The sequence below is a fragment of the Protopterus annectens genome, chromosome 7.part0 (assembly GCF_019279795.1).
Source record: "Protopterus annectens isolate FY-2018-M chromosome 7.part0, PAN1.0, whole genome shotgun sequence".
In the NCBI taxonomy this organism is placed as follows: domain Eukaryota; kingdom Metazoa; phylum Chordata; order Ceratodontiformes; family Protopteridae; genus Protopterus; species Protopterus annectens.
In genome coordinates, this window is record NC_056739.1 from 1,307,525,210 (window position 1) to 1,307,813,567 (window position 288,358).

Consider the following 288,358-nt stretch of genomic DNA (forward strand, 5'->3'; position numbering starts at 1 on the left):
CAGGATCAGAGCACTATCAATTCTCAGCATTGCCCTTTGGCTTATCTACTGCGCCCAGAGTATTCACAAAATGCCTGGCATCAGTAATCGCCCATTGCAGACTACAGGGAATTCAAATTTACCCATACCTGGACGACTGCCTGCTACAAGGGGACAACAAAAGCAAGCTGACAACAGATTTACAAAGGGTCATTTACTTGCTACAAGGACTGGGATACACAGTCAATTTACAAAAGTCAAGGCTGATACCATCCCAAACAAGGACATTCTTGGGCGGAATTGGACACAGTACAACAAATGGCATTCCTGACTACAGAAAAACAAAAAGAACTTCCACTTTACTTCTTGGCACTAACAAAACTGAACAAGTTAACAGCAAGAAAATTTCTGCAGGCCTTGGGCTTCATGGCATCATGCATAATCTTGGTCCCATTTGCCAGACTACATATGAGGAAACTACAGTGGTACCTAAAGAATTTATGGTCCCAACACAGACACAGTCTAGAAACAGAAATCCCACTAATTCCATGCTTAAAACAGGAGTTCCTATGGTGGGCTCAGGCATGCCAGTCAAACCCAGGCCTACCCTTTCGCAGATGTCAACCAAGCCAGACCATCACAACAGACGCTTCAGACCTAGGATGGGGGCCCACATGCTGGACAAATGCGTGCAAGGATTGTGGACACAGGATCAACTTCACCTGCACATCAATCTAAAAGAAATGCTGGCAGTAAAACTGGCAATCCAAAAGTTCAAACCATTCCTCAAAGAGGGCCAGTTGATGATAAGGACAGACAACACCACAGTCATGTGGTACATCAACAAACAGGGAGGCACTCATTCATACCCCTATGCAGAATGACCTTGGAGCTGTGGACCCTGGCACTCAGCTACAACATTCAGTTACAGGCAATATTTGTACCGGGAAAGACAATACTCTAGCAGACATATTAAGCAGAACCACTTCGGATGCCCACGAATGGAAACTGCACCCGGACATCTTCAAGACCATCTCAAAGAAATGGGGAATGCCACAGATAGACCTATTCGCATCACCTCTCAATCACCAGCTCAAAAATTCTGCACAAGGACATTCCATCCACTAGCATGGAAAGTGGACTCACTCTCCTTCAACTGGAAAGGCCTAACAGCATATGCATTCCCACCTCTTCCTTTGATACACAAGGTACTACTACAAATCAAGGAAGAACGTCCAAGGATAATCCTGATAGCCCCAAACTGGCCAAGACAACACTGGTACCCACTACTGAAGAGCATGTCTCGGAACAATATGTGGCCAATACCCCTGATACCTTTGATGTTAACTCAGAACAACTACAGCATCATACATCCAAACCTAAAAACGCTACAACTGACTGCATGGAACATCACATAGCAGCAGCTAATCCAGAACTTTCTCAAAGAGTTAAAGACATTATTCTTGAAGCACGCAGACCTTCAACAAGAAGGAACTATGCTGGAAAATGGAAAAGGTTTGTCATTTGGAGTACCGAAGAGGAAAAGATGTGTCAAACATAGATATGCCTAACATTCTGGAGTATCTGGCGAACTTCTTCATTCAGGCCTGTCCTACTCCTCCATCAAGATACATGCATCAGCTATTTGCGCAGAATACAGCTTTGATCCACCTGTTTTTTCGCACCCTTTGCTCAGGCAGTTCCTCAGAGGAATCAAGAATGTAAAACCTCCAAGGAAACCACCATTACCAGCTTGGGATTTAAACTTTGTGCTAGAAAAGTTGACACTATCACCCTTTGAACCAGCAGCAACAGCAGACCTACAACACCTGTCATGGAAAACTGCTTTCCTACTGGCAATTACTTCAGCAAGGAGGGTTTCAGAACTACAGGCCTTAATGGCAGTGCAACCCTTCCTAATCTTCCACCAAGATAGAGTGTCCATGAGGACTAATCCTACATTTATGCCCAAGGTGGTATCCAGAGTATCTTTGAACCAGGCAATCCACCTACCTACCTTCTTTCCCAACCCACAAAACAGAGGGAAAAGAATACTGCATACCTTGGATGTACATAGACAGCTACGCTACTACTTGGACAGAACAAAAAATAGCAGAAAGACTGACCAACTTTTTGTAGCCTATGCAACAGGAAGGGAAGGAAAAGCTATTTCCAAACAGACAATCTCCAAATGGATAGGAAATTGCATACGATACTGTTACTCCTTCCATGGAAAACCAATTCCACAGAACATAAGACCTCATTCTACAAGAGCAACAGCCACTACCACAGCCTTCTTACGAGGAGTGGCAACCAAAGACATTATTGAGGCGGCTACTTGGACCTCCGTGCATACATTTGCCAAGCATTATAATTTGCCTCTATATTCCAGATCCCGAGCAGGGTTTGCCACTGCTGTACTGCAAGGGATCCTAAACACACCATAATCTACTTTTATCCTCCTCCCTAGTTGGCTATGGTATTCTACCCACTTGTTATGACTGCAGATGCATCCATGAAGGACATAGTACAGTTTTGTACCTACCATAAATGTAGATGTCCGAACTGGATAGCATCTGCAGTCAGGATTACCCTCCCTCCTTCCCTCTGTGGTACTCCTAGGGTGTTTACCCTCCTAATAGCTAGCTGTTGGGGGGGAGTCTTTTATGGTGTATTTGTTTGTATATATGTACATATATGCTTATTGTTGTGTTTACCTCTATCTATTTGGAAACATTGGCATCTATCCAAATTTTAGCCTGCAAGAGGGCTACTGGCATCTGGGGCAAGAAACACTGAGGAAAATGGCGTCGGCTGATGCTTTTATACCCGAAGACCAACAGAGATGACGTCGGGTGGAGTGCGACATCAGCCGAAGCCGGACCCGGACTTTGGAATCCGGCCGACTGCAGGGCTGCCTGACGACAGGACAACCCACTTGTTATGACTGCAGATGCTATCCAGTTCGGACATCTACATTTATGGTAGGTACAAAACTGTACTTTATTGATGCTGCAGCAGAGAAGGGATGGACATGCTCCTCAAGTGGGAGGATGCTTGTTGATACACTCCTTAAAGGGGGCTTGGTCCAATGAGAGGAGTTGCCCTGTGGTGTAAATAATGAGTTTGGTGAAAGGGGAAAGGGAAGTGAGTCGATAAAAAAATCCCCCTTGCCAGATGGAAGAACAGACAAGACAAGCCCCTGGGACACCCTCAGGATCCATGACCTCCCCCAGCAAAAGTAGAGCAAGTCTGGAGAGGTTGGAGAGGAGCTGGTAAACTATCATGCATGTTGGGTATTGGGGACCAGTCCAGTAACAATGAGATATGAGGGGACCAAAACAAAAGAACGAAAGAGGGAGATCCATGGGCAGGCAAGTCGTGATGCTTGCAAGATGCATCTTGATAGCTGCATAAGATAAGCCATCATTAGTAGCTTTATACAAATATTTCAAATCCAGGAGAGAAGACACCATACCAGCCACTGATATCAGTTACGCTCTAGCTACAAGACATCTTCCACTTGTAAACAAAAGATTTTCTGGTTGCAGGTTTTCTTGCCTCCTTCAATACGTGCTGCACATCCTCATCGACCAAGTGCCTAAAAGGTAGCGGGATGAAGTCATCCAGACTGCTAGTAGTAATTGCTCTAGGTTGGGGTGCACCAGTCAGCCCTGACACTATGTGAGTAAGTCCAGAGTGTGAAGAAACTTGTGGTAATTGCCCTTTACCAATTCCATTAAAAATGAGAAATCACTTGGCATGAGCAAGAAGGGTTCGCCACAATGATCTTTGGCAATTCTGTCTGAATCTTCAGAAGTACCTTGTGCATTGGTGGAAAGGTTGAAAATGCATAAAGTAACAGTCCCGTCCAAGGGACTGAGAATGCTTCTGTTCTCCAAGCATGGCTGCAAGGATGCTCAAATAGAATTTATCCAGCTATCTGTTCTGAAAAGAGGCAAAAAGAACTATTTGAAGTTTTCCCCACATCTGGACAAAATCCAGGCAGACTTGGCAGTCCTGTGTTTCCACTCGTGAGGGTACATCCAGGATCTGCTTGGTCTGTCTGCCACAAGATTTTCCTCTGATGGGATTTATAAGACCTGAAGCATCAAAGATTCTGTAAGGCTAGCTCCTGGGCCATCACTGCCAACCAGCAAAGAGGGTATGACCTTGCACCCCTTGCTTGTTCAGGTACCATGTGACTGTGGTGTTTGTGACTAGGAAAAGGGGACCTGGAGACCATAAGTAGTGAAAATCATTTAAGGTCTGAATTACTGCTAACATTTCTTTGACATGTATGTGCTTCATAGCACCTGAAGGACTCCATTTGCCTTGCACTTGAACTCCCCTGGACACTGTTCCCCATGGAAAACCTTTATGTCTGTCAGGACTATTTAAATGGTTATCTAAACGAAAAAGGCTAGGTCAGGATAGAAAGATATCTGAGCCCTCCACGAATGTAACTCTCATTTCACAAAATATGCACTGGTACCTGGAACTCCAATAGAAGCAGATGCTAGGGCCAACATTTTTTTTTTTTTTTTTAAGTACCACATCATTTTTCTCGTGTGCAGTCTGGCCAGTGATGTTATGAGCATCGTTGATGTCACGAGGCCTATAATTTTGAGAAACTCTGTTGTGGAGGCAGATTTGTGTAAAGAGAAGTCCCTGAAAATATTTTGAACAGTCAGGACCTCGTCTTCTGGTAGAAAGAACATACTTATTTCTGTGCCCATCATACACCGAGGGAAGACAATTCTTTCTGAGGGTACGAACAGGACATTTGCAGGTTCATCCTGAATCTGGGAGCAATTGGAATGTGATGATAAGCATCCTTCAGATGTAAAGTCACCATGAAACAGTTGTCTAGAAGAAGGGATAGGACTATCTATAGGGTGAGCATTTTTAATTTGGGTACTTTCAGAAAGGTATTTAGGTAAGAAGATCTAACACTGGTCTTCACGATAGCTCCTTTTCAGGCACCATTTCTTTTTTGTGGAGCCGGAACTGGTTCTATAACCCAGCCTGTAATTTGTAAAGGAGTACTTGAAAGAACATGTCTGATCTGGCGGCAGTGGGGTGATTTCCTTGAATGGAGGAGGATTTTCTGTCCACTGCCATGAGTATCCTCAGTGAATTATTCTCAGCACCCACTTGTCTATTTTTGGCTAGCCTGCTGGATTGAGCAAAGCCTGGGGAAAGGGAAGACAAACAGTAGGAAGGCACAGGATTCCCTGAGTCTTGGCATTGTCATTTTTTTAGCAGAGCGATAATCTTTTTTGGGAAAGGAATCCCTTTCATTTGGTTTGAAAGCATTATCCTCTTGACATGTTCTCTTAGTACCCTGATTCATTTAGGCTGGGATTTTTATTTGTTCTGTCCTTTGAAGTTGGACACCTTTTTAGCTGTGTTCCTCAGACTATGAAACATTCTAGATATCTCACTCATCAGCTTACCTCTACCACCCCGTTGTTTGAGAAAATGGGTAGCAACAGGACCAAACACAAATTCAGAACTTAAAGGAGCCTTCAAAATCTCATTTTTTTAATCCTTAGAGAAATTCTGATAATGTAACCAAGCATACCTTCTTAATACAAAAAGATGTGACTAGATTTCTGGAGATTGTGTCCACATCTTCCATGACACTCCTCAAAGCATATTTCAAAACCTGAGTCACATTAGAAACAATCTCATTCATATAATACTTCTGTTCAGCAAACAAAGATAAAGCATATTGCTAAATAAATTTCCACATGAAGCCCTGATAATTTAAAATCCTAAAGACTGAATTACTAGACTTTTGCCATCTTTTTCCCTGTGATTCTACCCACTTATCAGTTTTATCCAGCAGTGTAGGGTTAGAAGTGAAGGCTGTCTTTTTAGAGTTTGTAATATTTGGAATCTCATCCTTGATAAGATCATAAACTCAGCCAATCTCTAACATAGCTCCAGACTGCTTTCAGTTAATCTAACTAGTATCTGTGGAAAGCTGAAAAATTGCTTTGGTTTTTGAACCTGTTCACCTTCTGAAGAGTCAGATCAGAGACTTCATCAAAATCTGCAGCCATATTCTAATCTGTAGAGAAGGGTAGCACAATAGTCATTTGGAATAGGAGCATAGTCTCCAGGATTAGCTGACTGTAAAACAATCACAACTAAGGAAACCACATCAGCCCTATACATAGTAATAACCTGATTGTCTGTCACGTGATTAGGCTTCTGCTTTGTCTTACCATGAACTGCACTGCAGAACAATATGTCTGGGAACACAAACTTATGTCTGATAAGGAGTCTTTTTACCCAGGACCTCTTCAGAACTTAAAGTATGTCTCTTTCATATTTGAACCAGGTACTGGAGCAGCCCTGGTAGACATATCTGACCCTGTACCACAGAAGGTTACGGGCTTACACCAGAGTGTGATGGGAAAAAAGGTAAGTTGTTTCTGGGCCAGTTTAAGGCAACACCAGCTTCACAAACCATAGACTGACGCATGTATTTTCTTTTTAGGTGCAACTGGATTTGATGGACTGGAGGGTAGGAGACAACTGTATCAGGATATGTCATTTCTGGGAAAAAATCACCAGCCAGAATAATAGATTGAGCCTTTTAAGGGCAGACTAAAGGCAGCAATAATAGAAAATATAAACTATGCTCCCACATAGCAAATAGGGCTAAACTGCATAAAATATAAAATTGGACTAAGCCTTTGTTTTATACACTGCACAGTGCAGCAAATAAGAGCTCACACAGTCACAATACCAAGTAAAATTCATTTGCTAAAATAGTGACAAAAAATTAAAAATGTATACCCATAAATCAAATAGAAACATTTTTAAATAGCATAAATAAGCATTTGCTTAGAGATTCCCATGTCAGAAATGAAAATACCTCCACAGAAAATGCAAATAAAGTAATTTGCAGTAAAATCGCAATTTAATGATAGTAGCTATAGTAGTGTTAAATCAGACGTAAATTTCATAAAATGTGGAAAAACATGAAAAAAATGCAATATTTTCCTGTCAGACCTTCAAAATAAAGCAGATTAACAACAGGCTTCTTTGTCTACATACACAAGGCAGGCCCTAGTGATGTTCATAGTCAATGTTGCAGTACTGATCCTTGGATCTTCCTGCCATGCAGAAGCCCATGACTTGCCTGATTTCCATTGTCTTTTTATTATCTGTAGCCCATGGACATCCCATGGTCAACATTTAGATGTCAGGGTATAAAAAGAGTATCTGACGGCACCATCTTCTGTACTTTCTAGCAGGGCAGTACAGTGTTATTCTGCGTTTTTCTATTGTTCGCAGTCTGGCCCGTTCATTTTCTCCAGAGTTTTCAGCAAACAATTTTCAGATAAATAGCATGTTGAGGAATTCTTATCTCTGATTAATATTTAAAAAAGTTAATAAATGCTTGAAGTGTGGGAAGCAAATCTTGCATAAAGATTTTCATTCATTTTGTTTGTTTGGGACTTCAGTATGATGCTTCTAATTGTTAGGATTGTGCTGGTTTAGACCTAAAACCTTTAAGCATAAGGCCGAAGTCCTTGAAGCACAATATATCATCCTCTGCACCAGTCCATGCCACTTCTCCATCGCCCTTAGCTTTGGCCACTGCCATTCCTAAGAAACAAAAAAATAAAAAACCTAAGGAAAAGGAATTAACGGTTGATGGTGATCTTTCCACTTCTGCAACTAAGTCAATCAGCTCTAGTGAGAGACTGTGCATCCCCCAGGTCCAGCAATGTACAAGACCAAGCCTGCTGGTGTGACCACTCAGGAGGCCATCATGGCAGCAGGCCACTCAGCTTTACTCTCTCCATCTTCTATGTCAGTTGAGACTGAGGTCATTTAGAATGCCTCAGCTTCTGATGTCTGAATTTCTGAATATAAGTACAGATATCTTTGTGTGTGTGTGTGTGTGTGTGTGTGTGTGTGTGTGTGTGTGTGTGTGTGTGTGTGTGTGTGTGTGTGTGTGTATAGATAGATAGATAGATAGATAGATAGATAGATAATTATTAATTAATTAATAATAACTGGGATTTTTTTATATACATATAATTATCTTCGTCATTGGTAGTACTGTAGATAGATATTGTTGAAAGTAAAAAAAAATGTTATATAAAACAACTTCTAAAAGTTCACTAATTAAGTAAACCTTATTTTGATCCAACAGTGTATATTTAATCATATACTTTTTTAGTAGGTCTAGTCCATCTTCATGCGGGATGTTCAAGTACAGTGCTTCTATATCCAAGGTGACCAAGAACTGGTCTTTGTCAGTAACTTTATATATGTGAGGCTGATATAGAAAAACTAATGAATCTTTTAAATAAACTGTTCTTAACTATGGGGTTCAATATGGTGTCCAAAACCTTGGCAACCTTCTCCATTTTGGTGTTTCTAGAAGAAATAATTAGCCAAAATGTGTTGTTGTCTTCATTTTTATGTATCTTCAGTAATCTGAAAAGTTTGCCTAAACTGGGATTTTTTATATACATATAATTATATTCATCATTGGTAGTACTGTTATTTAACAATAATTATTTTAAGGTGGTGTCTGTGACTCTGAAATGCTGAAAAACCTCATATAAAGACAGACATTTATAATACTGGTCATCACTTAAGGAATTTTCTGTGCTTTTAATATAGCTGTCATTTATCACCACAACACATTGGCCTTTATCAGCCTTCATAATATGCAATTCGTGATCATTTTTTAGTTGATGAAGTGCCTCTCTCTCTTTCTTATTCAAATTAAAAAAGCTTTTTATGGGCTGGTCAGGACAGCAAACCCCTAATATAATTTTCACAGACTTTTAAATATACCTGTAAGGTATTATGCAGAGTAGGGTTGTAGCAACTCCTTTTCTTTAAACTTGATGTACCAACTTGCTCAGAACGATCAACATCATGCAACATATGTTTTAAATTTAACTTTCTGAGAAAGTCTAAAATCTAACACATTGGTTAAATTAGCCCTCTGAGAGTGACCCTCTGAAAGGAGAATATAGGTGAAACCTTTCTTTAATAAACTGAGATGATATTCAGTAAAAGAAACATCTGTTAAATTAAAAATGAAACAGTCAATAGTCTTTAATTCATTAATGCTGCTCATTGCCGACACCTTCCACAACTCTTTCCTTGGCCTCTTGAACATTCTTTGTTTGCCAGTCCATTGCCTCGACCTCTTCCTGAATGTAAAAAATCATTAATTGTAGTCTGATTTAAACTACCAGAAGGGCATGGTATATTGGAAGTGGATGCTGCTGAAAATTCATACTGGATAACATGGCTTATATAATATATATATATATATATATATATATATATATATATATATATATATTTATATATATATATATTATATATATATATGTGTGTGTGTATGTGTGTATATATACATATATATATATATATATATATATATATATATATATATATATATATTTTTTTTTTTTTTTTTTTATTTATTTATTTTACATTTGTTTGCCAGGATAGTCCAACTGGACAGCAAGTGTCCATTTTCAGCAGAGTCCTGGGAGAAATGCTCCAACACAAGCAGAAAATAGAAAGAAAAAAACATGCGATTACATGAACATACGATTAAAAAAGCATGCACTTACATGAACGTAGGATACAAATTTCCACATTGTGTTTACATTTTGAATGGAAGTAACAGATTTAAACAGGAGTTTGTTAGAATACAAGGTTATTCCAGGTAGTAGCAATGTCATGTTTTATACAGAGTGAACATATCAGTAGTAGCATACACATTAACTCATTCACTCCAAAGGAACTCAGGAAGTTTGCACTGTAACTTCCAATGGGTGGAGCCCAAGTCTTTTCACAGACTCAAATTATGTCCTCACATTTCAAACAAATGTTCATTTCTCTTGAACCATAAGGTTTATTAAAGAAGTATAAATAACAATCTCTTCAGCATAAAGTATTTTATAGTGGTAGTATTCTTTAGGTTCTCACAGCAAGAGGTTCTCCCATTCGATTCTCGGCTGGAGCGCCTTCTGTGTGGAGTCTGCATGTTCTCCCCGCGGTCGAATAGCGTTCGAAAGACATGCGTGAATGGGCGTGCCTTTGATGAAGGTTGGGCGTCGAGCTGGCACCTCGGTGCCATAAAAATCTACTGCCAATCATTAGCGGACCGGAGTTCCGCTGTGGCAAACCCCTAACCAGGAAAAGCCGAAAGAAAAAACAAGTATTCTTTAGGTTCAATGTCTTAAACTGAATTTTATAAGTCACAGTAAACACAGTAACTATTATATTTATAATATTTTGTAAACAACTTACAATATCTCAGCAAACACTCATGTTACACACATACTGTCATTCATCTAGCTGAGAGCTTTCATATGAGGCTAAGGAGTTCTGTCTGTGTTACTTGGTTGTTGAGATATTTAGAAAAATGTGAAAATTATATCTATATAAATTAATATCATAAAAACAGCAGTTAATATCTATTTACCTACACTAGACAAGGGTCAAGTGTTAATACAGTTGAGTTTGCCATTACATCCGAATGACGCCTCCAGGTGCATCTGCAGTTAACTCCTACTGACGCCTCTAGACGTCAAATATTGCTTGTTCATATTTGCATCAATAATTCCAAAACCATTCTATGTACAAGGTTTTAAAAGATTTCATCTTAAAGCTTACACAATGGCAAACTCAACTGCATTAACACTTGACCCTTGTCTAGTGTAGGTAAACAGATATTAACTGATGTTTTTATGATATTAATTTATATAGATATAATTTTCAAATTTTTCTAAATATCTCTTGGTGAACAGTTGACTGTTTGAGCAAGTATTTACATGATTTACAGAGAGCAGTGTGATGCACTCAAGTGAGTGTTCACAGTTGTAATAGCACTATAATACATAGTTTGCAACCTTAATAAAACATGCACCTGAGTGCCTAAAAAGGTGACCTTGTAGTAAAGTGTGGAATTTATGGTGGCTTGTTGCAGTTGCAAAGATGGCTGGAGTAGAGATATGACTTTAGGAAGGTCTTAAAGGAGGATATATATATATATATATATATATATATATATATATATGGATCTACTTCAGTAGATCGAACTTTTACTGGTTTGAATCACGTATGGCCGACCTGGAGGTCATTTTAAGCCTAGCCATTTCAACCCAATGTAATACCTTAGAAGTATTAGTCAATACCCAAGATTGCCTTTATTGATGATTGCCCATGTCCAGGAGGGTTGTGGGCACTATCCCTGGTCAGAATTTATGGTGCCCCATCCACTCATCCAGGTTCCTGTTGAACAGTGTCATACAGGTGCTCTGTTTCACATTAATTGGTAGTCTGTTCCAAAGATGTGACAGTCGCTGAGAGATAAGTCTGTCCCTCCAGCATGTCTTATTTAAGTCACAGGCCATATTCAAGTTCCTGGAACAGGTAGTCATAGACACATTTGATTTACATATATGCAGTAAATTCATTAGGTTTGGGTCTTGGGTTGCTCTGTAAACCAGGCATAAGTCTCCCCTAAGTGGACAGTAAACATGGAGTGAATTGTGGCAGTACATGATTGGAGTACAAAAGACTGTAGATAAGGTGGGGTATGGGCAGAGTGCTGGCTGCCAGCAGGCCCTGACTGATACTGTTTGGACCCAGGAGATGGTTTAGATGAGTCAATGTGCCTGATGATAATGGTCTGCTGGTCAAGCACATTTGCTGTGCACTCCAGGAGGGACATGGCAGTAACCACCCATTGGGTCATCACATAATTATTCACCTACTACACGTCCTGCCACACTGATGATTGGACTGCAGCAGGTGGTCCCCATGAAGGCACTTGCAGGCCTCTCACTTACTACAGCCACAAGGGTAGGGGCCCATTGCAGTTGATGCTCCTATGGCTACTTTTATTCATGACATTTTGGGTAGAATAACATTATCAAACATGCCCTGGAAATGTCACAGACAACTAAGGTACATGTCACACTAACCATACTATGCTGCAAATCTCAGCTACCTCCTATGGCAGGCATCATAATTTGATTCCCGTCTTGTCTGTGCTGAAAGGCACAAGGGGCAAAACTGCTGTCTCAGACAGGGGAGGTGCAATTCTAATTTCACTGCAAACCTGCATTCCCACATGGGTATGCATGGTAGCAGGAAACATACCCACAACTACAAAGTCAACAGCAGCCTAACACGTAAGTGTATGACAGCAGATGCGTAGAAATGTCTCCAGAGTTGTACAGCTCAGCTACAGGCCCAGATGTATCTTCAAGATAGCACATGCAAGGAAATGTGCCCACTGCTTCATAAATAAAACATAGTCCCACATGTATGTTTTTCCCCTATGTATGTTTAATGTAGCAGAAGACAGACATCATATCCACAAGCACATATCTAAACAGCTATGGAATACCCCACAATAATTAGCATACCAAGATTGATAGACAGACAGCAGGCACAGCACAGATAGTCCCCACAGTAGCCCATCTGGTGATGCCTGTTGTAGGAAAAAGCCTATATTAGGAGTACAGCGCTGAATAACAGGAAAAATAAATACATTAAATAAATAAATAAATAAATACTTTGAATAACGGTAGCTGCTTGAAATACTTACTACACCATTCAGGCCTTTCCTGCCTAACTTCTCCTTCCCACTGTTGGAAATCTTCAGGGTGGTTGTACTTTAGGTCATTATACCAGTGATTTTACTGCTCACTGGCCATGGCAATGCCAGTAGTCCCACTGATTAGCTCGAATAGGTTGTCATATGCATTTGCATTGCAAATGTAGACCTTGATGGGGTCCCAGCATCTGATCCCTGAAATAGTTATGTAGCAAGTACAGCTGTCCTTGGTACACTAGGCAGGTACTCTGAAGGGCATTGTCTACAGCCACTGCCACAAATATCCTGTAAGACCCCTCCTGTTCGGCATATACTTCTCAGAGGTACAGGCAAGCACAGGAGGACTATGGCTGACCAAGTTCACAGATGACTGCAAACTAGGAGCTTAATTGACTCTCTGGCTGACACAGACATCCTCCAAAAGGGCCTCACTGAGACGGATACCTGGTGTCAAAATCATGGCCTCAAGCTAAATGCCAAAAAGTGCATAGTCATCCCCTTTGGAAAAAACAAAGTACCCATAGACTACCACATAGGTGGTAGTCCCCTAAATATGGAAGACGTAATAAGGGATCTGGGGACCCAAGTAGATAGTAATCTCTCCTTTGACAATCATATTGCCAAAGTGGTTAGAAAATCCTTCTATGTGGCCCACCTTATCACAAAAGGGTTCGCATCCAGATCAAAAGAGGTCATTGTGCCCCTCTACTCATCATTCATCAGACCCATCATAGAGTACAATTCCCTATTTGGGATGTACCTTATAAGACACCTGCAACAGCTGGAAAGACCACAGAACTACCTCACCAAGAGGATCACTGGCCTCAAACAGATGCCCTATGCAGCTCGACTGAAGAAACTCCAGCTGTACTCAGTTGCATACCGCCTACTCATACAAGGCCATGTCCAACCCAGAATTGATGGACATGCTCCACCTAAAGAAAACCTTATCCTCTCGAGCCACATGCTCTAGGGATCTAACCCTCTCCACAACAATAAATAGGACGTGCTGGAGGGATAGATTCCTGTCCCAGAGACTTCCCATGCTTTGGAACAAGATTCCAGTCTACATTAGGCAGAGTTCATCGCTAACACTCTTCAAGGGAAACCTTGACGAGTGGATGGGAAACAGAAAGTTTACCCCGGGGATCACTTCAGTGGCTCTGCTGGACAGAGGCACAGGGAACTAATCTAAGGGGGTGGCAAAAGCCAACTCATTCTGGCTAGGCTTATAAATGCCTTCGGGCATATAGCCTAGTACCTACCTATGAACAAGACTGTGGTCTGAGTTTCATGTTGCAGAAGTGAATTCTGAATCAGTGCAACCATAAAATATGGTGCACACAAACATTTAGGTAGTTCATCAGCAGTGTGCCGTGACCCCAGGCTACATATTATGCCACCTGAGCATCTCCCTGGAATATAGTGATTTCTAGGTACCTATGGAAGGTTTTCTCACTTGTCTGCAGGCTGTGCCAACTGCTGTGTATTTGAATCTGAAGTGTATGGCCCACCATTTTAAATACCAAACAACTTACTGAAAAGGAATAAGAACATCAGCAGTAACAGAACATGTTTTTGTAGCCAGTTTCTAGAAGCAGAAAAGCAGAATTGTCATATGATACAGCCCTGAGCAGTTTTAAAGTGTGTTGCAGTATTGTGGTAACTGGTGTATCTCTTGTATGATGGACATGTGAGCCCTTGCCTTCTGGAGATGCCTGCATTTATCAACAAAAAAATCTGTTTTCTTGTCTTGACAGCTTTGAATGTTTTTTGCCAAAATGGCTCTAGCATACTGGAACAATATTCCATATAACATGAGGAATAGTGATGAGCTGAAAACTTTTAAAAATACTCAAGTCCCACCTTGCCAAACTAAACAAATATTGCTGCTTCAGAGACTATAGTTAGCATACAGTACACCTTTACTAATCCTATTGGTTATACTTATTGTATATTAATACCGTGTGTATAAAACTTCTTGTACATGGTGTATGCTTATCTCTTGGATTGACCAACTAACCTTTCACAGTCACATTGTAGCCAGATGACTCTGCATCTACAGGTAATTCACTGAAGTACAACATCATGTCTCAGCCAGTGATTTACTCAAACTGTTGTTATTTAACACTTCTGTAACTAAATATCTATCAACTTTATATGCTAGGCTAAACTGTCCACTGTCTGCTCTCTGTATTACTTTTGTTACTTCTGTATTACATGTGGTACAGGGTTTGACTCCCTCAGCCCTCAATTGCCTACTGTGTAACTTTGAGCAAGTCACTTAACCAGGCATTGCTCCTGGGCTGCCCTTGAAAATGGACTGGGTCTTCAGTGGGCTTACCAGGTTAACAAATGGATATGTGCTGCAAATGTGTATATAGCTTTTTTTATATAGCTGTTTTTGAGTAGTTATGGTGGCATATTTATATGACCGGCTATACTAACTATTCAATAAAAGCTTGGTGTTTAACCTATGTATGTATACTGTTTGTTTCACTACTATATTTCACTTGTATTTTTTTGTAAGTGAATCTGCCTTTTGGTCTGGGTCATGGATGAAGAGGATCCTAGGGCCATTTTACTTACCCAGATGAATGTAAATAGGCAAATATAATCATCTGTTCTGTTGTTTTCATACAACATGTACTTGCATATAGTCCATACATAAATTATGTAGCTGCCTGTCTACCCTGTAGTGTCTGTAGTACCCTGCAATTCTTACTCAAATATCGTGTTATCCTATGATTTGGAGACAAATATGTGTCTCCCTGGTGTAACTCAAGCAGAATACCACAGGAGACCACTGTCACACATTACTATACTGGTGTCCCCAACCCATGCAGTCAAGTTAGTCCAAATTTTCACATCTATATCCCAGTGTATGTCAGCCACCATAGCTGTATACATGTACATGTACATATACATCTCTACCTGTAATCTGGAGCATTAGTGAGATACTTCCTTGTCCATAGTACTGCATGCCCGTGGTATCTGCTATGACCCTCTCCCTGTCCATTCCTGTACTACTGAATGTACCTATGGCAAGTCACAGTTTAAAGTTGGTAGCCCACTGTCCTCAGTGGTTACCAGCCTACAGATGTGTGTCTTTGCTGTAAATTTTGTTCACATAGGTCTTCTTATGTCATCTGGAGGGAGTTAATGGCAGAGGATGGACACATTTAGCAGAGCTGAGTACAACATTCCTCTGTACACAATCAGGACTTATTGGTGCTACCTGTTAGGGAGAGGGAATACACACTAGCCTGTAGAAGACCACATATGGGAGACAGTAATCAGTCCTGTTGATGGGTAGAAATGCACAGCGCAACAATTTTGGAGGTGTGATATTGTTGTATTCAGGCATTTTGTCAAGAAGACTTGCAGCATAGCAGCAGAGAAGTCAGTTGCTGAACCCAAAGTGATAATGATGAATTCCTAGTATCCCTGTATGTATGGCAGTAAATAAATGCATACAAAATACAAAATTAAAATGTTTGCTTCAAATAGTTGCCAGATTTATACTGAGTCAATTTAGTAATCTGGGGTTTCTAGAGAGTACGTTAATACAGAGAAACTGCTTCTTTATATGTATATGTAGCGATTTGCATGCTTGACAAATACTGAAGCACATCATTAGGTATTCTGCATTTCCTACTGATGTAAAGAATTATTTTACTCTATAATGGAGCATCTGATTGAACCAGTATACCGGAATGCATAGCTTAGTACTAGTTAAAGCCACTGAAAATAGGTACAAAGGCCCTTGAACAATTAGTGCATCCAGCCAAAAATCTGAACATCTAATTAGCATAAAATCTGAATCCCAAATACCACACAACCCTTCCTGCTTCCAGTAGAAATGTGGGATACTACTCAGGAACACAAAAAACAGAGAGTGACAAAAATGATAGAAAAATATAAGCACTTTATCAGAGAGATAGCATAAAATCTGTATACTTTAACGAGCTGTATTATAAAGTTCTACTGCACAAGGTCATTCATTTTTGCTTGCGAAAAAGATGATGTAAGATGTCTGGCTTCTTTCTTTAAATTATTGGTGCCACTGATATGTTGGTCGTGTAGTGCGGCTTTGTATGTACCAGACAGTTTCAGAAATCACATGTGATGAAAAAAATTCAGAAAATTCAGAAAATTGTGTGAAGGGATAAATCAAGCCTGAAAACAGGGACAGACCTCCAAAAGCAGGTACATCATATGCAGAGGTAAAGTAGCGCCTGAAACTGGGAACGTTCTTCAAAAACAGGGAAAGTTGAGAGACTTGTTTTCATATTTTATTGTTGCAGTTCTTTGGCCAGGCTCAAATTCATCTCTAAGTAATGGTTACTGTTTCAACAAGCTACTTCATAGAGAAGGATGACAGTTGAAGGGCTGGAACTTGAACGGAGTGATTCATCTGATTCTCCTCACATTATCCTTTCATCGGGGAAAAAAAATGTCAACTTGCTGTCCTTCCCAGTGATGTACTAACTTGAAGAAAATGGTGGTGCTGGTCATTTATGCATAGCAGCAAAAGAGCACTTGTCCTAATCTTCAAATTACAAATACACAAACACAAATATAGGGAAAGCTCTCTGCTTAGTGAGGAGTCTAACATTACTGTCTAAGTCCTAGTTCTGTTATGCTTAAGGACAGCACCGATAAGTGTCTTTATTGCTTACGTTTAATGCAGAATTTGAGGTCAGGGTCATCACATTCATTGTAGTCTGTCTTGTAAACTTGAGACAAAAACCCAACCTGCAGAGCTCTGTCCTGAAATCACTGACCAAAAGGGTTGCTTGCAACATTACGTCTTAGGACACATACCTTGGCCCATGATAACAGACTGGTTGAACAAGAAGCCATAGTACTTAAAGTGACAGCATTTGAGAGGTTTACAGGTCATCACCTTTAGATCAATATTTGAAGAGATGGCATGTGCCCAGTGACAGAAATAAATGGGCATTGCTCCTATATGCACTACTCAGTTCTGGGACATAGATTATAGGTCTGTAAAGGAAACAATGAGCTCCATTCATTGCCTGTTAAGATATGTAGCAAAGCTAAGCCCACATGGTCACATCCATGTATATTAATATAATTCGAAGGCAGCTAAGTCATAGCATCATCTATGTAGTATGATTTTTGGCTTTGGAGGAGCAGCACACAAATGCAGCAGTCTATGACTTTGAAGCCAAAGTCTATGAATGCAATGCACATGAGGTTGTAGCTGTATTGGCACAGTCCGTAAATGCACTCACTCACTCTGGTTTGTGTTTGCAGAATCACAGACCATGATTATACAACACATTGTTGATGTAAAGCCATGGTTTCTGTGTACACTGCAGTTTGTATTTTACAAAGCCACAGTGTGTGAGTGGATTGCAATTATGTGAGTGTGGTCTGTAAAATAGTAACATCTTTGACTGTATAGGTTATATGCGGTCATGCATCCACTTTCTGTTATTAGAGGTCTGTTTGCTGTAAAATCCGTCAATGAACTGGGTTGAAGTTCATAGGCTATATAACCACTGAACGAGTAACTGGTAAAAGAACTGCAGATTATACATTATAGCATCATCCTTCTGTTTGACAAGGATGAAGTTTGCGGGATAGCATTTCAGGGACTGTGTGACTTTCTGCTATTTCATTGTAACTTCAAAATCTATCACTAGGCTGCAGTCATCTGAATGTAAATTAAACTGACAGTGGCTTGTAGTTCGTGGACTACAGAACCACCAGTTCTCTGACTAGATTTGTGAGGTTGGGCAGCCTAGCCACAAGTCTCTATGTGAATAGCAGCTTGTAACATACACATATCAATGGACAGTGCATTACTCCTCTTAAACTCTCTAAAGGAATAACTGTTATAACAGGACCATAACTCCCACTTGTATAGCCACTTCCCTATCTTGGGACCTCTTTTACAGAAGATTAGAAAGTTGTTAAACAACTGTTTGATATAATGCTTTTAACTGACATAAATCTCAATCTTGCATTTCTATGACTAAACTATTTTAAAGTATTATGAACTGTTACTGCATACAAGATGGGAAGTATTGCACTTTGTTGGGGGTGGGGGTGCTGGGGGTGGTTGGAAAATGTCAGACTGGCAAATGGATTCAGCTGTTTGAAACAGCTGGAATTGGGAAATTGTTTCAGTATGAAGTAATAGAGGATGGTTGAGGGGCCCTCCTCAGTTGAACTGTTTGAGGGGGGTCCACACAGTGCAAAAAATATGCAAGAAGAACTTTAAAGGTATATTAGCCCTACTATGCTAAGGTAATGTACACTAAATCTTTTCTCTTTACCTCAGTCTGATACATGTGCACTTGTAGAGGCACACACTCGTATACCACAACCAGACACACCGCTTGTTTTGCTTTCTTTGTGTAAGGGTTTGAACTTTAGCTTCTCATACAACCCCAAAACAATGAATCATAATAAGTAAAAGAAGAATCATTCGAGGTGCAGGACTCTGCATAGTTTTCGTTTTTCCAGTGTTGTATAATTATGCATGACAGTTCTTAGTGTCACGTCTTGCTGGTGGCTTTGAGAAGGCACCCTTCAGAAGAATCTTAAAAATTAAGTAAAGCATTGCTGTTAGCATAGTGCATTATTGAAATGCACATAGTTAATACTTCTGAATATATTAGTAGCCTCCCATAGCACTAAAGTAATCCTCGTCAAAAGTCTGAATTTATGATCTTCAGAGCCATGTTAGGCAAAATGAAGTGATGTTAGCAGTTGTAGTTATGTTCCTTCAGGGAAATTCATCTATATTAATCTGTGCCAGTGTGATACAGTGTAATACCTGTCTGGGGTGGCAGATATCTAGCAAATTACACTTGATTGATCAGGTCTGATCCTGAGGAAGAAGCCTAAGGGAACAAATGCATGTGCCAACAGGAAGTAAATCCTACATGACTGATCCCTGGCAGGTATTCTAGCTACTATAGCTTTATAAAATATTCCATTTTTAAATCTTGGCTAGTACTGGTTGAGCTGTATTGAAGCGTGGAGTATGCACACAAGCCTATTAGTTGGGATAGGATAGCAATTTGTAGTGGGTGCCTCAAGACTACTATGTGTGACTTGTACAGAGTCAGCAGTTAACCTGCACAGAATGAACCCCAAAAGGAGTAGTACTTGTTTTGAAATGAAGACGTGTGTTTTTTCTCTAAGAATGTCTTTGTTACACAGATGGGTGCTGTTTCATTGTTCTATTTGTTAAGTAGTTCACTCCCTTACACTTCACTTAGTGTAAAATAGATGATGTTTCAACTAACTGATTTCAAGTCTCCTTTGCTAAGCTTGTCCATCACTATTTCATACATTAAATCACTGTTGTTACTGTTTGCTTTTGCACACTATCAGTGATGCACCATTTTGTTTTGTTTTGTTTTCTGTTTTTCCATAGGTGTGCAATCCCAGAGTTAGTGTATTTAATTAAGTAAGTGGGGTGTGGGTGCAGGAATTTCTGCACAACTAAAACATTTTTTTGTTGGTTTTGATTAAATGAATATTAGACTGGTTATTTCATCTGGTTGAAGCTTTACTAACTGAAACTTAGGGTAATAAGGGAAGCTGATTTAGCCTGTAGGTATTTATTTGCGTTGAAGACCACAGAATGAACTAAAAAAGTCAGCAAAGTAAAGTAGATTAGAGTCAGGATGTTTGTAATCAAAACACATGGTGACTCTGACATTATGCAGTATTAACCTTCCAGGTCATCTGAGCTTTGCAAGTCATTGACTGGTTAAACTGGATCATATATCTGACTGCATGGTGGCTGTTTGAGCCCGTGTGTGGATAGGCGTGCTGGGCGGAGTGGATGGTTGAGACCTGGCTGAGACCGAGTGTTGGATGGTGTCTGAGGGTGTTGTGCCGGATCCGAGTAAATTGTGAAAGTGGACTCTGGACTGTTGCTGGGCAGAGACAAGGTTGGTGTTGGAGTGAATGGTGGATTGAGATTGTGGAGGCTGTGATCATTGACCTGGATGAGGGCGGCTGGTGGAGACCCAATTGTCTGCTTGGCTGTGTACTGATCCACTGCTGATATCTGCTTTTTTTGGATCTGTGGAACTGGACTGTGATTTGCTGGTCTGGAGATGGAGCTTTGGTTGGCTGGGACTCTGTGTTGTGTGTGTATATTGTTTATGTCATGACGTGTTTGTGTATTTGTTCTAAAGGCCTGTGTTGTGTATCAATGAGCTTGAAGGAACGTAATTTTATTCAGCTGTGCACTTTATGGTTGTGCGGTCTAAATGACAATAGTTTTACTTTATTTTACTTTATCTCAAAAGTAACTATTAAACTAGACTGAGATATGTAGACAGAGAAACACAGGCTTATTTCTTTAAAACCTGTTTAACACACAGGTCATTTAGGTTCAAAGGTTCATAGGTTGATACTAGGCTATCTGCCCTAGGGCATATATAAGCCTAGCCAGAGTGTGTTTGGCTTTTTCCACCCTTTTAGATTAGTTGACTGTGCCTCTTTATAGTAGGTCACAGAAGATAGCCCTTTTAAGGTTAATTTACTGTGCCTCTGTCTAGTAGGGACACAGAAGAGATCCCAGGGGTAAACCTAGGATCTTCCATCCACTCGTCAAGATTTCTCTTGTAGAGGGTCATTGAGGGGCTCTGCCTAACATGGATTGGGATTTTGTTCCAGAGTGAGGGGAGCCTCTGGGATATGAATCTGTCCCTCCAGCATGTCCTATTTATTTCTGTGCTGAGATTTAAGTCCCTGGAGTGTGTAGCTCTAAGGGATTTGGATTTCCTGAGGTGGAGCATGTCCATTAATTCTGGTTTGGACATGGCTTTATACGTCAGACACAGATCGCCTCTGAGTAGGCAGTAAGCAACTGAGTAGAGCTGGAGTTTCTTTAGCCTAACTGAGTAGGGCATCTGTTTGAGTCCCTTGATCCTCTTGGTGAGGTACTTTTGGGGTCTTTCCAGTTGCTGCAGGTGTCGGGTAAGGTACATCCCAAATGAGGCATTGTATTCAATTATGGGCCTGATGAGTGATGAGTAGAGGGGCACAATGACCTCTCTTGATCTAGATGTGAACCCTTTCATGATAAGGTGGGCTATATAGAAGGTCTTTCTAACCACTTTGGCAACGTGATTGTCAAAGGAGAGATTGCTATCTACTTGGGTCCCCAAATCCCTAATTACTTCTTCCGTACTTAATGGATTACCACCTATGTGGTAATTTGTGGGCACTTTGTTTTTCCCAAAGGGGATGACTATGCACTTTTTGGCATTTAGCTTTAGACCATGGCTCTGGCACCAGTTATCTCTCTCTGTGAGACCCTTTTGGAGGATGCTTGTGTCAGTCGGCGAGTCGATTATGGCACCTAGTTTGCAGTCATCTGTGAACTTGGTCAGCCATAGTCCTCCCGTGTTAGCCTGTACCTCAGAGAAATATATACCGAACAAGAGAGGTCCCAGGACTGAGCCTTGTGGGATGCCACTTGTAACTGGTTTAGAGTCTGACATGGCACCTGCAATTCTGACCATGTGGGTTCTATCCCTGAGCCAGTTTGCAACCCATCTTGTGACATAGGGGTTGATATTTAAGCTGGTGAACTTATTTATGATGCCCGAGTGGGGTATTGTGTCGAAGGCTTTTGCGAGGTCCAGGTAGGCTGTGTGGACTACCTTCCCTTCATCTATGGCCTTGGTGACTGTTTCAAAGAAGTCGACCAGGTTCAAGAGGCAAGATCTGCCCTTAACAAAGCCGAATTGGGTAGGATCCAGTGTTTGGCGGTTCCCAATGTCTTTGTTTATGAGTTCCATGATGATACGCTCCATAGCTTTGCAGACCAGGCTAGTCAGGCTTATAGGGCAATAGTTTCCGGGGTCCATTGTGGCACCACCTTTGTGGAGTGGACCACTGTTGCTGTACACCATTCCTTGGGTACATATCCTGTAGTAAGGCTGAGATTGAACAGTGACTTTATGTGAGTGTTCAGTTCTTCTTGGAGCTTGTGTAAGATGCAGCCCGGGACACCGTCCGGTCCCATTGATGCTGTGTTTTTTGCTTTGGAGAGGGCAGCTCTCACCTGTGCATATGTGATGTCAGGGAGGCTACACTCTGCTGGGATAGACATTTGCTCTTTTGGGGGGAAGGGGGGGAGAAGTTTGCACTGAACCTATCTGCCAGGATGTTGGCAATGTCTGTGGGTTCAGTGTATTTTTTGTCATTTTGCACTAACTCAGAGCATATCTGGTAGTTGCCATCCAGGTTCCTGACATAACTAAAGAAGGCCTTGTGATTATCTTTAGCATCTTGTGCAATTTTTCTTTTGAAGCTGGCCTTAGATAATTTTATGAGGGATCGTAGTTTCTTGCTAGTACTGATCAGAGATGCCTTCCCTTTTTGGGATTTTGCTCTGTCATGTAGTAGCTTCCTCCTTCTGTTGTATAGCTTATTTATGGCTGGGGTCCACCAGACAGGTCTCCTGCCTTTGGAGGAGTGAGTCTTGGTTTTATTTGGGATAGCATGATCCATGCATTTCTGTAGGTGTCCATAGAATGCGTTTTTAAAGGATTTTGTGGTTTGGAACATATTTTCCACTGGCCCGGGGGCTTTTCTATAATGGATGTGTAATGCGTAGGATGTATACACAGTTACAGAAGTAATAGTAGTTTGGTAATAGTAAAATTTTTATAGTACTAGTTTTAATGGACAAGGTACACTTGATTTAGCAATAAAACATGGGCAATGTCAACAACTTTTCTTTTGATGACCATTGCCTGACATATATAAAGCTAAGAAATTAATTGAAAGCCAAGCATTACAGAATGTAATGCAACACGGACTTGAATTTTTTAATAGTGTAAGCAAAGTGAAGACGTGAATCTCTTACTCTTACTGTAAAATTAAATGCTAACAGCAGTATTTATTTTTATTTTTTTTAAGTAATGAAAATTATAATATTTGTGTTTCTTGGCTTTCTACATTTAGTACTGCTAAAGGACAAAGACAGAAGCCAGGAAAGATTACTACATATTCTACAAACATTAAGTCTAATACAGTGTGTGCGTATTTTTAGCAATGTGCTGAGTTGCACTGTAATGCCCTTTACAAACTCATGGTCACCTGTATTCCAATAACAACATCTCATGATGTAGGAATTTGTTTGATTCTAAATCCATTTACTGTGCACTGGAATAAGCATGCTGCTGAGCACTTACTACCTGCACTACTATGAACAAAAATGATTAAGTTTGGGGGGATAATTTTGAATGCATCATAATGGTTAATATTCTCATAATACTATCCCTGGGATTCAGAAATATACCTTCTGAGATTGCATAAAGGCAACCGTAGAGATGCCAAGTTGAAGAATGTGGCCCAAAGATAATTATCAGTTATCTATCATTAATCTCATGGCAAAGCTGCAGTTACTTAAAATAATAGCTTGTGGTAATAATAGGCTTGGCAGTGAGAATGATTCCTGTACTGTGAGTAGACCTATTGCAAAGACAAGTGGCAAGCAAGTAGCATATGTGCCTAAGTCCTTTCATGTGTACTATGTTGTGATGAGAATGTCTGGAAGTCAGAATAAGTGGCTCCTAGCAATGTTTATTTATGGTATTACTGCTTTAAAAGAGGAGGAAATGGAAGTATTGAAAATAGGAGTGGGGACAGAGCAAGCAGAAGAACATACGCAAGGACACAGGAAAGTTAAGAGTGAGAGAGGGAGACATGATATACTTTTTTTTTTGAAAGACAGATGCCTATACTTTTTAAGAAGGGCAGATGGCGAAGAATGTAAGGGAAATGCATGAAATAGAAAGAGAGCTGAGGTTTGGAAGTTGGGGCACACAAGGAAACCTAAAACACAAAAACTAATCGTGGAAGTGCTGACTCAAAGGGCTGGGTTTGACAATGGAGTTATTCGCATTCAGGCAGAGGGAGGGAGGGAAACTGGTAATGGGTAAGAGTGAACAGCAGACAGAGGAGTGAAGTAATACACAAGGAAGGAGAACACCAGAATGGGGGATAAGGTGGGTATCCTACTTCTGTTACCATGCTGACTGGGCTAGATCCAGGACAAGGACAGTCACCACAATGACTGGCTTCCTTTATTGGCCTGCCTGATGTGATAGTGATGGCAGAGCCTGGCAGTGGTTTGACTTATGAACGTGCATAAAGGATCATTCCCAGGCAGCCAATGTGGGCATCAAGCTTGCAGTCCACCAGCTGCTCAATCCCCTCTGTAAACTCCCACTGTGTGATGAATTGTGGTCCCCTGGCAGTGCCATTGGAAGGAGCAGTAGTACTTTCCTTTGGTAAATCATCACAGAGGCCACTTTTGACTACACCAGGCAATCCCTTGCTGCACACAAAAGGAGGCAGCCTGGAATTGAATGGACAGGAGATGGCAGGGACCAGTAGCAGGTTGGAGACCTGTGTCATACCATGGGCACAGCCATGGCAGATGGTGCAGAAAATTATAACACAAATACATACAAGTGAAACAATAAGCAAATAAAAGAGAAAAAAGATGGCTAGCAAAAAGACAGAAGAGCCAAAAATTTATGTTCATATTATTACAGTTTCAGATGACCAGTCTGACTGCTACCTAGTTTTGTACGACGGAGACTACATATGCTGCTATGTCAGCTCAGATAGCTCTGCCTAGGCACGTAAAATCTCTTGTAGAAGGATATGGAGACAAGTGTGCAATGTCACTGCCCCCTTATGCAGAACTAGGTGGGGTGGAGGCTATACAAGTATGATAGGGATGTTGGACATAATTCATGATGAAGGGGTACTGACCTTGTCAACATGCTGGAAGGGACATTTTCAAACACATGTCATATGTCCTTAGTAGTAATACCGATGGAACCCAACATTCTTTGAAGGCATGATGTTGTACCACAGATAGAGAAGCAATCATGTCCGTCAAACACAACTGTCAGCAAGTGCTTTTCAAAGATTGTAATTTAATGTGCTTCACAGCAGTGCATTTAACATGGCTGTAGAAAAGAAAACACGAGGGTATGTCAGGGAAAGGTATCACTGACCGGAGTTTATGGTGGAGTGATACATGGGCAGTATACCGCCAAGGTCTCCGCCCCACCACCCACCACAAGGACACAAATCTATTTCCCCCTGACAGCTCCCTCCAGCATGGCTCATCCAGTGCCTCCTCCCATGGACCCCACCTGAGTCACCCATTGACACACACCATAACCCCCACTCCCCACCCACCCTCACACCCACTCCACATGTCTTACGTTCCCCAACCCAAGAGTCAAGTACACCTGTACTACGTTAGTGTACACATTCCATGGCAACCATCCAGCATGTCACATTTCCTGAAGCAGTGGTTGTGCAGTGCAGGAGGACAGAGCTTGTCATGTCTCTACAAATGAGTACTGCATGTCTGTCATTAAAATGTAGATTATTTTATGTTTATGTGCAAAACAGTATATATTTACAGAAGCTTTTTAATGGGCAAACAAATGTGACAAAGCTGTTTTGGTGATATCTATACAAAATATGGCAATAGTCACATCTATGTCGCAATACTGTACCAGAGTATTAATAGGACATTAATTCATGCTCACCCTTACACCTGGAGATCTGCTGCGTTCTCCTCAGGTACATGTTGGCATTCTAAAGTATTTCTTCCTGAGAAGAAAAACAGGAGCAACAAATACACCACAGATCAATTCAATCTCCAGTAAGGGCCCATTACCTGTAAGGGACATAAAAGTGCAGTGATCATTCCTGCATACTTTCAGTACATCTCAGGAGCCCTCTCTCTGAACTCTTCTTCCCAGTGGCTCAGAAGGTCAGGATGACACCTCCTCTTGTCAATGAAGTGGTGCAGGCACTGCTGACTCGAGCAGGGTATGCCAGTTGCGTTAGTCTCTGTCTTGGCAAGACTGTGCAGGAATCCACTTCATACTGGGGACCCTCTTTAGAGTACCCTGTCAGATGCTGCCATTGCCCCCTAAACAGAAGGCAAAGAAGGATTTTTCTTTCATTATAGCACTGCCTAAGAGTCATGCCCTTGGAAGCCATGCACTTTCCCCAGGTCTCAATCCAGAGAACTATGGTAGTCCTCTCGCAGTATGCATGTTAAAGTTATCAACAGATGACATGCAACATTGGGAGCTATGTAGCATGACCAGTCACAATGCCACCATGCAAAAATTCATGGAGTGGCATTATGGTGTTAGGGTGTTTGTAATGGTATGAAAACATTGTACAGTAAGTTACAGTGCCTGCATTTGTTAAAAGTTTATTTCTTTAGTGCTTCTGCAAGCCATACAACTATAATATATTTATCCACATCACCCATGGAGTCATTGGCCCACCCACACTTGCATTTCTAAGGTACCCATGTGAATTCACAATGCTGTTCAAGCCTCATAGAGCAGCATTGGTTAACTGTGTGATGAATTAAATGTGCAGTTGAGGAATATTCAATTGACTGAGGCTTATTAGTATAAGTGCTAAACTAGCCTTGAAATAGGCTGAAAGAAGCTGCACCTACTATAGACCTCATTATGCTATGGAAGATTGCCACAAAGCAAATTGTAGAGCACTGCTTCACTTTGATTATATTGATTGCTACCAGTAAATCACTTTTAAAAAGAGGAAAGTGAAAGGGAATGATACTTATTTCATTTTGTGCGATACTACCAGTGCTGTACTTAGGTCTGGTTAGATGACAGCAATGACAGTGTGATAATGTACTGGGTTATACTGCTGAGTGTAAATGACAGCTATGGTTCCACTGTTTGGAGTTTATTTACAGGATACGGTCTACTGCCATGGCAGAATAGGTGGAGGGTATGTGATGTGGTGAGACTGTACAACAAAAGTTTTAAATGTTGTGTCCTTGTGTCCTTGTATGCTCTGCAGGTGCATTATTCCTGCCTGCAGACCCAGGAATGAGAGTCTCACTCAATGTCTGTTGATATGCAAGTGTTAGGAGGTGATTTGCTGACTGATTATTACAGCCATAGTTGTGACAGTAATGTTATTGTGACCTGTGTGCAGGGGTTACGTGTGTCACGTTTTCATTATGTGGCGGGAGTCCTATAACTTTTACTTTTTCCAATGCTGGGATTACTGACAAAGTTGCTGTGAGCATAGTAATGTGGGTTATACTTTCTTAGAAAGGGCCCCCAGCTACTACAGTACAAAGACATGCAATGAATGGACTTCTATTTAACAGCCCTCCAGGGTGGTATTGTTTCCTTGACTCTCTGTTGTGTCTGTGCATCCTTAACACTTTTCCCCACAATTCCATGTTTTGCAGATGTATGGAAGGGTCTACAGTAGTACTAAGTTGTTGGAGATGGGGAGATTACAGTACCAGTCTGTCATCTTGTGGATCATCAGTGACCACACTTGACTGGCCACAGACAGGAATTAGTGTAGGGGATGTGCAGTCCATGGCCACTGTAACAGTCTGGGTCATCATCTTCGTGTATCTGTGTCAGAGTTATATATCTGGCCTGTGCTGCTTCCCTTGGTTATGTGGGGAGCTACACACGCAACCACATAGGGGAATAGTCAGAGGTGATATCTTGTGGGATGTTTTGTTGTGAGCTCATGTCTACTGTGGGGCACACACACATATATTCTCCTGTGCCCTATAAAAGGTGACTGAAATATGGACTCTGATAGAAAGAATTACACAGAAGCAGCGCATGTCACTGATATGGAGGTTGCTAAACACTGGTAACCATGTCTTTTGCTGGGCTTGTGCCATCTCCACAGTCAGGTGCTCTACCAAGATGCCAGTTAAAAACCATTGTAGTCCTCCAAAGAGTACATGGAGCCACTATGCTTGACTATGTGGTTTGTGCAAACACAGATACTTGGTGCTGTCCCACATACACCCATATACAACAGTTGCCAGCTCTGGCTGATTACTGGTGTAGCTGCATTGGGGTATGTTGTATGTGACCTTACATCTCCCATGCATATTTCTTTGCATTTTAACGTTGTCATGTCTGAAGATGGGAAACATTGCTCATTTTCCCTTTCTGAGCATGACATCCTGCTACAGGTCTTCCAACAGCATGGTCAGTGGCTGCTCTTTCATGAAAGAGCTAACTGGGCCATCTGTGTGCATGTCTGTCTGTCTGTCTGGTGTTATAGATGATGTCAGTGCTGTCACTTGCAAAAATTGGAATTACAATCAAGTCAATGGAAGAGTCACTGTCATGACTGCTATAGTGTGCACTAGGGCAGCCTGCCTGGCATAAAAGAGGAGGACCACTGGGGGGCCATTGATAGAAATGAAAGTTATGTACTTACCATAATGATAGATCCTTGTTGTCCCTCTCTGTATCAATTGACAAGTAGGTTATCTGCTTCAAGATGGATACGAGACAGCAAAAACTTTCGCACTTTCTCCGGATCTCAAGCTGTCCCTCTGACATAATTGTTAGAGCTCAAAGTACACTCAAATTAATCTTGCATCTATAAGCAGACAACAAATCCCTAAACCAAAAAACTAACAAATAATTGTGACTTGAATGGCTTAAGGTTAGGTCTGTCAAGCTCCTCTGGGACAGAGGAACAGGAAAATTGACAATATGGAAGGGAGAAGAATGGAGGGTTGCTTAAAAAGATGGAAAGGGTCAGCAGTGATCTATTTTTATGGTAAGTATGAACTTTCATATCCTTTGTTGTTCCCTCCCATCTGTCTCAACATATGGGACAGAGTCCACAACTACCACAGTGTCCATGGGGGCCACATGGCAGAATCTCCTCGAGAATACTGAAACCAAAGTCTGCTGTTGATCTGGAGAAGAATCCACAGATCCAGCTTGTAATAGGTTCATAAGTTCATAGGTAGGTACTAGGATATTGGCCCTAGGGCCTATATAAGCCTAGCCAAAAAGGTACCCTGGCTTTCACCACCCAAGAAAGTTATTTTCCTGTGCATCTGTCAAGCAGATCCACAGACGTGATCCCCAGGGTGAATTTCCTATTTCCCATCCAATCATCAAGATTTTTCTTGAAGAGTGCTAATGAGGAGCTGTGTTTGGCATAGATAGGTAGTCTGTTCCAGAGTATGGGAAGTCTCTGGGACAGGAATCTATCCCTCCAGCATGTTCTGTTTATTGTGGTGACAAGGTTTAGGTCCCTATAGCGTGTAGCTCGGAGGGATTGGGATTTCAAGTGGAGCATGTCCAACAGCTCTGGGTTTGATATAGCTTTGTATGTTAGGCAGAGATCACCTCTGAGTAGGCAATATGCGATGGAGTAAAGCTGGAGTTTTTTGAGACGGTCTGCGTAGGGCATCTGTTTGAGGCCAGTAATCCTCTTTGTGAGGTATTTCTGTGGCCTTTCCAGTTGTTGTAAATGTCTTATGAGGTACATACCAAAAGGGGCGTTGTACTCTATAATGGGTCTAATGAGTGATGAGTAGAGGGGAACAATGACCTCTTTTTTTCTGGATGAGAAACCTTTTGTGATGAGGTGTGCCTCGTAGAAGGATTTCCTGACCACTGTGGTGATGTGATTATCAAAGGAGAGACTACTGTCCACCTGTGTCCCAAGGTCTCTTATCACATTTTCAGTGTTAAGTAGACTACCGCCTATGTGGTAGTTCATGGGTGCAGAGTTTTTACCAAAGGGGATGACATTGCACTTTTTGGCATTGAGCTTGAGGCCATGGCTTTGACACCAGGCATCTGCCTCAGTGAGGCCCTTTTGTAGGATGTCCACATCGTTAGGAGTTTCAATTATGGCTCCTAGTTTGCAATCATCTGTGAACTTAGTTAGCCAAAGACCTTCTGTGTTAGCCTGTACTTCAGAGAAGTAGATACCAAACAGGAGAGGACCCAGGACTGAACCCTGTGGTACTCCACTTGTCAGTGGTCTGAAGTCGGATTTGGAGTCTGCTTCTTTCACAGTGTGGGTTCTGTCAGTAAGCCAGTTGGCAACCCATCTTGTGACATAGGGATTTATACCTAGTTTAGTGTGTTTATCTATAATTCCATAGTGGGGGATGGTGTTGAAAGCCTTGGCGAGATCTAGATAGACTGTGTGAACCACCTTACTCTCATCTATGGCTTTGGTGGCTACTTCAAAGAAGTCTGTCTGGTTTAGGAGACATGATCTGCCTTTTACAAACCCGAACTGTGTGGGGTCCAGAGTTTGGAGATTACCAGTTTCTTTGTTTATGAGTTCCATGATGATACGTTCCATGGCCTTGCAGACCAGGCTTGTCAGGCTAATGGGGCAGTAGTTCCCGGGGTCTGTCATGGCTCCCCCTTTGTGGAGTGGGATAACCGTCACAGTTCGCCATTCAATGGGCACAATAGCCTGAGGTGAGGCTATGATTGAACATGGTACTTAGGTGGGGTGCCAGTTCTTTCTGTAGTTCATGTAGAATGCAGCCTGGGATGTTGTCAGGTCCAATGGATGCTGTGTTCTTGGCTGTGGAGAGTGTGGTTTTTACCTGTGCAGCCGTGATTACAGGAACTTTGCATTCTTCCGGTATAGAGATGGGCCCTTTAGGGGGTGAGAGGGGAGTAAAGTTAGCACTGAACCTGTCTGCCAGGATGTTGGCAATATCAGTTGGTTCTGTATATTTAGTACCATTGTGCTGTAACTCAGAGCAGATCTGAGTGTTGCCATTGAGATTCTTGACATAGCTATAGAATGCTTTGTGGTTGTCTTTAGAATCAGTGGCAATTTTGTTTTCTTAACTAATGTTTGACAAAAGTGTGTACTTCAAATCTTGTAACCACTACACGCATCATTCACTGGTGAGTTTTTAGAAAAGGCAGCAGAAGTAGAAACAGCTTTAGTGAAATGTGCTTTTGTTTTAACTGTAATCAAAAAGACGTTTGAATTCTAATCAAAGGAGATGCAACCTGACAATCATCTGGACCATGTAGCTTTAGAAGTTTTTGAGCCCGGTTTAGGTATGGAAAAGGATATCAACAGCTGGCCATCTTTATGTGAACATTTTGTATAATGCAAATAAAATCTTAGTTTACAGTGGACAGCCAAAAAGTGCAGAATGCATTCACCTTTGTTAGTGTAATTGGAAAAAAAATACAGCAACTTTAGGCACAGTGGTGGAGTTAGGTCTCAAGGTGACTGTCCTTATGAAAAATCAAATAAAGATGCTTGCAAGATAAGGCCTATAATTTTGAGGGATTCATCTAATAGAAGTTATAGCTGCAAGGAATTATGTTTTCCATGAAGGATATTTCAAACTGGCAATGGAAGGTGGTTCAAGGGGTGCTTGCATGATGGCCTGCAACATCAGAAGAAGGTCCCAGGGAAGATATGGATCTTTAATTGGTGGCTTCACTGGAAAGGTGCCTGTGAGGAATGCTTTTGACATCTTTAAAGGTGCAATAGAGGAAGAAATTTGTACCAGTGTTGCTGCTCCGTAATTGTAGAATAACTTGAATCAAAACATAAAAGTCAGCCAAAATTTCCAGAACAGATTAAAGGGATGCCAAAAAAGGATCCAGCCCTTTATCCATGGCTCGCATCAAAAAGTTTTTCCCATTTGCTTTTGTAGATTTTCTTAGTGGACAGTTTCTGAGAAGCAGACAAAATTTGCGCCATTCTAGAAAGGAGGTGGGATCATTATCCATCATTGTCATGGGAGAAACAAAGTTGTTAGTTTGAGGGATTTGATGTCTGGATGAGATTTAATGGCTGGGCGAGACAGGAGATCCATTTTGAGGTGCCAGACACAAGGTGGTCTTGAAAGATCAGGCCACAGGTGAAGGCTGTTGTTGCTGTTCATGGCAGAAAGGTACAATGAGAATTGCAGTTGCCTTTCACATGGAAGCTTTCCAAAGAAGTTTGGTTATTAGAGGCACTGGAAGAAAGGTATCTAGCAGACCAGGTGACCAGTTGTGGACTAGAAAAACTCTTGGTGACTCTATCTGCTGAAGGATAAGGGCAAAGTAGCTTCTGCCCTTCATGTTTATTGGAGACACAAACATGCGGCATGCAAAGTTGACTGCAGCAACTGAAAATATCTGTTGCTGCCATGCAGTTGAGAGACTGCTAATAAGGTGTGAGACTGCACCTTCTCAGCCTTTCTACTAAAATATTGGTTCAGCCAGGCATTTGCATTGCTGTTAGAAAGTTCTGTGAAGACATAGCACATTGCCCTACCCTTATGGCCTCCTGACACAGCAGGCAAGAATGGGTTCTTCCTTGTTTGTTGATGTACCAGGCTACAAATCTGTTGTCTGACTGGAATAAAGATTACATCCCCAAGGAAGATTGCCCTGAAGTGCTTGTAACATTAAGGGGAGAATCTTCATCTCCATGAACATGGATATGAAGATGGGCCTCTGTAGACTTCCATGTTCCTTGTTTCATTCTCTCCTCAAAATGCCCCTTCTCGCCAATGGGAAGGCACCCAAGGTAACTGAGACTATTTGAAGAAAAAAGACAAATAGGCATTCTTGATGTACCAGAAGAGAGCTCATCCAATCAGATATGTGACAGCCACACACGGCAGATAATCTGAGTAATGAAGAGGGTAGGTTAATAGCAACCATTGTACTGGCAGTGTCCATTGGATAACTCTCATAAAGGACCTTGTGTGCAGAACCAGGCAAATGAGAAACTGTCAAAGAGCCCAACAAATGAAGGATCAGAGATGCTAGTGGATTGTGAAAACTAAGAACCTCTAGAGTTTGCATGTGAAAGGAAATCAGCCTTGATTGTGATAACTTGGTGATATGAGACATGCTATCTAAACTGCATCCTATGAAATCCAGATTTTGAAATGGTGTCAAACAACTTTGTGTAATTTATGGAAATACCCAAGGATTGATACAAGTGGAGTAAATAATGTCTTGCGTGGCTTAAGAAATATTTTTGTGCTTGCAGTGAGGAGCCAGTCATTGTGGTATGGAAATCCAAAATCCGTGCAGCTGGAGATGAGTTGTGATGACTGCCATGAATTTGCTGAACACATAGAAGATCTGTGATAAGACCAAAGGGCAGTGTTCAGAAATGCTAATGCCTGGCACCCAGCTGGAAGTGCGAATATCTTCAGGGCTGCCTTGTAATCTTTACGTGGTAGTAAGCATCCTGAAGACTTATTAAGTGCATCCAGTCCCCCTTCCTGAATAGAGGAAGGATGTATTCCACCATGACCCTTTGTACTCTGGTCTGTCTCACATTTTGAAGCTACCTAGGTCTAGAATGGGCCTGAGGTCCTTGCTCCTCTTTGGAACCGAAATGAAACTTGAGTAGACTCCTGATCCTTTGTGGCCTAGTGGAACCTCCTGAATGACTCTCTTTTTCTAGCACGTTGGCAATTTATTCAGCTGCAGCTCTTCTTTAATGGGTTGAAACTTCTGGAAGGGTTTTGTTACATGACTTGGATGCGGACAGGAAGGAATATTGTAGCTCCTCCACCCAAGAGTTTGGCATGATGGCCATCCAGTTTTAAAAGAGAAGGGATAAGCATTCCCCAATTGTTTCTACAGGCGTGCAGGTGGGCAAAATCTCAGGAACATTGAAAGGGTCTGTCAAAGCAGAGACCTCTCAATGTCTTTTTGCATGACTTGGAAAAGTGTGGAAAACCACAAATTGTGAGTGACAAGATATCATCAAAAAGAAAACAGAATTACTTCAATTCTGCTTAAATATTTAGGTTGCAGTTTTAGAGTGACCTGTGTGGTTATACTTTTTTTGTACTTTTCTGTTTTTTTTCTCCATGTGTTATCCAAAAAAGTTTTCTGTTTGCATTTTTTACTTTGTTCTGGGCTTTAGTCTTGTAGCGTAACTTGCAGTTGTGGGAATATTGCGTTTTTACATTATACTGCACTTCTATTTCTACAAGCAGAATTACCTGTAGAAGCTAGCCATCTGTATTTTAAACCCTGCTAGACCTTAGGATTGTAGTTTCATTCACAGTTTTGGCAGAAGTGTACTATGGCCAGATTTGAGCCTTATTTAGTCATTTATTACTGCATTTTTTCGTAAACAGTATGGCAGTAAGTTTCTAGATAGTCTGCTGCCTTAAACTGTAGTAGAATTTCAATAGCGAGATTTTTTTTTCTGCTTCAGAATTTGTGCTTCATTGCTTTTGCAGTCTCGCTCCTACAGTTTTATATTCTGCTTATCATTTTGCTTGCTTAAACTTGCATTCTAATGTTTTCAGTTCCCTTTTTCTGTCTTCCCCATCCCCCACGTAGACATTAAGCTAAAGTTTCTGAAAGACCTTCAGTAATGGCTTTATTTGATTGGCTCCAATTCTAGATAGTCTGCTGCTTCTTTGTTTTATTTGCTGAACCCTCCTACCCTTTTCTTGTGGTGATTTGATAAGGCTGTGTCTTTGGCCTCCGCCACTTATGGTAATCTGATTTCCAAAGTCTATCTCAACCCCCCTCTTTCATTGCTGCTGTCTGTTGTGAGCTAGTAAGTACTTTTCCTACTCACCGTTTTCCATATATCCATAATACTGAGTTTCCACCCTGCAGACCAGTGTTTCTATTTAGTAAACCTCTTTACTACATATTGTCTCCTGCTCATTTTTCCAGAGCTCAGCAAAGCTTGGCTTCCTAGCATGTGTTCCAGAAGTGCTTTACTTCTGTCCTGTCCCATCCAGTCAAAACTGAGAACTTTTGATTGCTAAATCACACTAGATTAAGTTATTTTGAGTGATTGCTCCTGTTTCCTGCTTTTATTTGTACATTTCAGTGTATTTTCATTGTAAGGGGATCCAATATTTGTTTGCTTGGGAGAACATGGTTAACTGACAGTGTTGGCTTCCCAAGGATGGTCTGCACCTGCCCCCTCTTGTTTTTTGAATGATGGTTAAAACTTTATCCATCCCCATTGTGCCTTTTTTAGGCAATGCTAAATTGACACACTTACCGACATAGCAAAATCAACTCAACTGATCCTGAAGGTGTTACTGCTCAGTCCCAGAAGCCTAAATAAAAAAATACACCCCCTGCAAGCCCTCCTCATACTTGAGAATATAGATTTCAGTGTAGTTACTGAGACATGGTTTAAAGAGCCAAGAGAGTACCTACCCTGGCAGTCCCAAGTCTCCCACACTTTTAGACTAGCAAGTGTACAGACAAAGGCTAAAGGTGGGGAGTTGGGGGTCTCAATATACATCAATAATAAGCATACCATAGGTTGGTCAAACAGGATAACATGCTGGAGAGCACCCATGTGCAGATTGCCGTACACAAACTCCTGTACCATATACTAGCCAGCTGCAGGTCATCCTCCATGTCCCAAGAAGCTCATAATGTATACTTGGACTTACTGGAACATTTGTCATCCAACCAAACAACCTACACATGGAAGACTTCAATTACCTCTCTGTAGACTGGGAATCCTACACGTCCTTAAATCTAGAGGCACCATGATTCCTGGACTTTGTAAATACAAACACCTTTGACCAAACAGTGAATCTGTCCACTAGAGGCTCTAACATGCTCAACCTCATACTCACTGATATGAGAGAACAAAGTACCACCCCAATGTCTCCTACTTCCTGGTAAGGTCCAAACATAAAGTTGTCTCCTTCAAGATCAAAATCAGCTCTGTAGTCCCAGTAAAACCAATAACAGTTAAAAGGTAATTTGCCTTTGAATATTTCCTATTAAGTGGTGGTTGTCAAAATTTAGTCCCCTCCAATCCCCGAGAACACTGTAGCCTATGATTAATTGCTCTCAGAAACTCTGTACGACCATGTCAATGGCTATATAAAGGCTGCTATACCTACCAGAAGTAAGTCCAGAACTAGCCCCAGAAACAATTGTTGAGCCCACTTCCACAAAGTAACCGATCACCAATGGAGTCCTCAGGGCTCAGTGCTTGGCCCATTCATCTATTTCTCTGATGTCAAAGTCAATATCAAAGACCTCTGACTAACTAAGTACACAGATGAATGCAAACTGAGAGCAGTCATTTAATTCCCCCCCCCCCCAAGATTATTTAGGTAGTAATCTACCTTTCTGGGAGGTGTAATACAGTCAAACGTTTGTTGCCAAAGCCATGGCTTAAAACTCAATACCAAGAAATTAATTATAGTACCTTTTGAGAAATTGTCCACCCCGGGTAAATTTGTCATCAGTAAAACAGCTCTAAAAGTTGATTCACTTGTCAGAGATCTGGAAACTCATGTATATAATAACCTCGCCTTCGGCCAACATGTGTCCAAGGTAGCAAAGAAATCCTTCTATGTTGCGCAATTTATAAGTACAGACATGACATCTAGGTCAAGACAGGTCATCGTACAACTGTACTTGGCCCTCATCAGACCCATAGAGTATATTACCTCCTTTGGTACATACCTAACCAGATACATGCAGCACCTGGAAAACCCATATAGGTTCCTTACAAAATGAATACATGGAGTAAACAGAACGTCCTGTGCTGATCACCTCAAAGCCCTGTCTCTTTACTCAGTATCATAGAGACTTCTAAGAGGTGATCATTGCTTGGCATACAAAGCATCCCTGGACCTTGTTTTGATGAACCTTTCACACATCCATAAAACAAACAGCATCGGAACTGCTAGATTAAAAGACCTAAATTTTGCTGGCAGCATAAACAGGACATGTTGAAGAGGCAGATCTGTTTCTCAGAGAATTCCCATTCCCTGGAACATGCGCCCCATCCATGTGAAGCAGATCCTCCCTAATCCTATTTAAGTGCAACTTAGGCCAATGGATGGGAAATCAGAAATTCACCCGTGGTCTGGCACCTGTTGACAGAGGCAGTCAGGAAATCACACACACCATATAAATGACATTTGTGGGTCACATTTGGGTTGCATGGCTAGATTTATAAGGGCCCTAGTAGTCTTTAGCCTAGCATACACCTTTGAAACTATGAACCCTGCCCCTGGGGTAACATCTATAAGAATTTCCCCCTTTACTGGGGGGGGGGGGGGCTGTCAGAAGATGAGTCAAAGGCTGACTGTTTTTTTTTTCTTAACCAGAAACATTTTCCTCTCTCTTGAGAATAGAATTGCTGCAGGTTATAGAAACAAACTCTGATGGCAAACAGCATTTTCCTTTATGGATACATTGTCTCTCATAGGTGCATTCAATAAGGGCACCTTAAAGTTGTCTGAAAAGTTACACAACCTCAGCTAAGTATGGCGAGGAATAGTGATACCATTTCCTACTGTTCTAGATACCTCATTAGCTGCTTTAGAATTTAGCCTCTTGGTTACATTAGTAATGGATAACATAAGTCACCGGTTGAGGTTCTGTGGCCTTCCTTGTATCTGTAATTTGAGAAATCCTGAGGGAATTCAATACTACTTTGGCTAGCTCTCTCAGGAGTTTCATGATATGAAAAATACAGTTCAATGTCTGGGGGGGAAAAGTCTCTGAGACATAGAACTGCTTCCTAGAAGAATCCATCACTCTGGATTCCCTGTTAGGTGGATGTACAGTAGAACTCTCTTCAGATAATTCCTTCTTAGTCCCTGATGCAGTCACAAGAGAATATATAAGAGGTCCTTTACTTCAGTATGGGTGATCCTTGGGAGCGATAAGCACCTTATCTGTCTTATGGATGACCGGTTCCACCATGTCAGGCTCTCACCTAGCTCTCTATGAGACCACATTGGTCAGCACAGGGACATTCATTGTCAGTACATACATATCCTGTGAGTGCCCTTGGCCTGTCCAACAGACCCCAGCATATTGCTACATCATCTGCTGGAGCTGTGCATCAGCTAATATACACCTACACATCTGCACTGCCCACCACCAGATAATTTACATGACACTGGAGACATCATCCCCTGGCCAGTTTACCTAGCTCTCCCCAGTCATGTATTCATGCCACAATAACAGAGTTAGCCCTCATTCACCCCCTCTCTCCCTCCATACAGACACACACATTCACTCTCTGACCTTTATTTACATTTTTCACTGTGGTGCTCCCCAGCTGTGCATATGACATCTGTGCCCTGCCCTCAGTACTCTGCCAGCTGTGTAGCCTTTGTTTGTTGGACAGAGCGGGCTGCCTATGCAGAGCGTAGCTCAGCTTGAGTGTAGATTGCATGCATCATTTTTGATGTTTTATATACTATCTGTTCTGGCTTATAATTATGAATGAGACACTGCCTCTTTACTGCACTCACCTCTATCTTGCATACTTTTCCTTTGCAGACAGGTCCACCACATGCTCCTTATCATCCACCTCCACCACTTGTGACTCTGGGATTTGCTCCTCCTAAATGCCCTTGCCCTTCTGTAACTGTTTTATGTACCAACATTTTGTGTTACACTGCAAACACTGCAAAAACTTATTCCAAAGCTGCAGGAACATGTTTCAGGGTCATACTGCAGGTGCTTCTCTCCTCTGTGACATGTGGAAATTAGACATTAGAATTCAATGTAATAACATGATTGAAAACATTAAGAGCTGATATAATTCCTTAGCAAAGCCCACTAAGTATTCTCTTCCATAGAGAAAGTAACAGGAAAAGCTGTATGGTTGACTTTTTGTTTTCTTTTCCTTGGGGAGCACCCTGGGAAAAGAACAACTCAAGGTATGGGCACTTTTCTAGGAATCAGGTTCTTTATCCCAGCTGTGCAATAAAACATAATCTGTTCCCTCCACTGAGACTAGCAAGAGTGGTTCTCTCTTGCCTGGCAAGCACAACCCAACAACCGAAAAGTACACCTCTAACTCTCGGTCCATAACGTCTTCCTGAGGAGCTGTACCAGCAGAACCAAAAGTCAGTGATAAGCAGTCCAAGGAACCAGGTTTGATCACAGCAGAGGCTGCATGAATGAGGAAACTGACCTGACACCTTAAGACTCTTGAGAAATTTTCTTCCTCTTGCGGATGGGATGGGAAAGAAAGAATTGAAGATCCAGCCAATTGCTCCATGGATGATCGGAAAAGGAGCCCGATAAGCAGGTATCAGAGCATGTGTGAGTCAGTAAACATCCTTTTAAGAATTCTAGTGACAACACCCAAAGACACAATTTCCAGTCCCTATGACTGTTGTTTGGAAAAAAGGTTATGCAGAAATTAACACATGAAATGAGTTCATAAAAACTAAATATCCTGGCCTGAAATATAGTAATGTAAGGAAAAAAACTATTTTTTTTTATTCAGAAAAATGATGAAGTGAAAGGTTTTACCCATGGGATACTTATCTGTCCAGCCTTGAAAGAGCTCTATCCGACCAACAGTTCCAGAAGGCCTGCAAGAAAAGTGCACTTCACCGTCAAGAAATTTCTGAAGTTTTGGCACCATAACCACTGTTTTTTGCAGCTGTACTTTAACCCCACAGCAGTAGAGTATAGGAAAAGTTCCCTGAAGCTTTGAATATTGTCTAGTGCTTATATCCTTGGCAGGATGTAACCCAAATTAGCTTTGGCTACTCCAACACTGATCTAATGTTGAACAATTCAAAATGCACACAGGCCAGTACCAGTTCCTTTAAATAAAATGGACCTAAGTCATGAAGGACTAAATAAATCACAATTAAACTTCTATATATAATGCAAGAATGAATAGGCAGTTAGTATAATTGCTTAAGAACTGGTATGATATGTTAATGTCTAGGCACTCCAATTAATAATCAGGCAGCAAAATTTTCCATTAGCTGAAGTAGATAAAACTTCAGTATGTGGAAGCCCTAAATGAATCTATCTCTCTCTCTTCCTCTTTCTCTCTCTTCTAACCTTCATACTATTCTACATTACATACCTCTCTCTCCTGTAGTTCCACATGTTTTCTATCCTCAACCTGCAGTCTCATCTCAAATCTAATTCTACCTATATAACATCCTTATTATGTATAGCCCTTTCGTCTAACCCCTTTTTTCCACTGCCTCTTTTTTCCAACCTTCCTCCCTCTCTCCTATTCTTGATTCTTAACCCCCATCCATATTACCTCCACTCATCTCCACAGTTTACTTTCTATACTATGCTCTGTAAAGCCTTAATGCTGAACTACTGTTTAATCTTGACTGTAATGTAAATACTGTAAATATTTTTTGCTTACTCTAGTGTTAGAATGTGATGCGTAATCTGTACACTAAACTGCTACTTTTTGTACTTTAATGGAGCTTTTCTCACCGGGTCACTGCTGAAAAAGGGCTTTCTGCCCAGTCAGACTAACCCGGTCAACAAATGTAAAATAAATAAAATAAAAAATAAAATAAATAAAGACATTACAGTAGTGCAGGTGTGACAAGGCCAGTGCATGTACTAGCATGGGCAAATCCACAGGCAAATGATAACAAGAAGACTTAACTGCGGCTGAAATCTGGTCCTTAAAATAAACCTGGCCATCGATTACCACACTAGGATTATGTACCTCTGAAACAAATTCTGCACTGTTACTACTATAAATAGTAAGGAAGACAGAACTCTGACTGAGAAATCGTGCACAGTGGTGGTTTTGAGGCGATTGGTTATAGTCTCTTTCTGAATAGATCCCATGTCCAAAGTAAGTTTGTAGAGAAGGGATGAAGAAATACGATTCTGTCTTCAGCATAAGAATGACACTTCAGCCCTCTACTTCGAATAACATCTCCAAGAGGCAAAATGTAAGTGGAGAACAATAATGGACCTAAAATAGAACCTTGCAGCGCTACCAGTGAGTAGGGAAAAGAAGAATGAATTCCCAACACAACCCACTGAGTTTAACGAGTAAGTTAAGAAGTGAACCAGTGGTATACTGTGTCCATAGTGGTTCACTGTGTCAAATGCTGAAAGTCTTAAAGAACCAAAAGAGAATAGCACATAACACCTCTCACCACAAGGAGGTTTATTAACTACTCTTTGAAAGGCAGTCTCAGTACTTTGTATAGATCTAAAACCAGACTGGAAAGGATCGTAAATGTGCATTCCGTTTGAGCTAATGATCTAGACATGTCATCATCCCTACTAACAGATCACTTTTTTGTTAGCATCCTATCCTAATAAAAATCTGATGGATACAGTTTCCAGTCATAAATTCCAGCTTAAAAAATAAACACACACACACACACACACACACACACACACACACACACACACACACACGTATCCAGGGTATTTCGTTGAATTCCCTTTTTGCTGAATGACAAATAATGAAATCCATAGGTGTGAAAGATGTTTAAGTTGAATGATCATTTCACTAAAGGTCCATTTCATTGAATGTGGCATGATTGCACTTCAGTCTGTTATACAGAAGTAGAATATGCAGAAATATGTGAAGTAGCTTTGTCTGGTGATGGATGTTTCATATATTAAATTACTGTTAACATCTGGGCACTGAAATTGATTCCATTTGCAGCTGTATCATATGGTATCAAGTGCAGGGCATACCCCAGAAACAAACCCACATGGTGGAACCATAATATCAGTAAGCTTTATAATAAAATGAAAAGGATGTTGACCAATAGTAAGGGGAGTAATTCCCAGAATGTTAGGGCTCTTGTCACTGAAATAAACAACTCAGGAACTTAAAGTCCACCAAAGCCAGATTTAATGCCAAAATAGCTATCCAAACCAAAGAAAATCGCAGTCCATTTTTTTTAGTTATGTTCATAATCTCTAAAATCTCTAAAGCACAGCAATATTCTGTGCAGATTGTCATTGATGTTACCTACACTGAAGCTGAAGATATAGGGGACCTAATGGCCAATAAATTTAGCTCTAACTTTACCCTATAACTCCTGCAACTGTCACCCAAGATATAGCTGAAACTGGCTCACCTCCAGCTATCACACAAGACCAAGTCCTCAAAGTGTTGTCAAAAGCTAAAAGTACTGCAGTGATGGGTCTTGCCAATATTCCTAGATGCATCTTAAATAGCATGAAGTACGATTTAGCCAAATGCTTAACAACTCTGTTCAATCTCAGCCTTTCTATAGGTTTTGTACTAAGCAAATGGACAACAGCTACAGTCATTCCGCTGTATAAGAGTGGCCTTCCAGTGACTAGGCAGTTATAGCTCATAAGTCTGACCAGTCTCATATGCAAATCCATGAAAAGACTTATTATGGAATTAATCATTCAGGACATAGGGAATCTCCAAACACCAGACCTGTCTCAGTTTGGATTCATCAAGGACAGGTCATGCTAACTCATCCTGGTGGATTTTTTTTGAAAAGGCCACCAAAGCAATGGATGAAGGCAAAATGTTCCACACCACATACTTTGACCTGGCCAAAGCTTTTGACTTAATTCCCCACTCAGACGTAGTAGAAAAGCTAAATGAACTAGCAGTAAACCCCTGTGTCACCCACTGAATTTCCATCTGGCTCACAGGATGCAGCTAAACAAAACAGGAGAAGATACCTACACAAAGAGACCAGCATGTGTCTGTTGTTGTAAGAATGTCCTTCGGTATTGCACAATGTATAAACAAAGGGATTGTGTGTAAATATAGGGATGGCGTTGTCCCCCTTTACTCAGCCCTCATTAGGCCAATCATTGGATATAATGCCGCCTCTGTATCTGTCCAGACTCATGCAATAACTGACTTCCCATCCACATAAAACAAAGTTCAAGCACAACTTAGATCTGTGGATGGAAAACAGAAAATTTACCTGTGGACTGACACCTGTACTACTTAATGCACAGAGGTAGTTCCTAAATGCTTTATCCCATGCATGAGTCCTCTCAAATTATCTATGATCATTAGGGGTAATATATAATTATTTATTTTTTAAGCAAGAAACATCTTTATCAAATTATCACTTATGACATTGGCAATCATACATTTATATAAATGAAAACAAACCATATTGACATAATCTTAGTTGCAAGCATTAAACATCACAAACTATATTGGCATAATTTCAGTTGTAGACATTGCACATCACTTATCATCTGCCCAATTATTGTCAGTCAAACATTACATAGCTCATTTAAATCCTGCCTTCTTTTAAAACTCATTCCTCCCCTGTATATATTGTTCCCACAATTCCAATTTTTTTCCTAAAGATCCCATTTCCAGTTGTTTTACCTTTGTTACTATATTCAGTACTTCTAGTACAGTTGGTTTAGACTTTGATTTCCATTTTCTAGTAGTTGCTTTTGTGGCAGTCACCATAATTAGACTCAGCAATGCATAGGCAATTTTGAGTCTGTATCATAGCTCAGAAAAATGATTTCCCTAGATAACACCAATTTGCTCACCCAGTATATCTGATAGAATAGTATGCAGGGAATCTTTAAAGTCTGACAGCTCATTACACTCCCAGAAGATGTGTTCCCACTTACATCTTTCTTCCCCATCACACCTCCAATATTTGCAGTCCACCTTAGGAAAAAAATCTCTGGAGTCTCATTTGAGTATAAAAATATCTATGTAAACATTTCCAAGCAAAAATCCTAAATCTTATAGATTTTGTTGCGTGTTTCAGAGACCATGTTATAGGTAAGACCAATCTATAACCAAATGGATTAGGTTATTTTGAGCACAAAAAAGATAAACTAGCAAGGCTTAAAATTGCCCACAAGAGTAGCTTGCCTAGTACTTAGCTATGAACCTATGAACATTTTGAGATAGCTTCAAGTCTTTTCAGGGTATAAAATTAAAAAAGGCTATAGCTGTAAGTTATGTATCCACGCACAAACTGGTTCAGCAATATCTATATTTATGGGGACACAATAAGATGAAAGCCTTCTGTTATGGCAACTAAGGATATGTGGGAGGAGACTAAACAGAAGATAATACAAAAACTGAAAAACTGGAAGCTCTTGTTTATGGATATGGATAGTAAGATACAATCAGTGAAAATGTTTTAATCCCTTTAGTTTTATATATGGATCAGACATATTTTTATCAGCCAGAGGAGAAGTTGTGGGCAGTAATTAAAAATGAGTTGAAGGAATTTATCTTGGAGAGAAATAGTTTAATGGGTTAACTTCCAATTGAACAAGGTGGTTTGGTTTAAGATTACCTGATTTGAAGGGGTATTTTAGAGCAATACAGTTAAGGCCCATACATATAACACAAGCAAAAGGTTATAATTCAAAATGGAATATGTTAATGCTGAAGCAGGGTAGAAGTTCAAAAAATAGAGAGAGAGTGGGATTTTGGATTGAGATCCCTAATGAAAATAACAACAACCATACAGATTATTATATTCATAATGTAGCAGAAAGTATTCTAAGAACTAAGCCAACACAGGAATGAAGAAAGGAGATTTTGCCAATCAGGTTACTGCAAGTAGGAATACAGGAAATAGGCAAGAGGTGACTAGCATTTACTGGAGAAAGCTGGCAAAGGAATCAAGGTATTGGGAGAAATAGCTAGAGAGGAAAAAGTAATACTGTGGAATGAGGCCAAGAAGACAATTGAACTGCATGCCTACCAGAGATTGATATCAGAGTATAGGCAAAGAGAAATGATAGGAGAATTTTAAATGAAAAATCTGCACTTGTAGAGTTTTTAGATGCTAGAGCAGAAGCTGCTGTTAAAAAATGGATAATTATTGCAGCATATAAAATATTGTATGATAACTATAATAATCAGTTCACAGAGGTTCGAAAGGATTGGGAAAAGAGACTGGAAAAGCATTTTACACGAGAACAATGGGAGGACATATGTATGGCTCTCATGTATGCAAGAAAGTCGAGAAGGTTTAGGATCTTTGCTTGGGAGTGTTTGCATAGGTATATTAGATATTTTTATACCCCAAGCAGATTTCAAGAATTTTTTCTCAGGTAGACGACAAGTGTTGGAGGTGTGATGGGGAAGAGGGGGTAACTGGAAAAGATATGTTTTGGGAGTCAAATAAGTTGGCAGATTTTAAAAATTCCTTACAGAATATTTGATAAATATTGTGCAAATATAAAATGGTTTGCCCCTCTCTATTTTGTTTTAAGTTTCATTTTGCTCATATTTGCTATGTGTTGCTCTGAAAAAAATATTGTTTACATGAATAGCTAATTGTTCCCGTACAAATGTTCAGCTATAATTGCTTTATTCTATCACAAGATCCTTGAAATGTAAGACTCTAAGCTAATGTATAACCAGATGTATTATGTATGGATAACATTGGAATGTGGGAGTTTAGTATAAATCACAATATTCCCAGACTATAGGAACCTAATCATTTAATGTATATCTAGGTAATCTTCCATTCTTACTGCATCATTGGAAATGTCAAAAGTTAATGTTGTTTTTCCTAGTTAAATGCACAAGAAATTACTTGTATTTTTCCAACAAAGTACTATAAAAAGGAGCTTTACAGGAGTTCAGTTGCCGGTTTGATTTGCAGCCCACTGATCTGCTAACAGAAGAAAAGCCGAGCCTAGCCAAGCATGCAGGTAAAAGTATGCAGTGAGTTAAAGGGCTTATAGTACCCTGCTATCTGACAGTATTTATAAACAGTTAAAAAGAAAAATACTTTTGAGCTATTTCTTTTTAATACTATTTAAAGTGAGTTATTAGTATCATCAGTTCTACCAGTTAACTCTGTCAGAAATATCAGGTGAGCAAATGGCAGTAATTAGGGACATGATTCTTTTGAGCTGGGACACAGGATCTGATTTGCCTAAACATAGTAAGGCCTTATTAAGTTTAATTCTGTTGGCTGCTGAAAAAGCAGTTGCTGCAAAATGGAAATCAAAGTCTAAAGTAATTATATTTGAAGTATTGAATATCATAAAAGGGAGAAAAGAACTGGAAGAAGGATCTTTAGAAAAGGGAAAAGTAGATTACATAGGGAAAAAATTGAAATTGTAGGAATAATACATGCAGAATAATGGTCAGAAGAAGGAGGAGCAGGGTTTAAGGGAAGACAGGAATTTAGCAGTTTATATAATGTTGGACTGATGATTGCTACAAAGAAAGAAAAGACATGCTGAATAATGTATGTAAATGGGAAAATGTTAATATACTTTGTTTTCTTTTAATTTGTTTGCCTATATCTGAAGTAATAATTTACTAAAGGTATTTAAAAAAAGAGCACTGATGTTTTAGTATGGGCCCCTGTAACTGTCAGTATGCTTTGTTTTGATGAAGATGGTGATGGGTTGTGCACCTTTTGGCTTGTGGGGAGTTTATATATATAATTTGTATGTAAATACTATTTTAAACAGCAAAGTGTCCCTTAGAAGATCAGTACACTAGATGAAAAGAGATGGATGTGGTTCAGAAAGTTTTCTAATTAATAGATTCTCTCTGCTGTTCACCATTAAAAGTATTGTGCTTATTGATTTGCTGTTGGGCTCAGCCTTTTTAATTTGTTGTGGAGCATGGGTCCTAATATCAGCACTGATTGTTTAATTAGCATGTTTATTGAGTTCGATATAGTGGATAATCAGAATTCTTCCCTTTGAATGTTATAAGTGTTTTTGAGTTTGGATTATTTTGGCTTTAGCTGGGAGGTAGGGGAGGGGGACATTACTTTGTTTTGTACTCTGTATGTGATAGTGAGAAGTATAAATAAATGTTACCTTATTTGAAGTCCTCAAACAACAATGATATGGAGTAGATGTATGACTAAATTATTGTGGACAATTGTGTTCCGGTTGCTTATTATTTACAACCAAATAGTGAAAGACCACATGCTGTTGAAAAGTTGGTGAATATGATACAAATAACCAACTGCTATAAGAAAATTTGAGTTAAAACTAATAATAATAATATTTTTTATGGCAAGTATACTTCTGTGTTAACTGATGAGAAGACCTGGCTTATGTTTAGAAGTTTAGGAGTACAGTGGACTGTCTGAAAGTATTATATTTGATTGCAGTAGTGTGTTTTGTAAAATGCGTATTTGAATAGATTCAATGTGGATTTTATTTCTGTGGGTGAGTGATTTCTGTGTCATTGCTAAGTTGGGGAAGTCAGGGGCTTTATGTAAAGGAAGTGGAGGTCTAATTTTGAGAGATCAATATTATACAAATGATAATACATAATGTTATTTCAGTACTGTAAACATATTAAATGTTATTTCACCACTGTAAATGTATTAAGTGCAAAATCATGTTTGGGTGTAGTTAATATTTAAGAGAATATTAATCTCTTTTTAGTTGCTTTTGGTATGCTTGTGTAGCAAATATTTGACTGCATTCCACTAGGGTGATAGTATCAAATGTTATATCGTGTTCTTTTTCAATGGATGGGTAATAAAGGTGAATTTTAAAAAAATCTAATTTTTATAGAAGTTATAAAAATAAATGTAATTAAATGGACCAGTAGTACACCACCAACTTTTGAGAATAAGAGGACAGCATTTAAATTACTTGTAGTGTATGCAGTATGTTAACTGCTGTCTGAAATTAGGAAAAATACAATCTTGTTATGTATAGCTTTCAAAGCTGTTATACCGAGAACAAACACACTCCCCACCATAGAATGATACTTTTATATGGTAACAGCTTTTAAATGCTACAAAACACTTTTTGGTCTCACAGAAAATACAGACTGAAGTCTAACATCTTTTAAAGCTCTTACTCTTACAGAGATTGTCTTAGCTTCTCCCACTCCCTGTGTGGCACTTCTAAGTGATTTGCAGATTTCAAAGCTGTAAAACATGTTATGCCCCTATATTTTTTTCTGTAAATAGAGCAGCTGAAGCTCTATGCACTAGAAAAAATTACAATCATGTCCGCCAGATCATAAGTAACCAGTTACATGTTCTTATCATTGTCAAGATTCACCATCTGCCCAAGCAACCTGACTCCTGTAGTTGTACAACTTCTTGGCGTGAGATTTCACCCTCTCATTGCAAGTATGAACAGCGGAGCCCAAATAAAAAGGGAAGTCAGACCTTGACATTTTTAGTTCTTCTTTTGCTGCAGGCATATACTGTACTTCAGTGAGAAAGTTTGAAGTCACTCAGTATGTTATTGGCCCCAGAACTCCTACCTGCAGAATTCTACAAAAAGATAACTACCCCACCTGGGAAATATTTTCAATGCAGTGTTACTATTTTTTATTGGCAAACAATTTTCAGAGAAAATGTTTTTGTTTCTCCAAAGCATGCATCGTGCAGGCCTGTAAAGGCTTTGTTCAGTGTTTTTTGATTGCATGTAAAGATTTTCATTCTGTGTGCCCTTTTAACTTATGAGAGTTACATTGTGTAGTAGACTGCTAGATTTGTGTGGGTTTCACACACAAGACCTAGAGAGGTAGATAAACCTTTCTTTATGTCTTATTGTTGTAAAAGAAGCTGAAGGCCATTATGCAGGCCTTATACAGTAAACTCTCGGTTAACCAGAACCCATGGGGATTGGTAGATGCTGGATAACTGTAGATGTTCATCGTGTTTCACTGTTGCAGTCATTACAGTTGGGTTATTCTGCTGGCAGGCTACCCGCAGTCGGCCTGAATTCCAAAGTCTAGGTCTGGCGTCGATTGCTGTCGCCTCCTCCCTGACGTCAGTACGCCAGGGGTACAGTTTGTGTGTTTTTTGGTTTTTACAATACTTGATTTAAAACTGCATTCATTACTGTCAGTCTGTTTCTCTGTAATCCAGTATGCTGAGTGCTGCTGCTGTAATCGAAACATCTAAATAAGCTCAAAGAATTGGATAAAGGTGTAAAATAATTAAATATTGATGACAGCTGTTTGATGATGTTTTCAAAGTGTACATGAAGTTTTTTTTTTTTTGTTTTGTTTTTGTTTTGTTTTCTAATCCGACTCATGTATTTAAAATGATTTGTCACTATTCTTTCCTTCATGATTGTTTTATTTATGTAGTCTCCTTCTGTGGTTTTGCAATAATCAATTCATGATTTACATTATATTTTTCCCTTTTTTTTTCTTTATTTTTTCCATTTTCTGATGCTCCACTTCCTTCTAATTCTCTGCGGAGTGTCCGTTCACCTTTAATGTCATGCTGGGCATCCATTAAAGCTGTCAGTTCTGAGGGCTGTGGTGTATTTTTCTAATGAAAGTACTGATGTCCAAGCTATTGGTTTAACTTTTGATGCTGGAGTTCTAAATCCATACAGGGATTACCCTTATTGGACAAGGATGACCCTTATTTGATTTCAGCAGGAAGTATAGCTGACAGCAATGTTGTTGTTGTTGAGGCTTCATACTGTAGTAAAATCTTGGACTAAAATGACCAATTGTACAGTAAACTTCCATCTTATTCTGTACTATTATGTCTACTTGGCTACATACACTATTCCACACTCACTTCAACTTTACCTTGTAATGAAGGTTCACTTTACCATTGTCGTACTATTATAAAATACTATGGGTCTAAACTTTGTTAGTGTAAACACTCATTTTGATCTGTCTTTGGTTTTAGATATCATCATGATTATAATATGTTTGTACATTGATACTCATACATATCAGTATTTTTCTTTTTCAGTACTGTGTGTTTAGTCGTTTTTTTCTCATTATTGTATGCTCAAAGGATTCACTCTCTTTTTATCTTGTAGAGCTTTTCTTCCCGGGTCTCTGCTGAAAAGTGGTTTACTACCCGTTCTGACTTTCCCAGTCAGCAAAAGAAGTCAATCACTAAAAAAATAAAATAAAATAAAATTTGGAAAATCATGAATAGTATGGGTTCTGTTAGGATATTGTGAATTTCTTTTGCTGATGATTACTAAACAAAGTATATTATCTAAATGAAATATTTTTTTCTAAACTAGTCACTGCATTACTCTAATTTTATATTCACACTTACTGTTATTGTTGATTTGCAGCCATGCAGTTTAGTTTTTGTAAATGATTTGAGTGGCAGTATGTGTATGGTTAAAGTGTTTCTGTTTTGAATGTAGGGGAAGAAGTTAGTGAATGGTATGGATCTGTTTGAAAATTAGCTGTGTACAAGAAATTATGAATGAGTACTGTAGTGATCCTCACAGTAGGTGTTACACACACACACACACACACACACACACACACACACACACACACACACACACACACACACACACACAGTTGCTCTTAAGCAAAAGAGAAAAATCTGATGCAGTTTCAGTATGTAATGTGAATTGTTTAGTTTTTTGGTTTTTGTTTTTTTTTTTTTTTTTTTTTTTTTTTTAAGAAAATGTAGTACAAAACTGTAAGACAGGTATGTAGTGCAGTACGAGAGAAAAAATGTTATTCCTGAAACTATTTGGATGATGACAGAGACAGGATGTAGATCATGGAGAGACTGTCACATGCACATGGGAGTCATGCGTGACGTGTGCAATGGTATTGTGTTTGTGTGTGTCTGTGAATGTATGAACCTAGTCAGGAGCATTCCACAGTATTCTAGATAGCTGAGAGGTATGCTCAGCTCAACTAATATATCTTGGCGTTGAGGCCTGAAAACAATGCATAAGGTTGCCAGCAGTACAACACAAAGATACAATCTATTTCAACATTGCACAAACCAGTGCAATAGTGATTAGATTGCAACATTGAATGTGAATGCATTTGCATTACAGTTTTGCCTGGGACATTGGAAATGTATTTTCAATATTTTGATGTATTATAACTTCATTAGGTGAACATGCCATTTATCTTTTGTGTTCCCAGGAAATACTTCTTTGTGATACTGTTTACGATTGTTGTCCTGAAAATTTACTAACACATTAGCAGTTCTTTATTTTATTTTCTCTTCATTTTCTCATGCAGGCCAAAGCGGAAGAAGCTGGTGAAGGACCTTCGGAACCAAAAACCTCAGGAGGAGACTGAACCCATTGCAGTAAACCTCTACCTCATTGGTTGAGTGCTGGCAAAAGGAGAATGCTGTCACTCAGCAAGCCATGAAGATTGCAAAAAACAAAACAAAAAAACAACAAAAAACAAACAAACAAAAAACACACAAACAAAAAAAGGAGAAAAACTAAAAAAAATGTAAGAAAAGGAAAAGAAATCTCTTTCTGCTACAACTGTGCCACTGACACAAACTGTATTTGCCTTCCTGTACGCCAGTGTTGCTACCCGCAGTCCTGTGCGAGCAATGAATTTTATGCTCAAATATCTTTTTCAACAGGCAGGAGTTCAGTAAAAAGCAAGTAACCTTTACAAGGCCATTGTATTAAAGCAAACATTACTGAAGCAGAGTGTGCTGGGAAGGTGCCTTCGAAATCTGCATGAGTGTACACATGTGTTATGTACAAACAGCTTTTAGAATCAAGCTACAGGCAGATTTTAAATGGCTCAGATGGTTCAGACTGCCAAATATTAAGAAAATAATTCTTGCTTTTCAGATATCCCCTATTCATTTCTTAACCCCCCCCCCCCCAAAAAAAGAAATGTTCCTTCACTTTCCATCTTCTTTAGGCTTCAAGTGTCCTTATGAGTTAGATTGAGAGAAAGATTGTGCTTAGAACTAGAATTTGCCTAGATACTCTGTGCTGATTTAAAGGATAGATAGTCTTAGCTCTGTCTCAGGGGTCATCTATGAAAGAACACTGAGCATGAACTCCTTGTATGTCAAAAAGACATGCTGCACAGTGGTGGGTTGTCTCTGTTGCCACCCTCATGCCAATGAGACATTCTGGAAGAGAGGCATATAGAGATTAGTCATGTGCTCTCCTCTGGAACTGCCAGCAATAAGGCGTTTACAAAGCTGAATGATTCAGAGAATCTCTTGGATGTGTAGTTTAGCACAACCTCACCTGGCTACTCATGGTATCCATCCTGGTAGAGGAAAGTGCTGGAAAGTTTAGCGGTCAAGTAGTATTAGGGAAAGTGTGAATGTGTGTATATGAAGGGCTGCATGTTTGAGTGTATATCTGTTGATGATGCTCCAGTAGGGGAGTTAGTGAGGAGGTAGTTAAGGTGTGTGTGTGGGTACATGTGTATGGAATGAATATGTTAATACATGTGAGTGGGGGAGTGACTGCCATAACTCCACATATCCCTAGACAAACAGCAACACTAGCAAAATCGGGTCAGGAGGACACTAGCTGCCGTTGATAACTCTAATGACTTGGGAAGGAGGAACACTAGACACCACTGATGACCTTTATCATCATGCCTTAATGGGACATACACATAATATAGGTTGGGGAACCACTAGACACCTGGGAAAATTCTTAAATCTTGTGAGTGATGAAAAACCTGCATCCATGACATGTCACCCTACTAGTAAATTCCAGCCATATTATGTCATCAGAGTTACTGATCATAACAGATAAGTGATTTTTGTTTTGTAACTTTAAACGTTGTCTTCTGGCAAGTCCCTTCAAATGGTGTGTCTTCTCATCAGTACATTATTATGTTGCATGGAATTTAGTGGACCAGGCAAAAAAGAGAAACTGACTCCCCAGAATTGGAATTTGAGTCATTAAATAATCCACCTCCCCCCGGATTACAGTTATAGGTACTAAAGAATGCACTATTAGACCAAGTTGTCAGTTTGATTGAGCCTGATGCATAACTGTATTTTGAGCAAGTATTGATCCTGGCCTCACTGGTTTCCAGATTAACAACTTATGTCCATGTTGTGGTTCATTCCAGTTCATTCCAGCACCAGGCGTACTGTTGCCCAGCCAGGAATTATGAGACCCTTTTTCAGATGAGATTCTCCTTCCAGGAGACATTAGCCTTTTAATGAGAGGGATCAGGTCTGCGGCACTGATAAGGCAGGTGGCTAAGTCCAGTAGGTGATGAGGTTGCCAAGATAAGCCAGGCGCTAGTGCATTTGGGATTTAACCTGTGACCATGATCACACAGTGTACCAAAACAGATGACAGGTATGCTGCTCGGTGTGTTGGACTCATCATCTATGTGTGACCTTAGTTAAACAGTATGTATGGGATGTGCATGTGAGCATACTGATAAGAAGTGCTAGAATCAAACACTTGTTATTGATAAGGCACTAATTCATGCTTTCTTTTCTTGTAGAAATACAGCCAGTCCTTTGTCTTTTCACCAGCCCAAGCAACCTAAAAAAAATTTCTGACCACCAGCAACAGAGATACATGTTCTGTCCTTGCCATTTAGCTGATGAGCGAGTATAGAAACTGATATTCTTTTTCCCCGTCTTTGCTGCCTGTTGAAGTGCTTTGTCTTCCTTGTGCCCCCACTCACAAAACATGCATTTTCATTATATCCACATGATAAAAAGGTGAACCAAAAACCATTTAAGTTATGCCTGTTACTGTCTATCTGAGTATGCTTTCAACAATGACTTCCCTCACAAATGACACTGCAAGCTTTCTCAGTTGCACTTGATTTGCTGAGGAACAGGCTACCAGTTATATTTCTTATTTGTCGTTTTCCAATGGCTGACGTTCCTGAGGACAACAAGAAACCAATGAAGTCACAGGACTAAATTTCACCACTTTTTTGAGTGTATGCTAATGATAAAATGTTACTACACATGTGTACTGCTCATGCAAGTTAACCTTCAGTTATGAAAAAATTGCCTTAAATTTCCAATTTTTTTTTCTCAGAAGCTATACTACAGCAACATTCTTGTTATTTTTGAAAAGTGTATATTATTATCCTTCCATTTATATTTGATCATTATCTATGAACTAGATTGAAATATTCTGTTAGGTCTTCTTAAATTTATTGACCATATAACAGCACACACTAGATCAGTAATATTTGCTAATTGCACTGGCCTAATATTCAGAAATTGTCAAGCCTGCTGGAATTTAGATTAGGCAGCCTCAGTTTGCTTTGTGTTCATTGGCAGCTAAGTGCTCCCCACGGTACTGAGGTGATATACCAGAATGTGGATGTTTTTTTCTATGGTTTTCTGTCTGAAGCCACATGGGTTTGATCTACATATCTGAAAATGAAAGAGCACATGGACAAGTGTGCTAATGTGATGTGCAGTTGCTTGCATATTGTAACTGCCAGTATTTAGAAAAGATGCATTGACTTTCAACTTCATCTGCAAAGTTGCTCCACTCACAGAGTAGCACAGCAAATAGTCTGTGGAATATTACTGTTAACCAGCTGCTTCATCATCATCATCATCATCATCGTTCAAGGATGACACTATTTCTGCAGCATTTTCTGCAAGAAATGGCAACTTTGCAAGTGAGGTCTAGACATTTTACAGAGCAAAGCAAAATCTGTTATCAGATTACTAGCTAAAATCTTTGAGTCAACGAAAAATTAAGCAAACTTTGTCATTCAAACACAACTTTTGATAAAGGCGTGTTTTTCTGAACGCCTCTCATTTCTGGTACTAGCATCTTTTTGTACGAGTATAATCACCTTGGATGCCAGTGGCAACATTTTTGGGGTGAGTTGTAAGTTCTTAGGAGATTGATGTTTGATATGCCTCTTTGCCCCTGTTTACAAAAATCTATACTCTCAGATTCCAGGCTACTTCATTTATTCACTGGGTTCTCCTTTATCTTCATTTTCTAGCCATAAAAAACATAAACATATATATTTTCTTTACAACTGAACAAGGCAGAAAGTGGTTCATTTTATATTTAGCATCCAAAAGGAGTGCACATTTTAAATTTGAAAAGTGAAATGAAGTTATGTTTATTTTCAGATTGCCTTACATTCATGTCAAATTGAAAAGCTATATTAAAATGTCTTACTAATGTAATTCAGGGAATAACCCTAAAGGATTTTCAGAAAACGTCTATACTGCACCATCTAGGAGCAGAGTACCATTGACAAATACAGTTTTGAAAATGCTGCATGCACATTTTATAGAACTGTGCCAGCTTTACATCTGTTTCTCAAATCTAAATATTTTTTTTTTGAACTACTTTAAATTCTGTCATGGAATATCATATATTTTATCACATTTTTAGCATGCATTAATTTGAGGAAAAAATCCTACTTTTTGAAAGTGTGCATTCTCTTAAGTTTTGTTTTTAAATATGGCTAATTTGAGTGACAATTTAACATAGAATACTAAACTAATCCAGTTGCTCTCCAAGATTAACAAGCTGTCATTTACAGTATTATGAGAGCAGCAGATAGGGCTTGCCAACCCCAGTCCTAACTCATTTCCCACTGCTGCGTATAAGTACTTGCCTCCTTTTTTAACTGCAGTAAGCTGCTTGAGTTTACAGGATTTTTTTATAACATCTATATGGAAAAACTGGTGTGGCTTTCACCTATTGCACATTACAAGGTAATGGCCCTATCTTGCCTTCAGCATGCTTCCTGTAAGTATGGACCTTCTGAAAATGAAGGCCAGTGCTAACTGCTTTCAGGTGAGCAAAAAAAAAGTATTTCAGTACTACTTTGGAAAAACAAAAGCTCTCCATTTTTAAGGGGCACAAAGATTTAATCAAAACACTTAACTGGCAAGATGTTGCCTATAACTGGAGAACTCAGTGAATAATAAACAGAAAGTAGCAGCTAAGCAAACTAGAGCCTTCTGAAAACCAGGGACAACTGAGGAAGACAGAATGTTGCATGTGGATTAGTGATTCGGAACCCCGGTGTGCAACACTGTCACAGGATTTCTGCACAAGACACAGCAGGATTTCTTTCAGGTTTAATGTCATTCAGGAAGCAATCATTTTTTTTTTCAAATTAAAAAATATGTTTTCATATTTAGCGGTTTGTACCAAGTATCCACATGAGCACTTTTCTTTTGTAGTTCAGTAATTATCTCAGCCACAACTCACAACTACCTCAGAGTGCGTATTTCAGAAAAAAGGAGTAATATGCAAGGAAGGAGAAGATTGCATTCCCATTGTACTGTATTCAGATAATGCTGACATTCATTAAGGAATTGTCAGTAGACAGCTATAATCACTGTTTACTAAGAAAAACTAAAACTCAAGCTCTATGGCCATGCAAATAAAGTGTACTTGAATGCTACCTCTTGGTTTGCATAGGCCGATTTGATCTTACAACTCTCTACCCTCTCCTGATATACACTGGTGGAAGACACCTTTATCAGCTATAATGCGTCTACCATCAATACTTTGATTGTAGTAACTGCTGTTTGTGCCAGGTTACTTAGAAACATTGCAGGTTCTCATAAACTGTAAGATAAGAGTGCACAAACGTACACTGAAACATAAAACTAATATTCAGCCATCAGAATTAATCACTGTGCACAGGATATTTACATTGCTGATAATCTGCCTATCAGTTGTGCCTGTCAACTAATTTCCTGAGGTACAAAGTCCATTTTTTTAGATGGACACTGGTAGCCAACTTCTGAAAGGGAAGGATACTGCCAAACATTGTCCAGTGGGATGAATAGCAGTGAGATAAAATGCAGCAATTCATTTGTTTATATTAGGCTATTTGTAGGTGTGCCACTTCATATCTGTTAGTGCACTGTGGTTCTTTTCTCGAGTATGAACACGTTTTTGAAACTTCTTGAGCAAGCTTTTGAAGTTTCATCAGGCACAATGTAAGTTTATATTATGGTGCAAAAGTGATGTGCTTTGATACTGGATAAGGTGCACTGCAAGGCAACCAACCTCAAATAAAATAAAATAAATAAAAGACCTTCTCAAATGTGAAGCCAAAGAAACATTCTGGTGAAATGCAGGGGTGGCCAGACAAATTGCTACATGGACTATGTGAATGAGTAAGTAATAGCACACCTGAACTCTCCCACATCAGTCCACCCAAGATCATCATTGGAAAGCAAATGTCTGAATAATCTGTCTTCAGTGGATTGCTGCCCCAGAATAGTTATTTGTCTTCACAGTTCTTAATATGCTTCTTTTATACATTGTACTATAGTTACTTTCATTTGCTATGTAGTTTGCAAACTGTGCTGTGGAATGTAAAAAAATATTGCTTTTAGTGCTTGCTGTTTAAAGGTTCTAGTAACTACTAGGTTTGATAGAATACAGGTATTGTGTCATAATTCTCAGTCTTTTGAGTGTATTAGGCATTCCTTCTGTAAAGTATAATTTGATGATAATGTGCAGAAAAAAATTATTACACAACTGAAAAAAAAACAAGTTGAGATTTATGACCTACTCCACTACCACTGAAAAAGTTTGAAAATATTTGACAACAAAGCAATACGGCTTTGGGGCATTAATCTGGGGAAGATTTACCCACACCTCATCTGGAAAGATATGAGGTACAGAAATGCAATTTAGCCTCATAAGAAGTGGGTAAATACCCGATAATCAATAACCATGATGTTGCTTTATTATATTTTACTATACAATAGGCCCATTTGCAATGCAAACTTAAAATGGGCTTCATTACTGTTTTATAAATGTCATTCCTTATATGTGGGTTATTGTTGCATATAGCATGCTCTGGCTACAACATCTTGACCAGAAAGGTTACAGGATTTTTGAGCTTCATTGTATAATCTTGATCATGTATTTTTAGCTGTAGTAATCAACAGTTATTTGAAAGAAAGATGGTACCAGCTAACTGCTTAGGAATTGTAGAATTCCAAAAAAATTCATTGTAACTGCATGAACATTTACTTTTGTGAAAAAAAATATATGTTACTACATTTTGAATAGGGGGAAGAGGGATAGATTTATTTACTTGATCAAAAGCAGTGCCTGATGAAACTTGTTTCATTACTGTGTTTTACATTCTTTTATTTTCTTTTGTTTATTGGATTTTCTACCTCATGTTACAATGAAAATCCTTTACATGATGTCAGGGTCTGGTAAAAAAAAAAGTGGCTGATATATGTATAACACACTCAGGTTTTCTGAATCTGTTTAATAAAATGTACTGAATTTTTTAAGATACGGTCGCATGATAAAACTAGAATATGCAAGCAAGATTGTAAGATACAGGAAAATAAGTATAAAAGTGCCAAAAACAATTTGTGCAAATGTGTACAGGGATACTACTTGCTAAAACTAGAGTCAGAAAAAAGTAGTTTCCTGCAAGGTGCCTCAGAAAGTTAAATATAACTTCATATCCCCGAAGGATTCAAACAGTTTAAAGAAAGTGGGACACAAGGCTGAAAAATGCAAACAGGCAGACCTTGTGGCTTACATACTTTTTAGTCATGATTATATTGCCTGTTGTTCCACTTGAGGAGGACCTCTTTAGTAAGAGCAGCAACCTTCATTGTTTACACCGTTATGTACACTGGCATGAAGAGAGTTCGCTTTTCCTTGATTATTGCTGATTTAAATGAAACATATAGAATTCAGTCTTACATAGTTCTATACTGCATTGGATTCTTTTCCTTAAGGGCTGTTTACTCTGTACAAAAGAAAAACCTGTTAATTCCATATGTGCAGGTGTACAGAAACACACACATACATATATATTTATATGCATATATATTTATAGTCTGTGTGTGTATGCACGTGTGTGTGTGTGTGTGTGTGTGTGTGTGTGTGTGTGTGTGTGTGTGTGTGTGTGTGTGTGTGTGTACATGTGCGCACACATACATGCACACATTCAGAGAGAGACAGAAAGTGATACATATGCGCACACACAAGCACACATATATGTGGATATACACATCTATGTATTTTCAGTGGGTAATTCAGCTGTGTTTCACTTTGGATAGCTACAGCAGTACTGTAGGAAGGGAGAGGTTAACTGTGGCAGTGAACCTTAAAAATACTCTTGGGAATTTACAAACAATCACTAAGTAGTCACACTCAGTTGTAGATAACCTGTAAACTGTCTGCCAAACTGTTCTATTTTTTAAACATAGTTCTACCTTAAAAAAAAAAACAGTTTGAAGGATACTTTCTAAGCTGTATGTAAGCTATCGCAACTGTTCAATGACTGCTTGTAAACTGTCTATCTGCTTTAAGGTTAATAAGGGCTACCTTCAGAAACTGACAGTTTTCAAGATATCCTTAAGTATTCCAGATCACTTATTCACTTATAGACAGTGGGAGCAGTAAATGGGGGTCTTGCCTGGGATACCACCTGCAGTTTTGGCAGGCTTGGTGCTGTAACACATATGCTAGTTCCCATATGCTGCTGATAGTAATGCCAGTGTCATGCCCAAATTAATGTTAATATCTGCTCCCTGTTAAGGTAGTCAAAGTCTAACAAAGACCATCCTGATCACTATCGTTTGAGAAGGTTGAAAAGTTTATTTTTTTCTTTTAGGATGCTCATGAGTAGTATTGTACATTTTTTATATATTTATGATATTCAGAACAGTAATGTCAGTGGTAATGCCACAGCCATACTACAGCAAAGCATATCATATGCTAATATTTTGAAAGAAGCAAGTGCTAACCATGGACAACAAAGCTGATGTAAAAGTTAATATCATGCTCAAGAGCAAGGTTTGATAGTGTAGCTCATGAAGTAACTGGGCATTATTTAGTTGTTACTAAATATGTTGACTTGCTGTAGTTTATTTTGTTGGCATCGTAACATTCAGAAGATGGGAGGTGAATCTGTCGGGCACTTTTGTATGGACCTGTTAGAATGGAGTCAGGTGTATCATGGGACACATTTAATTGTCTTTTTTAAGCATATACTGAATGAAAAACTAGGAGTGAGTGTCTGACAATTTGTATAGGTAGCTGGCTAGGGCAGTAACAGCAAGGCATTGCTCTTTGTCTCATTATATCTCTCTTGTGTCATCTAGGGTGGAGCTGTACTCATTTTGCAGGTTTGTAAATGTATTGCAGGGATTGTAGAGAATTGTTTCAGAATGTTCTGGTAGCACAGTGACATGTTTATCCTTATATTTTTAGGGCTAGTCAACAATGACTTGGTTGGTATTACCTGATTTTACAGAATCCTTGAATGTGTCATGTTCTTTTTGCTGCTTTGTGATGAAAACGTGTTCCAAGATATGTGGGGCTGCTGATGTGTGTATGTACCACATGTTTATAAAGTGCTGCCATAGGCTGCGTCACCAAGTAAAGTCACCTAAAACATTCACAACTCTAAACCAAAATCTGATGTCTCATTTAGCTATCATTAAAATATCTTTGACACTGGATGGTTATTATGCTACTAAGAGACACAAGATGATGAATATAATTTGTTGTGCCATCTGAACTGAGCATAGTCCTAGTTCCGAATACATCTATTTACACACAACCTTAGTGTACATGTAAGTAGAAGTAAGCAGTTTCATGTTAAGAATTTGTCAACAGTAGTCTTGATTGCATTATGATACCTCCAATCTACTGAAGTTTTAAGAACTTGAGCTCTGAGCCATGAGGTATCTTTATTTTATGTAGTACAGCAGCACTTGTATTGGAAAACTTTATATTTTTTTACCTTTTTAAATTTGAGTTATCAGCTCAGGAATCTTTTTATCAGTGAATTCTGAGGTTTGGCAGCAACATGTCTGAATTTTAATACTGTTGTTCAGATACTTGTATATGAAGAACAATATTTGAAGGGCATAATAATGGTAGTACAGTCATACATACGTATGATGGGGTATTTTGAATTTCTTGTTTACCTTATAGCCCAGAGGCCTCTGTCAACAGTTAAGGTCATAAAACCAACAGCTTGGGTACTGAACTGGCAGTGGGAGCCTGATCGATAAAATAAAATCAAATTCAATATGCAAAGGGTATACGAAGCTACTGTTGTACCGTAAAAGCTTTATTAAAAAGAAAGATTTAGCACTTTCATCCCATTTTGTTGGACTTCTTCAGAACCTAAATAATAACTTTGATGTTGCTTCCTTTTATATCATAGTAAAACATTCACTCATTTAATTAAAATAATTAACCAGTGCAAACTGATTGGTAAGTTCACAATATGGGATATGGGACGAAAGCGTTTAACCTTTCTTTTTGATAAGGATTTTATGTTGCAACAGTGGCTTTGTATACACTCACAAATCAGATTTGATTGTATTTTATTGATCATTCTCCTTCTGCCAGTTCACTACCCGAGTTGTTGTTTTTATTGTTTTATTCATGGGTAGTATGTTCCTTCTTGTTTCATTCGAGTCTGTAAAAGTTAAGATCATTGGACACTGCTCAGCTTTTATGGGGGAAAGTCTCTTTTTAGATATTAGAATGTAATTTTCGCTACCATCTTGTTCACTTGAAAAGATTCAAAGTGTAGCTATCTGTTGTTGCACCTGGTGCTATCCCTAAATCTGGCACAAAAAAAACAGTTCTTCTGTCCTTTTAAACTGTAGAAATCTACTTGCTTCATTTGTGACAAGCACCTGCTACAGTTTATAGCACACACAGAGCCCTACAGCGCTTCAGTTTTATTCAGTTCATTTCCGACTGCTAATGCAATACAAGTTTTCATTTATAAATGCTGATAATGCACTGAAGATATGGAGTGCTATGGCACTTCAGTTCAGTCCACAAATGCAATACTGACAATGAATTCTGGTAATGCACTGAATATATATATATATATATATATATATATATATATATATATATATATATATATATTGGGATCTGCCAGTTATGCCCCCAACACTTTTCTCCTAGGGTAGCTGGCCCTTCTCCCCACCCTAGGTATGCCTTTGAAATGAAGTATTTAAAATTGGGTTGATTATATTAAATGGGTTGTTGGACGAATACCTTATAATATGGGAAAATGTTAAGAAATGAAATTCAGCTTTCTGGCACCAGCCATGTTTTCTCTTAGCTGAGCTAAGTCATATTTATCCTGTGCAGTAGCTTAAATCTTTAGTACAGCTGTTCAGCCATGCTGTTTTCAAGTTTTTTTATCCAGCCAAACCTTCTCCCATGATCCCCTACAGACTGTCAGAATATTACTACTTTTGACTTATTTGGCTTGCTATACCATGTTGAAGAATAAAACAATAAGAAGGTTCCATATATTTGATTTTGTTTTAAGTTTCTTTTATTAAAGTTTATTATTTTTGAATTGATGTGCCAAGAAAAAAAAAACAAGAAGGAAAAGTCATGTGAGGGCATTTATATTTCAGTCTTAGATCTAACAAATGCAAAACATTATCTTTCCATAACCTTTCAGGAGCTGAACTGTCTAGAAAATCTTAACCATTTGAAATCTCAGGACTCATTATAGCAAGTCCCAAAATACAAAGACTGAATGGCAGAAAAAATGGAAAATTATTTTTATGTAATTCTCTGAGAAAGATTACTACTCATTTTCTTCATGCTGTTACAAGAAATTGCTGCTTGGGCACTGATTACTGTTTCTATTAGAAGCAGCCAGGGCAGTGAATGTGTTCTTGTTCATTCTATTCAGTGTAGACTTTGCTTCTTCTAGGTATGGGCTTCTATGAAGATTACCAGAAATGGTGTGCTTTCACTGTTGGTAACATCATTCTCTACTACTACTGTCTTCAGAGCCAAGGTGTGCAATATTTAATCTTTATTCCTTCTCATCATAAGGTTCTTCTCTACCTTTTCCTGTCTTGTACACTATGTTGGAGTAGTTACAGCAGTAGTTAAACAAAAGAATAGATTCATGTCATTAGACATATGCCATAAATCAATTTTAACAGGTGCCACACAATTTAACCTTCCTATTTTTTATCTTGATGGTTCTGACAGTTTAGTGCTTTGTGCTGAATAGCTTGTATAAATATGTTGTAGATAGGCATTAACTTCAGCTATTTTGAGGAACAATAAGCAGAATTCTTAACCTTCTCATCCGTGGATTATGTAACCCTTCCTTGCCACCACCTCTGGACTCATTCAAACCATTTTGAAGGCTTGTTGTACTGTCCTATTTACAGAATGTGAACCAAAAGGCCAAGGAAAGCATTAAAAAGTCAAGCCTCGGCCCGGTTATGTGTAACAGTAGACCAGCCCTTGTGCTGTAATCTGTAACAATGATGCCAAAAAAACTCTTATTTACATAGCATGTATTATATGGTTTGTAGCCTGTGGCCAGTCGCATACATAAAATTGTGCTTGTGTGAACAAGAAATTTATAGCAATGTAAAACTAATATCAGGGCCCCTGAATGTCACAGAACATGTAGTAAAGATAAAGCTTGCCTGTTATGCTCGCGGCTTCCTTTTTATGTACTGGTATCAGGGCATACTTTTCTACACATCACTTCTTGACTCTTAACAAGATTCATAATTAGAGGCACAGCTGATAGTGAGGAAACTTGGACTGTTAATTTTTTTGGAGGCTTGCTATCATATTAATGTTGCAAACCTGGGTTTAGAAGAATTTAAAGGAGAGTGGCTGTGTTATAGCAGTTTAAAATGTGGTATGTTAGAAGTGACATAGTGAGTTGTGTCACTGTCATTCTATTCTATGTATGGGCTTCTATGAAGATCTGCATTCTTTTACATACTGTAGAGGAACAACTTGATAAGATGTTGCATTCGATAGCTGCAGGTTGGCTGATAATTAGAGATAAGACTGGAACATAGTTGTATGAATGGGCAGCATAGTGGTTTACTGGTCAAAGTTTCTTTCTTATGGGTTTAATGTTCAATCCTGACCTTGAGAAACATGCGTGTATGCATAACGTAAATGCTGTCTGTAAACCTTGCTGAGACTTGCTGTCTATGAACTATGCATAATGCGTTTACCTTTCTCTTGTGGATTAAGTTTGCCTAGGACTAGTTAGGGTATTTTTTTTCACCTTCCCATTGAAAATGTCACTGATGTTCGTGTTTGTTAACCTACTGTTTTTTTTTTTTCTGATCTTTTTTCCTTTCCGTACTCCACACATCCTTATGTCCTATGTGGTTTCTCTTCTAAACAGAAATTCCACTGGTACTCGCTCCGATTTTCAGCCCTTCATTTCTGTACCACCTCTTATCTCTTTCAGTCTTCTCTCATGCATCATATCAACAGTTCTATAGAGACCCACGTATAAAATACCCTAACCCATTCCTACATGGGGAGGGAGTGCCATGAAAAAGGATAAGTAAATGTCAGCTGTTAAAAATGATTATTAAAACAGAAAAGCAATGTGTATTATTTTTCATTTCTAAACCTAGGTAGGGACAAGCTGACAGTAAAAATAAGAAGATTTTTGTTATAATTTTGTATTTATGGTGTAGTGGCACTTATTGAGGAACTATATACTTTTAATAGTCTAGAGAATCCTGCTCATTTGGTGATTGAGTGATATGTATTAGTTTGCACACCTGTTTCGTAAAGTTTGTTAACCACTTGTCTGTTTTTCCCCCATGGATTTCTTAGCAATTTGGTAATTGGTCAGTCATGTTGTACAGTACTGCTTTTTTGGCCTAGCTTTTGAATCATGTTATAGGTTGGTACAGCAGCCTCAAAATGGATTTCTGTTTGCGCTTAAAGCTTGTAAACAGTATAGATTGTAGAATGACAAGAGAATCAAACTGAATATATATTATGATTAGAAATGTACAAAGGATTTGAGCATTTATAAAAGGAAGAGTGAAAAAGAGAAGACAGCGGTGGGAGTGATAGATATTCAGTAGGTAGTCTATAAAGTTAACAGACAAAAAAGGGAATGTGCGAGGGTTCAAATTGACTGCAGTGGTTTTCAGTTCCCTACTAACATCTGCTATTACAGGAAAATAGTGAGTAAACTGTTGTCATTCTACTATCTGTGCTTCAGTTTGCCGACCCCCCCCCCCCAATCAGTCTCTGCTTCTGCTTTTTTAAGTTTCTGCTGCTTAAATGCCTCATTATGTCAGCCTTTTTTACTTAATACCCATAAGGCTTGTAAGTTCTGCTTTTCAGTTTCCACAGGCTCTTGCCCAGTATATGTAACACTGAGCATTGCATGGTGTGATTGTGTTTGTGATCTTCTTTTTTTTCCCGGTTAGGGGTCGCCACAGTGGATCACCTGTCCGCTCATGATTGACAGTGGAGTTTTATGCTGTTGAGTTGCCAGCCCATCACCCAACCTTCCACAGAAGGCACATGCATGCATGCACACCCAGGGCCAATTTAGAGTGTCAAATCCACCTACAGCTTATCTTTGGGATGTGGGAGGAAACCAGAGCACCCAGAGGAAACCCACGCGACCACAGGGAGGACATGCAGACTCCACACAGAAGGCACCCTAGCCGAGGATCAAACCAGAGAACCTCCTGCTTTGAGGCGGCAATGCTAACCGCTGCACCACCGCAGTCACCCTTGATTGTGTTTGTGATCACTTGTTGTTAATTGCTGTCTTGCAGTATTGTCCTTTCTCCATATCATCAAGATGTTAGCCCTGATAAGGACATTTTGTGTGTTGTGAAACAGATGTCACACTTCTAAGCATAAAAAGAAAACCTCAAGACTACAGGCCACCCTATTAACCTGGCTGATCTGTCCTGCCTCATGCAAGGAGAAAGTCACTGTAGATGTTGTTAGTGGTAGCTGCATTTCTAATGGAAGTATTGGCAGAATATTATACTGTATACAAATGGTGTAGCAAACTTGTGAGTTTCATTTCATCCTGACAAATTAATAGATATTTTCTTCCATTTTAAATTGCACTTTTCAAGTCTAACAAAACCAGCTTACCTTCTTTGTTGGAAGTTATTCTCCATGTTCATTTGTAGCTTTTTTGTAAACTTGACCACCAGGTTCTCCACCTTTTTCTCATTTCAGGAGGATTTATACCTGTTATCAAATGTTATGGTATTAAGTTAGAGGCATTCAGTACCATCTGATTTCTGCTACTGGCCTGGGAGGATTAACAGGATAACTTTTGTGTTTTTCCTTGGTGCAAACCATTACTTTACTCTGTTTTAGTGGTCATTAACCTACCGATATGTATCATCATGGAGATGAATTGCTTTTACATATAAGGTAGAGTCTTTCAAAAAGGAAAAATGTGAATAGAGCAGTATTAAGATGCTATGAGAGGTTAACATCTATTCAAGAGGTCCCTGACTTGTATATAAACCCTCAGGATAATTTTTTTAAATAAAAATGCATCCCATCCATGGAGCATTCATTAAAAGGGAGACTGATACGCTACTTCATTCTTTGCTTAAGTTCCTGCAAATGGCACCTTTTCATCACAGCAGCTTTATTAAATATAATATTAAATATACTAAAGAAGGCAAATTTGTTTCACTTAAAAATGGAAGTTCTGGCCTGTTGGTTATACACAAGGAAGTTAAAGCATTCACAGTATGTGGGAAACCCTGCATGTTTGCTCTAATGAGCAGTCATTCATTACAGCACATAATTGCTGGATTCCCCTATGAGAAAAAGCAGTGGGCCAGCAATTATAATATAGCAAAAGATCTGAGCACAGCTGGCCTCATGGAAAGTATGCACTGGATGAATGCAGCTGGCCTCAAGAAAAGTATGAATGGAGAGGCTGTAGGTTTGTTTATCCCACGTTGAAAGAGAAACTCTCTTCTCAGTGGCACGGTTGAGATTTCTGTTATTTGAACAGAGTGCAATATGAGAATCTGTACTGTATAGATGTATGTCTTCGTAGATCATCTTTTCTACCACACCTGGGTGGTAATCATATACTCATTTATTTTAGACATAAATATCATATTTTCTTCTTTGGCATCTTGTGTCTTTGTTCTTTGGAAGACGCATTTGGTTTTCTTTTCCATTTCTCTGATTACCCGCGATTTTCCACTCAGCTTCATTTCCTGATTGCAGATGACAGACTGATTCATTGTGACCTTACACTGCCCTAGCTGTTGTTTTCACTTCACTGTTGTTTTGATCATTTCAATAAGACGTTGCAACACATAACAGCCATTGAATGACAGGGTAGAGTTAAACCACATATTTATTTTTGCTTTAATCTGTACCAGTATCTGTATAACTGAGGAGCAGTTATACGTGTGATTTTTGTCTCTAGCTGGCCACCCTGACATGTATAGAGCTGTACACTTTATAAACTGAAATGCAGCATTCTTGAAAATACACTCCTCACTATTAGATTGCTGTCAACCTATTCTGCTTCTCAAAAGTTACAAAGTGCTGCGGCACCGTAAGTAATACATTTCAAATGTTTGTTACCAGACAGTGCTGGAGAGAGCGATTTTCAAATGATCCATTGCTACCTTTGCCATCTTATTGAAAATTAGCTAACTCTGCCATGCTTTGTAATCTCAGCTGAAAAGAAAGGGTTTAAACTGGGAGTAAAGCAGATCTACCTCTCTTAAGAAGTCCAGTGTAGTAACAAACAGGCAGTCAGCCTTGTTTTACAACTTAATGCGACGTAATGAGGTTCAGGCATTTTAGTGTTATGACATAATGGCAGATGTCCCCACACTAGCATTGTTATACTTCTAGAATTCATTCATCACATCACATTAAACTGCATGGCAGAAAAGAAAATCACACTATTAAATGTTTTTGGTAATGATTTCTTTTGGAAAGTCACTGACTAAAAGGCTATTTGTCAGGTGAAGGCATGTGAAAGGTACAAACAAAATGGAATTTGTAATGAAATTTTAGAAGAAACTGAAACAGGCCATCTTTCTGTTATAACAATTCTTTTCTCTGATATGATCATTAATATTTTTGTAAAATGCATTTACTCAGTACAAATAAAGCCTGCAGTCAAGATCCAAAGAACCAACCCATGACTAATCATGGATCCTTTATTTTCTTTTGTAAAAGATGTTTCCCTTTAAGACCTCGTGTAATCTTCCCCTTTACCTTTAATATTATCATATTGCCCTAAGAATGGGACATTTCAGTTTTTCTCTCCTTGAATGAAGCGTAGTTAAAAAGTGTACATGTGCAAGACATTGACTGAGACATCCATATCATTGTCTGTTATTTTAGTTTAGTCCAAATGTAATACAAACTCCATGTAGTTAGTTTCATATACTTAATGCAGTAGTAATAGAAACATTTCTTACGTCATGCATAATTGCCTGTTTCTTCTCATTAGGGAGCATATTTTAGTGACCAGCTTCCTAAACAGATATTGCTTGCCTGAGTTTTCTGGCTGTAGTCCTTTTCTACATTGTTGCCAGCAACACTAATAGAAATGGGGTTGCAGCTTCATTTGCATAAGACATAGTTTGTGAAGGGTATTCTTTGATGATATTTAATGAGTAAGTGTGTCTTTCCATTTTACTCGTCAAAACACTTTATGCAAGTTCAAAGAGGGCAGTTCCTTATAAATGAGGGTTATAACTCTTGCATTTTAAACCACTGTGTAGTTAGTGCAGAGAACCAAAGCTCTGAGTTGTTAATGATTTCTCTCCTGTGCTCAGGGTACAGGGCTTGATTTGCCTTCTGTGTGTCTATGATCAAGACACTTAACCAGAAGGTGTTCATGTGTCACCTCTGAAAAGGGACAATTTGTTCAGTGGGCTTACTTCGTCAACAAATAGGTAAAGTAAAATAAAAAAAGTGTCACAGGAGTGGGAATTCCAGACAATGAGACATGCTTCTTGGAGGGCAGCAGGAATAATTAGCACAGGCCATAATTTTATAGGAATACTTATTTGTTGCCGCTATCTAAAATGAAAAAATAAAAATGAAATTTAAAAAAATGTGGCAAATGTTTTACAAGTAGTGAAAATCAAAGAACATGCAAATAGGAGTCAGCCCAGCTGCCAGTGGTGCTGAATATCTCAATCTTATAATGTACCAAAACTTAAGAAAATTAAGTTAAGGTCCAGATGTACTGAGGAATGCTGTCTCAAGCTCTCTTCACTTTTAAAACTTAGGAGTTAAAGTTTAGGAAAAATAGAAACAACATTCTATGGGGAAAAAAAGATTATTGGCAGCAAAGGAAATTATAACTGTCAAAATAACAATAAACCTTAATATCAGGTCTACCTCCTGAAGTCCTTCAGATTGCAGCATTCCGGCAAACAGTTGGGGAGGACAGATTTCTCTTTATCAAGTAATAGTATGGTACTGTAAACCTGTGGAAACATAACCCTTAAATTAACAGTTGGAACTGTATTATAACGCTGTAGTATATTTAGCAGCTATAGGATCAAAACACAGCTTCAGACAGCAGAGCACAGTGCAGTGTTGTTTTAAACACAGAAAGGAGACATTTTCCTATTGTAACTAGTGAAACCTACCCAGTACGCTGGCATCATGGTAAACTTGGGAAAACAAGCAGTTTAAAGTGATTTTTCCGACATTCATGTATACATTGCTGAGTTAAGTGGCACATTGACTTTTCCCCCTCTGTAGTCCTTATGTTTTTGGGCTGTATTTTAATAAAAAGCTTTATAAACTGTTTGTTAGACCATGCCCCAAATAAGTCTGGTTAACTGTGTATGCACAGTTAATCATTTGTCCATTAAATTGTACAGACTCACTTTAGTCTTTTCCTACCCTGATGCCACTGAGATTAACTTTTGCTGTTTATATTCAGTGATGTAATTTTATGGAAAATACAAATGTTATTTTTTTTTTTTTTTTTTTTTTTTTTTTTTTATAAGCAGAAGCCACAAAATGTGACAGTACTGTTCAGCAGTTTATATACCAAATGCTGTGGTGCAGAGGTAAGATGTGGACATTGGAAGCTCACTTTAAATGAGCTTGTTGTCTGAGCACAGGCTGATTATGCACTGATGCTGATAATATTGTAAAACCAAGGTTTGAGTCTTCTTCACCTTGCACTGGGCAAGTATTCCTGTTATGTTACTGCACGTGCCCTTTGCTGGAGCAACAGTGACAGCTACTTAATGGAATCTACCATATAATGGTAAATGATGTAGCTGCCAGGTAAAATACATTAATAGAAAACTACCTTATCAACTAAGCAAATCATTCCTAGCACAATCATTTATAAAAACCGAGAGTGACGTCTGTAGTATTGTAACTCATAAACCAGAACTCTGCTGGCATAGACTGTGTTTACTCATAATGGAATTACTCAGACCTCCCCCCTCTCAGACAAGCACACACAAAACCACATACACAGATAGGCCAGCAACCAAGGGTATAGCTGAATATGGGTAACATCGTCCACAAATGGCAATGGTAAATTTGTTCACTTGCTTACATATGCTGTAGCCTTATCTTGAGCTAAGCACCAGCAGAAAATATAAGTTATGGTCAAACTTTTTAAGGATGGCTGTTGTCACAATCACCATTATCAATGCTATGTAACCAACCCTGATTTCTAAGCTCACAAAATGATGGCATTCAGAATCAGTGCATCTGATTTAATTTACATCTGTAATGCCCAGGACCTAACCATGTTCCATGTACCAGAAGCAGAATCATTTCTCTGTTGGAAGGTGGTTTACTGGTAACAGACCGTGCCCCTTTACTAATGAGAGTAATGGCATTCGTGTATGACAGAATATCCTTCCATGGCTTTTGTGTCTTAAAAATAGCTACCTTGGATGAATTTAAAAATCAAAATGGCTGACAACTGTGCTCTTTAAATTAAGAAGTATTTTCACCTAGTTTTAAAGCTTCACCATTTTTACATGTATGAATCTGAATGCCCCATCTGAGGAAGTGGGAAAATGAAAAGATCTAATACATAACTTTTCTATTATCAAATTTCTTCTAAGTTTTACACAGATTAGCTAAATAAGCCAGCAATCTCCCCTAAATTGTATTTTTTTTTGGGAGGGGGGATTTGAACTATAATAAAGTGTGACCACTTTTGCAAAGATCCTAAGATATGATGCTCATAGCAATAGCAGCAAGACATTTTAATAACAGTTTGCTGTGAATATTAGCAACTCTTTAGAAAAAGATTCACGTCAATATAGTCTTAGTACTTGATCTGATCTGTAAGATGGCATTGAAACACATACGCTCCCCCCCCCCAACTAACCTGTAGAAAGGGCCAAAATGATTCTTTGATTTATAATCATAAGGAAGGTTCACATAGCATAATGGTATTTCCTTACCAGAGTAAAAATCTTTGCTTTTGCCCAGTTTGTTGGACTGTTTTTTCACAGAAATTCCTGATTTCTGTTAAGTGATTCAGCTGAATATTTGTTCTTTCCACGCTATTATCACTCAATGAAAGTTTTCCCTCCTCCTCCTTCAGTCAGTGGCATGGATAAACATATCATGAACCTTCTGTTTAAGACTTTGGTAAGACCAGCATCTGCTGCCTATGTCTGTATATTTCTAGCTTTCTCCCCAAGTGACTGACAAAGACTGTGCCAGATCTTTGTATCATCCCAGAGGCCAAATAAATTATTAAGGATCAAGACAAAAGGAGAGGATACCTGAGAATGTTGTCAGCAACTAAATGGACTTGGATTGTCGATTGTTAACTTCCAAAACTCAGTCCCATAAAGGATCCAAGTGGCATCAACTTGAGCATCTGTGCTAGGTAACAAGCAGAGACAGCTTTATTCGAGGTCAGGTTCTGTTTACTTGTCTCCAAATATATTGCTTATGTTCTAAGGAATTGCATACATCATACCTGTATCAGTTCTCCGTGAATTTGTTTTGACTCAGGTAATTTATTGTGGTATTTCTCCTCTGCACATAAGCAGTTTTACAGCGAGAGAAAAAATGAGAGAGAATCTTTCACAAAGCTTAATAAAGATTACAGAACTGATCCCTAAGGGAAGTCGTTATCATATGTTAAACTGCAGAATTTGCATTTTTTTTTCCTTTTCTTTACTTTTTTATACGTATTTGTCCAGACAAAAGAAAAGAATGACTAAGTAACTTGAATCATAAGAAAGCATTTTATATATATTTTTTCTCATAATGCAAAGTTTATACTTGTAGAGATTAGAAGTTTGCAAGCATACCATTTTTATATGATTTTTGTATTATACGTTTGTTATTGTGCTGTCATTTGCATGCTGAACATTTGTAAACTATTAGGTGTTACTGATGAACAATTACACTTGTTTAATTTCAGTACTGTACATATCAGGTTCAAAGCTGCAAATGCTGACCATGTTCTTTTTTTACAGTTGTATTATGTGTTATACTGCCTTTGTTGGATATGATAAGAGAGATGACTTGTGGAAGTATTGTCTTCTAGTACTTGTCAATGTTTTTAAGAGTCTAGCTTTTATGAAGATTTGTTTTCTCCATTTTTTTTTGGAAAGGACTATAATGAAGTATGGTTTATAGAGCATAAAACATGTGTCTTGCCTGATCCAGATTATGCATTTCAGTGTTAGAACTGGTTGTCTAAGAAAGCTCTCATCTTGGTATCTATGGGCCTTTCCAAATTCAAACTCCTTCCCTCGCTTCAATACTGAACCATGCTTCCCTCTTTCCCTCTCTCTCTGTGTCTCTCAGTTTCTAGATCTTCTTTGCTGTCAGACTAGGCACATCAGTGCAATCCCAAGCTCAACATAATTTTTGGAGTATTTTTCAGTAACAATAAGTATCTGCTTGCTTTTGGGTTTTTTTCCCCTTTTAGTCAAAACAGAGAGAGAGAGAGTTTAGAATAGTTTGGTGGCAGTTTTCCATTCATATTTAACCTTTATGCAGCTGTTTTTGTCCTCTCTTATTTGCACCTAAGTTGGTTAGTAAAGTAGACCTTTTTAACTGAGTGATAGCTGTTTTGTCTTTAGAGTGTTGCTTTTCACTTAGTAGTTGAGAATTATGGAAAATGATAGGGCAGAGAACAACTCAGTATTGAAGATGCATGGCAAATGTGAGAAGATTCTTCCTCAAATTCTCATGAACTTTGTGTCATGTGCCTGGGGGTGTAACATTTGGATGATCCTTGAGATATCAAGATAAGTGTGAAAATTTCTACTCTAGGACTTCACAAGAAAGGAGGAATAAGTTAATTCCAAAATCTCTTCTTCCTAATCCAAACAAAAGTAAAAATACAGTGCTGAGGAAGATAGATAAGCCATACAAGGACCCAGGCAGGCCAGAAAGGAGGTTTCTCTAGTAAAGTCAGCACAGGGACCTAGTGTAAGTGCAGAATACTCTTTGACTGCAGGAGTTTCCCAGCTAGAGGTTTGTATCCTGCCCAACTCCATCTCCAGGAGAATACAAAATAACATCTCCACAGAGCAGAAATTGTTGATGTCTGGAGTCAAGACTTTCCTCTTCCATGTTAATTATGTCATCTAAGTCCTCCTGAAGCTCTTTCATTCACCTTGAATGGGACAAGATGACAAAGGTCTTGGTCATGACTGAAACAAAAAATATATGTCTTCTCATCCCCCTCTTGGTGTCAGCATTGGTGCCAAGACTTAGTGCCTCTGTCAGCTTCAACCACATGGGTGTCAATTTCCACTGGGAGACTAATGTCTTTGCTGCTAATGGTCTTGACACCAACAGTCAAGGGTATAGGAGATTGTTTTGATGCAACCTGCTATGCTTTTAGTTCTCAGGGAAGCTGCTTCAGTGTTGGCTGCACTCTAGGGTACTCAATCTGATATCTTGGGTTTTTCATCCTCATCACGGATGGACAGGAGAATGGAAAACTACTGACAGTCCAGGGCACCTGGAGAAGGTTTCTCTCCTGAACACTTGGATGAGTCTCTTTCAAGTTACATTAGCATCAAACGTACTAGCTATGTGGAAAAAGTTGATTCTTAGTGACCTATGATGCAAGATGGACTCACAGGGAGGTAACAATGGTTAATGTCCCTAAGCTTTACATGAATTTTGTACACAGTGTGGCTGAAGGAACAATGAATATGGCTGGCTTGGGTATAGTAATTTCCTGCTAGGAATGTCCCCAGTGTGGTCTCTTACTGAGTAACATGCCCTCTCTCCCAATGCTTTCTGCTGTGTGTTTCAGGATGTTACTGTTATACAGCAGTAGATACAACTTTGGTACCAAACCTGAACTGAAGATTTAATTTTCAAGTTCAAGTTTGTGTATGTGCTCAAACCTAAGCACAAATTAAATAAATGACATGTCAAATACATAAATGCTGACAAATACAAAGAAGAACAAATTACACATGCGATAAAGAGGATTAAGGATGGGTAATCTTTTAAAAAGAAAAAAATATATGATAAGAGGGAAAACGTATAATAGCTTCCCTTGGTACAAGTACCTAATTAAGTAATTGATCTAAAAGTTCCTACGCATGATGTATTTTTCAAACTGAAACTAAAGTGGTGTGTGTGTTTCCATTCTGCAGCAAAAAGTTTATTTTTGCTGTTTTTGGCTTGCACATTCTCACCTCATTATTTTAAATAATAATATAGGCTGTTGCCTCCCAGAAAACCCTACTGCCATCCAACTATCAGCCTGTGTGTCACAGTAAGCATCTTCACTAACACTTATACTGTCGACTGGAAAGCACGACATACAACCAAACAAGTACATACTGCATTTGTATTGATGCTTTGAACATTCTGGTTAATTAAGGATTTGCAGATATATGAGTCGGAGATCGTCACATAACAACACATTGCATGGTGTGGTGTGTTGGTCTTAGTGGACTCCAACATCACACAATGCTCAGTAATATGTTAAAGACTGAGATATTTGGCAATTGAATGTCTTGTTCTGCTTTGTTGTAGTATGTGAATGTAAAGTGACACATTAGACTACCCTTATTTTCATTTAGTTGGTAAAGAATAAAATAGCTCCCTCACAAAACTTATTTCCAGATGAATTTAAAGGGCTAAAACATCAGCAGTAAACACCAACAGCAGTAGGCAACTGAAAATTTAAGAAATCCATGTATTATTTCAAAGGTTAATCAAGAATCAACACTTGTCAGAGTGGTTTTCTATAACTCATACAGACAGTTTTTTTTTTAATTTCTTGTTCACTGAGTTTCTATGTTTTTCCAAGTAGTTTTGCACACACACATACACAGATACACACAGCATTCTCTATAAAACCTCATTTGTCTAGTCATCAAGGAACCAAAACATGAAACAGGAATGCCCGAAATATCAAAAGGCAAAACTTCAAAACTATATATTTTTTTACAGGGGGGCAAACTGCCTTGCACCCCCAGTGCTGGGGCAAGCCCCCCCTACCAAAACTTACATATAAAAAATAAGATGGGAGAAATTTAAACATCACTGTTGGTCACACTTGCAAACCACACAAGCAGTGATTTCCTATTGAAAACAGTCAGCATTCTGTTCTTCAGCAACTTTTGATTCATGAACTTGTCAACTGAGCAAGTTAATCTCAGCCCCCTGTAGATATACCATAAATGCAATATATCATGTACATTTATATGCAGTATAAACAGCTAATATGACACTTTAGAAGCCAGATTCAAAATAGTGGAGGGCATCTGTCACCCTTCAGTGCTACCTGATACTAAATGCATTTCCACCACTGAGTATGATATACTAGTTGCACAGTACATTCTATACTACCACTGACCGTATGCTGTATGTGTTATAAATACCAGTTATCCCATGAGCTGGTAAGGAGATTCACAGACAGTCCCAACTGTATGTTGCCTATGCTCTACATCCATGTCAGAGAAAACTGTGATGCAGGAAGTACAACGCATAACATGATAAGGGCGACATACTGTAAGGCAGTTCCACATAAATGAAGTATGAATTCTTAACAAAGATGTGTTTTGAGTTGTCCTGAGTGTACAAGGGTGATGATTTGTACAGGTATACAACTGTAAGTACACTTGTGCAAAGCCACTGTACGGTTCCATCTGTATGTTAGAACTGGTGCTGAGGTATCTGGGTTTTTCACCATGTGATGCCTGTAATACTGCTACCAGCATATAGGAGGAGCAATGCATTCTCTGAAACAGCTCATTTTGTTGGTGGGCTGTGCCATTACTTAGCGATGCCATTGTGAAGTATTTGGGTGTGGTATGTGTGAGACAGCTTTTGGAATTATATGTTGAGTTCCAGAATTCCTCATCTGACTATGTTGTATGAGGAATTCCATAGCCCTTTTGCTGCATCCAGTGCTACATAAACACAAGAGTAAAATCTTTTGAAATCCTCTGTAGGTATTGGTAAAGTATATGTGCAGCACTGCTTTCCTGGGTACAAAGATGAACTGACTGTAGTGTGATAAACAGTCAATTATCCAATGCTTCCACAAGTCTTTCTTACTTTTTGTTTTATATTTATTTTGTAAGCTTTGCAGCTGTAGTTTGGTGCTATACTATTTTAACAAGATTTTTTTTGTTGCAATGAATGCTTCATTTAGTGTGGTATCACTACTGAGGTGGCGTGATTATCTGCAGCTCTGATGTCAATCAGGAGACGTTAGATGAGTGAGAAGCTGTGTGTGAGGGTTAGAAGGGGAGAGTAGTACCAGTCACCCGTCTCTCCTTTATATTTCTTCTAGGATAGAATCAAGTACTCTTTCACAAAACCAGGAACTCACCACTTTTTTCAGTGTCACAAAGCCTTTTGTATTACAGGGTTGGCATGTAATGTGTCATTGTGATCTGTGACCTATCGCTGTTCTTCCTTTTCTAAATGATATTGTCCCATCAACGTTCCCTTCTAGTAAAAAATTGACTCGTCTGTGTCATATTGTTGCTTACTGCAAAAGAAAAATAGTGATTTCTTAAGCAGCGGACGATTCACCTTCTGTTACACTGCTCTTACTTTTACTGACTATTCAGACAAATTAGTGGTGTTCTTGACATGCATTTGTACGGGAGCCATTCAGAGGAACTTAAAAGCAACTATAAAAATGTGGGTACAGCTAAGCCAATCCTCACAATTATTTTTTCCTTCTATGTTTCTTCCAGAAATTTTGCTTATCAGACACATAACTATGTGCCTGTATCACATTTGGAAGATCGTTCTCTGTTTCACCAAACTGTCAAAGTAAGAAAGAATGAAAGGGAAGGCACATCGCCGCTATTAATAGGAGAATGAGGTCCATGGCACCTGTTTTTAGCTTGAGTAACTAAGTTTGGATTCCATGGTGATCTGCAACTTTTAAGGCAACTTGGGCACTATATAAGGTGGTCCCGTGCCTAACGTCTTACTAGATATTGATATAAACTGATGAGATTAGCAAATGTCACTTTTCAGTCCACACACATTTTAAGAGTTTCTGGGCAAATAGTACAATGTGTTTTTCCAAAAAAGAATGAGATTTCATGGGTGCTAGAAATCTAAATGCAAATGCCACTTGCACAGCAACACTTCAACCTTTCTGTTAAGTAGAAATGGGGCACAGTATTTGGTTGCAGTTTTTGGTCAAGGACAATGGTCTAGGTCTTTTTTTTTACCAAAGTACACACAGCCCAGGATAAAAGGAATATGCTTTTCTTTTGTTTTTGGTCCCATTAGAGTTGTTTTTCATTACAAGACTGTCATGTGAGAGAGTGCAATGGTTTTGTTATAATCATGCTTTCAAGAATCATAGAAAAAACTGCTCTAGGCTTAAAGAACAGTCCTTACTTTATGAAGATATTAAAATTGTTACAACTTTTTGAGTGCTACAGAGTACAATGAGATGGAAAAAAGAAATCATAAAACAAGGTTAGTTCAGTTGTTCCATAGGAGAGAAATCTCATTTTGTTTACTGACTGTATTTTTTGTTCGGTACAAAATCAAATCAGGAATAGGTCTCAGTGGCCTGGGACTTCAAACATGACCTAAGTTCAGCAGTCATACTGTTTCTACCATGGATAACAGATGATGCAGAGGTTGGACTACCCTACCCAGGTTTAATACATACATTTTAAGATACCACTCTTTGATATTTATTGAACAAAACTAGCCATCTAATTGTAAGGCGGACCAAATGCACCACTGAAAGAATCTAGGAAATTGTGATGGTCTGAAGGTATGAAGTTTCTTTTAAAAACTGTGTTTTGCAAAGTACTGTTTAATGATCTCTCTTTTCAGAATTAATATTCTGGTCATAACCAAGAAAAAAATGAACACACAGTATGATTTAAAGACTTGCACATATAAGCAAGCTTTGAAGTATGGTGGACTGCCCCATTTCATAGTCAGTTATGCCAGAACTGGCAGCAGCCTCTCTCTAGCCTTAGGAGCAATGCTACCTCCTACTTTTCAATAAGTTCAAAAAGACAGATAATGTACTGTCAACACTTGGCTAGTAGAAACACTGACCTGTATTTTTTATGTTTTTTATAACACGTGAAGTATTCTTCAATGTCACCATGCTATGCATTTCACTTTATGGCAAAAGGAGTACATTTCTGGATTTTTATTTATTTACTGAGGGAGGTAAGCATAGCATGGGTGCTTATAGTGGGAGATACGTTACAAGACAGTATATTGGTTGGATAGCAGTGTACCTATCTCTACTACAGATGTACCTCAGTTTAGACTGAGACCCTCTCTGTTTAGATTGAGATTTACATCTCTCCAATGTGTTCAAAGACTTGATAATGCTGCTCTACACTATTCTTAATTGTGTCTGCCATTAAGTGTAGCTGCATTTCCATAAAAGACAAAAATCAAAGGACAGTAGTTGCTATATGGGTTTTGTGGAGAATGCTCCATCATTTCCACAGCACTGATAGAAACTGAGTCAGCAGGAAAACATTTGCAAGAAGCAGAAGTCTGCCCAAAAGCAGTTGTATGCTGACAGAGCAATAGCATGGTGGAACATTAAAGAGAAGAGAACTTTCAGCTGTATACTTCTAAGATAAATGAATGCACGAGAGCCTGTTACTGTCTGGATAAAGACAGCGGTCTGTTGCACGTCAGTCTATAAACTTGCATTATTGAGTCAGTAAAATGCACAAACTCACTTATTATCCATGAGGTCAGTATTTATAGTCCTGCTTCTCATTAACAGTATGCATTTAAGCACTGGGTGGTCAGCTCAGAGTAAGCTGGCACAGAACTAATAACCAGGCTTTCTGAGTCACACAGCAAGCCAATTAAATTAAGTCACATCATAGCGGATTTCAGTCACCTGCAGATCTAGACTGATGTCACATAATCTAGCAGTTTAGCTCAAATAGGTTATAGTCTTTCTGACTGTGATAGCTAATGTTCTTCAATGTTTTTATTTCAGTCTTTTAAAATGGGGTCAGAAAAAATGCGACCAATTTTGCAATAAAGGAAGTACTGGGCTATGCTGTTTAAACTGAATATGCTATGTTACATCTTAGATTTGTACCAGTCAAACTGCTTGATATACATTGTTGTCAAAATTAACAGCAGACAAATGGGAAAGAATACATGCTGTGCCATTCTCTTACCCAAACAGTTTTACACTGGCTCATATATAGCATATAGTATTTGTTCTGATATGTACCTCTGTCCATTTATTCCATTTGCGCCAAATGCAGTGCCTGTTTACTACCTCTGAGGTCATGTATTGTACCATTTTTTTCTATTACCTCAGCAACAGCAACCGAAATAAATCATCACAGAATACGTAAACACTGTTATAGATGGAACAACATGAGAATTGTGATTATATATTTTGGGAGATAATTTTGTATGTCTGTTCCACTAGCAGTGTATTTTATTTTAAAGTGAAGTCTTTTTAAATTTTTTCTAAGTTTAATCTTTATACAAAATTTTAATAAAGCATTTATATTCTTGTTATGGTAGGGTGTCTTTTTAAAATGTTGTTTATTTTTTTTTCTTTGTGGCCTGTCACCTTTTAAAGATATGTAAGTTGGGTGTTTGTAACTCTTAACCATGATTTTGATGTCAAGCTAAGATAGCAATGATTTTTTTTCAATAAACATGTAACTTATGCTTTATGGCTATGATGTGTCTTTGTCTTCTCTTGCATATTTTACTATTAAAAATGTACACTTAATCCTTGTGAATTATGATCATTAATATTTGTCATTCTTGAAATTACAATACCACATGGCAGCAGACAATTCAGGAAGTCATATAACATGCATCATGACTGTGATGTTTGTCTTATTCTTTTCTTATAAAAATCTACTGGTTAGAGCACATATTTTTAATCACCAAAAGCAGTGATCAGTGGCATTTTTGTTACTGAAATTATAATACCATACAGCAGCGCATATTATGGAGTAATCATATAGCATGCTTTATGGCTGTGAGATTTGTCTTATTCTTTTGTTGTAAGCAGGTATGCTTTAATCCACATGAACTGTGGACATTGATACCTGTCACTGTTAAAACTAAAGTACCATACAACAGTACAGAATTGAGGTAAATGTAATTTGTGGTTCATGACACTGCTGTTTTTTGTTTTGCTTTGCATACTTTCATTGTCATGAACAGATACTCTTTAATCCATTTGAATACAAATGTTTATGGAGTGTACTGATTATGCTCTGATATTCAGAGGTGAATCATCACACTTGAGTTGAATTTTTTGGCCTCCATATCGTGAACTCATAATAACATGGTTAGCATCGGTGACACTCATAACCCTCTATATCTGTCATTGTTAAAAGTACAGTGCCACACAACAGCACAGAATTCAAGTAAAGCCACTGATGTTAACAAAAAAAAAAAAAAAAAAACAGTAGCTCATGCTTGTTTTGTAAAATTGGTAGTTATATACTTACCATAGCACTGGATCCTTTCATCTATGTCCATCCAATAGGACCAATGCGTCTTTGGGCTGCTTGTCTGATCTGAGATGGGAAAATGAATGGTCCAGCCTTGAACTCCCTTATGTTTTAACTCTTATAATGCACATGTGGGTGAAGCTACTTCGGACCGAGTTTGTTGCCAAATAGAATGGCCCTATAGTAGTAGCAGTGAAGAACAGCTCTAATGGTGCTTTGGGTCCTTCAAGAATGGCAATTTGGAAAAGGTATGGTGAGAGAGTTGTCATATCAGATGGATGCAGATGAAAAGCTCCAGCATTATGGTAAATATGTAATGACTGTATCCTATTAATCCCATCTGTCCAATCCAACTGAAGGGTCAGAATCCCTAGAAATGGAATACTTGTGTGGCATCAAGATCGGAGACAGTAGAGGATAGTGGCACTGAAGAAAGGACGGAAGCCCTAGGCCTTAAACACATTCAGTTTGCAATGGCTGGCAAAGGTGCGCAATGTCGACCAAATTGCTGCAGCACAAATTTTATCAACTGAGGAATTTCTATAGAAAGCTGGAAAAATGGTGACAAGACCTTCCAGAATGAGCCTTTTGCCTGCAAGGCAAAAGGAATGTTGTGTGCAGAAAACACAAAGTAAATACTGTCAGAAAGGCACCAGGATGGAGTGACTTTTGAAATTTTAGAACCATCCTTGTTTGCTTACTTACTGCAAAGGACACAAACAATTGAAATTTCTTCCTAAATGGTTTAGTTCTGTGTAACTAAGATCTTGGTCATTTGTGAAAATCCAAGGTGTGGAGGATGTATTTCCCTTTGTTCGAGTGACTAGAAAGATGGATGGGATGGCTCAAATTAGGTTTTGAAGCCACCTTGGGGACAAAGGATGGGTTAGTATGTAGTGAAACTTTGTAGTTATAGAATACTAAGTAATAACAAGAAGAAGACAGTGTCTGTTATTCTGATATCCTCCTGTCAGAAATTAGGGCCACAAGAAATTAAGTTTTCTAGGAGAGAAACTTTAAAGGAGTGGAAGACAGTTGTTCAAATGGAGACTTTGTCAGTGCTTCCAGCACAAAGGTTAGGTCCTTTGATAACCTCATGGGACAAGAAATGGTCATTTGCTATCATTTCATTCGATAATTCAGGCAGTTAACTTGAGATTATATAGGTCCAGATGAGGCAGCCTGGATGAGTGGAGTAGTAGATCCTTCCAGGAGTCCAAAAACCAGGGATGCTCTCTGATGTCAGGTTTTAGCAAGGGAACCAAATTTGCCTGGGGCAGTGAGAAATGAGGGTTACTGTAGTTTTGTATCTTTAGGCTTTTTGTAAATATTTGGGTGTTGGGGGCAGAGGAGGAAAAACATAAAGGATCCAGAAGGCTACTGCCCAACTAGAGCATCTCTTGGGAACTGCCCCTTTGGAGGAATCAAGGCAAAGAAAGTGCTACACTTGATACTGGATGGAGAGACAAAAAGGTTGCAGCAAGTTTGGCCCCAGAAGTTGAATATCTGTTGTGCTACCTCTCTATTGAGAGGCAACAGAATAGATTTTCTGAACTTGTCAGCAAGACAGCTGGTTATAATGTGAAGCAAATGTCTGTTGCCACATGTTCATGCCTTTCTGGCATAAGGGATGAGATCTAGTCCATACCTGCCTGTTGAGGTACCATATCACTGTCAAGTTGTTAGTTTGGATGGAAATCATTCCCAGAGGTCCATTCTCTTAGAGCTCCTGCAATGCAGGGATGACTGCTCTTTCCTACTGGACACTGAAGGGAAGGTTGGCTTCTTGCTGATTCCAAGTACCTTGGATCTCTCCACAAAATGTAGGATGTGCCCTTAATGACAACCATTATGGTGGAGTGACATAACAAAACCTCTCATTGAAAAGAATACATGGTGAAGTCAGCCACCATTGTAAGAGAAGTCTGCAATGGTGGGTGATTATTATCAGAAAGGAAGGGTTGTCCTAATCATGAGACCACTAAGCTCTGAGCAGCCAGTGAAGTATTCTCATGTTATATTGAGCAAATTGCACCATAAATTATGGAAGGAGCCATCAGTCAAAAGTCTCTAAGGACTAGCACCACTGGTGGAGAATGACACTGCACATGTTACTTTGTCCAAGTGGCATCCTATGAATTGGCTGTAGCTTTGATTTTTCATAGTTTATTGGTATGCCCAATGTTAGACAAAGGTGAAGTAAGTAGTCTCGGACATCAGTCAAGGAGTCTGTCTTGTCAAAGCAGCAATAAGCTAGTCATCCAGGTATGGAAACATGCAAATCTCTTGTAGTTGCAAATGAGCTGCAACCCCTACTATGTACTTGGTGAGCACCCGAGGTGCTGTGGTGAAACCAAAAGGCAAGACTTTGAGCTGAAAATGACTGCCTTCCTGCCAGAAACTTAAGTATCTCCTAGAAGCAATGGCTATTTTGATATAAAGATAAGCATCTTGGAGATTTACAGAGCACTTCCAACAATTTGCTTGCAGACAAGGCAAAAGTGTTTGCACTGTGACCATCCTGAACTGGGTCTTTTTTTTACAAATCTGTTTAAATGGCTGGGGTCCAGAGCTGGCCCGAGGTCCTTGTTTTTTATCAGAACCAAAAACTATCCTGAATAATATCCTGACCCTATCTGATCTTCTGGGATTCCTGGGTAACTATATTTTCTAGAAAAGAAAGAATTTCTGTTCTGGCCAAGTTTTGTTGATGGGGTGGTATGTCTGGAAGCAGCCAATCTGATATGTGGGCTAGACATGACAAGGGAATTACATAGCCTTTTATCCTTCTTACCCAAGAATCATGTATGATGGCCATCCATGCAAGAGAGTAGAAGGATAAATGACCACTGACTGCCTCCAGAGGGGAGAAGGTGAGCAGCCTTTCAGGGACATTTAGGCTGCCTTTCACAAGAGGTTCATGATTGCCCTGTTTTTTGTGGACCACCTCAACCTCTGGATTTATGACCTTTGAAGAGACTGCTTCTGCCACAGCTGCCCCTAAATAAATGGAGTCAAAGGGCTGATGTTGGGTTTTCCTAAACCATAGGAATTTGGATCCCTCTTAGTTTATATTGTATGATTGTCATGGGGGTCTCAAACTTTACTCTTGTGGCAGAATGTGTATTTCCATCCTGCTTACACTTGTGCATTTTTTCCTTGATGCAAAGACCAAAGAGGGAGGATCCATCATATGAAACTTGTATAAAGGATGGTTTAAACTTATCCACAAAGCCGCAAAGGACAGGACAGGCATGATGCCTCATTCAAATACCCACACCTGCCACTTGTGCCACTCTGCCAGCTGCATTTGCATTAGTGACACAAAGAGATTGGTAATATTGAACAAAGTGTTCAAAGTAGTTTCTAGTTGCTTTCTAAAGTCGGGGTGGCAGGCTTCTTCAAAAGGGGTAACTCTTAATTTGCTAGGTCTCTGAAAGCTGTTCATGTGAGCAGCATAGTTCAAGTTCCTAAGGATGAATGTGCCTAAAGCATATGCCTGATTCCCCATTGTGTCCAAAGTCCTGGACTCCTTGCTTTGCAGATGGACAGAGGCTGTATCATTTGTCAGCTTTCTCTTTGTTGCTTCTGTCACAATATTAGAGTCCACCAGAGGACCCTTAGACCAAAACTGCTTTGTATTTTGTCAGGCTTTCATGGAATTAACATTGTGGAATCAAAATCCTGCCATGGCCTCCTAGCGGAAAGTCAGTTAGGTAAACTGTAGGACATACCACCCAAGAAGTTGAAGGGTCCAAGCAAAAGGCCTCAAAGAGGACCTTCTCATCCTGAGAGGGCAGACCTGTTGATCAATTTCTCTGCAGTCACATCAATTCTAGGATGACACTATAGTTAGTATCTTCTGCAGGGAACCATGGGGAGCATGCCTCTTAAGCTGCAAACATTGAAAATAGGAATAAAGACCCTTTAAAAGTAAAAACATTCAGTCTAAAACTAGATTTCTAAATGACATAACATTTGAATATGAAACAGTACATGACTCTTCCTGCTTCCAGTAAGAATGTGGGATACTCAGAAACACATAAAAAAAAACAGTGTGACAAAACTGATGAAAAAATATAAGCACGTTATCAAAAAGACAGTGTAAGAAATTCTGTAGACAATTTACTTCAGTTCAGCTCCCAAATCCAAGCCACAACCAGGTATCGGGTCCTCTCACCTTCTCTGGTGAAGGATACCAAGAACTTCTATGCTTCTTAGTGGTGCATGTGTGTTAGTAGTCCACCCTCAGTGGTCAGACTGTTTCTGACAACTTCCTGTGTCTTGGCCTTAGCATTCATGAAAATGTCAGTGATCCTATGACATTACTTTATTATTGTCCTATTATTGCCACTCACTGTTTTTTTCTATCCTGCACCAAATCCTGACACACCTGGTCATAGACAGCCTTGTTTACATTACTGCTCTTAAGGAAATGCATTCTGTGAGTGCAATGTGCCCACAGTAGCACACCTGTCTTCTCTGTGGTGAACATTTCCAGCTATAGCCATTTGAGACACAAGAGGTGTATATCTGTGGATCACACATGTATGTCAATGTTTCTTTCTATGACTGTCCATGCCAGACAACAATTGTCTCCATACTGTCCCCAGCCCCCTTTTTAATGCACACAGGCCTGTGTGCTAATGTGGTGTCACCATGCCAAAACTGTGCCATTTTGTGGCAGCAGTTTGCATGCTAGTTATCCCTGCTGTCTATCAAACCTGTGTTGACAGTATCTGTACCTAATATCCTTTGTAGTATTTCATATAATACATATGCATATGGTGCAATGTTGCAAGCAATATACTGCTGCACAATAACAGGGCCTCCAGTAGTACTTCAACATGGACTGAGTATGTTATCTGTGCCCTCTCAGTTTGATCCCCCTTGCAGGAATGCAAACTGTCCTGCTCTGTTTCCTGTGACCTGTCAAGTTGGTCTCCAGCATGTCAATCTGCTGCCTTGCCCTGTGGTGTGTTACCCCACACACCCCTCTGCTCAGTTCCTGTTCCTGTTGCATCCATGCATCCCTGTGTAATTACTGCAACCTCAAGGTCTCTAATCATTAGCCCTGTTTGCTTATATGGCAGTACACACTTTTATCAACTAGATTTTATTTCTCTAATTTGATCAGAGTAAGGCAAAGAAAAGTGGCAGCTATGCTTTTTTATTATGTTCAGACAGGCCTCATATATAGTAACTATGTTAATGAGGTAATTCACTGAACATGTCTCTGAATCATGGCTAAAATGCAATGGGCTGCCTGCGAAGGTCTAAGCTGTGATGCTTGTATCCGCCTGTTCCCAGGCTGTGGGGTCATGAGTAGTGTGCATGTGTATATAACCATTATGGGTAACATATTGCGACCTATCCATGCAAGTGTTACTCTGCATCACACTAGCATACTGACTGATGATGTATATAGGATGGTGTCCAGTACATGTGGCCATGCACACCAGGCTATAATTTTTCTCCATGTTAAGACCTGCAGAGTGAACATTGAATGTTCAGATACTGACTTTAGTAAGAATCTCACATGGTGTTGCAAGGAGAGTAAGGTACTTGTACACCAGCTGCAGAGGGACAATACTGACCATTTGCCGGGGGAGAATGAGACCACCCTCTATAATACTGATGCCTTGTACCAGCTACCCAGAGTGCTGAGTGATTCTACTGACATCACCCACTCTGCTGAGCAGTGCAGGCACAAGTATAGTAACCTGTGGAAGTACAACCCAATCCTTCTCAACCAGTGGGAACAAGGTTAAGGAGAAGGAGCCATCTTATTATTATATGATTTCCCTATATAGTTTGGCACTGCACGTTAGGCCTATCACTTGTACCTGCAGCTGTCTTCTGTATGCTGTGATGATTATTGTTTGTTTTACATTTTCCTGCAGGAAGGGAAGCAGGCAAACATGAAGGTTTGTCTAAGGAGGCATGCCAGTTTCTCCAGGTGGTAGGTCAAGTGTGTTGTATTGCTGCCTGCACTGTAACATTTGAAAACATGTAACACATATGTACTAAACTTTCTCTTTTTTATTTGTTTTTGTGTGTGTGTGTGTGTGTGGCAGGAGTTTATTTGGTTTGTTGTTTTTTTTTTTTTCCCTTTATTTTCTTTTTCAGTGTGATTAGCCATGATGCAATCAGTGGTGAGGCAGAAGCCAGTTCACTATGCACTGGCCATGGCATGTACTGTTGAGTCTGCTGTAGACCTGTGTAACCACCTCTCAGGGGGTGAGGGGGGAGCAGAAGGATTTTCCTGAGTCGCCTAGCAGGAATTGCAGTGGCTAGTGAGGACCAATCTGGACCAGCAACTGGATGCTAAGATTGACACTCTGGCTTGCCCAGTATTGCCCTTTTCCAGTTGTTGGGGATGTGCGTGTTTGTAAGTATGTTACTAGAGTGGGGGTCAGCCACACCTTAATTATTTTTCTTGTTTCCCTCTTTCTGTACCTCGCATGGAATATTGTCTAACTCCAGAGATTTTCCTTTTGCCTGAAGGTATATTTGATGTTTTATTTCCTCCTTTGTTATAGGTGTTGTTAGGCAGTTAGCTTCTTCCTTACTCTTGAGTTTGCAGTTCTCCCACTCTTCTAGCCATACATACTGTTCTTGTACACAGAGGTGGCCTTTGTAATAATTCCGAGTTGAATACAGGACTCCAGATCTCTCATTATTTCCTTCTGTTTGAGCGTCTCTTATTTTTGTTACATCTCTGTTAACCTTCAGTTGCCTTAGTTTTTGTGCTTATAGCTTTTGTGATTTACATGTATATTCAGAGTAACTCTTTTTCAAAGCTGGTAATCCCTTCTCATTTAATTTCCTAAGTGCTTCCTCCATCACTTCCTTAAGATGCTTCATCTTTTCTCTCTCTTCCTGTTTTAAGTTTCTCCCCTTCTCCTATAATTTTTTTTAAGGCTGTTAATGTATCCATGTACCCAGCCTTGTTCTCACATTACTGCTTTCCTTCCACTCCTAAACATTAGATTTAGTTTCCTGATTATATTTTTCCTATATTTTATCTCATCACACACTGCTTTATGACTGTGGTGCAGACACTCATATACAGCCTTCCTTATCACCTCTTTATGCTTTTTACTTTTTACCTATATGAGGGAAATTGTCAGTTTCTGTCCTTGTCTCTTACCCTCAGCTCCCCTAAATGTGTACTCACCATTGCATGATTCAGTCAAATCTTTGGACGCACTTGTACAGATTTTACCTAATGTTCATCTTTCTGGGATGCGTATATCTTGTCCAGCCTAACCAAACTTTTAAACTTTTTTGCAGTAAGAGGAGAACTCTCTCCTTTCATAGCTATTTAAAGCTTCATTTTTCAGCTCAAACACTCTCATGTAATACCCTGGTATCTACCTTCCTGAGACATTTGTATCCTCTTTGAGCTGTTAGTGCAGTCCTCCGCTAAAACCAGCAGTTCTTATTGGAATCTGATTGTAATTTGTAATATTTTTTTATCACTGCTATTTTGTCTTTTAGGAAGGTAAAAGTTTCCCAGGGTGATTCTTTTGCCCATCCAGTTCTCTCTTGACAACACAAATCTCCCCCGGAGGTCATTAAAGCTTTCCTCTGGAGTTTTGGAACTCATCTCACCAGCAACAATACCTCTCTTCTACTTGCTCCCTCCCATTCAGCTGTGTACCCTTCTTAACCCCTTTCTCCTTAAGTATGTATGCTCCTCATTCATCAGATGCATTTCTTGCAACATTTTTAGCTTTGGTTTAACTTCTCTTAAACAGGTTATCACTCCACTTTACCTAAGTTTGTGACCCCATTTACATTCCTTTTTTAACACGCTTCTTTTTGCATTTTAATTCCTTTTCCCGGTGACCTTTGTATAAATCTTTATCACAAATTTTACTAGCTTATTAGTCTAGTACTTTACCAGACTTCTTGTAGAAATTATTGTAGCACACAAAAGTGCTACCAGCACTAAACATTCTACAAGGAAACAGCTGCAGTACTTATTATTAATGCCCACCCCACCAGGCATGTCTAAAGGTCAGTTCCCTGTGCTTTCTCCTGTTAACCTGGTGAACTTGGGCATCCTGAGGCAATGCAGCAACTGCCTCATGTACACTGACATCCCTCTCCTCTTACCTCCCAACACTCAGACTTACGATATATGCACTTATATATCCAAATTGGAAGCTACGCATTCTCCAGCCAAGCTAGGAATAGCTGGTCAAGATGAGAAGGTCAACACATGCACCACACCACATGGAACACATAACCCTCCAGAACACACACCAGCACTGCCTTTACATAAAAACAAAAATCACGCACCCACCTTCGCGGAGGCTCTCAATAAAAATCTACCCAAACAGCAGAGGCCTCCAAGGCAGAAACGCACTCAACCACCACAACACAACACTAATCATGAGACACATAACTCTCTTAAACAGTGTGCCACTCAACCAAACCCCCTAAGGCAAAACATGCCCACACACTAGTCATAGGTGACTCGATAGTGAGGCACACTGATGTCCCACTCACTAAGTTGAATAAGGGGACGGTAACAGTCATCTGCCTGTCAGGTGCCAGAATCCAAAACATAACACACACTCAGGTCCCTCAACAACATGTACAAATATGACTCTGTCATTGTACATGTGGGTGTGAATGATCTGAAATGTACCACCCTGGACTATATGAAAAGAGACATGGAGGAGCTCTCAGATTATGTAGCCCATGCGGGTATGACACTAGCCTTGAGCTGCATCCTACCATCACCCAGAATGATACCACAGTGCAAGCAGAAAATGATTGATTTCAACAATTGGCTAAGTTTCTGGTGTCATTCCAATGGGATCCAGTATCTGTCTGTCTGGATGACATGATTGACAGACCTCGATGCTTTGCCAGAGATGGCCTGCATCTGTCACCCCTGGGCTTCTGGATACTGGCCAAGGCTCTTGCCACCCCTATAGTGCCTTTTTAGGCTGTGTTCCAAAGACCAAATTAGCACCATAACAGCTACAAACAAATGCAATCTGAGGATCATGCTGCTCAACACTATAAATCTAAATCTCAAAATGCACGCCTTTGAAATATTTGTGCTGTAACAGAGACCTGGTTCAAGGCAGCAGAAAGCACCCCTGCACTACCAGGCTGTAACTCATTCCACACTTTTCGGCACTAGAACTTGGACTGAAGCTCTAAAAGCGGTGGTGTTTCCATATTCATAAAGGATGCACACACCTCCAGACTGGTAGCCCAACATAATGAATCAGCACTACTTCAGCTGCAGCTAACATTGGGTAAGACAGGAATTCAGGTCTTAGCCTGCTATTGGTCCCCAACCATGTCCCAAGACTCACACTACCATTTTCCTAAGCACCCTGGAGAATATCAGGGTCCAACCTAACACTCTCATACTGGGCAACTTCAACTATCCCTCTATTAACTGGGAAAACTACTCGTACCAATACACTTGTCCAACTTTTCCTGGAATTCATTAATTCCAATGCTCTGGACCAGCTCGTTCTTGCCCCCACTAGGGGTAGCCACATCCTTGACCAAGTCATTACTAGCATGGGCGACTGTTGCTCTACAGCAGTAGTCAACTCCTCCCTGGTTAGATCCGACCACAATCTAATTACCTTGGAAATCCACATCCCCCTCACCCGCAAAGGTAACCACCATGAAAAACTTCTCCAAAGGTTACTTTGGGCTCCTAAAAACAAAGGTAGCTAACTTCACGGCATACATGCAAATGGAGAATAGTTGCATGACTGCCGAATCATACACCAGTGCACTGTACGAACACGTACACAAATGCATGGATCTTGCCATACCCAATAGAACCAAGACACTCTCTACCAAAAAAAGGAAGCCAATCTGGTGGTCCCCTGCCATAAACAAATTCTACAACAGAAGGAGGAAACTGATGCGGAATAAGGTGAAGTCCCTAGATTGGAAAAACTCCCTTATCAGCCTCAACAAAAAGTTGCGATCCCTCATCAAATCCTCTAAAGCTAATTATGAAAACAGAATTGCAGCAAATAGTAAAGACAACCACAAGGCCTTCTATAGTTATGTAAAGAATCTCCATGGTAATACCCAGATTTGCTCTGAGGTACTGCACAATGGTACCTCCTACACCAAGCCAACAGATATTGCCAATATACTGGCCAACATATTTAGTGCCAACTTTACCCCTCCCCCCCAAAGGACCAATCTTAATACCAGTAGATTGCCAGGCACTCAGTATTACTGCTGCACAGGTTAAAACAGCACTGTCCAAGGCCAAGAATACAGGTTCTATGGGACCTGACAATATCACTGGCTGTGTTCTACATGGAGAGTGAACTGGCACCTCACCTTTGTGCCCTGTTCAATCACAGCCTCGCCTCAGGCTTTGTCCCTACCAAATGGCGAACTGCTACAGTGAGCACTCTCCACAAAGGAATTTTATTGAGAGCCTCTGCAGAGTTGGGTGTGTGGTTTGTGTTTTTATGTGAAGGCAGTGCTGGTGTGGTGCTGGAGGTCTATATGTTCCATGTGTTGCTGTGCAAGTGTTGACTTTCTCCTCTTGACCAGCTATTCCGGTCTTGGCTGGAGAGTGCGTGGCTTCCAATTTGGATATATAAGTGCATCTCTCGCAAGTCTGAGTATTGGGGGGTAAGAGGAGTGGGTTGTCAGTGTACATGAGGCAGTTTCTACATTGCCTCAGGATGCCCAAGTTCTCCAGGTTAATAGGAGAAAGCACAGGGAACTGACCTTTAGACATGCCTGGAGGGGTGGGCATTGACAATAAGTACTAGAGCTGTTTCCTTGTAGAATGTTAAATGCTAGTAACACTTTTGTGTGCTACAATAATTACTACAAGAAGTCTGGTAAAGTGCTAGACTAATAAGCTAGTAAAAGTGCAGGAGAGGAGAGAACTAGCAGAGCTAAGGGAAAAACTGAAGAGCAGACTTTGGCACTGTTCAGAAGCTTACACACAGTCCTGGATACAGCAAATCTGTATCTGGACTAGACTAGTTACAGGAAAGGTGGGCTTTTAAACCAGAAATTTTAAAGAGATGGAAAAACTGCCCAAACAGCTAATAAACTACAATTTTTGGGCCAGAAACCACTCTTCTTATGGTAGATAGGCTACCTAGTGCTTACCACTCACACTGATAAGCTAGAAGGCTTCCCTCTAACACAGAAAGACTTGGGGAGCTCAGAAGCTTACATGCAGTACTGGATACAGCAAATCTGTATTTGGACTAGACTAGTTATACGAAAGGCAGGAAAAGTGTGAATGCTGGCTTTTAAACCAGAAAGTTGAAAGAGATGGTAAAACTGCCCAAACGGCCAACAAACTAAAATTTCTGGGCTAGAAACCACTCCTCTTGTGGTAGATAGCCTACCTAGTGCTTACCTCTCCCACTGATAAGCTAGAAGGCTTCCCTCCAACATAGAAATGCTTGGGGGGCTCAAAGCTTAGAAACAGTCCTGGATATAGCAAATCTGTATCTGGACTAGACTAGTTACAGGAAGGGTAGTTTATTACAGAAAAGCAGCTAAAACAGCACTAAAGACAATTCAAGTGCAGTGCAAGCTAGCACACTTGAGTGTGTAGCAATATTAAAGCAAATGCAGTTTAGATAAATGCAATTTATTCAAACTGTATTCTGAACTTAATTTAATTATTGTTTCATTCAACTCTGAACAGTTAAAAAGTGCCAAAAAATATACTCATCAGATGAGAAGCACACACAGTCAGAACACAATGCAATTCTAGCAAAGTTTTTTTTAAAGTGGAAAGGGAAAAAACAAGAACAGAAGATAATTCAAGGTTAAGAGCCTAAGTGGGTTGGCCTTCTCAAATGTTGTCTCTGTATTAGGTAGAATGAGCCAATGACACTAGACTGGGAGGAGTGTCTCAGATCAAATTTACAGTAGGGGTGGGCAACTGCAAAGCCACCAAGTATAAGAACAAGACACCAATAGAGAGAGGGGGCTGCAAAACTATAACAGCTACTAGTTACACTATTAGGCAGAAAACACTACATAAATGTTTATCACAGCAGAAAAATAGCAGTGAGGCATGAAATGAAAGTTTTAAACAGATAAAGGAGCAAGGCGATTCTAGAGAATGCTTTTAACTGCAAACAAATCAGTTATATGATATACTCCTTGGCAGGAAATCAGAACAGACAAATAGCAGGCCTCTATCCAGACTATGCTACCTGACTAGAACACAGAAGCCTCACCAAAAATGCACAGAAAAGCAAAGATATAGCACTCACAAACAGAAAATACAACTCTCAGTATGAAAAAAAACAGTTTACAGTTAAGTAACTCAGTAAAAATGCAATTACAGTAATGAAACACTAGCATTGAAAAATACAGTGAAAACAGTATAAAACGGTACACAAATGCAGTGAAACAGTAAAAAAAAAGCTTTATAACAGTGCAAAATATATTATATTCACTGTATAGCACAGTTATCATCATTAAAGAAGTGCAATTCAATGAAATAAATATAAGAAATAACTTATTCTGCTCATGGAGTCTTGGGGAATTTCTGCTTTGTCCCAGTGATGAATCACCACTCCACTGCTTGGTAAATACAAGCACAGCCCCCTGCAGACGCAGGGTTTAAATACCAGAAAGGATGAAAGAATCTAAAAGCTTGAATTAATACCTAGTCCTGCTAGCCCCTGCTCTTTCAACCAATCACTCATGCTAGAGAAGCTCAGGAAGCTCTGTTGCTCTCAATAACAGAGAAGACAGGGCACTATCATCAGAAGATGGCTGCCAGAAACACAGGAAACTCAACAAACAAAACAACCAGGCCTGGATAACAGCAGTCCTCTATCCAGACTATGCTACCTGACTAGAACACAGCAACCTCACAATAAATGCACAGAAAAGCACAGATGGAGCACTCCCAAACAGAGAATACAACTCTCAAATCTATATATGACAGAATACAATATAATGGGAATCTATGTGTGAGGCAGAGATCACCTGTTAGTAGCCTGAATGATAATGAGAAAAGGGACAAAGCTTTGAGACAATCTGCATAGTTTTTATGACTTAGGCGTTTGATTTTTTTTTTTTATGAGAAAGTACTGTGGTCATTCCACTTGTGGCATGTGTTTGGACAAGTACATGCTGGATGTATGATCATTCTAATGAGATCCAAGTACAGTGGAATGATTGCATGACTGGACCTGGACACCATACCTTTAGACTGAAGATGTGTGATGAAAAAGCACTTCTTTACAATAATGGATACTTGGTGATCAAAGGACATTTTATTGTTGATATAGGTTCCCAGATCCCTGACTACGGGATCAACTTTCTGGGGTGTGTTGTTAGTGTGATGGTTACAAGGAAAGTTGTGCTTGCCAAAAAATGCTATTATTCATTTCTTGGCATTTAATTTTAGTCCATGGTTTTGACACAAACTAGTTGTTTGGGAAAGTTCATCTTGGAGGATCTTGGTGTCCTATGGAGAGTTTATGGTGGCATAGAGTTTACATCTGGAAACTTGGCACCCATAAACCCTTAACATTTTCTTTGCCTTCTGAGAAGTAAATATGAAAAATGAGTGCTCCAAAGACTAAATGCTGGCGTCCATCACTAGTAATAGTTCTTTGGGCAAAGGTAGAGCTGCCCACCTTTCTCAGATTCTATCTGTGATCCAGTTTATATTCCTTCAAGTTACTTAAGGATGTACATTTCAATGGGAGAGTTTATCTACAATGCTGAATGGGGGATGGTGTCAAATATTTTCTATGAGGTATAGATATATGGTGTGCACTGATTTATCCCCTTCCATTGCTTCAGTAACCTTCTGTAAGAAGTTGACCAAGATGACAAAGTTAAGTAGGCAGAAACTGCCCCTGATGATTCTGAACTGGCTTGGATTCAACGTTTGTAGCTTGCCTTTATCCTCATTTATTAATTTCAAAATAATCCTTTCCATGGCCTTACAGATGTGGCTAGTCAAGCTTATGGGTCTAACATTGACAATGTCCATTGACACCCCATCTTTATGCAAGAGCATAACTGTTACTGCCCTCCATTAATCCAGCATGAAGCCTGCTTGGATGTTGATATATTAACTAACCTCTGTAAGGAGTCTGTCAAGTCTTGTTTCAGGCTAACCAGTAGGAAGCTTTGTATGTCATCTGGTCCCATTGTTGTAGTGTACTTGGTCTTGGAAAATGCCTGTGGACTTGTTATTAAGAGGTCTGAAGGGGAATTATAGATGCAGTTATGTGATATGGGAATATAGGAGGGGAAATGTGGGTGAAGTTTGAACTAAATTTGTCTGCTAGTAAATTGCTTATATCCAGGAATTTCAAATCATTTACTATTAGCTCTGTACAGTGCTGCAAATTGTTTCTGATGTTTCTAACATAGTTAAAGAAGGCTTTCTGGTTACCCTTTACCTAGTTGGTTATTTTTACCTCATATCTGGCTTTGATTGATATGATCAAGGTAACGAGCTTCCTATTAAGTTTAGCAAGAGTGTCTTTAACATCTTGAGAGTTAAGTTTATTTTTGCAGGCAATAACTTTTTTCTTTTATTACAGAGCCTGTTTATATTTGGGTTCCACTAAATGGATTTATTCTTAAATGTGGTTTTCTATTTACTTCAGAGGGGGATAGATGTGTCTATGCAGCTACTTATATGTGCACAGGATTTGACAGTAAATGATTCCATATAATTCAGATAATTGCTTAGTATTAGTATATTAACCTTAGCATAATCTCTGAAAACAGAGGTATTGGAAGATGAATTTGGTTTCAGTCTTTTAATGAATGTGACTGATTTGTGGTCCAGTTTAACCAGGGTGGCAGTCGGTGGAGAGCAATGTTGTCTCATATCGTTAAGGACCAAGTCCAGGATTTTATCACTCCTGTTTGGGGTACAGACTAAATGATCCAGATATCCTGTATTGATGAAATTGAAAAAATTGTGGGAACACATACTCAAGAATATACAAGTTTCCCAGTTAATGGAGGAGTAGTTGAAGTCATCTGGAATAATGGTGTTTGGCTTAATGCATAGAGACACCATACTAATTAGGTAGGGGATATGGACTGATGGGGTACATAGACGGGACCTATAGTTGGGTAAAACACAGTAAGAAGTTTTGTTAATGCCAAGTTGGAAGTGGAGGAGTTCCACGTCATTATCTCATCTAGCAAGTCTGGAGATGAATTGTTCTTTAAGAATATGTAGACACCATCACCTTTCGTGCCTTCATCTAAGGTGGTATATATAGATGTTTTCCAGGGTAAGGAGTGCTTGTAAAGAGTGAACTTTTTAGCTTAGGCTCTGAAAAGGAAATTGGTTATAAAAACTGTCAAAGTTTCTGAATGGAAACACACTATTTTTTAAAGCAGCATTATGGTAGGAAATACCCCAGTACAGAGAGATTCAACTATATGCATAGCCATGAGTTCCTTTATACCTTTCTGACAAAAAAAAAAAAGAACACTAAGTTCACACAGAGTTTAAAGTTGTCGTAACTTTGATAAAATCTATTTATGTACATTGTCAAGGCTGGAATGAGTAAACATTGTAAAAATATGTGGAAATGAGGACAGTTTGACAAAGTCTCTAAGGTTCATAGGTTCATAGGTTCATACTGGGCTATCTGCCCTAGGGCATTTATAAGCCTAGCCAGAGTTTGTTTGGCTTCCGCCACCCATTTTAAATTAATTTTGCTATGCCCTTTTTCGAGGTTAGTATACTATGCCTCTGTCTAACAGTGACACAGAAGTGATACCCGGGGTAAACCTACGATCCCCCATCCACTCATCAAGATTCCTCTTGAAGAGAGTCAATGAGGGACTTTGCCTAACCTGGACTGGGATTTTATTCCAGAGTGAAGGGAGCCTCTGGGTTATGAATCTGTCCCTCCAGCATGTCCTATTTATGTCAGTGCTGAGGTTCAAGTCTCTCGAGCGCGTAGCTCGATGGGATTTGGATTTTCTGAGGTGCAACATGTCCATTAATTCCGGGTTGGACATGGCTTTATACGTCAGGCACAGATCGCCTCTGAGCAGGCGGTATGCCACTGAGTAGAGCTGGAGTTTCTTTAACCATGCAGCATATGGCATCTGTTTGAGCCCTTTGATCCTCTTGGTGAGGTACTTTTGGGGTCTTTCCAGTAGCTGCAGGTGTCTGGTAAGGTACATCCCAAAAGGGGCATTGTACTCAATTATGAGCCTGATGAGGGATGAGTAAAGAGGCACGATGACCTCCCCTGATCTAGATGTGAATCCCTTCATGATTAGGTGGGCTACATAAAATGTTTTTCTAACCACTTTGGCCACGTGGTTGTCAAATGAGAGATTGCTATCAACTTGGGTCCCCAGGTCCCTAATTACTTCTTCCGTACTTAATGGATTACCACTTATGTGGTAATTTGTGGACACTTTGTTTTGCCAAAGGGATGACTATACACTTTTGGCGTTTAGCTTGAGGCCATGGCTCTGGCACCAGTTGTCTGTTTCTATGAGGCCCTTTTGGAGGATGCTTGTGTCGGCTGGAGAGTCGATTATGGCGCCCAGTTTGCAGTCATCTGCGAACTTGGTCAGCCACAGTCCTTCCGTGTTGGCCTGTACCTCTGAGAAATATATACCGAACAAGAGAGGTCCCAGGACTGAGCCTTGTGGGATGCCACTTGTAACTGGTTTGGAGTCTGACATGGCTCCAGCAATTCTACCCATGTGGGTTCTGTCCTTGAGCCAGTTTGCAACCCATCTAGTGACATAGGGGTTTATATTTAAACTGGTGAGCTTATCTATAATGCCCGAGTGGGGTATTGTATTGAAAGCTTTTGCGAGGTTCAGGTAGGCTGTGTGGACCACCTTCCCCTCGTCAATGGCCTTGGTGACTGTTTCAAAGAAATCGACCAGGTTTAAGAGGCAGGATCTGCCCTTAACAAAGCCAAACTGGGTAGGATCCAGTGTCTGTAGGTCCCCAATATCTTTATTTATGAGGTTCATGATGATCCTTTCCATAGCTTTGCAGACCAAGCTAGTCAGGCTTATGGGGCGATAGTTTCCAGGATCCGTTGAGGCACCACCTTTGTGGAGAGGGACCACCGTTGCTGTACACCACTCTTTGGGTACATATCCTGTAGTAAGGCTGAGATTGAACAGTAGTTTTATGTTTGGGTTTAGCTCTTCTTGGAGTTCATGTAGGACGCAGCCTGGGACATCGTCTGGTCCCATTGATGCTGTGTTTTTTGCTTTGGAGAGGGTGGCTCTTACCTGAGCATCTGAGATGTCAGGGGGGCAGCACTCTGCTGGGATAGATGTTTGCCCTTTTGGTGGGGGGGGGGAGTTTGCGCTGAACCTGTCAGCTAGGATGTTGGCAATGACTGTGGGTTCGGTGTATTTTTTGTCATTTTGGACTAATTCTGAGCATATCTGGGAATTCCCAACCAGGTTCCTAACATAACTAAAGAAAGCCTTGTGATTATCCTTAGTGTCATGTGCAATTTTTCTCTCAAAGCTGGCCTTAGACGATTTTATGAGTGCCCGTAGTTTTTTGCTAATACTGATCCGAGATGCCTTCCCTTTTTGGGATTTTGCTCTATCATGTAGTAGCTTCCTCCTTCTATTGTATAGTTTGTTTATGGCTGGGGTCCACCAGACAGGACGTCTGCTTTTGGAGGATTGGGTCTTGGTTTTATTTGGGATTGCATGATCCATGCTTTCCTGAAGGTGTTCATAGAATGCGTTTATAAAGGATTCTGTGGTCTGGGCCATATTTTCCACAGGCCCAGGGGCTTTGAAGGATTCCACCTCGGTTTTGAGGAGTGTGAGATTTGCTTTAGAGAAGTTTTTCACTGTGGTTTTCTGGGCAGGGGGTGGGGTCGGGATGTGAATATCCAGTGAGATTAGTTTATGGTCTGATCTTACCAGTGAGGGATACACTTCTGGTCTGGAGCATAAAGTCCCCATGTTGGTGATGATCAGGTCCAGTATGTTTCCCCCTCTTGTGGGAGTGGTAACAAGTTGTTCCATAGCATTTGAGTTTATAAATTCTAGGAACCTTTGGGCTAGGGTGTTGGAGCTAGAGTAATGCTCCCAGTCTATGTCTGGGTAGTTGAAGTCGCCCAATATAATGGTGTTTGGAGTGACCTTCATATTTTCCAGTGTTCTCAGGAAGGCCGAGTGGAGTTCCTGGGTTTGGGAGGGTAGTGTGTAGCAGGCTATAAACTGGAAGGCAGTTTTACCCACTGTTAATTGCACATGGATAATCTCTGATGCTTCGTGCTGTGCCACCAACCTGGAGGTGTGGGTATCTTTGACAAATATTGATACTCCCCCTCCTTTTGTGGTTCGGTCCAAGTTTTGGGGCCGAAAAGCATGGTATGAGGTATAATCTGGTAGTGCTGGGGTGCTCTCGGGAGCCTTGAACCAGGTTTCTGTTACTGCACAGATATCGATGTTCTCCATGCTAAAGAGAGTTTTGAGTGCATGCATCTTGATGTTTAGACTTCTGGCATTGAGTAGCACTACTCTTAGTTTCTTATCCCTTGTGATACCTATGGAGGTGGGATTGTCTTTTGAGCCTTGCCTAAAAAAGGCACTATGGGGGTAGCAAGAACCTTTGCCAAATATCCGAAATCCCAGGGGTGATAGGTGCAAGCCGTCCCTAGCGAAGCATCGTGGCTTGTCGAGCATGTCATCCCAGGCTGACAGGCATTGGATCCCCTTTGAATGACACCAATACTTAAGCCAATTGTTGAAAATGATTATCTTGTCTTCATATTGTGGCATCATTCTTGGTGAGGGTAAGATGCTACTCAAGGTCAGGGTCATACCGGCCTGGGCTACATGCTCAGAGAGCTCCTCTATGTCTCTTTTCATGTAGTCCAGGGAGGTACGTCTCAGGTCATTCACACCAGCATGGACAATGACTGAGTCATATTTGTACTTGCCTTGGAGTGACCTGAGTGCTTGTGTTATGTGGCGGATCCTAGCGCCCGACAGGCAGCTCACCGTGACCTTCTCCTTGTTCAGCCTGGTGAGCGGGACATCAGTGTGCTTGACGATAGAGTCACCTATTACAAGTGTATCAGGTGTGTTGTTTAGCCTTAAGGGCTGTGACTGTTCGGCACACTGACTTTGTGAGCTATGTGTTGCACGTGTTTTGTTTTGGGGTAGCGGTTGCTTGGGTGTCTCCTTTGGAGGTCTCTGCTGCTTAGGCAGATTTTTATTTAGAGCCTCCGAGTATGTTTTTGTGTGTTTATGTGTTTGGTTTGCTGTCGTGGTAGGTCTATGTGAGACTGTAATTGTAGTGAGTGTGGTTTCCTTTTCCTCCTGACTGGTTACGCCACTACTGAGAGCTTAGCCTCCAGTTTGGCTATATGGTTGCATCTCTCACATGTGTTGGAATTTGTTGGGAGGAGGAGAGGGTTGTCTGTGTACATGAGGCAGTTGTAACATTGCCTCAAGATTCCCAGATTCACCAGCTGGACCGGAGAGGAGATTGACAACTGACCTTTGGACATGCTAGAATAGTATTGGGAATTACTTTATAATTGAAAAAAAGGGCCAAATGGGGAACAAGGTACTCAAGGGGAGTTTGTGAGGGTGTAGTGCTTTTAATTTTTTAGTGCTGACTTATATAATTGCTTTAGTGAGCAAGTGCCAGGTAACTTAAATGCAATGTGCTACAGGTAACTTAAATGCAAAAACGACAAACAGTAACTTTCATTCAAGTGAAACAAGGAAATAAGTACAGTAAGCAATGCAGATATCACTAGGGATCCACAGAAGCACTGAAAAGCCGCGTTTTAGGTGGAATTAGCATTTCAGGGAAATAACAAGCAAACAAACAACAAGCATACAAACAAAGCTAGATTCAGCAGGCTGGATCTTGTCTATGCTACAGCAAACAAGGTGTACCAATTTCAGTAAGAAACAGTTCAAATATGCAGGCACTATAAGCCTTTAACCAGAAATGTGTGCATGTGTGTGGGAGGGCTGCGTGGGTGGAGTGGCGCTGTTTGGGGGGGTCTGGGTTTTACCCCCCTGCAAAAATTCCTGTGGGCTCCCTTGAGTATCAAACCCTATCAATGTGCAGATATACTATCACTTAATATAAGCTTGCCTTTTGCCTAATGTTAACCACACAAATATAAGTCTAACTTGTCAGGTTACCTAACCTTTAATATTTATTCATCCTCATTCTTCTCCCTGACTTCCCCCTCTCATCCCATAGCCTGTGAGTTTTATAATCCCCACCTAACTTTCCTCCTTGTCATTGTTTCATCTTATTCCCTCAATTATCCATAGTTATTAGACTCTTAATTTATTTCTCTTCTCTGTTATGTGATTGCTGCCTACACTTTAAAAACGATTTAACCGTCCCTCCTTAAACGTATATATTCAGTTCCTCTGTTCATTCAACACATTCTGTCTTTGTGTTTGGACTGTCCCGTTGCCAATCTGCCCAACTACTCTATTTTTGGAGGGTCCATTTTTCAATCTTTAAGTGATATTTTTTCAGCAGTGTCATAATAATTCTTATTAGTTCATAGGTTCATAGGTGTGTACTAGGCTAATGGCCCTAGAGACTTTACAAGCCTTGCCCATAGGATTACCCTGGCATTGTGCCACCCAACCTTAGTTCCCAGTGCCTCTGTCGAGTAGAGCCACTGGAGTGATCCCCAGGGTGAATTTTTTATTTCCCATCCACTCATCAAGATTTCACTTGAAGAGGGCCAATGAGGTGCTCTGTTTGGCATGTATGGGAAGTCTATTCCATAGCATGGGCAGTCTCTGGGTTATGAACCTGTCCCTCCAGTACGTTCTGTTGATTGTGGTAATGAGGCTGAGGTCTCTGGAGCATGTGGTGTGGAGGGATTGAGATTTCATTAGATGTAGCATTTCTAACAGACCTGGGTCAGACATGGCTTTGTAAGTCAAGCAGAGATCGCCTCTAAGTAGGCGATATGAGACAGATAATAGTTGGAGTTTTTTGAGTCTGTCCATATAGGACAAGTGTTTAAGGCCTAGGATCCTCTTTGTGAGGTACTTTTGCAACCTCTCCAATTGTTGCAGGTGTCTAGTGAGGTACATGCCAAGTGGGGCATTGTACTTGATGATTGGCCTAATGAGTTACCAATATTTCCTAGGTGCTTGCCTTTCCCACCCCAAAAATATAACTGCTTTGTGATATCCAAATGAGCTTTTACTACCTTATTAATTAATGCCTGTGACACATTTTTAAACATATTTTTTCACATACTTTGAATATATGTACCCATGTTCCCCTTGACTCCTTCATACCTCCTATATTTCCTATCAGTCACTGAGAAAATGTTGTCTAACTAATTAGGAGTATAAATGTACTAGTATAAAGATTTCCATAAAAAATGTGAAAACTCCTTGATTTAGTAGCTTATTCTCAGAACTGAATAACAACAACAAAAAGTTCTTAAAAGGTATTAGAATTCTATTTTCCATGCAGTCCAGTCAGTTGAAGAATTTGAAAGCTGGGGTGTATCAAACTTCCCCTGTCCTGTATGAGTAAGTCCATTCTGTGAGGAAGCTTGTGGTAATTACCCTTGGCCATTTTCAAAAGAAGGGAGAAAGTACAGTTGTTTTATTTTATTTATTTATTTATTTATTTAACATTTGTTGACGGGAATGTCCGACTAGGTTCCACAGAGCCTGTTTTCAGCGGAGGCCCGGGGAGAAATGCTTGTTGTATAAGTAAACTTGCCATAACAGTAGCTATTCATATGATCACTGCTGCAGTAAGCTGTATGAATTATATCTTGCTAAGGATGTAACAGCCATCCAGCTTCCAAAGCTTAAGGGCACCTTCCACACTCCCAAACAATTAGACAGATTGACCTGAACTGTCTAAAATGAAGGTTTGGTTGCTAAGTCTTTCAGAAATTTCATGCAAAATGAGAGGAGGTTAATCCCTGAAAGGACATTACTAGGAAAAGCAAAAACACATGTCCACACACACTGGCATAAAACCATATAGGACAAGTGTTTAAGGCCTAGGATCCTCTTTGTGAGGTACTTTTGCAACCTCTCCAATTGTTGCAGGTGTCTAGTGAGGTACATGCCAAGTGGGGCATTGTACTTGATGATTGGCCTAATGAGTTACCAATATTTCCTAGGTGCTTGCCTTTCCCACCCCAAAAATATAACTGCTTTGTGATATCCAAATGAGCTTTTACTACCTTATTAATTAATGCCTGTGACACATTTTTAAACATATTTTTTCACATACTTTGAATATATGTACCCATGTTCCCCTTGACTCCTTCATACCTCCTATATTTCCTATCAGTCACTGAGAAAATGTTGTCTAACTAATTAGGAGTATAAATGTACTAGTATAAAGATTTCCATAAAAAATGTGAAAACTCCTTGATTTAGTAGCTTATTCTCAGAACTGAATAACAACAACAAAAAGTTCTTAAAAGGTATTAGAATTCTATTATCCATGCAGTCCAGTCAGTTGAAGAATTTGAAAGCTGGGGTGTATCAAACTTCCCCTGTCCTGTATGAGTAAGTCCATTCTGTGAGGAAGCTTGTGGTAATTACCCTTGGCCATTTTCAAAAGAAGGGAGAAAGTACAGTTGTTTTATTTTATTTATTTATTTATTTATTTAACATTTGTTGACCGGGAATGTCCGACTAGGTTCCACAGAGCCTGTTTTCAGCGGAGGCCCGGGGAGAAATGCTTGTTGTATAAGTAAACTTGCCATAACAGTAGCTATTCATATGATCACTGCTGCAGTAAGCTGTATGAATTATATCTTGCTAAGGATGTAACAGCCATCCAGCTTCCAAAGCTTAAGGGCACCTTCCACACTCCCAAACAATTAGACAGATTGACCTGAACTGTCTAAAATGAAGGTTTGGTTGCTAAGTCTTTCAGAAATTTCATGCAAACTGAGAGGAGGTTAATCCCTGAAAGGACATTACTAGGAAAAGCAAAAACACATGTCCACACACACTGGCATAAAACCACAAAAAAAAAAAAAAAACAAGGAGAGGAAGGGAGGGAGTGGCTACTGCAGCAGTGATCATGCAAACATCTACTGTTATGGTAAGTTTACTCCCAGAATTGTACTATGATCATTATGATCTTCATATTCTTTATTGTCCTGCATTAACTTTAGCTATATGGGTAGATTACCACAGCTTAGACCATCTAGGAGTTGAACCGGAAAGGTGCATGAGCCCTTCAAGAATGGTCTTAGCAAAATCTGACCAAGATCGGCAAAAGGAATCTAGCTTGTAGTCTTTTGTAAAGCTATACACATAGGACTAAGTTGCAGCTTCTAGAGTATTTCTAGAATCACACCCTATCCAAAAAGACAAATACGAAGCCAAGGTCATGGTGTAATGGGGCTTGCATACCACTTTAGACATAAAAAGGATTAGTTCTCACAGAAATCCTGTCACTGTGGAAAATGAGATAGGGTTGACCCACGGTAAGAGCTTGCAACTCAGGATACTCTTCTATTAGAGGTCAGAACAATCAGTAAAACTGCTTTCCGTGTTAAGAACCTCAAGTCAGATTGATGCGTTAGTTCAGCTGGAGCAAGTATTAGCTTCTTCAATCCAAGATTAACATTCCAAGGAGGAGCCACAGTCTGTCTTTACTTTTTAAACACCTTTATTGAATTAACACTTCTGACATAGGCAAAGTTATATTTATATAAAAATAAACATATAAACAAATTCACATTTACAAACATTATACATCACATATATTGTTCTATACTGCATAATGAAACCAACATTACATAAATTGTTCAATTCCTGCCTTCTCTTAAACCTCCTCCAAAACATTTTCCTTCATTTATTGATCCCAAAGTTTCCATTTTTTGTATGTAATTTGCTCCTACCCTTTTCTAAAGATCCCGCTTCCTCTTCTTCTATCTCTGTTACTATATTCACTACTTTGTTTAGGCTTTGATTTCCTATGTAATTTACTCCTGCGCTTTCTAAAGATCTCATTTCTTGTTCTTTCATCTATACAATATTTACTACTTCAAGCATGATTTGTTTAGACTTTGATTTCCATTTTCTAGTAATTGCTTTTTTAGCAGCCACCAGAATTAAACTTAGCAAAGCCTTACTATATCTAAGCAATTCAGATCCTTTATCCCAGCTCAGAAAAATCATTTCCTTAGTTGAGCTCATTTGCTTACCCAGTATTCCTGACAAAGTAGTCTACAGGAAATTTTTAAAGTCTGCCATCTCATTACAGTCTCAGAACATATGCTCCCAGGTACCTCTTTCTTCCCCATTATACCTCCGACATTTGCCATTATCTGAGGAAAAGTTCTTTGGTGTCTGCTTTGGCTAGAAAAGAAACTATGCATACACTTCCAGACAGAAATCCTAAATCTTCTAGATTTTGTTGCATATTTGGGAGCCATACATATCTCCTCCAATTGTTTCTTTGTGAATTGCTTATATAATCTCTCTTCCCAATCTTTTCTGAACTCATCTGATTGATTTATATAGCTACCGTGCAATATTTTATATGCCTTTACTAATTTTTCCTTTTTTAACAGAGGCTTCTGTTCCAGATTCAGCTAAAAACTCAAACAGTGGAGGTCTTTCATTTAGGATTCCACTATCCCTTTCTCTTTGCCTATACTATAATATCAGTCACTGATAAGGAAGGCAATCTCTAGCCTGCAGTCCAAATGTCTTCTTGACCTCTTTCCATTCTGTTATCTTTTCCTCTCTGATTATTTATTCCCAATACCTTGGTTCTATTGCCAGCTTCCTCCAGTACATTCCAGCTCCCTCTTGCCTATTCACTGTACCCCTAATTGCAGTCATCCCTGTCAGCAGAATCTCCTTTCTTTATTCCTGTGTTTTGGCTTAGTTCTAAGTATACTTTCTCCTACTTCATGAATATAATAGTCTGTATGACTATTTTTATTCTCCTTAAGGATCAGTGTCCAAAATCCCAGTCTCTCCTTATTTCTTGAATTACCCCTCTGCTTCATCGTCATTCCTTTCCACTTTGAATTGTAGGTTTGTGTTTGTGTTACGTATAAGAGCCTTAGCTGTTTAGCTCCAAAATATCTCTTCAAATCAGGTGATCTTAAACCTCCTTGCTCTATTGGAAGGATCAACTTATCCCACTTGACACTTACTCTCTTCCCCTTCCAGATAAAGTCCTTCAACTTTTTACTAATTACTATTCACAACTTACCTTCTGGTTGTTAAAAATGTGTCTGACCTGTTTATAAAACTAAAGGGACTAAAAACATTTTACTGCTTGTATCTTAATATCCATATCCATAGGCAAGAACTTCCAGTTTCTCAATTTTTGAATTATCTTTTGTTTAGTCTCTTCCCACACATCCATAGCTGCCATAACAGAATCCTTTTTAACTCTTACTTATAAATACTTAATTTTATCATGTCCCCATACATGTGGGTATTGCTAAAGTAATGCATGCCTGGGTATGTAGTTTATAGCTATAGTCTTTGTTTTATTTTCATTCATTTTATATCCAGAAAAAAATTGAACTGTAGGAGACTGTTCCACAACACTGATAAGTCATTTTCTGGATCTGTCAGGTACAAAATAATATCATCTGCAAATAAAGCCAACTTTTCTTGAACACCATATCACTTATATCCTTGAATTTCTGAGTCCCTTATTTTCTTTGTCAGTGGTTCTAAATATAACACAAACAACAAAGGGAAAAGAAGACACTTATGCCTGGTTCCTCTCTTCAGACACAAGAGAAGAACCCTCTTACTTTGATTTTTGCCTCTGAGCCCTCATCTATCCTTCTAGTTAACCTTATTATAAACCTTATTATAGTATCAAGAAATGCGAATACTTCTATTGCCCTACTAATAAAATTCCAGCTTACTCTGTCAAATGTTTTCTCTGCATAAAGACCCACCAACAGCAGCAGAATTATTTTTTACATTCTGCTTCCCCGTGGAACACAATTGCTCTGTTAATGTTGTCAACTGTTTTCCTCCCCCAACAAGACTACTACATAGATCCATATCTATCAGTTTAGGCAACACTTTTGACATTCTTTTTGCCACTATAGATGTGCACTTCATAATCACGGTTTAAAATTGAAATGGGCTATATGAAGCTGGACCTGATGGATCTTTACTATCTTTAGGTATTGCAGGCACCATAGCTTTTATTCAAAGATGTTGGTGCTTCTCCTCCTTTTAAAATACTGTTAAAACCTTCCATATCTTTATTACTTTTGTCCCTCCTAGCTTCCAAACTTACTCCAGAATACCATTTGTTCCTGGGCACTTTACTTCAGATTGCTTATACATCAACATTTTTGCTTCATCTCCTCCTGTCTTAACCACTAATTGTTGAGTCTCGTCTACCTCTATCCTTGACATATCTAAAGTCTTCCATAAATATTTCCACTTCTGTTTTTTTTCTTGATTTCCCCACTTCTCTGCTTTATACAAATTTTCATAAAATTTCTGAAATATCTAATACCTCTACAGGATCTCCATTTATTTTTGTTGTTATAGGCTCCCTAAGTTTGGCAACAACCCCTTCTTTATGTTGCCTAAGTCTTGCCAAAAGGTTTTGTGCTCTGGAGTTATTATCAAAAAACAGAACAACAATCTTTCTAAAATTCTGCTTATTATCCAAGTACCCTTAATGCACAATTGTGTGCCATAGCCAGACATATAATTTTGACAAATTTTCCCTTAGATATCGCTGTAATATATTAACATAGTCCTCATCTTTAGTACATCTCTGGTCTAAGAACTATTGCTAGTGAGCTGTGACCTATTAAACCACCAGACAAAAACTCCATCACAAATACCCATCTACAGAGCACCTCCTAGATCAGTCCTGAAAGCCCCTTCTTCAAACCTAGCATTATGGATAGTTGGACTCCCCTTGTTTCTCCTGCCAGTCTTGATAATCTGAGTCTCCAGAGGCAGTGTAGCAACTACCTCATGTACACTCACAACCCTGTACTAATAACTCATTCTAGTATAGAGTGCAAGATATATATCTACACCAAGAATCTTGAATCCCTGCTCTTTAACATGAAACAGTAACACTGAAGAGGGTGTCAACTTACTCACCACTACTTATACACATAGTACCACTACTCATACACACAGTACGCATCCAACACATGAATCAACAGATGTGGAGGTTCTCTCAAAGAACTTACCAAAATACCAGAGACCTCCAAAACAAAAGACTGCTACAACTAACACTTCCCACAGCACCCAAGATACATAGCAACACCAGTGTCTGACCTACCAAGCCCTTAAAGCATAACACTCAAAAAACAAATTTTCTTTCATTGGAGACTCCATAGTGAGACACACAGATGTCCCACTCACTAGGTTACATAAGGAGAAAGTCAAGGTCAGCTGCCTGCTGGTGCCAGTATTCAATGGACAGTGAACAAACAACTGACCAGAAAGCCAAAGACCACAGCAAATGAATCCAGCAGTGGTAGAAACCATTCCAGTTTGCAGTTGTTGTAGAAAGAAACAATACTTCATTGGTAAAGCCACTATAATTCATGGTTAGTGCTTTCGTCTAAACGTAGACTTCTTCAGAGCCATGAAAACCCCTCTAATCACTGAATTTAAAAGCTCAGAGAAGTAAAACCACACCACTGGGAACTGCCAATCAACAGGCAGGCTGAACAAAGCACAGGAAAGTTTTTAAAGATGTACACACACCAAAAAAAAAAAAAAAACTTCACCATTAAACCAAATAAAAATGATGAAAAACAAATTTAGACTGTCCAAATATTACAGAAAGCCATAACAGTTATACAATTTTGCTCAAACGTTTATAGGTTCATAGGTTCATACTAGGCTATCTGCCCTAGGGCATTTATAAGCCTAGCCAGAGTGTGTTTGGCTTTCGCCACCCATTTTAAATTAATTTTGCTATGCCCTTTTTCGAGATTAGTATACTGTGCCTCTGTCTAACAGTGACACAGAAGTGATACCCGGGGTAAACCTACGATCTCCCATCCACTCATCAAGATTCCTCTTGAAGAGAGTCAATGAGGGACTCTGCCTAACCTGGGCTGGGATTTTATTCCAGAGTGAAGGGAGCCTCTGGGTTATGAATCTGTCCCTCCAGCATGTCGTATTTATTTCAGTGCTGAGGTTCAAGTCTCTCGAGCGTGTAGCTCGATCAGATTTGGATTTTCTGAGGTGCAGCATGTCCATTAATTCCGGGTTGGACATGGCTTTATACGTCAGGCACAGATCGCCTCTGAGCAGGCGGTATGCCACTGAGTAGAGCTGGAGTTTCTTTAACCGGGCAGCATATGGCATCTGTCTGAGCCCTTTGATCCTCTTGGTGAGGTACTTTTGGGGTCTTTCCAGTTGCTGCAGGTGTCTGGTAAGGTACATCCCAAAAGAGGCATTGTACTCAATTATGGGCCTGATGAGGGATGAGTAAAGAGGCACGATGACCTCCCTGATCTAGATGTGAATCCCTTCATGATTAGGTGGGCTAAATAAAATGTTTTTCTAACCAATTTGGCCACGTGGTTGTCAAATGAGAGATTTCTATCAACTTGGGTCCCCAGGTCCCTAATTACTTCTTCTGTACTTAATGGATTACCACCTATGTGGTAATTTGTGGGCACTTTGTTTTTGTCAAAGGGGATGACTATACACTTTTTGGCATTTAGCTTGAGGCCATGGCTCTGGCACCAGTTGTCTGTTTCTATGAGGCCCTTTTGGAGGATGCTTGTGTCAGCTGGAGAGTCGATTATGGCACCCAGTTTGCAGTCATCTGCGAACTTGTTCAGCCACAGTCCTTCCGTGTTGGCCTGTACCTCTGAGAAATATATATCGAACAAGAGAGGTCCCAGGACTGAGCCTTGTGGAACGCCACTTGTAACTGGTTTGGAGTCTGACATGGCTCCAGCAATTCTACCCATGTGGGTTCTGTCCTTGAGCCAGTTTGCAACCCATCTAGTGACATAGGGGTTTATATTTAATCTGGTGAGCTTATCTATAATGCCCGAGTGGGGTATTGTATCGAAAGCTTTTGCGAGGTTCAGGTAGGCTGTGTGGACCACCTTCCCCTCGTCAATGGCCTTGGTGACTGTTTCAAAGAAATCGACCAGGTTTAAGAGGCAGGATCTGCCCTTAACAAAGCCGAACTGGGTAGGATCCAGTGTCTGTAGGTCCCCAATATCTTTATTTATGAGGTTCATGATGATCCTTTCCATAGCTTTGCAGACCAAGCTAGTCAGGCTTATGGGGCGATAGTTTCCAGGATCTGTTGAGGCACCACCTTTGTGGAGAGGGACCACTGTTGCTGTACGCCACTCTTTGGGTACATATCCTGTAGTAAGGCTGAGATTGAACAGTAGTTTTATGTTTGGGTTTAGCTCTTCTTGGAGTTCATGTAGGACACAGCCCGGGACGTCGTCTGGTCCCATTGATGCTGTGTTTTTTGCTTTGCAGAGGGTGGCTCTTACCTGAGCATCTGAGATGTCAGGGGGGCAGCACTCTGCTGGGATAGATATTTGCCCTTTTGGTGGGGAGGGGGGGAGAAGTTTGCGCTGAACCTGTCAGCTAGGATGTTGGCAATGTCTGTGGGTTCGATGTATTTTTTGTCATTTTGGACTAATTCTGAGCATATCTGGGAATTCCCACCCAGGTTCCTAACATAACTAAAGAAAGCCTTGTGATTATCCTTAGAGTCCTGTGCAATTTTTCTCTCGAAGCTGGCCTTAGACGATTTTATGAGTGCCCGTAGTTTTTGCTAATACTGATCAGAGATGCCTTCCCTTTTTGGGATTTTGCTCTATCATGTAGTAGCTTCCTCCTTCTATTGTATAGTTTGTTTATGGCTGGGGTCCACCAGACAAGATGTCTGCCTTTGGAGGATTGGGTCTTTGTTTTATTTGGGATTGCATGATCCATGCATTCCTGAAGGTGTTCATAGAATGCGTTTATAAAGGATTCTGCGGTCTGGGCCGTATTTTCCACAGGCTCGGGGGCTTTGAAGGTTTCCACCTCGGTTTTGAGGAGTGTGAAATTTGATTTAGAGAAGTTTTTCACTGTGGTTTTCTGGGCAGGAGGTGGGGTCAGGATGTGAATATCCAGTGAGATTAGTTTATGGTCTGATCTTACCAGTGAGGGATACACTTCTGGTCTGGAGCATAGAGCCCCCATGTTGGTGATGATCAGGTCCAGTATGTTTTCCCCTCTTGTGGGAGTGGTAACAAGTTGTTCCATAGCATTTGAGTTTATAAATTCTAGGAACCTTTGGGCTAGGGTGTTGGAGCTAGAGTAATGCTCCCAGTCTATGTTTGGGTAGTTGAAGTCACCCAATATAATGGTGTTTGGAGAGACCTTCATATTTTCCAGTGTTCTCAGGAAGGCCGAGTGGGGTTCCTGGGTTTGGGAGGGTGGTCTGTAGCAGGCTATAAACTGGAAGGCAGTTTTACCCACTGTTAGTTGCACATGGATAGTCTCTGATGCTTCGTGCTGTGCCACCAACCTGGAGGTGCGGGTATCTTTGACGAATATTGATACTCTCCCTCCTTTTGTGGTTCGGTCCAAGTTTTGGGGCCGAAATGCATGGTATGAGGTATAACCTGGTAGTGCTGCGGTGCTCTTGGGAGCCTTGAACCAGGTTTCTGTTACTGCACAGATATCGATGTTCTCCATGCTAAGGAGAGTTTCGAGTGCATGCATATTGAGGTTTAGACTTCTGGCGTTGAGTAGCATTACTCTTAGTTTCTTATCCCTTTTGATACCTGTGGAGGTAGGTTTGCCTTTTGAGCCTTGCCTAAAAAAGGCACTATGGGGGAAGCAAGAGCCTTTGCCAATATCCGAAAGCCCAGGGGTGACAGGTGCAAGCTGTCCCTAGCGAAGCATCGTGGCTTGTCGAGCATGTCATCCCAGGCTGACAGGCATTGGATCCCCTTTGAATGACACCAATACTTAAGCCAATTGTTGAAATTGATCATCTTGTCTTCATATTGTGGCATCATTCTTGGTGAGGGTAAGATGCTACTCCAGGTCAGGGTCATACCGGCCTGGGCTACATGCTCAGAGAGCTCCTCTATGTCTCTTTTCATGTAGTCCAGGGAAGTACATTTCAGGTCATTCACACCAGCATGGACAATGACCGAGTCATATTTGTACTTGCCTTGGAGTGACCTGAGTGCTTGTGTTATGTGGCGGATCCTAGCGCCCGACAGGCAGCTCACCGTGACCTTCTCCTTGTTCAGCCTGGTGAGTGGGACGTCAGTGTGCCGGACGATAGAGTCACCTATTACAAGTGTATCAGGTGTATTGTTTAGCCTTAAGGGCTGTGACTGTTCAGCACACTGGCTTTGTGAGCTATGTGTTGCATGTGTTTTGTTTTGGAGTAGAGGTTGCTTGGGTGTCTGCTTTGGAGGTCTCTGCTGCTTAGGCAGATTTTTATTTAGAGCCTCCGAGTATGTTTTTGTGTGTTTATGTGTTTGGTTTGCTGTCGTGGTAGGTCTATGTGAGACTGGAATTGTAGTGAGTGTGGTTTCCTTCTCCTCCTGACTGGTTACGCCAGTATTGAGTTGAGAGAGCTTAGCCTCCAGTTTGGCTATATGGTTGCATCTCTCACATGTGTTGGAATTTGTTGGGAGGAGGAGAGGGTTGTCTGTGTACATGAGGCAGTTGTAACATTGCCTCAAGATTCCCAGATTCTCCAGCTGGACCGGAGAGGAGATAGACAAATGACCTTTGGACATGCTAGAATAGTATTGGGAATTCCTTTATAATTGAAAAAAAGGGCCAATGGGAAACAAGGTACTCAAGGGGAGTTTGTGAGGGTGTAGTGCTTTTAATTTTTTAGTGCTGACTTATATAATTGCTTTAGCGAGCAAGTGCCAGGTAACTTAAATGCAATGTGTTACAGGTAACTTAAATGCAAAAATGACAAACAGTAACTTTCTTTCAAGTGAAACAAGGAAATAAGTACAGTAAGCAATGCAGATATCACTAGGGATCCACAGAAGCGCTGAAAAAACGCGTTTTAGGTGGAATTAGCATTTCAGGGAAATAACAAGCAAACAAACAACAAGCATACAAACAAAGCTAGATTCAGCAGGCCTGGATCTAGTCTATGCTACAGCAAACAAGGTGTACCAATTTCAGTAAGAAACAGTTCAGATATGCAGGCACTATAAGCCTTTAACCAGAAATTCCCAGCTCAGAAGGGCAGAGTCCAGCCTCTCCTCCCACAAGAGTGCAGACCACGAACCTTCTTAATGTAAAATAACTGGCCTGAAGCCCAAGTGCTTAAACCAGAACTAATACACTTTTAGAATAACAGACACTGAGCCCTCAATCAGCATTTCCCAACTTAGAAGGATGTAAGCTACCTGTCCTGCCACCACAGTGCAGGCCACAAACCTTCCTAATGTAAAACAACTGGTCTCAAGCCCAAGTGCTTAATCCAAAAGACTTAGAATGATAGCTACACTTTAATCAAGTTACTACCAAGTTACTACCAAGCAGTAATAAATACAATTGAATACTTTAAAGAATGCCTGGATTTTGTGGCTTTTCTTTTAACTTCACTAGGAATGGAAATATAGTCATTCAATCCAGGTGGATTTACTGTGTCTAAAGCCAGCTGCCAATACGTCTCATGAGGTAGAAGTCTGTTTTCACAGTCGCTAACAAAGGCACCTGCTTCCATCTGTTCAAGCCCCCAAAAAGTAAACTTCTTGAAATTGGAGCATGTACAAGCATGCCTAGTCAAATCACACCAGATTCAGACTCTCAAATTTATTTAGCAAAATAGATATCCCTCTTTCTTTTACCATAAACCACTTTATAAGAAAGATCAATAGCCTGAATTAAACCCTGAGCTAGACCCAGTACACTACCTCTGTCTAAGGAAATGTGAGGATGTGGAGATAACGTGTTTATGTTTTCTGTTGCTTTTTGACAGGAAAACAGAGCCATCAGTGTTATTAATGACAGCAGCTGCTTCCCCGGGGATGGGCACAACATTATGACCAAACAAGGAAGTCTTCCCTGTTCCCTCTCATAGGACCTAGAAGAGTGCCTCTCCCTTGACCATTGAGGGGAGCCCACCAGCCGCAAAGGATGTGGCTAAGCCCCCAGTCCACAAAGGCTGTTTGGTGTTACACCAGAAGGATTTGGGGTAAAATTTGAGTGGTCTGAGGAATATTCAGATTTTATATTACTTATAGGTGGGGGCTGGAATTTGATTTGCAACAATGAGGACATATCTGGAGAGCTTGGAAGGGAAATATAACAAGAGAGGTTAGATTTCTGAAGAAATTTATGAAAATATTTGGTATAGAGGAAGTTAGCCTGTTTTGGTGAGAACGACTGTTTCCTTAACTCTTTTGTGGCTAGAAGAAGAACCAACCATGGGACATGTAGTTATTTCCATGGTCAAGCCAAAATGATGCCTTTTTCTGGGGGAAAACAAGCAGCAATAGTCGGTAAAAAGTCTTTAAAAGACACTTTTTTTAACACAAAAACAAAGTAAAAAGCTCAGCCTCCAAAAATAAAACAAACACAATTTCTTCACAGGAAAAAAATGGTTTTCAATGACTTCAAACAACTTTTAAACTGATAAAAAAGTGAGCTCCTATTTAAAAGTGCAATTTCTTGTCTTGGCAGTCCATTAAATCACAAACTCCCAGATTAAAAATAAATTTCCTAAATGGAAAGTACAATAAAGCAACAAATTCTAATGTGGAAACTTTTTCTAAAGGAACTTATCTGTATAGCAAAGGAACAGTACAAGCCGACTGTCGATCCTCAACAGCTTGCATAGGAGTGCACTAATTAGTGTCAGCAAAATTCTTAAGGGCTTTTCACTCAATCCTGTCTTTTTAGTCTGCTTTGCTTGGGCTGACTAATAGTTTGAGTGTGTGGAAGGTATCCTGAAGCTTTGGAAGCAGGTTGGCTGTTATATCTTTGGCAGCATATAACCTATATTGCTAAGGATACGGCAGCAGTGATCAATATGATGAACATCATGTCTTTCTTAACATGACCTTCACAGATACTTGGCAGTATCAGCAACAGTCCCAGACATATAGCAGGATATGGAAGAAAAAAATACAGTGCTATCCAGTTAGTACACTATGCAAGGGCAAGAGGGACAACTGTCTTGGGTGCAAAGTGTTGGGGGGGGGCACAACCAGTGATCCTGGTCTTTTGTTAATGCAATACAGTCAAACCTGAGATCAGTAGTGCTCCATGTGTGGTCTAATCTCTAGCAACTGCTTGCTGCATTGTAGCAAACAATTTGCTACAGTTTAAAACTAAATAAAAAACTTTTTTGTTTTAAGTAAACCTGTGCACTGTAGTGCTCTGTGCATGCAGGGTATAAAGTATAGCAACAGTTTGCTACAGTTTAAAAATATTTTTTTTAACTAAAACATGAATGGAGTAGTGCTCCATGCAGGCAGGGCACAAACTGTAGTTTGTTACAATTTAAAAGAAAATAGTTTAGGGTGGGTTGAGGGTATGGCACAGAAATGGGACCTGAATGGCTGGTGCAGAGGATAGATGTGTCATGCATCTGCCCGCCAGGTTGGTGAGCCAGTAGAAGGAACATCCATTTTTTTTTGCTATTCAGTGGAAGAGTGGGGTGGGTATAGATTTAACTGTAATATGCTGATCACTTACAATAAATAGATCAGCATATTACAGTGAAATGCTTTTTTTGGGGGGGTGCTAATTCACAGTACCAGCCCCAGGGCACTGGTTGAACCAGCTATGCTTCTGCTGCAGAGTGTTACTACCTAATCTCAGCTTCCCATGCATGAAGCTCATCACAGTACCTGTGCTGCAGGCCATCAGAATGATGCCTGCCCTATTCTCAAATCTCACTTATGCATGTAGCAGTGAAACACTACTCAGCCAGGTCATATCAGCATCATCCTTCTTAAAGTCACCATCACAAGGACCCAGTAGGTTCTCCTGTAGTGCCACAAAGGAAGTAAAGCTTGTTGTCCTTCACTCACCATGCATGGGCTCTTCAGTGGTCACTAGCAGAAGCTGCCATTCTCCCAGACCTCCTCTAATAATGATGCCACTTTAATGAGGAACAAAACAGTAGCCTGTGAAACACTCTTGCAACATGATTTCTGAATCTCAGGTAGCATAACAAAGACCTGCTTAGTAGTGCAGTCTGCATATTCATACAGGTCTCCAGGACAAGTTTTTGTCCACAAGATGGCATTGGTAAGCACAGGCAGTAAACTGCACTTCAAATCACAGATGTGTAGTAGCAAATTAAAGTGACTCATAGGCATTCATCCAACTTGATCTCATTTGATTATGTGCAAACGTGTATAAACTTGCTTCTAAATAGCATGAAACATGACCTTTCAGGGCCTCTGGAATTACTATTTAACTGTAGCCTACAAACAGGCTTTGTGTCTCATGAATGGAGAATGGCAACAGTCATCCCTCTGCACAAAGGTGGGCCATGTACAGACCCTGGAAACTACAGACACACAAGTCTCACTAGTCTTATATGTAAAGCCATGGAAAGAATTATCATGGAAATGATCGATAATGACATTAAAAAACACCAGGCTTTGGACCAAATCCAGTATGGTTTTGTCAAGGGAAGATCATGTCTACTCAACCTGGTGGACTTCTTTGAGAAGGTAACCAAAGGAATGGATGAGGGCAAAATCATTCACACTGCCTAACTTGACCTGGCCAAGGCATTTGACACAATACCCTACATGGGCATTGTTAACAAACTCAAGAGGTTATGTACAAATTGTTTGTCACCCAGTGGATAGCCAACGGGTTCACAGATAGGACCCAGGAAGTTAGAATTGGAGAGTCCACCTCTACAAAGAGACCAGTCACAAGCAGAGTCCCTCAGGGATCGGTCCTTGGACAGCTTCTTTTTGGCATTTGCTTCTCAGAAGTTAAGAGCTGTCATTGAATCCCACACTGACAAAAATGTTCTCCAGGAGGGGCTGACACAGACAAACAACTGGTATCAGAGCCATGGACTAAAACTAAATGCCAGGAAATGCATAATAGTATCCTTTGGGAAGTTATCCATACCTGGTAACTATCATATTGACAACACACCCCTTAGAGTTGACCCAGTAGTCAGGGAGTTAGGAACACACATATGTAGTAATCTAGCCTTTGACCATCACGTGTTTACAGTAGTGAGGAAATCATTCTATGTTGCATAACTTATAAACAAAGGTATGGCATCCAAGTCCAAGGAAGTCATTATTCCACTGTATTCGACATGCATCCGACTTATCACTGAGTACAGTGCCCCCTTTGGTATGTACCTAACCAGGCATATCCAACAATTGGAACGTCCACAGAGAGTCCTCACTAAAAGAATACAGGACATAAGTAGATGAAGAAAATGGCCTGATAGAGTGTGCCTTGATCCTGCCTTTAATAATTTTGTTGTGAGTATAACAAAAAGTGATAGTCTTAGACAGACGTATGGAAATAGTCTGTTTTGACAGAGGTTGCCCCTTCTTACCTTCAGAAGAAATGAACAATTGATCTGAAGATCTGAAAGATTTAGTTCTGTCAATATAGTACTTGAGTTGTCTTTGGACATCCAAGGTATGGAGTATCCTTTCTCCCTCATGTGTGGGTTCAGGAAATAATATGGGGAGATGGATAGTTTGGCTTAAAGTAAACTCAGATACCACTTTAGGCATAAAAGAAGGATTAGTTCTCAAAGAAACCCTGTGTCGGTGGAAGATAAGATAGGGTTGACTCACCATAGGAGCTTGTAACTCAGATACCCTTCTTGCAGAGGTCAGAGTAATCTGTAAAATTATTTTTCACTGATTTCTACTCACTGTAATGTGATTAATCAATGTAGGGTATATTTTATACACTACACATTTCTGGCTACACTACTACTACTACTGTTTTGGTCCTAGTGAGAGAAGTAGCAAGATGTCATTGATTCCTGTCTTTCATTGGGCAGTGTATTTATGTAGGACTTTCCTGATTGGACTGGTCGTTATCCAGGGTATCTACCAGGAGAAGGCTACAACAAGCCTACAGATGCCAGCAGCATCTGGAATGAGATAGCTAATCACCAAAAAGCCTGTGACAACTTTCTCATTTTGGAATTCATGCTAATGTTTTCATTCTGACGAGAGAAGAAGCAAAGGGATATTGATTTACAGCTGTGTGAAAATGTCCTGAGACAGCAATAGCAGTAGCCAGGTAGTAGCCAATAGGTGAATTACCATTATTCACCATTCATGACAAACCTAATAGTACCTTTTCAATAAGGACTGCTAGATTAAATACTGTCTTATCTAATGTCAGAATATTTCCCTAAATAATTCAGCTATAAATCTTCAGGGTCTATTACAGTTGTTTCCTTCCAACTCCAAGTACTGTGCAAACCACAGTCCTCAGTCCTCTGGCAACATGGTTCAGCAGTCTGCTCTCTCTCCCCATCTGTGGCCAGTCTAATGGAATTAGGTGTTGAAAGACAGTATAGTAACTGCCCTATGCTTACAGACTATTCCCTTCTTTTACCAGTCAATCGTACATTAAGAAACATGAAACCAATTTTTTTTGCATCAACCCACTATAGGTAAGCAACATACCTCCACAACACAACATCAATAACAGCACACTAGAAATTTGCTAAATCCTACTAGAATTCACTGTAAAATATTCCAGTGTCCACCATACAAGGCAACACCACTCCTACTACACTTGCACATACTGCAAGTCTACAGAGCCTACCTAAGAATGATCAGGAAAGCAGACCTAAGCCCATTTGGACCACTACATCTGCTTTCACAGAGGGAAGTGTTTTAGTCATAGGAGATGCTATAGTTAAGTATGTAGACTCCACACTCACCAGACTGGACAAGAACTAAGTGACTATTATGTGCTTGTCCAATACCAATATCTGTAATGTTACAAGGATCCTAATGTCCCTTAAGCCAGACAACTATGACTATGAAATGGTCGCAGCCCATGTGGGAATGAATATCCTGAGGTGCTCCGGCCAAAGTGGCATGCAGAGAGATACAACAGAACTTGCTATGTATGTGGAAGCAGGAAAGACACTGGCCTTGAGTAGTATCTTGCCTTCACCAAGAATGATGCCTAGGTACAAAGACAAGATAACTGGCTTTAAACAATTGGCTAAGAATATGGTGCCATTTTAAGGAATCCAGTATGTATGAGATTGAAATGATGTAATAGACAAGATTTCTTGTTTTACCAGGAATGGCTTACACCTATGATATCATACCAGGGCTTCTGAATACTGTTTAAAGCCTCTGCTGCCCCTATAGTGCCTTTTTAGGCAGTGTCCCCATTCTTGACATTTCTACAAAGAAAACTCCTCAAATTTGGACAACATCCGAGTGGAAGTACTCAATGCTGGCAGTCTAATTGAAAGATGCTAGAACATGAGGCTCTCCTGCACATTCACATGAGTGAAGTTACTGCTATTTGGTTTCAGCGCAATCTCAGCACTCCCTCTGTACTAGCGCTTAGTGACTATCATGCCTTTATACCCTTTGATAACTGTTTGGAAGTATCTATATTTGTTGGAAACACCATTACTTCACATTAAATTACTCATGACCTTAACTTAGAGCTTGTGGAGATCCAAATCATCCTTAACAAGTACTTCATTACTAACTATAGATCCCCATCAGTGTCACCCAAAGATCACAGAAATTGCCTTAATACTAACGAGGCATTAAATATCAAATCAAATGCTTTCTCACTAGGGGACTCTAGTTACCCATGTGTTGACTGGCACAATTACACTTCTAAAAATAATTATTTTCAACTTTTCCTAAACTTTATTAATACCAATGCACTGGAGCAAATTGTAAAAGTATCCATTAGAGGCTCCAATATCCTTGATGTGGTTCTTAAACCTAGCAACTGCCTGCATCCCAACCCATATCTCTCCATCCCTGGTTAAATCTGACTACAAACCAGTCATTGTCTTTGTCAGGCCAAGTGGTACCACCCCACCACCATACAAGACCATCTTTAGGGAATTCCCCAAGACAAGTCACTTCAGTTTGTAGAAGATATATACAAAATCCCCCCAAAATGCTTTGCAAGTGTACTCAATTGACAGGGCTGCCACATACAGCTTTGACTTTTACCAGCATCTGAACAGCTGCATAGAAATGTCAGAAGCAATCCAACCTAAATATAATGGTAAATTCAGGAATAAACCTCTTCAGTGGTACTCCTGTATTAATAAACTGTACAACAAAAGAAAGGACATAATGAAACGTTGCAAGAAATTACTATCTTCCTATCTCAAGATTACAATGAAACATGCCAATAAAGATCTTTAAAACACTATTAGAAAAATAAGGAAGAGTAAGAACTTAAAATTGCCACCGTTTCCAAAGGAAACTACAAATCTTCCTTCAATTAAGTCAGCAAATTAAGGAATAATGTCCAACAATTTATTTTTTAAACAAAAAAAAATCTTTCTTGAATTATCACTTATAAGATAGGCAATCATACATTTATATAAATGAAAACAAACTATATTGACATATTTTTAATTGCAAACATTATACATCACATATAGTTTTCTGTTCAGTCAATGCCATTTGAACATTACTTAGCTCATCCAGTTCTTGCCTTCCATTATACCTCATTCTTTCTCCCAAATATTCTGCATGTATTGTTCCCACAATTCCCATTTCTTTCTATGTAATTTGCTCCTACCCTTTTCTAAAGATCCCACTTCCAGTTAATTTATTTTTGTTACTAAATTCAGTACTTCTAATACACTTGGTTTAGACTTTTATTTCCATTTTCTAGTTATTGCTTTTTTGTCAGCCACCAGAATTAAACTATTATGTCTGGACAATTCAGATTCTGTATCACAGCTCAGAAAATCATTTCCTTAATTACACCAGTTTGCTCACCCAGTATTTCTGACAGAGTAGTCTTCAGTGAATTTTAAAAGTGTGCCAACTTGTTACACTCCCAAAAATATGTTCCATATTATCTCTTTATTCCCGGTCACATCTCCAACATTTGCAGTCTACCTGAGGAAAAATATTTTGGAGTCTGTTTGGGTTATAAAAATACCTCTGCAAACATTTCCAAGCAAAAATCCTAAATCTTCTAGACTCTGTTGTATATTCGGGAGCCATACATATATCCTCCATTTGTTTCTTTGTGAATTGCTTGTCCAATCTCTCTTTCCAATCTTTTCTAACCTCCTCTGATTGATTCCTGTAGTTATCATGCAATATTTTATATGTCCTACTAAGTACCCCTTTTCAAACAGCAACTTCTCTTCTAGATTCAACTAAAAACTCTACCATTGCTGGCATTTCACTTAGTATTGCCCTGTTTCTTTCTCCTTACCTATAATCTGAAATCAATCATTGATAGGGAAAGCAGTCTCTAGCCTGCAGTCCAAATATATTCTTGGCCTCTTCTCATTCTATTACCTTTCCCTCTCTAATTATTTGCTCTCGCTATCTAGGTTCCTTTGCCAGTTTTCTACAGTAAATTCCATCTTCCTCTTGTTTATTCTCTGTGCCCCTAATTGTAGTCATCTCTGTCGACAGAATCACCTTTCTCCATTCCTGTGCTGGCTTAGTTCTTAGAATACTTTCTGCTACTTTATGAATATAATAATATGTATGGTTGTTGTTATTATTGTTCTTAAGGATCTGTATCCAAAATCCCGTCTCTCCTTATTTCTTAAGTCCCCCACCCATTTCATCATCATCCCTTTCCACTTTAAATTATAGCTTTCTGCTTGTGCTATGGTTTAGGAGCCTTAACTGTGCACCTCAAATATCCCTTCATCAGGTAATCCCAAACACCTTGTTCTATTGGAAGGATCAACTTTTCCCACTTGACTCTTGTCCTCTTGCCCTCTTCCCCTCCCTGATAAAATCCTTCATCTCTTTGTTAATTGCTATTCACGGTTTCTCCTCTGGTTGCTAAAATATGCCTGACCTGTGTAAAAAACTAATGAGACTAAAACCATTTTCACTACTTGTATCTTGCTATCCATACCCAATTGCTCAGTTTTTGTATTATTTTTGTTTCATCTCTTCTCATTTACCCTTGGCTACCATAACAGAATCCTTTTTAACTCATACTCATAAATACTTCATTTTATCATGTCCCCATAAATATAGATATTTCTGAACCAATTTATGTGTGGGTACGTAGTTTACAGCTATTGTCTTTGTTTTATCTTCATTAATTTTGTATTCTGAAAAACTTGAAACTATCTCAGAATGTTCCACAGCACTGTCATGTCCTTTTCTGGTTTTATCCAATACAAAATAGCATAATTTACAAATAACGCCAACTTTTCCTAATTACCTCATGAATTATATCCTTGAATTTCTGAGTCAATTATTTTCTTTGCCAATGGTTCTAAATATAGCACACAAGTAACAAAAGGGAAAGAGGATACACCTGCTTGGTTCCTCTCCTTAAACAGAATTTATCAGAGAGGACCCCCCCCCCCATACACACACAGTTTAATGTTTGCTGTGATCCCTTGTATAGCCTCCTAATTAACCTTATTATCATATCAAGGAATGCAAATGCTTCCATTGCCCTTCTCATAAAATGCTATCTTACTCTGTTGACCCGCCAATAATAGTGATATATATTCTCTTACATTCTGCTTCCCTCTGAATCATCATTGTTCTATTAATGTCAAATGTTTGACTCCCCTCTACAAAACCCCTTTGATAAATTTCTTTCACTTTTGGCAACATATTTGCCATTTTTTAGCCATTATAGAAATAAAGAATCTTCAATCATGGTTTAGAATCAAAATGGGTTATATGAAGCTGGATCTAATGGGTCTTTACCATTTTTAGGTATTATAGCCGCTGTAGCTTTCTTCCTGGATGTTGGTGCTTTTCCTCCTTTTAAAATAGTGTTAAACAAAACCTTCCAGATCTTTATCATGTTCTTCCATCCTAGCCTCCAAATGTCCACAGGAATACCATCTATTCATTGAGACTTTCTTGGTTATACATCACGCATTTGTGCTCTGGAGTTATTAGAAAAAAAAAGTTGCTTAAGAGCAATCTTTATAAACTCATGCATATTATCCAGGTAGTCCCTATTTTTCTTTTTCACACTCTGCATTTGTGTTTCTTCTTTTTGTGTAAGATTCTCCTTAATCTGCAATACTTTAACCTTTGTCAGTACTTCTAAATAATTTTTGTTACTTATTAACCATATCTTCTTTTCTTTTATTTATACCCTATTTTTTAAACTCCACTTTCATTTTATCACACTTCCTAATTATATTTTCTGAAGAAATTTCTATCTTCCCAAGTAACTTCCGACTAATTTCCACTACTCATTCCTTCAATTCTTCTCTGTTTAACAGATAGATGAGGGACCACTTGTGTCTCATTTTTATTTCATTACCCTGCATTTTTATTTCAGTTATTATTGGCGCATGATCTCAAATAGATATTGGATATGTATCAACACTTTCAATTAAATACATATGTTCCTGTGAAATATAATTTCTGTCTAGTCTAGTCCAGTTTTTGTATCCTGCAGAATAATATGTAATTTTCTCTGAGCTCCTACTAATGAATTCACATATTCCATACCAAATATTTTCATAAATGCCTTTAAAAATCTACCCTCTTTTGTTATATTTTCCCCTCTAGGCCCCCAGGATACATCCTCACTGTTGCAAATCAAATTCCAGTCCCGACCTATAAATAATATTCACCACTGAAAGCTGATTATTTTTCCAGAATTTTCTTAAGCTCTACTGTAGCAGTTTTAAGTGAAATATAAATACATGGCAGTGTAATCCTCCCCCTTACCATTATTACCAGTAGCCACTTACTACTACAAATCTACCATTATTATCCTCTCTATCACTATTGGAGCTCCTCTAGCAATTAATATAAGTACTTCCCAATTCAGTCTTCCAGATATTCTGTGGAATAGCCATCCTAAAATCCATTCTTTATGAAATTCACATGCTGATTTCTTTCCAAATCTTTCTCCTGTAGCATAACTATTTGCACTCTACATTTCTTAATAGTTTACTACTCTTTCTTTTTTGTATATACATGTGAGATTTTTCAAGTTCAAAGATAATATGGAAAGTGTTGTCATTACAACAAGAAGTTATTTTTCCCACCTGTTATGTATAACAGCTTTTTTAAATGTCTAGTTTCAACTTCTGTGTTTAATGCACACACTAATGTTTGGCAGGTTGGTCTTTTATACAGTTGTTTCTTGTCATATCCATTTGAACTTATGTCACATCTTGCAAGACATTTTATTTTAATGAAAACCCTCAGAAATAACACCCCCCAGAACCTATTAACTTAATACAAATGCACAAAAATATGTACACCTTCAAATAATGATGTTTAATCTTTCTAATAGGAACAATTGTGCCAGATTGACAGCTACACTAACAGGCATTAATTAACTTGTAATTTAAAGTTACCCATGCAAAGATGCATGGTACAGCCTGTCCTTCTACTTAGACTAAGTGCTATTATTTTTTGTATTTTCTTTGTTCTGCTCCCAGATGTAGAAAACAACTTCTATGCTTTCAAAAAACACTCTTTTACCATTGAAAGAAAAAAATATTCTGTTTTTATTACCAGCTTGTCTCCATAGAAACATGAGATCCATATTCACAGTTGGCTTCAGCAATAAGCTTCTCATGTTGCACTGTGAACATTTATTTGCTAGAGGAAAACTTTTCCTTACATTATTCTCTTATTTATTTTCTTTCACTTAAAACTTGCTGTTAGATCAAGCTAAGGGCCTTAATCTAGTCATTTACCTATTTAAAAGTAAGAGAAAGCGTATCAATTTTACTTCTATCCTGATCTGTATACTTTTAAAACCCATCCCTAACCTCAAGAACCCAGGATTACAGACTATTATCTTATACTTGCCTCTGTCCAACCTTTCTTTTCTTTTTACATTGCAATGCCTACATTTCTTAAAGCTATTCAAGAAGAAGAAAGAAAGAAAGAAAAAGAAAAAAGTGGCACCTGTTTACGTTAGCATCCTTATAATGCACAAAAATAACTGAAAATGGTCTTCTACATAACATTCTGTATATGTCATGTTTTATAAGAATAATGTTAGGAACAAAATTGGTTTACTTACAGTTTCCTCTCTTTTTCAATTCCTGATGTGCCCTTTCAATTAACAAATCCTGCTGTGGAATACCATTCCAGTTGTTTATTTGTACATTTATAAAATTAATACAGTCTGTTCTTTCCAGTTAGTCTGGTAGTGCAGAAAATCTCAGGTTTTCCCTGTGTGGTCTGTCATCTAATTCTTCCATGTTTTAAACATTTCTTCTTGAGCAGTCTCATATTCAACCAGCATTTTCTTCATTTCATCCTCTGATTTTTTGCAGTTTTATCATATCTACTGAATATCTCATTAAAGTTTCTTCTGTTTTCAAGCCTTTTATTTGAGTTGGCATACTCCTTCAGTGTTTTATATATTTTAATCAACTCTGAGCACATTTGACTTATTTTTCCTCTAGATTACTGGAAGTCAGGTCTTGCACCAAAGCTGGAGCTTGAACTGCTTTTTGCTGAACAGCTGCAGGATTTTTCCCAATCAGTATTTTCTCATCACCTTTTGTGATTGATTTTCTTTCACATTCTCTAAATTTCTTCTTTGCTGGCATCCAGGCAGTGCACTTAATAGCCAGTAACTGAAATTTACTCAGAAAAACAAATTCACTAGCTGTCTTTTCTGAGTTTCTGTTTTCACACTGGGAGAGCTGAAATTTACCTGTTAGTGTGCAGCTATCTTTGAAGTCCAATGTCCAACAGTACGTTGAGGTCATCCATAATAAGACTGACCATTCTCACTCAGGGATATAGCTAATGTATTAGCAGACAAATGTAATGCTAAATTTACCACTCCTACTAACATTGTTCCCTCCACTATCTGTGAAAATTTAGTTTCCTCTGAAATCACATTGGAGCAAGTCTTATAATCCTTGTCAAAGACTTAATATAATATTTCCATGGGAATGGACAAGATTCCATCCTGAATTTTCATTATTACCAAGTATGCATTATCTGAGCCTCTACTTAAGCTGTTCAGTCTCCACCTATCTACAGTTTTTTTTACCGGATGCCTGGAAAATACTCACTGTGTTTCCTCCACACAAGGGTGGCCCCTCTACAGAACTAGATAATTATAGACCCATTAGTCTTATATGCAAATTCATAGAATGTCCCATAGCAGAACTCATTTATTCAGCATAGGTAACTTAACTGATCAAGATTCCCATCAGTTTGGTTTTGTAAATGGCAGGTTCTGTCTCCTGAACTTAGTAATGTTTGTGAAGATTTCAGGGGTTTTGACACAGCTTATTTTGACCTGGCAAAGGCTTTTTACACTATGCCCCATACTGGTATTACTGAAAACTTAAACATGTTTAATGTAAAAACCCATAGAATATCCACTGTATTGCAAGCTGCCAATCCAACAGATGCTAAGTTGCAAAAGTTGCTGGTTCCCTCTCTCTCTATGTAAAATGTAATTAGAGGGGTGCCACAGAGATCACTTCTGTGCCCTTTTCAGTTTGGCATTTATTTTACATACATCCAAGCTAATATCACAGAAGTGTGATTGACCAAGTTTGCTAATGACTGCAAACTGAACACTATTAGCCACTCATCCACTGTTACAAAACAGCTCCAGCAAGGCCTTGGATATGCACATACATGGTGTATCAAAAGTGGTCTCAGACTAAATGAAAAAAAAGTCCAGCATAGTTGTGTTCATCAGAAAAGATACTCCTACCCCATAGATGGCACTCATCTTCAGACAGATACTGTCATGTGAGACCTAAGTACCTATGTGGATAACTCTGTTTCATTTGATTATCATTTTTCCATCATAGTAAGGAAATTCTTCTATCTGGATCAGGTATTTTCCAAGGGAATTTCTTCAAGATCCAAAGAAGCGTTCCTATCATTGCACTCTTCCATTATCCGACCAATCATTGAATATGATGCTCCCTTTGGTATGTACAAATCCAGGGATATGGCTTAACTGAAAAGGCTCCAAAGTTTCCTAACCAAGAAAATTAAGGGTCTTCAACTCTTTAAATACCTTGAATGATTAGCACACAGCTCTCCTTATATTCAGGAAACTACAAGTTACTTAGAGGTGACCTCGCTTTTTGAGCCATGAAAAACCCAGTCCTATTGATCTCCTATTTCTTTGGAAAACCAGCAGTTATACAAATAACTGCACCAAGGACATAAATCTGCACCAACAAATAAACATGATGCATTACAGAGATAGGTTCCTAACTCTTCATATTCCTATTCCATGCAATAAATTGCCACTACAGATTGAACAAAGTACTATTTTGACTGCCTTTAAGACTAAGCTTGATGACTGGAATGGTAGACACAAATTTACCCCAGGGTTATTATGTAAGACCCTGCTGAATTTGGGAGGTGAGCACTATTAAGTTTTTGAAAAGGGTGCAAAGAACATTTAAGATGTTCACCATATTGTTCACTGCTGAAGCAGCCTTAGCTATATGGGTTATATCCTGCCAAGGATAAAACAGCTGTCCGGCTTCCAAAGCTTCAGGGCAACTTCCACACATCCAAACCGTCAATCAGTTTGAGCTTAGCTGAATAAAAAGACAGGTTTGGGTTTCAAGCCATTCAAAACATTCCTGCTACTGAATAGAGTGCTCCTCTGAGGGCTTTAGAGGATAAGTGGTCAGATTGTGCAGTTCCACTGCTGGACAGTTTAAGTGCCCTTTGGGGAAAAACTTTTCATATTGAAATAATGTTGTTTTATTGTACTTTCCAGTTTAGAAAAGTTATTTTTAAGATTTTAATGGACTGCATGAGCTGTAAGTGTACTTTTGAAACAGAAGTGCATTTTTTAGGTCAGTTTTAAAAGTTGTTTAAAGTAATTGAAAACACAAAAGAAATTGCTTAAATGAACCAATACTTTATTATAAAATTATAATAACTGCTTTTGTCTTTTAGACATCAAAAACTTCATCAGACTAAAAAACAACAAATTAAACACTCATTAAATAATAAAAAATTATCATTATCTGACTAATTCAAACCGACCATATCAATGCTTCAATTTCTTCATTTTCAAAACACATTTATAATTTACAACCCCATTCAAAACTGGTAAAGTATTGGAATTTAATAAAATCTGCCAATTTAATTCATTCAATTATTATAGTGCTTCTTCATTGCCCCCTCTTAATCCCAAAGCTACATAACCTAATACAACACAACATCCACTTTTTACAAAGAAACAAAATAAACATCCTCAACAAAATGGTGGTCAACAGACATTTAAGAAGAAGTAGCAAGGTGGTTCCAAAAAAGAATTCAGGAGCACCCCCCCCCCCCAACCAAGGACAGTCCAACAAGTAATAATTACTATTTAAGGGACCTGTCCCCTCCCTCCTACCCTGGCAGTCCCTTTTCACTTCCAGAAAGTCTACATCTACACTTTTCTCTTTGACAACAGATAATTTCAGACAAATGGGTTGTGAAGACCATTCATCAAGGTTACAGATGGCTGTGGTAGGAAATCCTTCCTTTTCAGAGGGCAATTCCTCATCAGTCAGACCAGACTCTTATTTCCCCCTGTCCTTCATCACATAGTGTCCCAGGGAGTGATAGAAGCATTTCTTCCTTCCCAGGTTGGGAAAGGTTTTTATTCAAGGATGTTTTAGTGCCAAAGAAAGAAAATACTTAGAGACCAGTTCCAGAGCTTTCTTTTCTAAACCAGTTTGTGATAGTGCCTGATGTCACTATACAGTCTGTTACCTTTTTTTCCTCATTCAAGTTTCCTGGCAACAGTAGATTTAAATATTCTTATCCTCACATACCTGTTTATCCAGACATTAGGTGTTTATAGAGGTCTTTTGTGTTTGGGTCACATTTTCAGTTTTCTTCCTCACCCTTTGGACTATCCACTGTATCAAGAGTGTTCACAAAGTGCCTAGCTACAGTTATAGCTCATTGCAGGCTATAGAGTAGCCATATTTTTTCCATATTTAGATTACTTGATTTTTAAAAGTGTCAGCAATCTATCAAATGGGCGAGAAATCTCTTATACAAGCTAGGATTCAAAAAGAACATTCAAAAGGATTGTGTACCTGGGGTGTCAGCTGGACACCTCTGTTCAAAGAGCTTTTCTATCACAGTAAAAAACAGATCTGTGTGTAAATCTAGTTCTAAGGTTTTTCACTCAGACTTTGGTCAATGTAAGGGAATACCACTGTATTTTGGGTCTCATGATTCTCATGATGTCCCTGATTTTGGTGCAGGGACCAAAGAGACTTCATGTACCATTATATCTTTCTATAATAATGGTACATGATATAATAGTACATGAAGTCTCTTTGGTCCCTGCACCAAAATCCTTTGCTTTTTCAAGCCCCAGTGCTGGACTTGTCAGAAAGAGATCAGGTGGTGGAGACAGCAAATATCTCTAAGTTTAGATCTTGTCTTCTCCCTTTGACCTACAAAGCAGTCAGTCACCACAGACACTTAGGACTTTGCCAGGGGAGCAGTATCAGGAGAAATAAAAGTGCAAGGTGTGTAGGACACCAAGGAGAGGTGCAATAATAATAATAATAATAATAATAATAATAATAATAACAATGAAAAGAGATGCTTGGCCTGAGGCCCCTGATCAAGGCACTCCACTCACTGAATCATCTTTGATCAATGGGAGTTCTTCACTTTGTTACAAACATCATGTGGTACATCAATAAATAAGGGGGAACCAGGTTGTACCATCTTTACAAGCTAGCCATGTTAGCTTGGAATACAGCTTCACAGAATAAATTCACTCTTTGGGCATCTTACATTCTGTCAGAGCAAAATTGTATAGCAGACAAGCTGAGCTGGACAAGGAAGGGCAAACCCTCATAAATGTAAACTGGATTGTGGGGGGTCTTCCAAGATTTGACCCATCTGTGGGGACTTTATTATGAAGACCTATTTACTTTTTCTCTGAGCAATCAGATGACAAAATTCTGCTCTAGGATTACTTGTAAGAAGGCCTGGAAGGCATATTCCTTTTCTTTTCCGTGGACAGAAATGCTTCTGTATGCTTTTCTACCTTTTCCACTAATATCCAGGGCTGTTTTGAAGATTCAGAAGGAATCTCCCAAGATCATTCAGGTGACTCTGTCTGGCCCAGGCCACAGTGGCTCTCCCTTCTTTTGGAACTGGCCAGAGGCAGTTTCAACAAGCTTCCTCACAGAATGGATCTTGCCACACAAGATCAGGGTTATTTGATACACCTTGACCACAATCAACTACAACTGACTGCCTGGATAATAGGGTCTTAATTCCCTTTAGGTACCTGTTTTTTGAGGGCATGCAGCAGGTAATAATGGGGACAAGAAAGCTTGCTATTAGAAAATTGTATGTATTAGCAAATGGAAAAGGTTTTCTAGTTGGTCCCAGCAACATAACCAACACCCATTCAGGGCTAGATGTCCTCTGATTTCACAATATTTGTGTGAGTTATTATCCTATGGTCTTTTTTATCCCTCTGTCAAGATTAATTTATCAACCATTTCAGCATGTCTGCCCATAGATCCTAGTCTTTCTATGCATTTTCATGTCAAAATGTTTTTGAAAGGGCTTTTGCATAAGAGGCCTCCAAGAAAAGCGGTGGCCCTCCTTGGGATCTTAATTTTGTGTTAGATAAGAGGAGACTTGCTCCATTTGTACTAGCTAATCAGTCTGACTTAAGGTTCTTAACATGGAAAACAGTTTTGCTGATTACTCTAACCTCTGCAAGAAGAGTATCTGAGTTGCAAGCTCTTATGGTGAGTCAAATCTATCTTATTTTTCACAGAGGCAGGATTTCTTTGAGAATTAATCATTCTTTTATGCCTTTATTCCAAACTATCCATCTCCCTGTTTTCATTCCTGAGCCTAAAGGTGAGGGAGAAAGGACATTCCATACCTTGGGTATCCACAGACAACTTATCTTAACAGAAATAAATCTTTAAGATCTATGGATTAATTATTAATTTCTTGTGAAGGTAAGAAGGGACAACTTGTGTCAAAACAGACTGTTTCCAAATGGTTGTCTAAGGCTATTACCATTTGTTATACTCACCACAACAAAACTATTCCAAGCAGGGTCAAGGCCCACTCAACCATGGCCTTGGCTTTCTCTATTGCATTTTGAAAAGTGTTTGATTCTAGAAGTATTCTAGAAGCAGCAAGCTGGTTCTCAACATACTTTCACAAAACACTATAAGCTTAGATCAGGCATTGCTAGGACCATTTTCCAGGGCCTCCTGGACTCTTCTCCTTCCACAGCCCCCAGTGTAATATGCTAGGACAATGTATCCATATAGCAGCATACAGCAGAGATCAATATGATGAACATAATATAGTTGCATAGGTAAATTTACCATAGCAGTAGCTATTTAAATGATCACTGCTGCAAAAGCCTCTCTCTCCCTCTCTCTCTCTCTCTCTCTCTCTCTCTCTCTCTCCATCTGCACCTTTCTTTTTTGGTGTATTGTTTATGCCAGGGTGTGGACGTTTAATTGTTGTTGTTGTTCCTAGGATTATCCTTTTAGGGCTGAGCCTCTTCCCTGTTGACATGAAAGCTCTGAAGATCTTGGTTCCCAAACCTGTCTTTTAAGTCAGGTCAGCTTGAGCTGACTGATAGTTTGGGTAGGTTTAAAGTGCCTTGAAGTTTTGAAAGGTGGCTGGCTGTTATATCCTTGGCAGGATGTAACCAATACAGCTAAGGCTACTTCAGCAGTCATCATTCAAATATAGAAACACTAACCATCCAACCCAATGCCATATTCATGGGTGAATTTAATTACCCTACCGTTAACTGGGAATCCTATACAACATCAAACGTACATGCACAGAGATTCCTGATTTTGTAAACTCAAACACCCTGGACCAGATAGTCAATACACCAACCTGGGGTGCAAACATACTAGATCTGGTCTTCACTAATATAGGAGAATGCTGCACACCCCCTACTGTAATTCCTTCCCTGGTAAGGTCAGACAACAAAATGGTCTCCTTTGAAGTAAAAATAAAACCTGGACCCCCAGCTAAACCAGGAATATTAATGAACTATTCTAAGGCTAACCTCCTGCTATTAGGTGGGAACCTGGCAAAATTTCAAGCCCATATAAACCCTGAGAACACTTTTGCCTATGCAGAACTGTTCACAAAAAACCCATAAAAGCATGTCAATAGCTGCATAGAGGCAGCTGCACTCACCAGGAAGAAGTACAGATCTAACTCAAAAAACAAGCCACCCTGGTGGAGTCACAAAATCATCCAGATGTATAACAGAAGGAAGAAAATCATGGCAAAAATTAGGAGGTGCAGCACCCAGCACGATAACAGCGCACTCATCAAACTAGACAAACAACTCAGAGGACAAATAAAGTCTACCAAAGTAAAATTTGAGGTAAGTTTGGCCTCCCAGGCCAAGGACAATTACAAAGCGTTCTTTAGCTATGTCTGCAACCTCAAAGGCAATACACAATTGTGTGCAGAGCTCATTGTAAATGGAGCCACCCATACTGAACCAGAAGATATAGCAAACCTCCTGGCTGATAATTTCAGCTCCAACTTTATTCCTCTCTCCCCCTCAAATTTCCCTCAGGAAATATCATCAAATATAACTCCCCCTACTATCACTAGGGAACAGTTCCTTAATGCTCTCTGTAAGACCAAAAACACTGCATCAAAGGGCCCAGACACTATACCAGGATGCCTTCTAAATAGCATGAAACATGACATATCAGGGTCTCTGGAATTACTATTTAACTGTAGCCTCCAAACAGGCTTTGTGCCTCATGAATGGAGAAAGGCAACAGTCATCCCTCTGAACAAAGGTGGGCCATCTACAGACCCTGGAAACTACAGACCCATAAGTCACATTAGTCTTATATGTAAAGCCATGGAAAGAATTATCATGGTGATGATCAATAGAGATATAGTAAACCTACAGACACTGGACCCAACTCAGTTTGGTTTTGTCAAGGGAAGATCATGCCTACTCAACCTGGTGGACTTCTTTGAGAAGGTCACCAAAGCAATGGGTGAGGGCAAAATGGTTCACACTGCCTACCTTGATCTGGCCAAGGCATTTGACACAGTATCCCACTTGGGTATTGTTGACAAACTCAAGAGATTAGGTACAAACCCGTATGTCACCCAGTGGATAGCCAACTGGCTCACAAACAGGACCCAAGAAGTTAGAATTGGGGACTCCACCTCTACAAAGAGGCCAGTCACAAGAGGAGTCCTTCAGGGATTAGTCGTTGAACTGCTCCTTTTTGGCATTTACTTCTCAGAAGTCAAGGCCTATGTCATTTGTTTCTGGGTGACTAAATTTGCAGATTATTGCAAATTAGGAGCTGTCATTGAATCTCACACTGACATAAATGTTTTCCAGGAGGGGCTGACACAGACAAACAACTGGTATCAGTGCCATGGGCTAAACCTAAATGCCAAAAAATGCATAATAGTATCCTTTTGGAAGTCATCCATCCCTGGTAATTATCATATTGACAACACACCCCTTAGAGATGACCCATTTGTCAGGGACTTAGGGACACACATAGATAATAATCTAGCCTTTGATCATCACGTGTCTACAGTTGTGAGGAAGTCATTCTATGTTGCGCAACTTATAAACAAAGGTATGGCATCTAAGTCCAAGGAAGTCATTGTTCTACTGTATTCAGCATTCAGACCTATCATTGAGTGCAATGCCCCCTTTGGTATGTACCTAACCAGGCATATCCAACAACTGGAATGCCCACATAGGTAACTCACTAAAAGAATACAGGGAGTAAGTAATATGTCCTATACAGACCACCTCAAGGCCCTATCCCTGTATTCTGTTTCCTACAGGCTAATGAGGGGAGATCTATGCCTGGCATACGGGGCATTGTCAGACCCCACTCTGATGGACCTCCTGCATATCCACCAAACAAACAGTACCAGAATTACCTGTTCTAAAGACTTAAACCTTGCCTGTGATATAAATAGGACCTGCTGGAGAGATAGGTATGTATCCCAGAGACTACCCCGTCTATGGAACAGGCTCCCATCCATACTACTACCATCCCATCCCTAACCCAATTCTAGTGCAACTTGGACAATTGGATGGGAAACTGGAAATTCATCCCTGGTTTGGCACCTATGTCTCTAATGCAAACAGGTAACTTGTAACTGGTTCATCTCCCAGGCCCATGCTTACACTTATCCAGGGCATCAGAACTTGTCATAGATTTGGGATGCATGGCTAGGCTTAAAAAAGCCCTTGTGGTTATTAGCCTAGTAAACACCTATGAACCTATGGTAAGTTTACTTACACAGCTATACTTTTGTATGCTTAAAGGTGAATATGGCCAGACATATCTTGTTCATGGTTATTGCCTGCCTATTATGTTCTCATGTTTCTGTTAAGGTAAAATCAAGCAATTATACAGAGGGTTATTATTGGAGAGTCATTGATAATCAAATTGCTTCATTTTTGAGAAATAGATTCTAGAAGTTTACAGTAAGAGCAAAGCTTGAGATATGAATTTCTTGAAACGATTTTGAGAACAAACAATCATTTTATCATTTCAGGCTCATTCATAATTCTGTAAAATACATATGGAGGTTTTGCTGCACCATTGCAGTAAAAGTTTGAAAACAGTGGATTCATGCAAAGATTCTAACAGCTTTTAATGCTGAGGGGTGACCACACTTAGCTTTTGAGCTTTTGACTGCCATTTCTGTGTCAGAGGCACTGATGTGTGTCATCTTTTAAAACTGTTAGTTGGTGTTCCATGCAGTTCTGTGATGACTGCAGTGTGTGTGTTTATGTATATGTGGTAAATCAACCTTAATTTGGTTATGACAGTGAGGTTCATATGTAAAAGCCTCACTACAATAAGCTTCTTATATGTAACATTGGAAGAGCAAGGCTATTTTTCATTGGTATCAGAGGATAATCAAGACGCTCCATGCAATACAAACAAATAATCCTTCTTAGACTTTGCTAATGGAAACTATTTTGCAATAAATTACATAGTTACAAAAACAGAATGAGATACTGCCCTAAGTCATAAGTTCATAGGTAGGTAGTAGACTATCTGCCCAAGGGCATTTATAAGCCTAGCCAGAGTGTGTCGACTTTCGCTCCCCCATTGATTAACTAACTGATTCTCTGTCAAGCAGAGCCAATGAAGTGATCCCAGGGGTGTAGTTTCTGTTACCCATCCACTTGTCAAGGTTTCTCTTGAAGAGTGTTAGTGAGGGGCTCTGCCTAATGTAGTTTTGAATTTTGTTCCAAAGCATGGGGAGTCTCTGTGACAAGAATCTATCCCTCCAGTATGTTCTATTTATTGTTGTGGTGAGGTTTAGCTCACTAGAGCGTGTGGCTCGCAGTGACTTGGATTTCTTTAGTTGGAGCATGACCATCATTTCTGAGTTGGACATGGCTTTGTAAGTCAGGCAGAGATCACCTCTGAGTAAGCGATATGCCACTGAGTACAGCTGGATTTTTTTCAGTCGGGCTGCATATGACATATGTTTGAGGCCAGTAATCCTCTTGGTGAGGTACTTTTGTGGTCTTTCCAGCTGTTGGAAGTGTCTTGTGAGTTACATCCAAAATGGGGCATTGTACTCTATGATGGGTCTGATGAGTGATGAGTAGAGGGGTACTATAACCTCTTTATTTCTAGATGCAAACCCTTTAGTAATTAGATGGGCCACATAGAAGGATTTCCTAACTACTTTGGCAATATGATTGTCAAAGGAGAGATTACTATCTACCTGGATCCCCAGATCTCTTATTACCTCTTCTGTATTAAGGGGGCTGCCACCTATGTAGTAATTTGTGGGTGATTTGTTTTTCCCAAATGGAATGACTATGCATTTTTTTGCATTTAGCTTGAGGCCATGACTTTGACACCAGGTGTCCGTCTCAGTAAGGCCCTTTTGGAAGATGTCCATGTCAGCCGGAGTCAATTATGGCTCCCAGTTTGCAGTCATCAGTGAACTTGGTTAGCCATAGTCCTCCTGTGTTTGCCTGTACTTCTGAAAAGTATATGCTGAACAGTAGGGGTCCCAGGACCGAGCCTTGCAGGACACCACTTGTGACTGGTTTAGAGTCGGACCTGGAGCCTGCTATTCTTACCGTGTGAGTTCTATCTGTAAGCCAGTTGGCAACCCATCTCGTGACATAGGGGTTTATGTTCAGGCTGGTGAGTTTTTCTGTAATACCTGAGTGGGGAATGGTGTCAAAAGCCTTGGCGAGGTCAAGGTAGGCTGTGTGAACAACCTTTCCCTCATCTATGGCCTTGGTGACTGTCTCAAAGAAGTCAACCAGGTTTAGTAAGCATGATCTGTCCTTAACAAAGCCGAACTGGGTTGGGTCAAGTGTTTGGAGGTTCCCAATGTCTTTGTTAATGAGTTCCATGATGATGCGCTCCATAGCCTTGCAGACCAGGCTAGTCAGGCTTATGGGATGATAGTTACCAGGCTCAGTTGTGGCCCCTCCTTTGTGGAGAGGAATAACCGTTGCTGTGCGCCATTCTATGGGCAGGTAGCCTGTGGAGAGGCTGATGTTGAACAGCGTGTTTAGGTGGGAGGTTAGTTCGTTATGTAGTTCGTGCAAGATGCAGCCTGGGACACCATCTGGCCCCATTGACGCTGTGTTTTTGGCTTTTGAAAGGGCTGTTTTCACCTGTTCGTCTGTGATTTCTGGGACAATACACTTTTCTGGTATTGTTGTGGGACCTTTTGGGGGTGAGAGTGGGGTGAAGTTTGCACTGAATCTATCTGCCAGGATGTTGGCAATATCAGTAGGTTCAGTATATTTTGTGCTATTTTGCACTAGTTCAGTGCATATCTGTGAGTTGCTATTTAGATTGTTAACATAGCTAAAGAAGGCTTTGTGGGTATCTTTTGAATCCTTGGCTATTTTTCTTTTGAAGTTAGCCTTGGATGATTTTATGAGGGACCTTAGTTTCTTACTGATACTGATCAGGGATGTCTTTCCTTCTTGGAATTTGCTTTTTTTCTGAACTAGTTTCCTCCTTATATTGTATAACCTGTTTATGGCAGGGGTCCACCAAACTGATTTCCTTCTGTTAGAGGAGTGAGTCTTGGTTTTGCTAGGGATGGCATGATCAATGCATCCTTGTAGGTGCTCATAGAGTGCATTTGTAAAGGTTTCTGAATCTTGGGCAGTGTTATCCTTTAGCGTGGGGGCTGTGAAACTTACTACCTCTGTCTTAAGTAAGGTGAAGTTTGCTTTAGAAAAGTTTTTTTACTGTGGTTTCTTTAGTTGTGGGTGGTGGTGGGGTGTGGACATCCAGAGTGATTAGTTTATGGTCTGATCTAACCAGTGATGGGTTGACCTCCGGTGTGGAACACCTGTCGCCCATGTTGGTAATGACCAGGTCCAATATGTTTTCACTAGGGAAGTTTACCAGCTGATCCAGGGCGTTTGAGTTGATGAATTCCAGGAAGCGCTGGGCCTGGGAGTTTGTACTCAAGTAGTTTTCCCAGTGAATGGTAGGGTAATTGAAATCCCCCAATATCAGGGTGTTCTGTAGGACCTTCATGTTTTCCAGTGTCTCCAGAAAGGTGGAATGGTGGTCCTGGGTCATGGAGGGTGATCTGTAGCAGGCCACAATTTGCATGGCAGATTTGCCTGATGTTAGTTGCACATGGATGATCTCAGAGGTATCATGCTGCGCCACTAACCTGGAGGTGTAGGTATCCTTGATGAATATGGATACACCCCCTCCTTTTGTGTATCGGCCCGTGTTCTGTGGCCGAAACGTGTGTTATGAGATGTACCCCAGTAGTGCTGGGGTGCTCTCTGGAGCCTTGAACCAGGTTTCAGTTACTGCACAGATGTCGATGTTCTCCATACTGAGAAGTGCTTCGAGCACGTGCATTTTGAGATTTAAACTCATGGCGTTAAGTAGCATAACCCTCAGTTTTTTGTTAATTGTGCTGTTTACCGAGGTGGGTTTGACTTTTGAGCCTTGCCTAAAAAAGGCACTATAGGGACAGCAAGAGTCTTGGACAGTATTCAAAAGCCTAGGGGTGACAGGTGCAAGCCGTCTCTTGTGAAGCAAAGTGGCTTGTCAAGCATGTCGTCCCAGGCTGACAGACACTGGATCCCCTTTGAATGACACCAAAAGCTTAACCAGTTGTTGAAATTGATAATTTTTTTCTTTATACTGAGGTATCATTCTTGGTGAGGGCAGGATGCTACTCAGGGTCAGGGTCATACCAGCCTGGACTACATGATCAGAGAGCTCTTCCATGTCTCTTTTCATGTAGTCCACGGAGGTACGTCACAGGTCATTCACACCAGCATGAACAATGGCAGAGTCATATTTGTACTTGTTCTGGAGTGACCTGAGTGCTTGTGTTATGTGGCGGATTCTGGCTCCCAACAGGCAGCTAACAGTAACCTTCTGCTTGTCCAGCCTAGTGAGTGGGACGTCAGTGTGCCTGACTATAGAGTCACCTATTACTAGTGTGTTAGGTATGTTATTTCGCCTTAAGGGCTGTGATTGTGCGGCACAGTGATTTTGTGTTTTATGTGTTTGGTTTGTGACATGAGGTGCAGGTTGTTTGGGTGTCTGCTTTGGAGGTCACTGATGCTTTTGTAGGTTTTTATTTAGTGCCTCCGAGTATGATTTTGTGTATTTATGTGTATTTTTTGCCAGTGCTGTTTTAGTAGGTCTATGTGTGGCTGGAGGTGTGGTGCAAGTGTTAACCTTCTCCTCTTGACTGCCTGTTCCAGTCTTGGGTGGAAATAGCTTAGCTTCCAGTTTGGCTGTATAATTGCATCTCTCGCATATGTTAGTGTTTTGTGGTAGGAGGAGAGGGTTGTCTGTGTACATGAGGCAGTTGTAACATTGCCTCAGGATACCCAGATTCACCAGCTGGACTGGAGAGTACACCTGAAATTGCCCTTTGGTCATGCCTGAATAGTAGGGTGAGCTGCTTAGTCGCTTGGTTGGTGAGGGGTGAATAAAGAGCCTTGCCCTGCTGGACAATCAAGTGTCAGGGTATATTAGTGCTTGTTATTAAGTCTGAGCAAGTGTTGGGCTGTAGGATGCTTTTTCAGTGCTTAGGTTGAGAGTTAGACTAGTTTCAAGGGAAAAACTGAAGAGGAGACGTAGTGGAGCCGGGAATCATTTAACTGTAGCTAACCAGTGCTGCCCGGCACGCAAAACCGTGCAAACGCATTTTTTATACTAGGGAAATGAAAGAGAGAGAAATTAGCCCAAAATGGCCAATAAACTACTAACTTCTGGGCTGGAACCACTCCTCCAGGGACAGATAGGCTGATCAAAGCTCCCGTCTCTCACAGGTGAACAGAGAAACTTCCTTCTATCCAAGTAAGGTATGGGCAACTCAGAAACTAGTATCACAGCCCTGAAATCAGCACTAGCCTGAAAACTGGACTGTACTAACTTAGAAAGGCGGGAAACAAGGAATTTTTTGGTTTGTTTCTTTTTTGAAAAGATAAGGCAAAAACAGTAAAAAATACACTTAAAACAGCTTTAAACGACTACAAACAATCAGAAAAGGCTATCGCACTTTAGTGTGTAGCCTACAACAATTAAACAAATTATTTAAACAAAAAATGACTTTTTAAAATTGCAGGCAGTCAAATAATTGCATCATCATCATCATTTTCTTTCAGCTGTTCCCGTTAGGGGTCGCCACAGCGGATCATCTGTTTCCATTTCTTCCTGTCCTTTGTATCTTGCTCTTTCACACCAACCACCTGCATGTCTTCTCTCACCATATCCATAAACCTTATCTTAGGCCTTCCTCTTTTCCTCTTACCTGACAGCTCCATCCTTAGCATCCTTTTCCCAATATACCCAGCATCCCTCCTCAGCACATGTCCAAACCAACGCAATCTCACCTTTCTTGCTTTGTCTCCAAACTGTCCAACCTGAGCTGACCCTCTAATATACTGTCCATCCTAGTCACACCCAGTGCAAATCTTAACATCTTTAACTCTGCCACATCAAGCTCTGACTCCTGCCTTTTTGTCAATGCCACCATCTCCAACCCATATAACATAGCTGGTCTCACTACCCTCTTGTAGACCTTCCCTTTCACTCTTACTGGTACCCGTCTGTCACAAATCACTCCTGACACTCTTCTCCACCCATTCCACCCTGCCTGTACTCTCTTCTTCACCTCTCTTCCACACTCACCATTACTCTGAACTGTTGATCCCAAGTACTTAAACTCATCCACCTTTACCAATTCTACTCACTGCATCCTCACCATTCTTCTACCCTACCTCTCATTTACACACATATTTTCTGTTTTAGCCCTGCTGACCTTCATTCCTCTCCTCTCTAAAGCATATCTCCACCTCTCCAGGGTCTCCTCAACCTGGTCCCTACTCTCACTACATATCACAATGTCATCTGCAAACATCATAGTCCACGGGGCCTCCTGTCTGATCTCATCTGTCAACCTGTCCATCACCACTGCAAATAAGAAAGGGCTCAGAGCTGATCCTTGATGTAATCCCACCTCCACCTTAAACATATCTGTCACTCCCACCGCAGTCCTCACCAATGTCACACTACCCTCGTGCATATCCTGTACCACTCTTACATACTTCACTGCCACTCCCGACTTCCTCATACAATACCACAACTCCTCTCTAGGCACCCTGTCATATGCTTTCTCTAAGTCCACAAAGAGACAGTGCAACTCCTTCTGACCTTCTCTGTATTTCTTCAACAACACTCTCAGAGAAAACATTGCATCTGTAGTGCTCTTTCCTGGCATGAAACCATACTGCTGATCACTAATCATCACCTCCCTTCTTAACCTAGCTTCCACTACTCTTTCCCATGACTTCAAGCTGTGACTGATCAGTTTTATCCCTCTGTAGTTACTGCAGCTCTGCACATCATCCTTATTCTTAAAGATAGGTACCAAAACACTTTTTCTCCATTCCTTAGGCATCCTCTGACTTTCCAAAATTTTATTAAACAATCTGGTTAAAAATTCCACTGCCATTTCTCCTAAGCACCTCCATGCTTCCACTGGTATGTCATCTGGGCCAACAGCCTTTCCATTCCTCATCCTCTTCATAGCTGTCCTTACTTCCTCCTTGCTAATCTGTTTCACTTCCTGATTCACTATCCCCACATCATCCAACCTTCTCTCTCTCTCATTCTCTTCATTCATCAGTCCTTCAAAGTACTCTTTCCATCTACTCAACACACTCTCCTAACTTGTGAGTACGTTTCTCACTATCCTTTATCACCCTTACCTGCTGCACATCTTTCCCAGCTCTGTCCCTCTGTCTAGCCAATCGGTACAGGTCCTTTTCTCCCGCTTTAGTGTCCAATCTCTTATACAACTTTCCATATGCCTTATCCTTAGCCTTTGCCACCTCTTTCTTTGCCATGTGCTTCATCTCCTTATACTCATGTCAACTTTCTTCATCTCTTTGACAATCCCACTTCTTCTTCGCCAGCCTCTTCCTCTGTATACTCGTCTGTACTTCCCCATTCCACCAACAGGTCTCCTTGTCCTCCTTCCTCTGTCCAGATGTCACACCAAGCACCTTTCTAGCAGTCTCCCTTACTAGCTCTGCTGTAGTTACCCAGCTATTCGGTAACTTTCCACTGCCTCCCAATGCCTGTCTTAACTCTTTCCTGAACTCCACCTCACAATCACCCTTTTTTAACTTCCACCATTTAATCCTTGGCACTGTTTTCACACTCCTCCACCTCTTCTTGATCACCAACGTCATCCTACAGAACACCATTCTGTGCTGCTTAACTACACTTTCCCCTGTTCATAGGTTCATAGGTTGGTACTAGGCTATCAGCCCTAGGGCCTATACAAGCCTAGCCATAACAATTCCCTGGATATTTCCTCCCACATTATTTACTTTCCTGGACCCCTGTCTAGCAGGGCGACTGACGTGATCCCTTGGGTGAATTTCCTTTCTCCCATCCAATCGTCAAGGTTCCTCTTGAAGAGGTCCAAAGAGGCACTCTGCTTGACATGTATGGGCAATCTATTCCAGAGTCTGGGGAGTCTCTGGGTCAGGAACCTATCCCTCCAGCATGTTTTGTTTATTGTGATGACAAGGTTTAGATCCCTGGAGCGTGTAGCTCTGAGGGATTGGGATTTCTTTAAGTGTAGCATGTCCAACAGCTCTGGGTTTGACATGGCCTTGTATGTTAAGCAGAGATCGCCTCTGAGTAGATGATATGCGACAGAGTATAGCTGGAGTTTTTTAAGGAGGTCAGCGTAGGGCATCTGCTTTAGGCCTGTGATTCTTTTAGTGAGGTATTTCTGAGGCCTTTCCAGTTGTTGCAGATGTCTTGAGCGGTACATACCAAATGGGGCATTGTATTCTATAATGGGTCTAATGAGGGATGAGTACAGTGGGACAATGACCTCCTTTTTTCTGGATGAAAAGCCCTTCGTGATGAGGTGTGCCACATAGAAGGATTTCCTGACTGTTGTGGCGATGTGGTTATCGAAGGTGAGACCACTGTCCAGCTGTGTCCCTAAGTCTCTTATCACACTTTCTGTGTTTAGTGTACTGCCACCTATATGGTAATTCATGGATACATGTTTTTCCCAAAGGGATAACAATACATTTCTTGGCATTGAGCTTGAGCCCATGGCTCTGGCACCAAGCATCTGTTTCTGTAAGGCCCTTTTGTAGAGTATCCACATCATTTGGGATTCAATAATGGCTCCCAGTTTGCAGTCATCTGCAAACTTTGTTAGCCAGAGTCCCTGAGTGTTGACCTGTACTTCAGAGAAGTAGATGCCAAACAAGAGCGGCCCCAGGACTGAACCCTGAGGTACTCCACTTGTCACTTGTCTGGAGCTGGATTTGGAGTCGGCTGCTTTTACAGTGTGGGTTCTATCAGTAAGCCATTTAGCAACCCATTGGGTGACATAGGGATTAATGCCCAACTTAGTAAGTTTATCTATGATTCCAGAGTGGGGGATGGTGTCAAAGGCCTTGGCAAGGTCTATATAGGCTGTGTGGACCACCTTACCCTTGTCCATGGCTCTGGAGACTGATTCAAAAAAGTCAATCAGGTTCAGGAGACAAGATCGGCAATTCACAAACCCAAACTGGGTGGGGTCCAGTGTTTGAAGGTTGCCAATGTCTTTGTTTATAAGTTCCATGATAATACGCTCCATGGCCTTGCAGATAAGGCTTGTCAGACTGATGGGATGGTAGTTTCCGGGATCCAAGGTGGATCCCCCCTTGTGGATTGGGATAACTGTAGCTCTGCGCCACTCAGTGGGCACAAAACCTGAGGTGAGGCTATGATTAAACATGACACTTAGGTGAGGTGCCAGTTCATATTGTAGTTCATGTAGTACACAGCCCGGGATGTCATCTGGTCCCATGGATGCTGTATTCTTGGCTTTAGAGAGTGCGTTTTGTACCCATGTGGCCGTTATTACTGGAATTTGGCAATCTTCCGGTATTGAGATGGGCCATTTAGGGGGTGAGAGGGGGGTGAAGTTGGCACTCAATCGATCTGCCAGGATATTGGCAATATCCTTTGGATCAGTATATTTAATGCCATTCTGTTTTAGCTCAGAGCAGATCTGAGCATTGCCATTTAGATTCTTGACATAGTTATAGAATGCTTTGTGGTTGTCTTTGGAATCTTTGGCAATTTTATTTTCGTAACTAGCTTTGGAGGATTTTATGAGGCATCTCAGTTTCTTACTGAGGCTAGTAAGGGAGTTTTTTGCATCCTGGTAATTTCCTCTTTTCTGCAAAAGTTTCTTCCTTTTGTTGTAAAGTTTGTTTATGGCAGGGGACCACCAGATTGGCTTCCATTTTTTGGATGAGAGCATTTTGGTTCTATTTGGGATGGCACGATTCATGCATGAGTGGATGTGCTCATACAGTGCCTTAGTGTAGGATTCAGCAGTTGAACTTTCAGTTCCCGTCTGCATGGGTGTTATGAAGTTTGTCACTTCTGACTTGAGTAGCATGAAGTTGGCTTTGGAGAAGTTTTTTATGGTGTTTTTTTTACTGGGGGGTGGGGGTGGGATGTGGATGTTAAGGGTGATTAGCTTATGGTCAGACCTGACTAACGAGGGGGTGACCATAGGTATGGAGCATTGATTTCCCATGTTGGTAATGACCAGGTCTAGGATATTGGAGCCCCTGGTGGGACTATGGATTAGTTGATCCAGGGCATTGGAATTTATGAATTCCAAGAACCGTTCTTGCAAAGGTGTTGGGACATGAGTAGTTTTCCCAGTTAATGGCAGGGTAGTTAAAATCACCCAGTATTAGGGTGTTTGGTTCTATCTTAATATTTTCCAGTATGTTTAGAAAGGTGTAGTGAGAATCTTGGGGTATGGTGGGGATCTGTAGCAAGCTACAATTTGGATTGCAGTCTTACCTAGTGTTAGTTGCACTTGGAGAATTTCAGACACATTGGGTTGGCCAACTAGCCTGGTGGTGTGAATATCCTTGGTGAATATTGACACTCCTCCACCTTTAGTGTTTCGGTCCTGGTTTGGTGGCCGAAAAGTGTGGTAAGAGTTGTAGCCTGGTATTGCAGGGGTGCTCTCTGGAGCCTTGAACCAGGTCTCAGTTACTGCACAGATATCGATATTCTCCATTTTTAGGAGTGCCTTGAGAGAGTGCATTTTGAGGTTTAGACTTCTAGCATTGAGTAGCATTACCTTCAGATTTTGCATGCTTGTACCTGTTACGGTGGTGGTTTTGTCCTTTGAAGTTTGCCTAAAAAAGGCACTATAGGGGTGGCAAGAGCCTTAGCCAGTAACCTGAATCCCAGGGCCGACAGGTGCAGACCATCTCTGGCAAAGCATTGTGGTCTGTCAATCATGTCATCCCAGGCAGACAGATACTGGATCCCCTTTGAATGACACCATAAGCTTAGCCAATTGTTGAAGTCAATCATTTTATCCTTATATTGTGGTATCATTCTGGGCGAAGGCAGGATGCTACTCAGGGCTAGGGTCATACCTGCCTGGGCCACATGATCCGAGAGCTCTTCCATGTCTCTTTTCATGTAGTCCATGGAGGCACGTCTCAAGTCATTCACTCCAACATGGACAATGACAGAGTCATATTTGTACTTGTTGTGGAGTGACTTGAGTGCATGCGTTATGTGGCGGATCCTGGCACCCGACAGGCAGCTGACTGTAATTTTCTCCTTATTCAACCTGGTGAGAGGGACATCAGTGTGTCAGACTATAGAGTCACCTATGACTAAAGTGTTAGGTACATTGTCTTGCCTTAGGGACTGTTGCTGGGTGGCACACTGGTGTTGTGAACTATGTGACACATTGGTTGTGATTGGTGTTTGTTTGCAATTCAGCTTCAGAGGTCTTTGTTGCTTGGGCAGGTTACAGTTAAGGGCCTCTGCATATGTGGATTTAGTGTTGCTATATGTGGGTGTTGGTGGTGCGGGTTTAGAAGGGCTATGTGTTGCTTGAGATGTAGTGTTGGTGTTAACCTTCTCCTCTTGACTGTTTAGCACAATCTTGGGTGGAGAGAGCTTTGCTTCCATTTTGGCTATGTAAGTGCATCTCTCACAGGTTGTAGTGTTGGGTGGTAGGAGGAGTGGGTTGTCTGTGTACATGAGGCAATTGCTGCATTGCCCCAGTATGCCCAGATTCACCAGGTGGACAGGAGAAATCACCGGAAGCTGACCCTTGGACATGCTTGGTTTGGGGCTTTTTTTTTTTTCTAAAGTATAGGAGCTGTTTCCTTAGCAAGGTACTTTGCAATTATAGGCTGTTTAGTGCCTACTATTAATTTCTCCTTGTTAACAAGGAGAGTTCAGTGTTTGTATGAGTTTAAGGCTTCCTAGTGCTTCCCAGCAGGTATTAGAGAAAGTGCTAGTCACAGGGATGCTTAAAGGTAAGATTGAAAAGAATGCACTCTGCAGTGTGCACTAGAGAAGTTAGATGTGAAAGTAGGTAACTTGAGTTTTACCTGTTTAAAAAGTTAAGGTTTAGTGGATAGTTACTATTTTTAAAACAGCAAGATGGATTGAAAGGGGTGGTCACTTTTGTATTTTGGTACTATGAAATACTGTAGGATGGCCAATAAATTTAAATAATTGAAGGGATGGGATTTCAAAAATGATGATTTTGTGATTACTCACATAAGCCAGTGAAAGTAGAGAGAAATGAGATATATGGTCAGATTAACATAAGAGGCGGGCAACTAGAAAGACAGTGGTATTTAACAAGACAACTTAAATGAGTGGGAGGGCGGGAACAAATTCTGCCTGACTCAGAACAGAGAGAGCTGTGGTCTCTTTTGAAGTTTTAATATGCTGTTAAAACAGAATGCAAGCAAAACACAAAGTAAAGAAAACAAACTACAGTATTCAAAATATAGAAAGGCAATACAGTAATACAAAAATAACAGCAAACTAACCTTTCCTTCACAGCAAAGTGTAGCAGAGTCTGGATGAGCCTTTCTGGTAAAGCTCTGAAATGTCATCACTTTAAGTAGAATTTGTGAAAAAAAAACAAGCTTTTAAATCACAATAACTTCTGGAAAATCTGTGTTTAGGTGGAAAACAGTTAAGTACAGCAAGAAAGTACAGAAAACTGATACTTAATCACTCCAAAGTCTCTCTTCTAAGCTAGAAGGCTTGTATCAGTTTAAAGCTTTCTAGTGCTACTCAGTAGATTAGTTACAGGAAAGATGGGAAACAAGTGCAGATGTGGTCTTTTAAACCAGAAAGTTGAAAGAGATGGGCAAACTGTCCAAATGGTCAATAAACTACAATTTCTGGGCCAATAACCACCCCTCTTGTGGTAGACAGGATACCTAGTGCTTACCACTCCCACTGATAAGCTAGAAGGCTTTCCTTCAACACAGAAAGGCTTGTGGGGCTCAAACGCTTACCAACAGTCCTGGATACAGTAACTCTGTATCTAGACTAGGCTAGTTACAGGAAAGGTGAGAAACAAGCGTAAGTGTGGCTTTTAAACCAGAAAGTTGAAAGAGATGGAAAAAAACTGCCCAAACGGCCAATAGCTACAATTTCTGGGCCAGGAACCACTCCTCTTGTGGTAGATAGGCTAGCTAATTCTTACCACTCCCACTGATAAGCTAGAAGGCTTCCCTCCAACACAGAAAGGCTTGAGGGGCTCAGAAGCTTACAAAGAGTCCTGGATACAGCAACTATGTAACCGGACTCGGCTAGTTATAGGAAAGGTGGGAAACAGGCGCAAGTGCGGCTTTCAAACCAGAAAGTTGAAAGAGATGGAAAAAAAACTGCTCAAACAGCCAATAGCTGTCACCCAAATAGGCACCCAAATAAATCTGCTTTGGATACTGTCACCGAGTCCTGTGATATTACTAACTTCTTCATTATTGAGCACGTATCAGTAAACTACTTGTGTATGTGCAATTTTAGAAAAAAAAGTTTGCTGGACTCACAACATCAGCACGGTACTTTAGCTCCTTTATCTCAGTGACCAGCTGTCTCCCTTCTCTCTGCTTGCTCCATCATCTAATTCATTCACTTGGTATTTGAGAGCCTTATAGCTCATTTGTTGCTCACAGAGGTGGAGACAAAGCAACAGAGTGCAGAGTCATCACTTCTTTAACTACAGTCATGTTTTTGCTTTGAGCCCCTAAAGCCTATGCACATGCTCGGCATCTCCAGGGTTCAGAATGCAATGGGCATTAGTCAGGACATGATTCTTGCATGTACAAGTGGCATAATCCCTGAGGACAGTCCTACACTTCTCTTAGCTTGAACATAAAGCCAGAACTCCCATGGGATCTCCAGACTCCACTGAAGATTGTATAATGAGACTGTAACCCTGCATATGCACCTCACCCTGTGTCTCCAAAAAGATGTAAGATGGCAACGCCACATAACATCTCTCTTACCCCATGCCAGTTGCAGAAGATACCTGAGATGTTATTCATACTTGGGTTGACTGAGATGTAGTCAGACCTTCATCCCTCTGTGTGAAAGGAGCTTACTACAGAGTTAGCAAGATTTATAACAAAATGAGGTTTTGATAACTTTCATAAATCAGCCTAGACTTGCAAATAGGTCTAGATTAAATAAAGTACAGAAAGTCAAGAACAATACAGATTTCCACTCCACAACCACTGTAGGCATCCAGACACTTTATTGATTTCTCAAAAATACAAGTTGAGAGCTTTCTTCCCACAATCGGGTCTTCCTCAGAATATTTTAAATACCAAACAACTTGCTCTTAAATACCCATAAGCAACCACCCCACCTATTTCAATTAAAGAATTAACATTCTAACAGATTACTTAAAGCAATCCTACTCAAAAAAAAAAATGTTCTGAGGAAGACCTGATTGTGGGAAGAAAGCGCTCAACTTGTATTTTTGAGAATAACAGTATTTGTCTTGGCATGAATTTTTCTGAAGGGCATGAAGTCTGAAACTCAAAATGTATGTAATTACTTAGTTACTTCAATTCTCAGATTATCCCAGTGACTGCCAGAAAACCACAGATTTTATGAGGGACAGGACAAAAATATGAGGTAAAAATCTGGACATTCTGCTAAAATCTGGACAGTTAAGAGGTATGCATAGATGAGTGAAGCCCTGACTACAACCCAGATGATCTGAGCTTGAATACGATTCCAAGCTAATAAGATGTGGTTGGGGAGTGGTGGAAGTGAGCAGCTAGTACCTATTTACCTTTATCAAGGTAAGGTGGTTGCATAATCTACTAGCATTGAGTGGTTTCCATTTGTTTGTTCAGTCTGCAGTTTGTTATCTGCATTTCAGTGAAAATAAACCCATCAAAACTCAATCCAGCAAATATAGGAAATTAACAGTATCCGACTTGCGTGTGTGTGTGTGTGTGTGTGTGTGTGTGTGTGTGTGTGTATATGTGTTTGTGAAAAATTGTACCTGAGTGGAGTTTTTTAACACCTTTCCTGATCTTTTTAGATTATTAAGAAGCTGTTCTCTCTCTACAATCACTCATTAATATTCAACAGTTTAGAGGCCTTACCAAAATGACGTACTGTCCCTCAGGAAAAAGTCCCTTATGGACAGGAGTAACATGTAAATGTCTGTCTGCCTGGGTTATTCATATTCATAATACAAGGGGCCCTGGATTAATCATACTAAAAATATATTGGGAATGCATGGCTAGACTTCTGAAGAGCCTCACAGATCATTAACCTAGTAAGTACCTATGAACCTATTAAATCATTTTTGTTTCCTTTCTTTTTGGTTTTTGTTCAGTTTTCTTGACCTTATCTTCCTCCTCCTCTTGCACAATACTCTCTTATTATTCCACTTCCTTCTGTTGTCCCAGTCATGTAACTCTATTTCCATGTTCTCTTCCTGATTTCTTTAAATCTTTTTCCTCATCTAAGTCACTTCTCATAGGCTCATTGTACTTTGTGATTGCCTTTTCATCTATTTAAGCATCAGCATTTCCTTTACATCGTTGATGTTCTTATCCTGTTTCTTTCCAAATTACATAACACACATTTATGCACATAAAGATACTTATGTTTTCATGGTTAATCCAAAATATGTTATACATTTAAATGTTTCAGATATGGGTTTAGCTTGGAAAGACCAACAAGATCATTTTATGGTTCCCTATTAAATCAGCGAATGCTTAAAATAGCGAATGCTGTTTAATGAAACCTTTTTAATCAAAATGGTGAAATGCACAGAACAGTGATTTTTTTTTTTCCCCAGGGGAAAAACAAATCACTGGGCTGTTTTTGGGACTTTGTAATTTCCTCCACTGTGGTGCGATCTCAGAGTTGATATATTTAAGTAGGGGGTGTGTGGGGGGCAAATCCTCCCACTTTATTTTGTGTTTTGTTTTTTCTTTTATACGGAGCAGTGATTTTTTCCCTGGGAAAAAATCCCTGTTCCGTGTGTTCAGCATTTTGCCATTTCGATATTTTTGGGTCGATTATACAGCATTCGCTATTTTAACCATTTGCTGTTATAATATAGACCTGATTTTACCTGGCCAAACTCCTAAAAAAGGATGACTTTAGAGGTGCAACATTTTTAAGACTAAGTAAGTGTGCTTTGACTGAATCACAAGTGGTCAAACAAAATTTACTGAAAACTCATTTGATTGAATCACAATTGGCTGGCCACAGATTTCTCTTTCAGCCAAATTCATATATGATCAAATGATATATAACCATGTCTCTCTCTCTCTCTCTCTCTGTATATATATATATATATATATATATATATATATATATATATATATATATATATATATTAACTTTGGAGAAACTGAGAAATGCCATCTTTTGACTGCAGAGGAATGGCTTTCATGGAGCCTGTGTTTTACTGGTCAGATGACTCCCAGCCACTTTACTGTAGTTAGATTCTACCACTCCCATCCTTCTAACAGTGTATAGATTGCACCATATAAACAGCAACAACCATCTAACTTACTTAACATATAGTGTTGATTATTTTACCTCTTTACTTTAATCTTTAACTTTTTACTTCCACGGTGGTGCAGCGGTAGCATTGTTGCCTCACAGCAAGAGATTCTCCCGTTCGATTCTCGGCTTGGGTTGGGCGTGCCTTCTGTGTGGAGTCTGCATGTACTCCCCGCGGTCGAGCTGGCATTCGAAAGACATGCGTTGAATGGGCATGCCTTCGTTGAAGGTTGGGCATCGGGCTGGCAACTCGACACCATAAAAAAAAAAAAAAAAAAACTGCCAATCATTAGTAGACCGGAGTTCCGCTGTGGCGACCCCTAACCGGGTAAAAGCTGAAAGACAAACAACAACAACTTTAATCTTTAACTTTGCTTTTACCATGCAGTTTCTGTGTCAGATATGTCACTCATTTAATATTATTCTGGTTTACATAAAGCTTTATTGTGTTGTTGCAACTAGTGCTTTAACACACAGACCCCCGGATTCACTAATCCTCCATGTAAGACTTAATAAGTCTTACTCGGAGGCTGCAGTTGAACGGCTTGATGTCAGCATGCCATGAATATTCATGAGGGCACACTGACTCAACCGTAACTCTTACACGGACTGAGTAGGAAAGCAGGGGGCATGTCCGACTGCCGAGCAGTCTAAATGTGCACGCCCCTGCAAGGTTTTAAAAAGCATAATAAAAGGTTATAAAAAGAATACTCCAAAAATAGGGAAAAGACTATCTTTTTAAGCATCTTTCTGACTTCAGAGAGGTGTTTAAGCTTTTAACCACCCCCTATGTATTAAGATCGGGTGTTACACTAGGGATAAACATTGGATAGAGCCAGCTCACAAAGTACAGCAGCAGAAGGTAAAACAGCTTTAAAAACTGGGCCTTACACTAGGGATAAACATTGGATAGAGCCAGCTCACAAAGAACAGCAGCAGAAGGTAAAACAGCTTTAAAAACTGTTAAGATATTTCACTCTGCTAAATTTATAAAAGCAAAAAGTATGGCAGAATGAAATGCCTGACCACTTTTAAAGCTGGTCCTTCTTCAGAGAAAGACCCTTTCTGCCTGGTGTCTGTTGAGCAGTGCAGAATGATTTACCTGCTTTCAAATGCTTTGAAAGTTGGTAAGCTGGTAAAACATTTCATGCTCTTTCACTGTTTTCTTGTAAATGGCACATGGAACAGATAAAGGGGTCCGTGCACTACAGAGTTATGATTGGATATTGCCAATCATAACTCTCTATGTATTCCCAACATGGATGACAAGATTCACCTCCCAGGCTTCTCTGTTGAGGTGAATTTCTTGGCACCTATTTGAAACACACAATAAGCTGGTTGTAATTGGAGACATGGTCATAATCTTGTATATCATGGCAAGTATTTGTCTTACTGTATTTCTTATTTCCCTCGTATACGATCAGTTCATGTTGCAGAATTCTACTGCTTCAGTGGTAGCTTAATGGATTTCACAGTTGCAAAATGAAATGCAGTTAATTATAAATCAGTTCATAAGCTTGCCATGAACACTAAAATGAAAGTAAGCTATGTCCTTTTACTGATATTTCTGTCAACCAGCTTAGTTTAAAGAAATTGTTTGTCCAATTGTGAGATTTTTGTTGTGTTAACCATCCAAAAAATGTCGGAATAGTAACCTGTCAGTATAACAGCACCTAAAGGTTGGTTCTATTGTCAGTATAAACTCCACTGTGTGACTTAAGTATGTGAAATCTTTGTAAAAACAAGTTTGTGTCCCAAAGAAAGAATGAGACTCAAGTCATTTCTTTCAACAGGTGCAACACATTTGTCTATTAACAAAGGTTCCCCTTATTTAAATGCTGGTGTGGCTGTGAACATACCAGAACTTTGAAGCATATGTGGTGTAATTACTACACCATTTATCTTTGGGCATCACTTATTTAATGACTTCGATAAAATCATAAGCTTGACTCTCACCTGTTCGTATAAAAAAATGGCTAACAGGATATAATGAGTTAACTAGAGAAAAATTTAAAAAAATGCTTTGGTCTGTACTACAGTCGTGTGTCTTTTGAAGTATCCGTCCTTCCAAACTCACTGCTCTTTCCACTCTTCCCAGCTTCAAATCCCAACTCAAAACTCACCTCCTAACTCACTGGCTCTGCCCCTGCTCTAACCCTGACTAGATACCATTCTGCTCCTAGAACTCTCACTTATCTTCTAATCTTATCAAAAACTTACTACTAAATTCAAATTTGCTTTTTTCCCTTTGATGTTATTTTGCTTATTGCAGACACTGTAAAAAAAATAATTTTTTTTCTTCTCTGAACTATATGTGTAACTTTTATTTACTGTTAAATGCTTTTAATGAATAATGCTCAATGTTTATTGTGCCTCACTTGGAGCTTTTCTCCCCGGGCCTCTGCTGAAAATGGACATGAATCCAGTTGGACCAGCCCGGTCAACAAATGTAAAATAAAATAAAATAAAAAAATAAATAATGTCAACACACAAGTGCGAGTTCGCTCAAATGTACTTGCACCCAACACCACACTCCCTGACACTGTAAACCCCCATCACACTTATATAAAGTTAATAATTATATATATTTTTTTAAATCCACGATGTAGCTGCCCGTATTTGCACGTGTGTGCGTGGGTGTGCCCATTGCTTAGATAGAGTTAGCAATTCTGACATGGAAGAGCATAAGAAAGAATGTTCATGCAGATCAGGCCAAATTGCAATAGCATAATGGTAGAGCGTATGCACAAAGAGAAGGCATTCACAGTTCGAGTCCCTCCACTCCCCTTCTTATTTATGTTTTAAATCAGTATTTGAAATAATACCAGACATATATGATTAAAAGTTTATTAAAAGCAGTGACATGGCCAATGTATCAGTGAACAAACTAAATATTTTTAAAGGACCCAGATATATAATAGCCTGCTGTTAAGTAATGCTTTACACAGCTAAACACAGGTGCCCATACTTTAATAGCGCTTTACCCAGCTAAACAGAGGTGCCCATAGTGTAATACCGCTTTACCCAGCTAAACAGAGTTGCTTATATTTTAATAGCACTTTACCCAGCTAAACAGAGTTGCCCATAGTTTAATAGCGCTTTACCCAGCGCAATAGAGTTGCCCAAAGGTTAAAAGCGCTTTACCCAGCGCAATGTGTTTGCGTGGACGTGCACGCCGCGCCAACCAGGGCACCGTGGAGCAACGTAGAGCTAAGTTGCTTAAATGCAGCCACACCCCCTAGCCTGTCTAGACAGTATTAAAATAAAAGAACGGCAAGGTTTGAACCTGGGACCCTGTGCATCATAATCAAAGTACAGAACCACTAAGCCATAACAACATAGGGGAAGCAGCCACTATTAACATTCATATACTTACAAATGGTAGTTTAACCATTGCTAAGCAGGTCTGCAGTCAGCCGAGAATTTTACAAAATGGCCAATCACAAAAAAGTGCGGGAAATGCGGCATATTTAAGCCCCATAGGTGGGAATAGTCGCCATAACTGATTGTAGCTCACTTTTGCAGTCAGAATGGCAGATGCAGGAGAGGGTTTACGCTTCCGAGCACAACGTTGGGGCATCGAGGAGTCCAAATACATGGTTTGGCTCCTTGTCCACCATCACGAGTCAAGACTCCTGCAGGGCCAGTTCAAAGGGACGGAATACAAGGCAGAGGCTTGGAACCGGTTAGCTCGTGACCTCACCAGTACCACAGGCCTTGGACTGGTGAGCAGGTCCATCACCACCATGCAGACCTGAAGAGACGAAAGCAGGACCACCTGAACCAGTGGATACAGGAGGCCTGTGGGATGCAGAATGCCCCACAACTGAGTATGCAGCCATGGAATGCAGTATGTAAGAATTGATAATGGAGTATGTATAACGGATAGGTATGTCTCAATATCCCTTCATTTACTTTACAGCTGCAGGTGACTGTGCTACGAATCAGCAAGCCTATGCTGATAGGCTGCTAAGGCTGCGCCACCAGGCAGGCTAGTGATTATTCTGCATGTATTGTTATATAAAATATGGGAGAGAGCATGAAAGAAAGTGTTGTAGTCCAATAAAACAGCCATAGAATTGCCTGAATAAGTTCTCTGCATGTACTGCCAGATAAAAATGTCAGAGAGGCAGAAAAAGAGTGTAGTAACCCATTAAGAAAGGTAACATATGTCTGGAATAATATCTCTGCAGGCACTGTCATATAACATAAGTGAGTGAACCTGAAAAAAGATTGTTCTAACCTGTTATGGCTACATACTACAGCAACCTTAAGACCCTACGCTCATCTAATAAAATACTAGTACAAATATGTAAAACCTACAATAAGGCTGGGAACTCTCTGTTCTCTAATACCATGGGTAAAACCTGGAACTCTCTCCCCAGTGACCTGACCTCCATTTCTTCACTAACACAATTTAAAATCAGGCTTAAAACCTACCTCAAATCCCATTGGTTATGCACCTGTATGAACCCAGACTAACCTCTCATGTCTTTTTTTCACAAAGATACCTGTCTTATTACTGTATATACTAACTGTCTAATGAAAACCATAAATATAACAGGCCTTAAAATTGATTAGATTCTCTATCTATATCCAAAAATGTCTTTCAGACTATCTACTATGTTAACAAAAGATACTTATCATAAGATTCTGCAAGCAAATGTGTTTTGAAGTGAACATATTTCCTTATGTTCTACTCTACTCACATCTATATGAGCTTTCATGTATCAGATAGCTTAATTTTGTATTGTACTTGCACCTGTGAAATTTTGTTTTGTTTTTATATATAATATTGTACTTTACTTTTGAGGAGCTTTTCTCCCCAGGCCTCTGCTGAAAATGGACATGTATCCAGCTGGACTAGCCCGGTCAACAAATGTAAAATAAAAAAAATAAAAAAATAAATAAATATTAATAAAGGTATAATATGTCTTGAACACGTCTGCCATAAACACCGGTAAAACAAATAAAGGAGTGAGCCTGTGGAAAAGTGTGCAATGTCATTAATAAAGGTCTAAAACCCAGAGTGTGTCTGTGTCACAGAGTCTGAAATGTTGTTGTACCCTTGCATTATACAAACAGTACTGTTTGAAAATGTGCTGGCAACCCAGAGTTATGCAGTCCCATATAAAGTGGGTGATGGAAGTGGTAGTAGCTGTGAAACATATATACAGTCCACAATAGTCAGTTATTGGCTGGCATGAATAAGTAAATGTGGCACACGTGTAGCATGTAATTATTCACCAGAAATGTGAGTGTGTGTTAAGAAATGCATGGTTCTGTACAAATCGAAGTGAAAATGTCATGTGAAAACATCCCAGATATGTAGATAAAGAAATATAAATGCAAACAAGAAATATGTAGCAGTAACATCTGCATCCTGGACAGTTAGTATGTCAGATATAGGTCAGGCATATATTGAACTAGCCAAACCCATGACACAACCTAATGTATGGTAGCAAGTGTAATAATACAGGTAGGGGATATACACTTGCAGTCACTGGAAATGTAGTGTAGACTAAAAGGTCATTATTAGATGTTAACCGAGGTTTTTTCTACACCGTACTGTATGTGTATAAACCATGCAATTCCACACCTCTATGGGTATGTGTAACCTTAAATATTTGTTGGGACATATGTCCTATTGTTTTATAAATATTTGCATTGATGTTGATGCATGTGCCCTGTTCAAACACCACGTTCATGGTGGCCTGTTGCTACCAAACATCCCTGCATGCTGTTGGAATATCCACTGTCGTTCAATATATGTATGTGTTATGCTTGCTGTTCAACTGTTGGAACCTTGGTGTGTTGGGTTAATGGGAATATTACTGCATGCTGTTACAACTAATCTGGAATGCTGTTGTTTATGTTGTAATTAAACACACCTAATCACAGAACGTATGGGAAGGCCGGTCCCAGCGGACCCACCTGTCCCTCCTCAGTTGGCGAGTGCACCTGGCACCAGCGGCTCTGGTGCCCAGCCCGGGCTCCCCTCCTCCGTTGGTCCTGTGCCACCTTCGGGTGGAAGCGCTGCAGGGGATGGGGCTCATCCCCTCTGTGCAAGCGTGGGTGGAGGAGGGCCACCTGTCACCCTTGCTAGGGTCCGGGCTGTGGTGCATAGGGAGATCCAGCATTCAGTCGCTGATCCCCTATGCCAGCTCGAGGCGACAGTGGCGCGTCTCTCGGGTGAGCCTGCCCATCCTACACAGCCCTCAGCACAGCCACCCTCGGGGCTCTGAAGGTGCAGTGGTGACTGCCCATGGGTGGGGATCTCAGTTCCACTGTTACCATCTGTGGGCTCATGAGCTTGTGATTTCCAAACATACTTCCCCGTCAATTGTGTTCACCCACTCCATGTGTCAAACTCCGCCCCTGTATGCATCTTGTTTGTCTTGTCTGTTTACCTCCCCAACCTACCTCCCCAAATGTACCTACATCCTCTACTTCACATTCCACTCTCACCTGAAAAAAAAATTAAAAAAAAAGACAATCTGTTCCCACAAAAAAATTACGCCCCATACATAGCTGCCCAATTCGCACACATGTCCACTGGACATGTAAACTGATAATTCTAATTGGCAGTACAACATATTTTGTTGTCCTCACCCCTCTCTCATGGGTGGAAGGTTTCAAATTTCACACCAAATTTCAAACATATGCACAGTTGTTGCTGGTAAAGAGATGGGAAGCTATGGACCTTCCCTACACCCATCCTGCACATCCCGAGCTGGTTTCCCTACTGCCTTTCCCTCTTTGTGCCCCCTTTTTCACCACTTTCCTATCTCCCCATTTTCTTTTTTTTAAAAGAAATTAGCACGGGGGTTAGCAGGAGTAAGCATTTTTAAGCAGTAGATAGCGGGGGTGCGCGAGTGTGAGCTTGTGTGTGCTTAGCTAAGCATTGCTAAGAGTCACGCAAACCCGCGCAAACCCGCTTACAACTGCTTAAAAGTGCCTTAGTCACTCTGTATGTCAAGGCCCTTGTACTGCTCAGCAGCAAAATAAAATACCCTTGTCAGTCTCGAACCCGGGACCTTGGACTCACCAGTCTGCATGAAGTACTACTACACCACAACAGATATACAATAACTTAGTGCTGAAAGCAATATATCATGCATTACCATGAGTGAATGTAAAGGGAAAATAGGAATGGCATAACACAAATCTTGTTCTGTGGGCCTTAACCAGCAGGTGTTGTGGAATTGCATGACATGACTGTGAAAAGAGAATCAGCCATGCTAGTAGAGAATAAGGTTACAGTAGCACCTTACAAACACCACACAGTATCAGAGCAGGATAAACACTGGCATATTTGCATAGGTCACAGGCCAGACCTCCCAACAGTGACTGCTCTACAGTGATGACCCTGATTTGTAAACAAATGTTAGCTGTGCCCCTCTGACTCCCTGTGAAATGTACTAACAGTAGGCAGAAAGATGTGGAATCTCACTTAATGACAAATGTCAATAAATGAGAGTAGACACTGCTTGCATGTCAGAAAAGGTGTAGTAATACATATGCTCTGAATCCCCCAAAGTCTGAACTGCAAATTGTCTGAAATATATCACAGGTGTATCCCAGTTATATGTACCTTTCCCTGAGGCTGTTCAAATATATACGTGAGAGTATCTGAGGCCTGGAAGAGTCAGAAACACACAGGCATATCAGCTTGTCTGCTGTTACACACTCTGCAAATAGCTGTAGAATGAATCCCACAGGCATGCCCTTATGTAGAAGTACAACACAGAAATATCAAAGGATGTAGCCATGCACTGCTAGCAACCACCTGTGACAATGCCATTGTTCAGGTGCTGAAAAGAATGCTGTGGTGCACAGTCAAAGAATACTAGGCTGACCTCTGTCTACCATCTGGATATGTCTACAGGTGGGAGCTACTCAGACAGACTACTAGCCTTCACAGACTTACAGGTACACAGCAACTCTGCATGGTCAGTAAGATAAACATCACATGATAATAAATAATGCACTCTGCACTTCTGCACCCCTACCCAAAGGTACTATATACCCGTGTAGTCAGGCACAACCAAGGGTGTAGGTAGGCATACAAAGTAGTGAAATATGTCCAGTTGTCCTGAGCAGACTGTGCTAATGTCAACATAAACAAACCACAAACTGTTCAGAAGTGAGTAACGTACTAATGACAGTGTAGCAGTTCACAAACAGTGCATGTGCCTGATATTCATAATTGGTAGTACAACACACTTAGTTGTCCTCACCCCTCTCTCAGGGGTGGAAGGTTTCAAATATCCCTCCTAATGTATTGCATATGCACAGCTGTTGCTGGTAAAGAAATGGGCAGCTATGGACCCTCTCCACACCCATCCTGTACATCCTGAGCTGGTTTCCCTACTGTCTTCCCCTCTTTGTGCACCCTTTGTCACCAAATTCCTATCTCCCCATTTACTTTTCTGTCAAAGAAATGAGCACAGGTGTTAGCGGGAGTGAGCACTTGTAAACAGTAGTAAGCGGGTTTGCACCAGTGTGCTCATGTGTGTGCTTAGCTTAGCATTGCTAAGATATGATAAGCTAAGCCAAGCTTGGCTTAGTATTGCTAAAATAAAATAAGCTAAGCTAAGCTTAGCTTAGCATCGCTAAGCATCGCACAAACCCGTGCAAACCCACTTACAACTGCTTAAAAGTGCCTTAGTCACTCTGTATGACAAGGCCCTTGTACTGCTCAGCAGCAAAATACAAAACCTTGTCAGTTTCGAAACCGGGACTTTGGACTAACCAGTCTGCATGAAGTACCACTACACCACAGCAGATATGCAACAACTTGGTGCTGAAAGAAATATAACATGTATTACGAGTGAATTTAAAGGGAAAATAGGAAAGCCATAGGAATACATTGCAATAACTACAAAAAAATAAAAAATAAAAAAACAACACCTACAACAGACGGAGGTGAGGAATACAAAGGTAAGGTATGTAACAGATATGTATTTGGTGACATCCGAAAGATGTGTCTGAAGGGTACTCTACATACTGTGAATCATCCATATGTGGCAGCAGTCCATATCTGTATGTACATGCACATTTGCATAGGGCAAGGGACATAGTGCAACTGTTACTGAAGGCTGGACATAAGTATGTTGTTGAAGGCTGCTATGTGCACATATGTATGTAGGTTGTAGTGTGTGGCATTGCAGAAAGCAAGCAGTGCCAGTATATGTCATGTGGTGTTAAATGCTATGGGACTGAGCTACAGGCAGTGAGGCCTGCAACAGCTATACAGCCTGAGGACAGCAGAATGCATTCTGCACAACATTGTGCAATAGTATTACATAACCGTATGTCTCACAACTGTTGCATAATTGACATCCCCACCATGAAAGGTGGGCAGTATATGTGCCTATATGTGCAGCTATATGTACAGCAATGGATGTTTACATGTATGTGTATATATATATATATATATATATGTGTATATATATATATATATATATATATATATATATATATATATATATATATATATATATATGGATATATTTAGATATATATGGATAAATATAGATATATATTGATATGTATGGATATATATAGATATATATAGATATATATGGATATATATGGTTATATGTAGATATATATATATATATATATATATATATATATATATAGAGAGAGAGAGAGAGAGATAGATATGTATGGATATGTATGGATATGATGGATATGTATGGATATGTATAGATATGTATAGATATGGATAGATATGTATAGATATGGATAGATATGGACAGATATGGTTAGATATGGATAGATATAGATATGGATAGATATGGATAGATACGGATGGATATGGATAGATATGTATATATGCATGTATGTGTACATATATATATATATATATATATATATATATATATATATATATATATATATATGAGAGAGTGAGGGAGGCACGGGGTCATATGTACTGCAACAGGTGCCTGTTGTCCAAGGCATGGTCTGAACACCAGTGTTGATAACGCAGTGCCATACCCCATTCCAAAACACCTTACGCAGTAACTGCCACATAGGTGGTAGCCTGCCTAACACTGATGGTGTCAGAAGGATACACGGGACACAGGTGAACAGTAGGCTCCCCTTTCATAATCACAGTGACAACAGTAGTAATGTAATCTGTCTACATGGTACGTGTCATCAGAAAAGGTGTGTCATCTAGGGAAATATAGGTCAGTGTTCCCCTCTACTCATCACAATGCCCCATGTGGTATGTACCTCACATGACAACTACAGCAAGTGGAAAGGCTACAGACATACATAACAAAGAGTAATACTGCCCTCAAACACATGCCCTATGCAGACTGACTCACAAACCACAGCTAGAGTGCGTTGCATACTGCCCACCCAGAGGTTACCACTGCCGGACATACAGAGGTATGTCACACCCACAGCAATTGGCCAACCACCATGACAACACCTCACAATACCTCCGGGCTACATGACCTAGGGCCCTAACCCTTGTCACCTCACTAAACAGCACATGCTGGAGGTACAGATTCCTTTCCACAAATATGCCATACTCTGGACTAAACCACCCAGCTTGAACAAACAAGGCTCCTCATTAGCAGATGTCATACATACCCCTATTGATTGTTTTGGAGATGGGTAATATGCCCTGGGAGTCACCTCTGTGTATCCGGCTGGCAGGAGCAAGTGAAATCACATTACATGTGTGTCAAAGGCCAGGGTAGCATATGGCTAAGCTGCTCTAGGCCCTAGGGCCAATAGCGTATTACCTACCTATGACACAATGCACACACACATGTACTCAGTGCAATACCCGCTATGTGAGGCGGAATGAGTGTGACAGTGACTGTGTGCAAGGTTTGTAAAGGTGTGATAGCTTAGTGTGAAGTTGTGTCTGTCATGGTAGTTTGTGTCCTAGGTGTGAGGCCGGAGAAAGATGTGTCAGTTATTGGGATGCAGACATAGTAGGATGGCATATGTTGTGACGTAGTTCCTTGTGTACGACTGTGATGTCCCAATGTAGGCTGAAGCAATACATGTATGCTCCGTACGTGGTACTGCTGGTGACTCCAGCTCACATATGAACTGTTGTACTACCTGAAGCTGTAGGCCTAAACAGCACAGTATGGTGTATGTTCACAGTCCCTGGTAACACTGTCTTGTGTGTTTCCTGTAGTCTGCACAGATTACATACCACAGGCATAGGTATCTGTAAGTAGGGGCACACAGTACTATAAGGTACACAGGTAATGCTCATCTGTGTCGGCATACATCTGTGTGTTGTATGTATGTCTGATGTGTGTTTAATGATGCCTGTACCATGCCCACAATGACATGTGTGTTACAGGGTATGTGTGTGTACCTAGCAACATGTATACTCTGTTACAGCAGTGTGCCAGCTATATTAACAACTGTGCACATATGTTAGGTAGGGGTATGGCATCAAAGACTAGGGTGGTTTACTGGTAATACTGAAAATGTACATGACATTCATTGCATTGGATGACATATTTCTTCATGCAATAGCTTGATATATATCCCCGGGGTGAGGTTGTGGATTGTATCCCAAACAGTGTGCTGACTACTGGTATATACTGGTGTGTTATATGGAGTGTTGCAGGCACTGTCAGCCAGTTGTGGGCTGAGCACTGATATGTGGTATTGAATGTGTGTATCCTCTGATAGACAGATAGATGCTATATATGGCAGTTAAGTGATATCTGTACTTCATAATGTTAAGTGTGCCACATGACATGCTCACACATTTCGTTTAATTGTCTTCCAGGGCTATGGCTCATCAACGTAACCCATCGTATTCAGCTGCGGAGGAGCAGGAAATACAGAACAGCCTGGTGCAGCACTATAACCTGCTTTTTTCCAGGGCCAGCCAGCACCAGCATGACCATACTGCACTGTGGCAAGACCTTGTTCGCCGGGTAAATGACATAGGCATGCATAACCGGACATATGAGCAGGTACGCCATCACTGCAGTGATTTAATTAGACATGTCCGGGCGTATGCCTGATATCCATAGGCAACAGCTTGCCACAGGTGGTGGGGCGGCCATACATCTCCCCCTCACCAGAGTGGAGGAGCTGCTCCTAAGCATGGTGGTTCCTGGCCTACAGCAGCAACAGCATCACACATGTGACATCATGAAGGCCGGAGCCACCCAGCAGGATGACATGGAGCATGCAGGTAATATGCCCTAGCTGTAGACTACCGTTACCTGTATTGTTAGAATATGCATATGTGAGATGTGTACTGTGTGTTTAGCAGTTGTGCTGCCTACCATGTGCAATACTGATATTTGGAATAGTATCCGTACACCTGTGACTGTTGACTGTTGTTCCACTGTCATTTAGCACACTCACAGTAGCAATGCCACAGTTGTGGCCACTGACAAACTGTGTCATATTCTTCTAGGTCCCTCTGGTGTGACAGCAGGGCAGACAATACATGCTGGTGAGTGTGTTAACACTTTAATATTGGTAATGAAATGTGCATGTCATAGGTGAGGTGTAGGCCATGTACACGTAACACACCTACCATAATGCATGCTGTGCATGTTTGCTGTGAGACATCAATCATCTCAGTAAAGTCAGTAGCTGCCTCAATCACATGCAATGCACAGTGCAGCAGACACAATTGTGGCAACACTGTACTGCACATTGGATATGCATAGTTGCTACAGCTGTACACAACAGGACATGTTTATCATACGCAGTACACGAAAACATGCTACATTTAGCATTACCACACACCCGCTGTAAGGTCACATTTCAGTATCCCATATGTCATGCACACACACATGATGTACCTCAGGGGTAGAGGCCTATCATGGGGCTGTGCAACACTCTGCAACATATAACACAGTCATGTTAGGGAATGCCCCCTATTGGGCACCTCACACACCCATGTACAAGGTGGCTGTGTAATTGTGAATGTAGCCACGGCACTGCAGTTCAGGTACAGCATGCTAGGCGGTGGTCTTGCACACATTAGTAGCTGTGAGTGACCACAAGATGCATGTTGATGATGGCACAGGGTACTACACCCCATCCAGTTACAGTGACCACAGTACTACTCATAGCAGTCATTGCTTTGCACCTCAGTGTTGTGTGTGTGCAAACATATGCACCTATACACAATATAAATAGCATGTTGTCTGTGTGCTTACATATGCCAGTATACACAATATGCACAGCAATCACCATCCACACAAAGTGTCACATATATGTCCTGGAATGCTAGTGGGTGTATAGGTCACTTGACACACATTGGGTATGTGTGGTGTTTAATGTTGCAGTTGTGTAGCATGCCATGTCTGGCACCCACATATCTGCAATATGTCCCACACTCACCATAACCACTGTACACTGGCCATGTCGAGCATTGGGATTCCTTCATGTCAACATGCACCGCACATCCCGTGTGTGTACATAGCATGCATGTGCTACACCCGTGCCCACTATTATCTGCTATGGACACAGACACTGCTCTCAGACATGGATATCTATGTGTCACACAGATAGCACATGCAGCCATGGCATGTATACTTGTGAGTGATGGTGCACAGGCGATCGCAGAGCTGATAATACCTGCACAGCAATGTTGTGTCCATGTACACATTGTGTTCCAGGGTGTAGCCAGTCACTGAACAACTACACAGGTGAATCAAAGCCATGTATACTGCCATTTAATAGGGGCATCTTCACTTGCACTGCATGGTCTTGTGCAACACATATTCTGCATGCTGACACATGTGTGGTGACTGTCTACCTTGTGATACTGACACCCACCTTCACCCACTATAGAGTATGTGTTGGATTGCTGGTATGTGTGTGTATGTGCTGTAGTGAGGTGTGTATGGTTGTTCATGTGTGCATGTGTGTATGTGTGCATGTGTTCATGTGTGCATGTGTGCATGTGTTCATGTGTGCATGTGTTCATGTGTGCATGTGTGCATGTGTGCAGACCATAACGTGTGTTTCCTGTCTTCCTCTCACAGGTGCTGAGTTAGGGGTTGGCCAAAGCAGCAGGCAACCTGAAGCCACTGCCACGAATAGTGGTGATGATGACACATGTATATTGGCACAGGAAGATTTGACAGGGTTTGTCATTGGTCCACCAATCGACAGTACACAGCGTTCAACCCCATCTATGCACACACTCATACTGTCAATACATCCGTCACCACCAATGGCCATAGGTGAGGGACAGCATACAGTTGGCATTGACCAGGAGAGTGTGGTACCCTTGGCACTTACATCCCCTCACAGCAGCCATAACCATAGACCTGGAATGGTACCACATAAGCAGAGGTCCAGGGGTTCTTGTGGGAGCACCACTGGTCGTATTGCCCCTGGCAGGCATGCCCTCACAGGTCTTACGACGACCAGTATATTCCGGGCTGTAATGCAGGCTCAGGCACGTATGGAACGGTACACCAGGCAGGGACTTAGGGAGCAGAGGGCACATTACATCGCTATCAATGACAGCATCTGTGACCTTGCCGGTGTCATCCGGACTTACACCGAGGTCATTGATAGACATTGGGGGGAGACATTAGATGCCCTCCACAACATGTCTTCCATGAACCAGGACCATGCGGGATGGTTGTGATGTTGACGCGGACGCATGCCAGCAACAGCAACAGCTGGCAGTGGTCGCGGACGGCCCACAGTTCACAGCTGCTCCCGTAGTGCCAGTACCAGCCCCAGCAATGCTGGGGCTGGCCTGTCCATTGACCGTCCCAGTAGACCACGTGCACGTGGCTCTGGCCAGTCCCAGCAGGGACATGGGTCCAGTCATCATATCTCTGCCTCTGATGACAGTACCCAGTCAGGGTTGGTACCCGATACTGTCCGTAGCACCCCTGCCAGGCACAGATACTGTGTCTGTGGCCGGAGACAGTAATCTGTACAACCTAGCAGGTACAGAACCTCTTTGGTCCTCTTCAAAAGGAACCTTGACGATTGGATGGGAGAAAGGAAATTCACCCCAGGGATCATGTCAGTCGCCCTGCTAGACAGGGGTCCAGGGAAGTAAATAGTGTGGGAAGAAATAGCCAGGGAATTGTTATGGCTAGGCTTGTATAGGCCCTAGGGCTGATAGCCTAGTACCAACCTATGAACCTATGAACCTATGTCCCACAAGCTACCGTATATGGCAGCCACATGGTGGAGCTGTGTGCATGCAGACACACACACATTGACCAAACAACTAGGGCTCACACATACACACACACATTACATCAACATTGGCCCATACTGTACTTCTGTCCCTCACACACACACACACACACACACACACACACACACACACACACACACAGACATGTCGATTGGATGGGTCAATGTCAGGCTCTGGCGAACAACATAACGCCCTGTGCATATGATGATACCTGTGCTGCCTCCTGTCATCTGCATCATTGATGGAGGGACAGGCTAACATGGTGCTGATGCACAGGGTGACACTATAGCAGTGTAGCAATAATAACAAGTTGTCAACAAGGAAGTGTAATGACATCCTTGTAGGTATATCTGAGCGGACATTATGCATCAAAGAACTGATTGTCAATGTAGCATTGTTTACACCACTGTTAGGTCTGAGTATGTATTGTCCACCCATGTGCCACTTGGCTGAAGTGTAATGTGTTGCCAGCATGTGTTAGTGAGTGGACAGTATGTGTGTGATGTGTGCAGTACAGATTAGCAAGTGTACATCTGTGAACATGGTGGGTGCACACTGTCTGCATGTACGTGCATAGTGGACACATGGGATGTGTGGCATACCCTGTTGTACACATTGTTAACATCTCATAGTATCTTTCAATGGCCAGTATGCATTCTACTACAGTTATGTACTAACATGGGTAGATGTGTGTATGACATGGGTTGACACTATGCTGTGGGTGATACCGTTAATATCTGTCAATGATTTGCAGTCTGGTAGTATACACAACCTCAACAGCATGACTATAAGCAATCATTGGATGATGTCCTGACAAATGACACACAGTAGTAGGGAACCCAGTAACAATTGGATCCTTCCGGTGCTACACTATAACACTAACCAGTGGTAATTACCGCCACCCATTCCTGTGACCACACCTGTTTGGCATATAGCCCCCATAGGTACATGCAAACACACTAGGGATATGTCCATCCAAATCTGGAAATGCATGGATTGGCCTACAATGCATTCCCTGGATGGGACGCATATCCTACACAAGGGTATCATACAGATACCTGTTGTCTGATACATGCTGTATAGCAGTAAGCTGACTATGGCATAGTCATCCTCATGTACTATACATACTATCCCGCCAGTACCACACAGGTGGTAGCCCTCAACATGTATGTTGGGTACCAATGTGTACATACAGCCTCATGTCATGTCATGTGTCCCTTGGTATCCACATATCCATAGGTATTGTGGAGTCTCAAGGTGTATCACATAAGACATTAGAGGCCTGACTGCATATCCACAAGGCAGTCATACACTTATAAAGACTGTCCATTCTTGGCAGTCTTTGTTGTGTATGACCATATCTGACATATACCCCAGGCATATACCCTCACTCACACTACTCTTAAGTAACTGTCATGGGTGTGTGTGCCACAGATGACCTTGGCCACAGAACGCGACAGTGGGCAGCCTTGTCACATACATACATATGTGACCTATGATCTGAGAAGCAGCGGCACAACCTGTCAATGGAAACAAATGTATTCATGTAGTATGCAGGCTTCACACCTATGTACTGATTGAGGGGACATGTACACATATATATTTGCCACGCAGATACCTGATGTGTGCAATGCACTTACTGTTGTAATCATGCTATGTCATGCCATAGTTAAAGCAAAACCCACACCGCATTGACCAACAGTGACACACACACAGTCAGCATTTGCAGGATTCAAACCCCTACCTAGCTATGTTATGATACTAGAGAGCAATCCATTAACACGGCACACTATCTGCTTTACTGGCTGGTTTCCCTTCTACTGCTGTATTTATAGGATGGTGACATCATCAGACTGGACATGGTGATGTGTGTACACTTTGTTTTCTGCCATTCCAGGAATGGTCCATGTGGGTCAGCAGGTGTCAACAGCTTGAACAAGACCTCATATTCCTTACCTTGTGTGATCTATCTGTGGACACATTGACACTCCGTCATATGTCAACACATATTTATGCACAGCTTGTTGGTTTGTGAATACTACATGTGTCTGGGATGTTGATAAAGGGCTATTCAAAGTCTATGTGACACATGTGTAGATGTGTTCATTGATGTATGTCCTGGGTGGCTGCCTTGCAAACAGTCTAGCATGTTTGGGAACCATGATCCGCACATGAACATACCACAGTTGGTTGGGTTGTGTGTATGTCAGCTTCCAATAGATCTGTTTATGACTGCAACCATGATGGACTCCATGACCTTGCAGATCAGACTTCATAGGCGTACTGGACTTGACTTCCCATGGTGTGTTGTGCACCAACACTTGTGGGGAGTGCCATATGTAGTGTAGGGGGTGAGGCTCAGCTGACTGTTCAGGTGCATCATCTGTTTGTTCTGTAGTTTGTGCATGACACATATTGGGAATCAATGTATTCCACTTGCTGCCATGCCTTTGGCAGTGGGGGTAGCTGCTCATCCATTCTACATGTGATATCTCCTGGTATGATGATATGGACTATTGTCAGTGGGAGGTGGGTATGTACATATGGGCCTGTCTGTCATGATGTCAGCATTGTCACTCAGGTACAGTTGGCCCTAACTCAGGACATATATGGATGTACATTGCTATTTATGACATAGCTGAAGGAGGTGTCATGATTCAGTCTGGACTCCTTCTCAGCTACTCTTTACAAAACACCAACGAACATGAGCACTAATCCCTGTTATACTGTTTTACACGCTTAACACCCTACTGATCCTTTGTGATCAGGCTACAGAGTATGTCATGATAATACCTTGGCATGTCCAGGGGTCAGTTTTGTGTGTACTCTCCAGTCCAGCTGGTGGATATTGTGATATTGACACAATGTCACATCTGCCTCATGTACACAGACAACCTTCTCCTCCTCCTGACAAACTCAGATATATGTGTGAGATGCACCTATATAGACATACAGGGTGCTGAGCTCTCTCGACCCATAACTGGCACAGTCTATCAGGTGGTGAAGGTAACCACACACACCACATATCAGTCTCACATATCCTCTAGGAACAGCACTCAATCCACATTATCACACATAGACATACTCAGATGCTGTAAATGTACTCTACCTAAGCAGCAGAGACCTCCAAAGCAGACACACACACACCTGCTACCCCACTACAATACCCACATATCACATAGTTCACAATGTCAGTGTGCCACACAGTCACTGCCCTTCAGGCTAAACAATACACCTAATACACTTGTAATAGGCGACACTTATAGTCAGACACACTGATGTACCACTCACCAGCCCTAACAAGGGAATAGTCACTTTGGGCTGTCTGTTGGGTGCCGGGATCTGCCGCATAACACAGGCAGTCAGGTCACTCCAAAGCAAGCACAGGACTGGCACCATCATTGTCCATGCTGGTGTGTATAACCTCAGATGTTACTCCCTGGACCACATGACATGATACATGGAGGAACACTCTGATCATGTAGCCCAGGCCAGTATGACCCTGACCTTGTCTAGCATCCTACACCCACCAGTTATGATGTCACAGTATACGGACACACATATCACATTTAACAGTTGCCTAACAAATTTGTTTAATTAATAGGGGATACAGTGTCTGTCAGCCTATGGTGACATGCTCAACATGCCACGTGGCTTCACTATGGACAGCTTGCACCTGTCTCCCTTGGACTTTGGAATGCTGGCTAAGGCTCTTGCTACCACCATAGTGCCTTTTTTAAGCAGGGCTCAGAAGACAAACCCACCTCCATAGACATTACAGGTTAAATGAAACTAAGGGTACTGCTGCTCAACAACAGTTGTGTTAACCTCATATTGTGGCCACTCAGGACTCTCCTCAGTATGGAGGATAGCGATATCTGTGCACTGACAGATGCCTGGTTCAGGCTCACATGCACACCAGCACTACCAGGTTATGTTTCATACCATGCTGTCTGACAACAAGCCTTGGAACAGACAACACAACTAGGGGGAGTATCCATATACATCACAGATACACACACCTCCGGGTTAGTAGCACTGCACAAAGCATCACAGACCATACATATACAACCACCATTGTGCAATACTGCCTTTCAGTTTGTTGCCTGCTACAGAACACACTCCCAAACTCAGGGACCTCACTCGGCTTTCATGGGAACTATGAAGAATATGAAGGTCTCCACAAACACCATTATATTGTGTGACTTCATATACACAAATATTGACTGGGGATACTACTCAAGCCCCGACACCCTCACCCAACAGTCGCTACAATTTGTAGACTCATATGCTATGGCACAACCAGTCAGCACAGCCACAAGGGGGAATACATATTGGACCTGATCATCACCAACATGGGGACTCTATGTTCCACACCAGCAATATACCCCTCATTGGTAAGGTCAGAACATACATGTATCTCACTGGACATACATATACCCTCCACACACCCATCCTGGGTAATCTTGGTGAACTTCACATGAGCCAACATCTCACTTCACCGCAGCAAGGTGGTATCCTTCAGAGACCCTGAGACAGTGGCAAATATGGCTCACACTGCTGCATCCTTTACATACACATTCTATGAACACCTAGTGGACTGCATGGATTGTGCTATCCCAAATAACAACAGGACTCTCTACTCCAATGGCAGGGGACCTGTCTGGTAGACCCCAGCCATTAATAAGCTGTACAACGTCAGGAGGAAGCTACTGCATGATAGAGCACAATCCTAGACTGGGAAGGCATCTGTGATCTGTACTAGCAGACAGCTACGATCACTCATGAACTTTTCTAAGGGCCGCTTCTACCAGACAATTGCAATAGACACGTAGGATTATCACACGGCCTTCTTCAATTATGTCAGGTACCTGGGTGGTCACTCACTGATATGTTGTGAGTTACTGCATACTGACTAAACCTACCCTGAACCCACTGGCATTGCCAACATCCTGGCAAACAGATACCCCCTAAGGAGCAACTATCCATCCCAACAGAGTATAACTTCGCTGACATCACACAGTAACAGGTGAGTGCTGCCCTCCCCAAAAAGTACATCACAGTATCAATGTAACCAGACGGTGTCCCAGCCTGCATCTTACATGAGCATCATGACAGACGTAACCCTCACATTACATCACTGTTCAATATCGGAGTTACCACAGGATATGTACCCAAGGAATGGCATACAGCGACAGTGGTCCCGCTCCACAGAGTTGGTGCCACAACGGACCACAGACAATATTGCCCTATAAGCCTAAGTGGCCTGTTCTGCAAAGCTATGGAGTGTATTGTCATGGGACTCATACACATAGACATCGGGAACCTACGGACACTGTGTCCTACACATTTCAGCGTTGTTGTGGGCAGATCTTGCCTCTTGAACCTGTTTTTATTCTTTAAATCGCTAACAGGTCCATCAACATAGGGACGGCTGTCCACACAGCCTACCTGAACCTTGCAAAACCCTTCAACACAATAACCCACTGGGCCATTATGCATAGGTTCACCAGCATCGATATGGATACATATCTCACATGATGGATTGATACCTGGATCAGGGATAGCACACACATGGTCAGAATTGCAGGTGCTATGTCTGACTATACACCAGTTACATGTGGCATCCCACACGGTTCAGTCCTGGGACCTCTCTTGTTCAGTATATATTTGTCTGACGTACAGGCTACCACAAGGGGAATATGGCTGAACATGTTTGCACTTGACTGCAAACTGGGTGCCATGATCAACTCTTCAGCTGCCACATGCATACTCAAACAGGGTCTCACAAAGATGGATGACTGGTGCCTGAGCCATGGCCTACAGCTAAATGCCATTAGTTGCATAGTCATCTCCTTTGGGAATAACAACATGCCCACACATTACCACATAGGTAGTACTCCATTACATACGGTAGGAGTTGTTAGGGGTTTGGAGACATGACATGTTCGTACTGTCGCCTTTGACATTCACGTTGCCAAAGTGGTTGGACACACCTTCTATGTGGGCCACCTTATCCCATATGGTTTCACGTCTATATCGCGTGAGGTCATTGTGCCCCTATACTCATCACATCCATGCTTGGTTACAATACCACATTTGGGGTGTACCTTACCCGGCACCTGCAGCAACTGTACTGGCCAGGGAAGTTCCGCACCAAGCAGATCTAGGGACTCACACAGATGCCCTGCACAGTTCAGATGCAGTAACTCCAGCTCTACTCAGTCGCTTACCAGCTACTCAGATATGATGTGTGCCTGTTGTTTACAGATATACCCAACCCAGAATTACTGGACATGCTCCACCTCAGGATATCCGACTCCCTTGGAGCTACACACTCCAGGGACGTATACCTCAGCACAGATGTTAATATGTTAATAGGACATTGTGGAGGGACATATTCTTATCCCAGAGGCTCCATTCACTCCAGAATGTAATCCCAGTTTCACATAGGCAGAGCCACCTACTGGAGACATCTTGACGACTGTATGGGTGATCGTATGTTTACCCCTGGGATATCTTCTGTGTCCCTGCTAGACAGAGGCACACTAGCCTAAACGTACATGGGCTATCTTGTGGGACCTACTATTCACACACACAGTGTAGTAATCTGACAGGGTTGCGAATGCCAAACACACTCTGGCTAGGCTTGTACATGCCCTAGGGTAGATAGCCTAGTATCGACCTCTGAACCTATGCTAATGTTCAAGATGCACAATGTTTATTGCTGATACTGTTTGCAGGTCTTTACCATCTTTGCTTTACCAGGTTCTATGAACAACTTCGGTATCTGCAGAACATATTTGATTATGACAGGGTTCCACTATATTATAGATGTGTCTGTTGTCATATAACTGTGTGCACAGGGCGGATTGCTGTATAGTGACAGGTTCCTGGGTTAACACATGCAACTGCCAGATATGCGTGGCCCACTGCTATACTCAGACATGGCCTAAGTGTGTGAGCATGCCCAGTTCTGCCATTCCGTGTTTTGTTGCCTGACATTTGTCTCATTTATTCAAGTGTGTGAGCATGCCCAGTGTGACCTTTCAGTATGTTGCTATCTGAGGTCCACTACATTTGTTGATGTGTGCGAACATGACCGATATTAACATTTATACAGTGTGTGTTGGAAGTCAGGTTCTGTTCTCACTGCAGGACTCACCTTTGTGTCATAACTCGACAAGGATTATGCTGTGCCTGCAGGGTTTCCATGAAATACTTTGCATAGACTTATCAACATTCCTTCATACAGACTGACCACTGCAATACTGTCATGGTTTAGTGGTTCAGTACTTTGTCTATAGTGCACAGTATCCTGGGTTTGAGGCCCATCACTGCTTTATATTTTCATACTGAGCAGACCAGACTGCTTAAGGGCCAGTTAAGCAAATATGAGCATGTTGGCTTTTGTTCAGCTATGCCCTACTTAGACCAGGCTTGTCTGACATTGCTCAATATTCACCAACATTGCTGGACGTTGCCCAATATTACTGAACATTGACCACAGTTGTGCTATTTGGTGTGTGCGATTTTGTTTGCATATACTACATGGTGGTAAATGCTGTTTAGCAGTGCTTTATATTGCTTAACACATGGCAATCATGCCTTAGGTGGTGCTGCAGGGCTGCCTATGTCAGATGCACATACTACACTCCCTGTACATGTTTGAAAGCAGGTAGTGTCAACTTAGGCATCCCTTTTACTATATGTGCGAGTCGGAGAGAGGTATCATTTCCAGAGGTCCTACTGAGCCAGTGTATGTGCTATGCATTGCCTCTTTGCCAAGGCCAAAGCATACTGGGCATGCCTCCTTCTGCCTACTGGGGCAGGCTCAGGTTGTTCCTCCTCTGAGTCACGCTCTGCCTGTGATGGCCTTGGCAATGGTGGGGGGCTGTTTGGCCCAGGCCTATGCTGGTCCTGCTGCAGCTGTTTTCACAGGATCATATTATGTAGCATAGCACATACCATGACAATTTGGGTACATGTAGTTGGTGAGTACTGCAAGGCTCCACCAGATGTGTCCAGGCACCGGAACCGTGACTTGAGCAGCCCAAACACACACTCTATTACATTGCATGTTTGTGCGTGTGCCTCATTATGGCATTCCTGTTCAGGTGTGTGTGCGTTTCTGATGGGTGTCATCAGCCACGGTTCCAGTGCATAGCCAGCATCCCCCACTAGGTGTCCATGTGGGATGTCCCCATTGGCAAATGTCTGGTACAGCTGCATCAGATGCCAGATATGGGAATCATGGTAGCTTCCAGGGCAGCCTGCACACACATTCAGTATTATGCCCTGGGCATCACACACAACCTGGCAGTTGATGGAGGGGAGGCCCTTGCGGTTGAAGTAGACCCTACCCCGCTCGCCGACTGGTGCTTTGATGTGTATGTGCATGCAGTCTATTGCACCCACTACCTCAGGGTATTCCGCTATTTGCTGGAAGAGACGTATATTGCTGGCTAATACCTCACAGGAATTGGGGAAATATACATGATCACCAACATGTGCTGACATGGCATCCAGGAACTGGTGTAGTACCCTGGATGCTGATGCCTGTGATATCCCCATCATATCACCAGTTGGTCTCTGGAAGGTACCTGATGCTAATATTTTTAGGCCAACACATACCTTGGTTTCCACTGGGATGGGTTCCCCTCTGTTGGTTCTGTGTGTGAGGCGTGACCTGCACAGCTCAACAATTTGCTGCAGGAGGTCTCTGTCCACTCTATAGCGCTTCACTATCTCCAGCTCATGTAGCCCCTGGTAGGTTACCCTGGGCCTGTGCACCCTTCTCCGTCTCCTCACTGTGGGTTGTCCAGCAGCATTTCTATTGTCACCACCCTCAGCATGTTGCATATGTTGCCTTATAACAGCAATGGCAGCCCCTAACATTTCTTTGTCTCAGTAAAGCTTTTTCAGTTTTCACTTCTATTAGCTGACTGCAGTGTCAGTTGTGGGAAACATAATGGACTGTTGTTTGCAGAGTTTTAAATGCTAGGCTGGGCTGGGCTAGTGTACTGCCTGTGTAATTGCCTGATTCTGATTGTTTTCACCTGCTAGCTCTGCTAGTACTCCCTGGTAGCTTCCTACTATTTGTTGTGCTTCCTTTTTCCTTTCTGTTTCCTCGGGGGGGGGGGGGGCACCGTGCACACAAGTGCAAACACGCGCACAGCAGCTAACACGTGTGCACACATGCTTACATGGACTAAAACTTGCTTATTTGGGTTAAAACGTGTGCACACCAGCGCAAACGCACTTACAACTCTTTAACATGCTTACTCCGGCTTAAACATGTGTACTCACGCTTACACGCGTGCACTCTGTTTTACTCGGGTTTACACGCACGCATACCCGCTCAGCAAGAAACTTTGGTGTTATCCACGGCATACACCTTCCATTTCTTGCCTTTCCCTAGCCTACCTGTTGACACACCTCTTTCCATGATGTGTAAATGACAGCTGACACATGCCATTCTGCTCCAATGAGCTTCACTTCTGTCATACATACCCCTCTCATGATGTCACCTATCTTCTACTCTGTTACTCCCCATATCCTACTCCTACACTCCACTGACTGTGCTCATTTGCTATGTAAACTTGCGATTCACTATCCTAACGCTCATTTACATAGGATTGCCTACTAATGCTTGGTTACATGTCTTAGACTGAGCTTCCCCCCTTGGCAACCTCTACTCGGTGGCCATGTTGTCTTCAGCCTGCCATTCCCTTGCATTGTACATTGACAATTTCAATAAAATCCACATTTGTGGGTTTTAATTTTTAGTATTCTGGGTTTTAGAGCACAGCTCATTTGCGAGGCGCTGCGCTACTCTTAAACATCGGAAATCGGCGAAAAAAAAAATATATATTTTTATTTTCATATTGCATCAGGAAACATTTCACATGGCCATATATTTGACCATTGGCATGCTTCCTGCACTGGATGCAACCTTTATTTGGAGCTGTCATGGCTCCGTTTTGCTATTTGCAGAACGGTACTCAGTTGTCAACTGAGTACATTTCTACAAATAACACTGCTCTTACTCGGACAGGTTTGGGTTTCCAGAATCGCAAATCTACCTCATTTGCATGCCTTTCACCTGCAATTGAGGTAATTTGCATATCCCAGCCCGGTCCGTGTAAGAGCCGTTTTAGGAGCTCTCTTTCACGCCCCTACAGGCTGTTCCTTGATCGCTCATCGGACATGATGGCTGCATGGAGTCTTACTCTACTCTTAGACTCCGTGCAAGCCATCGTGAATCCGGCCCAGAGTTTAATGTCTTCATTCTTGCTTTTTATTTTAGCACATCTAACTAACAACTTTGGCCATGCTATCAGAATGAACATCAACTACGCTGTTTATCTTTTCTCCGTTACTCCTTATTCCCAAAACTTCTTAACAGTAAAAGAGTTTTATATGAAGTATCATAAATTGAGTCTCTTTCAGTATGTATTACAATAAACAGATCTTAGTATCACAGACCCAAATCAAAGGGTAAAAAGGGCACACAGACAAACCATTGGTGTTAGGTGGGATATTGTGCAGGCACCCTAATGTTTATGGGCATCATTACCAGGTACCTGATCACGGACTATTTTTGCTCTTACACTGAAGAGCTGAGGCAGGATGGAGGGGTCATGTATCTGGCCACCTGGTAGGTGTTTTACTGCAAGGAGCAGATTTTTTTGTTGTTGTTTGTTTTTGTTTTACTCTTCCATTGAAAAGCTGGGGAACAGGAGGGGGGGGGGGGCAATGCACTTGGCTATCCTGCCAGTAGAAGACCTTTTTTTTTTTTTTTTTTTGCTCTTCTATTGATTGAAGAACCAGGGTAGGAGAAGAGGGCATGTATCTGGCTGCCTGGTCAGTGTGCCAGTAGAAGGAGGGGACTTTTTTTGCTCTTCGCCTCAAGAGCTACAGGGGCACTAGTTCATGGGACAGCACAGGCTGCTGGTTGAGTGTGCTACACCTCTGCTGACAAGATCTGTTAATTCCCCTCTACCCCTGCTAGTGCAGCTATAGGCAAGGATATCTTTTTTGCAAAACTCAAGTACAGACTCCACTTCTTTGCCTTTCCCTCTGTCAGAAACATAACCACCCTTCAAGCCCAAATAAAATCTGCTGCTTGATATCAAACTCCCCACAGAATGAATATCATTACCTCAATCTTTCAAAGGCTAAGAGGCTGCCAGTACAAGCCAGAGCCAACCTTCTTCTTGGCTCCCATATTTTCAAAGTACTTCATCATGCCTAGCTTCTCTCACCTCAAAGCTGTTTGCTGCTTCTATGACTATAGCCTAAGGAGCCAAGACAAAGTTGGCCCATCTCCACAAATGCCTTCCTACAGGCTACATTCTTTTAGTCAATACCATCTCAGTTCTTGCCCTGAAACTAAGGTAATTACTTCCTCCTTACATAGCTGAACTGACTGATCTCAGTTTTCAGACCTCAGTTCAAGCACTTTCTGCTCTCCCACACACAGCGGTGGTGTTTCATTGTTGTATTTATTTCTGTTTCATTACTTTATTTTACTGTATGATGGCCGAGTAAGTGGGATGGCCTGATAACCTTTTTTCACCCATGATCTAGGCACTGTCAAGTAAATGTACAATTTTTGTCCAAAATGTAATAAAATTATACAAGATATATATAGGGAATGGAGGTGATTGTACATTACAAAAGAGTTACAAAATTGAGCAGTGTGGGTACAATGTTTGTGACTAAAAGAGAAGCAAATAAAAAAATATTTTAGTCTAAGTTAATCTCATATGGAGGTGATGTTCAGATTGATGATACTGCAGCACCTTGTTGCCTCAAGGACAGACCTACTGTGATATTCCCAGTGTAGAGCCATCTGTTATAGTGCACTGCAGGCCAGAGTGTCAGTGGATGCAGTTGATGCATCCCTGGAGAACTAAGTACACATGCTGTTTCACAGTCAGTGGGCAAAGTCCCACTCTGAACTTGGCCTGCATGATGTGGCCCAGACATGAAAGCATGTGGCCATGTGCTACTAATGGCCAGGTGAGTCTGTGTTGCAAAATCCATAACTCTGATGACTGCATGGTGTGTCAGATTTGCATTTGCCTCAGAGACAAACAGTTACACAATCAGCTTATTCATTTGATGTGCCTTTTATGATCCCATCACACACTGCAGCACCCTATCTCTGTGAATGTGTGGTCATACTTAATGGAGCTACATCTTCTCAGTTAACAAGACGTATTGCCACATAAGTGCCTCGGTCAGGGCCCACACTGGAGGCAGGTGTTCATGACGTCTCACAAGACAGCTGTTACAACTGCGTATGTGAGGAGTAGGAGATGACAACATTTTCAAGACCATTTATCTCCTGTGGAGGTTGGGGGTGGGGGGGCACCTCAGACCTTGAGCTCCTCATCATTGCATACATGTGATTCCTGGTGTGGTCTGCACCATGTAACTAACTTAGGTAATGATGCTAGCAATAAAAACCTTGCTAAGTGTAGCACTACTGACTTGCCTGTTCAACTGTTGTATTTTATACGACATGTATACATATGTTGGACTATTGCTTTACCATGATTATTAATGCATATGCTTTCTTTTCCAAATATCACATCTTTCCTTCATCCAAAGACTTGTACAACTATGGCACATTGAATCCACTATAAATGTCACTGTTGTGCTACCTGTCCAGGTTGTATTGGGGTGGGAGATCCTTCCCATTTTTATAATTACTGTTATATTATGGCTGTGTCTCCATGGTCCCATGAATCATGTTATGTAGGACTCAGCAGGTCATAAATATGCAGCAGGCCTTTAGACGTGTGCAATGGAGTGTGCCACTGGAGCTTTCCTGACAGCAGAAATGCATCTTTATATGCCTGAGAACACACACTGTGGTGTTCTGTCTATCTATGGTAATGGGCACAACTGAAGGCCTCCTGTACAGGTGCCTTTGGAGAGTGCATGGGTATCAGCAAACATGCTTCCAGCAGGTATCTGCTCTGAGTCAAATGCAAGCTGCATGATATTGGAATGCCACATATTGGCAATAAAATTGCTTCCTAGAGTGTGAGTACACACCTACATGATTAATCAATGTGGTCACATACCACCTGGCAGTTCAACAAGTATTATACATGCCTATTGGGACAAGCAAGTGTATGATCTGTAGATGGTTTCTGCATGGCTACATATTTATCACCCCAAGCACCAAGGAAGCTTGGTAGGTGGCATATGGAGTTGAAGACTGCCTTGCTGGGAGTGTGATCAGGAATCTTATATTCTATTTTGCATGTGTCATCAGGCAGTCCAAAAACTACTGCAGGATGTGACTGGCAGAAGATCTTACCTTCCCTATGTATTACTTTCTTCCTTACTGAACTCTTCTTTCACATGTCCCTTTTCATTGCACTATTGACACATTAAAAATTGTACAATGCTTTCTGAGATGGACAAGTTTCCATACAGGAAACCATTTTTTCTGCTCTGCATAGCTGAACAACCCTTTGAATTTCTTGCTACACTAGCCCCTGTTAAATAACATATTTTCCCATTTTGAAAAATAAGTTATACTGCTCCTTTCTATCCTTGAGTCTGCCACACATCATCCTCAAGACAGATTTCAAAAGATCTGGAAAAGTACAGCCATGGAGTTAATATTAACTCCTAAAGAGTTTTAGCTTAAATATATATCATATGATCTTGATGATTTACACTTGGGTATTGTTTCCAAAAGAAGTCTTTTCCTATTCTGGGTTGGAATGTAAATCAAATGCTCAGTCCCTGTTCATGCCAAAAGAAATATGCTAATCCCATGGCATGACAAAATTGTTTTCACAAAATGCCATTTTAGTACGTAACAAATTTCTCACCAAAACAAGATAAGATTTGTAGTATGCCACTTAATTTGAAAACAGTATTTTCTAAACAGTACCTTTCACACCTGAAGGCACAGTTCTTTTTTCTGATACTTCTTTGTCCTAATTAGAGTACCCACCGCAGTTCATTTTTTTTCTCAGCTGGCCAGTCTTTTATCAACCAGCCACACTGACTGTGAAACACTTGAACTATCAACTGAAATTCTCCAGAGAAGTATAACCACTTGCTAAACCTCAATATCAGATGCCCAATTTGCATAGCTCATATTACCACTTCCAAATGGATCCACAGCCTGCTGTTTGGAACTTATTGTCCCATTCTACAGCATATCACTGACACTTTCTGTTGTCCATCTCTCCACATTCAATCTGCAGTGTCATACACAACAGCACAATCTCTACCTTTGGTCATAACCTCCAAAACTGCTACAGCCTTGAATACTTTTTATTAGAAATATCACAAATTGAGCAAAACCTCATCAAAGATAAACAGACATTAATTAAACATATAATAGCATGGGTATGAAGACACAAGCAGGAATAAAACATACGCAAACCATTTTATTATTTTAAAAGTACAAAACGTGGTCCATTATTTCTTTCATCTTTTAACATACTACATATTTTTTTCAGTAAAGAGTCCTAGCAGTCCTTCTTTTCACAAAATTGAAATAGAAGACATTATTCATTGCATCCACCAATTTACTATGCAACTCTGTCAGCCTCAGCATCAGTATGATACAAATAGCAACTCACTTTCACTTGCAAGTAAATTAATTTTTTAAGCTTAGTTACATGTGGTGTTCTATCAGATATTCTATCTGCCCTCATCTAGCTTTTCCAGTGTCATTTCTTCATAAGATAACTAACCATTTTTCCTCCATTTTCTTTTTATTATATTATGTATTTTAATAAAGACTAATTCAATATAAATGCACTGGGTTTCTACTATATATTTGGAAAGCATTCATTATCTTCCACTTAGGACATAATGTTTCTGCTTTTCTCTAATATATTAACTTCTGCAGACAGCTAAGCAAGTGGCATTCCAAATTTCTACATATATGCTTTCATTTGTAGTCTATTATACATTATCGACTAATCTTCTTAACACTGGTAATAACTTTTATTTTCTATCTTCTCAGTAATTTGTATAACTGTCTTTCTATCTTATTCACAACTTCATGAAGTGTTATTTTCAATTGAAACACTTTTATAACTATTTAACCCCCCTTCTGTTTTCTTCGCTTATTTAGGCTATCAAATGCATTCGATAATCAGACACATATATTGTCTACCAGTTTAATATTATTCAAATTCTCATATGTGTTATTAATTAATAATGCCATTATGGATACAAAAATGTTCAGCATGTCTAACCCTTATATTTAATTTCCAGTAAGATACTACACTGTTTAATGGAATTCAGTATTGACCTTAAAATTAGGAAAACACAATAGCTACCGACCCCAATTCTAACCACCATTGTATTCATACCAATACTGCTGTATATACGTTATGACTGGTAAAATATAATGCTTAGAGGAGAAAATCCTTTTCAGCTTAATTTCTGTTAGCTTTCCTAATGTAACTTCTTCTGCCTGCCTCTGAAACTTCTAATCCTCTTCCATCTTTATTATCCCGTTTTAAACACTTTTATTGTAATATCACTTGTGACATAGGCAAACTTACATTTAAATAAAAGTAATCAAACCATGTAAACAAGTTCCCATTTATAAACATTACACATCACATATATTGTTATATATCATAAAATCAAAACAACATTACATAAATTGTCCAATTCCTGCCTTCCCATAACCTAATTCCTCCTGCAAAATATTTTTCTGCAGGTATTGTTCCTACAATTTCCATACTTTAACTTTTTGTCCCTTTTATATTCCACTTGTGTAACTGTACACATATCTGATTTGTTAGACCTCCTATGTATATATATTGATTGCCAGATTTCCTGTGCTTACGTTATAAACCACTGTTATTTGTATACTGTACATTATTTTATTACATTATGCTGTAGACTGGGCTGAGTCTGTAAAACAAATTTAAATAAATGCACGCTTCCTTTCTAGCTACTTTATATTTTGCTTTCACTGTTATAAAAATCCACTTACTTTTCATACCATCCCTCTGAATTTAATGTCTACTATATTAATATTTTCTTCTATGACCCTAAAAGGAAAGTTGTATAATACATAGTTTTCAAACAAAACATCTTTTTTTCCCTTGAACTATTATCTTTGTTTCCTTTATGTGCTACTTTATTTGCTGCAGTCATTCTTAAAATGAACTTTCATCTTTGAAAGACAAAATTCATCTGTGTAGGCATACAGCTTTTACCCCTACAATCCCTGTTGATCTAGAATAAATGTCAATTCATTGAAAAAATGCATCTGTTTAAAATATGAACTACAGAGGTTTGAAGGGGTAGTCCTGAAGCATCTATATTACGCTGTTGAAAATTCAAACTGTCGACAGCGTAATAATCGACACGAAAATGTTGAAAGCCCCAAACATCGAACATACACACAAAAAAAAAAACACCCAAACGCAACACAGATTGCTTTATGCAGGGGGACAAGCCCCCCTGCACCCCCACACCCCCGCTACTTAAATATACCAACTCCGAGATCACACTACATTGCACTAAATGGAAATCTCCCCTTACAGAGATTTCTGTTTACACACGCAATGACTTTCACTTTCAACATTTTGGTATCAACAATATCAGCTTCGATTGTCGGCCTTCGACAGGGTGAAGTAGACCCGTCTTGAAGCATCCTATTTTTCTTTCACTAATTCTTGCTTTAACTTGTCCACTAGTGCAGTAATCATTACATCCTTATGCAGTATTCCCAGTAATTTTGTGATGACTTCCTGTATTTGACACTGTGTTATGAACTGCCTGAGCTTCTGCAATTTGACTTTATCAGAAGCCTTCCTGTGATTTGCTATTACTGTAAGTCCAGACTCATATAAAAAAGATCTTTGATAATACTTTTACTTCCATGTATCTTCCTTCCAATTCCTCTGCAGGCCTTATTTCTATAAATATGTTTATCCCAATATTTCAATTTCTTTCAACACATTGTTGAAAAAAATCTTGCAATGACTTTCCATTACACTTACTCCTTATATTTCTCTTTTTATGCATCTGCTACCACAGCCTTTTTTACACTGCCATATCTTCACTTAAACATATCTCTTGCAATGTACTATTTAAAAGTGGTACAATTTCATCCGTAAGTACATTATACAGTCCCCCTGTAATATAATCTATAACCACTGTTTTCTTGTTTTTAGGCTTAATCATTTCCCCTTTTTCATCATGATATTAACAGGATGAACCTCAACTCCAAGGATCATTCTTAAACATTAATTTAAAAATATATGCTCCCTTTCATAACTTTTCCTGCCTAAGTAAAAAACAGTCATATTTATCCATCAAGCAAAGCAGTCTCTAATTATTGTTATGGCATTTTTCCTCATACTTAAGTGTTACTGAGTATTTAGCAATTCCATCCAACACTCCTCAGTTTTCCTTCTCATTTTCTTGAGACACTTTCATATTCATGTCCCACCAAATGGTTCAAGTCATACCTAATTATCCCACTGCAGCAAAAAATACTATTGTAAACTCTAAACAAATAGCCCTATTCGTTGGAGTCCATAGGTTCATAGGTTCATAGGTAGGCACTAGGCTATCAGCCCAAGTGCCTACGTAAGCCTAGCCAACAAGGTTCCATAGCTTACGCCACCCAAGAAAGTTATTTTCCTGTGCCACTGTTGAGCAGAGATACAGAAGTGATCCCCGGGGTGTATTTCCTATTTCCCATCCACTCATCAAGATTTTTCTTAAAGAGTGCTAATGAAGAACTTTGCTTGACATAGATGGGTAGCCTGTTCCAGAGTATGGGAAGTCTCTGGGACAGGAATCTATCCCTCCAGCATGTCCTGTTTATTGTGGTGACAAGGTTTAGGTCCCTAGAGTGTGTAGCTTGGAGGATTGGGATTTCTTTAGGTGTAGCATGTCCAACAGCTCTGGGTTTGACATAGCTTTATATGTTAGGTAGAGATCACCTCGGAGTAGGTGATATGCTATGGAGTAAATCTGGATTTTTTTGAGGCGGTCAGTTTAGGGCATTTATTTGAGGCCAGTAATCCTCTTTGTGAGGTACTTCTGTGGTCTTTCCAGCTGCTGCAGATGTCTTGTGAGGTACATTACAAAAGGGGCATTGTACTCTATAATGGGTCTAATGAGTGTCGAGTAGAGGGGAACAATGACCTCTTTTTTTCCTGGATGAGAACCCTTTTATGATGAGGTGTGCCACATAGAAGGACTACCTGACTACTGTCACGATGTGATTATCAAAGGAGAGACTACTGTCCACCTGGGTCCCAAGGTCTCTTATCACACATTCAGTGTTAAGTAGATTGCTGCCTATGTGGTAGTTCATGGGTACAGAGTTTTTATCAAAGGGGATGACACTGCACTTTTTGGCATTGATCTTGAGGCTATGGCTCTGACACCAGGCATATGTCTCAGCGAGGCCCTTCTGTAGAATGTCTGCATCATTTGGGGACTTGACTATGGCTCCTAGTTTGCAGTCATCTGTGAACTTCATTAGCCAGCGCCTTCTGTGTTAGCCTGTACTTCAGAGAAGTAGATACCAAACAGGAGAGGTCCCAGGACGTAACCCTGTGGTACTCCACTTGTCACTGCTTTGAGGTCAGACTTGGAATCTGCAACTTTTACAGTGTGGGTTCTGTCAGTGAGCCAGTTGGCAACCCATCTTGTGACTTAGGGATTTATACCTAGTTTAGTGAGTTTAGCTATAATTCCAGAATGGGGGATGGTGTTGAAAGCCTTGGCAAGGTCAAGATAGGCTGTTTGAACCACCTTACCCTCATCTACGGCTTTGGTGACTGCCTCAAAGGCGTCAATCAGGTTCAGGAGGCATGATCTGCCTTTCACAAACCCGAACTGGGTGGGATCCAGAGTTTGGAGGTTACCAATGTCTTTGTTTATGAGTTCCATGATGATATGTTCCATGGCCTTGCAGACCAGCATTGTCAGGCTAATAGGTCAATAGTTCCCGGGATCAGTGGTGGCTCCCCCTTTGTGGAGTGGAATAACTGTTGCTGTGCGCTATTCAGTGAGCACAAAGCCTGATGAGAGGCTATTATTGAACATGGTACTTAAGTGGGGAGCCAGTTTGTTCTGAAGTTCGTGTAAAATGCAGCCTGGGATATTGTCCGGTCCCATGGATGCCGTGTTTTTGGCTTTAGAGAGTGCAGCTTTTACCTGTGTAGTTGTGATTACAGGGACTCTGCATTCTTCCTGTATAGATATGGGCCCTTTAGTGGGTGAGGGAGGGTAAATTTAGCACTGAACCTATCTGCCAGGATGTTGGCAATATCAGTTGGTTCTGTAATTTTCGTACCTTTGTGCTGTAACTCAGAGCAGATCTGGGTGTTGCCATCGAGATTCTTGACATAGCTATAGAATGCTTTGTGGTTGTCCTTAGAATTAGTGGCAATTTTGTTTTCGTAGCTAGCTTTGAAGGATCTTATAAGGGATCTCAGCTTCTTACTGAGGCTGACCAGGGAGCTCCTCCACTCATGGGATTTTACTCTCTTTTGGAACCGTTCCTTCTGTTGTACAGTTTGTTTATGGCAGGGGACCACCAGATTGGCTTCCTTTTTGGAGGAAAGTGTCTTGGTTCTGTTTGGGATAAGACGATCTATGCACTCGTGTAAGTGCTTATAGAGTGCATTTGTGTAGGATTCAGCAGATGTAACTGTATTGTCCATCTGCATGGGTGTCATGAAGTTCACCACTTCTGTCTTAAGAAGCATGAAGTTGGCTTTGGAGAAGTATTTTACTGCAGTTTCCTTAATGGGGGTGGGGGTCGGGATATGGATATCAAGGGTGATTAGCTTATGGTCGGATCGGACCAACGAGGAGTTGACTTCAGGTGTGGAACTCTGGTCACTCATGTTGGTAATGACTAGGTCTAGGATATTGTTGCCCCTGGTGGGGGTGTGGATAACTTGATCCAGGGCATTAGAGTTTATGAATTCCAGAAAGCATTGAGCTAAGGAGTTGTTACACGAGTAGTTTTCCCAGTTAATGGTGGGGTAGTTGAAGTCGCCCATTATTAGGGTGTTTGGTTGAACCCTAATATTTTCCAGTACATCAAGAAAAGAGGAGTGGGAATCCTGGGGCATGGTGGGGGATCTGTAGCAAGCTACAATTTGGATTGTAGTTTTGCCCAGAGTTAGATGCATTATGCTGAGCAACTAGCCTGGAGGTGTGGATATCCTTAATGAATATGGACACACCTCCGCCTTTGGTGTTTCGGTCCAGGTTACATGGCCGAAAAGTGTGGTATGAGTTATAGCCTGGTAGTGCAGGAGTGCTCTCTGGAGCCTTGAACCAGGTCTCAGTCACTGCACAGATATCGATGTTCTCCATTTTAAGGAGAGCCTCGAGTGAGTACATTTTGAGATTTAGACTTCTAGCATTGAGTAGCAGTACCCTCAGTTTTTGCTTGCTTGTTCTTGTTACGGTGGTGAATTTGTTATTTGAACCTTGCCTAAAAAAGGCACTATAGGGGCAGCAAGAGCCTTAGCCAGTATCCGGAATCCCTCGGGCGACAGGTGCAGGCCATCTGTGGCAAAGCATCGTGGTCTGTTGACCATGTCATTCCAAGCAGACAGATACTGGATCCCCTAAGAATGACACCAGAAGGTTAGCCAATTGTTGAAGTCAATCAGTTTGTCTTTGTACTGCAGTATAATTCGGGGTGATGGCAGAATGCTACTCAGGACTAGGGTCATAACTGCCTGGGCTACAAGATCGGAGAGCTCTTCCATGTCTCTTTTCATGAAGTCCAGGAGGTATGTCTCAGGTCATTCACACCAACATGGACAATGACAGAGTCATATTTGTACTTGTTGTGGAATGATCTGAGTGCGTGGGTTATGTGGCGGATCCTGGCACCCAACAGGCAGCTGACAGTAACCTTCTCCTTGTTTAGCCTGGTGAGTGGGACTTCAGTGTGCCTGACTATAGAGTCATCTATGACTAGTGTGTTGGGTACATTGTTTTACTTTATTGGCTGTGGTTAAGTGGCACACTGAGTCTGTGGGCTATGTGTCATTTTGGTTGTGTTGGAGGATGGAGGTTGCTTGCATTTCTGCTTTTGACCTCTCTTTTGCTTAGACAGATTATTATTGAAAGCCTCCGCGAATGTTTTTGTGTTACTATGTGTGGATTTTGGTTGTGTAGATTTAGTGAGACTATTTGATGAGTGTGGTGTGGTGCAAATGTTTACCTTCTCCTCATGACTGTCAAGTTCAGTCTTGGTTGGAGAGAGCTTTACCTCCAGTTTGGCTAGATAAGTGCATCTCTCACAGGTTGTAGTGTTGGGTGGTAGGAGGAGAGGGCTGTCTGTGCACATGAGGCAATTTCTGCATTGCCTCAAGATGCCCAGATTCATCAGATAGACAGGAGGGAACACTGGGAGCTGACCCTTGGACATGCCTGAATAAAAAACTATTTTCCTCTAGATAAGTGAGGAAAGTGAGTACAAGATCTGTTTTTCTCTAAGCAAGTGAGAAAAGTAAGTACCAAAACTGTTTTCCTCTAGGTAATGATAATCAGAGATTTATGCTTCTGCCTCTTCTGTGAATCTTATTCGTACCTAACTTTACATCTGACTTTAGAAATATTGCATCTCTTTTTCATGCCATCAACTTTATAATAAATAAAAGCTTACCCATATAAACAAGCAATAATACCTGTCAGGGTGGACATTATTGGGAAAATAATGAACCAACCAGGGGTGTTGTGATGTTTGATGCCACAGGCATGTGCTAAGATAATCCCCAGGATTCACGAAGCCTCCATGTAAGAGTTATAACTCTTACACGGAGGCTGCAGTTAAACGGAGTGATGTCAGCATGCTCTGCATATTCATGAGAGCATGCTGAATCACACCTAAGTCTAACATGGTCCGTGTAAGACAGTAGGGGGGCGTGTCCGTAGGCTGAGCCCTGCAAGCGGACACGCCCCCAGAAGTGTAAAAGTGCCCAAAGTAAACACCCACAACAGAGTCCACGGAAATGTGAATAAACACAACACATGCCCCCACAGACAATGAACATAAAATATATATAAACAACAGCAAACAAGATGTATATATATAAACAACAAAGACTATCAGTGAGTCCCAGCTCTACCTTCCAATAAAATTTATTTCGTTGAACAGTTCCTTCTCTAGCGCCTCGGCCAACAGCCTTTACAGAGTAAAACAGTAAAACTCATAAAACACTTGCAATATATACAAAAAACCAAGTAATCAATCAATTACATAATTAAACTATCAAATCACATAGCTTAAATATATTTAAAGTCATAGTCTTAAACAAGACATTGCCAGTTACATTCTCTGTTCATTCCATGTGGATGCAAAGTCCCAAATTTCATAATCAAAATGCATTCCTTTTGTCTTAACATATTTTTTGCCTATCAACATCATTATAATATAATGGAACATGTTCCAGAACAGACACTTTTATATTCTCAATATTTCCATGGTGCACTGAGTTAAAATGTTCAGCAATAGGACTAGTAATTTTATTATTTTTAACATCTCTAATATGTTCTTTTATCCTATCTGCTAGCATTCTTTTTGTTTCTCCAATATAATATTTGTTACAATCACAGAATATGACATACACAACACCTTTGCTCATACATGTATATTTGCCTTTTGTAACAAAAATTTTGCCATTTATTTTATTCACTTCATTTACAACATGTTTACATATAGCACATTTTCCACAAGGGAATGTTCCCAAATTCTTCACAACATTTAATTCATTAGTACAAGGCTTTTTATAAATGCTGTGTATCAGAAAGTCCTGTATATTTTTCCCCTTTCTATATGATGTCATTAATTTTATATTTTTCAGTGATGTTATATCTTTTTTAATAAAATTCCAATATTCCATAATGATTTTATTACCAATCATAGAGAAGTTAGTGTACTTTGTAACAAAAAACATTCTCTCCTGTTCAGTCCCATATTTATTGCTCCTTTGATAGTTATTTTGTCTAGTAGTGCCCTTACTCTGTTTAAAGGCTCTATGCAAGCTATTTTCTACATCATCTGGGTTATACCCTCTATTTTTAAATATCTCAGCCACTTTATAGGCCTCCCTAAAAGCCATATTAATATCAGAATTGAGTCTTTTTATTCTCAAAAATTCCCCATAGGGGATGGCTGACAACGTATGGGGGGGATGGCAACTATCTCCCACATTTTCCAGCTTATTTCATCAAATTTTCTATGAATACTAGTATATATGGGAAAGCCATTATTGCCCCTAAGCGAAATATCCAAGAAATTAACCTGATTTCCCTTTTGTATGTCACTAAATTTTATACCAAATCTGTTATTATTTAATTCATCAATGAAATTATCTGATGTCTCCCAATCCCCATGACAAATGAAAATTAGGTCATCAATAAATCTAAAATACCTTAGAACATTATTTTGAAAGAAAGGCAACCTATAAAGATGTTCATTTTCAAATAGCCCCATAAACAGGTTAGCATAGGCTGGTGCAAACGCTGCCCCATAGCAGTACCTGTAACTTGTCTATAAACAGTGCCATTAAATTCAAAAAATTATTTTTCAAGCAGAATTCCACCAGTTCCAGGACATAATATGTTTTAGGACTATCATTCAAAAGAATTTTATAGCTTCCAAGCCCAAAATATGGGAAATATTAGTGTAGAGACTCTCTACATCCACCGTAATAAAATACATATTTTCACCCCAATATATATCTTTATTTTCCTTAGAAAATCATATGAATCTTGTATATAAGAAGGTAACAACAGAACTTTCTTTATCAATATTTCATGTAACATGATGCAAAGATTATAAGTAAAATATCCAAAAGCTGACACAATAGGCCGACCAGGTGGTCGGTTCAGATCTTTATGAATTTTAGGTAAGCAAAAGAATTTTGCAATTTTTCTGTTCTTTACATTTATTTTTCTATTTATATCCATTTGACTTAGATAGTGTAATCTCACACCTTTCTGTAATAATTTTTCAAAATCCTTTTCTGCTTGACATAGCTGATTAATGTTAGTTTTACAATATACATTGTTGTTATCTAGATGTTGCATACACATACTATAATAATCCTGAGAATTTAATATAACTAATTTTCCCCCTTGTCTGCTTGTTTAAAGACTATATTACAGTTTTACTCAGTTGTTGCAACTTTTCCCATTCCAATTTTGTTAGATTATAAGTATGCTTTTTATTCATAAAGCCCTCTATTTCCTTTTCTAACATTGTATTCAGTAGAGATTCAAAACGTACTATATTAGAATTTTTACATGGAGGTAAAAAATAGTTATTATCTTTAAGCATATGTGTATTTAATAAGTCATAAGCATTGTTTTCATCTTCACTACCCGATGCACATGAATCAGAACTTTCCTCACTTTCTGTTTCACTATCTAATGAAAGTAAAACATCACAGTTAGTATCTAACTCAGTTGCTTTATTTAATCTAAAGAAGTGTTCCTTTAAATGCATTTTTCGGCATAGTTGGAACAATTCAGTTTTAACCTCATACTTTTTAGGTAAGCATGTGGGTACAAATTTTAAACCCTTCTCTAACACAGACATTTCTATCTTGTCTAGTTTATAACTGGACAAGTTAACAACATAATTACTATGTAAGTTATGTCCATCTACCTTTCTTATGTTGTCCATCGCCCGAGTCTCTCTGGCGTTCTGGATTGTTCCAGCCCCTTTTCCTGGTATTGGTATAATGTCCATTCGATTCTGAGTAGGTTTTATGAAATGCTTCTGGGTTTGCTGCAACTGGCAGTCTAGGAAAAGTTTCTCTGTCATCTTCTTCCCATGAAGACCCTCCACTTTCACCAGACAGGAAGTTCTTACTGGCATATTTTTCTGAAGCAGGATTTCCCTTTGAAAGAGAGACACTCTTTCTCCTGTTCCTTTGAAAGCTAGGAAATACAACCGCCCCCTTGTGGTCATAGTCTCTTATGCCTCTAGTTAATTTAGACTTTTTTCTTTCTACCAGATCTTTTTCATAACTATTTAATTTGGTGTTAATGCCTGAGAGGAAATTCTCTAATGTAGAATTTGATGTAATATTTACCAGTTGTTCACAAACTTGTTTAGTTTCAACTGCAAGTTTGTCTTTTCATATTGTCTCTTTCAATTAAAATTGACACCCATTCTAAACTGCACCGATGTGCAGCTGCTATCCATCGCTCATGAAATTTAACTTCTACTTCATTAGTAAGGTCAAATGGTGTTGATGGATTCTTAATAGACCTTAACCCTCTAGGTGTTATATCCAGTTCAATATATCTTTCAAGACTGCCAATATTATAGAAAGTAGATGTTTCTTTAAAATCAATCTTTCAAGTTTAGAACACAAGTCCTGTACATCTGGATTATCTGAAATAATGTTCTTTTGCCTACCATAGCAAAAGGATTGGTAGTAGTTCTCTTCCTGGAATTTTCCCATTTCTTTATAATACCAAAGCCTGAGTCTCCTGTAGCTTCTGGTACTGCATTCTTTATCATTGATGTACCAGTGTCATTAGGCAAATTACTGAACGGTTGCTATTTTCTCCATTCCGATTAAACATCTCCATACCAGTCTCTCTAAATATTCTAGGAAAGGAGCACATGGACTCACTTGTCATATTCAAACAACAGCAAACAAGATGTATATATATAAACAACAAAGACTATCAGTGAGTCCCAGCTCTACCTTCCAATAAAATTTATTTAGTTGAACAGTTCCTTCTCTAGCCTCGGCCAACAGCCTTTACAGAGTAAAACAGTAAAACTCATAAAACACTTGCAATATATACAAAAACCAAGTAATCAATCAATTACATAATTAAACTATCAAATCACATAGCTTAAATATATTTAAAGTCATAGTCTTAAACAAGACATTGCCAGTTACATTCTCTGTTCATTCCATGTGGATGCAAAGTCCCAAATTTCATAATCAAAATGCATTCCTTTTGTCTTAACATATTTTTGCCTATCAACATCATTATAATATAATGGAACATGTTCCAGAACAGACACTAGCAAAATTTTTGTTACAAAGGCAAATATACATGTATGAGCAAAGGTGTTGTGTATGTCATATTCTGTGATTGTAAATAAATATTATATTGGAGAAACAAAAGAATGCTAGCAGATAGGATAAAAGAACATATTAGAGATGTTAAAAATAATAAAATTACTAGTCCTATTGCTGAACATTTTAACTCAGTGCACCATGGAAATATTGAGAATATAAAAGTGTCTGTTCTGGAACATGTTCCATTATATTATAATGATGTTGATAGGCAAAAAATATGTTAAGACAAAAGGAATGCATTTTTGATTATGAAATTTGGGACTTTGCATCCACATGGAATGAACAGAGAATGTAACTGGCAATGTCTTGTTTAAGACTATGACTTTAAATATATTTAAGCTATGTGATTTGATAGTTTAATTATGTAATTGATTGATTACTTGTTTTTTTGTATATATTGCAAGTGTTTTATGAGTTTTACTGTTTTACTCTGTAAAGGCTGTTGGCCGAGGCGCTAGAGAAGGAACTGTTCAACGAAATAAATTTTATTGGAAGGTAGAGCTGGGACTCACTGATAGTCTTTGTTGTTTATATATAAAATATATATAAATTAACATGTTATATATTTTTTTTAAATTGTAAAGATGTTTAACGTGAGTGCGCTCGTTTGCGCGGGCAAGCCTGTAGCGCAGCTACAGTTAGCAGTCAGTGGGAAAGCATATAAGAACTAAATATGCAAAATAAGCCAGGAAGCAATAGCATAGTGGTAAAGATGTTGGCTGAAGAGCAGGCATTCATGGTTCGAGCCCCCACAACACCATTTTTTTTTCAAAGAAAATGTTTAACCGTTTTAGTGCCGTTTTTGCTGGCCGTGCCAAGCGCCTACAAAGTAAAAAGGCCCAGTGCTACTATATTAATATTTTCTTCTATGACCCTAAAAGGAAAGTTGTATAATACATAGTTTTCAAACAAAACATCTTTTTCCCTTGAACTATTATCTTTGTTTCCTTTATGTGCTACTTTATTTGCTGCAGTCATTCTTAAAATGAACTTTCATCTTTGAAAGACAAAATTCATCTGTGTAGGCATACAGCTTTTACCCCTACAATCCCTGTTGATCTAGAATAAATGTCAATTCATTGAAAAAATGCATCTGTTTAAAATATGAACTACAGAGGTTTGAAGGGGTAGTCCTGAACATCTATATTACGCTGTTGAAAATTCAAACTGTCGACAGCGTAATAATTGCGAAAATGTTGAAAGCCCCAAACATCGAACATACACACAAAAAAAAAACACCCAAACGCAACACAGATTGCTTTATGCAGGGGGACAAGCCCCTGCACCCCACAATTCGCTACTTAAATATACCAACTCCGAGATCACACTACATTGCACTAAATGGAAATCTCCCTTACAGAGATTTCTGTTTACACACTTAATGACTTTCACTTTCAACATTTTGGTATCAACAATATCAGCTTCGATTGTCGGCCTTCGACAGGGTGAAGTAGACCCGTCTTGAAGCATCCTATTTTCTTTCACTAATTCTTGCTTTAACTTGTCCACTAGTGCAGTAATCATTACATCCTTATGCAGTATTCCCAGTAATTTTGTGATGACTTCCTGTATTTGACACTGTGTTATGAACTGCCTGAGCTTCTGCAATTTGACTTTATCAGAAGCCTTCCTGTGATTGCTATTACTGTAAGTCCAGACTCATATAAAAAGATCTTTGATAATACTTTTACTTCCATGTATCTTCCTTCAATTCCTCTGCAGGCCTTATTTCTATAAATATGTTTATCCCAATATTTCAATTTCTTTCAACACATTGTTGAAAAAAATCTTGCAATGACTTTCCATTACACTTACTCCTTATATTTCTCTTTTTATGCATCTGCTACCACAGCCTTTTTTACACTGCCATATCTTCACTTAAACATATCTCTTGCAATGTACTATTTAAAAGTGGTACAATTTCATCCGTAAGTACATTATACAGTCCCCCTGTAATATAATCTATAACCACTGTTTTCTTGTTTTTAGGCTTAATCATTTCCCCTTTTTCATCATGATATTAACAGGATGAACCTCAACTCCAAGGATCATTCTTAAACATTAATTTAAAAATATATGCTCCCTTTCATAACTTTTCCTGCCTAAGTAAAAAACAGTCATATTTATCCATCAAGCAAAGCAGTCTCTAATTATTGTTATGGCATTTTTCCTCATACTTAAGTGTTACTGAGTATTTAGCAATTCCATCCAACACTCCTCAGTTTTCCTTCTCATTTTCTTGAGACACTTTCATATTCATGTCCCACCAAATGGTTCAAGTCATACCTAATTATCCCACTGCAGCAAAAAATACTATTGTAAACTCTAAACAAATAGCCCTATTCGTTGGAGTCCATAGGTTCATAGGTTCATAGGTAGGCACTAGGCTATCAGCCCAAGTGCCTACGTAAGCCTAGCCAACAAGGTTCCATAGCCACGCCACCCAAGAAAGTTATTTTCCTGTGCCACTGTTGAGCAGAGATACAGAAGTGATCCCCGGGGTGTATTTCCTATTTCCCATCCACTCATCAAGATTTTTCTTAAAGAGTGCTAATGAAGAACTTTGCTTGACATAGATGGGTAGCCTGTTCCAGAGTATGGGAAGTCTCTGGGACAGGAATCTATCCCTCCAGCATGTCCTGTTTATTGTGGTGACAAGGTTTAGGTCCCTAGAGTGTGTAGCTTGGAGGGATTGGGATTTCTTTAGGTGTAGCATGTCCAACAGCTCTGGGTTTGACATAGCTTTATATGTTAGGTAGAGATCACCTCGGAGTAGGTGATATGCTATGGAGTAAATCTGGATTTTTTTGAGGCGGTCAGTTTAGGGCATTTATTTGAGGCCAGTAATCCTCTTTGTGAGGTACTTCTGTGGTCTTTCCAGCTGCTGCAGATGTCTTGTGAGGTACATTACAAAAGGGGCATTGTACTCTATAATGGGTCTAATGAGTGTCGAGTAGAGGGGAACAATGACCTCTTTTTTCCTGGATGAGAACCCTTTTATGATGAGGTGTGCCACATAGAAGGACTACCTGACTACTGTCACGATGTGATTATCAAAGGAGAGACTACTGTCCACCTGGGTCCCAAGGTCTCTTATCACACATTCAGTGTTAAGTAGATTGCTGCCTATGTGGTAGTTCATGGGTACAGAGTTTTTATCAAAGGGGATGACACTGCACTTTTTGGCATTGATCTTGAGGCTATGGCTCTGACACCAGGCATATGTCTCAGCGAGGCCCTTCTGTAGAATGTCTGCATCATTTGGGGACTTGACTATGGCTCCTAGTTTGCAGTCATCTGTGAACTTCATTAGCCAGCGCCTTCTGTGTTAGCCTGTACTTCAGAGAAGTAGATACCAAACAGGAGAGGTCCCAGGGCCGTAACCCTGTGGTACTCCACTTGTCACTGCTTTGAGGTCAGACTTGGAATCTGCAACTTACAGTGTGGGTTCTGTCAGTGAGCCAGTTGGCAACCCATCTTGTGACTTAGGGATTTATACCTAGTTTAGTGAGTTTAGCTATAATTCCAGAATGGGGATGGTGTTGAAAGCCTTGGCAAGGTCAAGATAGGCTGTTTGAACCACCTTACCCTCATCTACGGCTTTGGTGACTGCCTCAAAGGCGTCAATCAGGTTCAGGAGGCATGATCTGCCTTTCACAAACCCGAACTGGGTGGGATCCAGAGTTTGGAGGTTACCAATGTCTTTGTTTATGAGTTCCATGATGATATGTTCCATGGCCTTGCAGACCAGCATTGTCAGGCTAATAGGTCAATAGTTCCGGATCAGTGGTGGCTCCCCTTTGTGGAGTGGAATAACTGTTGCTGTGCTATTCAGTGAGCACAAAGCCTGATGAGAGGCTATTATTGAACATGGTACTTAAGTGGGGAGCCAGTTTGTTCTGAAGTTCGTGTAAAATGCAGCCTGGGATATTGTCCGTCCCATGGATGCCGTGTTTTTGGCTTTAGAGAGTGCAGCTTTTACCTGTGTAGTTGTGATTACAGGGACTCTGCATTCTTCCTGTATAGATATGGGCCCTTTAGTGGGTGAGGGAGGGTAAATTTAGCACTGAACCTATCTGCCAGGATGTTGGCAATATCAGTTGGTTCTGTAATTTTCGTACCTTTGTGCTGTAACTCAGAGCAGATCTGGGTGTTGCCATCGAGATTCTTGACATAGCTATAGAATGCTTTGTGGTTGTCCTTAGAATTAGTGGCAATTTTGTTTTCGTAGCTAGCTTTGAAGGATCTTATAAGGGATCTCAGCTTCTTACTGAGGCTGACCAGGGAGCTCCTCCACTCATGGGATTTTACTCTCTTTTGGAACCGTTCCTTCTGTTGTACAGTTTGTTTATGGCAGGGGACCACCAGATTGGCTTCCTTTTTTTGGAGGAAAGTGTCTTGGTTCTGTTTGGGATAGCACGATCTATGCACTCGTGTAAGTGCTTATAGAGTGCATTTGTGTAGGATTCAGCAGATGTAACTGTATTGTCCATCTGCATGGGTGTCATGAAGTTCACCACTTCTGTCTTAAGAAGCATGAAGTTGGCTTTGGAGAAGTATTTTACTGCAGTTTCCTTAATGGGGGTGGGGGTCGGGATATGGATATCAAGGGTGATTAGCTTATGGTCGGATCGGACCAACGAGGAGTTGACTTCAGGTGTGGAACTCTGGTCACTCATGTTGGTAATGACTAGGTCTAGGATATTGTTGCCCTGGTGGTGTGGATAACTTGATCCAGGGCATTAGAGTTTATGAATTCCAGAAAGCATTGAGCTAAGGAGTTGTTACACGAGTAGTTTTCCCAGTTAATGGTGGGGTAGTTGAAGTCGCCCATTATTAGGGTGTTTGGTTGAACCCTAATATTTTCCAGTACATCAAGAAAAGAGAGTGGGAATCCTGGGGCATGGTGGGGATCTGTAGCAAGCTACAATTTGGATTGTAGTTTTGCCCAGAGTTAGATGCATTATGCTGAGCAACTAGCCTGGAGGTGTGGATATCCTTAATGAATATGGACACACCTCCGCCTTTGGTGTTTCGGTCCAGGTTACATGGCCGAAAAGTGTGGTATGAGTTATAGCCTGGTAGTGCAGGAGTGCTCTCTGGAGCCTTGAACCAGGTCTCAGTCACTGCACAGATATCGATGTTCTCCATTTTAAGGAGAGCCTCGAGTGAGTACATTTTGAGATTTAGACTTCTAGCATTGAGTAGCAGTACCCTCAGTTTTTGCTTGCTTGTTCTTGTTACGGTGGTGAATTTGTTATTTGAACCTTGCCTAAAAAAGGCACTATAGGGGCAGCAAGAGCCTTAGCCAGTATCCGGAATCCCTCGGGCGACAGGTGCAGGCCATCTGTGGCAAAGCATCGTGGTCTGTTGACCATGTCATTCCAAGCAGACAGATACTGGATCCCCTAAGAATGACACCAGAAGGTTAGCCAATTGTTGAAGTCAATCAGTTTGTCTTTGTACTGCAGTATAATTCGGGGTGATGGCAGAATGCTACTCAGGACTAGGGTCATAACTGCCTGGGCTACAAGATCGGAGAGCTCTTCCATGTCTCTTTTCATGAAGTCCAGGGAGGTATGTCTCAGGTCATTCGCACCAACATGGACAATGACAGAGTCATATTTGTACTTGTTGTGGAATGATCTGAGTGCGTGGGTTATGTGGCGGATCCTGGCACCCAACAGGCAGCTGACAGTAACCTTCTCCTTGTTTAGCCTGGTGAGTGGGACTTCAGTGTGCCTGACTATAGAGTCATCTATGACTAGTGTGTTGGGTACATTGTTTTACTTTATTGGCTGTGGTTAAGTGGCACACTGAGTCTGTGGGCTATGTGTCATTTTGGTTGTGTTGGAGGATGGAGGTTGCTTGCATTTCTGCTTTTGACCTCTCTTTTGCTTAGACAGATTATTATTGAAAGCCTCATGAATGTTTTGTGTTACTATGTGTGGATTTTGGTTGTGTAGATTTAGTGAGACTATTTGATGAGTGTGGTGTGGTGCAAATGTTTACCTTCTCCTCATGACTGTCAAGTTCAGTCTTGGTTGGAGAGAGCTTTACCTCCAGTTTGGCTAGATAAGTGCATCTCTCACAGGTTGTAGTGTTGGGTGGTAGGAGGAGAGGGCTGTCTGTGCACATGAGGCAATTTCTGCATTGCCTCAAGATGCCCAGATTCATCAGATAGACAGGAGGGAACACTGGGAGCTGACCCTTGGACATGCCTGAATAAAAAACTATTTTCCTCTAGATAAGTGAGGAAAGTGAGTACAAGATCTGTTTTTCTCTAAGCAAGTGAGAAAAGTAAGTACCAAAACTGTTTTCCTCTAGGTAATGATAATCAGAGATTTATGCTTCTGCCTCTTCTGTGAATCTTATTCGTACCTAACTTTACATCTGACTTTAGAAATATTGCATCTCTTTTTCATGCCATCAACTTTATAATAAATAAAAGCTTACCCATATAAACAAGCAATAATACCTGTCAGGGTGGACATTATTGGAAAATAATGAGCCAACCAGGGGTGTTGTGATGTTTGATGCCACAGGCATGTGCTAAGATAATCCCCAGGATTCACGAAGCCTCCATGTAAGAGTTATAACTCTTACACGGAGGCTGCAGTTAAAGTGATGTCAGCATGCTCTGCATATTCATGAGAGCATGCTGAATCACACCTAAGTCTAACATGGTCCGTAAGACAGTAGGGGCGTGTCCAGGCTGAGCCCTGCAAGCGGACACGCCCCCAGAAGTGTAAAAGTGCCCAAAGTAAACACCCACAACAGAGTCCACGGAAATGTGAATAAACACAACACATGCCCCACAGACAATGAACATAAAATATATATAAACAACAGCAAACAAGATGTATATATATAAACAACAAAGACTATCAGTGAGTCCCAGCTCTACCTTCCAATAAAATTTATTTCGTTGAACAGTTCCTTCTCTAGCGCCTCGGCCAACAGCCTTTACAGAGTAAAACAGTAAAACTCATAAAACACTTGCAATATATACAAAAAACCAAGTAATCAATCAATTACATAATTAAACTATCAAATCACATAGCTTAAATATATTTAAAGTCATAGTCTTAAACAAGACATTGCCAGTTACATTCTCTGTTCATTCCATGTGGATGCAAAGTCCCAAATTTCATAATCAAAATGCATTCCTTTTGTCTTAACATATTTTTTGCCTATCAACATCATTATAATATAATGGAACATGTTCCAGAACAGACACTTTTATATTCTCAATATTTCCATGGTGCACTGAGTTAAAATGTTCAGCAATAGGACTAGTAATTTTATTATTTTAACATCTCTAATATGTTCTTTTATCCTATCTGCTAGCATTCTTTTTGTTTCTCCAATATAATATTTGTTACAATCACAGAATATGACATACACAACACCTTTGCTCATACATGTATATTTGCCTTTTGTAACAAAAAATTTTGCCATTTATTTTATTCACTTCATTTACAACATGTTTACATATAGCACATTTTCCACAAGGGAATGTTCCCAAATTCTTCACAACATTTAATTCATTAGTACAAGGCTTTTTATAAATGCTGTGTATCAGAAAGTCCTGTATATTTTTCCCCTTTCTATATGATGTCATTAATTTTATATTTTTCAGTGATGTTATATCTTTTTAATAAAATTCCAATATTCCATAATGATTTTATTACCAATCATAGAGAAGTTAGTGTACTTTGTAACAAAAACATTCTCTCCTGTTCAGTCCCATATTTATTGCTCCTTTGATAGTTATTTTGTCTAGTAGTGCCCTTACTCTGTTTAAAGGCTCTATGCAAGCTATTTTCTACATCATCTGGGTTATACCCTCTATTTTTAAATATCTCAGCCACTTTATAGGCCTCCTAAAAGCCATATTAATATCAGAATTGAGTCTTTTTATTCTCAAAATTCCCCATAGGGGATGGCTGACAACGATGGGGGGATGGCAACTATCTCCCACATTTTCCAGCTTATTTCATCAAATTTTCTATGAATACTAGTATATATGGGAAAGCCATTATTGCCCCTAAGCGAAATATCCAAGAAATTAACCTGATTTCCTTTTGTATGTCACTAAATTTTATACCAAATCTGTTATTATTTAATTCATCAATGAAATTATCTGATGTCTCCCAATCCCCATGACAAATGAAAATTAGGTCATCAATAAATCTAAAATACCTTAGAACATTATTTTGAAAGAAAGGCAACCTATAAAGATGTTCATTTTCAAATAGCCCCATATACAGGTTAGCATAGGCTGGTGCAAGCTGCCCCCATAGCAGTACCTGTAACTTGTCTATAAACAGTGCCATTAAATTCAAAAAATTATTTTTCAAGCAGAATTCCACCAGTTCCAGGACATAATATGTTTTAGGACTATCATTCAAAAGAATTTTATAGCTTCCAAGCCCAAAATATGGGAAATATTAGTGTAGAGACTCTCTACATCCACCGTAATAAAATACATATTTTCACCCCAATATATATCTTTTATTTTCCTTAGAAAATCATATGAATCTTGTATATAAGAAGGTAACAACAGAACTTTCTTTATCAATATTTCATGTAACATGATGCAAAGATTATAAGTAAAATATCCAAAAGCTGACACAATAGGCCGACCAGGTGGTCGGTTCAGATCTTTATGAATTTTAGGTAAGCAAAAGAATTTTGCAATTTTTCTGTTCTTTACATTTATTTTTCTATTTATATCCATTTGACTTAGATAGTGTAATCTCACACCTTTCTGTAATAATTTTTCAAAATCCTTTTCTGCTTGACATAGCTGATTAATGTTAGTTTTACAATATACATTGTTGTTATCTAGATGTTGCATACACATACTATAATAATCCTGAGAATTTAATATAACTAATTTTCCCCCTTTGTCTGCTTGTTTAAAGACTATATTACAGTTTTTACTCAGTTGTTGCAACTTTTCCCATTCCAATTTTGTTAGATTATAAGTATGCTTTTTATTCATAAAGCCTCTATTTCCTTTTCTAACATTGTATTCAGTAGAGATTCAAAGCGTACTATATTAGAATTTTTACATGGAGGTAAAAATAGTTATTATCTTTAAGCATATGTGTATTTAATAAGTCATAAGCATTGTTTTCATCTTCACTACCCGATGCACATGAATAAAAACTTTCCTCACTTTCTGTTTCACTATCTAATGAAAGTAAAACATCACAGTTAGTATCTAACTCAGTTGCTTTATTTAATCTAAAGAAGTGTTCCTTTAAATGCATTTTTCGGCATAGTTGGAACAATTCAGTTTTAACCTCATACTTTTTAGGTAAGCATGTGGGTACAAATTTTAAACCCTTCTCTAACACAGACATTTCTATCTTGTCTAGTTTATAACTGGACAAGTTAACAACATAATTACTATGTAAGTTATGTCCATCTACCTTTCTTATGTTGTCCATCGCCCGAGTCTCTCTGGCGTTCTGGATTGTTCCAGCCCCTTTCCTGGTATTGGTATAATGTCCATTCGATTCTGAGTAGGTTTTATGAAATGCTTCTGGGTTTGCTGCAACTGGCAGTCTAGGAAAAGTTTCTCTGTCATCTTCTTCCCATGAAGACCCTCCACTTTCACCAGACAGGAAGTTCTTACTGGCATATTTTTCTGAAGCAGGATTTCCTTTTGAAAAGAGACACTCTTTCTCCTGTTTCTTTGAAAGCTAGGAAATACAAACGCCCTCTTGTGGTCATAGTCTCTAATGTCTCTAGTTAATTTAGATTTTTTCTTTCTACCAGATCTTTTTCATAACTATTTAATTTGGTGTTAATGCCTGAGAGGAAATTCTCTAATGTAGAATTTGATGTAATATTTACCAGTTGTTCACAAACTTGTTTAGTTTCAACTGCAAGTTTGTCTTTTTTCATATTGTCTCTTTCAATTAAAATTGACACCCATTCTAAACTGCACCGATGTGCAGCTGCTATCCATCGTTCATGAAATTTAACTTCTACTTCATTAGTAAGGTCAAATGGTGTTGATGGATTCTTAATAGACCTTAACCCTCTAGGTGTTATATCCAGTTCAATATATCTTTCAAGACTGCCAATATTATAGAAAGTAGATGTTTCTTTAAAAATCAATCTTTCAAGTTTAGAACACAAGTCCTGTACATCTGGATTATCTGAAATAATGTTCTTTTGCCTACCATAGCAAAAGGATTGGTAGTAGTTCTCTTCCTGGAATTTTCCCATTTCTTTATAATACCAAAGCCTGAGTCTCCTGTAGCTTCTGGTACTGCATTCTTTATCATTGATGTACCAGTGTCATTAGGCAAATTACTGGAGCGGTTGCTATTTTCTCCATTCCGATTAAACATCTCCATACCAGTCTCTCTAAATATTCTAGGAAAGGAGCACATGGACTCACTTGTCATATTCAAACAACAGCAAACAAGATGTATATATATAAACAACAAAGACTATCAGTGAGTCCCAGCTCTACCTTCCAATAAAATTTATCTGTTTGAACAGTTCCTTCTCTAGCGCCTCGGCCAACAGCCTTTACAGAGTAAAACAGTAAAACTCATAAAACACTTGCAATATATACAAAAAACAAGTAATCAATCAATTACATAATTAAACTATCAAATCACATAGCTTAAATATATTTAAAGTCATAGTCTTAAACAAGACATTGCCAGTTACATTCTCTGTTCATTCCATGTGGATGCAAAGTCCCAAATTTCATAATCAAAATGCATTCCTTTTGTCTTAACATATTTTTTTGCCTATCAACATCATTATAATATAATGGAACATGTTCCAGAACAGACACTGGCAAAATTTTTGTTACAAAAGGCAAATATACATGTATGAGCAAAGGTGTTGTGTATGTCATATTCTGTGATTGTAACAAATATTATATTGGAGAAACAAAAAGAATGCTAGCAGATAGGATAAAAGAACATATTAGAGATGTTAAAAATAATAAAATTACTAGTCCTATTGCTGAACATTTTAACTCAGTGCACCATGGAAATATTGAGAATATAAAAGTGTCTGTTCTGGAACATGTTCCATTATATTATAATGATGTTGATAGGCAAAAAAATGTTAAGACAAAGGAATGCATTTTGATTATGAAATTTGGGACTTTGCATCCACATGGAATGAACAGAGAATGTAACTGGCAATGTCTTGTTTAAGACTATGACTTTAAATATATTTAAGCTATGTGATTTGATAGTTTAATTATGTAATTGATTGATTACTTGTTTTTTTGTATATATTGCAAGTGTTTTATGAGTTTTACTGTTTTACTCTGTAAAGGCTGTTGGCCGAGGCGCTAGAGAAGGAACTGTTCAACGAAATAAATTTTATTGGAAGGTAGAGCTGGGACTCACTGATAGTCTTTGTTGTTTATATATAAAATATATATAAATTAACATGTTATATATTTTTTTTAAATTGTAAAGATGTTTAACCGTGAGTGCGCTCTTTTGCGCGGGCATGCCCGTAGCGCAGCTACAGTTAGCAGTCAGTGGGAAAGCATATAAGAACTAAATATGCAAAATAAGCCAGGAAGCAATAGCATAGTGGTAAAGATGTTGGCTGAAGAGCAGGCATTCATGGTTCGAGCCCCCACAACACCATTTTTTTTTTCAAAATTAGCAGGAAACAAGTCCCTGACAAATATGTACACATAAAATCACATTTTATGTAAAATGTAATGAAATAGCCCATTTATATTGAAGAAATGTGAGGTAACAAAACAATAAAAAATGCCATATGTGCCCATAGCTGAGCTACAGTTTAACAGTGTGAGTGCATCTGCCCGTAGGTGAGCAGTGGTTTAACTGGTGCAAAATGAGTGCCCGTAGCTGAGCAGTGGTTTAACACGCTAAATCTATGTGCCCCTAACTGAGCTGAGTGTAATATGCGTGCTGATAGCCAAATGAGGCTTAAACCAGCGTACCCCGTTTGCGCGGAGCTGCGCACCGCGCAAACGAGCTAACCGACGGGCAACGTTGAGCAAGCCGTATCAAAACTGCCTTTACACAGACACACCCCTCAGTATGTCTAGACAGTCATGAAAAATAAAAAGCAGTGGCCAGGTTCGAACCCAGGATACTATACACCATAGTCAAGGTACCAAACCACTAAGCCATGACAGCAGTACCTAGAAATGTAATAATAGCTAATATATAGGAATGAATACAAACTGGAGCATGACAATGCAGGTTTACTGAAGTTGATACAATTCCAAAATGGCCAATCACAGATATGTGCGGGAAAAATGGACTATATAAGCCCCATAGGCGGGAATACACAGCATAAACGATTGTAGAACTGACCTGCAGGCAGAATGACAGGAGTAGGAGAGGGTAGTCACTTTTGAGCGCAGAGGTGGGGTGTTGAGGAGTCCAGGTACATGGTCTGGCTCCTAGTCCATCATCATGAGGCCCAACTCATGCAGGGCCAGGTCCTCTGGGGAGCATACAGAGCTGAGGCGTGGGACCGGTTGGCTCATGATCTCACCAGTGCCACAGGGATTCCAAGGACTGGTGAACAGGTCCGTCACCACCATGCGGACCTGAAGAGACACAAGCAGGACCAACTGAACCTTTGGATCCAGGAGGCCCGGCAAACACCCAACGCCCCACTACTGAGTAAGTAACATTTAATTATGTATGTAAGAAATTAAACTTGCTGATATTATGGAAATGTGTATTCCAATATTACTTCATTTATATTACAGCTGCAGGTGTCCGTTCTGCGAACCGCAGAGCCTATGGCGATAGGCTGGTGCGGTTGCACCACCAGGCAGGTCAGTAATCCACTACCAGTAACTGTAAAGAAATATAAAAGTATGACAGTCAGCAAAACAGTGCAGTGTAGTCAGTAAGGAATAGAATCTGCAAGTAACAGTGTGAAAGTGTATGCAAGTATTGCTTGATTACAAAAGTGGTTTCAGCCTGTAAGTTTAACCTAAACATGAAACTGTCCAACATATATTCTGAAATAAAAATGCCCTGCCTGTAAGAAAATAGTACACAACCTGCAGCAGGCTGAAAAGTATAGCTGCAGAAGATGATGAAATCACATGTGTGAAATATATCCCTGTGGAAATACTGAAACATGACAGAAGTGAGACTGCTGGAAAGGATTGTAACAACTACTGGTAAAACATGTCAATAAAGCCTAGAAGTACCATCCTGAATAGTAAAATGAAAGCAAGTGAGAGAGTGTGAGAAAGTGTCATGAATCCAGCAATACAGTAGTAATAACCCCTGAATAAATTATACTGCAGTCAAGACAGAATGAAATGCATGTGAGATTCAAAACCAAACAGCAAAGTCTGTTCAAAGTGTTGCTGCATCTGGAATGTGTATCCCAAAATCTGGATATGTTGCTCTCAGTCTGCAATATGCAGATAGGATGATTGTCTGATATACCAAACATCCACACTTGTCTACAGCTATATAAAGCAAATGTAGCAGGATGATGTAGCTGAACAAAGCTAGATATGAATGTGTATGAAGAACCATAAAATGTATATTGATGTTGCAGTAACAATCCTATCACCAAGTTGAAATAGTTATCATACAGGAAACTGTAGTTAGAACAGTAGTGTGTGTATAACTGTAGCTATTACAAATGTACAGCATATGTACTGTTATTCGAAAGTGTTAATATTATTTTCTTTACCCCACCCTATAACCACATATAACCCATTCCACGTGAAAATGGTATGTGCAATCACAATTAACTCCCCTGGACGTTTGTCCTGTTGGGTCATATATATTTGCATGTCTGTTGATGCATCTGCCCTGTTCATACATCCACACCTGATGGCCTGTTGCCATCAATTAACCCTGCATGTTGTTGGACTGTGTATTTCTGTTCAAATTATGCATGTGTTATGCACGCTGTTCAATGGTGTGAATATCTGGGTGTTTGGTTAATGAGAATACTAATGCATGCTGTTACAACTAATTGTGAATGGTATTATATGGCACTAACCCAAACTGTCATGACATAATGCAAAACATAGTACTACAGGAAAGGCGGGTTCCAGCGGACCCACCTTTCCCACCTCAGCTGGCGAGTGCACCTGGCACTAGTGCCGAGTCCGGACCCTCCTCCGGTGGCCCTGTGCCACCTGCGGGCGGAAGCGCTGCAGGGGATGGGGCTCGTCCCCCCTCTGCAAGTGTGGCCGGAGGAGGACCACCACTCACCCTCCGTAGCATCCGGACTGTGGTGCGTAGGGAGATTCGGGACTCTGTTCTCAAGCCCCTAAGCCAGCTCGAGGCATGAGTGGTGCAACTAACGGGCATGCCTGTTGCCCCACCTACACAGCCCCCAGCACAGCCCCATCCTGGGCAGTGAAGGAACAGTGGCAACTGCCTATGGGTGGGGATATCAGTTCCACTGTTGCCATCTGTTGGCTCATGGGCTCTGGATATCCAAACCTCCATCCCCGTCAATTGTGTAACCCCCCCACACGTGTCATACACCGCCCCTGTATGCGTCTTGTTTGTCTTGTCTGTTTACCTACCCAACCTACCTCCCCAGCTGTACCGACTTCCTTCACCTGACATACCACTCTCACCTGAAAAAAAAAGGGCACTCTGTACCCACAAAAAAATTACGCCCCATACATAGCTGCCCATTCCGCACACATGTCTACTGGACATGGAACCTATCAATTACAATTGGCTGTACAAGTATTATTGTTGTCCTGACACCTCTCTCAGGGGTGGAAGGTTTCAAATGTCACACCAAATTACATACATATGCACAGCTGTTGCTGATGAAGAAATGGGCAGCTATGGGCCTTACCTACTTCCCTCCTGCACATCCCAAGCTTGTTTCCCTACTGTCTTACCCTCTTTGTGACCCCTTTTTCACCACTTTCCTGTCTCCCCATTTTCTTTTCTTTCAAAGAAAATAGCGCGGGTGTGCGCAAGAGTAAGCAAGTTTAAGCGGTTGTAAGCGGGTGTGTGCTTGTGTGCACGGAGCTAACCGCCAGTGCGCATGCGTGAGCTCCGCGCAAACCAACGCTAACCCGGTTACAACTGCTTAAAAGTGCCTTAGTCACTTTGATTGACAGGTCCTGTACTCAGTTCAAAAGCAAAATAAAATCTCACTGTGAGTCCTGAACCCAGGAAACAGAAGTCTGCTTGACTTACCACTACGCCATGACTCTTATACAAGAACATTGTGCTAAAATAAATATATCATGTAATAGTAGGAATGAATGTAAAGGGAATATAGATGTGTAGTACACAAAGCATGCCATTTAGAATTACTATCAAAACTAGTGGATTTCCATAATAGTAGTGTGTGAACAGAAACAGCCATGCTAGTTGGAAGCTAGTAGGTAATGTCACTATAGCACCTTGCAAGCCACACACATACTCACAGCAGGATAAGCACTGCCCATACCTCACAACCTCTTACAGGAACACATCTGGACCAAGTAATAAAATATGTGGAGCAAAGGCCCAAAACCAGGGACACATTACAAATAATGTTACAACAAACGCAGACAGTTCAGAGAGTAACAGGGTCTGCACTTTGTGGGATGTTTGGAAGGGTATGCAGTCTGAAACTTGAATGTTTGTCACCATATTCTGACTTGAGCCCAGAGTGACTTGCCAGAAAAAGGTGTGCATGAGATATTGACCAAAATATGAGGCAGAAATGTGGACAACCTGCAAATATCTGTACACATGACGGGTCTGACACCACCATATTTGAATAGTTAAGAGCCTAGACATAGCAACAGTGACTGACTTACAGGGATGCCCCACAGACCCCATGTGAAATGTACAAACAGTAGGCAGAAAGGTGTAACACATGCAATGGTAACTATGGAGTCCTGAAAGTATTCATCACTTGCATGGCAGAAAAAGTGTAGTAATACATATGCTCATACTAACCCACAGTCACAACTGCAGCATACAAGACATTTTAATGGGTGTACCCCACTGATATGTACCATTCCATGAGGCACATAGATGAACCTGAAAGTCTCTGGGGCCTGCTCAGCAGCATACTCAAATACCCTAATAGATGTCAAGGCCCACACCATGGCCAGACCACACTGCATGCTGTAACACCCTAGCAGATATAGCAAGCTTTCCAAGGTGTGAATGTACATGGAAAATAGGAAAGCTACAACAGCACACTACAGTCAAGACACCTAGCAGGCATACAAGTAGTGACTGTAAAGGGCAACTATTGAAGCCTTAGCAACAAAGTGCAAGCAATAGTGAAAGGAAAGCACACACACACACATTAACAGTAGTAGTAGTTGTAGGTGTCAGTGTACATACACAGTTAGTACAGGAAACTGGAGAAATGAATGGAGGAATGTTAATCTACAACACACCTGGAAATATGAGAGAGATACCAGCCTTTACACTCACAGAACATCATCCACAGCATAACAGCATGGTCCCTGCCCTTAAAATCTGAAAGGGCTACGCCTATCTCACATACCTTTTTATAGCACTGTTCTGAAATCACAGTGAAAACTGCAATCAGTACACAACTGGCTGCATGCAATTAGCAAATGCTGGCTAACAATTGGTGCAGAGGCCATCACATGGGCATATGCAGATACCTACAAAAGTATGCTGTACTCCCAGTCCACACATGCAATACTTTCATTGCACCCTGAGAAGGACGTGAGAGACAGACAGAGAGAGAGAGAGAGAGAGAGACAGAGAAAACTGCAATTAAGCAGACACAAACAAATTGTTCAGCAACAGCTACCTGAAAGCTGACAACTGGGAAGTGGAGCAGCAGGACAGAGAACCAGACAGCAACACAAGCAGCTGTGACAAACACAGGTAATGTAAAGTAGTACTATAAAGGTCTACATACTGTGAACCCTCCATATGTGTCATTGGTCTGTATTCATATGTAAATGAAGATGTGTAAAGGGCAGGGGACATACAGCAACTATCAGTGAAGGCTGTACATACATTTGTATGTGAAAGCATCTATGTGCACATATCAATGTTGGTTGATTGTAGGTTGTAGTGCCATGTACAAAGTAGGTTTCACAGTTATGTATGTTTAGCAGTATGTTAGTGTGTGTATACAGTATGGTAGACAAATATGTTGATATACCTGTCTAACATATGGATACGTATGTATGTCAACATATGTATGTGTATATCTATCTATCTATCTATCTATCTATATATATATATATATATATATATATGCATATATGTATACATACATAGAGAGAGAGATGTAGGAATACATAGACAGATGTAGATAGAATATTGTACAAACATATCTATGTAATGCACACATACAGATATAGATATATGTAGATACATATACATAGACAGACTGATCTGACTATCTACAGGTATGACTGTATATGATGACCTGCAACACAGCCTGTCCCACCCCCTCTGTCACTCACACCCCCCTGTGTCCCCCCTCCACATCTATAGCAATATATATACATCAATATATATATGTGTATATGTATACGGACATATATATATATATATATATATATATATATATATATATATATATATATATATATATACATATAGATATATCTATATACATATATATATATATATATAGAGAGAGAGAGAGAGAGATTATATAAATTCTGAGTGAGGCACATGTGTACAGATGTATTGCAACAGGTGCCTGGTGACAAAGGCATGGAGTGAACACCAGTGTCAAAACCAGAGTACCATACCACATTCCAGATCACCTACACCAGTAACCACCAGATATGTGATCGGCTGCCCACCACTGCATGTGTCAGGGGTGAACAGGGTCATAAATGTGTACAATAGTGGCCCCAATGATATTCACAGTGGCACACTATCCCTGGAATACCTGCACATGGTATGTGTCAGCGGACATGGTGTGTCAGCTATGGACATGTAGGTCGGTGTACCCCTCCACACCACATAATGGATGCCATGGTATGGACCTCACATGACAGCTACAGATATGGAGAAGGACACAGTGACATGTACAACACTGTCACAATGCACTCAAACACATTACCAATGCACAGTGACTGACAACACCACAGAGTACACATATGCTACCCACATAGAGGTTACCACTCCCGGATTTACATATGTAAGTCACTTCCATGACAGATGTCCAACAACTATAGTAACACCTCACACCATCCACAACCTACATGTCTGCTGTGTGTCATCCGTGCCACTGCAATAGAGTGCACATGTGGAGGTAAGAGTTCCTACCCACAGATAAGACATACCCTGCAGTAAACCACACAGTGTTAAGAAGCAAGACTCCCCATGAGTACATGTCACACATACCCCTGCTGAATGTTAGTCAGATAGGTAATATGCCATATGAGTCACCCTGTGTAACTGTGTGACAGCAGCAGGTACCATCACACCACATGTGTCACAATGGTCAGGGTAGCAGAACAGTACGCTGCTGTAGTCCCAGGGGCAATAGAATATTGTATAGTATTGTATTGTAATGTAATGTATTGTGTTGTATTGTATTGGTATGTTGAGGTGCCTCCTTCGTGGAGTGGAACCACTGCTGCTGTGCGCCAGTGTACAGGTACATATCCTGTAGTCAGGCTAGTGTTACATAGCACTTCTATATGTGTGTTTAGCTCCTGTCAGAGTTTATGTAGCATGCAACTGGGGATACCATCAGGTCCCATTCATGTTGTGTATTCTGCTGTCCTGAGGGTGGCTCTCACCTGGACATCTGTGATGACAGGGAGGTTACAGTCAGCTGGGATAACTATGTCTTATTTTGGGAGAGAGGGCAGGGTGACACCTGCACTGAACCTGTCTGCCACAATGTTGTCGATATCTGTGGTGTCAGTGAAATATTTGTTGTTGTGTACTAACTATGGGCATAGAGGATGGATCCTGACCAGGTTGCTAACATAACTGAAGAAGGCCTTCTGGTTATCTGTAGTGTCCCTCTTGATTTCCCTCTCAAAGTTGCCCATGGATTTTGTATGATGGAAAATAGATCCTTACTAGTGCTGCTCAGACATGCCCTCCCTTTATGGAATTATGCTCTGTCTTGCAGTAGCTTCCATCTTCTGTAATACAATCTGTCTATGGCTGGGGTCCACCAGACAGGATGCTGTCCCTTTGTGGAGAGTGTCTTGGTCATATATGGGATTGCATGATCCATGCATTCTCGGAGATGTCTGTAGAAAGCAATTGTGTAGGGGTCAGCATTGTGGGTTGTATCTGTCACTGGCCCAGTGGGCTGAAAGGACACCATGTCACTGTTACAAAGTGTAAAGTTTGTATCTGTAATGTTATGCACTATAGTCGTTTGTGCTGGTGGTGGAGGTGGGATATGTATATCCAGGGCAATCAGTGTGTGGTCAGCTCACAGTAGTTGATGATGTAAGCCATACAGTACCTAGATACAAACCCCCAGAGTGAGGAGGTGATCTTGACCTGAATCAGTGTTCTGACTGCTGGGGTTTGGTAGTATGTCGTATGGAGTGTGCCAGGTACTGTTGCACAGTTGCTGGCTGAGCACTGATACCTGGCCATCTACATGTGTATCCACCAATAGACAGACAGATGCTACATATGTGAGATATGTTGTATCATAACAGTCGAGTAGCATGTGTAGTATGTGTGCCAAATTCTGCTGACATATATTGCTGATACCAGGTTATTTTCTTTCTCAGGTACATGGCTCACCCGCGGAATCCCACCTACTCCACAGCTGAGGATGAGGAGATACACCAGAGCCTGGTGTGGGATTATGCAATACTCTTTTCCCGCACCAGCCAGAATCAGCAGGAGAGGGCTGCACTGTGGCAAGACCTTGTCCGTCGGGTAAATTACATAGGCATGCATAATAGGACATATGAGCAGGTACGACAGCACTGCAGTGATTTAATCAGACATGTCCATCAGCGTGCATCGGATATCCACAGGCAACAGGTCGCCACAGGTGGTGGGGTGGCTACACATCCCCCACTCACCAGACTGGAGGGACTACTCATGAGTGTAGTGGCTCCAGTCCACCAGCAACAAAAACAGCAGCAGACATGCATTATGATGGAGGCTGGAGCCACGCAGCAGCAAGACAGTGAACGTGCAGGTAATATGCCATATGTATAGTTGACTGTTGTGTACACTGGTAGTTAATGCATGTGTGAGGTGTGTCCTTGGTTTGTAGCTGTCATCATAGTATTTAATGTGTGTGTGTGATATCCTCAATATTAGCAGTTGACCTGTGAAAGGCGACTGTTGTACTACTGACCTGTATCATACTCAGTAACAATGGCACAGTTGTGCCCACTGACATTAGTTTCTTCACGTCTGCAGGACCCTCTGGTATAACAGCAATGCAGCCTATCCATGCTGGTGAGTGTGTATTAACAATTCCTGTAATAGTGTTGATAGTAATAGTACTATTTGGCTCACTTAGTAGTGCTCTTTGTATGCATGTAGGTGTGTCTGTGTCTGTGTGTTGATATCATGCATACTGAGTACTGTACAATTGTGTGAAACTGTGTGCATGTGTGCACCTGTGCGCATGTGCGCATGTGCGCATGTGCGCATGTGTGCATGTGTGCATGTGTGCTCCTGTGTGCATGTGCACATGTGCGCATGTGTGCATGTGTGCACCTGTGCGCATGTGTGCATGTGTGCACCTGTGTGCATGTGTGCATGTGTGCATGTGTGCATGTGCGCATGTGTGCATGTGTGCATGTGTGCACCTGTGCATGTGTGCATGTGTGCATCACTGGTAATGTGTAGACATTGTAAACTGTGTTTCCTGTTTCCCTCCCACAGGTTCTGTTGCTGCTCTGGTGTCATGTAGCAGGGAACCTGAATCAGGTGCCGTGGGTACTGATAATGATGACATCTGTGTAATGGCACAGGAAAGTATGCCAGGGTCCACCATTGGTCAGCCGATTGACAGTACACAGCTGTCGACCCCATCAATGCGCACAGTTATCCTGCCAATACACCCTTTGTCACCAATGTCCCTAGGTGATGGACAGCATACAGTGGGCATTGACCAGGGTCATGTGGTATCTGTGGCACATGCCTCCCCACACAGCAGCCATGGGCATGGCCCAGAGATGGTACCACACAGACAGATGTCCAGGGGTTCTCGTGGGAGCATCCGTGGGCATACTGCCCCTGTCAGACGTGCCCACAGAGGTCTTACAACCTCAGCTATGTTTCGGGCTGTCATGCAGGCACAGTCACGTATGGAACGGTACACCAGACAGGGTCTGAGGGAGCTGACAGCATGTCGCACAGCCATGACTGACAGTATGCGTGACATTGCGGCTGCCATCCGTGATTTCACCGATGTCATAGACAGACACTGTGGGGACATATTAGACCGGTTCCACAATTACATGTCCATGAGCCAGGGTGATGGTGGGCGGTTGAGGCATCGACGTGGCCGTATGCCAGCAACAGCAGCAGCTGGCAGTCGTCGTGGACGACAGCAGGGCCACGGCCGCCCCCGTAGTGCCAGCAGCAGCCCCAGCAATGCTGGGTCTGTGCTGTCATCAGACCGCCCCAGGGGACCACGTGCACATGGCTCTGGCCAGGCCCGACAGGGATCTGTGTCCAGTCAATGAACACCTGCTTCTGATGACAGTACCCAGTCTTGGTTGGTACTGGATACGGTCCGTAGCACCCCTGCAAGGCACAGGTACTGTGTCCGTGGCCAGAGACACTGATCTGTATGACCTGGCAGGTACAGTCTGTGGCTGTCCACAAACACCAGTATATGGCAGCCATGAGGTGGAACTGTGTGCATCCATACACACATGCAAATTGACAACACCTAGGGCTACCGCATACACGCACACACTGCATCAACATTGTCCCACCTTCTACTGCTGTCCCTCACCAACACACATACACATACATGTCAATTGGTGGTATCGGTGGCTGACTCAGGCATACCAAGTTCACACCCTGTGCATATGATGAAACTGTGCCACCTCCTGCAATCTGTAACAACTGTGCAGGTACAGGTTAACATGTTGCTGATGCACAGAGTGACCACATAGATGTGTAGTAATAGTATCATGTTGTTAACAGTACTGTGTGCTGAATTAATTGTGGGTATATGATAGCATGCCTGATGCGGTAAGTGTGTGATTGTCATGTCCTGTTGTCTACACCCATGGTAAGTACCATAGTGTATCATCTGCACATGTTGGCATACTGGTGGTAATGATGTCAACAGAAGGCTACATACATAGGTAGCACAGGGGATAAGGTAATGAATGTAGTAATACACAATGATGGACATGTAAATTGCAAGTGGCATGTTGCCCACACTGGACTCTGCAATGCAGATGTTTGAGGATGTTGATATGTGTGCAGTACTACACGACTGGTACAGGACACACAGTAGCATCCTAGCACTGCATGCTCACATCTCATACCATGCTAGACAGCCCCAACACACATAACTAACTGTCACAGGAGGGAGAGTCCCCATATATGTCAGGGATACTGTGGTGGCAGGCCAGGTAGCATACATCCTACTAAGTATGGAACCACTGAGTTAAGGCTCAGTGTCTGTTATTTGACATGTGTATTACTGCAGGTATGAGCACATGGGTTTCCATCCAGTTATTGTACATCCTAACAGTACATGGTCTGTACACTTGTGTGCACTGAGACTGGACCCAAGCCATCTGACCCGTGTATGTCCATGTACATGTGCATAGTGCCTGCATATTTGCAGTGTTACCTACTGGAACTGGTACAGCTTGTTTGTTGTACAATGGACTACATGCAGCCCTGTTTACTGTAGCTTTGTTTGCATGCATGTTTGCTTGCAATTACCCTGGAATACTGATCACACCTGCAATGCATAGTTATAGAGCTTCTGTGGAGTCCTAGTGCCATCTGCATAGCTTACTATATGTATGTCCATGTCCCACTTGACAGGATGTCACTGTTTGTCCTGTTCACATGTACATTGCCTGTGACACAGTGCATATGACTTACCTGGCATGTGTCCACGTGAGCAGTCATATATGCTACTGCTAACTAAACACAGGCACTACACCTTCACATATTCATCTTCTGTTGAACTACCTGCTTCACTAGGGACGGCCTGCACCTGTCACCCCTGGGCTTTCAGATATTGGCAAAGGCTCTTGCTACCCCCATAGTGCCTATGTTAGGCAAGTCTCAAATGACAAACCCACCTTCATAGGTATCACAAGGGATAAGAAACTAAGAGTAATGCTACCCAACGCCAGAAGTCTAAACCTCCAGATGCATGCACCCAAAACACTCCTTGGCATGGAGAACATCGATATCTGTGCAGTAACAGATGCCTGGTTCAGGGCTACTGAGAGCACACCAGCACTACCAGGTTTAACCTGATTAATTTCTTTGAAACAGTCACCAAGGTCATTGACGAGGGGAAGGTGGTTCACACAGCCTACCTGGACCTTGCAAAAGCCTTCACAACAATACTCCACTTAGGCATTCTAGAGAAGCTCTCCAGCTTAAATATAAGCCCCTATGTCACTAGATGGATTGCACAGTGGCTCAAGGACAGAACCCACATGGTTAGAATTGCTGGAGCCATGCCAGACTCCAAACCAGTTACGAGTTGTGTCCCACAAGGCTCAGTCCTGGGACCTCTCTTGTTTGGTATATATTTATTGGAGGTACAGGCCAACACGGATGGACTGTGGCTGACCAAATATGCAGATGACTGCAAACTGGCACCATAATCGACTCTCCAGCCGACACAAGCATCTTCCAAAGGGGCATCATAGAAACAGACAACTTGTGCCAGAGCCATGGCCTTCAGCTGAACAGTGTTTAGAAAGGGGAATGTGCATCCTGTAGTCTGTTCACCTAGTTGCCAAAAGGGACATTGTCCTCACACACTCTAACCCCCTCAGCTAAAAACACACACTTGCCATTTGCAGGATTCAAACCCCTATCTGACTATGTTATGACACTCGAGACAGACACATTAGCAGAGTGTGCTATTTGCATTACTGGGCGGTTTCCCTTCTCTCGCTGTACTTATAGGGTGCTGACATCATCAGTGTTTAGAAAGGGGAATGTGCATCCTGTAGTCTGTTCTCCTAGTTGCCAAAAGGGACATTGCCCTCACACACACTAACCCCCCTCAGACAAACACACACACTTGCAGGATTCAAACCCCTACCTAACTATGTTATGACAGTAGAGACAGACACATTAGCAGAGCGCGCTACTTGTATTACTGGGAGGTTTTTCTTCTCTTGCTGTACTTATAGGGTGCTGACGTCATCAGTGTTTAGAAAGGGAAATGTGCATCCTGTAGTCTGTTCACCTAGTTGCCAAAAGGGACATTGTCCTCACACACACTAGCCCCCCCCCCACAGCCAAAAACACACACTTGTCATTTGCAGGATTCAAACTCCTATCTGACTATGTTATGACACACGAGACGGACACATTAGCAGAGTGTGCTATTTGCATTACTGGGAGGCTTCCTTTCTCTTGCTGTACTTATAGGGTGCTGACATCATCAGTGTTTAGAAAGGGGAATGTGCATCCTGTAGTCTGTTCTCCTAGTTGCCAAAAGGGACATTTCCCTTACACACACTAACCCCCCCTCAGACAAACGCGCATACTTGCAGGATTCAAACCCCTACCTAACTATGTTATGACACTTGAAATAAATGCATTAGCAGAGCGCGCTATTTGCATTAGTGGGAGGTTTTTTTTCTCCTGCTGTACTTATAGAGTGCTGACATCATCGGTGTTTATAAAGGGGAATGTGCATCCTGTAGTGTGTTTTCCCAGTTGCCAAAAGGGACATTTCTCTCCTACAGACTTACACACACACCAACCCCACTCACACACACTGAGCATTTGCAAGATTCAAACCCCTACCTAATTATGTTATGACGGACACATTAGCAGAGTGCGCTATTCGCATTACTGGGTGGTTTTCCTTCTCCTGCTATACTTATAGAGTGCTGACATCATCGGTGTTTAGAAAGGGGAATGTGCATCCTGTAGTGTGTTCTCCTAGTTGCCAAAAGGGACATTTCTCTCCCACAGATTTACACACACACCAACCCCACTCATTCACTGAGCATTTGCAGGATTCAAACCCCTACCTCACTATGTTATGACACTTGCGCTGGACGCATTAGCGGAGCGCACTATTCGCATTACTAGGAAGTTTCTTTTCTCCTGCTGTACTTATAGGGTGCTGACATCATCGGTGTTTAGAAAAGGGAATGTGCATCCTGTGGGGAGGCAGACACCAAGCACACTCTGGCGTAGCTGTCATTCCCTAGGGCAAACAGCCTAGTGTTGACCTCTACACCCATATGTTTAATTGTCAAATGCACATTATTTGTTGCTGGTAGACTGTTTGCACATCTTTATTGCCATAGCATTCCCTGTTTGTATGAACAACTTGTGCATCTGTGGAAGATGTTTGCATATGGGAGGGATCCACTATATCACGTATGTCTCTGTAGTCATTTAACTGTGTGCACTGGGCAGACTGCTGTAATGTGGTTGGTTCCTGGAATAACACATAAAAATACCAGATATCTGTGTCCAACTGCTAAACTGAGATTTGGCCTAAGTGTGTGAGCATGCCCAGTTCAGCCTTCCCATGGCATGTTGTCTGACATATGTCTCATTTATCAAAGTGTGTGAGCATGGCCAGTGTGAGCATTCCATATGTTGGACTCTGCAGCCCACCACATTTGTGGATGAGTGTGAACTTCAACAAATATCACCCGTTTATGGTTGTGTGTTGTGTGTCATGTTGTGTAGTTACTGTACAATTGCTTTCTGTGTGAACACAACAGGATTATACTGTGCCTGCAGTGTTTGCATGGGATACTTTGCATACAGTTGTCAACATCCTTTCACACTGACCTAACACTGTAGTACTGTAGAGTGTACTGGTAGTACTTTGACTGTGGTGGACAGTATCCTGGGCTTTAGTGCTATCACTGCTTTACACTTCGATAGTGAGCACAACAGCCTGGTTAGGGGCCAGTTGTGTATATCTGTCCATGTTGCATTCTGTTCAGATATGAACTACTTAAACCTGGCTTGTCCAACATTGGTAGTGTATTCCACAACATAGGTGTACATTTGCAAACACTGGCGATGTGCCCTAGTCCATGTCTAATGCTAGTTGGAGAGTGTGTTTGTCCTTCAATACACATTGTAAATGGAGTTTGCCATGACATATGTCATGGTTAGTATACTGTGCCTCTGTCTACCTGTGACATGACAGTGATACCCAGGATAAAGCTACCATCTCCCATCCACTCATCAAGATTCCTATTGAGGAAGATTGATAAGTGACTCTATGGGTAGCCTGTACTGGGGGTTCACTCATGGGTGGGGATGGCTTCTGTGTTATGGATCATGCAGTACAGCTTGTCCTATGTAAGTCAGTGCTGGGGTTTAGGTCTCTCATGTGCATAGCTCACTGCCATTCAGATTGTACAAGGTGCAGCATGTTTATTGATACCAGCAACACAGGCAACACATGGCATCTGTGCAAGCTCTTTGATACTCCTGGTGAGGTACTGTTGGGGACTTTATGGTTGATGGAGATGTCTGCTGAGGTACATCCCACAGGGGCTATTGTAGTTAATTGTACCGCTGATGAAGGATGACTGCAGAGCCACAATGACCTCCCCTTATCTAGATCTGACAACCTTCATGATTAGGTGGGTATATGGTATGTTTCTGTAAACACTACAGCACATGTTTGTCCACTGCAGGATATCTATCACCTTGTGTCCCCAGGTCTCTCATTACATGTTAACTACATAATGGGTTAACACCTATGTGGTAATTGGTGGGCACTTACTGTATATCCTCGGGGGTTGACTATACGTTTCTGCAATTAGCTTGCTGACATGGCTATGGCACCAGTTGTCTGTTTCTATGTGGCCCTTTTGTGGGATGCTTGTGTCAGCTGGTGAATCATATGTGGTGAGCAGTTTGTAGTCCTCTGCAAACATGTTCAGACACAGTCCTTCCATGTTTGCCTGTACCTATGGGACATATATACCAGACGAGGGAGATCCCAGGACCAAGCCTTGTGGGATGCCAGTTATATCTGATTTGTAGTCTGACATGGCTGCAGCATGTCTGACCATGTCTGTTCTGTCCTTGGTCTGGTTTGCAACCCCTCTACTGACATAGGGGTTTATATTTAAGCTGATGAGCTTATCTATAATGAACACGTAGGGTATTGTATAGAAGCCTTTGCAAGGTCCAGCTACGCTGTGTGGACCACATTGCCCTCATCAATGACCTTAATGACTGTTTCAGTTGAGTCAAACATGTTTAGGGGCAGGATCTGCACTTAAGAAAGCCACACTGGGTAGGGTCCAGTGTCAGTAGGTCCCCAATATCTTTATGTCTGTGGTACATGCTGATCCTTTCCATAGCTGTGCAGACCGAGCTTCTCAGGATTCTGGGGTAGTAGTTTTCAGTATCCATTCAGGCGACACCTTTGTTGAGAAGGACCACTGTTGTTGTACACTGCTCTTTGGGTACATATTCTGTGGTAAGGCTGACATTGAGCAGTAGTGTGGTTTGACATTCCATTCATCTTGGAGTCCATGTTGCACTAAGCCCAGGACACCATCTCATACCATTGCTGCTGTGTGTTTTGCTTTGTAGATGTTGGCTGTTACCTCAGCATCTGCAATGTCAGGGGGCCAGCAGTCTGCTGGGATAGATATTCTGCATTCGGCGGGGGGGGGGGGGGGTTGCAGTGCACCTGTCAGGATGTATGTTGGCAATATGTGTGTGTGTTTGTGATATTTGTGTGATTCAGAGCATATCTGTGAATTCCCAACATGGTTCCTACCATCAGTTGTGAAAGCCTTGGGATTATCCTTAGTGTCCTGTACAATTTGTTACTTCATAGGTTCATAGGTTCATACTAGGCTATCCACCCTAGGGCATTTGTTAGCCTAGCCAGAGTGTGTGTGGCTTTTGCCACCCCTTGGTATGTGAATATTATGGCCATTTATGATTTGCTTTGCTGTGCCTCTTTCTGGACGTGACACAGTGAAGACCCCCAGTGTAACTCTACAATCATCCATCCACTTGGCAAGATTCCTGTTGAAGAGTGTCAGTGAGGGGCTCTGCCTAACATGGAGTGGGATTCTGGTCCAGGGTGTGGGGAGCCTCTGGATTATGTATCTGTCCCACCAGCACATCCTATTTCATTATTTGTTGAGGTTGACATCTCTCACTCTCACAGCTGCGATGGATTTGAGTTTTCTGGGGTGGAGCATGTCCATTACTCCTGTGTTGGGCATGGCCTTCTACAACAGGCATGCAATGCCTCTGTGTAGGCAGTATGTGACTGCATTCAGCTGGGGTGTCTACAGCCAGGCAGCATATGACATATATTTGAGACCCTTTATCCTCTTGGTGAGGTACCTTTGAGGTCTTTCTAACTGCTGCAGGTGTCAGGTAAGGTACATCCCATATGAGGCATTGTACTAGATTATGGGTGTGATTAGAGAACAGTATAGGGGCACAATGACCTCTGTTGACGTAGATGTGAATCCTTTCCTGATACGGTGTCAAATGTAGACAGTCTTCCTAGCCACATTGGCAATGTGGGTGTCACATAACAGGTTACTGTCCACTTGTGTCCCTAGGTCCCTGGTTACTCCTTCCATACATAATGGTTTACCACCTATGTGGTAATTTGTGGTACCTTGTTTGGTATTTGGTGGGATATTCATACTGTCCATTGTCTTCAGGACAGCTGGGTGGGGTTCCTGTGTATGAGAGTGTGGTCTGTAGCATGCTACAGACTGTACAGCAGTCTTGCCTACAGTTAGTTGCACATAGGTGGACTGCAATGCCTTGTGCATTGTCAGTTACCTGGACGTATGGGTGTCTGTGCTGAACATGGATACTCGCCCTCCTTTTATGTTTTGTTCCAGGTTTTGGGGCCATGACACATGATATGTGGTATAACTTGGTAGTGCTGGTGTGCTGTCAGGAGGCTTGCAGCAGGTTTCTGTCACTGCACAGACATCTATGTTCTCCATACTGGGGATGGCCTTGGGAGCATGCATATTGGGGTTTACACATCTGGCATTGGTCAGCATTACCCTTATGTTTCTTTCCACTTATGTTTTCTAGGGTGGTGGGTCAGTCTTTTCAGCCTTGCCTACAAAAGGCTCTATGGAGGTGGCAAAGGCCTTATCCAATATTCAGACGCCCAGGGGTAACAGGTGCAAGCCATCCCAAGAACAGCTGCGTGGCTTGTCAAGCATGACATCCCAAGCAGACAGACATTGGATCCCCTTGGAATGACACCAGTAAGTGTGCCACTTGCTATGACTGATCATTCCGTGTTTGTACTGTGGCATTATTCTTGGTAAGGGTAGGATGCTGCAAATGGCGAGTGTCATACCGGCCTGGACTACATAATCAGAGAGCTTATCTATGTCTCTTTTCATGTAGTCTAGGGAGGTACATCTCAGGTCATTCACACCAGCATGGACTATGACTGCATCATATTTCTACTTGCTTTGGAGTGACCTGCATACTTCTGTTATGTGACGTATTGTGGCAGCCTACAGGCAGCTTACTGTACCCTTTCCCTTGTTCAGTCTGGTGTGCGGGACAGCAGTGTGTCTGACTATGGAGTCACCTGTTACAACTGTATCAGGCATGCTGTTTCTCCTTCTGGCCTGTGACTGTTTGGCACACCAGCTTTGTGTACTATGTATTGCATGTGCTATGTTTGGAGGTTGTTTGATTGGGTGTCTCCTTTAGAGGCCTCTGTTGGTGTGCTGTGTTTGTAATTTGTGCCTCTGGGAATGTTTTTCTGTGTTTATGTGTTTGGTTTGCAGTTGTGATAGGTCTATGTGGGACTGTGTTTGTGGTGTGTGTGGCTACCTTCTCCTCCTGACTAGTTTTGGGAGTACTGAGTTGAGGGAGCTCAGACTCCAGTTTGGATAGCTGGTTGCATCTCTCACATATATTTGTATTTCTTGGGTGGAGTTGGGGGTTGTCTGTGTACTTGGGGCAGGTGTAACATTGCCTCAGGATTCACAGATTCAACTTGTTGTGGCTGGCCTTAGTGGATTGTATGTCTGGACAGATTTTATTGCCATACTACTGATCAGTGATTACTTCATTGTTTATGTTTGCTCTATCATGTAGTAGCTTCCTCATTCTCTTGCATGGTTTGGTTATGGCTGGTGTCCACCATGCCAGATTCCTGTGTGTATGGCATTGTGTCTTGTTTTAATTTAGGATTGCATAATCCAAGCATTCCTGGCAGTGTTCATGGAATGGCTGTATTACAGGTTCTGAGGTGTGGCCCATATTCTGCACCTGCACAGGACCTTTAATGGATTCCACATCAGTTTGGAGGAGTGCAAATATTGCTTTACACATGATTTCCACTGTGGTTTTCTGGCCAGGGACTGTGGTCAGGATTTGTATATCCAGTGTGATTACTCTATGGTCTGGTTTTACCAGTGAGCAATACACTTCTCGTCTTGCCATCCAGTACCCATGTTGCTGATTATCACATCCAGTATGCTTACCCCTCTTGTGGGAGTGGTACATTGTTCCTGGGCCGTTTGGTTTATGGATTCTATGAACTTTTGTCCTACACTGTTGGAGATAGTATAATGCTCCCAGTCTATGTCTGGGTATTTTCAGTCACCCAGTATAATGTGGTTTGGAGGACTTGATGTATTCATGTATTCCAGCATAGGCCAGGTGCAGTTCCTGGTGTTGGGACAGTAGTCTGTAGCAGGCTATAAACTGGGGGGCAGTTTTAGCCACTGTTACTTGACCATGGCTAGTGCATGCTGCTTTTTGTTGTGGTACCAACATGGGGGTGTGGTTATCCTTGACAATTCTTGCTAGTCACCCTCCTTTTGTAGCTTGTTCCATGTTTTGAGGCTGTACAGCACAGTATGAGGTGTAACCTGATAGTGTTAGGGTGCTGTGAGCCTTGGCTCAGTTTTCTGTTACAGCGCAGATATCACCATTCTCCATACTGGGTGAGTTTAGACTGCATGCATCTTGCTGTTTCATCTTATCCCTTATCTTATTCTTATCCCTTCTGATACCTATGGAGATAGGTTTGTGTTTTGAGCCTTACCTATTCAGGGCACACTGTGGGTAACAACAGCCTTTGCCAGTATCCATACAGCCTGCACTGATAGGTGCACGCCAGTCCTAGCAGGTGGTGCATCATGTCATGCTCAGCATGTCATCCCAGACTGGCAAACATTGGATCCCTATTGACTAACTGCGATACTTCCGTCAATTATTGCACTTGATCATCTCATTGTCATGTTGTGGCACGATGCTTGGTGAGGGTAGGATGTTAGTCAGGGTCCTCAGGTGTGCATATAGTACATGGTGTTACATTACTTAATACATAGCATTCATGCCTCAGGTGGTGCTGCAGGGCTGCCTCTGTCGGATGCGCATATTACTCTTCCCTGTACATGTTTGAGAGCAGGCTGTGTCATGTTAGGCATCCCTGTTACTATATGAGTGAGTCAGAGAGGGGTATCATTCCCAGAGTTCCTACTGAGCCAGTGTATGTGCTATGCGTTGCCTCTTTGCCAAGGCCAGGGCATACTGGGCACACCTCCTTCTGCATACTGGGGCAGGCTCAGGTTGTTCCTCCTCCGAGTCACGCTCTGCCTGTGATGGCCTTGGCAATGGTGGGGGGCTGTTTGGCCCGGCCCTATGCTGGTCCTGCTGCAGCTGTTTCACAAGATCATATTATGTAGCATAGCACATACCATGACAATTTGGGTACATGTAGTTGGTGTGTACTGCAAGGCTCCACCAGATGTGTCCAGACACTGGAACCGTGACTTGAGCAGCCCAAACACACGCTCTATTACATTACGTGTTTGTGCGTGTGCCTCATTATGGCGTTCCTGTTCAGGTGTGTGTGTGTTTCTGATGGGTGTCATCAGCCACGGCTCCAGTGCATAACCTGCATCCCCCACTAGGTGTCCATGCGGGATGTCCCCATTGGCAAATGTCTGGTACAGCTGTGTCAAATGCCAGATGTGGGAATCATGGTAGCTCCCAGGACAGCCAGCACATACATTCATTATTATGCCCTGGGCATCACACATGTCCTGGCAGTTGATGGAGGGGAAGCCCTTGCGGTTGATGTATGCCATACCCCGCTCACCGGCTGGTGCTTTGATGCGTATGTGCGTGCAGTCTATTGCACCCACTACCTCAGGGTATTCCGCTATTTGCTGGAAGAGACGCATATTGCTGGCCAATACCTCACGGGCATTGGGGAAATATACATGATCACCGACATGTGCTGACATGGCATCCAGGATCTGGTGCAGTACCCTGGAGGCTGATGCCTGTGATATCCCCATCATATCACCAGTTGGTCTCTGGAAGGTACCTGTTGCTAGTATTCTTAGGCCAACACATACCTTGGTTTCCACTGGGATGGGTTCCCCTCTGTTGGTTCTGTGTGTGAGGCGTGGCCTGCACAGCTCCACTATTTGCTACAGGAGGTCTCTGTCCACTCTATAGCGCTCTACTATCTCCAGCTCGTGTAACCCATGGTAGGTGACCCTGGGCCTGTACACTCTTCTCTGTCTCCTCACTGTGGGTTGTCTGGCACCATCTGCATTGTCACCACCCTCAGCAAGTCGCCTATGTCTCATTATGACAGCTATGGCAGCCCCTAACATTTCTGCTCTGAGTTCAGCTTTTTCAGTTTTCACTTCTGATAACTTAACTCCTGTCTTGCAGTGTCTCTTGAGAGAAACATCCTGCACTGCTGTTTGCAGAGTTTTAAGTGCTGGGCTGGGCTACTATTCTGCCTGTGTAATTGCCTGCATCTAATTGTTTTCACCTGCTAGCTCCAGCAGTATTCCCTGCTAGCTTCCTACTAAATCTGTTGCTTCCTTTTTCCTCTCTGTTTCCTCAGGGAGGAGCCGTGTGCAAACCAGCAGAAACATGCTCACAGTGGCTTACACGCGTGCACACATGCTTACACGGTTCAGAATCTGCTTATTCGGATTAAAACGTGTGCACGCCTGCGCAAACAGTGTTAAACATCTCCCAACACGTTCCCACATGCTCAGTCTGTCTTACACGCGCGCACACTGCCTTACTCGCGCTTCATGGCGCGCACACGTGCGCATACACATCCAGCAAGAAACTTTGGTGTAGGCAACAGTGTACATCTTCCATTTCTTGACTTTCTCATGCTTAGTTAGTGGCACACCTCTTTCCATGATATCTGTTTGACATCTGTCATGTAACTCTGACCTCCAATGAACTGCATTTCTTTTTACCATTCCCCCCTGTGATGTCACCTATCTCCTACTCTGTTCCTCCCCCTTCTGTAACTCTTACACTACTCAGACTGTGCTCATTTGCTATGTGACAGTGGAATTCGTATCCTAACACTCATTTGCATCAGATTGCCTACTAATGCTTATTTACATGTCTTAGACTCAGCTTCCCCCCTTAGCAACCACTACACGGTGGCCATGTTGGTTTTGGTCTGCTGGTCCCTGCATTGACATTCCATGTATTGCATAAAACCTACATTTGTAGGTTTAAAACCTTCGTTGTTATGTTTTATACAGCGCAGCCCATTTGCGCGGGGCTGCGCTGGGTTTAAACATCGGCAATTGCCGAAAAAAAAAATTATATTTTTAATATATTTGCATCAGGTTACTGTGCCAATGGCCACATATTTGGCCATTGGCATGCTGCCTGACACATATGCACCCTTTATTTGGAGCTGACATGCTCCATTACAGTTTTTGCAGAAACGTACTCAGTTGTCAACTGAGTACATTTCTGCAGCTAAAAAGGCTCTTACACGGGCTGTTCTGGGCTTCCTGGATCGCTAATCAGCCTCATTTGCATGCTATTCGGCTGCAAGTGAGGTAATTAGCTTATCCACGCCCACTCCGTGTAAGAGCCGTTTTAGCTTGTCTCTTACACGGACTTTGGGCTGTTCCTGGATCGCAAAGGCTGCATGGAGTCTTACACTACTCTTAGACTCCGTGCAAGCCTTCGTGAATCCGGCCCAATGAGTTATCTGTAAACTGTTTCATATTTTTTCATTAGTATATACTTTTTTGTATTTTTTTTGTATTTTAATTTAAAATAGTTAATTCACTTAATATCTGAAGTTGCTGTAACATATACAATTGTTATTGGAAGAAGTTATTTTACATATAAAATATAAGTTCTGCAAGTATATAATGTCACCACAAACACACACACACACATGCACGCATGCACGCACACACACACACACACACACACACACACACACACACACACACACACACACACACACACACACACACACATCCAGCGATTGCAGCTACTTTCTTGATTGACTACACCTCAGATGGCTCAATTTTTTTCAAATGAGTTAGACGAAATTCATACAATTCAAGGCACTGCAGCACCAATGTTTGTCTACTGTCCCTGTGTTTGCAGAATGCCCTTGATTTTTCCTCATATTCATATTCAAAGACACAAAACTTGCAAGTGTAGTGATAGGACAAAGCTCGTAAAAAGCGACGCTGCAACCACTAAAAACAAAAGAATTTATTACGGTAAGCGCTTTCGGTGGTGAAAGCGTCCCACCTTCATCAGACCAAGAGAAAAGGCAAAGTGTACACTTTATATAGTCATAAAGGTCAATTGATTAATGACCTAATCAATAACAAAATAATTAGATAATTACTTAATTCCAATTAAAAATTGTATGTGTATAGCCTTATAAAATACAATAATAAAACACTATAAGAAATTATACAGTAAATAAAATGTCTCACATGTATTTTTCAGTAGTTCTTTGGATTTTATTTTACTCATATTCATATTCCTCAAAAATATTTTATTTTCAGGTAAATGGTAAACCACTAAGGATTGCAGTCACTCAGTAAAGCCAGACATCACAGTTTCATACTTCCTCTTTTTCAGATAATATGTGATGACAGAAAGCCTCTTGTGCTATTTCTGACCTGAATTCTGGAGCAAAGAAGAAATAACCACCCTTCTTCCCTCTCACTCGCTGAGTCTCTCTGTGTCTATCACCCTGTCTCTCTCTCTTTGACACACACACACACACACACACACACACACACACACACACACACACACACACACACACACACACACACACACACACACACACACACACACACACACACACACACACACACACACACACACACACACACACACACACACACACACACACACACACTCACACACACACACACACACACACACACACACACACACACACACACACACACACACACACACACACACACACACACACACTCACACACACACACACACACACACACACACACACACACACACACACACACACACACACACACACACACACACACACACCGCACACTTGCATTACCATTTATTTTTTTCTGCTTCTTTAAACATGGCTTTTTAAGCAGTGCTTTCTGGGTGAAAAGTAAAACAGCATGCCATTGTAACTACTACTGCAGTTACTTTTGCTAGACGAGTTTTCCTTTTAATTTACTTTTCTTTTCAAGTTCGCTAAATAGCAAGGCCACTGTTAGCTAGTGTAAAAAGCTATGGTGGGTATTTGCTTTTTGTCAATATGCACTTCACAACAACAAGTAGCATGGTATTTTTTCACCAGTTGATATCTATACATTGAAGAATGTTTGTTCTCTAGTAAGGTAACAATGTATGTTGCTCACATTATCTATACAATAATATTAATCTTCAAGAAGCCTTTTACCTGCTTTCAGACAGATTTCTACCTGTGCTCTTAACTTTCAACTCTACTATAATCATTCTCATGTTTTTTTTTTTTTTTGCTACTTTTCATTGATTTAAAACATCTCAGCCTTACATACATTGATGCTCTATATATCTTCTCTTCAACAAGCAAGCAAACTCAACTATAATATAACATGATTATCTTGCATTTTGTCTATACCATGCAATATTTGTAAAGTCTCAAGAAAAATCCCAAAATCTCAAAGCCATTTTGCACACTAATTAGACTCCTCATCCCCAAGCTTACTCAACTATAGTCAAAATGTCCTCATTCCTCTGCTGGCATATGCTTTCTGTTATTAACATTAGACTTTCAAGTGACTTTATTAGCAAACCTCTCATAACACTTAAAAGTCTCCCTTAATCAAACCCTTAATCAAATCTTTTTTTTTCCTTACTGAGCATTGAGAACATTTCACTAAATAATGCATAGTGGCTTCCTTTTGAGCTTGTTTTAACTGTTTATGTTTCCTCACATATTACCCCTTGTCTTTCAGCCACAATCCCCAACACAAAAGGTCTTAATTCTCAGCACACAGTATGCCCTTTGATTTCATGCTAATGGCAAGGCAACCAGGCATACTCTATGCATACACATCTGAGATCATTTTCCTGGTCACCATTCAGAAACATTATGACATACAGAGGCCAGAAGATGCATGTATCTGGTCACGCTAATGCCTCCATATGGATTTATTACTTTCTTAATGGTGTGATTTCTCATCTAAAATTCACATCTTCATTGTTTAATTTCAACAAGTGAAATGATACATTGACTTTCTAAGTCTGGATGGACAGCACTTAGAAAGATGTCTAGATTTTTTTAAATGTGATGTTGGGGCAACAGTGGGAGGCACTAGGTAGAGAATAGAAGCTGATAACACCCCTGACTAATGTAGCTGTCTTACTTCTGAGACCAACTGTTACGCTTTGTAATGGTGACAAGAGGCTTCTCTGCTTTAATCCCTTCTGTATGAAACTCTTTATCCAACTAAGAAAGGCACAAAATGACTTTACCATCAATGTGTCACTGCTCAACAACCTTACAAAAGAAAAAAACCCTCATCTGCACAAGTTGATACGCACCGTTCACTGGTTCCCCATTTCTGTGAGATATTCTGACCTTTTACTCTTTCCAGTCATATTTCCTTTCCTTCCTATTATTACAGTAACATACCATTCACACCTGAGATATGCTATCTCCGCTCCACAAATTCCACCTTCCTTCACTTCTTTGACTTACTAATCCCACTTAAATATAACACTGTATCTGACGATTGTCATGTTTTCCTTGTTACTAATATTTCTGTCAAATACTTCACACTGTTAACATATCATGAAACCACTATTTTTCTACTTATATTTGCCTTGCTAATCCTTCATATATAATGGCTTCCCAGCACCTTTTCTACTTTTCCTGGATGTTTATATGACTTACGTACTTCGCATACTATTTTAAGCTATACTCTGTATGCAGACTAATTATTTTCTGAATGATCATCTGTGTGCACCTTACATTTTATATATACACCTGTATATGATATCCCACATTTATTTATGTTGAATTTTTCCTAGCTTTACATAAAACACATGTCTATCAGTTAATTGCATTTTCTTATGTGTCAGCTGCTTTTGAACCAGGTCAACACTAAAAGAGAGTTCTTGATCCAGATCTCCTACCTGATTAACAAATTAATAAATTAATAACCAGTGAATTCTCATATTAATAAACAAAGAAATAAATGCAGTTTCTTCAATAAAAAAATAGTAGGATAATAATTTTCTGCAAAATATGTGAGGATATCTCAGAATGATCATTACGTTGTTGGGCATTACTTAAATAATTGCTGGTTGATACTTCTGCAATGATTTATGCAGATTTTGTCTCCCTCTCCAGGAAACTGAGACTATGTAATTCAGTATGAGGCAGGAATGCAACCTTCTGCTCACTGTGTTCATATTCTTATTAAAAGACTTTAGTACAAGTCATTAGCTTCAGTTCTGTCCAGAGGTTTACTCAGGTCAGATAAACTACCATCCAATCATACCTCAGCAACCAATTACCTTTGCACAGAAATCAGACAGACAAATGAATAAAAAGCTGATAAACTTATTTAAAACACTATGTACTAAGTAAGGATACTTTTATCTCTGTTGTGTAAGTGGCCTTCTGTTTGCTTGGGACTTCAAAGAAAACTTATCATTTAAACCTGGTGATATATGTTTGCTGAACAATACCGCCCACGACATTTCATCATAAAGGCGGTTATTCTTTGTATCACCCGTCTCATTTCTTTCAGTACATACAGAGATAGGGATATGAAATATGTGAAGTATGCCTCTGTAGAACATTTCAGCATATTTACTCACAACTGCCAAAATTACATGCAGTTATATTAATAGTGATAAAATAGCTGTGCATATTCAGTTTTCAAATGAAATATTTAGATTTGGCAAACTTGTAATTTGTATTACAAGAGGACACATGTACCACACAAATTTAGCACTTCATACTGGAAGAACTTCCTGTTGTTTGTGATAGAATTTCTCTATGACAGTCATTGCAGCAAAGGAAAAATAAATGTAAGAATGTGCTGCATACAGAGGTACCTCACAAGTTCTTTTTTTTAAACTTTACTCTCCCTTATTTATTTTGAAAAACTGGGGGTGGATAAAAGGAATGGCATTCTTTACAAGAAATGCCATGGCAGTGTTACTTTGCAGGGTATATATCAGCAGGATTGCAATGATAAGTTCTCTTTGAAGCATCATAAAAAGAGAAGACCCCCCCTTGCAAAACTTAGATAATAGTATCCTTAATTAGCACATCATGTTTTAAAGAAGTTTCATCTGCTTTTACTCATATGTCTCTCTGAGAGCTGGTAAAAATGTGATTGACTGTTGATACATTATGTAATGCCTCAAGTATCTGTTTAATGAAGTTGTGTGCATACTTCATTTAATCTGAGGAAGCCTTCCAGAGAAGTGAAAATGTTTTATCTGTATTTAAACTTTTTAACAGAGATCATATTTTAGAGTCAGTTCTTAAAAGACCTGCAATGTATTTTTCCATTTTTAACTTTACAGGCTCCTTAATTCCTGCTTCAGATTACATTCAGCTTGACCTCTTTTGTTGTTCTTTTCTTCTTTTTTAACTCCAGTGTTTTAGACTATAGTGTACAGATTGCTGGCATTATGGGCAACATAGCCAACAAAAATACAATATATAATATAAAAATATAAAAAATGTTATAGTATACACACACACACACACACACACACACACACACACACACACACACACACACACAGATTGGTCCCACAACTATCAGTCTCCCACCCCTTATTGACCCTCATATTCCTTTTCTGCTCTCACACAGGGGAGGGAGGGGTTGAGACAGAGAGGGAGAAACAGAGAAGGATGTCAGCTACACCCATTATCTGGTGGGCATTAGGAGATTTTTTAAATGCTTTAATACCCATTCCCATTGCCTGGAAAGTGTGTTACAATGTCTGCCACCCTGGACAACTGTGGGTGCATGTGGGTTATGTCCTCTGAGTTTCTAGTGTAGGAATTGCACTGCTGGGCATTCACAACACTGCTAGTTCTGGGGTAGGACTCTTTCAGTTTGCCATCTCTCCTTTCCCTTCTCCCAAGATGAATGTATCACTCTGACCACTCCCGTCCCTCTGTGTATATTTCTTCCAGTGTCTGAACTACTTATCAAATCTAAGTAATCTTGAACATAGTCACGGATAAACCCTTACACTGCAGAGCTAGCAAAATGTACACTGAAGAGCTGGCAAAATCACCTGATTCATATGGGAACAGGACACTTTGATCCCAGATGATTTGACCCAGGACAGTTTGACCCTGGACTATTTGACCCCAATTAAATTTAATAAAAGCATTTTAAGACAATGGGCCGGATTCATGAAGGCTTGCACGGAGTCTAAGAGAAGCGTAAGACTCCATGCAGCCAACATGTCCGCCGAGCGATCCAGGAACAGCCGGTAGGGGCGTGCAACTGAGCTCTCCAAACTAGTCCTATACGGACAGGGCTTGGATATGCAAATTACCTCAATTGCAGGTGAAAGCTATGCAAATGAGGTAAATTTGTGATCCAGAAAACCCGAACTTGTCCGAGTAGGAGTAGTGCTATTTGCAGAAATGTACTCAGTTGATAACTGAGTACAGTTCTGCAAATAGCAAAATGGAGCCATGACAGCTGCAAAAAAGCATGCATTTACAGGAGGAAGCATGCCAATGGCCAAAAATATGGCCATTGGCAATGGGAAGGGATGCAAAATAGAAATAAAATAACTTTTTTTTTTACATCCCGATCTCCGGGGTTTAACCGTCGTGCAGCGCCACGCAAACGCGCTGCACCCTAAAAAACAGAAAATTAATAATTAAGATCCACAAATGTGGATTTTATAGCTAAAATGAATTTACAATGCAAGTGAATGGCAGGCTGAAGACAACATTTCCACCGAGTAGAGGTTACTAAGGGGGGGAAGCTCAGTCTAAGAGATGTAACCAAGCATTAGTAGGCAATCCTATGCAAATGAGAGTTAGGATAGTGAATCACAAGTTTACATAGGAAATGAGCACAGTCAGTGGAGTGTAGGAGTAGGATAAGGGGAGTAACAGAGTAGAAGATAGGTGACATGACGAGGGGGGTATGTATGAAAGGAGTGAAGCTCATTGGAGCAAAGAGTCATGTGTCAGCTGACAATTACATATTATTGAAAGAGGTGTGTCAACAGGTAGGCTACGTAAAGTCAAGGAATGGAAGGTGTATGCCGTGGATAACACCAAAGTTTCTTGCTGAGCGTGCATGTGCGCGTGTGCGCACCAGTAAACCTGAGTAAGACAGTGTGCGTGCGTGTTAGTGTGTGTGTGCACGTGTAAGCTTGAGTAAGCATATGTAAAGCTGTGTAAACAGTTGTAAGCACGTTTGCACCGGCGTGCACGCGTTTTAACAAGAATAAGCACGTTTTAGTCCATGTAAGCATGTGTGCGAGTGTGTGAGCTGCTGTGCGCGTGTTTGCGCTTGTGTGCGCGGTGCTCCCCCCTCAGGAAACAGAAAGGAAAAAGGAAGCACACCAAATAGTAGGGAAGTTACCAGGGAGTACTAGCAGAGCTAGCAGGTGAAAACAATCAGAATCAGGCAATTACCCAGGCAGAACACTAGCCCAGCCCAGCCCAGCACTTAAAACTCTGCAAACAACAGTCCATTATGTTTCTCTCAAGAGACACTGCAACACTGCAGTAAGCTAATAGATGTGAAAACTGAAAAAGCTTTACTGAGACAAAAAATGTTAGGGGCTGCCATTGCTGTTATAAGGCGACATATGCAACATGCTGAGAGTGGTGATAATGCAAATGCTGCTGGACAACCCACAGTGAGGAGACGGAGAAGAGTGTACAAGCCCAGGGTAACCTACCAGGGGCTACATGAGCTGGAGATAGTGGAGCGGTATAGAGTGGACAGAGACCTCTTGCAGCAAATTGTTGAGTTGTGCAGCCCACGCCTCACACACAGAACCAACAGAGGGGAACCCATCCCAGTGGAAACTAAGGTATGTGTTGGCCTAAGAATATTAGCAACAGGTACCTTCCAGAGACCAACTGGTGATATGATGGGGATATCACAGGCATCAGCATCCAGGGTACTGCACCAGTTCTTGGATGCCATGTCAGCACATGTCGGTGATCATGTATACTCCCCCAATTCCCGTGAGGTATTGGCCAGCAATATGAGTCTCTTCCAGCAAATAGCGGAATACCCTGAGGTAGTGGGTGCAATAGACTGCACGCACATATGCATCAAAGCACCAGCCGGTGAGCGAGGTAGGGTCTACTTCAACCGCAAGGGCTTCCCCTCCATCAACTGCCAGGTCGTGTGTGATGCCCAGGGCATAATACTGAATGTGTGTGCTGGCTGCCCTGGAAGCTACCATGATTCCCATATCTGGCATCTGACGCAGCTGTACCAGACATTTGCCAATGGGGACATCCCACATGGACACCTAGTGGGGGATGCTGGCTATGCACTGGAGCCGTGGCTGATGACACCCATCAGAAACGCACACACACCTGAACAGGAACACCATAATGAGGCACACGCACAAACACGAAATGTAATCGAGCGTGTGTTTGGGCTGCTCAAGTCACGGTTCCGGTGCCTGGACACATCTGGTGGAGCCTTGCAGTACTCAACAACTACATGTACCCAAATTGTCATGGTATGTGCTATGCTACATAATATGATCCTGTGAAAACAGCTGCAGCAGGACCAGCATAGGCCTGGGCCAAACATCCCCCCACCATTGCCAAGGCCATCACAGACAGAGCGTGACTCGGAGGAGGAACAACCTGAGCCTGCCCCAGTAGGCAGAAGGAGGCGTGCCCAGTATGCTTTGGCCTTGGCAAAGAGGCAACGCATAGTACATACACTGGCTCAGTAGGAACTCTGGAAATTATACCTCTCTCTGACCCGCACATATAGTAAAAGGGATGCCTATGTTGACACTACCTGCTTTCAAACATGTATAGGGAGTGTAGTATGTGCATCCGACATAGGCAGCCCTGCATCAACACCTGAGGCATGATTGCCATGTGTTAAGCAATATAAAGCAGTGCTAAACAGCATTTACCAACATGTAGTATATGTAAACAAAATCGCACACACCAACTAGTACAAATGTGGTCAATGTTGAGTAATATTGGCCAACGTCTAGCAATGATGGTTAATATTGAGCAATGTTGGACAAGCTGGGTCTAAGTAGGGCATAGCTGAACAAAAGCCAACATGCTCATAGTTGCTGTACTGGCCCTTAAGCAGTCAGGTCTGCTCAGTATGAAAATATGAGCGATGATGGGCCTCGAACCCAGGATACTGTGCACTATAGTCATAGTACTGAACCACTAAACCATGACAGTATTGGAGTGGTTAGCCTGTATGAAGGAATGTTGATAAGTCTATGCAAAGTATTCCATGGAAACCCTGCAGGCACAACATAATCCCTGTCGAGTTATGACACAAAGGTGAGTCCTGCAGTAAGAATAGAACCTGACTTTCAACACACACAGTAGAAATGTTAATATTGGACATGTACACATACATCAACAAATGTAGTGGACCACAGACAGCAACATACTGAAGGTCACACTGGGCATGCTCACACACTTGAATACATGAGACAAATGTCAGGCAACAGAACACTGACAGTCTGAACTGGGCATGCTCACACACTTAGGCCATGTTGGACTACAGCAGTGGGCCACACATATCAGGCAGTTGCATGTGTTAACCCAGGAACCTCTCACTATCCAGCAATCTGCCCTGTGCACACACTTATATGACAACAGACAGGTATATAATATAGTGGAACCCTGTCATAATCAAATATGTTCTGCAGATACCTAAGCGGTTCATAGAAAGTGGGAAAGCAAAGATGATAAAAACCTGCAAACAGTATCAGCAATAAACATTGCGCATCATAAACATTATCATAGGTTCAGAGGTTGATACTAGGCTATCTGCCCTAGGGCATGTACAAGCATAAACAACAGTAGGTGTTACTGCTATAATTCAACTGAACCACGATACCACACCAAGAACTTTATTAGATAAAGCTTTTGGGTCTACACCCTTCATCAGTATGAGTCATTACAAAAAAATCAGCATTTAAATAGGAGAATATAAAATCACATGCTTCAGCCCATCCCACTCCCTAATTAACAATCAAAACTAAAAGTAATATACAACTCATAAAGGTCTATATAAAAAGTACTAAAAAAAGGGACAAGAAATCTTACTTTACATAAAAACTCTTCTGCTTAGAATAAAACATAAAAATTATTAATGACATATACAAACATTATATCAGTATTAATATATCTATACACAATAAAGAAGTCACTGGTAGCATCTAACATCCTATGGTGTACTACATCAGGTTCTAGAAACTTGTCATAACCTATTAAAGCCTCTCTCTCTGCCTTTTAACTAATACTGGCTTTAAACTAACCGCATTATTTAAGCCCGGGGGTACATCCGCCTGTAGCCTAATAATCCACTCAAGTTCTCTCAACTCCAAAAAATTGTTAATGTCACCTTTCCTTAAACTCACTGCCATTTTACTTAATACCCTAAATTTAAAACATGTCTTTCACCTTTCTCCATGGCATGCTTACTCAGAGCATTTGTCAATACTTTTCTTCTTACTTCAGATTTATGTTCCACTATTCTCTCTCTTAGTTTTCTGATCGTTTTGCCCACATAGAACGATGTACATAAAGTACACGTAGCTAGATACACTATCCTTTCCTCATTACAAGCAGTTAATGTTTTTATAGCAAAGACTTCTCCTGTTGTTGGATGTTGAAATTTAGTGTCTCCTTCATATAAATCATTGCAACAGGAACAATTATAACATTTAATCGTCCCTCCTAATTCATTTTTTCTTTTAGTTTTAACCTGAAAGTCTTTATAGCATATTTTCTGCTTCAGAGCTTCACAGCTCCTGTAAGCAAACCTTGGTTTATCACCTACAATTGATTTTATCTCAGGCATAGCCAATAAAATTGGCCAATTCCTTTCTATTATATTACATACACTCCGTGTATTTAAATTGTATGTTGTCATATACCTCAAAGTTTCAACAACTGCAGGTGAACCATCATTTGTTTTCTCATTACCAACCACCAATATTGGTCTATAATTAATCTGTCTACCCTCTATTACTTTCTCCCTTATCTTATTTATCAGATGTTTAGAATAACCACTTCTCTCAAACTCTAGTGACATCATTTCTACCTGTTCAGAAAAAACATCCTCAACTGTATTCAGCTTACTCAATCTTATAAATTGTGCTTTAATTATTCCTTTAAAAATATGTGGAGCATGCATACTGTCCCTATTCACATACCTCAAAGCATCGACCTCTTTTCTGAACACCTTAGATTCTAATCTGCTATCAACCTTAAACAACGTTACATCCAAGAAATTCATACTACTAATTGAAGCCTCCATTTTAAACTTTAGAAAGTCAGTTGAGCTATTGAGGTATTGTACATAAGCTTCCAATTCCAATAGGGACCCCTTCCATATCATAAAACAATCATCCACAAATCTTTTGTAGAGCAACATTTTCTCATTTGAGTAACTACTTTCATCAAATATAACTTTCTTCTCCCACTCATAAAGCACAAGATTAGCATACGTGTTGGCAATGGGAGTGCCCATTTCCACACCTGTAAGCCGCAGAAAAGGTTGCGCATCAAAAATAAAAACATTGTGTAACAGAACTACTTCCAAAAGAGAACAGATGGTCTCAATGTCTCTTCCAACCATCCTCACTTCCTTATTCAAAAAATCACGTATAGCGTTAACCCCATAATCATTGGGAATGACAATGAATAGTGAGGTGATATCCATAGTAACCATAATATATTCAGCCACATTATTACTCAACTGCCAGTTATAAAGGCTACCTAAAAAAGCATTCATATCATTTAACACAGTGGGACAGATATCCAAATATTTCCCCAAAACATTTTGCAGATATTTGGAAATTCGTTCTGTCACCCATCCCCCACCCGAGACAATAGGTCTCAAGGGTGGGTTAGTGATATTGTTATGTATTTTTGGGATACCATATATTTGAGGTGTTCTAGGGCAAGGAACAGTTAAATAATTAAATAATTCCACACTCAAATCATCATTAATCTGAAGCTCATAAACAGCCATATTAACTTCAGTTACTATTTGTTGAACTTCCACAGGGGAAATTCTCCTAAATGTATTTAAATCATTCAATAACAGTTTAAAGTTTTCAAAGAATTCATCCTTCTCCATTACCACAATTGCTCCCCCTTTGTCAGCTTGCTTTATTACTATAGTATCACATGCTTGCAGTTCCCTTAAGGCCAAGTGTTCAGCAAACACTTGGCAGTTACCTTTTAGTCGAATTTGATCGAAAGTTTGTTTGTTTGTTTGTTTAATTTAACTGTTGAGACTGCCCACTAAAGTGCGCTAGCATGTGTAACTGATTTATCACTGTTTCTGCATTTTCTGTGTGTTTCTATCAAAAAAAACAAAAAAATAATCCTTGTTTTCCCGCCTCTCCTCGACTAGTTTAGACCAGTTTACAGGCATTGCTGTATTCTGGGCTGTGGTGTAGTTCCTGTGTTGTCCATTAACTTACTTGGATAGAAGGAAGTTTCTTTGCTCACCAGTGGGAGTGGGGAGCCTTGAGCAGCCTACCTGTCCCTGTAGGAAGTGACCTCAGCACAAGAAGCTGTAGTAATTGGTTGTTTTGGACCATTTCTAGCTCTTTTGTAGTTCCCTGTTTAAAATCCGCCTCTGGGCGTTTTTTTCTGGCTATACTGGTCAGACAAGCTCCTTGTGGTCCTGCAGAGTGGTCTTAGCTACAGAGAACTCAGAAAAGCGACTTCTTTCTGGATTTAAGTATCTTTGCGTTTTTTCACTTGGAATAGCTTCTGTAGCTTACCCTGAACTAGCTTGAACTGTTTTTAACTGTTTGCTGCATTATTTTAAAATCTGCACTTAAAGTTACTTTTTAGTCGAATTTGATCGAAAGTTTGTTTGTTTGTTTGTTTAATTTAACTGTTGAGGCTGCCCACTAAAGTGTGATAGCCTGTGTAACTGATTTATCACTGTTTCTGCATTTTCTGTGTGTTTCTATCAAAAAAAACAAAAAAATAATCCTTGTTTTCCCGCCTCTCCTCGACTAGTTTAGACCAGTTTACAGGCATTGCTGTATTCTGGGCTGTGGTGTAGTTCCTGTGTTGTCCATTAACTTACTTGGATAGAAGGAAGTTTCTTTGCTCACCAGTGGGAGTGGGGAGCCTTGAGCAGCCTACCTGTCCCTGTAGGAAGTGACCTCAGCACAAGAAGCTGTAGTAATTGGTTGTTTTGGACCATTTCTAGCTCTTTTGTAGTTCCCTGTTTAAAATCCGCCTCTGGGCGTTTTTTTCTGGCTATACTGCTCAGACAAGCTCCTCATGGTCCTGCAGAGTGGTCTTAGCTACAGAGAACTCAGAAAAGTGACTACTTTCTGGATTTAAGTATCTTTGCTTTTTTCACTTGGAATAGCTTCTGTAGCTTACCCTGAACTAGCTTGAACTGTTTTTAACTGTTTGCTGCATTATTTTAAAATCTGCACTTAAAGTTACTTTTTAGTCGAATTTGATCGAAAGTTTGTTTGTTTGTTTGTTTAATTTAACTGTTGAGGGTGCCCACTAAAGTGTGCTAACCTGTGTAACTGATTTATCACTGTTTCTGCATTTTCTGTGTGTTTCTATCAAAAAAACAAAAAAATAATCCTTGTTTTCCTGCCTCTCCTCGACTAGTTTAGACCAGTTTACAGGCATTGCTGTATTCTGGGCTGTGGTGTAGTTCCTGTGTTGTCCATTACCTTACTTGGATAGAAGGAAGTTTCTTTGCTCACCAGTGGGAGTGGGGAGCCTTGAGCAGCCTACCTGTCCCTGTAGGAAGTGACCTCAGCACAAGAAACTGTAGTAATTGGTTGTTTTGGACCATTTCTAGCTCTTTTGTAGTTCCCTGTTTAAAATCCGCCTCTGGACGTTTTTTTCTGGCTATACTGCTCAGACAAGCTCCTCGTGGTCCTGCAGAGTGGTCTTAGCTACAGAGAACTCAGAAAAGTGACTACTTTCTGGATTTAAGTATCTTTGCTTTTTTTCACTTGGAATAGCTTCTGTAGCTTACCCTGAACTAGCTTGAACTGTTTTTTAACTGTTTGCTGCATTATTTTAAAATCTGCACTTAAAGTTACTTTTAGTCGAATTTGATCGAAAGTTTGTTTGTTTGTTTAATTTAACTGTTGAGGCTGCCCACTAAAGTGTGCTAGCCTGTGTAACTGATTTATCACTGTTTCTGCATTTTCTGTGTGTTTCTATCAAAAAAAAACAAAAACAAAAAAATAATCCTTGTTTTCCCACCTCTCCTCGACTAGTTTAGACCAGTTTACAGGCATTGCTGTATTCTGGGCTGTGGTGTAGTTCCTGTGTTGTCCATTACCTTACTTGGATAGAAGGAAGTTTCTTTGCTCACCAGTGGGAGTGGGGAGCCTTGAGCAGCCTACCTGTCCCTGTAGGAAGTGACCTCAGCACAAGAAGCTGTAGTAATTGGTTGTTTTGGACCATTTCTAGCTCTTTTGTAGTTCCCTGTTTAAAATCCGCCTCTGCGTGTTTTTTTTCTGGCTATACTGCTCAGACAAGCTCCTCGTGGTCCTGCAGAGTGGTCTTAGCTACAGAGAACTCAGAAAAGCGACTACTTTCTGGATTTAAGTATCTTTGCTTTTTTCACTTGGAATAGCTTCTGTAGCTTACCCTGAACTAGCTTGAACTGTTTTTTAACTGTTTGCTGCATTATTTTAAAATCTGCACTTAAAGTTACTTTTTAGTCGAATTTGATCGAAAGTTTGTTTGTTTGTTTGTTTAATTTAACTGCTGAGGCTGCCCACTAAAGTGTACTAGCCTGTGTAACTGATTTATCACTGTTTCTGCATTTTCTGTGTGTTTCTATCAAAAAAACAAAAAACAAAAAATAATCCTTGTTTTCCCGCCTCTCCTCGACTAGTTTAGACCAGTTTACAGGCATTGCTGTATTCTGGGCTGTGGTGTAGTTCCTGTGTTGTCCATTAACTTACTTGGATAGAAGGAAGTTTCTTTGCTCACCAGTGGGAGTGGGGAGCCTTGAGCAGCCTACCTGTCCCTGTAGGAAGTGACCTCAGCACAAGAAACTGTAGTAATTGGTTGTTTTGGACCATTTCTAGCTCTTTTGTAGTTCCCTGTTTAAAATCCGCCTCTGAGCATTTTTTTCTGGCTATACTGCTCAGACAAGCTCCTCGTGGTCCTGCAGAGTGGTCTTAGCTACAGAGAACTCAGAAAAGTGACTACTTTCTGGATTTAAGTATCTTTGCATTTTTTCACTTGGAATAGCTTCTGTAGCTTACCCTGAACTAGCTTGAACTGTTTTTTAACTGTTTGCTGCATTATTTTAAAATCTGCACTTAAAGTTACTTTTTAGTCGAATTTGATCGAAAGTTTGTTTGTTTGTTTGTTTAATTTAACTGCTGAGGCTGCCCACTAAAGTGTGCTAGCCTGTGTAACTGATTTATCACTGTTTCTGCATTTTCTGTGTGTTTCTATCAAAAAAACCCCCAAAAAACCAAAAAAAATAATCCTTGTTTTCCCGCCTCTCCTCGACTAGTTTAGACCAGTTTACAGGCATTGCTGTATTCTGGGCTGTGGTGTAGTTCCTGTGTTGTCCATTACCTTACTTGGATAGAAGGAAGTTTCTTTGCTCACCAGTGGGAGTGGGGAGCCTTGAGCAGCCTACCTGTCCCGGTAGGAAGTGACCTCAGAACAAGAAGCTGTAGTAATTGGTTGTTTTGGACCATTTCTAGCTCTTTTGTAGTTCCCTGTTTAAAATCTGCCTCTGGGTGTTTTTTTCTGGCTATACTGCTCAGACAAGCTCCTCGTGGTCCTGCAGAGTGGTCTTAGCTACAGAGAACTCAGAAAAGTGACTACTTTCTGGATTTAAGTATCTTTGCTTTTTTTCACTTGGAATAGCTTCTGTAGCTTACCCTGAACTAGCTTGAACTGTTTTTAACTGTTTGCTGCATTATTTTAAAATCTGCACTTAAAGTTACTTTTTAGTCGAATTTGATCGAAAGTTTGTTTGTTTGTTTGTTTAATTTAACTGTTGAGGCTGCCCACTAAAGTGTGCTAGCCTGTGTAACTGATTTATCACTGTTTCTGCATTTTCTGTGTGTTTCTATCAAAAAAACAAAAAAACAAAAATATAATCCTTGTTTTCCCGCCTCTCCTCGACTAGTTTAGACCAGTTTACAGGCATTGCTGTATTCTGGGCTGTGCTGTAGTTCCTGTGTTGTCAATTACCTTACTTGGATAGAAGGAAGTTTCTTTGCTCACCAGTGGGAGTGGGGAGCCTTGAGCAGCCTACCTGTCCCTGTAGGAAGTGACCTCAGCACAAGAAGCTGTAGTAATTGGTTGTTTTGGACCATTTCTTGCTCTGTTGTAGTTCCCTGTTTAAAATCCGTGTTTGCACGGCTTTGCGCGGTTGTGCGCATAGTGCAGCACCGGTTAAACAAGGTTAAACTTCTTCTGGCTTTGCCAAGTCTGCTCTTCAAATTTTCCCTTAAGGAAGCTCTACTCTTAGTATAATCAGACTACTCACTGTATTATAAGCCTAGCACTTGTTCTCAATACTTCTCTGCTAATTAAGCACTCTCGTACTAAGTAAAGTACTACATCTACCTACCACCCCTGTGAATATCCACTTCCCTTAAAGGTACAGCACTCCCTTATACTGTTCTAGCATGTCGAGTGGTAGATTACTGGCGTCCTCTCCAGTTCAGCTGGTCAATCTGGGTATCTTGAGACAATGCTACAATTGTCTCATGTACACAGACAACCCTCTCCTCCTCCCAACAAACACAAATACATGTGAGAGATGCAACTATATAGCCAAACTGAACTCTCTCAACTCAGGGCTGGCATGACCAAACAGGAGGAGATGGTAACCACACACACAACAATCCCAGTCCCACATAGACCTACCACAACTGCAAACCAAACACATAAAAACACAAAGACATACTCGGAGGCTCTAATAAAAAACTTACCAAAACAACAGAGGCTCCCAAAGCAGACATCCAAAAATCCACCACCTCAAAACAAAACACATGCAACACATACTTCAATAAATCAGTGTGTCAACCAATCACAGCCCTTAAGGCCAAACACCATGCTTGATACACTAGTAATAGGTGACTCTATAGTCAGACACACTGATGTCCCGCTGACCAGGCTGAACAAGGAGAGGGTGACTGTGAGCTGTCTATCGGGAGCTAGGATCCGCCACATAACACACGCACTCAAGTCACTCCAAAGCAAGTACAAATATGACTCTGTCATTGTCCATGCTGGCGTGAATGACCTGAGACGTACCTCCCTGGACTACATGAAAAGAGACATAGAGGAGCTCTCTGATTATGTAGCCCAGGCTGGTATGACCCTGACCCTGAGCAGCATCTTGCCCTCACCAAGAATGATACCACAATACAAAGACAAGATGATCAGCTTTAAAAATTGGCTCAAGTACTGGTGTCATTCTAAGGGGATCAATGTCTGTCTGCCTGGGATGACATGTTGGACAAGCCACGCTGCTCGCAAGGGATGGCTTACACCTGTCACCACTGGGCTTCCGGATATTGGCTAAGGCTCTTGCCACCCCATAGTGCCTTTTTAGGCAAGGCTCAAAGACAAACCCACCTCCTTAGAAAACAAAATGGAAAAAAACTAAGGGTAATGCTGCTCAACGCCAGAAGTCTAAATCTCAAGATGCAGGCACTCGATGCACTCCTCAGCATGGAGAACATCGACGTCTGTGCAGTAACTGAAACCTGGTTCAATGCTCCTGAGAGCACCCCAGCGCTACCAGGCTATACCTCGTATCATGCTTTTCGGCCCCAAAACCCGGGCTGAACCACAAAGGGAGGGGGAGTGTCCATATTCATCAAGGACACCCACAACTCCAGGTTAGTAGCAACACATGAAGCATCAGAGACCATACAGGTGCAACTAACCATAGGCAAAACTGCTATACAACTGGTAGCATGTTACAGACCACCCTCCCAATCTCAGGAACCCCACTCAGCCTTCCTGAAGACATTGGAGGATATGAATGTATCACAAAATACCATCATACTGGGAGACTTCAACTACCCAAACATAGATTGGGTACATTATTCTAGCCCTAATACCCTAGCCCAAAGGTTCCTGGAATTCATAAATTCAAATGCACTGGAACAACTAGTCACCTCTCCCACTAGGGAGATAATATACTAGACCTGATCATCACAAACATGGGGACAAAATGCTCCACACCGAAGTATACCTCTCACTAGTGAGATCTGACCACAAACTAATCACCCTGGATATACATATCCCACCTCCACCCCCAGCACAAAAAGACCACAGTGAAAAACTTCTCAAAAGCAGACTTCACTCTTCTTAAGACTGAGATGGTATCCTTTAAGCCCACTGTGCCAGTGGATACCACATCCCACAATGCCGAATCCTTCACAAATGCTTTCTATGGACATCTCCAAGAATGCATGGATCATGCAATCCCAAATAAATCCAAGTCACTCTCCACCAAAGGCAAGCGTCCTATCTGGTGGACCTCAGCCATTAACAAATTGTATAACAAAAGAAGGAAGCTACTGCACGTCAGAGCAAAATCCCATGAAGGGAAGACATCTCTGATCAACATTAGCAGAAAACTACGTTCTCTCATTAAAACATCCAAGGCCAACTTTGAGAGAAAAATCGCTAAGGACACTAAAGATAACCACAAAGCCTTCTTCAGCTATGTTAGAAACCTGGGCGGAAACCCTCAGATATGCTCAGAGTTAGTTCACAACAACAAAAATACACTGAACCCACAGATATTGCCAACATTCTGGCTGACAGGTTCAGTGCAAATTTCTCCCCTCCCTCACCCCCAAAAGAAGAAATACTTATCCCAGCTGAATGTAATCTCCCTGTCATCTCAGTTGTCCAAGTGAGAACCGCCCTAAACAAAGCTAAAAACACAGCATCAATGGGACCTGACGGTATCCCGGGTTGCGTGTTACGTGAACTCCAAGAGGAGCTAAACCCACACATAAAAATGCTATTTAACCTTAGCCTTACTTCAGGATATGTACCTGAACAGTGGCGTACAGCAACAGTGGTCCCACTCCACAAAGGGGGTACCTCTACAGACCCTGGAAACTACTGCCCCATAAGCTTAACCAGCCTGGTCTGCAAAGCTATGGAAAGAATCATTATGGAACTCATAAACCGAGACATAGGGGACCTACAGACACTTGACCCCACCCAGTTCGGTTTTGTAAAGGGCAGATCCTGCCTTTTGAACCTGGTTGACTTTTTCGAAACAGTCACTAGAGCCATTGATGAGGGCAAAGCAATCCATACAGCCTACCTGGACTTGGCTAAGGCCTTCGACACAATACCCCACTCAGGCATCATAGATAAGCTCAACAGCTTAAACGTTAACCCTTATGTCACTAGATGGGTTGCAAACTGGCTAAAGGACAGAACCCATAAAGTTAAAATCGCTGGAGCAATGTCAGACTCAAAGCCAGTCACAAGTGGTGTCCCACAGGGATCTGTCCTGGGACCCCTCTTGTTCGGCATTTATTTCTCAGATGTTAAAGCAAACATGGGAGGGTTGTGGCTGACAAAGTTTGCAGATGACTGCAAACTAGGCGCCATAGTCGATACACCAGCGGACACATACATCCTACAAAAGGCCTCACAGAAACGGACAACTGTTGCCGGAGTCACGGCGTTAAACTAAATGCCAAAAAATGTATAGTCATCGCCTTTGGGAAAAACGAAGTACCCACAAATTATCACATAGACAGCAACCCACTGAGTACGGAAAAAGTAATCAGAGACCTAGGGACCCAAGTCGACAGCGACCTCTCATTTGACACCCACGTTGCCAAAGTGGTTAGAAAAACATTCTACCTTGCACACCTCATCATGAAGGGATTCACATCCAGATCCAGGGATGTCATTGTACCCTATACTCCTCCCTCATCAGACCCATGATTGAGTACAATGCCCCATTTGGTATGTACCTCACCCGGCATTTGCAACAGCTGGAGAGACCACAAAAGTACCTCACCAAGAGGATCAAGGGTCTCCAACATATGTCTTATTCTGCCAGACTACAGAAACTTCAGCTCTATTCAGTAGCATACCGCCTGCTCAGAGGTGATCTCTGCCTGACGTACAAGGCCATGTCCAATCAGGATCTGATGGACATGCTCCACCTCAAAAGATCCAAATCCATCAGGACCATGAGAGCTAAAGACTTAAACCTCGGCACAAGTATGAATAGGACATGCTGGAGGGATAGATTCATAACCCAGAGGCTTCCCATGCTTTGGAACAAGATCGCAGTACGTATTAGGCAGAGCCCCTCACTGACTCTTTTCAAGAGAAATCTTGATGAGTGGATGGGAGATCGTAAGTTTATCCCAGGGGTCACATCTGTGTCACTGCTAGACAGGGGCACAGTAAACTAATTCTATTATATAAGGGGACCTTCATTGTGTCACTATTAGACAGAGGCACAGTATTCTAATTTTATTCTGTACATTTTTGTACCATTTCATGGGGTGGCAAAAGCCACATCACTATGGCTAGTCTTACAAATGCCCTAGGGCAGATAGCCTAGTACTATACTATGAAACTATGAAACTATGAAAAGTTATGTTATAAAACCTTTTACGAACAGCACTACTATTATAGTAAAGTCGTAATTCACGTTCAACAATACTGGAAAATGCATTTAAAATAGGGCATAATACTGGCATGAAGACACTTAACTTTCTACAAACTGGCTTGTACATATCATTCTTAAAAATCAATTTGAGACCAACCAAATGCACAAACATTTTCAGGTCTATAATTGCTTGTACAATGTCATCCCTTGCATTCGGAATGAACTTAAAGCCTTTACTCAACAATAATAATTGCGCTTCTGTCAATGGAACCTTAGAGAGGTTTACAGTACCTTTATTGGGTTTAACTATCGCTTGACCAGCTTGTTGTGCACCAACGGACTGTTGTTCTTCCTCTTCCCTAGGACTGTCTGCTGCTGTTGCTACTGCAAGCGAGACTCTTTCGACTGTACTTGCGAAGCAACCTTCTCCGGCTGCTTCAGCAAAAAAGGAGAAAAAGAAGTTATCTCCTTTGCAGGACTTTTTTATTCAAGCTTGTCACTAGGCCATACCTTCCCTTATTTTGGGACGTACAGCACCTTCCTTCATAGCCTCGGACCGCCATTACTAGAAGTTAGACTTTCGCCACGCTCTCCTTCACTTAAAGGTACATTGCCATTTCAGATAAAACCGATCTGGAAACAGATTTTATATGCTCAGTACTATGATGTATAGCAGAGGTTACTTCTGTCCTCTGTTCCTCAAATACATCAAGTTGATCCAATGGACTAGTTTTTTTAGCCATAGTAGCCGATGTTTTCTTATTAAAAGTTGCTACATTACCTTCTTCTCTTGGCCAAGAAAAAATACGATTCTGCTTAAAATCGCCCATATCTCTATGTAATTTATTTCTTTTCCTTTGCTGTAATTTTGAGTCCAATGCATGCATTCGGGTTAGGAAGCTCTGATATAGCCCCACTGAATCATTAAAACAAGGTAAACTAGTAATAATACTCTCAAGCTGTTCAATTTCTTCTATGAGCTTACTTTCTATAGGTTCAAAAATGTGTTCATCAATCTCATATAATCAGCACTTAGCTTAAGGTTTAATTGTTGCCATTGCATCAGTAAGTCATTATAGGTATTGCCATAAGAGGGCATCTTTAGTATTCTTAAACCTCTCGGCAAAATACCCAATTCAAGATATGCCTGAAAACTCAGTCTCTGCCACTGCAGATGTTTATAAGTTTGCATTTTCTTCTCCAGAGATAACAAATGTTCCTTAAACTTTTTCACCTTTACGTCTACAGTCAGTTGCTCAGGGACCGCTTCATATACCATTTTTAATAATGGATTCTCATGCAGCCGCAACAAATTCTTAACAGAATTACTAGATTCTCTTACTTCAATCTCCATATTCCACTGAACACAGTCACCAGGAATAGACAGCAAAGTTCCCAAACAAACACCACAACCACCACAGGCTGAAGCTCTCCTTAATAACCAGGTGTCTGCAGTATACACCAAATATATCCAAGTAGAAACAACAGTAGGTGTTACTGCTATAATTCAACTGAACCACGATACCACACCAAGAACTTTATTAGATAAAGCTTTGGTCTACACCCTTCATCAGTATGAGTCATTACAAAAAAATCAGCATTTAAATAGGAGAATATAAAATCACATGCTTCAGCCCATCCCACTCCCTAATTAACAATCAAAACTAAAAGTAATATACAACTCATAAAGGTCTATATAAAAAATACTAAAAAAAGGACAAGAAATCTTACTTTACATAAAAACTCTTCTGCTTAGAATAAAACATAAAAATTATTAATAACTTATACAAACATTATATAAGTATTAATATATCTATACACAATAAAGAAGTCACTGGTAGCATCTAACATCCTATGGTGTAGTACATCAGGTTCTAGAAACTTGTCATAACCTATTAAAGCCTCTCTCTCTGACTTTTAACTAATACTGGCTTTAAATTAACCGCATTATGTAAAGTAAGATTTCTTGTCCTTTTTTTAGTATTTTTTATATAGACCTTTATGAGTTGTATATTACTTTTAGTTTTGATTGTTAATTAGGGAGTGGGATGGGCTGAAGCATGTGATTTTATATTCTCCTATTTAAATGCTGATTTTTTTGTAATGACTCATACTGATGAAGGGTGTAGACCCGAAAGCTTTATCTAATAAAGTTCTTGGTGTGGTATCGTGGCTCAGTTGAATTATAGCAGTAACACCTACTGTTGTTTCTACTTGGATATATTTGGTGTATACTGCAGACACCTGGTTATTAAGGAGAGCTTCAGCCTGTGGTGGTTGCGGTGTTTGTTTGGGGAACTTTTGCTGTCTATTCCTGGTGACTGTGTTCAGTGGAATATGGAGATTGAAGTAAGAGAATCCAGTAATTCTGTTAAGAATTTGTTGCGGCTGCATGAGAATCCATTATTAAAAATGGTATATGAAGCGGTCCCTGAGCAACTGACTGTAGACGTAAAGGTGAAAAAGTTTAAGGAACATTTGTTATCTCTGGAGAAGAAAATGCAAACTTATAAACATCTGCAGTGGCAGAGACTGAGTTTTCAGGCATATCTTGAATTGGGTATTGTGCCGAGAGGTTTAAGAATACTAAAGATGCCCTCTTATGGCAATACCTATAATGACTTACTGATGCAATGGCAACAATTAAACCTTAAGCTAAGTGCTGATTTTATGAGATTGATGAACACATTTTTTGAACCTATAGAAAGTAAGCTCATAGAAGAAATTGAACAGCTTGAGAGTATTATTACTAGTTTACCTTGTTTTAATGATTTGGTGGGGCTATATCAGAGCTTCCTAACCCGAATGCATGCGTTGGACTCAAAATTACAGCAAAGGAAAAGAAATAAATTACATAGAGATATGGGCAATTTTAAGCAGAATCGTATTTTTTTCTTGGCCAAGAGAAGAAGGTAATGCAGCAACTTTTAATAAGAAAACATCGGCTACTATGGCTAAAAAAACTAGTCCATTGGATCAACTTGATGTATTTGAGGAACAGAGGACAGAAGTAACCTCTGCTATACATCATAGTACTGAGCATATAAAATCTGTTTCCAGATCGGTTTCCTTATCTGAAAATGGCAATGTACCTTTAAGTGAAGGAGAGGGCGTGGCGCAAAGTCTAACTTCCAGTAATGGCGGGTCCAAGGCTATGAAGGAAGGTGCTGTACGTCCCAAAATAAGGGAAGGTATGGCGTCTAGTGAGACAAGCTTGAATAAAAAAGTCCTGCAAAGGGAGATAACTTCTTTTTCTCCTTTTTTGCTGAAGCAGCCGGAGAAGGTTGCTTCGCAAGTACAGTCGAAAGAGTCTCGCTTGCAGTATTAACAGCAACAGCAGCAGACAGTCCTAGGTAAGAGAAAGAACAACAGTCCGTTGGTGCACAACAAGCTGGTCAAGCGATAGTTAAACCCAATAAAGGTACTGTAAACCTCTCTAAGGTTCCATTGACAGAAGCACAATTATTATTGTTGAGTAAAGGCTTAAAGTTCATTCCGAATGCAAGGGATGACATTGTACAAGCAATTATAGACCTGAAAATGTTTGTGCGTTTGGTTGGTCTCAAATTGATTTTTAAGAATGATATGTACAAGCCAGTTTGTAGAAAGTTAAGTGTCTTCATGCCAGTATTATGCCCTATTTTAAATGCATTTTCCAGTATTGTTGAACGTGAATTACGACTTTACTATAATAGTAGTGCTGTTCGTAAAAGGTTTTATAACATAACTTTTGCTGAACACTTGGCCTTAAGGAAACTACAAGCATGTGATACTATAGTAATAAAGCAAGCTGACAAAGGGGGAGCAATTGTGGTAATGGAGAAGGATGAATACTTTGAAAACTTTAAACTGTTATTGAATGATTTAAATACATTTAGGAGAATTTCCCCTGTGGAAGTTCAACAAATAGTAACTGAAGTTAATATGGTTGTTTATGAGCTTCAGATTAATGATGATTTGAGTGTGGAATTATTTAATTATTTGACTGTTCCTTGCCCTAGAACACCTCAAATATATGGTATCCCAAAAATACATAAAAATATCACCAACCCACCCTTGAGACCTATTGTCTCAGGTGGGGGATGGGTGACAGAACCAATTTCCAAATATCTACAAAATGTTTTGGGGAAATGTTTGGATATCTGTCCCACTGTGTTAAATGATATGAATGCTTTTTTAGGTAGTCTTTATAACTGGCAGTTGAGTAATAATGTGGCTGAATATATTATGGTTACTATGGATATCACCTCACTTTTCACTGTCATTCCCAATGATTATGGGGTTAACGCTATACGTGATTTTTTGAATAAGGAGGTGAGAATGGTTGGAAGAGATATTGAGACCATCTGCTCCCTTTTGGAAGTAGTTCTGTTACACAATGTTTTTATTTTTGATGCACAACCTTTTCTGCAGCTTACAGGTGTGGCAGTGGGCACTCCCATTGCCAACACGTATGCTAATCTTGTGCTTCATGAGTGGGAGAAGAAAGTTATACTTGATGAAAGTAGTTACTCAAATGAGAAAATGTTGTTCTATAAAAGATTTGTGGACGATTGTTTTATGATATGGAAGGGGTCCCTATTGGAATTGGAAGCTTATGTACAATACCTCAATAGCTCAACTGACTTTCTAAAGTTTAAAATGGAGACTTCAATTAGTAGTATGAATTTCTTGGATGTAACGTTGTTTAAGGTTGATAGCAGATTAGAATCTAAGGTGTTCAGAAAAGAGGTCGATGCTTTGAGGTATGTGAATAGGGACAGTATGCATGCTCCACATATTTTTAAAGGAATAATTAAAGCACAATTTATAAGATTGAGTAAGCTGAATACAGTTGAGGATGTTTTTTCTGAACAGGTAGAAATGATGTCACTAGAGTTTGAGAGAAGTGGTTATTCTAAACATCTGATAAATAAGATAAGGGAGGAAGTAATAGAGGGTAGACAGATTAATTATAGACCAATATTGGTGGTTGGTAATGAGAAAACAAATGATGGTTCACCTGCAGTTGTTGAAACTCTGAGGTATATGACAACATACAATTTAAATACACGGAGTGTATGTAATATAATAGAAAGGAATTGGCCAATTTTATTGGCTATGCCTGAGATAAAATCAATTGTAGGTGATAAACCAAGGTTTGCTTACAGGAGCTGTGAAGCTCTGAAGCAGAAAATATGCTATAAAGATTTTCAGGTTAAAACTAAAAGAAAAAATGAATTAGGAGGGACGATTAAATGTTATAATTGTTCCTGTTGCAATGATTTATATGAAGGAGATACTAAATTTCAACATCCAACAACAGGAGAAGTCTTTGCTATAAAAACATTAACTGCTTGTAATGAGGAAAGGATAGTGTATCTAGCTATGTGTACTTTATGTACATCGTTCTATGTGGGCAAAATGATCAGAAAACTAAGAGAGAATAGTGGAGCATAAATCTGAAGTAAGAAGAAAAGTATTGACAAATGCTCTGAGTAAGCATGCCATGGAGAAAGGTGAAAGACATGTTTTTAAATTTAGGGTATTAAGTAAAATGGCAGTGAGTTTAAGGAAAGGTGACATTAACAATTTTTTGGAGTTGAGAGAACTTGAGTGGATTATTAGGCTACAGGCGGATGTACCCCCGGGCTTAAATAATATGGTTAGTTTAAAGCCAGTATTAGTTAAAAGGCAGAGAGAGAGGCTTTAATAGGTTATGACAAGTTTCTAGAAGCTGATGTAGTACACCATATGATGTTAGATGCTACCAGTGACTTCTTTATTGTGTATAGATATATTAATACTTATATAATGTTTGTATAAGTTATTAATAATTTTTATGTTTTATTCTAAGCAGAAGAGTTTTTATGTAAAGTAAGATTTCTTGTCCCTTTTTTTAGTATTTTTTATTTAGACCTTTATGAGTTGTATATTACTTTTAGTTTTGATTGTTAATTAGGGAGTGGGATGGGCTGAAGCATGTGATTTTATATTCTCCTATTTAAATGCTGATTTTTTTTGTAATGACCCATACTGATGAAGGGTGTAGACCCGAAAGCTTTATCTAATAAAGTTCTTGGTGTGGTATTGTGGTTCATGTACAAGCATAGCCAGAGTGTGTTTGGCTGCTGCAACCCAGTCAAATCAGAACACTGTGCCCGTGAATAGTAGGTCACACAAGATAGCCTATTTATGTTTAGTGTATTGTGCCTCTGTCTAGCAGGGACCCAGAAGATATCCCATAGGTACACATACGACCACCCATCCACTTGTCAAGATGTCACCTGTAGGTGGTCAGTGGGTGGATCTGCCAATGCAAAACTGGGACTACACTCCGCAGTGAGTGGAGCCTTTTGGATAATAATCTGCCCCCCCTGCATGTCCTATTAACATCTGTGCTGAGGTATATGTCCCTCGAGTGTGTAGCTCCAAGGGAGTTGGATATCCTGAGGTGGAGTATGTCCATTAATTCTGAGTCAGATATTGCCTTAAACTACAGGCACACAACACATCCGTGTAGGTGGTAAGTGACTAAGTAGAGCTGGAGTTACTGTATCTGAACTGTGCAGGGCATCCGTGTGAGTCCCTACATCTGCTTGATGAGTAACATTTGTGGCCATTGCAGTTGCTGCAGGTGTCGGGTAAGGTACATCCCAAATGTGGCATAGTAACCAAGCATGATCGTGATGAGTATAGGGGCACAATGACCACACGTGATCAACATGTGAAACCATGTGGGATATGGTGGGCTATGTAGAAGTACAGTCTAACCACTTTGGCATTGTGATTGTCAAAGGCGAGAGTACGAACAGGTCGTGTCACTACCGTATGTAATGGATTACTACCTATGTGGTAATGTGTGGGCATGTTGTCATTCTCAAAGGGGATGACTATGCAAGTAATGGCATATAGCCATAGGCCATGGCTCAGGCACCAGTCATCTTATCTCTGTGAGACCCTGTATGAGTATGCATATGCCAGCTGGAGAGTTGATTATGGCACCCAGTTTGCAGTCATCTGCAAACATGGGCAGCCATATCCCTCCTGTGATAGCCTGTACGTCACACAAATATATACTGAACAAGAGAGGTCCCAGGACTGAGCCTTGTGGGATGCCATGTGTAACTGGTGTGTAGTCAGACATGGCACCTGCAACACTGAGCATGTGGGTGCTATCCCTGATCCAGGTAGCAATCCATCATGTGAGATATGTGTCGATATTGATGCCGGTGAGCCTATGCATAATGGCCGAGTGGGGTATTGTGTTGAAGGGTTGTGCAAGGTCCAGGCAGGCTGTGTGTACAACCGTCCCAACACTGATGGACCTGGTAACTGTTTAAAGAATACAAACAGGTCCAACAGGCAAGATCTACCCACAACAATGCTGTAATGTGTAGGACCCAGTATCTGTAGGTTTCCCATGTCTATGTGCATGAGTCCCATTACAATATGCTCCATAGCTTTGCAGAACAGGATAGTTAGCCTTATAGGCCGATATTGTCTGTGGTCTGTTGTGGCAGTATTCAGTGGAGTGGGACCACTATCACTGTACGCCATTCCATGGGTACAAATCCTGCAGTAACTCTGATATCGAACAGTGACATAATGTGAGGGTTACGTCTGTCATGAATGCCGTGTATGACACAGGCCGGGACACCGTCTGGTCCCATTGATGCTGTGTTGTCCACTGTGGGGATGGCAGCACTCACCTGTTTATTCGTGATGTCAGGGAATTTACACTCTGTTGGGATGGACAGTACCTCCTTAGGGGGGATGGGAGGGAGACATCTGCACTGAACCTGTTTGCCAGGATGTTGGCAATGCCTGTGGGTTCAGGGTATGTTCAGTCAGTATGCAGTAACACACAGCATATCAGTGAGTGTCCAGCCAGGTACCTGAATTAACTGAAGAAGGCCTTGTGAGTGTCCAATGTGTCTGGTGCAATTGTCCATTAGAAGCGGGCCTGACATAAATACACGAGTGATTGTAGCTGTCTGCTAGTACAGATCACAGATGCCTTCCCTGTCTGGGATTGTGCTCTATCATGTAGTAGTGTCCTCCTTTTGTTGTATAGCGTATTAATGGCCGGGGTCCACCAGACAGGTCTCCTGCCATTGGAGGAGTGAGTCCAGGTGTTATTTTGGATAGCACGATCCATGCAGTCCACTAGGTGTCCATAGAATGTGTATGTAAAGGATTCAGCAGTCTGAGCCATACTTACCACTGACCCAGGGTCTCTGAAGGATACCACTGTGGTATGGAGAAGTGTGACGTTTGCTTTTGGGAAGTTCACCAAGATTACCCAGGATGGGTGTGGGGACGGGATATGGATGTCCAGTGAGATAAAGTATGTTCTGTCCTTACCAATGAGGGGTATATCGCAGGTGTGGAACATAGAGTCCCCATGTTGGTGATGATCATGTCCAATATGTTGTCCCCTCTTGTGGGTGTGGTGACCGGTTGTGCCATAGCATATGAGTTTACAAATAGTAGCAACTGTTGGGCGAGGGTGTTGGGGCCTGAGTACTATCCCCAGTCAATGTGTGGGTATGTGACGTCACCCAATATAATGGTGTTTGGGGAGACCGTCATATTGTCCATTGTTCCCCGGAAAGCTGAGTGTGGTTGCTGAGTTTGTGAGTGTGATCTGTAGCAAGCAACAAACCAAAAGGCAGATTTGCACAATGTTAGGTGCAAATGTATGGTCCGTGATGCATTGTGCAGTGCTACCAACCTGGAGGTATGTGTATCTGTGATGTATATGGATACTCCCCCTATTTGTGTTGGCCATTCCGAGTTATGAGGTCAGAAAGCATGGTACGAAATATATCTTGGTAGTGCTGGTGTGCGTGTGGGAGCCTGAACCATGTGTCTGTTAGTGCACAGATATTGCTATTCTCCATACTGAGGAGATTCCTGAGTGTGCGCAATTTGAGGGTAATACATCTGGTGTTGAGCAGCATTACCCTCAGTGTCATGTACTCTGTAATGTCTATGGAGGTGGGTCTGTCTTTTGAGCCCCGCTTAAATAAGGCAGTATGGTGGCAGCAAGTGCCTTAGCCAGTATTCAAAAGTCCAAGGGTGACAGGTGCAAGCTGTCCATAGGGAAGCTACGTGGCATGTCGAGCATGTCACCCCAGGCTGACAGACACTGTATCCCCTTTGAATAACACCAATATGTTAGCCAACTGTTAAACGTGATCAGTTTGTTGGTATAATGAGACATCATACTTGGTGAGTGTAAGATGCTAGACAAGGTCAGGGTCATACTGGCCTGGGCTACATGATCATAGAGTTCCTCTATGTATCACGTCATGTGGTCCAGGGAGGAACGTCTGAGGTTGTACGCACCAGCATGGACAATGATGGAGCCAGTCCTGGACTTGCTTTGGAGTGACCTGAGTGCATGTGTTATGTGGCAGATCCTGGCACCTGAGAGACAGCTCAAAGTGACTATTCCCTTGTTTGGCCTGGTGAGTGGGACGTCAGTGTGTCTGACATTAAGTGTCACCTATTACAAGTGTATCAGGTGTGTTGTTTAGCCCGAAGGGCAGTGACTGTGTGGCACACTGACATTATGAGCTATGTGATATGTGGGTATTGTAGTGAGGTAGCAGTTGTTTGTGTGTCTGCTTTGGAGGTCTCTGCTGTTTAGGCAGAGTGTATGTAGAGCCTCCGAGTATGGGTATGTGTGATAATGTGGTTTGATTGCTGTCGCTATCAGTGTATGTGAGACTGATATGTGGTGTGAGTGGTCACCTTCACCACCTGATAGACCATGCCAGTCATGGGTCGAGAGAGCTCAGCCTCCTGTATGTCAATATTGTTGCATCTCTCACATATATCTGAGTGTGTTGGGAGGAGGAGAGGGTTGTCTGTGTACATGAGGCAGATGTGACATTGTGTCATAACCACAATATTCACTAGCTGGACTGGAGAGTACACAAGAAACCGACCCCTGGACATGCCAGTATATTATGATGACATACTCTGTAGCCTGATCACAAAGGATCAGTAGGGTGTTAAGTGTGTAAAAGAGTATAACCGGGATTAGTGCTCAGGTTTGTTGGTGTTTTGTAAAGAGTAGCTGAGAAGGAGTCCAGACTGAGAATCATGATATGTCCTTCAGCTATGTCATAAATAGTAATGTACACTCATGTCCTGAGTCAGGGCCAACTGTACCTTACTGACAATGCCGACATCCTGTCAGACAGGCCCATATATACATACCCACCTCCCACTGACGATAGTCCCTGACATCATACCAGGAGATATCGCGTGTAGAATGGCTGACCAGCTCCCCCAAAGCCAAAAGCATGGCAGCAATTGGATTACATTGTTTCCCAATATGTGTCATGCATGCACTACAGAACAAACAGACCCTGCACCTGAACAGTCTCTTGAGCCTCACCCACTCCACAGGGTCTGGAACCATCAAATGTGTTACAGCAACATATGGCACTCCCCACAAGTGTGGGTGCACAACACAACATGAGAAATATAGTCCAGTAAGCCTATAAAGTCTGAAATCATAAACAGAGCTATTGGAAGCTGACAAACACACAACCCTACCAACTGTGGTATGTTCATGTGCAGATCATGGTTCCCAAACATGCTACACCATTTGCAAGGCAGCCACCCAGGACGTACATCACTGAACAGAGCTACACATGTCCCACATAGACTTTGCATAGCTCTTCATCAACATCACAGACCCATGTCATATCCACAAAACCAACAATCTGTGCATAGATATGTGTTGACATATGAAGGGATGTCAGTGTGTCCACAGATAGATCACACAAGGTGAGACTCACAGGGTCCTGTTAAAGCTGTTGATACCTGCCGACCCACATGGATCATTCCTGGGATTGCATAAAAGAAAGTGCACACACATTACCATGTCCAGTCTGATGATGTCAGCATCCTACAAATATACCAGGAGAACAGAAGCCACCTCCTAAAGCATATAGTGTGCTGTGTTGATGCATATTTCTCTAGTACCATAACATAGTTAGGGAGGGGTTTGAATCCTGCAAACGCTGACAGTGTGGGGGGGTATGTGTATGATTTCCTTTGAGAAGAGTAGCCTTTTTGGAGACTGGGAAAACACATTAAAAGAGGCGCATCCCTCTTTGGAATGTCTGAGGATATCAGCATCCTCCAAATATATCAGGAGAACAAAAACCACCAAGTAAAGCATATAGTGCACTGTGTTAATTCGTATCTCTCTAGTATCATAACATAGTTAGGTAGGGGTTTAAATCCTGCAAACACTGACAGTGTGTGGGGGGTGTGTATGGGTATGATTTCCTTTGAGAGGAGTAGACTTTTTGGAGACTGGGAAAACACAATAAAAGAGGTACATCCCTCTTTGGAATGTCTGATGATGTCAGCATCCTACAAATATATCAGGAGAACAGAAACCACCCAGTAAAGCTTATAGCACTCCGTGTTAATGCGTATCTCTCTAGTATCATAACATAGTTAGGTAGGGTTTGAATCCTGCAAACGCTGTGTGTGTGTGCCACAGGCAGTCAATGCAGTGTGGATTTTGCTTTTACTACGGTATGACATGATTAAAACAGTATGTGCATTGCACACATCGGGTATCTGCGTGGCAAATAAATATGTGTACATGTGACCTCAATCAGTACATAGGTGTGAAGCCTGCATTCTACATGAATAAATTTGTTTCCTTCGACAGATTGTGCCACTGCTTCTCAGATCATAGGTCACATATGTATGTATGCAACAAGCCCGGCCACTGTAGTGATCCGTGGTCAAGGTCATCTGTGCCACACACACCCATGTCACGTACTATAGAGTACTGTGAGTGAGGGTAATTTCCTGGGGTATATGTCAGACATGTTCATACACAACAACGACTGGCAGTAATGGACAGTCATTATAGGTGTACAACAGCCCTGTGGATATGCATGCAGGCCCCTAATGTGTTATGTGAAACACCGATGGACCCCACAATACCTATGGATATGTGGATACCAAGGGACAGATGACATAACACGTGTCTGTCTGTACACATTGGTATCCAACATACATGTTGAGGGCTACCACCTATGTGGTACTGTCGGGATAGTATGTCTAGTAAATGTGGATGACTATGCCATAGTCGGCTTATGACTATACAGCATGTATTGGACAACAGGTATCTGTCTGTATGATACCCTTGTGTAGGATATGCATCCCATCCAGGGAATGCAGTGTAGGCCAATGCATGCAGTTCCAGATGTGGATGGACATATCCCTAGTGTCTTTGCATGTACCTAAGAGGGCTATATGCCACACAGATGTGGTCCCAGGAATGTGTGGCGGTCAATACTACTAGTTACTGTTATAGTATAGTACCGGAAGGATCCAACTGTTACTGAGTTCCCTACAACTGTGTGTCATTTGTCAGGACATCATCTAATGATTGGTTATAGTCATGCTGTTGAGGTGGTGTATACTACCAGACTGCAGATCATTGACAGATATCAACAGTATCTCCCACAGCATAGTGTCAACCCATGTCATACACACATGTGTACCCATGTTAGTACATATCTGTAGTAGAATACTTACTGGCCATCGAAAGATACCATGAGATGTTAACAATGTGTACAACAGGGTATGTCGCACATCCCACATGTCCACTATGCACGTACATGCAGACAGTGCACACACACCATGTTCACAGATGTACACCTGCTAATTTGTAATGCACACATCACACACGCACTGCCCACTCACTAACACATGCTGGCAACACTGTACACTTCAGCCAAGTGGCACATGGGTGGACAATACATACTCAGACCTAACACTGGTGTAAACAATGCTACAATGACTATCAGAGCTGTGATGCATAATGCCTGCTCAGATATACCTACAAGGATATCAGTACACTTTCCTGTTGGCAACTTGCTACTATTGCTACACTGCTATAATGTCACCCTGTGCTTCAGAACCATGTTAGCCTATTCCTGCATCAATGTTACAGATGACAGGAGGTAGCACAAGTGTCATCATATGCACAGGGTGTGTTGTTGGTTTGCCAGAGCCCGTTGACCCATCCAATTGACATGTCTGTGTGTGTGTGTATGTGTGTGTGTGTGAGAGGAGCAACAGTACAGCATGGGCCAATGTTGTTGTAATGTGTGTGTGTATATGTGTGAGCCCTAGTTGTTTGGTTAATGTGTGTGTGTCTGCATGCACACAACTCCACCATGTGGTTGCCATATACGGGCGGTTGTGGGACAGCCACAGACTGTACCTGCTATGCCATACAGATCACTGTCTCTGGCCATGGACACGGTACCTGTACCTGGCAGGGGTGCTACGGGCAGTATCGGGTACCAACCCTGACTGGGTGCTATCATCAGAGGCAGAAGTATGATGACTGGACCCATGTCCCTGCTGGGACTGGCCAGTGCCACGTGCACGTGGTCTAGTAGGATGGTCAATGGACAGGCCAGCCCCAGCATTGCTGGGGCTGGTACTGCCACTACGGGAGCGGCTCTGATCTGTGGTCCATCCGTGACGACTGCCAGCTGATGCTGTTGCTGGCATGCGTCCGCGTCAGCTTCCCATCCATTCCGCACGGTCCTGGCTCATGGCAAACACATTGTGGAGGACATCTAATGTCTCCCTCCAATGGCTATCAATGACCTCGGTGTAATTCCGGATGGCACCGGCAAGGTCATGGATGCTGTCATTGATAGCAGTGTAATGAGCCCTCTGCGACCTTAGTCCCTATCGGGTGTATCTTTCCATACGTTCCTGTGCCTGCATTACAGCCCGGAACATACCGGAGGTTGTAATACCTCTGGGGGCATGTCTGCCTATGTGGTACCGTTCCAGTAATCTGGCTATGGCTGCTGTGAGGGGATGCATGTGCCATGGGTACCACACTCTCCTGGTCAATGCTGACTGTATGCTGTCCCTCAGCTAAGGCCATTGGTGATGAGGGATGTATTGGCAGTATGAGTGTGCACATAGATGGGGTTGAACACTGTGTACTGTCGATTGGTGGACCAACGACAGACCCTGTCAGATCTCCCTGTGCCACAATACATGTCTCATCATCTCCACTATTAGTGGCAGTGACATCAGGTTCACTGCTGCATTCAGACACCCCTAACTCAGCACCTGTGGAAGGAAGACAGGAAACACACTTCACAATCTGTACATGATGTTAGCACACATGCACACATGCACACATGCACACATGAACACATGCACACATGCACACATGAACACATGCACACATGCACATATGCACACATGAACACATGCACACATGCACACATGCACACATGAACACATGCACACATGCACACATGCACACATGAACACAAATACACTGCTCACCACAACACATACACACACACACACACACACACACACACACACACACACACACACACACACACACACACACACACCAGCAATCCAACACATACACAATAGTGGGTGAAGGTGGGTGACAATATCACAAGGCAGTCACCTCACACGTGTCAACATGCAGAATATGTGTTGCTCAAGACCATGCAGTGCAAGTGTAGATGGCCCTATTTAATGACATTATACATGGCTGTGATGCATGCGTGTAGTTGTTCAGTGATTGTCTACACCCTGGAACACAATGTGTGCATGGACACAACATTGCTGTGCAAGTATTATCTGCTCTGCAATGTCCTGTGCACCATCACTCAATGGTATACATACCATGGCTGCATGTGTTATCTGTGTGACACATAAATTGCCATGTCTGATTACAGTGTCTGTGTCCATACAAATAATAGTGGGTGCAGGTGTAGCAAATGCATGCAATGTACAGACATGGGATGAGTGGTGCATGTAGACATGAAGGAATCCCAATGCTCGACATGGCCATTGTACAGTGGTTATGGTGAGTGTGGGACATATTGCAGATATGTTGGTGCCAGCCATGACATGGCATGCTACATGACTGCAACATTAAACACCACACATACCCAATGTGTGTCATGTGACCTATACACCCAATAGCATTCCAGGACATATATGTGACTCTTTGTACAGATGGCAACAGCTGTGCATATTGTGTATACTGGCATATGTAAGCACACACACAACATGCTATGCATATTGTGTATAGGTGCATATGTTTGCACACACACAACAAAGAGGTGCAAAGCAAAGACCGCTATGTGTAGTACTGTGGTCACTGTAACTGGATGGGGTGTACTACCGTGTGCCATTATCATCATCATCATGCATCTTGTGGTCACTCACGGCTACTACTGTGTGACAGACCACCGCCTAGCATGCTGTACCTGAACTGCAGTGCCGTGGCTACGTTCACTATTACACAGCCACTTTGTACATGGGTGTATGAGGTGCCCAATAGGGAGCATTGCCTAACATGACTGTGTTATGTGTTGAAGAGTGTTGCACAGCCCCATGATAGGCCTCTACCCCTGAGGTACATCGTGTGTGTGTGTGGATGACATGTGGGATACTGGAGTGTGACCTTACAGCGGGTGTGTGGTTAAGCCATATGTAGCATGTCTTTGTGTACTGCGTATGATAAACGTGTTATGTTGTGTACAGGTGTTGCAACTATGCCTATCCAATGTGCAGTACGGGGTTGCCACAACTGTGTCTTATGATCTGTGTATTGCATGTCAGTGAGGCAGCTACTGACATTACTGAGCTGTGCAACGTCTTACAGCAAACATGCACGGCATGCATTATGCGTAGGTGTGTTACGTGTACATGGCCTACACCTCACCTATGACATGCATATTTCATTACCAACATTGCAGTTATAACACACTCACCAGCATGGATCGGCTGCCCTGCTGTCACACCAGAGGGACCTACGAGAATATGAGAGAGTTCGTCAGTGCCCACAATTGTGGCATTGCTACAGTGGGTATGCTAAACTGCAGTATAATAACAGTCAACAGTCACAGGTGTAGAGATATTATTTGAAATATCAGTATTGCACAACACTAGGCAGCAGAACTGCTAAACACACAGTACACATCTCACATAGACATAATCTAACAATACAGTTAACTGACGTCTACAGATAGGGCATGTTACCTGCTTGCTCCAGGTGGACATGCTGGGTTCTCTGGCCTCCATGACAACACATGTCAGAGGTTGATGTTGCTGTTGTCCAGGAGCCACCATGCTTAGGAGCAGCTCCTCCACTCTGGTGAGGGGGGGATGAATGGCCACCCCACCACCTGTGGCAAGCTGTTGTCTTTGGATATCAGACGCATGCCGCCGGACATGTCTAATTAAATCACTGCAGTGATGGTGTACCTGCTCATATGTCCGGTTATGCATGCCTATGTCATTTACCTGACAAACAAGTTCCTGCCACAGTGCGGTCCGCTCCTGCTGGTGCTGGCTGCTTCTGGAGAACAGCATCGTGTACTGCTGCAATAGGCTTTGCAATATCACCTCTTCCTCATCCGCTGTGTACGATGGATTGCGTTGGTGGGCCATCTGGCTGAAAAAGATATGAACAATATGTGTGAGCGAGTCCTGTGGCACACTTTACACCTTTAACCACAGATATCACTTTACTGACATATATACCTTCCTATTTTCTGTCAGAGGTTACACACGTTCAATACTACTTATTGGTTCTCAGGCCACAACTAACTAACAGTGCCTGGCACACTCTATATATCACACCACTATACAACAGTACCCAACACACTGTTTGTGACACATTGCACAACCTCAAGAGAGGGGTGTATATCACACCAATTATTTGAACAGAGATGTCATCCATTGCAATGGATGTAAAGTACATGTACAGTAGTACCAGTCAACCACCCTAGTCATTGATGCCATAGCCCTGCCTAACAGATGTGTACAGATGTTACTATAGGTGGCATACTGCTGTAACAGAGTATATATGTTGCTGGATACACACGTATACCCTGTAACACACATATGATTGCAGCCATTGTACAGGCATAATTACACACACATCAGACAAACATACAACACACCACTGTATGCCAACACAGATGAGCATTACCTGTGTACCATACAGTACTGTGTGCCACTACTTACACACCGTTATGCCTGAGTTTTGTCCTCTGTGCAGACTACAGGAAACACACATGACAGGGTTTCCAAGCAATGTGAACACACACCATACTGTGCTGTTTAGCCTACAGCTTCAGGCAGTACTACAGTTCATATGGGAGTTGGCTTCACCAGCAGTACCACTCACTAAGCATACATGTATTGCTTTAGTCTGCAATGAGACACCACATTCGTCAACAAGGAACTACATCACAACATATGCCATACTACTAGGTCTGCCTAACAGTACATTACACATCATTTGCTGTCCTCACAGCTAGGATAGACACTACCATGTCATATACAACCTCACACTAAGCTATCACACCTTTACAGACCTTGCACACATTCAGCGTTACACTTATTCAACCTCACATAGTAGGTATTGCATTGAGTACATGTGTGAGTGCATAGTGTCATTGGTAGGTAATATGCTGTTGGCCCTAGGGCCTACGGCAGCCTAGCCATATGCTACCCTGGCCTTTGACACACATGCACTTTGATTTCACTTGCCCCTGCCAACCAGAACCACAGAGGTGTTTCCTGGGGTGTATTACCAATCTCCCACACAATCATCAGGGGTATTTATGACAACTGCTAATGAGGAGCCTTGTTTGCTATTGCTAGGTGGTCTATTCCAGTGTATGGCATATCTCTGAGATGGGAACCTATCCCTCCAGCATGTGCTGTTTAGTGAGTTGACAAGGTCTAGGGCCCTAAAGCGTGTATCCCAGAGGGATTGTGATATGTTGCCATGGTGGTTGTCACCCAGCTATGGGTGTGACATACCTCTGTATGTCCGGCAGAGGTCACCTCTGTGCGGCCAGTATGCAATACAGTGTAGATGTGGTTTTGTGAGTCAGTCTGCATAGGGCATCTGTTTGTGGCCAGTATTACCCTTTGGGAGGTATGTCTGTGGTCTTTTCACCTGGTGTAGTTGTCATGTGAGGTACATACCACGCAGGGCATTGTGATGAGTAGAGGGGAACACTGCCCTATATTTCTATAGATGACACACCTGTTGTCATGACACATAACACACAGACTGATTACAGGTGTAGTGTGGCACTGTCTTCATCAAAGCGGAGGCTACTGTCCACGTGTGTCCCATGCTCCCTTATCACACCTTCACTGTTAGGTAGATCTCTACCTATGTGGTAGTTAATAGGTACAGTGTTTTGGAAAGGAGGAATGGCACTGCAGTATCAACACTTGTCTACAGTCCATGCCTTGGTCACCACACACCATATGACCCCGTGTCTCTCTGTCTCTCCCTCTCTCTCTATATGGATATATATATCTATATATCTATCTATATATATATATATATATATATATATATATATATATATATATATATATATATATATGCATATCTATACACATACATGTACACATCCATTGCTGTACACATGGATGTACATATAGGCATATGTACAGTCCACCTTTCATGGTGGGGATATCACTTATGCGACATTTGAGGGATGTACAGTTATGTGATTATATTGCACAGTGTTGTGCAGAATGCATGTGAGTGTCCTCAGCCCATGTAGCATTAGCAGGCCTCACTGGCTGTAACACAGCAGATCTGACAAATCAGTTCCACAGCATTTAACCACCACGTGACATATATCAGCAAGCATGCTGTTTTCTAGGCCACACACTACGACCTACATAGATATATGCACATAACCTTCAATGACAGATATCTGTCCACCCTTCACTAACAGTTGCAGTATGTCCCTTGCCCTATGCACATGTGCAGATACAGATAGATACGTACTGCTGCCACACATGGATGATTTGCAGTGTGTAGAGTACTCTTCAGGAACATCTACTACATGCCAACACATACATGTGAGTTACATACCTTACCTTTGTATTTCCCTGCTCCGTGTGTTAAGGTTTTGTAGGTTTTTATTTATTTATTTTTTGGTTGTTTGTTTTGGATTTCCCCCTCTGTTTCGGTTTATGTCTCAGTTTCTCTCTCTGTTGTGTCTCTGTCTCTGAATGTGTCTGTGTCTGTGTCCGTGTCTCTCTCTCTCTCTCTCACTCTCTATCTCCCAGCACCTGCAATGATAGAATTGCATGTGTGGACTGCAGGTAGAGCCTGCTTTTCTAGGTATCTGCACTTGTGCATGTGACAGCCTCTGCACCAATTGCTGCCCACCATTCAGTAATTGAATGCAGCCTGCTGTGTGGTGATTGCATTATTCACTGTGATTGCAGCCCACTGCTATAAAATGCTAGGTTAGGTAGGCGTAGCCCTTTCAGCTTTCCAAGGTGGGGCCCATGCTTGTTTGATCTGGACACCGTTGTGTCAGTCAGAAGGTTGGTATATGTCTCTTATCTGAAGCTAGGGTTGTAGCCAGTTATATGCATGTTGTACTCAAACCTGAATGTTGCTGCTTCCAGTACACACTTCTCAGTGTAGACATGTACTCACCCCTCCAAATGCTAACACAGGATACATGGGAGTATGTATTTTATTTCTGACTTACACAATTAACTGCCATACAAATATGGTTATTGCACTGTATTCCTGTGGCACATGCAGTGTTTGTGAACTGCTATACTGTAATTATTACATTACTCACTTCTGAACAGTTTGTGGTTTGTTTGTGTTGACATTAGCACAGGCTGCTCAACACAACTGGACATAGTTCAGTACTGAGTATGCCTACCTACACCCTGGTTTTTGCCTGAATACACAGGTGTGTTGTACCTTTGGGTAGGGGTGCAGAACTGCAAAGAGCATTTTTTATTATCATGTGAGGTTTATCTTACTGAACATAAAGGGTTGCTGTGTACCTGTTAGTCTATCAAGGCAAGTAGTCTGTCTGTGTAGCTCACACCTGTGGACATATCCAGATGGTAGCTAGATGTTAGCCTATTATACTTTGTCTGTGCACCACACCAATCTTTTCAGCAGTGGCACATTGGCATTGTCACAGTTGTTTGCTAGAAGTACATGGCTACATCCTGTGATATTTCTGTGTTGTACTCCTACATAAGGGCATGCTTGTGGAACTTCTTCCAAAGCTATTTGCAGAGTGTGTAACAGCAGTAATGCTGATATGCCTGTGTGTTTCTGCCTCTGCCAGGCCTCTGATACTCTCAGGTATATATTTGAATGGCCTCAGTGAAAGGTACATGTAAGTGAGATACACCTGCAATATATTACTGACATATTGCAGTTGAGACTTGCTTGGGAATCAGAGCATATGTATAAGTACACCTTTTCTGACATGCAAGCAGTGTTTACTCTCAACTATTGACATTATTCACTACGTGTGATTCCACACTTGTCTGCCTACAGTTAGTACTTTTCAGAGTGATTCAGTGGGGCACAGCTAACATTGGTTTACAAATCAGGGACATCCCTGTAAAGCAGTCACAGTTGGGGAGTCTGGCCTCTGCCTTATTCAACTTTGCCAGTATTTATCCTGGTCTGATACTGTGTGTTGTTTGTAAGGTGCTACTGTAACATTATTCCCTGCTAGGCTGGCTGGTTCTCCTTTCACAGTCATGTCATGCAATTCCACAACAACTGCTGGTAAAGACCCACAGAACAGGATTTGTGTTATACCATTCCTAATTTCCATTTACATTCCCTCATTGTAATGCATGATATATTTATTTCGGAACCAAGCTATTTGTATATCCGCTGTGGCTTAGTGTTAATTCATGCAGTCTATTGTGTCAATGGTCTGGGGTTTGAGACTGGCAGAGGTTTTTTCTTTTGCTCCTCAGCAGAACAAGGGCCCTGCCATAGAGTGACTAAGGCACTTTTAAGCAGTAACACGTGGGTTTGCGTGGGTTTGCGTGATGCTTAGCGACGCTTAGCTAAGTGCACACATGCGCACACTTGCTTAAACCCACTTACAACTGCTTAAAAGTGCTTACTCCCACAAACCCCGCGCTAATTTATTTGAAAGAAAAGAAAATGGGAAGATAGGAAAGTGGTGAAAAAGGGGGCACAAAGAGGGACAGACAGTAGGTAAACAAGCTCGGGATGTGCACGACAGGTATAGGGAAGGTCCATAGCTGCCCATTTCTTTACCAGCAACAGCTGTGCATATGCAATAAATTTGGAGTGATATTTGAAACCTTCCATCCCTGGGAGAGGGGTGAGGACAACAAAGTATGTTGTACTGCCAATTATAATTATCAGTTTACATGTCCAATGGACATGTGTGCGAAATGGGCAGCTATGTATGGGGCGTAATTTTTTTGTGGGTACAGATTGCCCTTTTTTTTTTTTTCAGGTGAGAGTGGGAAGTGAGGTAGAGGAAGTAGGTATGTCCGGGGAGGTAGGTTGGGGAGGTAAACAGACAAGACAGACAAGACGCATACAGGGGCAGTGTATGACACATGGGGTGGGTGAACACAATTGACGGGGTTGGATGTTTGGAAATCACAAGCCCATGAGCCCACAGATGGTAACAGTGGAACTGAGATCCCCACCCATGGGCAGTCACCACTGCACCTTCACAGCCCCGAGGGTGGCTGTGCTGGGGGCTGCGTAGGATGGGCAGGCTCATCTGTGAGACACGCCACTCTTGCCTCGAGCTGGCGTAGGGGATCAGCGACTGAACGCTGGATCTCCCTACGCACCACAACCCGGACCCTTTGAAGAGTGACAGGTGGCCCTTCTTTGCCCATGCTTGCACGGGGGGGCAAGCCCCATCTCCTGCAGTGCTTCCACTGAAGATGGCATAGGACCAAAGGAGGAGGGGTGCCTGGGCCGGGCACCGGACCTGCTGGTGCCAGGTGCACTCGCCAGCTGAGGAGGGACAGGTGGGTCCGCTGGGACCGGCCTTCCCATACGTTCTGTGAGTAGGTGTGATTAATTACAACATAAACAACAGCATTCCAGATTAGTTGTAACAGCATGCAGTAATATTCCCATTATCCCAACACAGCAAGGTTCCAACAGTTGAACAGCAAGCATAACACATGCATATATTGAACCACAGTGGATATTCCAACAACATGCAGGGATGTTTGGTAGCAACAGGCCACCATGATTGTGGTGTTTAAACAGGGCACATGCATCAACATGAATGCAAATATTTATAGAACAATAGGACATATGTCCCAACAAGTATTTAAGATTACACAGACCCATTGAGGTGTGGAATTGCATGGTTTGTGCACATACAGTAGGGTGTAGAAAAAAACCTCGGTTAACATCTTAACCTTTTAGTCTACACTACATTCCTAGTGACTGCAGGTGTATATCCCCTACATGTGTTATTACACTTGCCACCATACATTAGTTTGTGTAATGGGTTTGGCTAGTTCAATATATGCCTGACCTATATCTGATATACTAACTGTCCAGGATGCAGATGTTACTGCTACATATTTCTTGATTGCATTTCTATTTCTTTATCTACATATCTGGGATGTTTTCACATGACATTTTCACTTCAATTTGTACAGAACCCTGCATTTCTTGACACACACTCACATTTCTGGGGAAAAAATAACATGCTACACGTGTGCCAAATTTACTTATGCATGCCAGCCAGTAACTGACGGTTGCGGACTGTATATATGCATCACAGCTACTAGCACTTCCATCACCCACTTTATATGGGACTGCACAACTCTGGGTTGCCAGCACTTTTTCAAACAGTACTATTTGTATAATGCAAGGGTACAACAATATTTCAAACTCTGTGACACAGACACACTCCGGGTTTTAGACCTTTATTAATGGCATTACACACTTTTCCACAAGCTCACTCCTTTACTTGTTTTAACGGTGCATATGGCAGACATGTTCAAGACATGTTATGCCTTTATTAATAGGTAAGAACACTCTTTTTTCAGGCTCACTCACTTATTTTATGACAGTGCCTGCAGAGATATTATTCCAGACATATGTTACCTTTCTTAATGGGTAACTACACTCTTTTTCTGCCTCTCTGATGTTTTTTTATCTGACAGTACATGCAGAGGACTTATTCAGGCAATTTTATGGCTGTATTATTGGACTACAACACTTTCTTTCATGCTCTCTCCCATATTTTATATAACAATACATGCAGAATAATCACTAACCTGCCTATCAGCATGGGCTTGCTGATTCGCAGCATGGTCACCTGCAGTTGTAAAGTAAATGAAGGGATATTGAGACATACCTATCCGTTATACATACTCAATTATCAATTCTTACATACTGCATTCCATGGTTACATACTCAGTTGTGGGGCATCCTGCATCCCACAGACCTCCTGTATCCACTGGTTCAGGCAGTCCTGCTTCCATCTCTTCAGGTCTGCATGGTGGTGACGGTCCTGCTCAACAGTCCGAGGAATGCCTGTGGCACTGGTGAGGTCATGAGCTAACCGGTTCCAAGCCTCTGCCTTGTACTCCGTCCCTTGGAACTGGCCCTGCAGGAGTTTTGACTCATGATGGTGGACAAGGAGCCAAACCATGTATTTTGACTCCTCGATGCCCCAACGTTGCGCTCGGAAGTGTGTTCCCTCTCCGACACCAGTCATTCTAACTGCAGATGTGAGGTACAATCAGTTATGGCATGTATTCCCGCATATGGGGCTTAAATATGCCGCATTTCCCCGCACTTTTTTGTGATTGGCCATTTTTTAAAATTCTCGGCTGACTGCAGACCTGCTTAGTAATGGTTAAACTACCATTAGTAAGTATATGTATGTTAACAGTGGCTGTTTCCCCTAAGTTGTCATGGCTTAGTGGTTCTGTACTTTGCTTGTGATGCACAGAGTCGTGGGTTTGAACCTTGTCATTCATTTTATTTTCATACTGTCCAGACAGGCTAGGGGGTGTGGCTGCATTTAAGCAACTTTGCTCTACGTTGCTCCTCGGTGCCCTACGGTGCCCTGGTTGGTGCGGCGCGCACGTCCACGCAAACACATTGCGCTGGTTAAAGCGCTATTTCGCTATGGGCACCTCTATTGCGCTGGGTTAACCGTTATTAAACTATGGGCAACTCTATTGCGCTGGGTGAAGCGCTGCTTAACTGCAGGCAATTATATATCAGGATCATTTAAAATATTTATTTTGTTCACTGATACATTGGCCATTTCACTGCATTTTAGTGCTATTTACACATATTTGTCTGGTATTATTTCATATACTGATTTCAAAATAAATACAAAGGGGAGTGGTGGGACTTGAACCGTGAATGCCTCTTCTTTGTGTGAACGCTGTACCATTACGCTATTGCATGTGATTTGCATAAACATTCTGTCTTATGCTCTTCCATGTCAGAATTGCTAACTCTAGCTAAGCAATGGGCACACCCGCGCACACACGCGCAAATACGGGCAGCTATTTTTGGAATTTAAAAAAATAAATTTAATGTTTTGCTTTTTATAACTGTGATGGGGGTTTACAATATCAGGGAGTGTGGTGTTGGGTGCAGGGACATTTGAGCGGACTCGCTCTTGTGTATTTGCTTTTACTTTTCAATATGTAAATGTTAATCTATTTAACATATTATTTAATATCTAAATATAATTAATTTAATTAACAATAGTTTTTAACATGTTAACAATGAAATCAATTGTGAATTTTACATAGGAAATTAACATATTTAACGTGTATTTGAAGATTTACTCAGCGTATCTGAAGTTTTATTCAGTTTTATGCATTTAATTGTTATTAAAGCTGGTCTTATTCTCCAGACAGTGTTCCAGTTTTTTACATTGCTAACATGAGTTCTCTATGATTGTACCAGATTACAGACTGGTAAAACGAATAATATTTTGTTCTGTCTAATGACGGGTTATTTTCTGCGCATTTGTGTATGATTGTCATATGTTTTCATTGCTCTTGCTGAGTGTTATAAACTGTTATAAAGCCTTGTTAACTAGGTCATAACAGTAGTATCAAACTGTATACAAAGTGTTACAGATCTAGATATGGAATGTGTTAATGCAGAGGTCAAAAAGTCTGGCGACTAAATGTCCTGTACCCTTCATATCTAGCATCGGTTCAAAAACCTTTCTCTTTTTCATATTTATCTCCCACATTGGCTACCTTAAGTGCTTTAAAACAAAGGTAACATGTTGGGTTCACCACCCCCACACACACACACCAAAATGAAAACACTTTAGTCTGTCGTAACTAATTTTATAATGAAAAAGATCTCTTCTGGAAGTCTGGCCATCTGTTGATCAAGTTTAAACCTTGGACTAACAGTCAACTGTTTTGCATCAAATCTAAACATCAGAATGCTGTCAATGAATTGGGTTTCTGTTAAGCCAGTACTTTTCTGCCCAGTCTTGTTTTTATGGCAGTACTCTTTAGTCAGCATCTATAAGGTAATTTCTTACATTTTTGCATTCATTTTATCATCATTGTTTATTTATGCCTTTTTGAATTTGAATGAGTCTCTTTAAATAATTGTAACTTCTTTTTTAGTTGGTACCTGTGTGAGGCCAACATTTGTTGCTATTCTAGATATCAATTTCTGATTTTTTTATGGAGCACTGTAATTGTTTTAAATTGCATACTTAAATGCTGGTAGGTAGGCTTCACCCAAAGATTTAAATTCATGCCTCATCGAGTCTAGTCTACTAAAGGTGAAGCAGATTAACTGCTACTAACAAATTCCACGGATAAAAGGTTCACATTTTGCATTTGAAGAATGTTTTTTGTTTCTTTTCTTTCTTTTTTTTTTTTGTTTCATATCCATACCATTTTTGAGTCCGGCTATCCCCAGATGACTCAGGCCTGATTATGTGGCCTGAGTACTGGACAAGCTGGCTGAAAAAGAGCAACCAACACCTGCTTACCATCCCAGAAGGAAGACTTGTAAGGTCATATAGCAGGAGTGTTACCAGGGAAAAGACCTCAGATATGTAAGGGAAGGAAGTGGACTCAGGAGTGCAAGCCCTGCCAAAGAGTGCTTTCCATTCTAGATACACACAGGGGACATGCAGATGCATGCACCAATAGTGAGCTCAGTTTAATGAGCATTGTCCCATGCATTCCAGAAAACAGAGGTAGGTAAGAGTACACAAAGAACTGGTCACCACAGGATGAAAGCCATAGCTCAGTTCTTACCTTATTCAGTAAGGTTCCCCTAAATGCTGACAAAAAAACAAATGCAAATAATCAAATAAATTAATACACATCTTTCCAATGCTTCCATTATTTACTGGGCTTGGGTTATCTGTCTCCATGTGAATAGTGAGGCCCATGATCTGAATGCCACCCCGTCCTGTTAAATGCACCTTAATAAGGTATTATGTCACAAATTGAAATTGTAGGGTGAAAAGGAGACATAAAGAGACATTTTTTTTCTTTTGTCTATCACTTTAGTTGACTTTCATTCAGAGCTATTAAGAGCCTTCTGCAAGTAAGGTAAGCCATGTAGGCTTCTGTTGCTGAATGTATTTTGTGTTTTGCAATTTGTTGATTCCCATATTTCTACTAATGATCACACCTGCAGCAGTGCCTCTGTTCCCTACCCATCCCAGAACAGAAGCTGTCCATCTGCTTTTGTATCCCATACATTTTGCCCTTACTAGCAGTACCCTTGGGCTATGTTACACTGCTCATGCCCCATTCCCCACTAACCTAATCTGGAACAAAACCTCTGTTGCAGTAGTTCAGCATTATACTTGTGGAGTTTTATAGTGAAGATGAGCCCCAGCAGTTGATCTTCACGATCAGTCTTTGCAATGTGAAGATATGCTGGTAGAAACAAATTAATTTTGGACCCCTGCTCTGCAATTCAACAGACAGTTAGTGTGGTCGTTTTCTTAAATATGGAACCATTCTATAAAATATGCAGGAGTACATACACAATTTGAGGTATTGTTCCCTGTGCTGAGCTACAACAACCTCAGTGTTGGCATATAATGTAACAATGATTTTTTTTAATTTGTCATTTAACTCCTGAAATCAAAGTTTATTTTTTACATTTGCAGGACTCATTGTATTGGATCTTGCAGTTGTGATAGGGAGACAAATTTTGATTTCATGAATCTTATGGCACAGTGAATGCATGAGAGGGGGAGAGAGAAAAAGAGAAAAATGTTCCTTTAATTGAACTTACAAGCTGCAGATGAGATTCATGAAGGAGATTTTCATATCGGAAATTAATGTAAGGCCCTTGTTCATAGATTCATAGGTTCATAGGAGGTTACTAGGCTAATGGCCTTAGGGCCTTAACAAGTCTAGCCATGTGATGCCCTTGTTTCCTAGTTGACCATGGTTAGATGGTCATTGTTATCTGAGCAAATCACTGATTAGCACCGACTGCCCCTGTCCATGAGGGACATAGGTGCCACCCCCAGGATGAATTTGCAGTCTTCCATACAATTGTCAAGGTTGCACTTAAATAGGGGGGTTTATATCATAAATTTGAAAGACTAAAACATTGAATGACATAACATCGAACCTGAAACATCAAAGATTGAGATTATCGAAGCCACAGAACATCGAATTCTTACCCAGGGAAAGAATTCGGTGGTCCGTTTCCGTGGCTTCGCTCTTACCTACACTGTGGTGTGATCTCGAAGTTGGTATATTTAAGTAGAGGGTGGGGGGGGGAGCCCCCCACATAAGAAATAGTTTGTAGTGTTTATGTCTTCTGTGTTTTGTACTGGAATAATCGTCATGTGTTGCTTTGCTGCTTTTGTGTTTACAATTTACTTTCAGTTGTGCACATTAGACTAGTTCACATAAATGTTTGCAGCTTACAGAGGTGTAGTTGTGTTTGTTAGGGTTACGTTTCAGGTTGCATGGGTGAGCACATGGCCAACAGTTGGTATTCAGAGGTTCCGTTTTCAAAGTTTTAAGCTTTTGCCGTTATCAGTTTTCGACATTTGCAGTTCGATGTTTTGTCATTTGATGTTTTAGTCTTTCGAATTTATGATATAAACCCTAAATAGGGTCATTGAGGATCTCTAATTCTCATGAAATGGGAGTTTATTCTAGAGGAGCAGCAATCTCTGGGAGACATATCTCTCTTGTCGACATGTACTGTTTATGTCACAGGCTAGCTCGAGATCTCTGGAGTGAGTGACTTTTGTCCCATTTGATTTGCTGATATGCAGCATTTCCATTAGGGCAGGCTGCAGGACACAGAGAAAAGGCCTTCAGTCTTTCCATGTAGGTCCTGTTTTGGAGACCCTCAATTTTCTTGATTAGAAACCTCTGTGATCTCTAGAGTCTGTCTAATAGGCCTTTGGGGTCCTGTATCTACCTGGTGCTGCACAAAGTTGGTGCACCCTGGTTTCCCAGTGAACATGTCCCCAAACTCCTGTAACACTGCTTGGATTTCTAGAACCTGGGTAGGTGATAGCTGCTGGGACACTGCTATCCCTTCCACTGAGGTGTCAGTCTGAGCCTCACTGAGGGATCAGTCACCAGTTCTCCCTCAGACTCCTCCTGCAATCCACTGCAAATACTCTGCACAAGGGCCTCCTTATCATGGTAAGGTTTCATCATGTTAACATGGTACAATGTGTGCTCCTGCCTCCTGTGTAGCAGTTCTACTATGTAGTCAACATCACTGACCTTCCTTACCGCCTTGTAGGGTCTATCTCAGCCTGCCTGCAGCTTGTGTCTGACATGAATGAGAACCATTACCTGCTGCCATACAGCATACTCTCTAGCTCGAGCATTCCATCATACCAGACCTTTTTCTGCTGTTGGGCTTCTGCCAGGTTTTCTTGGACCAATCCCATGAGTTCTCTGAGCCTTGTCTTGAGGTTTAGGACATATGCCACAACAGACTCCTGGTGAGATTCACACTCACCTTCCCACTCTTCACAAATTAAGTCTAGAGGCCCCCTCACCTTATGCCCATACAACTCAAAGGGTGAAAAACCTGTGGATCCCTAGGGAACATCTCTGTAAGCAAACAATGGATGGGGCAAATATTTGTCCCACTCCCTGTTAAACTGGTCTGAAAATGCCCGTAGCATGGACTTTAATGTAGAGTTTAACCTCTCAACAAAACCCTTAGTCTGGGGATGGTAGAGGGTGGTCTTTAGGTGCTTCACCCCACAGTACTTCCACAGACAAGCCAGCAGGTCTGACATGAAATTGGCACCTCTATCAGTCAGTATTTTTTTTTTTGGAAACCTACCCTGCTGAAAATCTCTAACAAAGCATTTGCCACCTTTTCTGCCTCAATGGAGGACAAAGCTACTGCCTCAGGTTATCTTGTAGCATAATCTACTACCACTAGGATATACTTTTTCCCTGTGGAGCTTTGGGTACTCAGAGGCCCCACAGTATCCATAGCTACCCTCTGAAATGGCTCCTCAATCACAGGCAAAGCCATCAAAGAAGCTTTCACCTTGTCTCCTGCCTTGCCTACCTGATCATAGGTCCTGCAGTACCCTGTTACATCTCTGGAAATTCCTGGCCAATAGAAGTTCTACATAAAATTTCTCTTGGTATGTTTTATGCCTGTATGACCTGCAAAGGGAATATCATGGGCTATGGCTAGAAGTGTCAGATGGTAGGCTCTGGGTACTATCAACTGCAGTATTCTCTCACCTTCTAGCCCTCCCTCAAGGGTCCACTCTCTATACAGTAACCCTTTGTCCCAGTATACAGATTCCACCTTCCCTTGAGAATCATGTGCCTCACTAGCTACCCCTTAGGGCTTGTAATGTAGGGTCTGAGAGCTGAGCCTGTCTCAACTCTGTCTTTATAACCCTTCCCAGCTACCTTTCCACAGGAAGTCTGGTATCCTCTGACAGTGGTGTCTCACTGTCAGCCTGGGTACTACTACTCACCTCTGCCCTTGCAGTTACTCTGTCCAACGGAACATCAGTACCCACAAGCAGCTGTGGCTCACCTTTAGTCTCACTGCTACAGGGTAGCTCCCTCCCTGAAATAACCACCTTACCAGTCCTGGCTGCAAGTGTGCAGACTGTCTGGGTCTCCCCCAGGCTAGCAGACCCACATGCTTGTCTCCAAGCCTGACTGCGTGTAACTGCATGAACACACGGTACTGAATTATTGAAATCATTCCCTATCTGGACATCTGCAGGGATATACTCAAACACATCTACTTGCTGGCTTCCTTTCCACCCTCCCATTTAAGGCGAACCCTAGCCAAAGGTATTTGGAATGGGGTCCCTCCTAAAGCTCTGACTGGAGTAGACTGCCCAGGCAAGTAGTGCTCCTCTGTAACCATTCCAGGCTTCACAATGGTTATGTCAGAGGCTGTGTCGATTTTAGCAATGGTCTCTTTGCCATTCACTAAGATAGGATATAACCTCTTGTGGTAAATTGGTACCCTTGTTTTCTCAAGACAACCTACTTTTGGCATTTTGTCATTCCCACTTACTGGCTCTGCCACCTTTTGTTCCCCACCTTGCCTCCATGGACATCTATGTGACATGGCCCCACTAGTTGCATTCAAAACATTTAACCCTAGGTCCTGGACATGAACCTGGAGTAGTGGCTTCCCCTGCTACTGGCAGATTCTTTTGGAGCAGTCTGGGATGCCCACCATGGGTTTCCTTAGACCCATGAGCAGCACTGGGTGTCCCTTTCCTGTGCATGGATGCCCTGCTTGCTAGGTATAGGTCTCGCTTCTTTCATAGGTTCATAGGTTCATAGGTTCATACTAGGCTATCTGCCCAAGGGCATTTATAAGCCTAGCCCATAGTTATTTGGCTTTTGCCACCCCTTTAGTTTGAATAAAACTATGCCTATTATTTTGCTGTGCCTCTGTCAAGCAGTGACACTGAAGTAATCCCTGGGGTATATCTGCCGTGAGACATTGTCTATCAGCTAACCAGATCCTCATGTCCTCAGGCAAAGTGATAAGGGCATGTTCCCTCACCAAAAAGTCTGCCAGGCCTTCAAATGTGGTGACCTGACATCCACTCACCCACCTATGAAAATAAATGCTTAGTTCAGCAACATATTCACACACACTTTCACCTGCCTTGTGTCTATGCTCATGAAACTTTTTCCTACAAGCTTCGGGTGTTAACTTAAAAAATTCTAGCAAACAATTATTTACAACATTATAATTTAAAAAGTTATGATCAGAGAGTTTGGATAGAACATTTCCAGCTTTACCATGGAGTAAGGGGGTCAGGAATCATACTCAGAGCCTTTGGTCAACATCATACTGTTTACATACCCTCTCAAATATATGAATGAAACTATCAAAATTATCCCTCTCTGTAAATTGTGGAAGACATTTACTGACATTTGTTGCTTCTGAGGTTTGGTTACTCCCTTCATTATTACCTCCATGACTCTGTCGAAGAGTCAGCATCTCCTTTCTATGTTGCCTCTGCCTCTCCTTCTCCTCAGCTTCTATTTCCAAATGTCTGGCCTCCAACTCAAGTCTCTTTAGCTCCAGAGGGATTTTTAAGTCCTCTGTAGAAGGGTTGAGCTGTCCATTCTCTCTGAGTGTTGTATATCTTCACGGCCAGTCTGATCATCCTCCTGTTTGCTAGTCTTGGATGCAGCTATGACTACAGCTGCGATCATGTCTGCTTTAGTCAGGTTTCCATACACCAGTCCTTTAGCTTGGCACATCTCATCCAACTGGCTCCTTTTCAGCTTGCCATACTCCTCTGTTGACATGCTTGCCTGCTCTTCCTGACTAAGTTAACAAAAGATATAAAACTATTGTGATCTGAACTCTGAATGTTCACTGCGTGGCTGATTTATAGTACAAAAAGTCAGTGATCACTGTACATAAGCTAAAGGAATTCACTAGCCACACCACTACAAGTCAGTTAATAAGTGATGTGGCTATCTCACCACTACCAACTAATTAATATTTGATGTGGATATCCCACCACTGCCAAACAAATAATATGTGATGCCCATGCACTGGCCCAGTAATCAAGGAGCCTCAATCCTCACCACTAAGACCAGTAAGAGACATGCACATTGGGAGGATAGCAAGTACACACACACAGTACAATACAATTTTCCTTAGTCAGTCTGGGGCTGGCTTCTCTCTTCCTCTCCAGATCCCCAATAAGACTCCCCACTGGCACAGCTATAGGGTTCAGATCTCAGCCGAGTGATCAAGCCAAAACCTCCAGCACCCTCTCTGTCCAACCAGTGCTTTGTGTCCCTGCCCAAGTAGCTGACGCACATACACTTTGAGATTTGAGTTATATACAAACACACAGACACTCCTGGGGAAGGCTGGCACAGGTTCACTAGCTACGCCTCCTTCTGCCCAGACTACAAGGTAGTACTGACTGCCACCAACCACCCTTATCAGCTACTATAAAGGCCCTTACCAAAGCATGTCCAATTCTACTGTGCAATGTTACTGTTACTGTTATCCAAATGGTAAGTGTGACTGAGACTTGAAGGCTATTTAGGAGTGGCTTGTGCAGTATCACCAAATACATGCAAGTACTGTAAGAGCTTAAATATCTCTATACAAAACAGCCACAGTTAAAAGGTTTGAAAATATTTAATAATAAATAATAAAAGCACAAGACAATACTCATTAACTCAACACAGTGACAATAGAGAGTTCGGAAATCACAGGAAATACTTTAAAACAACATTGTAGGACAGTCTCACATAAATATGGAAAACATCTACACTAATCTGGCTATATTCCTATCTAGCTGTAAGAGGAATACTAATATCTAAGTCTTACTTACAGAGCAAGGCAAAGTGCTGGTGAGTTGTCAGATTCAGAACAAAATACAAAATGCACTCTCTTTCTCGCTGAGATAATTCTTAAAGTAATAATACAAATTACTGCTGAATCATTTCAGATTACATCATTCTTGTCATCTCTGTTTAAGTTCCCAGGCTAACAGAACTTAAAATTTAACATTTCTTTGTGATCTGCAGCTTCCAGGAAGTCGCAGAGCAATAAAAGACACTTTACATGTGAAACCTAGTAATTATCTCTGTCTTAAAACTCCTAGCCTAGACATTCTCTCTCTTAGCTTGAGATAACACACAGTCATAAAATTCTTTACTTATCAGCTTATTTTCTTCGAATTTGCAAGTTAACTCTGTATGTCCCAATTTCTACCATAAAACATACATTACATAGGCATAGAGTTTATACACATTTCTGCTTTCTTCCAGTAGGGTGCACTGTGGTTGCAATCTTAAAGCTTAGCACATAGCACAGTTTTCTTACATTTGTGAAACAAGCCTGTGGAAAATATATTAATATTTACAAATGACATAGAATTATTTACAAAATTATATCTAAATGGGCTGGCAGGCTCTCAGTTTATCACACAGACATTAAAAATTTCAGAGTTCCTTGGAATGATGGTCTCATGAAGCTTACATTCTGGAAATTACCCCGGAGGCTGAGACTTCAATTCAAATAATTTATTTATTTTATTTTGCATTTATTAAATGGAATAATCCGAATGGGTGTGAGAAAGAATTACAGGGTTCCTAGACAAGACATGTACAGAGTAAAATGAAATATGTTGACTAAAGCAAAAGAACTTGTTCCACTATTGTGCAGGGCCTAGGATGGTATTGGGGAGAGAAAATGAGGCAGGTATACAGACAGGCAGTCACCATTTTGTTTTTCCTTATGATTTATATAAAACCATTTTTTCTAGCTTGAAATATTCAGCACATTTATTTATTAACAAGGCAGGTATTCTAATTATCTGTGATTATTTCCCAACTGCAGTTATGCCTCAATAGTAACATACATTGAAAAAACAGATTTGGTAAGAGGCTTAGCAAATTGAAATATAACATGGAAAATAATGCCACACTTTGCAATATAGAATGGTATATTAACAATGATAATTTGCAAATGTACAGATTATGCAGGACTGTAATAGTCAACATGGTAGAGCTATTTTAAAGTAACCATAGCAACATAACATTAAAGTGTCCCCTGGCTGCTGTCACACAGTCTACTCCATAACTATGGATCTGCAACAAGGTGTTGAGTTTATTGGTTAAACATAAAGGGAGAAACAGCACAGTAGGTCAAGGAAAAGACTGTTATTTGTTAACACAACAGCCGCTTAATAATGGAAATATCACCACCTATCCATTTATTGCACTTATTATTTACCCCTTGTCAAGGTAACAACAGACAATTGTAACCATTTGCATGCTGTCCCTGTATCACATAAAATCTTTTCTGCACTTTTCCTAACTTAGGTTCATAGGTTCATAGGTTCATACTAGGTTATCTGCCCTAGGGCATTTATAAGCCTAGCCAGAGTATGTATGGCTTTTGCCACCCATTTTAAATTAATTTTGCTATGCCCTTTTTCGAGGTTAGTATACTGTGCCTCTGTCTAACAGTGACACAGAAGTGATACCCGGGGTAAACCTACGATCTCCCATCCACTCATCAAGATTCCTCTTGAAGAGAGTCAATGAGGGACTCTGCCTAACCTGGACTGGGATTTTATTCCAGAGTGAAGGGAGCCTCTGGGTTATGAATCTGTCCCTCCAGCATGTCCTATTTATTTCAGTGCTGAGGTTTAAGTCCCTCGAGCGCGTAGCTCGATGGGATTTGGATTTTCTGAGGTGCAGCATGTCCATTAATTCCGGGTTGGACATGGCTTTATACGTCAGGCACAGATCGCCTCTGAGCAGGCGGTATGCCACTGAGTAGAGCTGGAGTTTCTTTAACCGGCAGCATACGGCATCTGTTTGAGCCCCTTGATCCTCTTGGTGAGGTACTTTTGGGGTCTTTCCAGTTGCTGCAGGTGTCTGGTAAGGTACATCCCAAAAGGGGCATTGTACTCAATTATGGGCCTGATGAGGGATGAGTAAAGAGGCACGATGACCTCCCCTGATCTAGATGTGAATCCCTTCATGATTAGGTGGGCTATATAAAATGTTTTTCTAACCACTTTGGCCACGTGGTTGTCAAATGAGAGATTGCTATCAACTTGGGTCCCCAGGTCCCTAATTACTTCTTCTGTACTTAATGGATTACCACCTATGTGGTAATTTGTGGGCACTTTGTTTTTGCCAAAGGGGATGACTATACACTTTTTGGCGTATAGCTTGAGGCCATGGCTCTGGCACCAGTTGTCTGTATCTATGAGGCCCTTTTGGAGGATGCTTGTGTCGGCTGGAGAGTCTATTATGGCGCCCAGTTTGCAGTCATCTGCGAACTTGGTCAGCCACAGTCTTTCCATGTTGGCCTGTACCTCCGAGAAATATATACCGAACAAGAGAGGTGCCAAGACTGAGCCTTGTGGGATGCCACTTGTAACTGGTTTGGAGTCTGACATGGCTCCAGATATTCTAACCATGTGGGTTCTGTCCTTGAGCCAGTTTGCAACCCATCTAGTGACATAGGGGTTTATATTTAAGCTGGTGAGCTTACCTATAATGCCTGAGTGGGGTATTGTATCGAAGGCTTTTGCGAGGTCCAGGTAGGCTGTGTGGACCACCTTCCCCTTGTCAATGGCCTTGGTGACTGTTTCAAAGAAATCGACCAGGTTTAAGAGGCAGGATCTGCCCTTAACAAAGCCGAACTGGGTAGGATCCAGTGTCTGTAGGTCCCCAATATCTTTATTTATAAGGTCCATGATGATCCTTTCCATAGCTTTGCAGACCAAACTAGTGAGACTTATGGGGCGATAGTTTCCAGGATCCGTTGAGGCACCACCTTTGTGGAGAGGGACCACTGTTGCTGTACGCCACTCTTTGGGTACATATCCTGTAGTAAGGCTGAGATTGAACAGTAGTTTTATGTTTGGGTTTAGCTCTTCTTGGAGTTCATGTAGGATACAGCCCGGGACACCGTCTGGTCCCATTGATGCTGTGTTTCTTGCTTTGGAGAGGGCAGCTCTTACCTGAGCATCTGAGATGTCAGGGGGGCAGCACTCTGCTGGGATAGATATTAGCCCTTTTGGTGGGGGGGGAGAAGTTTGCGCTGAACCTGTCAGCTAGGATGTTGGCAATGTCTGTGGGTTCGGTGTATTTTGTGTCATTTTGGACTAATTCTGAGCATATCTGGGAATTCCACCCAGGTTCCTAACATAACTAAAGAAAGCCTTGTGATTATCCTTAGTGTCCTGTGCAATTTTTCTCTCGAAGCTGGCCTTAGACAATTTTATGAGTGCCCGTAGTTTTTGCTAATACTGATCAGAGATGCCTTCCCTTTTGGGATTTTGCTCTGTCATGTAGTAGCTTCCTCCTTCTATTGTATAGTTTGTTTATGGCTGGGGTCCACCAGACAGGACATCTGCCTTTGGAGGATTGGGTCTTGGTTTTATTTGGGATTGTGATGATCCATGCATTCCTGAAGGTGTTCATAGAATGCGTTTATAAAGGATTTTGTGGTCTGGGTCATATCCACAGGCCCGGGGGCTTTGAAGGATTCCACCTCGGTTTTGAGGAGTGTGAAATTTGCTTTAGAGAAGTTTTTCACTGTGGTTTTCTGGGTATGGGGTGGGGTCGGGATGTGAATATCCAGTGAGATTAGTTTATGGTCTGATCTTACCAGTGAGGGATACACTTCTGGTCTGGAGCATAGAGTCCCCATGTTGGTGATGATCAGGTCCAGTATGTTTTCCCCTCTTGTGGGAGTGGTAACAAGTTGTTCCATAGCATTTGAGTTTATAAATTCTAGAAACCTTTGGGCTAGGGTGTTGGAGCTAGAGTAATGCTCCCAGTCTATGGTTGGGTAGTTGAAGTCAACCAATGTAATGGTGTTTGGAGAGACCTTCATATTTTCCAGTGTTCTCAGGAAGGCCGAGTGGGGTGCCTGGGTTTGGGAGGGTGGTCTGTAGCAGGCTATAAACTGGAAGGCAGTTTTACCCACTGTTAGTTGCACATGGATAGTCTCTGATGCTTCGTGCTGTGCCACCAACCTGGAGATGTGGGTATCTTTGACGAATATTGATACTCCCCCTCCTTTTGTGGTTCGGTCCAAGTTTTGGGGCCGAAAAGCATGGTATGAGGTATAACCTGGTAGTGCTGGGGTGCTCTCGAGAGCCTTGAACCAGGTTTCTGTTACTGCACAGATATCGATGTTCTCCATGCTAAGGAGAGTGTGCGTGCATCTTGAGGTTTAGACTTCTGGCGTTGAGTAGCATTACTCTTAGTTTCTTATCCCTTGTGATACCTATGGAGGTGGGTTTGTCTTTTGAGCCTTGCCTAAAAAAGGCACTATGGGGGTAGCAAGAGCCTTTGCCAATATCCGAAGCCCAGGGTGACAGGTGCAAGCCGTCCCTAGCGAAGCATCGTGGCTTGTCGAGCATGTCACCCCAGGCTGACAGGCATTTGATCCCCTTTGAATGACACCAATACTTAAGCCAATTGTTGAAATTGATAATCTTGTCTTCATACTGTGGCATCATTCTTGGTGAGGGTAAGATGCTACTCAAGGTCAGGGTCATACCAGCCTGGGCTACATGCTCAGAGAGCTCCTCTATGTCTCTTTTCATGTAGTCCAGGGAGGTACGTCTCAGGTCATTCACACCAGCCTGGACAATGACTGAGTCATATTTGTACTTGCCTTGGAGTGACCTGAGTGCTTGTATTATGTGGCGGATCCTAGTGCCCGATAGGCAGCTCACCGTGACCTTCTCCTTGTTCAGCCTAGTGAGCGGGACGTCAGTGTGCCTGATGATAGAGACACCTATTACAAGTGTATCAGGTGTGTTGTTTAGCCTTAAGGGCTGTGACTGTTTGGCACACTGGCTTTGTGAGCTATGTGTTGCACGTGTTTTGTTTTGGGGTAGCGGTTGCTTGGGTGTCTGCTTTGGAGGTCTCTGCTGCTTAGGCAGATTTTTATTTAGAGCCTCCAAGTATGTTTTTGTGTGTTTATGTGTTTGGTTTGCTGTCGTGGTAGGTCTATGTGAGACTGGAATTGTAGTGAGTGCGGTTTCCTTCTCCTCCTGACTGGTTACGCCAGTACTGAGTTGAGAGAGCTTAGCCTCCAGTTTGGCTATATGGTTGCATCTCTCACATGTGTTGGAATTTTTTGGGAGGAGGAGAGGGTTGTCTGCGTACATTAGGCAGTTGTAACATTGCCTCAAGATTCCCAGGTTCACCAGCTGGACTGGAGAGGAGATTGACAACTGACCTTTGGACATGCTAGAATAGTATTGGGAATTCCTTTATAATTGAAAAAAAAGGGCCAATGGGGAACAAGTTACTCAAGGGGAGTTTGTGAGGGTGTAGTGCTTTTAATTTTTTAGTGCTGACTTATATAATTGCTTTAGTGCGCAAGTGCTAGGCTTTAGCGTAGGAATAGGGTGTTTATTATGAGAACTAGATCAGTTCCAAGGCTCAAACCCAAATAAGCAGCGCTTTCGATGCCGCTATGCACAAAATCACGCAAAGCAGCTACAGCGGGTTTTATGCAGGCGGACTTGAAAGAGCTAGAAATTGGCCCAAAACAGCCAACAGACTACCAGATTCCTGTGCTGGGAACACTCCTCCAGGGACAGATAGGCTGCTCCAAGCTCCCCACTGCCACTGGTGAACAAAGAAGCCTCCCTCTATCCAAGAAAGGAAATGGCAACACAGGAACTTTCCAAAGTCCAGAATACAGCAAAGCCTGTATTTGGACTACTCTAGGTCAGGAAAGATGGGAAACAAGGATAACTTTTTTTTTTTTTTTGCAACAAACAGCAGGAAATTGCAATAAATGTGTAACACAGGCTAGTGCACTTGAGTGTGTAGCCTCAACAAGTAAATGCAACAAACAGGACAAACTTTAAAAGTGCAGGTGCAAAAACAACTTTAGACAGTTTAAAACAGTTCAAGAAGCAGAAATATTTGCAGTTTAGCTAGATCGGACAGTCGCCCAGGTAGTAGCAGGAAAAAACACTTTTATCAGGTTAGCAGTCGCTCTTTTAGCCTCTCTGCTGCTAGCACCACTCTGCAGGACCACGAGGAGCTTGGCTGAGTAGTAACAAGTGCAAAAACCTCGCCAAAGTGGGTTTTATACAGGGGGATTTGAAAGAGCTAGAAAGTGGCCCAAAATGGCCAATAGACTACCAGATTCTTGTGCTGGGAACACTCCTCCAGGGATAGATAGGCTGCTCTAAGTTCCCCACTGCCACTGGTGAACAAAGAAACCTCCCTCTATCCAAGAAAGGAAATGGGCAACACAGGAACTTTCCAAAAGTCCAGAATACAGCAAAGCCTGTATTTGGACTACTCTAGGTCAGGAAAGACGGGAAACAAGGATAATTTTTTTTTTTTTTCTTTTTTTCAACAAATAGCAGGAAAATGCAGTAAATATGTAACACAGGCTAGCACACTTGAGTGTGTAGCCTCAACAGGTAAAATGCAACAAACAGGACAAACTTTAAAAGTGCAGGTGCAAAAACAACTTTAAACAGTGTAAAACAGTTCAAGAAGCAGAAATATTTGCAGTTTAGCTAGATCGGACAGTTGCCCAGGTAGTAGCAGGAAAAAACACTTTTATCAGGTTAGCAGTCGCTCTTTTAGCCTCTCTGCTGCTAGCACCACTCTGCAGGACCACGAGGAGCTTGGCTGAGTAGTAACAAGCGCAAAAACCTCGCCAAAGCGGGTTTTATACAGGGGGACTTGAAAGAGCTAGAAATTGGCCCAAAACAGCCAATAGACTACCAGATTCTTGTGCCACACCTCATCTCCTCACTGCTTACCTCAGCTATTCTGTACTACTCAAATACTCCCTATCAGGAACTATTATCCTACAAACTATTTCTCACACTATGACATATCTTCCGAGTAGCATTATTTTCCAGATTCCATTCCTTCATTTTTATGCTTTGTACTACCAATAGGGAATTCAAAGTTATGCTATCTATATACCAAGCTTGCTCAAATCAAATTAAGGTACAAAACATCTCCTTGATTGTATATATGCCACTGTATAGAAATTTTCTGTCATTCGTGGATTATGTGTTGTCATATAAAGACATGGAGCTCTGATTGTATATATGCCTCTGCACAGAAATGTTTTTGTCATTTGTTGTATTTGTACTGTTATGTTATGGAGCCTTTCTCCCTGGGCCTCCGCTGTAAATGGACCTTGTTCCAGTTGGATTTTCCTGGTAAACAAATGTAAAATAAATAAAAATAAATAAATGTATATAAGTCTCTTATTGAAGATATCTGTGGCCAGCAGTCTAGCAGTCTCAGAGGAAATGTTCCACAGTTGAGTGCCATATAGGAAAACATCATATCTCCCTATCTGGTTCTGTGCCTAGAATGTTCAGAGTAGTAAGCACTTAATCCATTCCAAGCTCTTAGAGACATCCTGCCTTTATTTATTTACTTTCCAAGATGAAGATGTATTATGATATAAATTCACTTTACAGGATTACACTGACATATTCTAGTAGGGGAAATAGTGGTGTTTATTCCACTGGTATATCTAGCTTTGTAAATGAACAGCTTTTAATGATTACTGGGGTTCATTAATTAATATTTCTGCTCATACCTCCAGCATATGGATTTTAAGTCTCACCCCTGAGTACTGGCTACATCTCATCATATCTGCATTTATTATCTTCACATACTTCACTTCCCACTCACCTTCTGAAGCCTGCTGGTTAAACTGACCATTGACTTTACAGCTCAGGTTGTCGCTGAGCAGGTCCTACATTGGACCCTTTCAGTTACATATACACACACACACACACACACACACACACACACACACACACACACACACACACACACACACACACACACACACACACACACACACACACACACACACACACACACACACACACACACACACACACACACACAAAATAAATAAAATAAAACATGAAAAAAAATACAAGAACTCTGTGTAATTTGCCTATTAGTAACAGTAAAGTATGATAAAGTATGTATTTAGTTCTAAATAATAAATAAGTAAAATTTTTTCAAAAGGGAGCCATCTGCTAAGTGAACAGTCTAGATAGTGTTACCCGTATTAATTTGTTTTGGGTGAAAAGATCATGGGTTTAGTATTCTTACTTTTATTACTAGCTTGAGACTGCTAAATTAAGTGCATGCATGCACAGATCTTCTGTATAACAGTAGTACAAAAACAATTACTCTGTGTGAATGAGTTCACTCACATTGAAGAATACCTGTGAATCCCATGCACTTGATAAGTAACACATTACAACATCCTGGGAAAACTAAGGTATCAAGCATGGGTCTTTCTAGAATAGCTGAGCTAATGCTGATCACTGAGAAAATAAAACTTATTGTTTTGCCTTCAGTAAATTTATTTTATTTATTTTATTTTTATTTTATTTTACATTTGATGACTGGGAAAGTCCGACTGGACATAGATCCATTTTCAGCGGGGGCCCGGGGAGAAAAGCTCCACTTAATACAATGTTACAGTACATGTAGTAAAATACATAACTGTGTTCTTAAAGCATGCAATTAAAAATTTAAACAACATATTTAACATTTCTGCATAGACATAAAAAAAGCAATAGCATCAGAATAAAACTTCAACATTTCTAAATAGACATTTAAATCAAAACTATCAAAATAGAACATTATTTGGTAAGAGTAAGTATTCAGAAGTTAGAAATGTATAGTAAGAATATATATTCAGAGATTTGTAACTTATAGGTGCTCTTTGGTGGAATTCTTGCAAAACTACATTGTAGTGGCTTAGCCTGGGGAGTCACATGTGCACAGCCAATTGTTAGTATAGTGTTTTTTGAGTAGTTTCTTAAATAGTGAAGCAGAGCTTATAGATGTTATATGATTTGGGAGTGAGTTACAGATTTTTGCTATAGTACAGTCCAAAAGAGTTTTATCTGCTTCATTCTTATGTTTGATGACATTTATGAGATTTCGGTCTGTTGATCTTAAGGCTCTGGTGGTGGTGTAGTGCTGTATTAGCTCTTGTATAGCAGGAGTTTTGTCAGAGAGGTAGCACAGTTTGTGGGCTGTGGAGAGTTGAGTAGCAAGAAGTAGTTGGGGCAACTCAAGCCAGTTGAGTTGTTTGAGGGAAAGGCAGTGATGGGATCTACTAGCGGCACCTGTAGCAAACTTGGAAATCTTGTTGTAGCAATATGTCATTTTGTTTAGTTCCCTTTGGCGAAGATTAGTCAGGATTGGGGAGGCATAGAGTAGGGTGGATAATAGGTGTGTTTTAGCAATAGTGGTTTTGGTATAACTGGTCATGAATTGCTTGTTCCGATACAGTAGACCAAGCTTTTTGTTTACTTTTTTGATTGTTTGGGCTATGTGTATGTCAAACTTTAGATTGTTACCAGTTTATTACTTCTAGGAGTTTAGTGTCAGTTGTTGGGGTGATTCAGGTATTGTCCTTGGAGTTTATGGTGAAATCATTATTTAGTGCAGAAGCTCTACCAGGACTGAAGAGAAATAGTTTTGTTTTTTTTGGGATTGAGTATAAGTTTAATGCTAGAAAACCATGATTCAGCCAGAGTAAAGTTGTGCTGAGTTATTGTTTGATGTTTGCTTAAGGTTGGGGTGGCGCATATGATAGTGGTGTCATCTGCATATTGCACTATAGAGACAGAGGGAGAGGTGGCAGCTATCTGATTTGTAAATATGGAGAATAGTAATGGACCAAGTATGGAACCTTGAGAGACTCCTATGGATACAGGTAGGAGGGAGGATAGTTGGTCCTGCCAAAGAACTGCTTGTTGACAGCCTGATAAATAACTGTTGAACCATGAT